This window comes from Callospermophilus lateralis, chromosome 1, assembly GCF_048772815.1.
Source record: "Callospermophilus lateralis isolate mCalLat2 chromosome 1, mCalLat2.hap1, whole genome shotgun sequence".
NCBI classification, from domain to species: domain Eukaryota; kingdom Metazoa; phylum Chordata; class Mammalia; order Rodentia; family Sciuridae; genus Callospermophilus; species Callospermophilus lateralis.
Genome location: NC_135305.1, coordinates 221,473,774 through 221,746,327, shown reverse-complemented (window position 1 = coordinate 221,746,327; position 272,554 = coordinate 221,473,774). Strand labels below are relative to the sequence as shown.

Genomic DNA, 272,554 nt, shown 5'->3' with positions numbered 1-272,554 from the left:
TCCTCGGCGCCCTTATTGCTTTAGATTAAGTCCCAGCCCCACCGGGTTCCCAAGGACCTGCCAAGTCCAGCCGCCCCAACACCCAGTAGAGCGCCCAGGCCGCGGCGCAGCCGTGGACTACAACTCCCCGCCGCCCTTGCGGCGGGCGGGTCACGAGGTGCACTGCGGCCTATGGGCGCGCAACAGGGCAGGCGGCGAGCGGATGGACACAAGGTGATTCTGGACGGTGAGGAGCAAGCATGCATGCGGCTCCTGCTGTATACCAGCACCACCCAGGAGCCGTACCTGATCAACCTCGCCGTGTCGCACCACGACCTCACAGACGGACTCCACTGCGGGCCCATTTTACAGGCAAGGAAACCGGCCCGGGCCTGAGGTCACTGCCCGGGCCTGAGGCCACTGCCCGGAGACGGCTGCGAAGCCTCGTGTGTGTGGTTCCACCCTTTGCAGGGGCAGCATCCCGCAGTGTCTGCGGCCACGACAGCGCCCGTCCTGAGACACCTTCTGCGCCCCTTCAGAGCTCCCCATCACCCCAGGAAAACAGCCGGGGCCATCAAGCAGTCACGCCCCTTTTGGCCGTGGCCTGCAGAGCAGTGGCCACTTTCTGTCTCTAGAACTTTCCCGTCTTGGTCCCCAGACTGTTTTTAAGGACCACTTTAAGATACTAAGAGAACAAACCATGACTGACAGCTGGAGCGAGGAGGACCACCCCTGGTGGGATCAGAGATTATGCAAATCACAGAGCAAGCCAGGCCTGTGCCCGCGTGTGCGTGTGCGCGTGTGTGCGCGTGTGCGCGTGTGCGTGTGTGTGTGTATGCTGCTGGGGATCGAACCCAGGGCCTGGTGCAGGCTCTCTACCAGCTGAGCTGCATCCCCAGCCCATAAGCAGGGCCTCTGGATAGCTGGAGGGAACGGCACGTGCAAAGGCCCTGGGTCGGGAATGAATCTGAAGCAGAGGGAGCAGGAGAAGATGAAGGGAGTGAGAGCAGAGAGATGGGGCCACACTCATCAGAGCCTTGAGGCCACATCAGGTCATTTAAATTTTAGTTTAGTTTAAAATTAACATACAGTAAAAATGATTTGGGGGAAGTGCAGAGTCCTATGAATTTTTAATGAGCTTTATTGAGATAAAATTCACATACCAACAATTCACCCATTTAAAGTGCACAGTTCAGTGCTCTTTAGTGCAACGAGTCTGCAGCCACAAGCCACTCTGTACTCCACCAGCCCCAGGAAGTCATGTACCAGTGAACAGGGACCCCGGCCCCGTTCTGCAGCCCCCTGAACCACAAATGCACCTCTGTCTCCGGGGACTGGCACCTGGACTGGCTGCTTGTGCGCCGGGGTCTGCCCCTCTCGTGCCGGCTGCAGGCTCCTCCCTGCCAGACCCTGGCCACGAGCCGGGCGCCCTGTGTGCGCATGCGCGAGCCGGCCCCTCGGCTGACGGGCACCAGGCTGTTCTCCAATGTGATTCTGTCACTGAAGCCGCCAAGGACATCCATCCACAAGAATGTGGCCACACACCTGTGGTGTCCCTTGGCCAGGGCAGAGGTGACAGTTACAGCCTGGGTGGACCTGGGGACCTCGTGCTCAGTGACAGACACCCCAGGCCACAGGGTGTGACCCAGGACAGGGGAGTTCAGAGATGAGATGGGGCTGGAGGGGGTGGGGGCCCTGCTAGGTCCTCTTGGCCACCGGCTCCTTGAAGAGGCCACAAGCCGTGGACCTGGGTGCGTTAGCCGGGTGACACATTGGTGAAGATCTCAGAGAGTGGTTCAGAAGAGGACGAGGACAGACAGGCCTCCGTGCCTTCACGAGGCTGCCTGCCATGGGGCCTCTTGGAGCCTCCTCCTTTTCTTGGTTGAGTAGTATTCCACCATCAGTTCAACTGCCATCACCCATTGCAGGACATGGGGTCGTTCCCAGGGCTTGACCCTCTGGATGGTGCTGCTCATCACATCAGGCCTGCGGGTGGCGAGGTCTTGGCCTCCCTGAGGTGTCCCCTGAGGCAGGCAGCTGGGTCCTTGGCCAGTGCGTGTTTGCTTTTGTAAAACAGCAAGCAAAACTGAATCTTCCAGACCCTCTCCTGGGGCACTGCAGGGCTGGTGGCTTTTCTCTGCCTGACGGCACTTGCCGTGAGCGCTGCCCGCCCAGCTGTGTGGTGACGCCCCAGGGACTGGGCCTGTCCCTGGTGCCTGGGAAGTGGCCCCTTTTCCTGCACCTCCCCTTCAGGGAAGCCTCCGTCCGCCTGCTCGCTGGGTTCCAGAGCCCTGCCTGTCCCCATGTCCCTGTGGCACGCTGATGGCACGTGTTGTCCCCGCCCTCTGCCACCCCGTCACTGGGTTGATTCCAGTGAAGTCCAAGGTGGCAGTGTTCCTCCCGCGGGTCCTCCCTGGGGTCCCCTCTCAGGCAGCGCGAGGCCATGGAGCTGGTCTCTTCTAGAGGCTCAGGCCTCCACCTGGGCAGGCGGCCCAGGGTCAGACCACTCCTCTGAGGGGGAGGACAGCCCAGGGCATGTCACTGGGAGACCCCAGGGAGCCAGTGAAGGTTCTGGAATGAGGGTGGGCGGGACAGCACAGCTGGGAGGGTTGGGCGGCCACCTGGCTCTAAGCCTCAGTCCCCAGCAGTGAGCAACCCCCAGGGCAGAGGCCCTGCAGTCACCAGTAGGAACAGAGGCTGCGGCCCTGAAGCCCTGTCCCCAGCACTGGGCAGGGACCAGCTGCAGCGTCCCTCCCGCCGCGTGGGCGTGGCCTGTGGGTGGCTGGGAACCCCCTGGACCCAGGCTGTGCTCCTGACCCTCGGTGGCCACAGCAGGCCTTTTTCAATTCCAGTCACTCTCCTTCATACATAAAGTGTACCCAGAGCCACTTTCCCGAAAATCTAAATTGAAAGTAAATAGCACAGGGACAATTCTCGGTGATAAAACCGGCGATTTCGGAGCTTCTGGGGTGATATGTATTCTCCCCCCTCTGACGGCCCCAGCCGCCTCCCGGGTGATCGAGCAGGAGCTGCCCTAACCCAGGCGGCCCCCACCCGCCTGGCCTGCAGAGGCCCCCCGCCCGCTCCCCAGACAACGAGATTAACGGCCGCTGGTGTGCGATCACTGTAAATCAGGGAGCGCGTCGGCAGGACTAGTTTTCTTTATTGAAAATGTTTAAACTTCATGCATCGCAGACACCACTGCCCCCGACTGCGCGGAGCTGAGTCTGGAGGAGGACTCTGCGGGGTGCGGCCAAGACTGTGCTGGCGCCCAGGAGGAAACTGGGTTCAGAGAGGGAATGCCACGCGCCTGAAGTCACACAGCAGAGCACCAGAGCCCACTGTGTGCTGTTTCTGTTTTGTTTTGAAGTCACATGGAGAGACTGGGTTCCAGAGCTGCCCTCTCTCCTCCTGGGAATATCCTCCACCCACCCGGAGGCTCGTGCGGTCATGGATGTGCCGAGGAGGCCAGCCGTGCTGACCCTCATTCCCTGAGCACCCACGTACTTGTTGAGACCACTGGGTGCTGTTTTAGGCACTGGGGACACAGCTAGAAATAAAACCTCTCCGGGAAGCCGGTCCAGGCAGAGGGAGCAGCAGCGCAGAGGCCGGGGGCTGGACCACACTGAGTGAGGGCAGTGGGCAGCGGGTGAGCCGGGGCAGGGGGGCGCAGGAGCGCACAGGTGGAATCGGGGGAAGGAGAGGCTTAAGGTACTTTCCTGTTGTTCTTTTCTGGGGCCGCGCCCCCTGGGCCAGCGCTGAGCTGCACCCCCGGCAGCTGCCTCTCCAGGTGGACTTCAGGGTCTGCTGGAGGGTAGGAGGGCCAGGGCAGACGGGAAACCGGGAGGGCGAGTCCTGGGCTGGGCGTCTCCGGGGGTCAGAGGCCGCCCAGGAGGTGAGGAGGAGGCCACCTAAGGTCGGACCTCGAGGGGGCAGTTCCAGTGTGGACGGTGGGGCCGCGGGAGGAGGTTCTGGAGACGCAGCGAGGGCCACCCCATGGTGCCGAGGCACGTGTGGCAGCAGCGGGGGTGCGGGCTGGCGGAGGCCGTGTGGCCCAGGGGAGCGGGACAGGACAGGACGCGCCCGGCTCCTCCTCCTCCGCTGCCTCCTGTTGGTCCGCCCTGCAGTCCAGCACGGTGTGTGTGCTGTGCAAGGGGTCGCTGTCCGCTGCCCCGGCTGTGGCCCGCAGTCCCGTCCCCTAGTCCCTTGGGGAAGTAGACAGCTCAGGAGAGCCGGGCGGGAGAGGTCCCTGGGAGGCAGCCCCCGTCAAAGTGCTTCTTCAAAAATAAACAGCCTGATTAGCATAAGGTATGCAAATGTATGCTAATGTTCCGACTATTAAAAGATCCCAAATGTCATCGAGGGAAAACACACGTCCTGGCTGGAGGGAGGGGGTGGGGCACAGGACGAGCCCGGACCTCGGGAAGGTCGCCTGTCACACACACAGGTTCTCCCCGTGTCCCCCAGCCCCGGGGCTGTGGCCTCTGGGTCCTGGAAGCTCTGCGCAGCGTGACGTGCCTCCCCGCCCCTGCGCCCAGGTGTGCCCCACAAACCTTCCTGGAGAGACACAATGACAGGGAGACGGTCCCCAGACCTTCCCTCCAACAGACACCGAGCCTCCCTGCAGGTGGGAGAGCCCTCTTCCCGGGCACACAGGGGGACCTGTGGCCGGTCACGCGGCTGTGCGTTCCACTGCTCCCCAGAGCCAGATGGTGCCCTGAGCGCTGCCTTTTCCCATCAGAAAACCCAGGGTCAGAGAGGGAGAGCGACCTGCCCCAGGTCACAGGGCCATCCCAGGCCTCTCTGCCGCCTGGACACCAGGTCCTGGCTGTCCCCGTCACACATCCACTTTGTCAAGTTCTGAATCACTTCAACGGAGGCTGTTCACCAGGTCAGAAGTGACCACAAAAGCCCGTTACTGACTCCTGAGCCAAGGCCGCCCCACAGAGGCCTGCCCTGGACTTGCCCGCGGTCCCAGCGGAGGACAAGGGTCCAGGAGGGGCCCAACCCGACCTCCTCCAGGAACAGAATTGAGCCGCCCCGCCAGGCGCAGGTGCTGCGGCCATTCACCCACCACAGGAAACCATCTCCTGGCCTCCAGGTGTGTCCACCTCCCGGAAGGGTGGGCCGAGTGGGGACAAAGGCCCCACTTGGAGGCGCTTGCTGTCAACAGCACAGCCACAGCAGCGCAGCATGACAAGGGAGGGACGGGCCATCTGCCCACCACCCACCCGCACCCACTACTGGCCCACCCTCCCCCTGCCGGCCACCGTCTGATGACCCTTGCAAGAGCGGCCATCTGCGCTCCATCCGGCCACCAGCCACGTCTCCCGGCCAGCACCCAACCATCACCATCCATCCGCTGCTCACGTCCACCCAGGTCCACCTTCCCGCCCAGGCCCTCTAGGATGGGCCTCATGGTGACCTGCGCATCTTGTTCTGGTCGCTGGGCTGTCGGGTGGGTGAGGAGAGAGGTCACCGGGGAAGGGTGCTGAGAGAGGTCACCCGGAGACACCAGAGCTGCCCAAGCTCCCCCGGCAGGCCTGACCCCCCTGCAGGCCTGACCCCCCCCGCTGGGGCTGCTGGCTGGTCCCAGGGCCCTGCAGCAGGCTGGGTCTGCCTTGTGAGCGCTGACCCCAGGCCCAGCGCAGCCCTGGCGCCCTGCGGGCCCCTCAGTCTTTGGGTGAGTACAAGAAACAGAGGCTTCAGGCAGCTCCTCGGCCGCTAAAGCTGCCCTGGCCATGTCCAGCACAGGGCTCTTGGGCGGGGCCAGAGTAACTGGAAGGGGCCTTCAGGAGCCAGGCCTGGCCAGTGATGGGCACAGCCGGTGGACAAACGCCCCACCCCCGCTCCACCCAGGAGGCACGGCCAGGCGGGTGCTCTGGGCCCTCTCCCAGGGCCCTCTCCCAGGGTCAGGGAGCACTGGCCCTTTCCGTCCCCCGCTGCCCCCAGATGCTCCTCGCTGCAGGAGCAGCTCCCAGGCCCAGCTCGGACCCTGCGGAGGCAACCCCTGCAAGGCCATTGCAGAGCACCGGGGAGGATGGCCTGCCCGGAGGACTTCGTGCCTCTGGTCCACGCCGGCTGCAGGACTCAGGCTGCGACACTTGCAGTTGTGTGTTAATTGCAGTGTTGTTTTTTTTTTTCTTCCAGAAACAAGATGCTCCTGCAGTGTGTGTGAGCGAGTGCGTGTGTGTTTAATGACTCTCTCATTTTGAGATCGGGCCAGATAGCTTTTGAAGCAAGTCTGCCCAGCGCCTGGAACATATAGAAAATTCTGCCGGCTTAATAGCACCCCCGCCCGCCCATCCGTCTCAGAGGCGGGCGGGATGACAAACAGGCACATTGATTGGATCTATTTCTAATCGACAGCCTGAGATGCTGTTTGAGATGCGCTATTAGGCGGGAGAGCGGGTGTGGAAGTGGCCGTGTCTCATGTCTCAAGGGCAGGAGTCTGCAGGAGAAGAAAGAGGACCCTGGCCAAGTTCAGCCAGCAGTGTGAGAGGTGTCCTGGGCGGGGTGCAGGGACCCGCCAGGGAGACCACAAGATCACAGTCATGATGGGGACACTCAGGGGCTCTGGGGCCCAGAGGAGCTTCCTGACTCAGCCTGGGGGATCGGGCTTCCAGGGCCAAGGAGCACCGAGAGCTGGAGGCCGAACAGGGTCGAGGGTTCCAGAGGGGGATGGTGCGTGTAAAGGTTTGGGGCAGGGAGAGTCGCTGGGGTGACTGCAGGGAGGGGGTGCAGTTGGTAGTGCTTTAGGGCCATGGAGGGGGTTGGAGGCCTCCTGCAGACTCCAAGGAGCCGTAGAAGGATTTGGAACAGGGACAGTGCTATTTGGTGGCGTTGCCTTGTCCCCGCTACTCGGGAAGCTGAGGCAGGAAGATCACAAGTTGGAGGGCAACTAATGGGTCCCTGTCTTAAAAATAAGAAGGACTGGGATGTGGTCAGTGGGGGCACTTGCCCAGCATGCGCCCAGTCCGGGTTCACGCCCCACACCACAAAAACTATCATCCTGCATAGAATTACCAAAGGCACCCCCCGTGGCGCTCCTAGGCGTGTGCCCAAGGTTGACAGTGGGGATTCAGACACAGGGATTCGGGGAATGGGCACATTCCAGCAAGGGTCCTGATACCCTGACGCCATGGCCACCACAGCGTCACGACAGCCAACCTGGGGCTACCCCGTGGCAGGTGCAGATGAGTGGGTCCACCTGCGTGGCCCAGCCGCACAATGGGACGTTATTCCGCCTTGGACAGAAACCACCGCTGTGGGACCGCGGCCGAGGCTGCTCAGGAAAGCCGCTTTGGATCGTGTCCCCACTGTGAGGTCCAGGGGCGGCCAATCCGGGGAACTGAAAGGAGAAGGTGGCCCCTGGGCTGCAGGGGGGCGGGAGCCAGTGCTTAATGGGGGGAGCTTCTGTCGCGGAGGAGGGTGTGGCCAACAGGCGGTGGCCGGACCACGCTGCGAATGGGCCAGACGTCACCCAACGGCACACTTGAGAAGGGTTCAGACGGTGAGTGTCATGTATGTTGTGCCCTATTTTAAAAAACAAAAAGGTCTGTAACTTGAAGAAAGAAAAAGATTTTGGCTGCTGTGTGAGACCCAGGCTGGAGCAATAATGGGACTTAGACTAGGTGGGTCCTGGGACGAAAAAACGAGAGTCGCGTGGGCGGGGCCTGGCGCGGCGAGGGCGGGGCCTGGCGCGGCGAGGGCGGGGCCTGGCGCGGCGAGGGCGGGGCCTGGCGCGGCGAGGGCGGGGCCTGGCGCGGCGAGGGCGGGGCCTGGCGCGGCGAGGGCGGGGCCTGGCGCGGCGAGGGCGGGGCCTGGCGCGGCGAGGGCGGGGCCTGGCGCGGCGAGGGCGGGGCCTGGCGCGGCGAGGGCGGGGCCTGGCGCGGCGAGGGCGGGGCCAGGCGCCTGGGTTCATGTGCCCATTTTCTGGATTCCTGGACACCGAGGCCGACCTCTCTGAATCTTCTCCGTTCATGGCCGGGTCCCAGGTGACCCACAGGGAGCCCCCAGTGGAAATTTGTGTCGCTTCCTCGGTGCAAAGACCCGGCAGCGCTGGATCCAGACGCTCCGTCCCGCAGCGGCTCTGCCACGTGCGTCCTCTTGCAAGGTGCAGCTGTGACACCTGCGTTTAGATTCAATTAAGGCGGCTCCGCTCCCTCCTGGAATACGCCGGGAAGGGAAGGAGAGCGCACACAGCCCAGGCCTATTTAGAGATCTCCCTCTAAGTGGATTTTAATTCTCTCGATTTATCAGAGGCCGGAGGAGCTGCTGACAGCCGGTGCTCCTTCAGCGTCCGCACACCCGCAGCCACAGGCGGGGGCCGCAGGGCTGGGCTCCCCCTGACGTCCAAGCCCAGGGTGGGGAGGTCGGGGGTCGTCCGAGAGGTCCGGATCCCAGTTTTGCCCTGCGTCACCTGGGGCCAAGTGCCGGACCTTCTCTGGGCTTCAGTCTGTTCCTCTGTAAAATGGGGGCAAGGGTTGGGTCTAGCGCCGAGGACCCGTGGACACCGGTCTGGACTGCCCCGGGCGTCTTGGCCCAAGTCTTGGTGCGCAGAGAAGGCTCCACCACCACGAGGGAGTGACGCGCTGCTGTGTGGCGCCTGGGTCACCTTACTGATGCTCCTCTGCAGCCCCTGGCCCGGCCCTGGGGGGAGAGAAAAGGGAGGCGCCGGGCTTGGCCCTGCTTCCAAAGGTCAGGAGGCCGGGTGGGCAGGGGCAGGAGGACCTGGGCAGACTGCCAACGCCAAGCAGCAGATGGCTGATCCGGCAGCAAGGCCTGGCAGGTCGGGGGAGCCTGGACGAAGGACAGAGTTCAGTTCATTCTCAGCAGCCACACCCTCTGTGAGACCTCTCCAGCGCGTCCCTTGTCACCAGGGAGAGCTGACCAACCCTAACCGGGTCGGCAAAGCAGATAACGGCCAACCTGCTCCCTCTCCTGGAAGCCCCATCTGGCCTTGAACTTCAGGGCAGGGAAAGCTCCCCTGGCCGCCCTAGAGGGCCACCCTGGCCGGGACCAGGGCTTGGGAAAGAGAAGGGGCCATGCTGAGGCCAGCAGCTGGGGCTGTCCCCAGGAGGCTGGGCCGGGCGCACACTCTGGCTTTGGTGGCCGTCCATGCCGGGTCTCCATTTTGCCATCTGTGGGAGGGCCAAATGCCCATCTGCAGGCGCCAGGTCCCCTGGGAGGGCACGTGTCTTCACAAGGGCCTGGTGGCCAAAATGGGGGCATCTCCAGACCACAGACAGAAAGGGTTCAGGGCCAAGGGGGTTCTGCCTGGGATGCCCTGAGCAGGCCCAGCAGGTCACCGCTGGCTTCACGGGAATATCACAGCATCCCCAGGTGGCCTCCCTGGATCCCAGGCACATTTCCCACCTGGCCCTGTCCTGGGAGGCCAGTGTGGCCAGGAGACCTACAGGGCCCTCGGTTCCCAAGACCAGAACCGGGCCCAGAGCTGGGGGTCGAGGTTGGAGGCCAAGAGAGAGACGGAAAGGGGGGCTGGGGAGGGGCGCGGGCTCCTGGGCGGGGCCTGGCCTGCATCCCGCCTCCACCAGCCGCACCTGGGGACAGGACCGGCGGGGGAAGACAAGGAGGTGGAAATTAGGGGAGACCCAGAAAGACGGAGGAGACCCACACAGCAAGAGAAAGAGGGAGGGGGAGAAGGCGCGGCTAGGCCGAGGCCGGGGAGGGCCGGGAGGCAGGAGCGTCGCCGTGTCCCTAATTGTAATTACACGGGAACGTTTAGTGTGTAGATGCCGCGAGATGAAGGCCCAGCGCCTGGCCATTAATCTAATGGCTGTTAGTCAATCACGCTTCAAAAGGGGCCCGGCTGCGGCTGCGCGGGGGTGGCCACAGCCTGCAGAGCGCGAGGGAGGCTGCGACTGATGGTGCCCTCGGGGACAGCCGCAGGGGCAGCTCTGGGGAGAAGCTCTCTGTTCTGTGCCAGGAACTCCAGGCCCTGCAGGCAGCCCCGCCTAGCAGCCCCCGGGGCGAGTGAGCCTGATCGCAAGAGGGCGCCTGCGTGGCCCCGGGGTCCTCTCTAACTGGCCTCCCCGTGTCTGCGCTGGGCCTAGAGGCAAGAACCCGGGGGCTCTGAAGGCAGGGAGGGCAGAGAGCGGGCAGGGCGGCCGGGAATCGGGGTGAGTCTCCTGTCCTCTGAGGGCCCAGGCAGCCACCAGGGTCCCGGGTGCAGTTCAGTTGGTGTTGGACAGACGGCCGCCTGGGGCAGCTGGGGCCAAGACCTCTTCCTCACTCAGAAGGCCTCCCGCCGGCCACCAAGCCTCCAGGGGAGACCAGGGTGGGAAGGTCTCCAGCAGGCAGGCAGAGGCTGGGGCGCGCACTGCCCCGGGTTCCCAGCCGCAGGGCCAGCGGCACACGTGGGGTCCGTCCCAGGACAGGCTGAGTCAGGCCTAACGCTCACTGGGCACAGCCTCGCGGCCTGGGGGCGGGGAGCAGGGAGGGGGAGAAGGTGGCCCCACCACACCACTGCCACCCACTGTGGGCACCACCACAGGCGAGAACCAGTGACCCCCAACACGATCCCTCTGGAATACACCCGTCAGCTCCAAAGAACCCTCGACTTCTCCACCCCACCCCTACCGCAGCTCCACCTTTGATCTGCTGTCCCCTGCGCTTCACTGGACCAGCTCCATCACTGGCTCCAGGGCTCCCACCCTGCTCCCTGCAGGCTGCCCTCCCTGTAGCCACCAGAGGGTAGCTCCATCAGCCACCAGGGCTCCCACCTTCCTCAGGAGTAAAAGCGCAAGTCCTCCCTGGGGGAAGAGCTCCACCCATCCTGTCCCCTCCCTTCTCCCCTCCCCTCATCCCCTCTGTCCAGCCACGCAGGCTTCTTGCTGTACCCTCAACACTCCAGGCTTGGTGCTGCCTCAGGGCCTTTGCACAGGTTGTGTACTCGTCTTGAACTCCCACATCTCACCGCCTCCTCGGGTGAGCTCTCCTTGATTGTTGCTCCAACTGCCTCCCCACCTGCCTCTCCTGGCCCTTATTTTCTGCAAGACACAAGGATCTTCTGGAAGGAGCCACCTGTTCCCCAGGGCGCAGGAAGCTGAGCCAGCGGGCTGTGGTCAGGACGGCCTCCTCAGCCTCAGCACAGGCCACGCACACAGTAAATGCTCAGTTAGTTACTATCCCCTGCTGGAGTGGATCCTCCCAGCAGCCGCGTGTGGGGACTTCCATGAGCCCCAAGCCACACAGCAGAAAACGGGGAACAGGCTGAGAGGGAGCCTCCAGCTGCGTGCTGCGGGGACATCTGGGTCCCTGCTCCCCAGGATGCTGGGCAGGTGGCCACAGTTCCACTAGCTGAGCTGTGTTTGCGCTGCGGTGGGGGCGTCTGGCGGTGCCACCCTGGGACGCTGCGTAGGGAGGGCGGGTTGATGACCGAGCCCTTGGGAGGTGGGTCTCCTAATTTAGACTGGGAGGGGCCTGTCACTTCCATTCTGATCCCCCCCCCCCAGATCGTCCTGGGGATGGCCAGGCCAGGGGACCCGCGTGGGGGGGACACGGAGCCGATGACACGCTTCTAGAGGCCCCGACCCGCGCTGTCCCCTCCCCCTTCCCCTCGGTCTCGGGACCCTCCCCGCTGGCCTCTGCAGTCCCCTCCCGTCCTGACCGGCTCCCAGCTCCCGCCCACCGAGAGCCTGCAGCCAATGCCTGCGCCGCCTGGTGAGGTAATGCGCCCCCTCCGCGTCCCCATTGGCCGGCTGCAGGGCTCTCCGCCCGCCCCGAGGCCCGCGCGGCGGCTGGGGGCCCGAGTCCTGAGCCTCGGGCTGACCCCGGCGCAGGGCCCAGGTGGCACGTGACACCTGCGCCCCTCCATCGCCCTTACTGTAGCCCCCCGCCTGGGCCCCTCTCGGGGCAGGTCCTAGCCAGAAGGGCGAGCTGGCCTGGAGACCGCAGCCTCCCGGGGTCGCCGTGGGACCACCGACAGGCAGCACGGGAGACCCTGCGCCGCCCCTGCCCGCGACCGACGTTCCCTGAGCGCCCAGTCGCTGGGGGACACGGGTGGCAAGTCGGCCCCGGCCACTGTCGGCTCAAGAAGGATGCGGACGGGAAGCCCCGCCAGGGCCAGCGGGGCTGCCGTGGGCGGCGGGAGGGTGACCGTGTGGCCCCCGCACCCGGCCCGTCTCTGACACTCTTCCTTTCCGCCCCCTCCCCTCCCGCAACCACCCACTGATTTCTTTGCCGAGGGGCCTCCGGGGTGGGGTGGCCCCAGCCGGGTCCCTGGCCCCGGACGCAGGGGCTGAGCCAGGACTCAGTTGGGCCGGGGAGGGTGGACCCCGGCTTTACTTGAAACGTCGGTGTCGGGGTCACCCCGGAATGTTTTGGAACTAAGTTTGAATTAAAAAAAAAAAAAGTGCTGCACTCAGATGTCGCCGGGCCCCAGCTGGGGGCTTGGGGGCTTGGGGGCTTTCTAAACTTTTGCACCTAAGATAAAGCCCTGCCTTCCCCTGGCCTCGGAGGATTCTAGCCTCCCCCTCCCCCTCTGCCCCTCCCCCTCTGCCCCAGCGTCACCCCGGCGCCTGCCACCAAGCTGCGCCACCGAGCTGCCTCCCAGCCCCCACAGAACGTCTGCCACCTGGAAGTTCCTCACTCCCCACCACTGACTTTCCAGACCCCAGGGCACCTCCTCTGCCGGTCTGCAGCTGGACTTTGGAATTTGTCGCCTCTGGCTCAGCCTCATAGCTCTGGGATCCTGAGTCCTGGACCTCTCACCTCTTCTCTCCTTTTGATGGCTGCATCGTATTCCAGTGTGCAGAGGGGCCGCGGTGCACGCCCGGTCGCCGGTGGGTGGGCATTTGCGGTTTCCTGCGTCTGGCGCTTGGGGAGACAGCTGCGGCAGCCCCGCGTCCCCTGGACGTGTGCTTCCTCTCCTCCCGGGTCAACACCTAGGCGCGCCGCGGGCTGAGTGGTAGGCGTGCATTCCACTTCTTAAGAAACTGCCAAGTGGTTTTTCCGAGTGAGGGAGCCATTTTGCAGGGAGGGGCGCGCTCAGATCTTGGCAGTCCTCCTCCTCCTCCTCCCTCCATCGGCTTCCCAGGCCCGATTTAAGGATCCAGTCGGACAAGTTTTGACAGATTTGTGAGTAAGCGCTACCCACCAGCGCCAGGCATCGCTCCCCAGAGAACCCCGGCCTGTGTCTGACTGGGAGAGGCAGCTCTGCGCCTCCCTCCCGGCCTCCCCTCCCGGCCTCCCCTCCCTGGCCACCTTTGCACTTGCCAGCCGGCTCTCAAAGCCATTCTCCAGCGCCCCCGAATCTCCTCCAGTCTATTTGATTTTTGGGGGTGAGTACCAGGGATTGAGCTCGGGCCCTGGACCACCGAGCCTCACACCAGTCCTTCTACATTTAGAGACAGGGCCTCACTGAGTTGCTGAGGCTGGCTTTGAACTTGGGATCCTCCTGCCTGGGCTCCCGGGCCGCTGAGATTCCCGGCCTGCGCCACCAGCCTGGCTGGCTTCTGTGTCGTTTGGGGCTGGGGTCGGACTCCAGGGCGCTTTCCCAGGGGCCGCGCCCCCCCGAGATCAGGGTCCTGCTCTTACTGGTCTCTCCCGGAGCATGTGTCCTCCTGTCCCTGGCGCCACCGCACCGTGATGACTGAGGTTCAATGTGACGCCCAGCTGACAGGCCAGGCCCTGGGGCAGCCGACACAGCCACCTCACCAACTCCGCCTGGTCCCGTGAGCTGCCCTTCGCTGTGCGGTGGAGGAACAGGGGGGCGGGCGGGTACTGTCACCTGCCCCAGCCCCATGGGCCCTGGGCCCTGCCCTCCGCTCGCTGTGCCCTTGACCACCCAGCGCCCTCCTCGGCTGCCAGGGAAGAGCCTCCCCACAAGGAGGCCGTCAGCCTGGGCCACCATCCGGAAGAGGGTCGATGACATCTGGAGGACTCCAGAACTTTCCAGATGCCCTGGTGGACTGGCACCCAGTCCTGCGGCCTGCACCCCTCCCGCTGGTGGCCAGCCTGGGGTGGGCGTGTCTCCTGCACCCCGAGCTCTGGAACATTCCGGAACCCAGCAGCCTGGCCCCATGGTGAGCTCTGTTACTGCCCCAGAACCCCCTGGGCACCGGTGGCCCAGGCTCACCCGGCTCCCGAGAGGTCCCTGGGTCAGCAGGGGAAGCGGATGGTGACCGTGGGAATGACGGCCTGCAGGTGCCCCTGCCACAGACTCCGCCAGTCCCTGGGGTCAGAGAGGGAAGGCCCAGGAGGACCCGCGTGCCCTTCTGCTCCCAGAATACTGTGCAGCCCTGGGGGCAGGGCATGGAGGGGAGCCCCGACAGGCTGGGCCACCAGAGGGCTTCCTGGAGGAGGTGACGCCCAGCAGAGCCCTGAGGCTGAGGGGGCTGGCAGGGAGACAGGGTGTCCCAGCAGCAGGCATGGCTTGTGCAAAGGCCCTGAGGTGCCCCGTGGGCCCCCTGTCACCCCAGGGAGGGGAAGGACAGAGCCATGCTGGCCTGCCTGAGCGCCTGAGCCCCCTCTCAAGCCATTTCTTGTTTCTGTCCCCGGAGGCGGGGACACTTGAGCCTCTGCAGACAAGGCACATCCTGGTCTCTGCAGCCCTCAGGGCATCAGACCCTCATCCATGAGGCCAGGGTGGCCCTGGGTGACGGGGCCAGCAGCCCTGGCTGGGCGGGGTCACTCCACCTGCACAGCTGCCCGGCCCTGGCCGATGGCCAGCGAGAGATGGAAAAGGCGTCTCTGAGCAAGGCCTCAGCCCCGCGGAGCCCGACACCGCGCTGGTCAACGGCCAGAGGACTGGGGTGAGCAGCTCTGCCCGCCCCCTTCCAGACCGCACAGCGGGCACCTCCCTGCCACGTGCACCCCCATCTTAGCCCCCATCCCCACCCACGGGGACCAGGGGTCGCCTGGGTCCTCCTCCCCATCCTGTCCTCCCTGCAGCCACCAGAGGGCGCCGTGGGCACCCGGGTCAAGCCCCGCCTCCTCTGCCCACAGACTGTGGCTCCTGGGTCCCTCCTGGGCTCCTGCTGGCCCTCCAACGTGCAGCTCATCCTGCCCCTGGGCCTTTGCACAGGCTGTCGGGGACATGAGATCCAGGAAGGGGCAGAGTGTGTCAGGGCTGGCCGTGGTCATCCCCAGCACGGTGCTTGGCACGCGGTGGCACTCAGTAGAGATTCCTTCCCGTGACAGTTTCTTCGTGAGACCTGAGCAGACAGCTGCCTTCCTGCTCTGGCCGGGAGCCCTCGGCCGCGGACGGTGATAGAGACGTTAGGGGGACTCCGGGTTTCGGCGCCTCCCCTGCCTTTAATTATTTTGTGACAAGGCTCACAATTCAGCGAGTCAAGGTGGCATTTGAGAGGGACGGTTCCCTTTAGCGTAGCTGACAGCTAATTTGTGGGAAGTTTAATTACAGGCGGCGTTAATTAACTGGCAGAGCGCTGGGCGAGGAAGGCAGCCATCTGTTCCCGAGAACGGCCTCCCCTCCTGGGTGGGCAGGGAGGACGGGGCTGGGGAGGAGGCGGGACCGGGAGGAGGAGGGCGGAGGACCCAGCCTCCACACCAGCCCCTGATGCAGTCGGTGGGGATCTTCGCAGCCAGTGGGGATCTTCGCAGCCAGGGTCCTGGTGGCTTCCAGGGACCACTGGGAACAGCCGGAACAGCCCTGCCTCTCCCTGGTTCTATCACCAGGAGCAGAGGGTGTGGGATAGAGGAGGAGGAGCACACACTGTTCTTGGCCCGCGCTGTAGAGGACTGGCCCCAGCAGAGCCAGGCGGGAAGAGGAGCACGGACAAGATCCAGGGTGAGAGAGGCCCTAGGCACGCAGCGGGGCAGGGTGGGCCATCCGCTCCTTTGTCCATTCGCTCCTTCCTCCCCTGGCCAGTAGGGATGGTATGGACGAGGCACACCACCTCCGGAGATGGGCGTTTTGGATCCACATCCCAGTTTTGTCCCGTCTATGCTGTGTGCCCTAGGGAAAAATACCTGACCTCCCTGGGCTTCAGTTCCCTCCTCTAACAAACGGGGTTAGCCAGCTGTGGTGGTGCCTCCTTGTAACCCAGCAACTCAGGAGGCTGAGGCAGGAGGATTATGAGTTTGAGGTCAGCCTCTGCAACTTAGTGAGGCTGTCAGCAATTTAGAGAGCACGGGAGGAAGGAACCCGCCGTCCAGGCCGCGCAGCCGTAGGAGGGCGCAGGGTGTGGGTGGCCCCAGGACCCGCGGGTGAAAAAAACTGCGGCCCACGCGCGGCCAGCCGCGGCTCAGCAGCCAGTCAGAGGCGCTCTAGGCGCAGGCGAGGCGGCCACAGGCCCCTGTCAGGACTCAGAGGTCCAAAGGCAGCTGGAACCCCGTGGGCACCGCCCACTGCTCCCTGAAGTGACTTCAGACTGGCCTCCACGGCCGGGATCCTGTGTCTTCAGCCCTCGTTTCCCCTCCGACCTCCTCTTTGCCCAAGGACCCCTCACACTCGTGCCCTGCTGCGGCCACCGAAGCTCCTCCTCAGGGCCTTTGCACGGCCTGTTCCCTCCACCTGGATGCTGTTCCCTGCATCTCCCCACTTCTCCCCAGGGCCGAGTCCTTTCGGTGCTCAGGTCTCTGCCCCATTCACCACCTTGGGGATGCCCTCCACGATCACCCCTGTCTCCATCACACCCCTGTAACGCCACCCCCTTAACAGCTAACTAGATAGCAAACTCTGGGAGTCGGCCAAGGAACTCCCTTGGTCACAGTATCCCCAGTGCAGCACTGAACACATAGTAGGTGCTCCTTAGTGTGGATCCAGAGCCAGCTGAGGGAAGAGTGAGGGACAGGAGGCTGGGAACCCAAGTTGGAACCCTGGCATGGCCCTGGCATGCTGCGTGGCCTGCGGCGATTTGCTGAACCTCTCTGTTCTTCACGTGGAGGGTGGGGTTGACCTGCGTCTTCTACGGGGTGTGAGGAGGTGTGAGGAGGCAGGAGGGAACGGGAGCCAGGGCGGGGCACCCCAAACCCTACAGGCGAGAGGCCACAAGGGGAGGCCCGCTCCAGAGGCGCCCACGAACGTCGGCGGAGTAGAAGGAACCGTCGCCAAGCACAGGGCTCAGGCCTGGGGGCGCCAGAGTCCTCTGCCCCCTCCCTTGAGCCCGGCTGCGGCTGCCCCGGTGCCCGGGATCCGCTGCGTGGTCTCTGCTCAGCGCACCTGGCGCCCCGGTGCCCCCTGCCTGCAGTGCCTGCTGGTCCCTAAGTCCCCTCCCCTGGAGCCTTCTCTGAGCCTCCGTTTTGCCACGTGCCGCTCCCCCTTCAGCAGACATGGAGGCGCCGGGGACGGGCAGGAGGGGCCTCCGCGGTGCTGGGACAGTTGCCCAGGCGGGGGCGCGGGGCTGGCACAGCGGCCTCTGTCAGCTCCAGTCCTTGGCAGCGCGGCCTCGCGGAGGCTGGAGGAGGCTGGGAGAAGCTGGCACCTTCCCCAGAGGCAGAAGGTCCCAAGCGGAGGCAGGGAGCTGTGCGTGTACACAGTAAGCACCTACTGGCTGCGTGCCCGGCCACGCGGGACCTGGGGGTACCGCCCCGGGCATCCGGGTCGTTTCTGTACCGCGGCACCAGGGCCTCGCCTCCTGCCCCCGAGGCCTGGGTCTGGAGGGATCGGGTCCTGCTCTTCCCACCGGCTCTGGGCAGCTGTGTCCAGCCAGGCTGGGGCGGGTCCCTCGGGCCCAGACTGCGCCCAGCACCCTCAGGGAGCCGCCCGGGCGCCTGGCCTCAGTTCCCAGGTGAGAGGCCTAGGCCACACAGGTTGAGCACGCAGTGGGCCTCCTGGCCAGCACACAGTAGGGCCTTAGGGAGGGCTTATTTCCAGGCGCGTGGGCTACCCCCCGTCCGCCCGGAGGAGGCCCAAGCTAGAGAGTGGGGAGGCACTCACTCCCAGGAGGTGCCCTTGGGTCTCACGGGGCAGCTGGCCACTGGGCACCATCACTCTCCCTGCGGCCCACCTCCGGGCACAGGCAGTGTGGACAGGGCGCAGTGCGGGGTTTCTGAGAGCATCCTTAAAAGAGAGAACCAAGTCCTTCCTCATCGCCTGGAATGCACATGTGATAGCTGGGGCTGAAGCAGCTGCACTGCCCCAGGAGGAGGAGCCCACTTGCTGAGGATCTGGGACAAAAGGACGTAAAGAGTCCAGTTCCAGGTGGCATGGAGCCTGCGAGCCACCTACAGGCCCGCTCACGGCAAAAAGAGCCCCGGTGCCGTGCTGCTGGGTCGGGTGCCGGAACCCACCCACCTCTGGCTGTCCCCTTCGTCCCTCGCTGCTTCTGTCCCCGTATCCTCCCGCCTCGGGCCTGCTCCACCAGAGCTGCCCTTGCTTGGTAGCCCTGGCCACCAAGGGCCGTGCCCAGTGGCCAAGGCAGCGAGCCCTGGAAACGGCCTTCCTAGTGGCACTGGACAGGATGCTGTGAGGTGCTGGGGAGCTGGGTGGCGGTCCCCAGCATGCAGCCGTGACCTGTGACCACCTCTGTGTCCCCGCCGCACGGGCCAGAGCATGACCAGGGAGAGCCAGGGACACTTACAGGGGACAAGCGAGGGGCGTGAGTGCGGGGGAGGGGCCTGGGGTGCTGGGCGCTCTCCGTGGTCAGGTCTGGGAGGCACCGCGTGGCCTCCCACCTTCTGCTGCCACTTGCCAGACCCTGGGACTGGGCGCCATCGGGTGGCAGTGAGGTGCCCAGTGCGGCCCCTTGGTCTTGGGCCTCCGGGCGCTGCGGAGCGCTTGGCCGGCGGGAGAGGGGAGCGGAGGTGACGGGGAGGCACGTGGGTCCCTCCCAGAGTCAGGTGTCCGGCTGCAGACGCCTGTGGCGGGGCCTCTCGCCGCACGTGGACGGCGTTTCTGGAAACCCAAGGTGATTCCAAAGTAATCCTTTATTTAGGGGGAGGCACCGAGACCGGGCTCCCAGGAGGGCCTCCTGGGCCGGCGCGTCCCTCCTGGTCCCAGCCGGAGTGGCCGACAGCAGCGCAGGGCGAAACTCCACATTCAAACCCACTTTATTCTAGAAACACCCGTCGCCACCCCCCCGCCCGGACGGGGTCGGACCGAGGGCCCCAGCTCAGGGGGGCCCCGGGGGCCTGTCGGGGGGCGCGGCGGTGTCTGCCGCCCCCAGGGACGTGGTGCTGCGGTGGCGGCTGGGGCTGGTCCGGGCCAGCAGCTCCAGCCTCCGGGAGCGCAGCCGGGCCTGGATGGCCCAGATGGGGGGCTGGTGGCCCGGCAGGGAGGCGTCCTCGTCGCCGAAGCTCTCCACCGTGGAGTCGGAGCCGTCTTCGGTGCTGGCCACCGACTGCTTGCACACGGGGCAGGAGCGCCGGGCGGCCTGCGAGAACCAGGGCCCGATGCAGCGGCAGTGGTAGGTGTGCGAGCAGGGCAGGATCTTGAGCCGGTCGCCCTCCTCGTACTCGTCCAGGCAGATGGCGCACAGGTCGCTGGCCCGCGTGAAGGTGCGCACCTGCGCCTTCTGGCTCGCCTGCGCCTTGGCCGGCGGCGCCCGCGGCCACCAGCTGTGCACCCAGAGCCACAGGCGGCGCAGGATGAAGCAGGTGGAGGCCACCAGCGCCAGGGTGCGGCCCAGCACCCAGGACATGGCCAGCACGGGGTGGCAGTCCAGGTCGGGGCAGGGCGGGGCGTCGGGCAGCAGCAGCACGTGGGCGGACTTGTCGCAGCGCACCATGACCCGCAGGTCCTGCGAGGCGGCCTCGCCCACGAACACGGATGGGATGGCGATCTGGCGCCGCAGGTCCTCGTACACGTGGGCCATGCGCACCAGGTCGTCGGAGCGCACGTTGTGCACGATGGCGGCCTCGAAGCCGGCCCGCTGCGCGTTGAGCACCTTGAGGTCGAAGGTGCAGTCGTAGCGGCGGATCAGCGCGATGGCGCCCAGCGAGCGGTTGCCGGGCCGCGGGCCCTCGATGGGCTGGCAGGCGTTGGCGGGCTTGGCCTCCATCAGGTAGCCCCGCATGCCCCCCGGGGCCAGGGGCACTCCAAACAGGGCCGGCAGGTCGGCGAAGTCCACCGAGCTGCCGTTGCCCTCCAGCACGGCGCGCACCACGGCCCGCGAGGGCCCCAGCAGCGCGGCCAGGACCAGCGCGGCCAGGGCCGGGCCAGGCCGCCCCATGGCTCCCGCTGCTCCCGCTGCTCCTGCGGTTCCCGCCTAGGTCCCACCAGGGCAGGGCGCCAGGGGCCCCTGGGGCATCTCGGGGGCCTCTCCGGGGCTCCTGGGCAGGGAACCTGGGGCGCTGGGCGGTGGGGGCGGGCCGGCAGGGGCGGGCAACAGGCTGCGGCCGGACGGCCTTAGTCAGAGGCGGCTCCGGGCAGCGCGGCCCTCATGGTGTCTCCCAAGCCTGGTCTCAGGGGTTCCTGCCCCCCAGCCGTTCTGCCAGATGACACTGAGCCAGGAGCCCTCAGGGTTCTAGATGCCTCCAGCCTCTGTGACATCGTCCTGCCACCTCCCGTCCCGGGAGCCCCAGCCGCCTGGGCCTGGGGCTGGTGGGACCAGGCGCCTCTGAAAACCTGCTCAAAGCTCAGCGTACCTCGGCTCCCGGCACTCAGGGACCCACAGAGGGACCAGTGTCCCCAACACGGACTCAGTCCTCAAAAGCCCACAGAGAAGATGCCATTGTCACCCTCCTCCAGAAGAGCTGGCTTGTTGCCCCCCATGGGTTCAGCTCTTAAGACCAAAGCCACTCCCCCACCCCTGCCCCTGGCCTCCTCCCAGCCACAGTTCCCTGCTGGCCTCCAGCATGGATCTGCCCTGCCTCAGGGCCTTTGCACGACTGCACCTGTGCCTGGAGAGCCCAGTCCCCTGGTCACCTAATCCAGAGCAGCCCCTGCACCCCACCTCGGTGTTCTGACTGTGCGTCCCTCGAGTGCATGGCCTTGACTACTATCTGCCTCCCCCATGGACCACGAGTTCCTGGGGAGAGGCCTCGCCCGTCCTCAGCCTCCAGAAGGGCCCTTGGCACACAGTAGGTCCTCTGTATACATCTGTGAAAGAACCAGCGGTCCTCAACCCCCATTTTATGAATGAGACCATAAAATTCAGAATCCAGGCTCGCCGGCAGGGCGCTAAGTCCCCTTCTGTGGGCACTCAGCACCCGCCATCCCCGCCTACTTCTCCTTCAAACTCAGCGTGGGGGGTGGGGGGGACAGGTGGAGCTCAGGAAGGCGGGCAGAGCAGACCTCGGGACGTCAGATGCCCCACCCTGGAGCTTCCTCTCTGTAGGGAGTCGGGGAGCTGGAGGTGCTGCACTCCGTTCTCCATCTTTCTGGTCCGTCCACATCTTACCACTGGACTGTCATGGACTTACGAGAACCCGTCAGTTTGTGTCACCAGGAGTTCTGGAGTGTGGGCCTCAGGCGCGGCTGGCTCCAGGCACTCCAAATGGCCGATCAGGAAGGTGCTTCTCTCCCTCTTGGATTGCCTCGTCCTGTCTGGGCTGGGCTCTGTCTGGTCAGGCCTGCATCTGGCCAGCTTGGCCACCGGGAGCAAAGCTCCCATTAGGCCCCCTCTCGGCCTATCTTCGGGCTAAGCAGCGGCCGGAGGGTGCAGCGCCTCAGCCTCCTGCTAGGTGGGCTCCAAGCCCAGGGAGGCCGCGGGGAGAAGCACCAGGGGTGGGGGACCCCCACCTTGGCACTGCCAGCCCCGGGAAGGCTGGCTTTGCCATTTTGGCGAGGGCGGGGGACAGGGCTGCTGCTTTCTCCTGTTTCACGTCAGGGTCTGGACAACGGAGGCCAGCGCGGACCACTCCCTTCCCAAGGGAGGCTTTTCACGACGCTGCCTCCAGCCGCAGCCTCCCCCTCGCTGCGGATCGCGACGCTCCTCTGGCCCTTGGCTCAGCTTCGCCGGGAGCCCCAGCGTCGCGCGGCTCCGGTCCCAGCCCTGCTGCCCACTTGCTGGCGACCCGCAGTCTGCGCTGCCCTCTGGGCCCGACTCACCTCTCGGTGAGGGACAACAATGGTACCACCTACCTCTGGCGACATCTGCTTGGGGCCAGCGGCAGGGCGTGTCCACGGGCTCTTCTCGTCTCCCTCTCTCGGTGCAAGTGGCCTCTGAGTGTCGAGGCTCAGGGTAGGGCCGCCGGGCTGCGAGGTAGGCACATGACCCAGGTCTGACCAATGAGAGTGTGGCTATCCTCCAAGCCACAGTGATTGGCTCAGGGGAGACATGTGATCCAAGCTGGGCCAATGAGGGCCCAGCTCCCAAGGGTGCATGGGAAAGAGCAGACCTGCCTGGCTCCTTGCCACATGACCCAGGCTGACCAATGAGAGCACTGTATTCCTCCAGCCACAGTGATTGGCTCATGGTGGAACATGTGATCCAGCCTGGTCCAATGAGAGCTGGTCCTGGGACTTTTCCCCAGGAACCAGCAGGAGGAAGGCGCCTGCTGCCTTGGTGGCTGAGCTGGGAAGGTGCTGCCCGTCTGTTGCCTGGAACAGTCCTGCTGGCTAGAGCCTCGCTCTCCCTCTCTCTCCTGCCACCCTGTCCCTCCCGCACCTCCTTAGCAGGGGTGGCACCCAGGGCCTGGCCCCACTCGCAGACCTTCACTTACCGTTTTTACCATTTCTGTCCTTTTGACCTGCTGTCCCCGCGCCTGCAGCCTGGCCCGGGGCCACTGCTGCCCGCTGGAGCCCCCGGGCCCTGGCAGGGGAGTCCGTCCCACCCAGGGAGCAGCCCTCCCCAATGGCTGAGGGGAGCTGGCCCCTCTGCCGCTGCCCGCACTCTACCGTGTGCTGTGTGTCCATCTTCTGTCACCTACGTCTGTCCCGTCTCCTTATGGACGTGTGCCTGTCACATTGTCCCTGTGTCCTTTGTTTCCCTATTTTCGTCGCTCTGTCTCTCTGTCTCCCTAGTTCTGTGTCTGTCTCCTGCAGGCCCACCCCTGCTCCAGGTGACACAGAGGATGCAGGCAGCCTGAAGGCCAAATGCCACCTTCCTGGACATGGCTGAGCTGCCCCGGTGAGGCCAGAGTGCTGGCGAGGCCCCACCTTGCCTCTCACTGGGGGGCGACCCAGCTGTGAAGGGACTCCTCCAACACAGCTGCCCCACAAACAGCAAAATGCCAGAGGCCGCAGCTCATCAAGAGAAAAGGTGACTTTGGCCCACAGTTTGGGAGGTTCTAGTCCAGGATTGGTTGGCCCCGTTGCTCGGGGCCCGTGGCGAGGCAGGGGCATGTGGAGAAGCAGACTGCGCACCTCAAGACCGGGAGCAGAGAGAGAAAGAGGAGGAGATTGGGGTCCCAGTCTCCCACCAGGCCCGTCCCTCCCCATGATGCCGCCCTGGGACTCATCTGTGAGCGGGACCACGGTTCCCCTGTTCTCCAGAGAGAGCTGAGGGCAGGGGGTGACAACCCCGCCCAAAGCCGTAGCTCAGAAGGGCCAGGACCTGGACCCCTCCAGCCCCTGCTCTGCCCCTGCCCCGCGGCCGGCCCCTCCAGGATGGGAGTGCTGCAGGTCACGCGGACCTGCCGCCCAGGCCAGCCCTCCCGCCGTCCCCCCTCCTGTCCTCCGAGCCCAGGTATTATGTGCTGGGACAGTTAAACTAGTGCAGGGGGAGACGACGTGGCAGGGAGACGTGTCCCCACAGTTGCCACACCCTGGGCGGCGCACACCACAGCCTGGCCAGCCCTCAGTCCTGCCCACGGCCCTCCAGTGACCAGGGTGGAGCAGGGGAACCCCGCAGACCACGGGGCTCAGACGTCTGAACCCCGACAGGCAGGGAGCTGCGCAGCTCAGCGGGGTGCGGGGCAGGACCAGATCCACGCACTGGGATGGACCAAGGCTTCCTGCCCTGACTGGTAGCTCACGAGCCAGCAAGTGAAGGTGAGGATTTATTAACCACCTACTGCATACAGGCCCCAAGCTGAGTACCCGTACGCGTCACCTGTCTCCTCCTGTCAAGGCCACATGGTGTTGTCCAGCTCTTTCTGTGGATGAGAAGGTGGAGCCCAGAGACTTCAAGTAACCTGCCTCAGGCCACACAGAAAGCAATGGCCAAGTGCGGATGGGCAGCGACCACAGGGCCTCCCTAAGGACAGGGTCCCCTCTCGTTGCTGTGGTCTCCATGTGTGCTGGGCACTGGGAACACAGCCATGCTCGAGACACGGGAGAACGAGACTGGTCCAGAGCTCGGTGTGTTCTGCAGGAGCCTCCCGGGAGAGCACGTGAAGGACGCTTTGGGGACACTAACAGAGAAGATCCAGCAAACGGGAGCTGCCTGTGCAACGGCCCTGAGGTAGGACCAAGCTGGATGTGTTGAAGGGCAGGGAACGCGGCTGGCGGGGCCATGGCACAGAGGGAGCATGGGGAAGAGTGGGTAAGGAAAGTGAAAGAAGACCCTGGAGGTCCTAGTGGACCCCAGCAAGATTTCCCTGTGTTCCAGGTGCAGTCAGGATTCCTGGAGGCCAGGGATCGACTCACATCTTGACGTTAATAGATTGAAGGGTGGTGAGGGTGGCCATGAGGACCAGGGCAGTGTCCTGCAGGGAGCCATGGTGGAGACTGGAGAATGGGGACGGGAGGAGGGACAGGCTGGGACAGTTTGAGCTCATCTAACCTGAACTCCTTTTTTTCTAAGCAAATGTTTAACAATATCAATGAATAATCCTCGTTCCTTGGATTCTGTATTTCCCATTTTTCTTTTACCTAATTACCCACTCTCACCTGTTCTGCCAACAGGGGGCTCGCGAAACCCACGGGTAATGGCCTATCCACTCCGAAGACAAGGGGGCAAATGCCGAGGGGGATTACCTTCAGGTCCCTGGCTCAGGCGCCAATTGCCGGGGTCCAGCCCCAGCGGGGTCCAGGGAGTCCTGAAGGAGGAGTGGCGTCTGCGAAATGATGAGATAGGAGTCGTTCCGTTTGAGCAATCTCCAGAGAGAGAGCTAAAACTGCTTTCTCTGGGTCCCCTTTTTATTACAATTTTTCTCATCATTATAGATTCACAATACGTCATTGGTTATATAATTTAAAACTTTGCCAGGACATGACCTGCAGGTTCCCCAGGAGCCCGGGTCCCACAGGGCCACCAGACAGCCCCCGTGAACCCTGGCTGGGGTCCTGGGGTCCCGACAGAAGGAAGCCGTCACTGGAGAACCTGGCAGGATGTCCAGAGGCCGATGTGTCACCCCCAGAGGAGGGACCAGAAGGGGCTGCTGGGGCCTGGAGGACTGAGGGGGGCAGAGACCGACCGTCCAGGGCGCACCGGGCAGGAGGAGCAGCTGTAGGGGTGCTGGGGACCAGGCCGGGGCTCACCCCTGGGCCGCGCCTGGCCCTTGGTACTTTTTGAGACAGGGTCTTGCTGAGTTTCCGAGGCTGGCCTCCGACTTGTGATCCTCCTGCCTCAGCCTCCCAGGCAGCTGGGTGACAGGCGCAGCCACCTCGCCCTGCCAAGAAGGATCTTTAAAATCTGGCGGAACTCAGTAAAGTGGGTGGATTGGTTCTTAGTGACCCGGTGACACGCGCACATCCTGGTCTGACGGGCTCTGTGCTTGTGTGAGATGTCGACCTCGGGAAGCTGGGGGACGGGGTGCATATGACATTTCCTTAACCATGATTGAGAGCACACCGATCTACATTCTTCCAGGATATGACCCCCAGCCATACAATCATCAAAGTACAGAATCATCAATAAAACATGTCACCAATTTACATCCTTCAGATTTTCCCAAGATTTACTATTTTTCCCAAGATATGTTATTTCCTTATTAACTGATGCCAAACTACGTAACCAGACTCTAAGTCCCCTAGCCAATCATTAACCTAAAGTACACTTGTACTTTATTTCTAATTCAAAATTCCCATCTAAAAAAGTCCCTTTAAATCTTATATTTTAAATATCCTAAAGTTTATGAATCATCCTTAAAACATATCAGAAACCTATACAACTAAAGACTTAAGAATTTCTAAACTTAAGAATCTAAATAAAATAATATTTCTAACATTATTTTAAAACTGTGTCTTATAAACCTATTTTAATTGATTCCTACATTTATTCTCATAAAACTGGTTGAGCTGCTTTCTCGAAGAGTTTCTTTGTTTCTCAGTCAAGGTGCACTAGTTCTCAAAGAGTTTGTTTCTCAGTCAAGGTGCACTAGTTCTCAAAGAATTTGTTTTTCAGAGGATGATTGTTGTCCATTATTAGGTTTGTCCACAATGTACTAAGATAGAAGAATAGCCTTTTACTTTGTCCTTGATATGCTGAGGGGTGGGTAGAACGGCCTCCAAGGCATGAACTACCTGTTATGCTCTAGCCATCTGAAATTTAATTTGTTTGGCATTTAACATACTCATGCCTCCTGTGAGAAACATAAGCATGAAAATGCAAAGTCCCAATTACATAAAAAAGGGTCTCATGGTTTCGGTTACCCACCAACCAGCGTGGCTTTGCCAGCATTCATCCTCACTGTGACCCTGTCAAGACAGTGGGAGAGCGGCTTTGCCAACACTTTTTCTCACTGTGACCCTGTCAAGACAGTGAGTGGGGGATCGCCTCCACCACCTTGACTGACGCAAAGTCAAAACCTTGCTCCTCGCCCTCCTGGTGGGAGGCAGGGAAGGAAGGGCTCCGTCCCCCTCGCACCCCGGAGGCTTCTGTGCCCACGAAGAGCTGTGCGGGGTCCTCCGCGCAGGGACCAACACGGCGGCCAGGCTCTGGAGGGCAACTGCCTCCCAGCCTCCCCTGCCTCTGTCCTGGCCTCCACTCCCCCTCGCTGCCTCGCAGCCTGTCTCAGTCGCTTCCTCCCTTTACCCACAATGCACTTCACAGTGGCTCCCGCTGCCCCTGTCCTGACCTCGGGGCACCCCTCACCCCAGGGGACCCCTGATTCTGCTCCTGCCCCTGAAACACCCCCAGCCCTTCAGCTCAGGACCCACCAAATAGGGCTCCTCGTCCATCGCTGGCAGGCTGCCTGGGGACGGAGCCAGGGAAACTGAGTCACACCCGGAGGCGCTCCCGTGACTGAAGCACCTCGTGGCAGTTCTGCCCAGTGCCAGAAGCCCTTCCCTTTGACTCAGAAATTCCATCCGTGGCCTTTCATCCCGCATTGACACCGGCCGAGGGCAGTGTGACCGTGACTGGAGACAGAGCAACTGTGTTCCCAGCAAGAGGAAGCGAGCCAGCAGCTCCTGGCCTGGCCAGGTAGAGGAGTACTACACGGCCCTGAAAAGGAGCAGGGCACCTCCACGTGCTGACGTGGCGCAGGGGAGGCGGGGAAGGCTGAGCGCGCAGGCGAGGGCACCCGGCACTGTTGGAAGAGCAGGGAGAAGCCCCCATTCGCCTCCTGCACACTGGGCCCTGTGGCCTTCGCGCCCACGCGCTCCACACCTGCGACTCCAAGCACCGGTTGCGAGTGTGTGGCAGAAACTCTGGTGGGCTGTCCCCCCAGCAGCCCAGCGCTCTTGCCTCCCCGCCACCAATAAAAGTGTTGCCATTGGGGCTGGGGATGTGGCTCAAGCGGTAGCGCGCTCGCCTGGCATGCGTGCGGCCCGGGTTCGATTCTCAGCACCACATACAGACAAAGATGTTGTGTCCGCCAAATACTGAAAAAAAAAAAAGTGTTGCCATTACGGAGCCCAAGGACCCGCTTCTGAGCACGGTCTTCAGGACCCGGCCTTGGCTCGTTGGATCCTGACATCCCAGTCACATGCTGCACTTTACCTTCAGTTGCACACATTGGTGCCTAATAATAGCAGGTCCACAGTACACAGTGGGCGCACCATAAAGGCTGCTTCAATGTGGAGAGCCCATAGGTCCTTTGGGGTGGTGCCCCTCTGCTCTGACCCAGGACTGCTGGGAGAGAGGCATCCCTGTCGGGGACCCAGGTGGCAGAATTGATCTTGAACAAAACACGGGCCTGGGGGACCTGTCCCCACACAGGGACGCTCCACCCCAGCCTGCCCTCCTGGGTTCTCCTCTCCTTCACTGGGGTCTGTGCTGAGCGGCTTTAGTGTCTTGCTCTTGGTGGCTTTCAGTCCCTGCCACAGGGAGCCTGCGACGGTGGCTGTGAGGAGGAAGGGTCGGCTGTGGGGTTGGTGGCCCAGCTCCGGCCTGTGGCGTCAGGCAGGGCCACGTGGAGGATGGGAGACAGGAGGGACCAGCTCCCAGGACACCCGCGAGCCTCAGGACCCTCAGGCCTTCCCTCGGCCCTCGGGGTCCCTGTTGGGGGGCGGAGACCGCGGCCGTCTACGGGCGCAGAGTTCACAGCGCAACGTCCCGAGTCCCCGGGAGCCCCGGGCCTCGTCCCTGCGCTGCACCCGGTTCCCAGGGGCCCGCAGAGCCACTCCCCGAGCTCCGGGACCCGCGTGGCGTCTTCACTCAGAGTCCCTCACCGTCACCAGGACACCTACGTGGGGGCGGGGACCCTCACTGCTGGAGCCACCCGGTCCCCACCCCTGGCTGTGCCGGGAAGAGTGAGGCGCCCGTGGCGGGTGGCAGGGGACAGGGGCTGCAGCCAGGTGCTGGCCGAGGCGCCCAGAACCCCTTCATTTGGAAGAAGGGCTGAGGGTCCAGGAGGGAACCTGGCCGGTGCCACTGTGGCCAAGGCCCAGGCCCAGCGTCCAGCAGTGAGACGTGCTGACGCGGTGGCCTTCTAATCCGAGGGGCCGAGGGTGGCCTGTGGGCAGGAGGCAGGGCCCAGCTGAGCACTGGGCGCCCCCCAGGACCTTCTGCAGAGACCTGCGGGTTCCCTAGGAGCCCGGGTCCCGCAGGGCCACCAGACAGTCCCCGGGAACCCTGGCTGGGGTCCTGGGGTCCCGACAGAAGGAAGCTGTCACTGGAGAACCTGGCAGGATGTCCGGAGGCCGATGTGTCACCCCCAGAGGAGGGACCAGAAGGGGCTGCTGGGGCCTGGAGGACCGAGGGGGGCAGAGACCGACCGCCCAGGGCACACCGGGCAGGAGGAGCAGCTGTGGGGGTGCTGGGGACCAGGCCGGGGCTCACCCCTGGGCCGCGCCTGGCCCTTGGTACTTTTTGAGACAGGGTCTTGCTGAGTTTCCGAGGCTGGCCTCCGACTTGTGATCCTCCTGCCTCAGCCTCCCAGGCAGCTGGGTGACAGGCGCAGCCACCTCGCCCTGCCAAGAAGGATTTTTAAAATCTGGCGGAACTCAGTAAAGTGGGTGGATTGGTTCTTAGTGACCCGGTGACACGCGCACATCCTGGTCTGACGGGCTCTGTGCTTGTGTGAGATGTCGACCTCGGGAAGCTGGGGCACGGGGTGCACAAACCCCGAGCTATTTCTGCAGTTTTTCTGTGAGTTTAAAGTTATTTCAAAACAAAACACTTTAAAAAACCACAGAAATCCTAGGGCTCTGAGGGGAAGTCTGAGGCAGAGGCAGCGCCCGTCCTGGGGGCGACGGCCTGGGGCCAGGGGGGCCAGCAGGGCGGGCAGTGAGCGGGCAGGGTCTGGGGACCTGGGGCAGCTGCGTTTCACAGCCCTGGGGCTGGGTCCACTCGGGTCCCCCAGAGCAGCCCCTGGGACCAGGATCCGTGACAAGTGACGTCAGTGGGGAGAGGACCCCAGGAAGCAGGGGCGGGGGCCATTCCTGGGCCCTCTGAGGCTGAGGGGCACCTCCGAGTTCGCCGAGGACCAGGAGTCCGGGTGCCGGGGACTGGGCGGACAATCCAGGGAGGGACGCAGCTGGCCCTCCAATTGCCACCAGCAGTGGGGACACGGCAGGCCCAGGGCAGCATAGTGGGTGGCCCCTGGCACCAGTGACCGAGCCGAGCGCCCGTGGCTGCTGCGGTCCACTGTCCTTGGACGAACAGGGCCCTCGGTGCTGCCCACTGTCCCTGCTGAAGTGCGCCTCACGGTGCCCGGCCTGGCCCCACGCGGGCCTCCCCCTGCACCAAGGTCCTCCCCACTGCTCTGCGCCAGGGGGTGCGGCCCAGGGGCCCGGTGGGGAGGCCCGGCTGCTGGGGGACAGTGACCCGGTGGCAGGTGGTGGGCGCGGGGAGAGGTGCCAGGCTGGAGGTGGCTGGAGGCAGGAGCATGGCCACTGGGATCCCAGGCCGGGGACGCGGTGCCCGGGAGGAGGAGGAAGGACTGATCTCCCCCCGGGGTGGGCGAGGCCAGGACCTGGAGGCCGGCACCTGTCTGTGTCCTGAGGGGCCCCAGGGCCCAGGGACATCGGGGACTTGAGGGGGTGCCCGGCTGGAGGCTGGATTGTACCGGGCAGGCGGGGGGGGGGGGAGCGAGCGGCACCCAGGCTGAGGCTCAGCTGCCCCGGGAGCCGCCTCACCTCCAAGTGGCACAGGGTGTGCGTGTGTGTGCGCGTGAGTGAGTGAGTGAGTGTGCACGCGTGTTTAATTCGGGAATGAATTTAATTCCAACTCTGAGGCTCGGGGGGAACAGCTGTCTACCCAGCCCCGTGGCTTTAAATAGCCGGCATCTGTGCCGTCTGAGCCAGCCGCGAGGCCACCTCCGCTCTGGGACTCCCAGCCTCGCGCTGTGGGTGGGGGGTGTTGTACAGAATATGGGGTGGCTGCCCTGAGACCCCTACGGCCAGGCCTTGTGGCCGGCCGTGAGCCCCTGGGACCCTGCTGGTGTTTCCTGAGGATGTGGTATCCAGCAGGCGCACCATAACTGCTCAGAGACCCAGAGGAGTGCCTGCGCCCGCTGGAGCTGGGGGTCTCGCCCTCCCACCCAGGCGCACGTGGCTCCGACTGCTTCGGGTCACAGCCTGGGCCGGCCAACAGGACCCTCGGAACAGGCAAGTCACCTCTGCCCCGGGGACACGGTGCCTGTCTGTGACAACCGGGGCTTGAGCCAGGTCCTGTGGGGACCGCAGCCAGCCCGGTGGTGAGGGCGTCCCCTGGCTGTGTGGCCAGGACCGCCCACAGCCTCGTCTCCTCGGGGACACTGGAAAGTTGGGGAGCCCCCGCCACCTGCCCGCGCCTGCTCCTCACTGGGAGCCACTGTGCCGTGTGACTTCCGAGGGCAGAGAGGACAGGGGACAGGGCATGAGGGGCCATGGGTGTGGGGGGCCCGGAGGGGTCACTTGAGGAGGTGGCTTTGAGGTGATGCTGCAACCAGGCAGCGGAGCAGAGGGGACAGGCCTGAGGCCAGCCCAGGCCTGGACGCTCCACCACAGCAAGGCCCTGGGGCTGCGGCAGGGGAGCCACTGCAGGTTCTGGGGGGAGGAGTGAGACCGACTTTCTGCTGGTCACACAGCTCCCATCTGGGTTTCTGTGAGCGTTAATTAAGTGCTTGCTGGATACCGAGCCCTCGGAGGACACCACGCAGAATCCAGGCTGCTCACGGGCAGGGAGGGAGACTCTGAGGTGCGCGTCCCACCCTGCCTGCCGCGGGGCACCCGGGTCCCAGCCCTGGACGGCCACTCACAGTCACGGGGCCTGGCCGCAGTCCCCCCTCGGGAACCGAGTGTCTCGGGGATGGAACAGAAAGGACGTGCAGCTCGGGTCATGCCGTGCCTGGCCTGCGTCTGGGACGTCCCCAGAGGCCGCGTGTCCAGGGCTTGGTCCCCAGGGGGTGCCAGCAGGAGGCCGAGGAGGCTTTAAGAGGCGGGGCCTGGGGGGTCTGTCCCTGAGGCCCTACTCAGGGTGGTGGAGCCCAGCCCGGCCACCACCGGGAGGGACCGGTCCCATCTGGACAGGCCGCCACAGGCCCAGACACTAGAAGGCCAGACGGAGGGGCCTCTTCTCCTCTTGGGCTGACGGTGCGGTGTTTTGTCACAGCCGCGGACAGCCGAGCGGTCACCCTCTGCGCCAAAGCGTGTCTACCTGGGGACCCGGCCCTCCGGGCGTCCCTTCACCCCAGAGAAACGCCAGCCACGTCCCGTGAGACGTGCACAGGCTCAGACCAAGCAGGAAACTCCCAGGTCCCCGCAGAGTGGATCCACAGGGTCCTTCAGCCACATGAGAGGGACCTTCTGCAGACCGGGGCTCAGGGGACTGACTGATCACAGCGGAGCTGTGCCCCTGGACCTGGCTGCAGCCAATAACACTGTCTCCTGCCGTCTTCGGTGACCTGCCTCGTCTGTCCCTACGACCTCACAGTCACCCAAAGCCCCTCAGGCGCCCGGAGGGGTGGGGGCGGGGGCTGGAGGGACCCCGGGGGCTGCTGATTGCAGGCCCTTCCTCTCCACTTCGCCAGCGCCGGGTTTTGTCCCGTGAGCCACGGCCTCACCATGGCAGGGCGGGCTGGGGCCTGGATGGCGCAGTCACGCTCTCGCACGCCAAGACTGGGTGGCGCGGGGGCCATCAGCATGGGACCCTTGGTGCGGGGACCCCCAGGGCACCAGACCCCGTCCACTGAGCCTGGGCAGTGCGCGGGGGGGCCGAGGCCGCGTGGGTCGGCCCAGGCACCAGGCGGGAGGGTGGTCCTGCTCATGAGAGCCAGACACAGGCCAGTGTGGCCCAGTGACCGCAGAGGCCAGCAGATTCCACACCCAGGGAGGCGGCCTCTACCTGCCCACCGCGGCTCCGGCTCAGGGAGGCGGCGTCAGCGAGAGCCCAGCCCCGTGTCCAGTTCCAGGAAAGGTCGATGGCTGCATCTCTGCACGTGACAGCGGTTCAGAGAGGACTAGGAGAGACGCAGGGACCTGGGACCGCCACCACCTGCTCCTGGGGGCTTTTATGGAAGGTGTCTGGCAGCCCCTCCCCTTCTCCCCAGGTTCATCATAGACTCCCAGAGGAGACCACGGCGGAGGGCGTCCAGCTGGGATCACAGACGTGTGGACCCAGTTCAGCCTCTGAGGCTTCTTGGCTCTGTGACCTGGGGACAGTGCCTTTACTTCTCTGGGCCTTGGTTACCTTATCTGCAAAGCGAGGATAGTCATGGTCCCCGTGTTTCAGCACTTCTGTGGGGCCTAAGGGTCAGATGGTCATGAAGGTGCAGGGGCGTGGCTCAGGGGAGACTCGGCACCCTCCAAAAACCTTCATAAAGTTCTTAATGGGGAGCCAGGTATACAGTAGGCGCTGCATTAACGTCAGCTACCACGAGGAGACTATTCTTACCATGTGTTGACCACCAGGCACTGTCCCGGGTCACCCCTGTGCTCACATATTATGTCTTAATCTTTCACCCTCGCAAAGATGTGGTTAGGGACTTACTGAAGGACGTGGCCCAGCGGGCCTCAGCGGCCCTGGACACCGTGGCCCTGGACACCACGGCCCTGTGAACTTGGTTCAGGTGCTTAGCAGAGTCGCTTCAGTGACGTGGAGGCCTTTCTGTCTGCCAGTGGGAAGAGACCCCGACGGGCAGGGAGGCCCAGGGCTCCCGAGACTGGCACCCTCCCCCTCCCCCTCCCCCTCCCCCTCCCCCTCCATCACCCTCCCTGTCACCCTCCTTTCCCGCTGCGGGAGCCACCTGCCTGCAATTTAGCAAATGTGACAGTGTCTCGGCTGGTGCTGGGGCCCAAGCCAGTGTCCCTGGGGTGTCACCTCCCGCGCTGCCCAGCCCGTCGGAGGAGCAGGGATCGGCCCAGGACGGTGGGGACAGGGGTGGGGCAGGCCAGGGGCGGCACTGCTGGCTCAGTGACCAGGCCGTAGAGCGTGGAGGTACCACGTGGCCCTGCGTCCCCTCCTGGGCCTGTGCTCCTGAGAGCCCTGGGCACTGCTCAGATGAGGGCCCTTCACAGCAGCCTCGCCCACGGAGCCCACAGGAGGCGCCAGGAGGCCGTCTGCAGAGGGAGGGGCACAGGGCCTGGCCACCACCTGAACCCACCTCTCCAGGGCGGGTGGAGGGGACAGCTGCAGCCGGGCCGAGGGCCGTGTGCGACCCAGTGACAGCAGAGCGCAGGACGGGTGAGGACCTGCGGGCAGGGCTGGGGGCGCGCGGGAGCTTCTTTGGGGCGATGGAATGTTCTGGAACTAGGTGCAGCCGCCTCCCCGCCGGGACCTTCGACCTCAGTGAAAGGTCTGGATGCGACAAAGCCGCTCGGGGCTGGAACGTCCAGGCTGGGCAGCTGAACACGCCCCCGCGGCCTTCCAAGGGTCACTCTGTGCCCTGCCCCTGGGTGGCCTCGGGGAAGCTGTGGGCGGAAGCTTCCGGAAGCCCTGCTGGCCTGGCTCCCCGGGCCCTGCCTCACCCTGCCCGCGAGTCCTGGAGGCAGGTCCCAGACGGAGGGGCTTGACCCAGCTCCGCCCCTAGAACAGGCCAGGCCAGCAGAGGCCTCCCACTGTCCCCACTGGGTAAGGGTGCTTGTCCCACGGCCCCCTCCCGTGGCCTCCAGACCCCCTCCACAGCGCAGCCTCCACCCTTCTACACGCAGCCCCAGGCCTCTGTAGGGGCAGCTCCACTCCAGCTCAGCACCCTCCCAGCTCCTCCCTGCTCCTGCTGCCCCGGGGCCTTGGCACGGCTGCTCTCCGCCTGGGGCACTCCTCCTGCTCACCAGGGGCCAACGAGCTCAGCTCCGGGGTCTTTTACTCCTTCACTGAGGAAGGAGAGGCCAGGGCGCCCAGAGGATGGGACCCGGCGGCGGGAGACGGGGAGCTGGACCAGGCAGGGCAGGCGGCCAGGTGTGGTCCCCTCGGTCCTCACCCAGATCTCGCTCATCAACACTCGCCAGAGACGCGGGACCTATTTTCTCTGCGGCTGACACTTTTGGCAAAATACGATTCCTCCAGCTTTTTCCCAGCAAAAAACATGTCATCAAAACGGTCCCCGCGGCGACGGGGGAGGGGCCACTGGGTTGGCCCAGGGACTGTGGGGAGTGCTCCCGGGAGAGGAGACAGCCTGGCGCTGCTCTCCTCGCTCTGGGGGGCGGGGACGGTCATCAGAACAGCCGGGACACTAGTGAAGGCCACTGGGGCCAGCTGGGGGCGGACGCCCACCTCGCGAGCCGCTGCAGCCGAGCGCGACCCGCCATATCACCTCCAGGTCTGAGGAGGAGGCCGAGCTCAGGGTGGGAAGGCCTCTCCCAAGTCACACAGCAAAGCCGAGATCTGGACACGGGTCGCCCTTGGCCTCCCCAGGGAGGCCCCAGGAGCCTCTACCCGCAAGGGATCAGCAAGGCTTCAGGAAGCCGCCAGTCACCAGCAGGGCTGTCTCTTCTCCAGCAGTGAGTTCCAAGGCCCCAAACAGGGACAATTGTGGCAGCAACTGCAGCTGGTCAGACAGGAAGTAAGAGCAGGCCTCAGGCCTGGCGCAGTGGGAGGCTGAGGCAGGAGGATCGCAAGTTCAAGGCCCCCTGTTTCAAAATAAAAAATAAGAAGGGCTGGGGTGCAGCCCGGGTAGAGCGCTGGCCCCGCCTGTGCCAGGGCCTGGGACCCCCCAGCACTGGAGACCAGGGACCCCCAGTGGGAGGACAGCGGGCCACCCCTGCGCTGCCAGTGGGCTTAGAAGCAAGGCCGACCATCCACCACCAGGGCTCCACCCACGCCCCCCCCATACTCCTCCCAGCCCTGCAGTGTCACCTGAGTCTCCAGGGTCATGGTGCAGATGTCAGACACAGCAGAGGGCGGGGCGGTGGGCCCCACAGGCTGGGTTCAAATCCCAGCTCTGCCAGTGTCCTGCTGTGCAACCTTCAGTAGGTTGCTTGACCTCTCAGTGCTACAGTTTCCTGGCTAATAAAGGGCACTTCCAAAAATGAATCGCCGTCCAATTTAAACCCTGTGTGGGGAGGACAGGCACACAGTAGGTGCTCATAAATGGAAAGAGACTTAGCTGGTGACTCCTGAGGGGAGAGGGCCACAGGACGCCCGGGTGTGGCCCGGGAACACGGCCTGCCCTGGAGCCCAGGCCCAGTCCCCGGTGGGAAGTGGCTTCTCTAGGAGGCTGCCCCTCCCTGGTCCCCGAGCCGCATGAGTCCCCCCTTATGGCTGCGGTGCTGCCCTGGAGAGGCCCAATTAATCTCCCCGTCTGGCAACTGCGCCGAGAATTCCTGAGCTCCGCGGGGAGGGGCAGAGGGGGCTGGGCACAGGCTGAGGACAAGGACGCGGGCAGGCCAGTCCTCCAGAGCCATCCGAGGAGCACTGTCCAGGGAGCCCAGCCCCAGCCCCATGCCTGTCTGGAAGGTGGAACAGAGGAGGCCGAAGAGTGGGGGGGGCCTCCGGCTTTAATAAGGATGAAAATGAAAGTGTCACCAAGGAGACATCGGAGCAAACCTACAGGAGGCGTGGGCTTGGGAGGACACTGGCCAGTAAGGGCAGAGCCTGTGCCAAAGGGCCTGGGGCAGGGCCAAGCCTGCGTGCTGGGGGCAGAGGGAGCCCCCCAGCCTGGGGCAGAGGGAGGTGGAGGCAGGGAGGAGGCTGGGCAGGTGGGCGCGCCCTGAGGGCTGCAGGAGGACTTGGGCTCGGACCTGGAGGGCAGTGGGGCACAGGGGGTCCTGGCGCCGTGCTCACGGGCGCCCCCTGGCGGCCCTTGGAGACCTGCAGGGAATCCGCAGTGACCTCGCCGGCTCCGGATGATCTCGCTGACGTGGACGCTCAGCCTCTGCCCTGTGCCCCGGCGAGGGCTCACGCTTCTTTCGATCTGAATTTGTTTTTACTGTCGTGGCGAAGGCGCCCTGGTGGCCAGGCCTGGTGACACGCCCTGTCAGCCCAGCTATCCGAGCCTGAGGCCCGAGGGTCACTGGAGCCCGGGCTTGGAGGCCACCTGTACCACAGCGAGGGCCTGTCTGCTGCCACCTTGGCCATTTTTAGTTTTTCCAGGTTGGTGACCCGGCCCCGGGGACACCAGGCCAGCACCAGCCACACCCGGCCCGGCTTGACCCGCACACCCAGCCAGGGCCACCGGCACTGGCGGCCCCCAGCTGAGGCTCTGCCCCTCAACGTGGCCCCCCCAGGTGCCACCGGGCTGCCTCCACCTGTGGCTCTGGGGACGCAGACCTCCTCCGTGTGGACCCTGCTCAGGTCCCCAAGTGCCGTGTCCCTGGGTCTGTCCACATGTGGCCGTGGCACGATGGGCCACACCTGTGTCCACGCCTGGCCAGTGTTGGAGACCCTCTCAGGAGGTCGGGTTGTGCTGGGACGCGTTCACATTTAACAGCCACCACACGGCCATCCACCAGGTCATGAGGGTCACTGGTGGGACCGGTCGTTGTCTTCACGGTCACTAACGCCCCGCCTGGGCCAGCGGGCAGTGCCTCCTAAGCCACCCGTGCCAGGACAGGCCGCCCAGCGCAGACGCAGCACCAGGGCCCAGGGGACGGGAAGCCCTGACCAGGACAGGCCTTGAGTCCCCCACTTTCCCTGTCCCAGTGGTTGGTCACCATGTCCTGGCCACCCCTGTCTGGGCTGGTGCTGTCCTGCCTGGGCGAGGCCTGAGGTGGCCATGTCCTGCCCCCTGTCCTAGGCCTCAGGGGACGGTGCCCAGGAGGTTGGTTGGCACATCTGCAGCTCCTCCCACATCTGCCCCGCAGACGGCGGGAAACGGTCCTCAGGAGTGTATCAGTCAGCTGCTGCTGCGTGACAAACAGCCCGCTCAGAGCAGCTTCAGCAGCACAGCATTGCCACGCAGACTCCAGGGGTGCGGACGCTGCGTCCTGTGCTCTAAGGTTCCTCACAGTCTGCAGTGTTGGTGACACTGGGGAGGAGCCCCTGCTCAGCTCCTCAGGGGGTTGGCAGGACTCGTGTCCTGTGGCCGCAGGACTGAGGTCCCCAGCTTCCTGCTGTCCGCCTCTGGAGGCTTCCCACAGTTCCTAGCCCCGTGTTCCCCAACCCCAGCTGTCCCATCACGCCACTTCCCAATGAGGGAAAGGGGACAGGCCCAGCGGTGCACACCTGCAGTCCAGGGGCTCAGGAGGCTGGGGCAGGAGGATGGCAAGACCCAGACCAGCAAAACCAGCCCAGTGAGGCCCTGTCTCAAGATGGGGGGGGAGAGGGAGGGGAGGGAGGGGAGGGAGAGGAGGGAGGGAGAAGGAGGGAGGGAGGGAGGGAGGGAGGGAAGAGAGAGAGAGGGAGGGAGAGAGAGAGGGAGGGAGGGAAGGAGAGAGAGGGAGGGAGGGAGGGAGAGAGGGAGGGAAGGAGAGAGAGAGAGGGAGGGGAGGGAAGGAGAGAGAGGGAGGGAGGGAAGGAGAGAGGGAGGGAGGGAGGGAGAGAGAGAGGGAGGGAGAAGGAGGGAGGGAGAGGGAGAGAGGGAGGGAGGGAGGAGAGAGGGAGAGGGGAGAGAGGGAGGGGGAGAGAGAGGGAGGGAGGGAGGGAAGGAGAGAGAGGGAGGGAGGGAAGGAGAGAGGGAGGGAGGGAGAGAGAGAGGGAGGGAGAAGGAGGGAGGGAGAGGGAGAGAGGAGGGAGGGAGGGAGAGAGAGGGAGAGGGAGAGAGGGAGGGAGGGAGAGAGAGGAGGGAGGGAGGAGAGAGGGAGGGAGGGAGGGAGGGAGGGAGAGAGAGGGAGAGGGAGAGAGGGAGGGAAGGAGAGAGAGAGGGAGGGAGGGAAGGAGAGAGAGGGAGGGAGGGAAGGAGAGAGGAGGGAGGGAGGGAGAGGAGAGAGAGAGGGAGGGGAGAAGGAGGAGGGAGAGGAGAGAGGGAGGAGGAGGGAGAGAGGAGAGGGAAGGAGGGAGGGAGAGAGAGGGAGGAGGGAGAGAGAGAGAGGGAGGGAGGAGAGGGAGGAGAGAGAGGGAGGGAGGGAGGGGGAGGGGGGAGGGGGAGGGAGGTGTTATCCTTTGGAGTCGTGGAAGCAGCAGGCTGGCAGAAGTGACACCCCAGCCCTTCTACTCCTCCTGTTGATAGAGGACTTGGCTTGGGATGGAAGGGTTGCCAGCAGAGGGCAGAGCCCGGGCAAAGGCCCTGGGGCAGGACCATGCCTGCGCGCTGGGGGCAGAAGGAGCCCACGAGGCTGGAGCAGAGGGGGCAGGGGGAGAGGAGGCGGGAGATGACCCCAGGCGAAGGGGTCACACCTGGGGGTGAGTACCAGGGGGCAGGAACCTCAGGATCCTCACTACCGGTGGCTCAGGGGCAGACCTTCCAATGGCTCTTGGTCCCTTGGGCATCTGGGGGGACGCAGGACGGGGAGGGCGGGCTGCGGCTGAGGGCCAGGCGGGCGGGGGAGACTGGCTGCCCCCTCGTCCAGCCTTTGTCCCAAACACCAGCCTGGTCCGGCCCTGGCGCTCCCGCCCAGGGGACCATGTGGTGATGGGGAGCCGGACGCTGCGGCTCAGCCTGGGGTGAGGAGTGGCCCTGGGGGACAAGGCGGGGTCCTGAGGGTGACACCTGGCCTCTCGGGGAGGTGACACTGGGCCCTCGTACAGATGGGGAACCGAGGCCACAGAGGGTCCCGAGGCTGGCAGAGGAGCTGGCTCCTCGCAGGGAGGACGTCGGGGTCCTGCGGCCCTTGTCCTACCCGGGAGCCCGGCCTCGGGGGCAGCGCCTCGGTTCCAAGCCCCTGAGTTGTGCCCGGCCTCTGCTTCCCCCTGGACGGTCACCTCGCCCAGGCCGCCCGGCGCTGGCTCTGGCTGCGCTTCCTGGGCCAAGTGTCCCTGCGGCTGCGCGGCGGGCCAGCTGGGTCCTGGAGCAAGCCGCACCTGCAGACACGTTGTCTACAACACCCGAGGATGACCTTGGGGTGTGACCCTGGGGTGTGACCCTGGGGGTGTGACCGTGAGGCAGAGTTCAAGTTTCAGGGCTGAGACGCCAAGCTCTCCGGGCACAGCCAGGCCACCTGCGGCCGCCCTTCCCACGGCGGTGGCAGAGCTGACCTTGTGGGCTGCAGAGCCCGGGTGGACACTCTGTGTGGAAGCAGCCAGTGGCCCTCTGCTCAGGAGCTGGGGACAGCCCCGTGCTCCAGCCCCGCGGGGAGCACGCTGTCCCCCTGGCTCATGTCCACGCGAAACCCGAGCCACACCCGCAGGGCCAGGTGGCCTGGACACGTCACGCAGACCCAGTGGGAGTCCAGGTGCCCGGGCTCTGTGGCTCGGGGCCACGTGGGCTGGGGACGGAGCCGCTGGGCCGCTCAGGCCGCTCCTCCGCAGGGTTGGGGGCGTGGGAGCGAGGCCGGACTCCGCATGGAGCCTCCCCAGGGCGCCAGCACCGTGGCCCAGGAAGCGGGAAGCAGGTGGCCGCTGGGCCCCAGCAGCTCCAGTCCTGCTCTGGCCTCCCCCGGGGCCATCTGGGAAAGTGGCCAATTAAGAGCAAATCAATTAAACCATGCCTGGGGATGGAGCCTGTGGCGCCCTGGGCTGGGCTCCCAGTCCTGCCCCGACTCGGGGTCACAGATGCGCTGTGGTGGCATCTGAGAAGGGGCCGGGGTCAGCGGTCTGAACAGAGCTCTAACCCGCCCCAGGCCCCGGGGTATCATCTGATTCCCCCGGGAGGGGGGCTGTGAGCAGCTGAGGGTGACAGAGAAGCCGGTTCTGCCGAGGACGAGGACAAGCTGCCGGTGTGACCCGAGTGTGAGAGGAGCCCTGGGAAAACAAGGCTATAATTTGCTCATTTCGGGTGTCAATCAAGCAGGAAGTGGCTGCTCTCGGCCGCCTGCTTCTGAGCAATTTGATACCTGAAAGGGAAGGGACAATTCAGACTTCCCTGCGGGGCTCAGAACCTGCAACGTCTCTGTCTCTCCTGCACCACATGCAGCCTGAAGGCAGAGCAGAGACACATAGGAGAGCTCCTGGATCCAGCCCTTCCTGAAGCTCATACACCCTGGACTTTCCAGTTAGCAGCCGGTGTTCCTGTATATGGCTTTGGCACCGTAACTCACAGCAAATTCCTCCTGATTTCATCCGCTGAGACGGGAGATTAGATTAAGGGTCAACCTCAGCTCTTCTCAAACGTCACGGGAGGAACATACGTCCCACTTCAGGGATGTCGGCCCAGCCCGTGATTTGCTTGGACAAGGCACTAGAGCAAAGGGAGAGCAGGCCGACTCTGAGCGTCTGACTAGAAGTCGGATCTTCTGCGTGTCTTGCGTCCCTGTCTTTAGGGACAAAAATACACTGTGAGTCACAGCTAATCCAAGCAGAAAGGGACACATAAGCACCCGCTCTGGACACAATCCCCGGTGAGACCAGAGCCCAGCTGCCCGCCGTGTGAGAGTGAGAAGGAAATGCTCCTGGTTGCACCTGCAGAGATGTGTGGGCTGTTTGTCACGCAGCAGCAGCTGACGGACACTGGCTCATCGGAGAATTGCCATTCCTGGGCTCTGATTGGTCAGGTTGGGTGGGGCCAGTAGAAACTGGCCAATGGGAACCGACCTGAGCCACTTGCAGACCAGAGCACTTGTTGCTAGTGAGATGCCCTCAAGAATTTCTTGCCCTGGGCCACGGAAACCAACAATATCCCAGACAGTGACTGTACCAACAGCCAGGGTCCTGGAGAAAGGTGACGGGGACAGGTCCCTAGCCCAAAAGATCACAATGAATGTACAGTGTGAGAGAGGAATAAACCTTCAATGATGTTTGCTCCCGGGGCTGTTTGTTACTGCAGCAAAACCCAGCTGATCCTGACTGACACATGGAATGGGCTTTGACAGTCAGGACAGAGAAGGCACGGATCTGCGGTGAAAGGAGACCCTGGACCCTAACTGGTAGTGTTTTTCCAATTTTTCTGCCTGCCCGCTTTCTGTGATTTTGCACGTGTGTGTGTGTGTGTGTGTGTGTGGTGCTGGGGACTGAACCAGGGGTGCTCTGCCGCTGAACCCCTCCCGGCCATGCTTTTGTTTTAAGATTCACTGGTTGCAGACGGACACACTACCTTTATTGTACTTCTGTATTTTTGTGGGCGCTGAGGATCGACCCAGGGCCTCCCACGTGTAAGCGAGGGCTCTACCACCGAGCCGCAGCCCCGCTCACAGCCCTTTTTATTCAGAGAAGCAACTTTGAGACAAGTTGCTGAGGCTGTCCTTCAAGCTTGTGATCCTCCTGCCTCAGCCTCCATCGAAGCTGGGATAGCAGGTGGGGCCTCCGTGCCCGGCGTGGAGTGATTCCGTCGGCTGCTCACCCCTGCTAAGCACCAAGAGCTGAATTGTGCCCCCCGCTCAGGGCCACCTGGAGGGGAAGCGCTGGGCGGGTGGCCCCCAGACTGTCTGACTCCAGAGCCTCCTTCCCCTCTGGCGCCTCCCGGGTAGCTGCGGGGGCAGCCGCCCAGGCCTGGCGCCAGGCTTGCTGATCTCCCTTGCTCTCTCATCTTGTTCCGGGAGAGCGTCGGCCCTCTCCCTCGCAGGGGCCTGAGGACTGGTTGGTTCCTCGGAGCCTCTGAGGCCGCCGCTGGGTGATCGCAGCTCACACCCCGATGTCCCCTCCCTTGACCTCTGGCGTGCGGGTGGCCGGCCCTGCCCTGTGCCAGAGGATTGGAACAGCACGTGCCCTTCCCTCTGTGGCCGCATTTCTCGCCTCCTCACCCGCCCGCAGCCTCCTCACTGTTGTGCTGCACCGAGGCCTCGACCCAGCAAACAGGAGACGCACCTGTTTTCAATCCCACTAGGAAAGAAAACAGCCCTGTGCCAGTCCGTCCCTCGTTACTGTGACAAAACACCCGAGCACAAGCACTTTACCAGGAAAAGAGGCTGAGCCAGGGGCAGTGGTGACCCCCGCTACTCGGGAGGCTGAGGCAGGAGGATGGCGCATTTGAGGCCAGCGGGGGCAATTAGGCAAGGCTGTCTCTAAATGAACATCGGGGGGCGGGGGGCGGCGGGGCTGCAGGGGTCCTGGGGTGGCGCTGGCCCAGCAGGGGCGAGGCCTGGACTCGGCAGAACTAGGAGGAAGAGGCTCTGGGGGCCGCGGCCCTGGGCGCAGCGCTGGCCCGACCTGGGCCTGTCCGAGCAGCACGCCCTCGACAGGCGGCCAGGACCCACCCAGGCCCCACTCTGAGGTCCCCACGCCCACCTGGCCGTGCTGGGGACAGAGCCACCTCCCCGCGGCCCCGGCCCACCATCGGGCACCTGGGCAGGGGACACGGGGAAGGGCGAGGCCAACCACAAGGGGACAGAAAGGAAGAAGGACGGCCACGTGCTGCAGCTTCGCGGTGGCTCCCCTGGCCCCAGGTGGGGCCGCGTGTCCTGGCTGATGCCGACGCCCCAGGGTCCAGACGCTCCGCATGCAGTAGGCGCTCAATAAGCGCTGGCGGGGTGAAGGACCTCCCAACCTCCCGTGTGGCTGCACTTCGAGGGTCTCAAGGGCTGTCTCCTGAGAGCCCCGCCACATAAGGAGGTCACTGTCCCCTACAGAAGGGGACACTGAGGCTCAGGAGGGGCATCGACCCCCGAGGCCACAGGAGGAGTCGGCGTGACCTGGTGCCGGGCCTGGCCCCGGGGCCACCCGCCGCAGCCATGTCCAGCGTGTCCCCAGCCCCCGCCCTCCGGCCAAGCCTCCTGGGGACTCTGTAGAGACCTGATCACGCCCAACAGTGACATCAGAATCACCGCGGAGCCCTTGACTCTGGTAATTAAGAGCGTTTGGGGACGCGGCTTGATTAGCCGCACATCACCCGCCGGAACGGAAACTCAGAGGCAAATTGCTTTTGTCGCTCTTCAAACCGCTCTCTCCAGCTGGCGAAGCCGTCACCTGCTGTCAGGGCGCCGGGACACCATCGCGGCAGGCAGCGGGGACCTGGCAGGGTCAGACCCGCGTGGGCCCAACCTCAGCCTCGCCCTCCTGCTCCCAACTCAGGGACTTGGTGTCCCCCAGCCCAGCCCTGGATCAGAGGCCAGCATGCTGCCCTGTCCCCACGTCCTGTGAGCCCCTCCCCAGGCACCTGCTCCCCACCTCCTTCCTGGCCTCCTCCCTGGCCTCCTCCCTGACCTCCTCTCTGGCCTCCTCTCTGACCCCTTCCCTGGGCTCCTCTCTGACCTCCTCCCTGGCCTCCTCCCTAGCCTCTTCCCTGGCCTCCTCTCTGACCTCCTCCCTGGCCTCCTCCCTGACCTCCTTTCTGGCCTCCTCCTTGGCCTCTTCTCTGACCCCTTCCCTGGCCTCCTCTCTGACCTCCTCCCTGGCCTCCTCCCTAGCCTCTTCCCTGGCCTCCTCTCTGACTTCCTCCCTGCCTCCTCCTGGCCTCCACTGCACCCGCTGCCCTCCTATTCTTCCAGTGTCACTTCAGGGTGACCACCAGGACTTCGGCTGCTGCAGCCCCCTCGGGGGCCCTTCCGGCTCCTGTGTGGCCCTCGGTGGCTCTGATCACCTGTGCTGTGTGTGCCTGGCCTCGGGTCGCCTCCCTCCTGGACTGGGGCTGCAGGTGGACAGGCCAGGCCATCCTGGTCACTGATGCGCCCTGAAGCCCAGCTCAGCTTGGGGCACCGACGGGGCAGGCAGCACCAGAGTGAGGGAGGGGATCGGGCGGGAGGTGGGGCCTGGGGGCCGGGCATCGGCCCTCGGCAGCCCCTGGTCCATCAGGCCTGTCCAGCAGGGTCCCCAGCAGACAGCACCAGGAGGTCCCGTCAGTGATCCCGCCCCCCGACGGCCAGAGACACCAGCGCTCTGCCTCCCCTGGGAGCGGGGCTCATCCACCCCGTGGGTGGGGCTCCCCCCTCTACAGAGGCTGGTGGCTGCGGGGACAGGGATGGCCAGAGTCTAAGGGACAGAGGGAGAGTTTGAGCAGAGGTGGGGGAGCAACGGCAGTCAGTGGGAAGTTCCTCCTGCAGTCTACCCACAAGCTGGGGTGCAGTCAAGGGGAGGATCGTGTTACAGCCTGGTGACGTGGCTCTGCAGGGGGACCCGGGGTGATGAGCTCTGCAGCCGCAGCCGCAGGAACTCCATTAGTAACGATGAGGAGAAGCAGGGGTCTCCCCGGAGCCAACCCTGCCCTCAGGGGACACTGGGTGACATGCAGGGACCTGTGGGGTGTCCTGGCCGAGGAGGACGGGCCTTCCTTCTCACTGGGCCTCCTGGGGCGTCCCCGCCCTGACTTCCCTGAGGGACCCAGCGTCACCCACTTTCAGATGACGAGAACCCCACGATGCCAATCCCCGTCCCAAGGCCACCAGAGGCAAGGAGGGCAGGGAACTGAGGTGCCCTGTCCACTCGATGCCCGGTCCCTGGGGCCCGGAGGCCAGGGCCGAGGCCAGCCTCCCGTGGTGGCGCCCTGAGTGGGAGCTGGAGAGCCCCTTCGCGGCCGCGGCCTCGCTCAGATCCTCAGATGGCGCTCTGCCTCCCGCCCGGGCAGCGGCAGCCTTTGTGGGTCCTTTGTCCCTCTCTCCCTCTCTCCCTTTGTCCTCCGGGGCCTTCAGCTAATTGCCGCCTCTGCGGAGGGGGAGGGGGATAAGTAAACTCGAGGCTGGAATACGGAGGCCGCTGGCGGGGCAGGGGTTTCCCTGGCGCTCGGACATACTGACAAAGGCGGCCACTTGGCCCAGGCGGCCGCGTCGGGATATTCAGGAAAACAGATCCGTCGGCGTCTGGGCGGCTTGACTGACAGATGGTCGCTGGCCTGTGCCAGGGACAGCGCCTCCGTGGGCTCTCCTGGTGTGGGGAGCTGGGAAGGCAGTGGGTGGGGAGCGGGCAGCAGAGACCACCCGGGGCAGCCCGCCTCCCGCCCTCACTTGCTGTGTGACCTTGAGGACCTTGCCTGCTGTCTCTGTGCCTTGTTGCTACTAAGCAGTCTCGAGGGTGCCCACACTGGAGGGAGCCAGGAGGGTGGGGCAGGGGCTGCGGTGTCCCCCCACCCCCGGCTCCGAAGCCCCACTCCAGGCCCCGCCCACGCTGCCCCCGGGGGAGGGGCCTTTCCACTACCCTCCCCCCTCCCTGCCTGACTCCGCGGCTGACCCGACCCTGGACCAGCCTCTGTGTTGGGCCCCGGGACACAGCGGTGGCCGAGGGAGACAGGCTCAGCACCCAGGTCACGCGGGTTTTAATGGGGGACCCTGGCCGGCGGCACAGCCCCAGAGTCACCTTGGTAATGACAAGTGTCTTGGAGCCCGGCCTGAGGCTGAGCCAGCGAGTCCCCACTGCGACAGACGGTGGGCGTGGCCTCGGGCCCAGGAGGACGCTGGGCAGGGGCAGGCCGCGGTGGCCGGCGCAGCCGCTCCTGGTGGTCCCTGTCTCTGTCACCCTGGGGTGACCCCCTTCTCAGGTGACCCCACGGAGGCTGGTTTGGTGGAGACGGCAGCAGGAGGGAGCGGGGGCAGGACCCACCGTCACCTGAGCAGACTCGGGAGGAAGCTGCTGGCCCTCGGGTCAGCCCCTGCGCTGCTGGGAGGGGTCCCCAGGAGGGCTGTGCCGCTGGCCCGCGCGTCCCTGGGCAGAGCAGCTGGGGCAGCTGGGCCTGCGGGGCCCAGGGACAGTCCCCTCCCCTGCTCCAGAGCCAGCTGCCCAGGCTCCTCCAGCCTCTCTCTGGCCTTGACCCTCTGCCTCCTCTAGGAAGACCTCGAGGTGACCGTAGGCCACCGCAGCTCAGGGCCCTTCGCTGGTCCCTCTGCCCCGGGGTGGCCCGGCCACAGAGACGAGGAGGTGGACAACCTGGGGGCAGATCCAGGGTCTGGGCCTCAGTTTCCCCGTCTGCAAAAACGGGTGGGGTCCTTGGAACACTGCCCAGACCTCTAGGGGGTATGAGCAGGAGCAGCACGGCCGCACCCTGGCCAGGGAGGTGGACGCCGCGCATCAGGGAGATCGGAGATGCCACTGGGGCAGCGTCCTGGGCGGAGGAGGGCGCGCAGCCTCGGGAGGAGCCGGGGGAGGAGCCAGGGAGGGCGCTCTGGGACGTGGGGGCAGTCGGTGCAAAGGCCCTGGGGCAGGCGGTGACCCCTCTTCTCTGGGAGCCTCACCTGGGGCTGAGGCGGCTGCTGCAGGAAGGATGTCCATTGTGCGTCCAGCCTGGAGGGCCAGGGGCAGGACCGCAGGGTGCTGAGCTCCTGGGGGTGCAGGGAACCACACCAGGGTGTGCCCTCTCCTCGGGGCACCCCCCAGGGGCCAGGAGGGACCCCCAGGGGCCAGGAGGGGCCGGAGGAGGATGACCAGGGACACAGGTGACCAGGCCACTTCTGAGATGGGCCCCGACACTGATACGGCTCAGGCCCGAGGAGGGACGGCCTGGGGACCTCCAGGGAGAACCCAGGGGCCTGGACCTGCAAGGTGACGGGGGCTGGTGCCACAGACCCCCACACGCCAGAAGACCCGCCGTCTTCACCAACCGTGGAGGCCCCCGGAGAAATCAGGGACAAGGACAGCGACGAGGGCTACTCGAAGGCCGGCTGCCCGCCCCACCGCCTGCCCAGCAGGAAGCAAATAATGGCCAGGGGTCATGGAGTCACTTTGAGATATTCATTCAAGGTGCCCCAGGGGTGAGAGGCCTGTATGCACTGGCAGGCACAAATTGGGCACCTACTGTGTGCCAGCCACTCTCTAGGCAGCGTGGACCAGGAGGTGACCTGGACAGAAACAATAAATAGGAACAAATCAGAAAAACCTCACCTGGGCACCGTGGCCAGCCTCCTCCCAGCAACGGGGAGGCTGAGGCAGGAGGATCCCAAGTTCAAGGCCAGCCTCAGCAACTTGGAAAACCCTGTCTCAAAGTGAGAAATACCAAGCACCGAGCTCAGTAGCCAGGTTCAGTCCCTGGCTCTGGGGGCCACGAGGTGGGAGCCTTCGCGGAGCACCCCGTCCGTCCTAAGTGGTGTGCCACCGTGTGCCTGCCCCCACCCCAGACCACTGCCTGCAGGCCTGGCAGGCTCCGAGGCCCGCACCAACAGTGGGCACCTCACGGACGTGTCGTCCCCCGTCACTAGGGTCGGGGTGTTCCCGGATCCTGGCCTCCTGGCCTGTCACCCTGCGTGGCGCCACGGGGGCTGGGGTAGCTGCTTAGCTGGGCACCCCGGGCTGCAGGTGACAGTCCCGCAGGCCCTGTGTCCTGAGGCTCCGCCAGGACCGCAGGAGCCCCTGCCCGGGCCACCACATGGCATGGACGCGGGTGAGGGCAAGGAGGACGCGGGAGTCCACCGTCATTGAGGCAGGGTGTTGGCCACACGGTCACTAGGGACCACGAGGTCGCGAGTGCCCGGAGGCCGGGCTCTCTGAGACCACTGGGCGGCCAGCCGCCGGGGGTGTCACAGCAGCAGGAGGAGCCTGGGTGGCTGAGCAGTCCCCGGAGCTGCCCAGGGAGAGGCCGAGGGAGACGCGCCTCCTGGTTCCTGTCTGTAACCGTCTGTTGGCGGTGGCCGGGGAGAGGCCCCTCCACTTCCACCTCTCTCCCTCCCTCCCCCTGGGTCGGGACGGAACCGGGGCCTTGTGGAGCCAGGCAGGCTGTCCGCGGCCCGGGCTCTGCTCCATGCAGACCTGCCCTCCTCGCTGCACAGAGCTGGACCCGCCTCTGCTGCCGCTGCCTTCCTGGCGGCCTCCCCCAGGGCCACCTCGTCCCAGCTGTGGACCTGGCTGGCCGCGGACTGCACCCGGCACCTTGGGCCAGGACATCATCGTTTCCTCTGAAAACAGAAAAGCGATGGCCCAGGAGTCCTGGCCAGGCCGAGAGGGGCTGCGGGCGGCCTCCACTGCAGCCAGTGGCCTCTCCAAGGGGGTGAGCATTGGAGGGAGGCTGCCACGGCCACGGGACCCACACCCCTGACAGCAAGTGACACTTAATGTTGATACTAAAGTGCCACCAAGAAGATGACCCCAGACAGCCCCTCGGGGGCTCAGACTCAGTGACACAGCAGGAGGGACTCTCAGGACCCTGGTTTCCAACCCTCTGATTCTCCAGGTGGGAACTGAGGCTCAGAGGGGCAGAGCGGCCCTGGCTTGGGGAGCAGCACCCTCCTGACCCCTCGTTCCGGGGCTCCGTATTTGCGGCCTGCGGGCACAGCACAGCTGAGCAGTTGGGGGAGAGGGTGCGGAGCAGCCAGTCCGTGGAGGCCCCCGTGCGCATGAAAACCCGGAGTAGACGGAACACCCTGCAGCCTTCGGGGGAGTCTGGGCTGGGCCTCAGAAGGTGGGATGGATTTGACTCTTGCTAATCTGTGGAACGTGCTGGATCAAACCATTCCTGATGTCGACCCGCTTCTGAAGTGAAGGCCACCCTGGCCCCGCCTTGCCTTGTGAAGTGCTGGAGCTGGGGGCCGTTCAGAGAACCCACAAGCCCTCTGGGAAGACCTAGGGGGCCCCGTCCTGCTGAGCTGTGTCCCCGCGGAGTCCCTTGGGCCCCTTCCCCACTGGGTGCCCTGGAAGGCGCGGGGGCAGAGGAGTGTCTCCTCTGAAGCCCTTGAGCGTGCGTCTCTCTTTCGCTGGCGACTCGGCCGGCTGGGATCCCCCAGTCCTCCTGGTCCCCCCAGACCTGCTGCTGGGCTGTCATCCCGGCGGGGAGCCTGGGAAGCAGCAGAATGACCCTGATTGTCGCAGAGGCCGCTGGTCTAATTTCCCCGAATGGGTTCTGAGCGGCTAATGCGGCCCCCGCTGGGCAGGAGATGGAGCGCCAGGCCCCCAGGCAGCCAGCCGCAGCCCGTCCCGGACCCCCAGGCCTGGGGTCTGGGGGAAGGGCTGGGGAGACCCTGCCCCCTTGGCCAGGCGCAGAGGCCGCAGGGCCTGACCCTGGGGGACGTCAGGGCTGGGACTCAGCAGGGGCTGGGCTGGGGAGGTGGAAACTGAGGCCCGGCTGGGGGCGGGGCCTGGCCTCTGGTCCCTGGGGGCTCTGGCCGCGGAAGCTGCTGAGTTTGGGGCGCAGTCTGGGCGGGCTTTCTTGGGGTCAAAGGCCAACCCAGGGCTAGAGACTCAGTCCAAGCTGGGCTCAGCCAAGGTCGGGTACAGGACAGGGACAGGGACAGGGCGCAGGTGGAGGGGGGACAGTGGGGGAGGCCGGGCGGGCCCCTGGTCTAGACCAGCCCCGGGCGGCCCAGTGGGGCTGGCTGAGGGACCCGTGTCCCTCCGCGGTCCCGCTGGACGCGCTGAAAGGCAGGGCTTCGGACCCTGCCACGGTCCCCTTGCTCAGTGCTCCTGTGCCCAAGCCCCTCCAAGGCCGGAATGGCCCTGAGGGACGCAGGGAACTGGGGCACAGGTTTCTCTCCGGACCGCGCCCTCCCGGCAGGTGAAGGCGGGTGGGCAGTGGGTGAGCTGGGGTCTCCATGAGCGGCAGGGCCCAGACCAGTGAGGGCAGTCACCCTGGGGTCCCGGGGGGCACTAAGTCACCTGGGATCAGGCGGCAGGGCCTGACCAGGGCCCCAGGGGAGCAGCTCCTGTCCCCGAGGCCCAGGGCTCTGCCTCGAGTTTCTCTTTACATGAGGGTGTGGGAGCCCCAGAGACTCCGCCCGGTCAGAAACCCAGGGCTCCGCCCTCCCAGGGTCAAAGCCCAAGTCCTCCCTGAGCCCTGGGGTCCCCCACGTCCTACCTGGTCCCCTCCCTCTGCTCCAGCCGCAGGGGCTCCTGGCTGTGCCTTAACACGGCGGGTCCCCTGCCCCAGAACCTTGGCACGGCTGTGCGCTGCCCCGAACACCCTTCCTCCAGGTGTGCCCAGCTCTCCCCAGTGTTTAACCCGGAGTTGGAGTATCTCCTCCTCCTGGCGGCCCTCCCTGATTTCCCTGACTTAAGCCACAGCCCTCAGTTTTATCTCCCTATTTATTTTGGCCCCAACTTGAAATTTCTGTCAAATAGTTCATTATTAGAAATGATAGATCTATCTCATTCCAAAAGGCAGGGGCACTAGTTTGCAGGGTACTTTCAACCATGGGGCTCCAGCCAAAGAAGAGTCTCGTCTCACAGCTGTGGAGGCCAGAAGTCCAAGATCAAGGTGCGGGCAGGGCACGCACACACTCAGCCCGCCAAAGGCGCCAAGAGCGGGTCCACCCCAGGCCTTTCTCCTGGTTTCTCTGAGGTCCTGGCTCCGGGCAGCAAACCCCACCTCCCTGTGATCCGCGCCTCACACAGGACTCCCCCCCCCCATCCTCCTCCTCCGCCCCTGGTTCTGATAGAGCAGGGGTGCGATGCCGCCCCTCACCAGCAGAGGCCGCCCAGCACCTTCCTCCTCCAACCAGGCCCCGCCCGCCTCGCCCTGCCGCGGCCTTACTGGAGCTGAATCCGCCGCTGGCGCCGGTTCCAGGCCCCGGATGAGGCCACACGGGCCCCATTTTACAACCTGGAAGACGGAGGGGTCGGCAGAGGCCGGGTTGGCAGCCCCGTGTCCTGCAGCTGCCTGTGCCCACCGGCCTGACCGCTAAGACCTCAGGAAGCCCTGGCCCGGCCACCTGCAAACCTACCCGGGAGCTGCCCACCCCCGTCCTCTGCCTCCCCTGGGCCAGCCGGTCACCCACCCTGGTCCCTGCAGCTGGTCCTGCCTGCCTCGGCCACCAGAGGGCACCGAGCCCCTCGCAGAGGAAAGAGGGCCGAGCAGAGAGACCCCGCAGAGGCCACCTTGGCCCCCCACCTGTGAACCCACGCACCGAGTCCTAAGGCCCGGGGGATGGACTTGGGACGGGCCTGGGGAGGCACCCAGGGTTGGGAGGGGTTGGCAGAGTGTCCCCATGTGGCATTAGTGTCCCATGAGTCCAGGCGGCAGAGGGCGTCCTCTCCTCGCCCCTCCCTCACAGCACGGAGGTGGCCGGTGGGGACACAGGCGGGGACACAGGACGGCCTAGAGTGAGCCAGCGCGGCTGACCTGGCCAGGCTGAGCCGCCAGCAGGCCCTGTCCTGGGCCTCCTCACCTCCTCACGCGCCTCCTCGCGGCAGGGGAGCCCCGGCTGCAGGCGCGCTGGGCACCTGCTGGTGGCGGACGAGCGCCAGGACACTGTCCGGGCTCCATGTCACAGGGGCGATTGGCCAGGGCGCAAGCCCAGGTCCGCTGTCACAAGAGCCATCCTCCTTCTGAACTTGGGGATAACTAGGACACGGGGTTCCAAAGGGAGGACAGGGAAGAGATTGGGTCCTCCAAGCCACTGTCCCTGTCCTCACTGAAGAAGGGCCCCCTGGCACCAGGTGGTTCTCGGGGTGGGCATCCTGGGCGCTGCAGGGAGCTGAGCCCCACCATCCAGGCCAGGGGCTCCCATCAGGCCACCACACGTGTCCCCACACGAGGCCAGAGGTACCGGGGCGCAAGACCACCCTGGCCCAGCCTGTCCCCGTCCCCCACCGCCTGTTCCCACGGCGCTGTGGTGGGCGGGGACCAGCGAGCCCTGAGCGCACTGGCTGACGGGACATGGGGGGACACGTGGCCAGACCCTGGCCATTGGATGAAGCGGGAGGAGCCTCCGGACGGAGCCTTGAGGAGCGAGGAGCGTATTGATCTCCACGATGCGAAAAATTAAATGATCCCTTTTGTTACTTAAAACGCTGCTCAGCAATTCCGTGATGGAAGGGGCCGGCGCGGGCCAGCAGCTGGCGGCCACCCGGCCTCCCAATGGGGTGGAGGACGAGGAGCCGGGCGCCGGCCTGTCCCCGGGGATGGGGACAGAGAGCGCTGCCTGCGCCCGCGGCTTGGATTTATCAAAGACGGACAATCTTGAGAGGAGCCGTCTCCTGACCAACCGGCCTGTGCCCGGCTGATTTCCTGGGTGACACAGGGGGTGGGGGGCTTTGGCACCCTTGGGACCGCGGGCTGGGCTCCAGCTTCTGTCCCCTGTGCAGGGGGGAGGACCCCAGGACGTGGGCACTGTCCCGATCCCTGTGCTCTGGGGACCTGGCTGTGCGGCCACAGGCCCGTGACAGCCAGGCTCCTGTTCCCGCGGAGTCGGCCCCACCATGTCCAGAGCCTTCTGTGCCCTGGTGCTGAGCCCACTGGGCCAGGGACACGCAGGCCACACTGGCCCCGGGGGTCTGAGTCCCGTGGGGGCGGCCACGTGTCCTGGGCGGGCTCTGGGATTCGTTTGCAGAGTTTCTCTGAAATTCAGTTGGAACTGGATGTCCCCTATTCTAGCTGACGGTCCCACTGTGACCCTCGGGTCCCCAGCTCCCAACAGCCCCACGGGGGAGGGGCAGGTGCCGCTTCCTGATGAGGGAAAGGAGGGGAGAGGCTGGACCTGGCCACAGGCACAGGGCAGGGGGCTCAGAGTCAAGGCCGCGCCCAGCACCGCAGGCGCACGGTCACCCAGCGACCCAGGCTGAGGCAGGACGAGCGATGCCAGGTGCCATGCCAAGTGCGGAAAAAGCGATTCTCCAACTCAACCTGACCTCTGAGTCTCCAGAGCCACCAAGAGTCCACGCTCCTTCAGAGACAAGGGCCTTGTGCCGGGGGCTGGGGTCCACACCCGCGGTGAAGGTCTCCAGCCCCTCATTTCCCAGGCACCAACCATCACATCGTTTTTCTTTTTTCCTTGATGTGCTGGGGCGGAACCCGGGCCTCGTGCCGTCAGGGCAAGCGCTCGGCCACCACGCTGTGTCCCGGGCCTCAGCGGAAACTGTTTGCAGACAGAGTCTCGCTCAACTTCTCCGGTTGGCGCACATTTGTGGTCCTCCCACCTCCGCTGAGTAGCCGGTTGTGCACCATGGAGCCAGGCCGACCTGCCTCTGTCCACGTCAGCGACTCCCAGATCTTGTCCCATCAACAGACTCAGTGCCCGTCACCACAGGGCCAGTGCTAGGGCCAGGGTTGGTCAGGGCCAGGGTCAGGGTCAGGGCCAGCGCTAGGGCCAGGGTTGGTCAGGGCCAGGGTCAGGGTCAGGGCCAGGGTCAGGGTCAGGGTCAGGGTCAGAGTCAGGGTCAGGGTCAGGGTCAGGGTAAGAGTCAGGGTCAGGGTCAGGGTCAGGGTCAGAGTCAGGGTTAGGGTCAGGGTAAGGGTCAGAGTCAGGGTCAGGGTCAGGGTCAGGGTCAGGGTAAGGGTCAGGGTCAGGGTCAGGGTCAGAGTCAGGGTCAGGGTCAGGGTCAGGGTCAGGGTCAGAGTCAGGGTTAGGGTCAGGGTAAGGGTCAGAGTCAGGGTCAGGGTCAGGGTCAGGGTCAGGGTAAGGGTCAGGGTCAGGGTCAGAGTCAGGGTCAGGGTCAGGGTCAGGGTCAGGGTCAGGGTAAGGGTCAGAGTCAGGGTCAGGGTCAGGGTCAGGGTCAGGGTCAGGGTTAGTCAGGGTCAGGGTAAGGGTCAGAGTCAGGGTCAGGGTCAGGGTCAGGGTCAGGGTAAGGGTCAGAGTCAGGGTCAGGGTCAGGGTCAGGGTCAGGGTCAGGGTTAGGGTCAGGGTCAGGGTCAGGGTCAGGGTCAGAGTCAGGGTCAGAGTCAGGGTTAGTCAGGGTCAGGGTCAGGGTCAGGGTCAGGGTCAGGGTCAGGGTCAGAGTCAGGGTTAGGGTCAGGGTAAGGGTCAGAGTCAGGGTCAGGGTAAGGGTCAGAGTCAGGGTCAGGGTCAGGGTCAGGGTCAGAGTCAGGGTCAGGGTCAGGGTCAGAGTCAGGGTCAGGGTCAGGGTCAGAGTCAGAGTCAGAGTCCGGGTCAGGGTCAGGGTCAGGGTCAGGGTCAGGGTTAGTCAGAGTCAGGGTCAGGGTTAGGGTCAGGGTCAGGGTCAGGGTCAGGGTAAGGGTCAGGGTCAGGGTCAGGGTCAGAGTCCGGGTCAGGGTCAGGGTCAGGGTCAGGGTCAGGGTCAGGGTTAGGGTCAGGGTAAGGGTCAGAGTCAGGGTCAGGGTCAGGGTCAGGGTCAGGGTCAGGGTTAGGGTCAGGGTAAGGGTCAGGGTCAGGGTCAGGGTCAGGGTCAGGGTTAGTCAGAGTCAGGGTCAGGGTCAGGGTCAGGGTCAGGGTCAGGGTTAGTCAGAGTCAGGGTCAGGGTTAGGGTCAGGGTCAGGGTCAGGGTCAGGGTTAGGGTCAGGGTCAGAGTCAGGGTTAGTCAGAGTCAGGGTCAGGGTCAGGGTCCGGGTCAGGGTCAGGGTTAGGGTCAGGGTAAGGGTCAGAGTCAGGGTCAGGGTCAGGGTCAGGGTCAGGGTTAGTCAGAGTCAGGGTCAGGGTTAGGGTCAGGGTCAGGGTCAGGGTCAGGGTTAGGGTCAGGGTCAGAGTCAGGGTTAGTCAGATTCAGGGTCAGGGTCAGGGTCAGGGTCAGAGTCAGGGTTAGTCAGGGTCAGGGTCAGGGTCAGGGTCAGGGTCAGGGTCAGGGTCAGAGTCAGGGTTAGGGTCAGGGTCAGGGTCAGGGTCAGGGTCAGAGTCAGGGTCAGGGTTAGTCAGGGTCAGGGTCAGGGTCAGGGTCAGGGTCAGGGTTAGGGTCAGGGTCAGGGTCAGGGTCAGGGTCAGAGTCAGGGTCAGGGTCAGGGTCAGGGTTAGTCAGGGTCAGGGTCAGGGTCAGGGTCAGGGTCAGGGTTAGGGTCAGGGTCAGAGTCAGGGTTAGTCAGAGTCAGGGTCAGGGTCAGGGTCAGGGTCAGGGTCAGAGTCAGGGTTAGGGTCAGGGTCAGGGTCAGGGTTAGGGTCAGGGTCAGGGTCAGGGTCAGAGTCAGGGTTAGTCAGGTTCAGGGTTAGGGTTAGGGTCAGGGTCAGGGTTGGTTATGGTCAGGGTCAGGGTCAGGGTTAGTGTCATGGTTTAGTCAGGTATCGGATGGCCCCCGGGCTCCGCCAGCTCAGGCCCCCTGGGGAGCCCCCCGTGGCAGTGTCCCCACAAGTCCAGCAGATGTGGCAGGACCTCAGGGGTGGAGATGCCCTTGCGCCTCTGCATGCAGGTGAGCCCCAGGTCGGACCTTGGGCCGCTGCACAGGGAGGGAGCCCCCCCTGGTGTCCAGGCCCGTCATCCCCACCTGGGCCTCGTGAGCCAAAAGCAGGACAGGGGACATTCAGGGGAAGGTCCACGGTGCTGCACCAGGGGCAGGAAGGACCCTGGTGGGCAGGAGCAGCAGTGGCCCAGCAGAGCCTCTGGGGCCACTGCCCACCTCTCCTTTGGCGGAGGGGGGGGCAGACACCCCAGGAGCTGAGCAACCAGCGTCCCGGCCCCTGGCTGTCCCCTGGCGCTGCCCTGGGAATCCCTGCCATGGTGCTGTGCTGGCATTCGCCAGCAGGTGTCACTGTTGAACAGGCCCCTCGCGCAGCTCTGCCCTTTCCCTCGTCACTGGGTCCCCAGGACCCCCAACACGGCCTCCCGGGATTCTGAAGTCTGGTTCATGCTCGTGACCAAGCGGGACGCTATGGGGAGGGAAGGAGGAGGGGACTCTGCGGCCACCACAGCAGCAGGACACAGCCTCACGCTCCGCTTCACACAGTCCCCCTGGGACACACCACAGGCCTCTCCCTGGCTCCAGATGTCCCTCTGGGCCAGGAGCCTTCAGAGGGAGCCTCGGGAGGAGGCCTCTGGGCTACGCTGCCGTCTCGGTCTCTGCGGTGGACAGTCAGGACCGGCTGCTGTGGCCCTGAGCCGGGTGACTGTGGGGCCAACTCAGGCGGTCACCGGGCCCGCCAGCTGTGTCACAGGCATCTGGCGCAGGACCTCCGTGGAGCCCGGCTCCTGTGAGGATCAGCCCAGGCTGACGATGACCGGGGACAAGAGAGGGCCTGGGGGTCCTGGCCACCTGACACCTCACTCCAAAACAAGGAGCCGGGCTGGGGTCAGCCGTCCCTGCTCAGCTCAGGCCCACCACGGAGGAGGCCGGGGTGCAGCCGAGGCAGGGCCTCCTCAAGACCTGGCCAGCCACAGCACCGCAGGCCGCAGCTCGCTAGTCACACTCGCGGCTGGCGCTGACGGGTGCACTGGGTGGCAGGCCAAGGGGGTGTCCCACAGCCTGCCTGCCGGACACAGGGAGGGCTCGGCACAGGCTCCTCGGGGCTGTCGGGCCGGGAGACCAGCCATGACCAGGACCCCCCAGCACCCAGGCGCGGCAACAGAGGCCCCAGCGGCTCCAGGACAACGCCACCTGCGCCCCGGGCTCGGCTGTGACCTTGGCAACGTCCAGGAACAAGCCGCTGGTCTCCCGCCTGGAGCCGCTCTGACCCCCACGTGCCTGGCCCTTCACTGGGTCCCCCAGACCTCCCCAGGGCAGGGTCCCCAACGGAGCTGCTCCAGGGCTCTGTTCTCACGGGTTAGTGCCACAGGCTGCACCTGCAGCTACACGGCCTTAACGTCCCCAGGAGAGCAAGGGCTCCTGGCCACACGGCCCAGGGGGGAAAGGCTGGCAAAGCCAGGAAGGTCAGTAATGAGGGAATGCGGTCCGTGCACAGCGCGGAGTACTACGCAACTGTAGAAAAGGAGGAGGGCTCTGGGGCAGGTCTCCAAGGCACTTTCCCTCGTCCAGCGCTTCCTAAGCTACGTTGGCCTTTAAAAAGGAACAAACAAACCACGTGTTTCATTGTGTTCGTAGAAATTATAGAAGATTCTCAAGGAAGTAGAGAATCTATGAGAAGAGAATCCCCTCGCGGGATGAGCCTCGGGGACTGAGGACAGGCACGGCTCACGGGCAGGACTGCCACTGTCTGCGACTGGCTCCCTCCAAACACCAAGTAAAAATAGAGACAAATCAGCAAATAAAAGGCGGAAATGAAGCCACAGAAGACCAGCACCAGACGGAGCCAGCAATGACCCCCGCCGCGCCCTCGCGGGAAGCCAGGAGCCGGGTCCCACCTGGCCTCGGTTTCCTCGTCGATAACACATGGGCCGCGAGGCTTCGAGGGCCACTGTCCAGGTGAGGGACGGTGTGCGTGGAAGTCCTGGGCAGACCCGGGTGGGAACAAGGGCCACCCCAGTCCACTGAGGAAGCGCCAGCGAGTCCAGGCTGCAGGGTCACACGCTGACCGGCTCTCCCTGAGGCCACCAAAGTCCCCAACCAGGCGAATGTCCCCAGCTCCTGCCCCCTGCTCTGGCTGAGGCCCCTCTTCTTGCCCTCTCCCTTGAGTTCCGCCTCCTCTTAACAGTTTCTGACCTAAGGCCAGACGCGGGACCGTCCAGACCCCGTGGGACACAGCTGGTCCACTCCCTGTGCCCGGTCTGCACCCTCCGGTGCCCGTCCTCAAGTCACCTGCCTGTGTCTGTGCACCCGAGGGACCGCTCTCTCCTGCCCTCTGCTCAGCTCCCGCCTCCGAATGGGGCCGGAGGGTCCCACAGACAGGAAGCAGCAGGTGGGAGCTAGTGGCCGGAGGGGACAGGGAGGGAAAATGGAAGGTTCTGGAGACGGTGCCCTGAGACAGGAAACTGGGAAATCCTTGTCTTTCCGGGGTGGGTGGAGCCCAGGGCTGCCCTGCCCCTGCGTCCCCAGCCCTTGTTACTCTACTTTGACACAAGGTCCTGCTCAGCTGCGAGGCTGGTCTGGAACTGCAAGCCTCCCACCTCAGCCTCCCTGGCAGCTGGATGACTGGCTCAGCCAGGGCGCCTGGCCGGGGGATGGCCACACTGGGTGCAGCCGACCACCAGTTTTTGGGAGGAAGGTTTCTGTCCTCGTGGGGTGGCTTTGTGACTTCCTCAGGCCACTCATCACCAGGGGTTTAGATGCAGCCTCCGGGACCACAGAGAAGCGGAAGCCCAGAGAGGGTGGAGAATGACCGGGGCAGCACAGCGTCAGGGGAACAAGCAGGACTGGGAGGGAGGGAGGGAGGGAGGGAGGGAAGCGGTGTCTCTGTGTCTGAGCCCCGGAGGGCCCCCCTGGGGAGAGGCGCGGATGGGGTTAAGCCGCTTCACACTGGATGATCACCCACCCGACACCCACCCATACAGGCGCCAGGCCTTGCTGGTCCCCAGCTGCTCGGGTCGGGGCCAGGGTGGCCTGTCCATCACTGCCTGGAGGGAGGAGCTCAGAATCCGGGAAGGACAGGGACCAGCCCAAGGTCGCCAGCAGAGGAGGGGCAGGAAACCTCGTCCTCTGCCCACCGTCCTCCACGGCGCTGCCTCCCTGGGGCCAAAGCCCAGGTCCCTCCCTGAAGCCTGCAAGGCCACCAGCAAGGTCTCCTGGGGAAATGGCGGTTCCAGGGTAAGTGAGGTCCCGAGGGACGCTCCGTCACCGCCTGAGAGCTGGGGAGACCCCGGAGACCCAGCCTCAGCCTCTTGGCCTCTCCCTGTCCTCTGGCCTCCTCCCTGCCCCTCCGGCTCAGCTCTGTGCTCCCGCCTCTGCGTGTCTGTCCCTGCGTCAGAAGTCACACTGGGGAAGCAGCTCCTCAGCTACAGAGAAAATTGCCGCCCCTGCGGCGGGGTAATTGAATCTGCGGGCGGCCAGGATGGAGGCCCAGGATGGAGGCCCGGCAGCAGGAGGTGGGGAGCGGGGCCCGGGCAGGGGGGATGCGCCCAGCCACCACAGGCCGGGACTGGACAGGTCCCCGCTCTGCCTGCAGGTACCCGAGCCCAGAGGTCTGTGTCGCATCTGTCCCCAGTGTCCCCCAGGCCCAACACATGGAGCCTGAGCCTGGGGCTGCCCAGCGCTTCTCAGCCTCCCGCGCCCTCCACCCACCTCCCGCCCCCAGCAACTCACCTGGGCGCCCCCCGCGGCGCGTCCGTCCACCCACCCCGAGCTCCACGCTCTGCGCCCGCCTGCCACCTATCCCTGCCCACGCCCACCCACCATGGTCCACCCCCACGCTCCCCCCCCCCCCCCCCGTCTGTCACACCCTCCCCACGCCCCCAGTCGGCTGATCAAGGGCCACGTGGGCAGCGCCCGCTGCGCCTCCTCCGTGCCGGGCATGGAGCCCCAGGATGAGATTTATTTGCAGAAATCATGGTGTCCATGTTATCTGCTGAGAGACGGGGGCATCCCACACCAGGGGGCTGTCGGGAGCCCAGGACCCAGGGAGCCCAGCCCGGCCTCCTGGTGAGGAGATACCAGGACTCAGGTGGCCTTTGGGCCGCGCCCCACCCTCCCTCCCTCCGTCACTGAACCAGTGTTCACGGTGCGCCCAGGCCCTGCTCCAGCCCGGGGGACGCAGCTGTGTGCTCCCCAAAGCTCCCTCTCCAGGAGCTGTCAATCAAGCAGGTGAGACACACGGTAACACCCAAATGCAGAATCCGACTTTAGGAAGCAGCTGGAATTGGAAAGCAAGGTGTGCAGGGGAAGGGGAAAGAGATGGGGTGGTCAGAGCCGGCTTCCCAAGGAGGCCAGATGTGAGCAGAGCCCGTGGGAGGAGGAGCAGACTGGCCAGAGGCTGGGAAGCACATCCCAGCAGTGGGAGCAGCATGTGCCAAGGCCCTGTGGCAGGACTGAGTTCTGCATTTTAAGAATTAGCTACTCCCCCTCCCGCCCCTTTGCAGTGCTGGAGCTGATCCCGGGCAGCCTGTGTGCCCTGCAAGGGCGAACCACCCGGCCACCCGCAGCGAGGCAGCTGCCTCTTTGGCTGGAGCAGAATGCTGGGGTGGGGGCGCCCTGACACCATTCTGGCTCACGGCTTCCCTGCGGCGGTTCTGCTTGGTTCCCGGCTGCTTCTCCCTCTGGGCTGTTGCCCTCAGGGACCGGCTCCTCCCTCAGCCCTGCTCCTCAGGACCTGGAAACCTTGGTGCCTCCTCTGGAACCAGGCGAGGGGTGAAGGAGGGGAAAGGGCAGGCGTCAGGCCACCTGGGGAGGTGGTCAGGGTGTCTGGCCCCCGAGAGGTCCCTGAGGGGGTGGGGCTGCCAGCCGGGTCAGGGCTCCTGGATCCCTGGGACGCTAACTAACCCGGGGCGGGGGCCGCGGCTGGAGGAGTCCAGATAAGTGTGCGGGGCCCAGGCGACAGCGGCCCGCCCAGCCACCCGCCAGCTGGCCAGGGAGGCGGCCGCCAGAGGTCATTTGCATAGGCAGGTCATTGGTTTTGCAAATAAATCTGGTTCTTGAAGTTTGTAGATTAGCAATAATACGTCTCCAGATGGGAGAGGAAGGTCACGGGTGGGTGGAACCACAATTAAACTTTCGGGAGATTATCAAGCTAAACAGAAGCCTGGCACCCGGCGGCCGCGTGGCGCTCAGGCTGGGGCGGCGGGGGCGGGGAGGGGCCCTCTGCGTCCGGGTCTGGGCAGAGTGGGACTTTCTGGGTGACCCTCCCAGGACAGGTTCGAAGATCCCGTTTCTCAGTAGAGGAGACTGAGTCCAGGGAGGACCCCAGGTGATGCAGGGAGGTGGGCCCCAGGCACCAGCCTGAGGCGGCAGTGGGGGGAGGGAGGGAGGCGGGAGGAGGGGCCCGGGCAGATCTGGGTTCCAGTCCTCCACCTCCTGGCAGCAGGAACAGCGCCACTCTGTCCCCTGCTGGCCGCCCTCGCCTGGGCAGCTGGGGGCATCTCCTGTGAGCGCGCTCACGCGCTCTGATGCTGTGGTGCCGTGTGGCGGTTCCGTGTGACACAGAGCTAATGGGACGGGCATGGGCCTGGCATGACGTCGTGGCCGCTGGGTCATCGCGGCTCCCGGCTGCAGGCAGGAGCCACGGGCTCTGGGCAGCTGAGCCTGAGAGGGGGGGGGGCCGCCCACCAGCGCGTGACCTTGGGAGATGGCTCCCCGGGGACCAGTCTCTAAACGGGGACAGGGGACGACGGGCCGATGCAGCCCGAGCTCCGTGGACTCCTGGATTCCCTCGTGCGCTCCAGACAGGCACTGAGCCTCTGCGGAGGGCCAGCTGGGTCCAGCCGGGAGACACTGCGGGGAAGAGCAGAAATCCCTGCCCCGGGGAGGAGGGCAGACTCGTGGGAGGACAGACAGTAGCCATCAGGAGACCTGCCGGTGTTAGAGAGCGCTCCCCGCTCCCCACTCCCCGCAGTGAGGAAATCAGGGCAGGAGAAGACCCGGGAGGGAGGCAGGGAGGGAGCCAGGGAGAGGCCGGAGAGCGCTGGGGCAGGGGAGCAGCAGGACAAAGTCCCTGAGGCAGGGGGCCTGGTGGTTGTGGGCAGGAGGAGACGGTGGCTGCTGCAGAGAGGAAGGAGGCAGGGAGGGGCCGGGTGGACGGAGGCCACCAGGAGGAGCGGACTTAGGCTTTGAGACCAGAGTCTCCTGTGTACACTGAGGCCGCCGGAGGACGGGAAGGAGGGGCATCTCGCTGCTGTGGTTGCCAACACGGTGACAGACTCCTCTCCTCCTTCCCAGCTCACCCAGTGGCAGGGACCCAGGGTCAGCTGCGATATCCACTCCCCACTTGGCCCTTTAGAGACTGCAAATGATGCATTTCCCGGCCTCCCTTGCAGCTCAGGGGAGCCATTTGACACTGGTGCGAAACAGGATGGGAGCATAAATGATGTGTGTGACTTCCAGGTTCTAACCTCAGAAGATTAGGACAGACCCTCCTCTTTCCCTTCTCCCCCAGCCCCCCACCCCCTTCTGGAAGACAGCCATGATGGCAGGACCTAGGCAGCCATCGTGGGCCACAATATGGAAATTAGGGGCTAAAGAGGCAGAGAAACATCACAGAAGGAGCCTGGGTCCAGGGTGGTGATGGAGCCCCACTGTAGCCTGGCGGAGGCACAGATGGTGGGGACCGGGGACAGTGACCTCCCTCATTTAGGCCATGGTTGTATGGCTTCCTGGTAGATCTCGGATAACCAAGGGACCAGAGGCTCAGCCACTGCCCACACTGCAGACTCCAGCCCTCCCTCCTCCCAGCATCAGCAACCAAGCTGTACCCAGAAAATGTGCCACCTTGTGGTCACTCTGGACACTGTCCTTGTCTCTGGAGGAAGTCCTGCCCTGGGGGTTGCCCACTTCCTCAGCAGACCCCAAGAGGCAGTGTGGACACCCCCCAACAAATCCTCTGACCTCACACCCCCTCAGGCTTGAGCAGCGGCACCAGAGCCGAGCAGGAACCTGCCAGCCTCTAGGTCCTATGTCTGTGTGATTCCATACAGCAGAAAGGAGACCAGAGAGGGTTTGTGGGTCACACAGCAGACCATCCTCTCCAAATCAGAAGCAGAAGAGTGAATGTGGCCACGAGCGGGTGGACCACTGGCCCAATCTGAGGACAGAGGACAGCAGGGACCCTCAGTCTGAATGCCCACCTTCTATCAGCCAGATGTTTTCCTTGCCTCATGCATTCCCCAAACACTTATTGGGCAACTGCTGTATGCCAAGTCCTATTCAGGAAGCCAGGACCAGTCTAGCCAGGGAGGCAGATGGCGAGGTCCCGGGCAGCCGGTGGGGTGAGGGCAAGGAGGGCTTCAGAGCAGAGGAGGTGACAGCTGTTGGGCCTGAGGAAGGCTGGGGCGGGCCTCCCTTGCGGTCCTCCCTGCCATCCTCCCCGCCGTCCTCCGGCCTCGGCCTCGCGGGAGGGGACCCGGCAGCCAAAAGCGCGGCGGCTAATGAGGTCGGCGGCGCGGGCTATTTTTAGCGGCGTCCTGGGGACGCGGAATCGCGTGGCCGCCGGGCTGTCATGGCAACGCCGCGCGGGGCCCGGCTGGGAGCGGACACCCTCTCCGGCCGCGGGGTGGCCTGCGGGCCGCGCCGGAGCCTCGCGCTGTCCCGGGAGCTCCAGGTCCAGAGCGCGGGTGGCCGCGCTGGGCGCTGCTGTGCGGGGCGTCGCCGCGGTCCCATCCCAGGGCGCGAGGGGCCAGGGAGGCAGAGGGCGGAGACTGTGGCCCAGGGGCCCGGGGACACCGAGGGGCCAGCACAGAGGACCCAGGGTGGCGGCCAGCGGTGACACGCCCCGCGAGTCCTGGCAAGTGGGTGGGGGCTGAATGGGGCCCAAGGGGAGCTGGAGGTGACAGCAAAGGGAAGGGGACAGGGCACAGGGCAAGGCCTGTGGCCCCGGCGTGTCCCTCTGGGCCTCGGTTTCCCCACCAGCAGGACACGCCCACGTGTCCCCAGCCACCCCAGAGCCCTGCCCGGCCCGGGTCCTCGGTGGCACCACGGGGAGGTTTTGGTCCTGGTCAGCCCTAAGCCTGGGGGAGGGGACCTGAGGTGCCGCAGCTGGAGTCCCCAGGCCTCCCCGCCCCCGCCCGGTGGCCGCTGTCACCCCGTGGGGCCTCCCTGGCTCCAGGTCGGCCCCGCCCCGCCCCCACAGGCCCCAGGGGGTGGGCGTGGCCCAGGTCGGCCCCGCCCCCGCCCCACAGGCCCGAGGTGGTGGGCGTGGCCCAGGTCGGCCCCACCCCGCCCCGCCCCTACATGCCCCAGGGGCGGGCGTGGCCCAGGTCGGCCCCGCCCCCACAGGCCCGAGGTGGTGGGCGTGGCCCAGGTCAGCCCCGCCCCCGCCGGGCTGTAATTAGCCCCACGATGAATAAACATGAGGCGGGGCCCGGGCTGTGACAGCCTCCGTGACACTCTAATTGTTCCCAGGCAGCAGGCAGAGGACAGGGCTGACGGGGGCTGGGGAGGGGACACAGGGGCAGGGGCACGTCCTTGGCCGGGACACCGGCCTCCGTGTGTGCTGGGTGCTCTCCAGGGCTGGGGCCGGGTGGCCCTCGGGGTGCAGAGGGCTGGGGCCAAGCTGGTGGCGGGTGGGAGGAGGCAGGACCCTCCCCAGCCTCGGCCGCCCTGCCTGGCCTCCTGGCTCCTGGCTCCAGCCGTCCACCGGTGGCGCCTGTCCTGTGTCTGGGGCCTCACCCTCCCCCGGCTTCAGGGCACCTCCACCAGCTTCCAGTTGACCTGCTTGGGTCTCCGCTGGGGGACAGGGCTGGGGGCCATTCTTCCCTGGCACCTGCGGAACAAGGGAGCCCTGGACGCCTCCCCCTCGGGATGGGATCTCGGTTGGCCCTGACAAGATGTGCCCTTGACCTTGGCCCCGGGCACCGTGCCAGGGGCCACTGGGTCCTGTTTGTGCTGCTGGAGGGAGGTGGGAGGTGGGCTGGGACAGGGGACCCCAGGCCCCTCTTGCCCACGGCAGCCCCTCCGCCTGTGCCAGCACCCACCCCGGTGGCCCTCTGTCGAGATGAGGAGCTGTCCCCGGCTCTGCTGCACCACCATGACCTCGCCGAGGTGACTGGTGGCTCCAGCCTCAGGCAGGGTCCCCTCCTGGTAAGCCTGGGCACAACAGTGCCAGGGGCAGGGGACTCAGGGGCCCCACTGCAGAGCCTAGGCCCCAGGACATTTTCTCTGTTCACGTCCCTCCCCCTGCCCGAGCCCCAGGGACTCCAGTCGCATCTCACGTTTGCAGGGACCCCACCCAACTGGGTCCAGACACCCAGCCCTGAAGAGGCAGCCGGGCCGGGGAGGTGGGGCTGGGCGGGAGCAGCCTGGAGCCATGGCAGGGGTGGCTGCAGCCTCGGGCTGGGGCTTCATGAGGCACCTGCCAGAATTGACACCTGAAGTTAAGGCGTTCCCTGGGGGGCAGTGGCCTCAAATCAAACCCCCTCTGTGTCATCCCAGCCCTCCGGAGGCTGAGGCAGGAGGATCGCAGAGTCAAGGCCAGCCTCAGCAACTTAGTGAGACCCTGTCTCAAAATAAAAAATAAAAAGGGCTGGATGTGGCTCAGGGGTAAGTGCCCCTGGGCTCAATCCCCTGGACGGGAAAACAATCAATCAAACCCACCGGGCTGTTTGCAGGCTGTCACCCTTGCAAAACGGGGTGCTAGCAGCTCTCACCCCCGAGCTATCACAGGGTAAAATGAGCTGGAGAGAGTGGGCAAACACTTGGCGCCTACTCGGTGCTCAGAGAGAAGGCCCTTCAACAACTAAAAATTAAAGAAAAACGAGGGGGCTGGGTTTCCTGGGGGCGTGTGCTTTTTTTTTAAGAAATGGAGAGGAGGCGGGGAGTGGGGGGCCTGGAGTCTTCCCGCCTGTTCCTGGGCCGGGATCAACCCCCAGGGCCACTCACCTGCCTCCCTCCTGGCCTCCCTCTCCCTGGGGAGGCCCGGCCTCCTTCCCGTGGACGGCCAGTCCTTCCTGGCTTAATCCCTGGAATTGAGGTTTAATCAGGAGCAGCTCAGGGTTCAGGTGTGAGGCCAGAGAGGCCGCGGGGCGGGACCCGGGCTGTGTTGATGCCCACCGCGGAGTCTTCACCTTGGCCACTGAGTGTCTCCTCTGGTTGTTCATTGGCGGGGTCTGCCTGCCCCGCTGGACGGGGGCTCTCAGGGTGGTATCTTCATCTCCTTCCCTGCCGGGCCTGGTGTGCAGTAGGCGCTCAATAAGTGTGAAAATACACAGGTCCTGCAGATACTCCTGGGCTTCTCGCAGCTGCTCCCGCCTAGAAGCCGGGAGGGGGTGACACAGAATCCCAGCCCTCCCCCGCTCCCTCTGTGGCCACACCCGGCCTGTCCTGGGTCCCAACCGTCCCCCTTCCCTAAGGCACAGGCCACGCGCCCTGCACCCTCTCCCCATTCCCCCACCCTCAGAGCCTGAGGGGGCGGGGGGGGGGGCTCTACTGGAGGAGGTGGAGCCTTTAAGAGGCGGGGCCTGGCGGGAGGCCTTAGGCCATTGGGGGCGTGGCCTCGGAGCCCCCTCTTCCCCTCCCCTCTTGGCTTCCTGGTCCCGCTGCACCCGAGCTCCGCCCTGGGGCCTTGATGTCCTGCCTCCCCGCAGGCCCCGGGCGATGGCCAGCAGATCCCGGCCTGGAGCCGCCAAAACCGTGCATCACATGAACCTGAGGTGACCGTCTCAGGTATTTGTTGTGGTGACAGGCGGCCATCGCGTTGAAGTAGCTGGGGGACACATCGAGTTGGAAAGATCACTAAGCTAACTTAAGCTGCGGTTTCCCTTTTACCCCGCGGCTAGCCTGCAACGCCAGATTGCCCTGTGGCCAGAGGACAGTGCCAAGGTAACTTGATGACATTGAATTGCTAAGATGTGTCGCTTTTTCACTGACCACCAGAGGGCGCGGTGCCCCTGCAGCAGGGTAAGGCCATCTGGCGTCTGTAGGAGCAGGAAGTAGTTCTGGCAAACTATTGGTCCTTTGTGGTTGTTGAGTTCTTAAGCTCAGACCTGTAGTTGCCACCCACATTTTTACCATCTAAGGGACACAGGTCTGTCCACTGGGTGAGGATTCTATTCCACCTCTGACCCGTTTTATTCTGCCAACAAGGGGAGATAATTAGGCTTCCAATACCCCCACTGATTCTGCAGCACTTATTGGACACCTGTTGCATACTACACTGTATTTACTTGAGGCAGTCCCCACCCCACAGACCAATTCATCCCAACAGATGAGAATGTTTTTTCTTCCCTTTTTCCCAAATGAGAAAACTGAGGCCCAGAGAGGGAAAGTGAGTTGCCCAAAGTGGCCCAGCTCAGCCCAGGCCTTCCCACCCAGCTCTGCCTGGCTCCAAAGCCTCTGGACTCCTTCTCTTGGCCAGCTGCCTCTCAGCCTCTAATAAACTCCGGAGAAGCGCTGGGCAGACGGTGGCGAGGACACTCTCTATCTGTGGGGATCAGGCTGGCTCGCTGGCGCAGGCAATGATTAATTCTGAGTTTGGCCCATTTATCACGGCGGCAGGAGCGAGGGCGCCTGGAATCCCAACCCGGGCCTCGTGCCCCTGGGCAGCCTGGAGCCAGGCACAGAGGTGGCAAGAACTGGGCGGGGGAAGGGCCTCGGCGAGCCGGGGCTGGAGCCGCACTCGGGGCTGCTGGGTCCCGGCGCCCCGCAGTGACCAGACCAGCCTCCACCTTCACGGTGCCCACAGGCTCGCGGGGAGACACACCGATGAATAATAATATAAATAATTAATGTCGCGAAGGAGTGGAACAGGACGTCCTGAGAATACAAAGCCAGGTGGCGGCTGCCCCGCCCCCACCCGCAACTGGGAGGTGCAGGGAAGGCTGGAAGGTGGAGGCAGCAAGTGTGGAGGCTGGGCGGCCTCCATCTGGGGAGCTTCGGTCAGGGCCAAGTCAGGAGCCCTCAGGGCACAGCCTGGAACCCTCACTGTGTGGCCAGCAGCCTTCAGTGGACAGCCAGGGCCCCAGGTGGGTCGGAGGCTCTGCTGGTCCCCCCCCAGGATGTCCCAGCCCCCCCGGGGCACAAGGGTCAGCCAGGGTTTCTGTCAGGAAGACGCTCCAGGCCCGTCCTCTCTGGGCAGGCGGGAAACTGGTCCAGGAGAGGCCTCGCCCGAGTTCAGCAGGATGGCGCGGGGCCAGGGGCTTCAGAGCCCCCCGGAGCCCGCCCTGCAGCTCCCACACTTTCTGTTAGACGGTGGGCCCCATGGGGGCGTCAGCTGGTCGCCACACTGTCCCCAGGACTCGGTGGTCCTAGGATGGACCCAGGGCCACGCGTGCAGGGCAAGTGCTGACAGGGAGGCGCACCCAGCCCCAGGGAGGCTCAGGCCGGAGGCCTGCTCAGCAGGGTGTCTGGGAGACAGTCTGGAATGGCAGGGTGACCGAGGTCAGGGACGGGGCAGAGCGAGCCGGGCTGAGGTCCTGCGGTTTCGGCTGTGCCTGGACGCCCCTGCGGAACCGCCTGGGTCCCCTCCACCCAGGGAGCCCTCTCCCACCCTCTGGGGCCCTGGCGGGCGGCTCCTCCCAGGACGCGGCTGCCAAGTCTCACCTGAAACTCCAGCGCCCAGACTTGCCCTGGGTGGGGCCGAGCCGAGGCGAGTGGGCGGCCGCCTCCGCTGCCTGGCGAGGAGGTGCCCAGGACGGGAGGGGGGGCACCCAGGGGGACACAGCCAGGTCGGAGGTCGAACTTGACTTTTATTCTGTTCATGCCCCAGACAGCCCCCAGGCTGCCGACCCCAGGGAGGCCGACCCCAGTTCTGCCATCGGTGGCTGAGGCAGCCGGCCCAGGGCAGCAGGGGAGGCCGGGCTGGAGTCCGGCCGCGCTGAGCAGGGGACGAAGCAGGACAGGCCGGTGCCAGGTCCAGGGCAGCCGCTGCCTTCAAGGCCAAGGCTGAGAAGGCCTGCCCAGCCGCAGTCACCTCCCCTGAGCCACAGGTCCTGCCCACTCTGCTCCGCATGACACCTGGGGCAGGGATGCCCTCCATGTGGCTGTGTGACCAAGGGCCACCCTGGCCCTCTCTGTGCCTGCTGACAGCAGGAAGCTGGAAGTCCTGCCGCTGATGACAGTCATCCCAGGCCTGGGGGGGCTCTGACAATGAGGGGAGAGAGAAGAAATGGATGGGGGGAGGGGAGGGGGAGGGAGGGGAGGGGGAGGGAGGGGAGGGGGAGGGGAAGGAGAGTGGGAGGGGAGGGAGGGGAGAGGGGGAGGGGAGGGCCTGGAGAAGAGAAAGGAAGGGGCAGGGAGGGAGCGGGCAGGAGGCTGCACCCCCACCAGGCCATCACCCAGGGACAGGTCCCACATTATTATTTCAGACCACGCCAGAGCTGTCGGAGCTTAAGAAATGGGTGGCGATTTGCATGCAATTTGCATGCGATTTGCATACTGTTTGTTAAATGTCAAACGCCCTGAAAGCGCCTCCTCCCCCATCCCCCACCTGCCTGGCAGCAGGGACCCTGCCGTCCTCCACCCCCCCTGGTCCTCCCGTCCCGCCTGGGCTGGGCCTGATCCAGGGGCCGGGCGGGAGTCCCAGGCCGGTGCCCTGGGCAGCTGAAGCCCATCTGTGAACCGGCCAGGCGCAGGGCGGAGAGCACCCTGCCAGGGCCAGCTGCACGGCCCAGGCCAGAGTCCACGCAGAGGGACAGGGAGGCCGCCCAGCGATAGGGGGACAGATGCACGTTCAGGGACTTGGAGGGACACAGGGTTCGAGAAGCAGCCCAGGGCTGGGGCCACCAGGTCCCCCTCTGGCATATGAGACTTGGTGAATGTTCACAGCAGGAGGCCTGTGGGACCAGAGGGGACAGTGCTGGTGGCTGGGGAGGAGCCAGTCCCAGGGGACTTCCTGGACCAGGCTGCCCTGGGCTGGTTGGAGACGGGGCGCCAGGCAGGGGCAGCAGGGGCAGGCGTGGCCGTCACATGGTCCGAGGCGGAGCTGGGTGGGGGATCAGGTGGGTGCAGCCTGTGTGCCAGTCACGGGGTCCCCTCCGGCTGTCCACAGGGAGGAGACTGGCTTCCAGGTCACGGCACAGATGGAAGGCCACGGCTGGGGTGTGGAGCTGGTCAGGGACAGACGTCCTAGGTCAGCGTCCGGGGACAGGGCTCCATCAAGAGTGCGAGGCGCAGCCACAGCCCGAGGCCCTGGGTCTCTCCTGCACCTGGGAGCCTGGACCTGGGGCAGCAGCAGAGGGGAAGGCCACTTCAGCCCAGGCCAGGGGGTGACCGGCTCTCAGGCCCATGTCCTTCCCCTTTCCCTAACAGCTCTGACGTTGGCCGCTGCCCCTGCACCTACCCCTATGTCCCTGTTCCCTCCAGGACAGACAGGGGTGGCTTCCAGGGGCTCCCCTGCCCCAGGCTCTGCTGTGTTGGGCCACCTGGTGGCAGACTCAGGAATTGCAGGCAAAGAGGGAGGTGGGGAACAGGTGCCAATCAAAGCCCAAGGCTCCCTTTCAAGATGGCAGCACAGAGCCCAGAGGGGATGAGCGACTTCCCAAGGTCACACAGCAAGTTGGGGGCAGCACTGCTCAGAGCCATTTCCTTTAGTCCAGAGGCAGTTGAGAAGTGGAGGCAGCATCTCCACCCCAAGGGCAGAAGCCCGGGAGGAGGCTGACTGGCCCGGAGGCCTGTCCTCTGGTCTCTGGCCCTGTTTCTGCCCAGGTCCCTTCTGGGCTCCAGGTGCTAGAGTGACCTACCTGGAGTAAGGCCAGGTGCCCTGCCCGCCAGCTCCTTCACGCAGCACCTGGAGGCCCCTCCAGCCTGGCTCCGCCTCCTCCAGCCCAGACTACCTGAAGAGAGGGACAGACAGACCCAGGCTCAGACAGACACCGCCCCCGCCCCAGGCGTCCCCCCACCTGCCAGGACAGGCCCCCCACTCCCAGTCACCACCAGGGCAGGCAGTCAGCTGTCCTGAGCACCTACTGTGTGCGCACACTGCCTGGGGGTGCGGCCCAGGGGAGCGGTGGGTGCAGTTCTGGGTTAAGCAGGGGGTGGGAGGGGCTGGGGCGTGGCTGGGCGGAGGAGGTGAGGCCGGTTAGACCCCAGCACCCCAGAAAACAGATGAACCAAAAGAAGGTATTAAAGGCCACACCAAGGGGGAGGGAGGGAGGGAGGGAGGGGGAGAGGGAGGGAGGGAGGGAGGGGGAGATGGGATCTAGGGAAAAGCTCTCAGCAGAGGGTGCAGCTGTGCAAAGGCCCTGGGGCAGCACTGGGCCTGGCGGTTGGAGGCACAGGAGGAGCCTGTGTGGCTGGAGCAGGGGAGGGGAGGGGAGGGGACAGGCAGGATGTGCAGGGCAGACCTGGGCTTTGACTCGCCCGGGGAGGTGGGAGCCCTGTCTGGCACGCAGTGGGCACCTCTGGGGGCTGAGGGGGGTGGGTGCTGAAATCATCTGCAGGCGGCTGCAGGGGCTGGGGGACTTTCCACCCAGTGAAATGACAATAGAAGTAAGAGCCAGGAGCGTCCCCGTCCCCACCGGGAGGACGCAGGGATCAGGCCAGGCCCCAGGCTCCGCCCCCCTCCCGCCTGGAATCCAGGCAGACAGTGGCCCGCACCAGGCAGCAGGAGGCCCTGGGGCCCTGGGCGCCTCCTCGTCCACGCTGGCCTGCATGGGCAGCAGGTGCCCTGTGCCGACTGCCCTGGGCAGTGCGGCCATCTGGAGGCGGGAGAGTCACCACCCACTTCACAGTTTAGAAACCAGAGGTGACAGGAGACCAGAGAAGACAGGAGGGAGCCCAGGCCCGGGTGAGGCCCGAGCCAGCAGAGTGGGCAGCAGGTCCAGCGCGTCCCCCTCTTCTCTGACGGGCAGCTGGGGCCCTGTCCACCTCTGTCTGCGTGTAGCTCCAGGTCTCAGAGCCCACTCGAGGCCCAGAGAGGTTGGGTGCACAGCCCCAGGACACACAGCCAGGGGGTGGCAAAGACGAGGGGCCGGGGCCTGTCCTTCCTGTCTGCTGGGGGGCACAGCCGGGCTCTGCCATCAGCCCAGCTCTGTGTGGTCAAGGACCCAGGACAGGACAGAACACCAGGGCGGGGCAGGAGCCAGAGGAGGCCAACATCCTCTCCACCCTCTCCCGACCCCCACGCTCACCCCCAAGACCGCTGCCCCCAAGTTGGCAGAACAGCTCTCGGGCACCCGAATCCGGCCTGTCCTCTGCCCACTGCCCTTCACAGCTCCCTCCTACCTCAGGGACCCCCGCTCGGTGCCTCAGGACCTTTGCATGGCTGGCCATGTCCTGTCCTCTGCCTGGAACGCCCCCCTCCTGTTGCTGACCCTGTCCCTCCCAGCCAGGCTTCTGGCCACTGCTACCAGAGTGTACACCTCTCCTCTCAGCCATGGTCAAGAGCTGGCATTCCATGACAGGCGCATCTGCCCCCCAACTGGACAGCGGCTTCCCCAAGGAAGACCTGGCCGAGTGGCGCTTCCTCCCAGCTTCCAGCACCTTGAGCGACCGTTTTCCGCCAGGAACATAGTCTCTCAGCCCTAAGCCCTGAGCCCCACCCTTCGTCACCCACAAGCCTCTCCCTGTCCCCAGAGACCTTCCCCCACCTCCAGCCTCCCAGAACAGAATGGCAGCCGAGGCTCCATCTCTCAAACCATATCCCAAGCTTGGTGGACCAGGCCTGGCAAGTGTCACAAGGGTAACACTGTGACACTCAACACCTCAAGGTGGCATCTGAGGCTCCAGGACCAGCCCCTGTCCCCTCTGCCACCCACCCAGCTTGCCACCCAGCTGCCAGTGGCCTCCACCTCTGGAGGTGCCATTCCCATGGCCAGAGCACCGCTCTGCAGACCCCTCCTGGGGCGGGAGACCCTTCCTCAATCACCTCGGCCAGGGGACCCCCTGGAGTCCCCTTGTGGCCAGGTCCAAGTGTGGGCAGCAAGTTTCAGGAAGAAACTGTGGAGAGACAAGTGGGTGGAGAAGGAACAGAGACACGGAGGGAGGAGGCAGGGACGGAAGGCAGAGGCAGCAGGGGCTGTGACCACGCCCGTGATCCCTGCGGCTCGGGAGGCTGAGGCAGGAGGATCACAGAGACAAGGCCAGCCTCAGCCACTTAGCGAGGCCCTCACTCAAAATATAAAAAGGGCTGGGACTGGGGCTCAGTGGTTCCAGGGTTCAATCCCTGGTAGCAAAAGAAAAAAAGGCCGGGAGGCCGGGAGGTGGGGAGGTGGGGAGGTGGGGAGGCCGGGAGGCCGGGAGGCCGGGAGGCCCTCGCGGAGAGAAAGCAGAGACAGACGCGGATTCAGACAGAGACAAGAAGAAAGAGACCCACGGCGACGAGGACGCGCAGAGAAGAAGGTGGAGAAGGGCAGGACGCCACCCGGAGCAGCGCGGGGGCCTGCGCCGGCACCTGGGGTCGCTGACCAGCAGCAGCACCGCGCCGTCCTGCAGCCGCGCCTCGCGCACCGTCTGGTGGTCGCGCAGCGGCCGCGCGTTGTAGTAGAAGGTGCGCTTCCAGGAGCTCACGCCCTGGCCCACCAGCTGCGCGCGCAGGTCGCTGAGCGTGTCCCGCGGGCGCACGGTGAGCGGCAGCAGCAGCGCCTCGTCGGCCAGGTGCACCTTGATGTGGTAGCGCTTCCAGCGCCACAGCCCGCGCCGCAGCCCCTCCATGGCGCCCGCCGCTCCAGTGGGACGGGCGGCGGCCAGACCCGGGTAAGTAGATGCCCGCGGTCACGTGGTGGGAAGTGCGGGCGCGGCCGGGCCTCCCTCCGGGGCGGTGGCCTCCCGGGAGATCTGAAGGAGGGATCCCGGCGGCTCGGGACGACTGCGGACATGCCAAGGCCCTGGGGCAGGGCGCAGGCTTGTTGGAGGCGGAGCAGCCGGTCTGGCTGGGCGGAGGGAGGCCGCTGATCCTGCAGGGTCTCAGGCCCAGGGACCACTTGGCCACCCAGCGTCGGCCTGTGTCCACCTGGGCTGCGGGACGTGGACTCTGCCCTCTGGGGCCTTCGAGTTGGGAGAGGGGGACACAGCTGTGCACACACTGCCCTCTGCTCGGGTGGCCAGGGCCTGAGTAGAGGAGAGCCCTCTGGGACCTCTGCTGGGAAACCCAGGAGATGGGGAGGGTTGCTCAAAGGGTGGGCTTTCCACCGGGGGTTTCAGCGGAGGACTCAGAGTCCGTGCCTCCCACAGGAGGCAGCTGACCCTCATGACCACACGGCCGGGGTGTGCCCAGCCACTTCCCCGCACCCTCCAGCCCCAGGTGACAGGCGCCAGGCCATCCCTGCTGGGCCAGGACCCTGGCGTGGCCTCAGCCATTCCACGTCTGCCCTTGGCCAGTGGAATGTCCCCTCCAGCAGTGGACGGTCCAGGCCCTGCCCCAGCAGGCCCCTCAGGCAGGAGCTGCGCCGGGGCAGCGGGTGGAGGTGAGGGCCAGGCGGAAGGGTGAGGCGCTGGGGGGGTGCAGTCACTTGCTGACTCGGGGTGCTCAGGATGGGTCCCCTTAGTGCTCACATCCCACTTCACAGACGAGGAAACCGAGGCAGAGGAGAACAAGTGGCCTCTCCAAGGAGCCCAGGAAGAAGTGGGAGGGCCAGGACTAGCCCGGCCCCTGGCCCCAGGCTCGGCTCTGCCCCAGCCGTCTCACCCGCCTGACGTCAGACTCCAGATGGCTGTCGGTTTATTTTTGAGACAAGGCTCTCTGTTCTGCCCAGGCTGGCCTCAAACTCCTGGGCTCAGGCCATCCTCCTGCCTCAGCCTCCCCCGTGGCTGGGACCACAGGCGCATAGAGGTTTTAAAATGGCTAAAACCCAAATAAATTCTAGACAGGCTCCCTTCCAGACACCCACCCCACCAGCTAGAAATGGCCAACTGCTGGAAGGAAACAGGGGACTTCAGTGACGGCCCCAGTGTGTTGAAACATGACATTAAACCCAGAAGTCTTTCATTAAAAGATGAATAATTGCCAGGTGCGGTGGCACACGCTTGTAATCCCAGCTACTCAGGAGGCTGAGGCAGGAGGATTGCAAGTTCAAGCCCAGCCTCAGCAATTTCACCAGAGTCTGTCTCAAAATTTAGAATTTTGAAAAGGCCGAGGTGTGGCTCAGCGTGGACGCTCGCTTAGCACGTGTGAAGCCCGGGGTCTAGCTCCCGGCACCTCCTCAGGTGTCTCAGGGACCCTGGCGTCTGCTCAGCCCCTTCACAGAGGGGGAGGCCAACAGGATTGAGGAGACTTTTTAGATGTGATAGATAAAAGACTGATTTCCTTAATATGTAAAAAGTTTCCTTCTAGAAATAATAGGAACGACACGCCAGTAGCTAAATGCGTAAAGACGTGAACAGGGTTTTTGAAAAAGAAATGAAACGCAGATGGCTTTTCAGCGGAGGGACTCGCCTCCGTCAGATAAAACGAAGCCACCGCGGAAGGCAGTTGTCCTCCCGCCTTTTAGGTTTGGTGAAGACGAAGACATTTGTTAATTGGCCGTGACGCTGGGGCTTGGGGACAGCGGTCTCACGCAGCGGTGAGAGGACGCCATCCCCCTGCCACACAGCCGCTGAGGAGCCCCTTGTCCTGAGCTCGCAGAACCTGGGGACGCCGAGGCCCAGAGCGGGTAGCAGCGGCGTCCCTGGCCGGTCCCTGGCCCCAGGTCCCTCTCGGAGGTGGGCGGGCCGGCTCGGCCTGCAGAACCGGTCACCAGCCCGGCTACCTCCCCTGCCAGGCTGACCTCGGGCCTCGCCCATCAGCTGCTGGCACCGGGGCGGGTCAGAGGGAGGCCCAGGGACGCGGGGCTGGGACAGACGGTCATTGTGACCTCGTTGTGAGGTCCTCTATCTGGCGGCTGGGGTGACGGGATGGTGACCTCCTCGAGATGCCGCGGAATGCCCTGGGTTGGGTGGCAGACGCAGGCAGGAGGTGACAGGCTCCTGGGTGTGGGTGCCCGGCTCCGGGTCCTGGGGACATGTCCCTCCCGCCGAGCCTTCTGCTATCCAGGCTGGGCAGGCTGCGGCCACCGCGGCCCTCTGCCGTCTGGGATTGCAGTCCTCCTGCCTCAGCCTCCGCGGAGCTGGGCAGCGGCGGGGCTGGTCCGGGCCAGGACTGGGAGCGGCAGTGAGGAGCCGCCCCTCGGCGGGGTGGAGGCAGAGGGGGCCGTGAGGGACGGGGGAATCCCCTCAGCAAGCGGGACGCAGTGGGCCGGGCAGCGGGGACGGGGCTGCGCCCACCAACTCTGCAGGCAGGTGCGGGCGGGGCCGCTGGGCTCGGTGCCCTCCACCACTGCCCCCAGCAGCACCTCGCGCCACGACCCTGGACAAGGAGCACGACCCTGGACACGGAGCACGGTCAAGGGCCACCTGGGTGGTCTCCAGGAGGGGCAAGAGGAGGAGGCGCAAAGTTCGTTTTTCCCATGTGTCTGCCATCCAGGGACTCGGGAGGCTGAGGCAGGAGGATGGCAAGTTGGAGGCCAGCCTGGGCAACTTCGTGAGGCCTTGTCTCAAAAGGAAAAGGGCTGGGCTGCGGCTCCGTGCAGAGCGCTGGCCTTCCCAGCCCCGGGCTCCGACCCAGCCACAAAAAGAAGAAAGGAAAAAAAATGAGGCCCACGTCCGTCCCCAAAGCCACCCAGGAAGGTGGGTGCAGAGGCTGGAGCAGGCAGGAGTGAGTCCCCTGCTGGGCGGCCCACGGGGCTGGACTGGCCCTGAGTGGCCACCGGACCCAAGTTGAGATGCTGGAGGGGAGAGCTCGCACACCCAGGTCCCCCGGGTCACCGTCCAGGGACGCTCCATGGGGCTGGGGGGGCGGGTGACCCTGTGGCTCCAGACACAGAGACCGCACAGGCACACAGGACACGCACACGCAGGACCCAGGGCCTTGGCCTGGGCACTCGGGAGATCCTGGGTCCCAGCAGGAGCCTCTCCAGCCTCCACTGTGTCCCAGGGCCTCCTCCAAGGAGTGGCCGACCAGGAGGGGACAGGCAGGCCGGTAGCGCAGCATGGCTCTCGGGCGCCACCCAGTGGGCAGGCGGGGCTCTGGGGTCTTCCGGTCTCACCTGTCCCTCCAGTGTGTGTCCTGGGCCATCTCTTCTGTCCCCACCTCCGCCTGCTGCCCCTCTCCCCCCAGGCCCCGCCCAGAGCGCGTGTCCCAGTCCGCACTTGGACTCGGTGGCTGCACACCTGGCGCACACCGGCCTCCCCTGGGCCCTGTCCCCTGATGCATCCCGTGTGGGACGCCATCTTGCTGACCGCCGGGGCTGCTGGCAGGATGGTCAGCCTCCTGGGCTTCGCTGCCCGCCAGCTCGCACGCTTGGCCTTCGGGGCAGGGACCCCGAGGGGGCAGGCTGCACCCAGCCGAGCCCGGCCCTGAGCCGGCTCACCCCGCCATGGGCCCCCGCGGCCTGGGGAGGGCGGAGCGCAGAGCCCCGGGTCCTCGACCCCAGGAGGCCGGCCTCCTCTCCAGGGCCCCAGACTTGCTGTGGCTCCCTACTGGCCTTCAGGCTGGTGACCCTTCCCTGAGGGGGTGGTCAGCTCCCCTTGACCCTCAAGTCCCCTGTGCTCCATGTGTGTCCCCCAGTGTGGCACCCCTTCCTGGCGCCTGGCCACCCTGGGGAGCAGGACTCAGGTGCATGGGCCATGGCCACCTCCCTGGCACTGACCGAGCCAGGGCGGGGGTCCTGGGGCGTTTGTGACCGCGGGGCAGCTTCCCAGTCATGGGGCCTCGGGGACATTTTCTGACCTCCGCCTGCCCTGCTGGGTCTCCTCTGTGAGCCTCGGGCCTGGCCGCAGCTCTGCCCAGGCGAGGCCGCAGCCTTCAGAAGCCCGAGGCCTGTGTCTCTGTGGCTGGGCACACGGGGCGCCCCGCAGTGCCACAGTCCCCTGGCAAGGTGTGTGACCCCAGGGCCGCGCAGGCTCCCGACGCCATCCTTGGATCCCTGCACTCGGCCAAACCGCGGCCTCCTCCTAAAAATTGCTAATGGGCCGCTGTGGGGGACGGTCCAGCGGGAACGAGTGGGAGCCTGACCCCTGGGGAGGGGTCTCTGGCAGGTGGCTGGGGCTGCTCTGGCCCATGCAGACCGCTGGCCGAGCGCGTGCCAGGCCCCGGGCTCAGGAAGCAGCCAGGTGGGCAGCACCAGTGGAGGCCACCGGGTGACACAGGTGCTGGGCACACGCAGGAGGTCATGGGGCCTGGTTTCCTTGGGGTCTTCTGTTGCGGGGTGCAGGGGTCCGCCCGCTCTGCTGCCCACGCTGCTTCAGGACGAAGCTCGGGCAGCGGGGCCAAGGTGGCCGGGGGCCAGGCAGAGCCGGGATCCCTGGGCCTGCACCCAGGCTGGGGCCCGTCCTCACCGAGGTCCCCAGGGGGCCAGCGTGCTGAGCCTGGGGACCCAGGCCAGGTGGAGCCTCGAGGCCCAGGGTGCTCTCTGGGCCCCTGGAGGACCCCGTGCCCCTCCCGGCCTAGCTGTCCCCTGGAGTCGCCCATAAGAGGGGTTTTCATTTGAGTTGAGAGGCCCTCTAGTGACGCTGCCCTTGACATTATCTGGGGGACGGCGACAGGCAGCCTAACAGGGCGCTCACCCTGCGCTCTGGGGGCTCCGAGGTGGTGAACACAGAATTTAGCGAGTGGCGAAGGTGACACGGCTCTGTAGCTGCGCAGCCGTCGGTGAGGGGCCACCTGGTCCAGCCACCCCCCAAACCAAACTCCAGAGCACCTGAGCCCTGTTCCTGTAGGGCTCCCTGGGACTGTCAACATTTATGGAGCACTTACTGTATGCCAGGCACAATTCTGAGCCTCTTCTGTGGCTACACCACTGCTCATAGATGGCGGATGGCGCGATCCTTCTTCAGGTGAAGCCGCCGAGGCACAGTGGTGGCCAACCGTGTGGGCAGACAGCAAGGTGGCAACGCGCGCACTCTGGCTCCCGCACGGGCCTTCCCAGGTGCGCCCCCTCCCCGGGCTCACTCCTGGGAGGCTGCCAATGCTTCCCTCCTTTAAAAAGAAGGATCGGTCCTTCTGGCGCTGGGTGGGGAGGCATCCGCGGCCCCTGGTGCCAGGGAAGTGCCTGGGCTCCGCCCCACCCTTAGCAAAGTGTGTGTACCAGCGGGTCGAGCTCAGGGACCTGGAGCGCTGAGCCACCCCAGCCCCATTTTGTATTTTATTTTGAGACAGAGTCCCACTGAGTTGCTTAGGGCCTCACTAAGCTGCTGAGGCTGCCTTTGAACTTGTGATCCTCCTGCCTCAGCCTCCGGAGCCGTGGGGATGACAGGTGTGGCCGCCCCACTGGCCACAGGAAATCTTCTTTTAAGCCGTAAGCGCATCCTCATGGTGTGCAGCCACCCACGCCCGTCCCCAGAACTGTCGCTTGTCTGCAGAGGGAACTCTTCTGTCCCACTCCGCGGCAGCTCCTGTCCCCAGCGCTCACCATCCCACTTTCTGTCAATCTGAGGACTCAGGGTCTCCCCGGGGCGCAATCAGGCATCCAGTTTTGGTGTCTGTGTTTTTGGTGCTGGGGACGGAGCCCAGGACCCGGGACATGGTGGTGGGGCTGCTGCTCCAGAAGGGAAAGGGAGCCGCGGAACCCGGGAGCTGGGCTCCATGCCCAGGCGCCGGTGGCAGAGCAGGTGTGCCCGCCGCGAGCAAGGCGGGGGGCAACGACCCAAGGGCCCTTGGGCAGCCCCTTCCTGCAGCAGAGACCCTGTCCCCTGCGTTCCCCTGGAATGACACCAGGACAGTGTCCATCTGTCGGAGGCCAGAACCACGGGCTGGCTTCCTGCCTCTGGGGAGAGGGACGTGGGTTGCTCTTGGCGCTGGTCAGCTGAGGCCCCCCCCCCGAGGACACTGTGGAAAGTGGACCTGGGGAGCAGAGGTGGATAGAGCCAGCTTGTCCAGCCCGCGCACTGCCCACTCCTGCGTTCCCTCCAAGAATACTGCGCCCCTGGGGACGTGAACATTGGCCATCTGGCACTGCTGGGCTTGGTGGTCACGATGGTGAACCAGCAGCTTGGGAGGCTGAGGCAGGAGGATCCCGGTCAGCTTCGGGAGACCAGCCCAGGGGTGCAGCTCAGGGTGCTGTGCCAGGCCCTGGGCTCCGTCCCCAGCACAACAAATAGACCAACAGCACAGCGCAGAAGCCACCAGGCCAGAGTGCCCCGGCCACGGCCCGCCCGCACTCCCAGGCCTGTGCAGAGGGCCGTGACCAGACAGGGCAGGAGGCTGTCCCTGGCAGTGTGGAGTCTCGGGTTCTAAACAGCAGTCCCTCAACCCACCCGGAAGACCCCCGGGCATCACTACTGTGACGGGCAGAGTGGGGTCCAGTGGCCCCTCCACGTCCCACTCACACTCCACCCCGGGACTTGGACGTGGCCACCCGAGGAGACGGGGTTGCTGCGGTGGATCTTAAGAGGCGGCGGGAGCAGGTGGAGCAGGGTGGCCGGGACCCAGTCACGGCGTCCTCTGGGAGGGGGAGCAGCTGTGTGGGTGGGGGGCACTACAAACTCCCCCGTCCCGGATTCCGTTGGCACCCTGTGGGGCTGCGTCTGTGAAGTCCCAGGCCACCGGCCAGCAGCACAGGTCCCCTTTCTGCCAGACAGAGGCGTGTCCAGGCCTGGCTCAGCCCTGCGGCCCCAGGAGGCCTGCCTCCTGCTGCCAGCCAGGGACAGCCAGAGGGGCCCGGATGGGGGGCCTGAGGGTGGCCCCAGGATGCCACCCACATCCACCCCTAAAGCGCTCAACGTGCCCCCAGGCTGCCTGCTCTCAGGGCAGGGACTCTGCACAATGACTCCAGGGGCCACCACTGTGGGGCTCGGGCCTCCCCTGCAGCAAGCTGGGCTCTCAGGATCTTTCAAAACCAGACCCTGGCAGGGACACAGGGGCAATCTGCAGTGGTTTCTGGCCTGCGGGCGGCTGCCCTGGACCCAGAGGGAGGCAAGTGGTGCAAGCCCTGAGGTGTAGAGTCCTGCCGCCGCCATCGTCCGCCCCACAGGGCTTCCACCTCCCCTGCTCCAGCCCTGGAGGGAGCTGCGCCTGCAGAGACCATGCCGAGGGCCCTGGGACTGGGCAGGTGAGAGCCGGCAGGCAGCTGCCCTCTGGGGCCAGCCAGTGTCCACCAGGGGCTGCCCGAGCTGCGTCCCAGCCTTTCCGTCTCCTCGCTGGGATCGCTGGCATGCGCCCCCTGCCCAACACAGGTCCCATCAGCCTGCACACGCAGGAACCAGGGGGAGGTGGGGTCCATTCCTCTCGGCCAGCCTCAGGCAGCCTGCCACAGCCCCCCTGGCCCCTCACCTGGCAGAGGAAGAGACGGGCACAGTGGCGAGGCCTGGATGGGTGGCCCATGGAGCATCCCCAGTCCATGACAAATGACTCCGACCACAGCACTGCCACCTTCAAGGTCTGTGCCCTGGCTGGTGCCGGACTCCGGGCCCGTTTCTGCTTGGGCCAAGTGGGGACCCAGCCAGCCACTCCCTGGGCAGCCCTGAGACTCAGGAAGGTGGTGGCGCAGATGGTCACCGGCTAGTGAAGGGCCAGCAGCGTCCCAGCTGGGTGGACACAGCAAGGCACACGGTGCAGGAGTGCGAACCACAATGTTTATTTGGAAATGGAATGCTCGCGACAGGAACCTGGTCTACAAACAGCGACGGGGCCAGAGCACGTTTATTTAAAAAAAAAAAACCCAAAAAAACAAAACAAAAAACAAACAAGAGTCCCCGCAGTGTGGCCTATGCCACGGCAGCAAGTCGGCTTCCGTCTCGAAGGTTCCAGTTCAAGGGGCCTCCGCCTTCCTGCAGAGCCATGGTGCGGGGGCTTCAGTAGCGTCGAGTGAAGTGGGGGTATGGGTGGGGGTGTGGGTGAGGGTGGGGGTGTGGGACTCTGCTGGCCCGGTCCTGGTTGGCCACTCCGCCACCATCCAGTCCACTGCCAGGCACCACGTGACCTTGGGAATGTCCAGCATGTGTGAAGCCGCCTCGCCTAGAACAAAGCCAGAGGTCCCTGAAGCCCTGCTCCCTGCAGACCGGCCACGACGAGACAAACTGTCACCCATGCTGCATTCTAGGTGACTGAGGGACATTTGCACTAGCTGCAAAGACTTGCTTTTTGGTTTGTTTTCAAAGCATCCAACCCAGCAAAATTGACCAAACATGCATAGAAGGGGAGCAAGCTCTTCTTACCCAGCCATGCCGCCTCGGCCCGCCGTGTGCCCAGGCCCCGAAGCTCCAGACAGGCCCCTCTCAGCACCTGCAGGAGAGGACAGGCTGAGGACACCGGCACGTGGCCTCTGGCCCTGGGCCCCGCTGCACCTCTCCTCCTGAGTACCTTGCCACCGTGTGTTCTCCCGGCCCACAGCGCTGGCATCCACAGCACCCTGCCAGGACCGGACCTGATGCTCCTCCAGCCGCGGGTTGTGCTCGGCCCAGTCTCGTCCTCCCCTTTGCCAAAACAGAAAAGAGACACAGCTGTCCCGACACGTCTCCAGGCGCATGAGAGGAGGCAAGTCCTGCGCCCCAGAGAGATGGGGGCAAATGACCGCCGAGCACGGGTCTCCCCAAAAGTACACAGCGGAAAGCCCGGGGAGGGTGCTCAGCAGGGAGCCACCAGGGACCTGCAGCTCAGCCACGAGAGGGCATGTCCAGAAGGGGAAGCTGACACGGGCAGCCCCGTCGGACAAACCTGGGGCCCCTCAAAAAGCTCCAAACCCTGAACATTCCAAGGAAATCGACACAGACACTTAAAATAGGCCAGAAACCATACTCCAGAGTGTGTGCCACCAGCTAACCAGCGTCATTATAATGTCGTTATGTTCTTTTTTTTTTGTACCAGGGATTGAACTCAGGGACACTCGACCACTGAGCCACATGCCCAGCCCCGTTTTGGATTTTACTTAGTCAGGGTCTCTCTGAGCTGCTCAGCGCCTTGCTGTTGCTGAGGCTGGCTTTGAACTCGTGATCCTCCTGCCTCAGACTCTCCAGCCTCTGGGATGACAGGCGTGTGCCACTGCGCCCAGATGACCATGTTCTTAATTATTGTTATTACACAACCATAAGTTTATGCTACATACCACATTTAGGTTTTTGTAAGTGTCCCACATCTGGGATGAGGGAACAAAATGGGCTTTACACAGATCTGCCCCGTGAGCAGCAACGCCAGGCTCCGGCAGCCCCCGAGGGTGGAAGGCAGTGTTCCAACAGAAACACCTGAACCACGCAGCAGCGTGAGCCCCAGAGCCAAAAGGTGGGAAATGACCCAAATATCACAGTTCACCGAGTAGGGCGCGAGCCAGGCGCAGTGTGCCCTCACAGCAGGACACTGAGCCAGAGCAGGAGCAATCGGTGGAGGTGAAGAGCCAGACACGAGGCTGCTCACCCACTCCCAGTAGCCCGAAAGCCACTGAGCGACGCAGTGCCGGTGGGTGACCGCACAGCGTGTGAACTGGACTTCAATAAAGCTGTTTCGAGACAGCTTTAGGCAGAGACTGCGGGACCAACAGCCAATGCGATGCCAATGTCCCAGCAACAGGGGTCACCAGGGGCTCCCGGAGCTTCCCAGCCTCGGGCTGAGTGTGAGTACCCAACTACTGCTGTGGGACGGTGGCCCTGGGCCAGCCGGGCTCAGGGGACCCAGGGAGTGAGGCCTCCACATGGCCCACCAGCTGCTGCCCACTGCGGTCTGGGCTGAGGACAGCTCTCCCACTTAAATGTCCCACAGGCGATGAAGTGACGCTGAGGCATCAAGCTCTAAGTAGGTCACTGGGAAGAGAACATGTCCCACTAGTTCATCAGACTGTGGCTGCAATCTGCCACCTGCAGCGGGGTGGGAACTGCTGGTTCCTTGAACACCAGGAACAGCTCAGCTCCAAGGAGAAGCAGAGTCCCCAGCAAAGGTGCATGGAGGGACAGGTGGCGCTGGAGCCCAGGCCACCCTGCCCTGTGCAGCAGGGCCCCACCTCACACAGGCCACAGATGGGAACAGCAGCCTGGGGACAGTGCCAGTCTGGGGCAGAGGTGGGCTGGCTGGGAACTGCGGGGCCACCGTGGACACCGAGCACCCCTGCTGGGGAGGGAGGTCCAACCTCAGACCCTGAGCCACGGGGCCTGCCACTCACCTGGGTCCAGGGGGGAGGCCCCGGCCTTCGCTCATCCTCTTGTCAGAGCTGTAGCCCCCCCAGCCATCGCGGGAGTCCCGGCCATGGCGCTCTGGGGGTCCTCCATGGCCGTGGCGGTCGTCTGAATAGTGCTAGAGGCAAAGGGGACAGGTGACGCTCTGCCATGGCAGCCCCCATCCGGGAGGGCCTGTCCACCTGTGGGCCCCAGGGGAGCAGTGGGCAGCCAGGAGCAGGCTGGGGGCCGGGGTGGCGAGCTTCCCGAGGCTCTGCACCAGGGACCCTTCGCCCCCAGAGTCCCCTCGTCATCCCCTCACAGCTCTGTCACCAACCCACCTGAGCCGGCGCTGCAGTCCGTGGGCAGAGGCCCACTCCCTGGGCGCCCCCAGCACCACAGCGCCTGACTGGCCTGGCTGAAGGGCCACTTATGACATCAGCCCTGATGGGCCCTCCTCCTCTCTAAGGACAGCCCCTCTGGTGTGTGGCTCTCAAGGGGCCCCTCGCTGCCTGCCACCCACGGCCGGTGCTGTACACGCAGACCACTCAGTGCCCCTGGGAGCAACCCAGCACCCAGGACGCGAGAGGCCGAGGCCCTGGAGAAGCCAGCACGAGTCTTAGAGAACACGTGCTTCAGACGCCCACCCCGTCCCTCAGCCGCGCTCCTCTCCTGAGCACACACAGGGCCTGCACAGTGCCAGACTTAGGGCCACCTACGTGGTCTTCACCCCAGTGTCAAGCGCTGTAGCTGAACCAGAGGGCCCCCAAATGTGGTTAAGTGATGCACCAGCCAGCTGTAGGCTGCCACCTGGGGTGTCCTAGGGCACCCACTGTGTCGGACACGAAGTTCCTATGCTGCTGAGGCTGGCCTCACACCTGGCCTCCCCATGCTCAGCCTCCTGAGGCACTGGGATGACAGGAAGGCCACCGTGCCTGACTCAAGCCCTGCAGCTGGAGCGCAGGGAGACCACGCAGGAGAAGACCCCAAGCACGTGCTCTGCTAACTGCCCCCAGAACCGCTGTTCCCACAAACCCCTGCCTGGTACAAGTCACCAGCCACAGGCCGGAGCACAGGCAGGCAGGACCCTGGTGCGGGCTGGCCCCACTCACCTGACCGTCTCGCTCTCCCATCACGGGCCTGGACCCCTCCCTCCTGCAAAAGGAACAGATCTCATTCAGTCGGCAGCTGGCGGGATGGACACTCTCCTGGTCACCCTAGAGTCCTCCTACTAAGCATGGGTGCCACCTTCGCACACGAGCACTGTCTTTCCCTGCTCAGCGTGAACGCACTTCTCTAGAGGTGAAGTCAGGCCCCAGGACAGTCGGAATAAAGATGTGACTGAATGCAAACCCTGAGAAGGAGCCTCAAATGCAGACTCGCTGGAGGGCCTCACTGACCGGTGGCCTGACAGCCTCAGGCCGTCCCCAGTGTCTCCTCTGACCCACACCCGTGACTCACCCCATCCACCTGTGAATCAGCCCCCTGTTCTGACCCCTTCCATTTCCCAAGAGCTCCTGAGCAGCGACGTGGCTCTACCCGCGCAGCCCAAGGGCAGAGAGACGTCAGGTGGGGCTCACGCGGAGAACCCAGGTCACCTTTCCCTGCCGTGCTGGAAATTTTAGTAAGCTACACACACTCAGCCGGGCACAGTGGCTCACACCAGTAATCCCAGTGGCTTGGGAGGCTGAGGTGGAGGATCGCGAGTTCAAAGCCAGCCTCAGCAAAAGTGAGGCGCTAAGCAACTCAGTGAGACCCTGACTCTAAATAAAATACAACACAGGGCTGGGGACGTGGCTCAGTGGTCGAGCCCCCCCCACCCCCGCAGTTTGATTCCTGGTACCAAATAAAACAAAAACAAAAAACCCTACACATACTGTCCTCCTCCTCCTAACAGGAACTAGCAAAAAAATGAAAACCAAAACTGTGGTGGGGGAGACACTGGCTAAAATCCCCACCCACACCACCAAGGGAGTAGGCCCGAGGAGTGCTGTGCACTCAGGCGACGCTCTCTGCAGCCCACTGGCGTGGCAACCTCTGCTGGTCAGCCAGCCCCAAAGTCCCTTCTTCCCCCATTTACTCCCTGTAATGACCAGAAGGATGGGCCCTGTGCTCTGTGGCAGAGTGGTGACTGAAGAGACCCCAGGGAGCTGTCACCCCAGAACCTGGCCATGCTGACAACCCCACCCTGACAGCTTGGTGTGAGGCCCAGAACGCTGCCTGGGGCCAGACGTGTCCTCTCTGTAGAGAGGACAGTGGATGTAACAAGCTCGGATGCCTTCCTGCTTGGCAAACTCAGGAAGCACAAGTGACCACGACTCCAGCGACCTGCTGGCGCTGTGTGTGAGGGACCAGGCGGCCAGCAAGACTCAGAGCAGGGATGAGGACCCGTCCCTACACAGGATGGGAACACAGCTGACACCTGCCGTGGGCACGGCCACAGACCGCTGACCTGTCAGCAGCGTGGTCCTGGTACTGGCCTCGGTCTCGGTGGTCAAAGTCATGGAAGCGATGATCTGGCCGGGGGAAGTCAGCGCGGTACCTGTCCTCCAAGGCCACACGTTTTCCTTCTGGCCAATAGGCATCATCTCTCCTGGTTTTATAAAAAGGACACACGTTTCACTAATGAAAGAGAACGAGGAAAAGGAGAAGGGCCAAGGCAGGAGGAGCTCCCTCTCCAGATCGTCATCTAGGCCGCCCCGCAGGCTCATCTCTAAACAGCCCATCATTATGGCTTTGAATTGATAAATTAAAAGCCCCCAAACTGCCAGGAGGCGAGCTGCTAACCACCGGGGGAGGGCCTGCTGAGCGATAATTGTATCACAGGCAGTTAGGACCTTGATCTCCGTGTGAGCTCAGACGCAAGTAAAATGAAATATGTGATCCTTCCAGAGCGGTGTTCTGGTTGCTGCGCTCTTACCTTCCATCTTCTACAGGAAACCAAACCTCCCTCTGGGTTTTTTTGAAAGCAAAGGAGTCAGATCGGGTGATAGTGAACTACATACAGCGCAGGAAGCATCCAATTATCTTCTTCCTGGCTCTTACCAGAAAAGTAGGCTCCTGGGGAGCAGGGTGATGGGTGACCGTCAATTAAGTGGCTCCAAGAAGCTGGAGACCAATAAACCTACTTTCTGGATGGGAAGGCAATTTCCTTTTCTGTGGAGCCTTCTCTGCCTGTTGGCAGACAGACCGGCCCTGGCCAACCCTGGCCTGGCAGACGTGGTCGCTCAGAGGGCCCACAACAAAAGCCCCAGAGGACAACACCCTGAGGGTCTCTGTAAAGCTGAACTGGGAAAGAACAGGCTGCAGAGCCCGGGGTGGCGACCGGTGGAAGGCCTGGCTCACCGGCCGTCCAGGTCGTAGGGCCTCCGCAGGGCCGGGCGCCGCTCCTGCTCGTAGCGCAGTTGTTCCTGCTGGCGCCGCAGCTCCTCGCGCTCACGATGGATGCGCTCCTGCTCCTTCCTGCGCTCGCGCTCCACGCGCATGCGCTCGCGCTCCAGCCGCTCCCGCTCCATGCGCTCGCGCTCTAGCCGCTGCCGCTGGCACTCTAGCTGCAGGCGCTCGCGCTGCAGCCGCGCCTTCTCCTTGCGCTCGTGGAAGGCCTCCAGCCGCTGCTCCCGCTCCCGTTGCTCCCGCTCCCTGCGGACAGGGACACCAAGTCGGCCTCAGCCTGAAGCTGGTCAGGGTGGGTCAGTAGGAACCACCCCAGCTTGCCCTCGCCCACAGAGGGCCATGGCCCAGGCACAGAAGCGCTGGGGTCAAGGCCAGCAAGACTGGGCTCAAATGCACCCAGGAAGCCAGCAGGACAACAGGAGCGCACCGCCACAGGCAGCAAGGCCTCCTGGCTGGACAGCTGCTGGGCTCGTGGGGAACTTTGTTGGCTGGGGGGAGCTCAGGGGCAGTGGTTGCCTGACAGGTGTGAAGCCCTGGCCTTGATCCCCAGTCCCACAAAGAAAAGGCCCTGCCCTGACACCATCTCCTCAGCAAAGGGAGGAGTGCTGGGGACTTGGCTGGGGCTGCTGCATCCTGAGGGCGCTGCTCAGGCAGACATTTCAAGAAGCTATTACGGGGGCTGGGGATGGGGCTCCTCAGCACCACATACAAAGATGTTGTGTCTGCCGAAAAAAACTATAAATAAATAAATATATATATATATATATATATATATATATATATATATATATATTTTTTTTTTTTTAAGAGAGAGTGGGAGAGGGAGAGAGAGAGAATTTTTTAATATTTATTTTTAGTTCTCGGTGGACACAACATCTTTGTCTGTACGTGGTGCTGAGGATCGAACCCGGGCCGCACGCATGCCAGGCGAGCGCGCTACAGCTTGAGCCACATCCCCAGCCCCTAAAAATAAATATATATATATATAAATAAAAAAAGAAGCTATCACGGTGGGCACCCTGTCTGGCAAAGCTGAAACCAGGCCACAGAAAGGTGACCACTGACATCTGGCTGCAGCTTTGGTCTGATTTACAAAGAGGGTCCGGCAGGAAGGACCAAGGCCCCCCCCCCCCCCCCCCCCACTGAGAGATCCAAGTTACTGAGGGTGAGCTGTCCTACAAGGGCCAAGGTCCAGCTGCACCAGGGGAAACACTGGGCAAAACTGGGCTTCAAGGACTTTCATGCCACTTGTCACTGTGAACTGGTGCTCAGCCTTGCCCCCTGGATCTGGGCAAAACCCAGGAACAGCCAGGTGACTCGATCTATGGGGGCAGCTGGGGAGAAAGGACGACCACCCCAGAGAAGCCACCAACCCAGCGCCCTCACCGCCGCCTCTCCGTCTCCCGGATCTCGCGCTCCCGCTGTCTCTGGCGCTCGCGCTCCCTCTGCTCTTTGATTTTATCGAAGGACAAGATGTCTCTCTTCTCTTTGCTTTCCGACTTGCGGTCCTGACTCTTGGAGCTCTATTTGCCAAAAGAGATGTATCAAATTCAGTCAGAAAAGTGAGCCCAGGCCAGAGGGGCTGGAGGAACTCTAATGTCTCAAAAATCTAGGGTCGTGAACGTTTTTGCCACCAGGAGATGGGAAGCGCTGGAGGAGACAGGCTCAGACAGACATGAGCACGGCACGATGGAGAGCAGGCACCAGGACACCACACGACACCCCAAAGGCACGGACAAGTCCCCGTGACCCAGCTAAAACACTGAATTTAACAAACTCTTAAAAAGCCGTGGTCTCCGAACCGGAGGCCTGGGCACAGGCTGTCTCACTCCAAGTCTGAGTTTTGCGGCTTAAGCCAGAAGCTTGCTTTCAACTGTTGAAGGGCATTAACGGAAGAGAAAAGTTGGCTGAAACCTCAGAAAGCAGGGAGCTTTCCTGGTGGAGCAGAGCCCAGCACTCACCATCCAGAGCAAAACCAGGCCTCCCAGGGCCACGGGCTTCAGTGGATTCAGTGAAACCAGCTGCTGGCACAGCTGGGTGACTGACCACCCACTTCCCTCTCCTCCCAGCCCAGCCCAGCCAGCCATACAGGAGGACAGGCTGCGGGAGGCCGCATGGAGCAGCGCCCCTGGGGAGGCACAGGTGCCAATGGCCGATGCCTAGGACGCCATGTTTCTGGGATGAAATTAAATTTTGATGCTTGACCCCCATTTCTGAGACCTTCGAGGCCTCTCCCATCCTGGCCACTTGTCACTGTCCCTGGAGGCTCTGGAGCAACACAGAATCTGGGGCTTCCTGCTGACAGACTCACATCTCCAGGGCGGGGGCCTGGGCAACTGTATTTTAAAAATGTCCCTGAATGATTTCACGAGCTCACATGGGGAGGGAGAAAGACAAAAAAGATGGGCAACGGTGAAAGGCAGTCATTGCACCAGTCAGGAAAGAAGGATGGAAGAGGACGGGGAAGAGGGCTGGGGATGTGGCTCAAGTGGTAGCGCGCTCGCCTTGCATGCGGGCGGCCCGGGTTCGATTCTCAGCACCACATACACAGATGTTGTGTCCGCCGATAACTAAAAAATAATAAATATTAAATCTCTCTCTCTCTCCTCTATCTTAAAAAAAAAAAAAAAAAGAAGAGGACGGGGAAGAGACACCGAGGACAACCTCGTTACAAGGACAAACCCAGACGCTCTGGGCCTGAGATGAGCCCACAGCTCGCATGGTCACTCGCCCTGCAGCTGTAGTGAGGGCCACGCCGCAGGGAGGTGCCTGCAGAGGGCTGGGGGTCACAGGCACTTGGTGCATGATCCACTCCCAGCCAATCATCTCCATTCTGAGCAGCACTTTATTTCAAAATAAATGTGCTTTTAAAAGAAAAACGACCGCATGCCTTAGCTTTTGAAGATTTTCAAGTGATAGCATGTGCACAACTAAGACCAACAACTGCCGCCATTCCCTGCAGGGGCTGACTGGGTCCTGTGGCGTCTGCACGCTGCAGGTGTGCTATGTGTGTGAGGTGGGCGGCCTCCCGCCCACAGCGGCTTCCACTGGCCCGCCGCATCTCCCTGCGCCAGCTGGACGCTCCCATCACATGTGCCGTCTCCATGGAGTGTTTTCGCCCTGGCTCATCTGGGTGGTAAGACCATGGGTCTTTTTCTCTTCAGACGTCTCTGCAGTTCACGATTTTCCTGGAGCCCACGTGACAAGTGATCTCAAGAGCCATGAGCACTGATGCTTACTAGGATTGGGACGTTCCTTTCACTTCCTTTGCGCAGTGCTAGGTCACAGTGCAGGGCACCAGGCCCACGCGGGGCACGGGTTCCACCAGGGAGCCATGCCCCAGCCCTCGTGTCATTTTTCAAATGCAGTCTCGCCACCCTCTGCCTCCACGTTCTCAGTGGACCCTGGACTCGGCGCTCACTGCCGGAGCCCTGCAGTGAGGTTTTCTCAAGTGGACAAAACCTAGCGGAAGCCCCTGCCTCACCAGCTCCTTTGCAAACACCATGAGAAGCTCAGCTGGAGGCGGGCTCCGCTTTCCTTCTGGTCAATTTAACACGAGACTAGAAATCGACTCAGGACCACTGATAACTGCTGCTCAGAACTCTGGGGTCGGCCTGCCTTCCGACGCCAGCTGGGCCCCTACCCTCCCGCCCAGGAGAGGCCCCGACATGAGCCACCGGCGCTCAGCATTCTCAGGAAAGCAAATACGGGAAAATGATGTTTTAGGATGTGACAATGGATCTTGCATGTGCCCAATCAGCAGTGGATGGACTCGGCTCCTGAGTGCATCAGCGGTTTTGAAAGTTGAAAGGGAAGCAACGCTGCTTCGCCAGTGTGAGGCCCAGTGAGCAGCAGCCCGTGCCAACCCAGAGGCAGAGGCCGTACTCACCCTCTCCTTGGACCTGCTGGTGGTCTTCACACTGATGACGGGCTCTCCTTTGGACTTATCCATCACGACTGTCCGTTCCATCCCTCGGCTTCCTTCAGGAAAAAAACAGCAACCTGTCAGAACATGCCACCGGCTAGGCTTCACAGGGTCTCACCCAAGCGACAGTCCTGCTGCAGAATTCCATCACCCCTTGCCAAGCCCTCAGAGTCTCATCTTCACCCTCCTACACGCCCCACAGCTCTGTGGAGCCCGGGCCCTGTGCTCTGCACCAGCCACTGCTGTCCCCGAGGGAGTGCCCCGCCAGGTGGGCGGGCTCCCTCACTCCTCCGAGGCAGGAAAGCTTCCAGAGCAAGGTTCTGCAGTGAGACGGACACCCTCTGACTGCAGAAGCAACGCCTTACTGGAGGAGACTTACACACTGGGGGAACATTCAAAAGACACGTTCCGTGAGATGAGGCTGCTGGTCACAACCCCGACTCTGGAGCGCTAAGCCCAGTGCTCCAGGGGGTTGGGCTGTTTCTGATTCTTGTTGGGGGTTTACTTTTTGTCACAAAACGAGCTCAGAGTATCACACAAATCAGTGGTGTAGGGTGTGACAACTTTCATAAAATGACAACAGAAACAGCACCTTCGAGGACAACTACCTCAATGCCCACAGATGTCCTGAGGTTTTAGTTATTCTCTACTTGGGGGACACGTCACCCAGGTTAGCCAGACTCCTGCTCTCAAAGGTCCCAAACTGTCCTGCCGCCTCAGCCTCTGGAGTACCTGGGACTAAGGCGCACACCCGCGCACCCGGCCGCTGTTCTAACTCTGACTCTGCCTGGCTTTGGCCAACCCGGGGAAACGGCGTCGCACACTCGCATCCAGTTGAGCCCCCGCCATGTTCTGCCCGAGACTCAGGGCAGCCGTCTCCTCACTCCAACCTATGCTCAGCCTCAGGTCCCTGGACCTGGCCGTGGTTCAGAAACCAGAACTGACTTCCCGAGGCTGCTCTTAGCAGCTCCTATTAAGAGCAAAACCGGCCACAGGGACTCGGGACTCCTCTGCCCGCTCCACCCAGGTCCTCCTCAGGCTGCCCGCCTTCACGAACACTGAAAAGATGCCGATCACCTGACTTGGTGGCTCTAGACCGATTTGTCGGTGCTGGTTTCAGCTCATCTTGGTCTTTTTCTTCCTTTTTAATGTCTTCAGGCTTCTTTTCCTCCTTTTTCTCAACCTTCTCTTCCTTCTTGATTACGGTTCTATTTAAAAACATGGTTATCAACCTTGAGCACCCAAGACTCCAACAGGAGCAGCCCTCACCCCCAGCTTCATCCCTGACAGCGCGCGCGCAGTGAGGAAAGGCCTGGAAACCAGTGACAACGCTCCCTGGACCCAGCCCCGGGTCCCACTTCCGTTACCCGCTGCCTCTACAAGTACGGAAACAAAAACGGAGACTGTGCTGGCGTCAGCGTTCAAGTGCACCTGCGGAACTCTCCAGCTTCCTGAGAACACTTCGCCCCGACACGAGGTGTTCTTTGCACGTGATGGGACACACGAGGACCCACCGCCTAGGGCCAGAGCCGCTCCCCCACACCAAGACCCAGTCGGGAAGGCCCCGTGTACTTCTGGAGAGTTACAATGGCACACCAGGTGTCAATCAATGTGACTGCACCACATGAGAAGCACCTCGTGCTGTAAGGAGCCACCCAGCCACCAACCGGTCTCCAGGTTCTCCAGCAGGGGGAGATTCTAGCTCGGGGGGTTGAAAAGCCCAATACCAAGTGCCAACCACAGGCGGGTCCAGGCAGGAAAGCCAACCCACCCTGCTCCTGCCCACTCTGTCTCCCAACTCCTGTAGCACAGAGCGACCTTCTCATAATATTCATTTTGAAAAACACTAACATGATGAAAACTGGTGTGTACCAGGACTACTGTAAACAGCTTGCTGACACACTGCTCCTGTTTGGAAAAAATCTCACACAGATTCAGCTGAAGTGACGTGAACTGCTCCATCGTCTCCCTGCCTCCATCCGACTCTACCGTCACCCACCTCGTGTGGGTGTGGGCACAGAAGTCCCATCAGGTTCTGGGGCCTGGCATAAAGGAGGCTGTGTCCAGCAACCTGGCCCTGGCCTGCTCTGAGGACGGCCTGTGTGGACACACAGATCTGTCCAACTGCTGTCAGCACTCCACAGCGGCTTCCCGGGGCCTTCTGATTGACAGAGGTCACTCTACACAACTGCCCGGAAGCCACGGGGAATCCTGAAGGGCCTCCTCTGCTCCCACTTTCTTTGCACCTCCAGGGTACTGTCTAGACACCAAGGGACAGGCCGGCCACACCAAGCCAGTCAAGGGACATGCAGCGAGCACGAGGCCCTGGGTGGAAGGACCCCTCTGAGGTGCCCAGGCTCTCCAAACCAACCACACAACACCATGTCCAAGTAGTACTAGATGCGTCTTTGCAGAGTCTATTTCCCTGGGTCGACTACTCAACCTCCAGAATCTTAAGACAAAACGCAAGGTCAACAAAGGTTTTTGAACAAAACAAACAACAAAAAAAAACACCACCTCCTGGCCAAACTTTTGGAAGCAGTTTGGTTTTAAGCCCCGAGAGCCCACCTCCCAGTTACAGCCAAAGGGCTGAGGCAGCCACACACAGCACTGAATCCCTTGGCTGTGTGACCCCCTCTCCCAGCCTGCTTCCTCTTCTCTTCAGGGCACCTGCCTCACACAGCTCCTGCACTCCAGCCCAGCACGGGGCCCAAACCTGCGAGCCAGCGGTCTTCACCTTCCTTTCCCCACCAACACGTCACCGTGGGATGCAGGTCATGAATGACATGAGCTCGGACACCAAGAACTCTCAACAGTCCCGTCCCAGCACAACCCGTCTCAAGCATTTAATGGAGAATAGGGACATGGTCCCTCCACACATCCTGCCGCTTGAAAAGCGAGATGGGTGGATCTGTAGCAGAGGGCTCCTTGTGTAAAGCAGAGTGGACCTGGCCACAGAAGCAAGTCACCACAAGACAGATGGACACACACTGGGCTTTGAGACGGTGCCACTACCAGATGAGTCACCAAGGCTAACCGACTCCAAAGACAAGCCCTGACCCTGATAGCATAGGAACGGGCCATGCTTGCTTTCAAAGATTGGGGTCTATTTCTGTCTTTATTAAAAATATAAATCACTTCTTTTTATGAAAAGTGCCACAGACCCTTGGCTTCTCCACTGCTGTGCCAAGGTGCCCCAGGGCACCACAGTGAGCTCACAGCACACTCTGGTATGTTTTTGATTCTGACATGAACAGCAATCCCTGGCTTCTGCCAGGCCCGGCACAAACTTCCAGCTCAAGGTTGCTCCCTGCAACGCAGGAGCACGCTGAATTCCTTTGGATGGTGTTTTATCTTGGAGAAATTGGGGTTTTGATAGTTTCCCTGCTTAAAAAAAAAAGGCTGCATGGAAAATCTACGTTGATGAAAAATGCCTCTAAGCCTGGAGAAGCTTAGGAAGAAACAGAGACCAGAGCGCTTCAGTCTAAGTGCAAGATTGCTTTCAAAGTCCACCGAGTCGTCGGGACACAGGTGAGGACCACCTGACCCGCGTCTGTAGGCGCTGGAGCAGGGAGTACAGCAAGGGCGAGTGCGGGCTGCACTGAGGGCACAAAGGAGACGCTGCTCTCCTCGTGAGGCCCACCCAGGGCCACCCGGCCTCCTCCCAGGAATCCCAAGGGAAAGATGTGTAAAATCACTTCACTTTTCCATCTTGATCTCCACAGAATGGTGCCTGTCGACGCCGGGAGGCTTCTCCTTCTTCACCTCACACTCTCTCCGCTCTGACGGCTTCTTCCCGGCAGGCTCGTTTTTGGCCTAAAACAGAACATGGGCAGAAATGACCCCTAGCAGGTCTTGGCGCCTGTGAGCTTCAGTCAACGCTGACAAGAAGCCTCACCCTCTCCACGGAGATCATTCTCCCGTGCAGTTCGGTTCTGTGCAGATGGCTGATACACTTGGTCGCCTCGTCGGACGTCGACATGGTGACAAATCCATAGCATCGAGCCCCAGGACTGCGGGCATTGGTCACCACTTTGGCCCCCACAACCTTTAAGACAAAGAGCACTCTTGCTCTCAGATCATTGTGCAACTCGTGACATTACCAGCACTTAACAGATAACCAGATCATGGCCCACAAATTATGAGTTCTGCACAACCGTTACTGGCTCTAATGAATCCTGGTCGACCAAAATACGGCTGTTTTAACAGGAATCAGCTCTCCGAAAGACACAGGCATGCAACACCGTCCACCTTTAGCACTCACTACCTGGTAAGTAATCAGAAATGGGGTCGTTTCATCCACTGTACCCACGGATGGCCGAGGGAGTATCTACTCAGATATGTACCCACCCGCGCCAAGGAAGGCTGCGGGCAGTGCTGAGCCAGCATGGCTTCACTGCTTGCAGCAAAGAGCTGTGCTGCTGTCTGAAAGGACTGAACACTGGCGGGAAGGTGGACACAGTGGTTTTCAGACCCTGGACCCCAGGCTGCCCAGGACAGTGATCCTGAGGATGGTCCTACGATTGCCCTGGTTACTGCCGAGTCTCCAGGTCACAGACAGGGAGGAGAAACTAAGGCAGATGTCAAATGAATTGAGACCGACCTGAGATGCTGAGATCAAGGCAGAGAGAAGTCATTAACAGAGAGATTACTGGACGGCAGGAGAGTGCAGCACATGAGACCTCCAGAGACCTGCAGAGGCCTTCTTCTGACCAGGGCACATGTGTGAGGACACCAAAGGCTGCGAGAAAACCAGCCACGAGGAGCAGAGGGAATGATTCGTGGGTCACTCAGATCCACACTGGTTCAGCTCTTCCCAGGAACCCGAGAGGAAAAGCTGCTCACTCGTGGGGCACCAGGCAGAGGCCTCAAGGGACGCTGTGCCAGCAGTGGGACAAATCAGCCCCATGAAAGACCACCCTAGCCCTGGCCAGGTCACTTGCTGTGGCAGACAGGAATAAGCCCAAAGGTAAAATGCACACCCATCAGAGACCACGAGGCAGCCAACCGGAAACACAGGTGACCCACCCTGAAGACATGGGTGGCCCGCCAGGCCAAGGCCAGACCTGAGAGGTGAGGATCAGTGGACAGGATTAACACAGTGACTTTAGCTCCACCCTAACCTTCAAGAAGGTGGAGGAGGCCAGGCACGTCAGGCACACACCCACAGAGACCCCAACCAAACTCCTGGAGATGAAAAGCACACGAAGGGGACCCCAGACAGACACCATGTAAGAAAAAAATCAGGGAACCTGAAGAGACAGAAGAGAAACCACTAAAGATGAAAAAAAAAAAAAAAAAAAAAAAAGATTAGGAGAAAAAACCCAAACTCAAATATCAGTGAGCTGACAGCTCAGGAGTCCCCAAAGAAGGGAGCAGGATGACCAACAACTGAAGCACAACACACCGTCACCAAACTGTCCCAAACCAGGCTTAGGTTAAGGTGTCTTTAAAGCTGTGAGCGGGAAAAGACAGACTGTACTTAAGATCACCCCAGACACCATGGCCTGTAATCCCAGCAGCTCGAAAGCAACTCAGTGAGACCCTGTCTCTAATAAAATATGTTTTTAAAAGGGTTGGAATGTCGCTCAGTGGTTAAGCGCCCCTTCATTCAATCCCTGGTACCAAAAAAAAAAAAAAAAAAAAAAAGAAAGAAAGAAAAAAGAAAAGAAAGATTAAGAATTCTTACCCAGGGAAATATAATTCAAAATGGAGGTGAACGAAGACTTCACATGTACAAACGCTACAGGCGTCCACACCAGAGCCCCACATGAAAGTGATCTCAACAGGGACCGGACCCAGCAAACAGGAACAAAGGCTTGACTCAGTAACCATATCCTGTTCTTATTTACAAACCTCTTTAAAATCAACTGTTTAACCCAGGGGGGAGCCACAGATCAAAGGGACTTTCCCCAACATCATCAAGGCCATTTATGGGGCTGGGGTCGCCGCTCAGTGGCAGAGCGCTGGTCTAGCACATGAGGCACTGGGTTCCATCCTCAGCACCACATAAAAGTTTAAAAAGGTTGGGGATGTGGCTTAAGTGGTGGCGTGCTTGCCTGGCATGCGTGAGGCATTAGGTTCGATCCACATAAAAATATTGTATCCACTTTAAAAAAACTAAAAAGGGCTGGGATGTGGCTCAAGTGGTAGCGCGCTCGCCTGGCATGCGTGCGGCCCGGGTTCGATTCTCAGCACCACGTACAAGCAAAGATGTTGTGTCCGCCGATAACTAAAAAATAAATATTAAAAAATCCTCTCTCTCCTCTCTCACTCTCTCTTTAAAAAAATGAAATAAAATAAAAAATAAATAAAAAAACTAAAAAATAAATATTTAAAAAAATAAATAATCAAAAAAATTCAAAAATAAATAAATACATAAACAAAGGTACTGTATTCTCCTACTACAACTCCAAAAAATTTCATCTAAAACCAGGACCAAGACGGGGCTGTCCACTCTCTTAACTCCTATTCAATGAAGTCCTCAAAACAACAGCCAGAGTGATCAGACAATAAAAGGGTACAAACAGGAAGTCAAACTATCTCTGTTTTCCAACAATAAGATCCTATACCTAGAAGACCCAAGAAACTGCCCCAGAAGACTTCTAGAGCTTATAAAGTAGTTCAGCAAAGTAGAAGACCAATACCCATAAATCAACAGCTTTCCTACACCTAACAGGGATTCAGCCGAAGAAGAAATCAGGAAAACCACACCGTTACAATGGCCACATTACCACAGCGCCTTACAGATAAAATGCTATCCCATCAAACCCCCAAGGACATTCTTCAGATTTAGGGAAAACAATTCTTAAACTCATTTGTAAGAATGATGGGAGACCCAGAGTAGCCAGAGCAATACTAAGCAAGAAAAGTGAAGCAGGAGACTCACAATACCTGACCTAAATCATACTGTGGAGCGGGTCACAGAGACCCACGGCACGGAAGACACAAGAATAAATCCGCAAACCTAGAGGCATCTGATAGGTAGCAAACGTTCCAAAAAGAAATCTTTAAGATAGTAGCCCTTTTAATAAATGGTGCTATGAAACTGGTTAGCTTTGTGTAGAAAAATGAAATTAGACTCCTCTTTTTCACCCTGCACAATGGATAAAAGACAGGAATTAGACCACAAATTTTACAGGTGCTACTCCACCACACAGGTGCGGGGACCAATTTCCTGAACGAGACCCCAAAGCGCATTTAATAAATCACAAATTAATAAGCGGGGTGCCAAACAACTAAAAAGCTTCTGCACAGGGGCTGGGGCGGTAGCTCAGCTGGTAGAGGGCTTGCCTTGTATGCACAAGACCCTGGGTCTGACCCCCAGCACCAACATAAGACGAAACAAAACAAACACTTCTGCATAGCAAAGGAAAGGGTTAGGACATGGAGAGAGCTGCAGAATGGGAGAGAAATCTCGGCCAGCTACTCCTCCAATAGGGAATTAGTATCCAGAATATAGGAAGAACTCAAAAAACTTAGAACCAAGTCAAAACCAAAAACCCCACAAAACACCAACCCAATAAATAAATGGACAAAAGAAACAAACAGAAACTTCTCAAAAGGAGGAAACACAAATGGTCGACAAATTGTCAGCTATCCCACTCACTCCTTGGAATTTTTCCAAAGATCCCGAAGCAGCATGCTACAGTGATCCAGCCCACCTCAAGGTTCACAGAGCACAATTCACGATAGCTAGATTATGGAATCAACCCAGATGCCCATCAGCAGACGAATGGATTAAGAAATTGTGGTGTATATCTACAATGGAGTTCTACTAAACCATTAAAAAAAAAAAAAAGATCACAAAATTATGGCATTTGCTGGAAAACGGATTGAAAATGAAGAATGTCGTGTTAAGTGAAATAAGCCAAACTCACAAACTCAAAGGTCTGATTTTAGTTTGTATGGTTTTTCTTGGTGCTGGGGATTGAACCTAGGACCTTGTGCATGTGAGGCAAGCCCTCTACCAACAGATCTGCATCCCCAGCCCTCAAAGGTCTAATGTTTCCTCTCATTATGTGAAGCTAGAGTAAGAGAGAGGAAGGACAGGATCCAGATTCAAAGATACATTAACAGGAGCGAAAGGAAGTCAGGTGGAGCCCAGAAGGAAGAATGGGAGCGGGGAGAGAGGACAGGAGGATAAAGGGGGAAGATTTTGATCTGAAATGGATTTCTATGCAGATGAGTTTGTTGGTATGAATACAGCTACTCTGTAAAACTATAAAGCTCCAAGTAAACAAAAAAAAGGTAACTACAGAAAAAAAGGCAAGGAAAAACAAACGAAAACCCAGTAGCGTAGTGCATGGGTTCTTCTTTTTAAAAATATCTTTTTTTATTTATTTTTATGTGATGCTGGGGATCAAACCCAGGGCTTGGCCCATGCTAGACGGGCGCTCTACCACTGAGCCACAACCCCAGCCCAGTGCATCGGTTCTTAAAAGTGTGTGCTATAATCCCTAAACAACAACACAACAATTGGGAATGGTGGCATAGGCCTGTAATCCTAGCAGTTCAGGAGGCTGAGGAAGGAGGACTGTAAATTCAAGGCCAGCCTCAGCAATTTAACGAGACCCTGTCTCAAAATGCAATATAAAGGCTGGGATGTGTCTCAGTGGGAGCACACCCTTGGGTTCAGCCCCCACAGAGCAAACACAGCAAAAGTTATAGACAACAAACCAAAAGTTGCACAAAGACGCGGTCCACAAGAAGGCAGACCAACAGGAGAAAGGGATTGGCGTGAAGGGAAACAGCGCAGCAGTGACTGGCGACACCACGGACTCAGGATGTGAAAAGAACCCTGGACACGGCAGTCCTGGCCTCAGGCCCACCACTGATCCAGAGGGTCAGCCTGGGTGAGGCGGTTTTCCTCCTGACCTCTGGGGTCCCCAAGGAGACATACCGCAGGGCCCTCGTGCCCGGGCTCTGCCGTCAGCCCTCCAGTCAGAGACGGGGCCTCACAGCTTCCCAGCACCAGGGAGCTGAGCCAAGACGGTCCTTTACTTGGTCACTCTGATGTGCTCACAAGGGCACCACTTCCGATGACAGATGAGACCCACGTGGGAGGAGACACCAGGATAAGCTCTGGTGTCCTCATTCCTCACCACTGCCCTGGTCTCCAGCTCCTCAGGGCCTGCTCTGATCACTTCACCCCCAGGGCCACACCTTGAGCTTCTGGCCAGAGCCACGTTCCTGGGGCAGGGCCATCAGCCACTCCAACCCCAGCTGAAGAGTTACCTCCCAGGTGGACACAAGGCCTCGCTGGGGTGCGAGGAGCCTCCCTGAGCCACGTGCACCTGGGCTTTCCAGCAGAACCTGCTGCGATGCCAGCGGCCGCAAGAGCTACCCAAACCGGCTGTTCAGAAAAGCGCCACACGATGGACACTTTCTCGGGTGCTGACTGCCTACTGCTCCCTGGATGGCTAACCAGTGACAAGATCAGCGACATACTCGTGGACGCAGGATGAGGCCATGCTAGAAACCCATAAGATTTTTCTGCCTGAAATCCTGCACCTTTCACACCATGAGGTCCTGAGCCTCCCCTCTCCCTCGGGGGCCAGGGTGGTGCTGAGGCTTGGCATGAGGCTGTTTCAGGCACTGACTCCAGGACAGCGCAGCCATTTCTAATTGCCCTTCAGGGCCTGTGGGGGGCTTCTGAACTGTGTACTTTCTCTCCTGCGTATTCCAACAGCACTTTAGTGATTTGTTTTTTGGTACCAGGGATTGAACACAGGGAGCCTAACCACTGGGCCACACCCCCCACACCTTTTATTTCTTGAGATAGGGTCTTGCTAAGTTGCTGAGGGTGAGCCTTGAACTTGGGATCCTGCTCTCTCAGCCTCCCATGCTGCTGGAGTACAGGTGTACAGCACTGTGCCCTGCTAGTGATTGATCTTTAAACCATCATCACATTCCACTTTATCAAAGTACACATAAAACGCCAGAAGACAGAAAGGCCGATCACACACTTACCATTAAGGAAAATACTAGCACGCTGCTGTATTTGCACAGGCCAGAAAAGTCTGTGTGTTTATGACAAATCACAAAGACAGAAGGTCTTAGATGGCTACCTACACACGGTCCCAAGCAGGGGTAAGAAGGAGCCTTCTGCCTTGCTTCCCAAGGGATACTGATAGCCCTGAACCAGAAAATAGGGCACACTACTAGGAGCTTGGTGGGTCTCCCCCTTTCGGACATTTAAGATCAGAAATGAGAATCGATGAAACCAACAGCAAGCAACAAGCTCTCTAGTTCCTTTTTTAACCCCAAATTTAGGCTGCACATACCTTTCCGTATTTGCTGAAGAGGTTCTTCAGGTCAGTGGCACGGGTGGTGGAGGACAGCCCGCTGACCCACAGATTCCTTCCAGAACTGCTGCCCACACGGCCTGCGGGAGATGGAGGTCATGGCACTCACCTCCAGGCACACTGGGAAGTGCCGCCGCCCTGAGAACTGCAGCCCCTTCTAGCACCCTCACTGTGCCCAGCGTCAATGCCTCTGCCTATGGCACCGCAATGCCACCAACCCACAAGGCAGACAGGGATATTCTGCCAGCAGAAGGTGAGACTCTCTGTTTGAGGAATAACAGCAGAGCCCTCTCTCATGGTGGAATCCTCTTTGGACGACTGGTTCTCAATCAAGACTGCAGTGTCCGAAAGGGTCGCCTCACTATTACTCAACGGGTTGAAATGTCCCCATCTCCGAATGCGAATCGCACTATCCATAAATAAAATCCACGACCGACACAGAGAGCACAGAGCTCCCAACCATCCAACTCATCCCTAGAAACCATCAGCTGCTAACTGTGGCAGCCCAACACAATGGCCCGAACACGAGGACCAGATTCGAGGGCTGCGCGGCCCCTCCCCCAACACCAGCTAGTCCTCGCACCCGCGACTGGGAACTCCTACCTTTTTCATCTTTAATGACTGGCTTTATATCTTTTTCTTCCTTAAAAGAGCTAGAGACAAAAGTTAATGTTACTCATACAGGAAAAAAACTAAAGAGAACTAAATTAAAGATATGATATGTGCTAAAACTGAATACCTACCAGAAAATTAGTCTGAAATAAAATTTTAAGATACCTTTGTAAGCTTATTTTGGAAAATCTGACCCCCAAAATACAATGTCAGATTTGTAAAAGTCAATGTCAATTCAATTAAGCTGAAGATAACAATTAACAATTTAAAAACACAACCATGGTAGGTTGATAAGAAATAAAGGAATGGAATCACCCATTAAAAAGACACAGAGAAATAAACACTGTTGGGAGGGAAACTACAATTTCAGCAGTCTGGCTGGCCAATTGCAGAAAAAACAGCTTATGTGTGTCATTAAATGACCAATGAAAAGGAGATAGCGTCTGGTCTAAAACTGAGAAACAACAAACCTCATTTTCTGATCAGCGCCCTCACTGGTTGAGGACTCTTTAGGAGCCGGAGGGACTTCATTACAAGCTTCAAAATCAAACTTCTTCACGTCTTCTTTGCTATCTCTGGGCTCTGGGCTCGGAGCTTCCGTGGGCGCTTCCGCGGCCTCCTGGCTAGAGGCCTCCGCGAGCTCGGAGCCCGCGCTACTCTGCTCAACTGGCTTCTCTAGCCCTACAGGCTCACAGTCCGTCCTCGCGCCTTCGCCTGTCTGCTCCACGGGCTCCCTTTTCACTACCGCTAACAGGGTGTCTGCCTCGCTCCACTGAGCGCGTGTTGACTCGCTGGCCAAATCTAAATCTCCCTCCTCCTCCTCCTCCTCCTCCTGCTCTTCCTCCTCCTCCTCTTCCGGGTGGGCGCTGCCAAAAAGGTCCTCTTCCTCCGCAAGCTTTCTGTCTGGCCCCACGCTACTTGTATCCTGTGCAAATGGCTGCTCCAGCTCGGAACCTTCTTCTTTTACTGGCTCAGATTTACAAGTTTCCCCCAAAATGTCGAGTATTTTCTCATTTTCTACGGATTTAACAGGAATAGAATGGCACAAGGTTTAATTACCAGGGAAATAAAGCAATCACAATGTGGAACTGGCACGGCTGCCACACTAACACGAAGAGAACTGCTAGCTACACAGAGATTGGAAAACCCGCGGGTACACACAGTTACACTGGTTACACTACCTTGCGCGCCGCCTACTAGGTAAGCCTCTACGCTACAGGGGAGAGAAAAGCCCCAGATTTAAACACCTACAACCACTGGGCTGTTTCAAGACAGACTTCCAAGTTTTGTGAGATCTGGGTCTTCCAACTTATCTTCCAATGTCCCGGTGCCGAATCAAATGCAATCACCGTGCACTGAATAGTTTAATTTCCAAACTTCTTTGATTTTCAGTTAACAAAACAGTTCAATGTGAAAACCAGAATCTCTTCCGTCAGCAGGAGATAAACACAGTCCAGAAGGGGAATGTGATGTTGGAATTTTCTTGAAGAAACTCTGCCTCCTCTTCTGGAGTCCAGTCACTTCTCGGATTACCGAGCCCTGACACCAGCGTTAGCCTGCCTTACTGCGTTCACCAAATCGACTGCAGCAAAATATCACAAGATCTGTTTCATGTGTAGAAACACATGGAAGAAACCCAGGGGGAATTACTTAAATACTACTCCATGTGGATAGAGATGAAAATCATCACTACATCTCAACCAAAATGTCTGACCCCAAGAAGCCAGAACAGCACTCTACAGATCTGGTGATACGTACGGGTTTCCAATCTCTGATCCTCGTACGATCTGGATTGTCCACCACTAGGGTAATTTACAAGACCATAACACAGCTTAAGATATACACCGCTTTAAATAAGAGTAGCGCGAAAAATTCCAAACCATACTGTCGTGTTTCTCTTATCAGTACCTGGCTCCAAGAGAGGTTCTTCAATATCCTATTTAAGAAAGACAAGAAAAGAAAAAGCAGATCCACAGTCACTCGGCTTCAGACTCCAGTAAGGAAAGGCCTGTTTCCAGACTCTCCAAACACCCCATCCTACAGCACCACAGCCACCACTCTCTCACACGGCCACTTCCTCTGGGACCAGTGGGATGGCAGTGGCAACTCCAGCCTGCCCCGTTCACCCCCAAATCTGGCCACTGTACTCTATTCCTGAAATGATCAAGGCCACCATGGCAGGGACTCCTGGGTCAAAGCGGAGGTTCTACAGCCCATCGCTGCACCTCACAACGGACTGAGGTAGAAAAACCATCTCCCCACGGCCAGCTGTTATTTGTAACCAGAACTTTTTATCTTTAACAGACCAGACCTCTCTCTTCCCTGCTGCAAACCTCCCAACTACCCCTCCAGGAAGCAATCACACCCTCCCTGGCTAGGGCAGCTGAGCCCTGCTTCTGTACTCCCACCCTGCCCTCTTAGCCACTGCCCATACCATGGCTCCCATTTCTTATTCCCTGTGCTAACTCCAGGCCTGGATTCAGACAGGACTCCTGAGAAACTTGGAGGCACGTTCATGCCAGCCAACTACTTCCTCGCGGCACTTACTCCTGGTCACATCCCTGTGGGTTCTGTAAGAGCCCCTCATTCCAAACTCTGAGACTGAGACTGCATCCATTCTACCAAGTACCCCCAGCCCCGGCTCAGCACCAACACTCAGTCCACGCCCTTCTCCCACCCGCACTTTTTCTCACTGAGGAAAAATCAACTGTTGTTCATCAACGTTTCCAAAATCGCAGACTCAGATGATATCTTACCGGAATCACTTTGAAGTCCAATGATGAAGCTTCCAAAGTGCTCTCGAAGCCTTCCCCATCCACCTGAAAAAGGAGATAGAGCCTTACTTTGTGGGCATCAGAGCTGTGAATGCTAAGGCCTGCAATTTGCCACTTTCTAGCCACTTGTGTCCCTGTCCTTCAAGTGCCTGTGGCCACATGCAGATCCACTGTGAGATCACTCAGTTTTCCCCTCCCCCTGTCCCTGCACTGCACCACACCTGGTCCCACAGTGGCTCACAGGGGGTGGGCGCGCTGTCTGCGGCTGAAGAACAGGAAACCGACTTCCAGAGCAGGTTCTAAGCACCGGTGGTTTACTTCCACTACCCAAGCCCAACTTTTCCAAAGTAGAAATCAAACGTGAGCCACAATTTAAAATCGGAAACTCCTCCAATTTCACTTGATAGCAATAAATACTTTACTAGGCACTTTTTTGTAGGATTTTTTTTTTTAAGCAGTGCCAGAGATGGAACCCAGGACCTTGTGCATGCTAGGCAAGCAGTCTGCCACTGAGCTACACGCGGGCCTTCAAGCTTTTATGTAAAGTACACTAATCCCTCCTTTTTCTAAATCAGAACCTAGGACCTAGATGCCTTCAAGAAGCAGAAAATGAGAAAGCAAGCACACCCTGGAAATGGCAGAAATGGCACCACAGCAGGGTGCGAAGAAAAGAGCAAGCCAGCTGCTCCACGCCACTCGTCGGACGAGTGGATCGCGAGTCTGGAGCTCACAACTTCCGACGTCAGGGTTAAGATTCAGTCCTATAAGGGCCTTTTCTCCCAAAGGTGAAAGCTAAAATGCCTTAAAACAAAATAACCAACTACAATGGCTGGGCACGTGTCACAGTCAGGTTAAAATGACACTCAGTGCTAGGGTGACGTGAGCCACAAGCGTCTGGTCTGTCATTCCGAGCACCTCCCCAACAGTAGGAGGGCCTGGATGGCGGGTGAGTGACCATTTGTTACCTCTGTATTCACGCTCCACATTAACCACACACATAACCTTCTTAAAAAGAAAAGACTCTCACTAACGGTGTCAGCCGTCTGTTTGATGGCTCACAACACCACAACACACTGAGAAAGGGTCTGCCCTCCAAATACTCTCCGATACTCACCATGCTCTACTTCAAAGCCATCTACTGTTTAATTCCTGACCCGCGTGGTGCTTAAATGGAGGTAATTGCTACCAGGGCTGGGCCCCCGCCAGGAGCCCAAGGGATGAGCCCGGGCTCCCCCACACCAACAGCCCGACTGCTGGGTGCCCCGGGCTGCTCGCACGCACCCGCGTCTCCAAGTTACCTACAGCGTGTTCCGTGAGCTGAGCTGGAAGCTGTCCCAGCCGCGCAGCCACGTACTCTTTACTGCGGCAGAAGGAGGCGAGAATGCCGTCGGGGGCGCTGTCCTCCCCAAAGTCTGCAGCGCCACTGCTCTCAGCCTCAGCGCTGTCCAGAAGGCGCATGTCCACCACGCCCATGTCCTGCAAACTCTCCAAACCTGCTTCCACGTCCTCCTGAGAGGAGAGGACTGGCATGAGCAAGGCTGAGCAGAGCACGCAGGGCTGCTGCGGCCACCTCCCCTTCATCGCCATGTACCTGCCCGTCCCTGGAGTCTTCTTCCAGGCCGTTGTCCTCTGTGCCCTCCTCCTCCACCTTCTGTCCTGAACACAGAATAACAGCCCAGTCAGCTAGCGCAGGCGCTGGACTCAGGAACTCACACAGGATGGACTGCAGTCTTTGGCTAGACTGAGTTACAAAGGAAACGAAAAGTGTCTTTTTCTATCACATGTAATTCTGTCTCCACTGATGTTCTAAGCAAGCCACCAGCTCTCACAGGAACAGCCAAGGTGTCAGTAACCTCTCTAGGTATTGACATTTTTTACAAAGTAACTATAAGGATCAATGCATTTCAAAAGCACTCTAATCACCTTCCTTCCCTAAAATAAGAAACCACAGAAGACAAGGGTTTAAAAAAAAAAAAAAAAAAAAACCATAAAAGAAACTATGCCCTCTAGTCATCAAAGAACTGCATTCTAAACCAGGGTAAGGGGCGGGGCAGCCCTACCCAGTGAAGGAACAGGAAACCAACTTTCAGGGTCCCATTCTGAGCACACAGGGGCCAAACCAACCACACAGCAACAAACCACCATGCTGGACTGTCAACTTGCTGGACCTCTCTACCCGCCACCCACTGCAGGCAGGTCACCTGTTTTGTCACTTTTCAGCTCAGCAACCATTATTTTCTGTAAGGCAAAAAGGCAAAGGTTGCCCTAAAGTCAAGAGCACCCTGGGTCTTCTGAAGGCTGAAGAATTTCACAGTCACGGAGGCACTGGGGGGTGGGGTGGGGGTGGGGTGGGGTGGGGGGGTGGCTGGTGGGAGGGGAGGAAACTTCAAGACTTGAGAGGAGGACAAGCTCCCTGGGCTGCACACGGCTCCAGTTCTAAAAACTGTGCACGGTCTCTGTGTCCAGCACGCAGACACACCTGATGAAAATGCACATGCACGTGTGCACTCCGTCTCAAAAGTGGGTGTGCCCCAGGTACCCAGGGAAAGCAAGTTAGGGGCATTTTTACTCATAAATGACAGCCAGAGGTTCTAGTGTTTGGGGCGATCTGGTATGCCCGAGATATTTCTGGTTGTCACGACTGGGGGGATGCTACCAGCACCTAGTGGGTAGTGCCAATGCTGTTCAACACCATGCCGTGCTCAGGACACAGCCCTGTCACAGAGTCATCTCACCTGTCAACAGTGCTGAGGTAGAAAAGCCTGACAAGGCCTCATGACCTTAAAAACAGACTCTCAAAGAATACTTGACAGCCTCTGCATCTTTACCTTATAGAAAATAATTGCTGCTGAGCTGAAAAGTGACAAAACAGGTGACCTCCTGTAGGTGGCAAGTAGGGAGGACCAGCAAAGTAACAGTCCAGCATGGTAGTTTGTTGGTCTGTAGAGATCCTCAGCCCCCAGCCCCAACACTGGTTTAGGATGCAGTTTTCTGATTACTGATCACAACTTTTTATGTTCCCCCTTTTTTTTTGAAAACCCCCTGTCCTCTGTACTTTCTTCAAAACAAAGACATCAACTTCTATTAAAATGTTTATACGCATGCAGGCTGGATATGTGGCTGCACCTGTAAAACACAGGGGTACCAAACACAAAGCTCCACCACCTGGGAAGGTGAAGCACTGTTACATGTTAGAGACCTCGTGCCACAGAGTGGAGGTGAGTATACTTCCTGTGAGCATATAAGTATACTTACAGGTTCCAAGTTATCTACAAATACTTTCTCTAGTTCTAAAAACAGATAAACAAGGAAACCTACCTCTCTGATTGAAGTTCCACCCTGCAGGATCTGCACACTACACACTTGCAGCAGCCCATGCCCTGCTCTCATGGCTGGGCACGGGGAGCTTCTTAACACTCGCAGCAGGCTCCCTGGCTTCAATATCCACAAGTGACATGAGAGAGAATCTGGCTCAGCTCCAAAGCTCAGAACCCAAACTCAGCTGTCCTGCCTCCCATCATAAATGAGCTCAGTCTCTCCTTCTGAAATACATACTTTAAATATGTTTGGTAATCACTCCTAATTTCTAAGCCCCTAAATATCCACAAAGGATGTAAAGAGGAGGCACATATACCAGAAGCTCCCCAAACAGGAGGGGGCAAGAGACCAATGCCGCAGATGGGCAGCACCCCAACTCCCAGTGGCTGATCTGCACTAACTGAAAGGCAAGAGATGGGGACGTGGGCGGGAAACTAAAGCTTACTCTGGCCCATTCCAATTTGGAATCCCCCCCCCAAATATTTACTTTTTAGTTGTAGTTGGACACAATGTCCTTATTTACTTTCATGTGGTGTTGGGGATCGAACCCAGGGCCTTGCCTGTGTTAGGTATGTGCTCGACTGCTGAGCTACAACCCCAGCCCTCAGTTTGCATCTTAATCTTTCAAAATCCACTGTCACGTCTTCAACAATTTTTCCTGTTTAGATGAATGAGGGGAGAGAACTCATGTTTCATCCGCACTAAGGACATGAAGTTCTGGAATTGGTGCAACTCGGCTGCACGATGTTCAGAAACGATTGGCTCATTCCTCCTAATCAGACCCTTTCGTGGAAACACAAGGATCTTCTTTTAACCTTCAAGCCATCAGGGTCCAGCACGTCACATAAGGAACCTCATGCCCAGACCCTCCAGAGGGAGGTAGCTGACTGAGTCTAACTCTGCCCGGGGACCTGGGCCACCAGTTTCTTCTCTCTGGACTTGGCAATTTCCATTTAGAAAGAAGGGGAAGGGACCAAAAGCGCTTTAATCCCTCAAGAGCCAAGGCTATGAATGTTTTCTCTACACTCATGGAAGTAACCACCGTCCAAGCTTTGCTGACAAAATGCTAATTCCAAGTAGTTTTGAGTTGACCTGCTTTAACCAGTCTTTCAGACAAGCGTGTGAATGACTAACAGCTAAACTTCTACTAAGGTTGAGTTAGTTTAATGATACAAAGATCCCGATAGAAGCCAAGGACATTTGAATTAATACACCCTGAATCTATTTTAAATGAGCACCTACATTAAAAAGTTTTAAACTATTGTTTTCACAAATATTCAGAAACATACTTTCAGATCACAAATAACATCTCGTCAGAAGCCACCTGTATGCTACAGAGAGTCTCAGAGTCTAGTCTGTTCAGTGTCCCTAGCTCAAAGACAATCCAGTGTTGAAGTCAGGATCTGTAAGGTCCAAATGTGTTGAAGACCCGGTCCCCAATGAGGTAACAACGACCAGAGATGAGGCTTTTGGGAACCAACTGCACCATGTTGCTCTAACCTCCAGGGTGGACGATGAAGTCCACAGGCTGAGTGATGTATAGGAACCCTAGGAGGTGGGAACTGCAGGCAGGTAGGCATGGCTGGAGGAAGCAAGTCACTGGGGGATTGCCCTGGGAGACCGTGTCTTGTCCCTGACCTCTTCCCTCTCTCTCTCTACTTCCTGGACTCACGAGTTGAGGTTTGCTCTGCCATGATGCTCTGCCTGACCTCTGGCCCAAGGCAATGGAGCCAGCGGACAGTGGACTAAAACCTTAAACCAAAATAAACCTTTTCTCCTCTAAGTTGTTTGTGTCCAGTATTTTGGTCACAGCAAAGAAAAGCTAACACAAGAACAAAAAGATACATCAATGTTTCAAAGCTAATTTTAACTTAAATTCCTTTTATACCTTAACTAAAACTTTAACCTTTTAAAACATATGGGTTAGTATGTCTTAGGAAGAAGTTGTCCTTCTTTGAAAACGTGCTAAAGAAATAAAGTGAGGGTTAGGGCTGGGGCTGGGGCTGAGTGGTAGAGCACTCGCCTAGCACATGTGAGGTACTGGGCTCAATCCTCAGGACCACATTAAGATAAATAGATAAATAAACTCATTGTGTCCATCTACAAACTAAAGAAAAAGGAAAAAAAAAATAGTTAGAAAACATAACTGGTACTAATATCATGTAAAAACATGACACTTATTATATTTTTACTTTCTAAGCAACTATCCTCCATTGCCTGAATTTAGTACCATCTGGATGGAGCATGTACAGTGGGGAGATTTTTTAGTTATAGGTGGACACAATATCTTTATTTTATTTTTACGTGGTGCTGAGGATAGAACCCAGTGCCTCACGCATGGTAGGCGAGCGCTTTACCTCTGAGCCACAGCCTAAGTCCAACTGTGAGAATTTTCACATGGCACCTTTCCAGAAAGAATTCTAGGAGTTGGGGATGTAGCTCAGTGGCGGAGCACTTGTCTAGCATGCACAGGCCCTAAGTTCTGTCCCCAGCACCACAAATAAAAATAAACAATCTGGGCATGGTAGCCCATGGCTAAGTGGCTTGGGAGGCTAAGGCAGGACGAGGGCAGTTCAAAGCCAGCCTCAGCAACTTAATAAGGCCCTGTCTCAAAATAAAAAAAGGGTGGGGATGTGTCTCAGTGGTCAAGCACCCCTGGGATCAATCTCTGGTACCCCACCCCATGTTTTTAAAAAACATCTTTAGTCGTAGATGGACACGATATAGTTATTTATTCTCTTTTTTTAATGTGGTGCCGAGGATCAAATGCAGTGCCTCACACATGCTAGGCAAGCGCTCTACCACCCCACCCCCTTCCCCAAATTTTTATTAAAAAACAAATAAGAAAACATCAAGTGTGGTTACACACACCTATAATTCCAGCCACTCAGAAGACTGAGGCAAGAGGATCACAAGTTCAAGGCAACTTAGCAAGACTGTCTCTTAAAATAAGATGTAAAAACAGCTGGAGACGTAGCTCAGTGGGACTACACCCGAGGGTTCAACCCTCAGTGCCATGAAAAGAAATACACGTCATCACACCGAAGTCTCAGATCATTGTCCCCATCGCTGTAAAATCTAATGTGAGCAACAACCAGAGTTCAGGAGTTTCAATATTTAAAACTAAGTGCTTTTGAAAATAATCAGTACCGGCCACAAAAAAGAATGAGTCCTGATGCTCATTCAGCTAAATGAAGGGGCCGGCAGGAAAGGCCACTGGAGCCCACTCACATGGAACCCAGGGGGCTCCTGGCTGTGGGGGCTGCACAGGCAGGGACAAGAGAGTGATGGCTAACGGGCTGGGGTCTCCTTTTGGGGGAAGGAAATGTTCCAGACTGAAGACAGTGTTGGTCAGCGCATGATCTCGTGAACACAATAAAACCCCCTGAACTGGACACCCCAGGGACAAGATTTGTGAATTCTATCTCAATTGTTGGAGAAAACACACTGGTAAGACATAAGCTGGGTACAAATACCCTAACAATCTGTTTTGGATCCTAGACAGGAGGACGGGCTCTATTTGGTCTCGGGCTGGTGACATTTTCCTTGGTTTGTTATTTTTGAACAAGGAAGGGAGCTGAGCAAGTGCCACACTGAGTTGCTCAGAGCAGGAGGGCAGCCAGGCTGCTGCACTGGGCTCTTTTCAAGCCCTGTGTGCCCTGTACTGGGGACTGCAGGGGGGTCGTGGGGGGCTTTACCACCAAGCTACACACAGCCCTTTTCATTGTCTGAGACAAGGTCTCCCTCAGTTGAGTGAGGCCTCTGAGTGGCTGAGCTTAACCCTGAACTAATGCTCCTCCTGCCATGGCCTCCCAAGGCGCTGCATTTAATGTGGCACTGTGCACCTGGCGCACCTACTTAGCAGGTAGTGAAGAGCAAGCCTAGTTCTTAGAGGGGACGCTGATGGCCAGCAAAGTTCTCCTCCCAGCCTGCGGGGCAGAAGTGTACAAGAGCCACTCCTGGGCTCCAAGCAGCCAAGGGTCAAGTGGTTACCTTTAACACATCTCTTGGTCGTCCTCCTGCTTGTGGTTTCTAACTCGATGCCAACTTCGTCAGGATCTTGCCCTTCTTCCTTAACCGCCTATTAGGAAGAGATGATTTTTTACAAGGTCATTAAGAGCTGGGCAGCAGCACACACTGTTCTTTGCAAGTAGCAACTCCCCAGTAAACAACAGCGAACCCCCTCTTGCAAAGAGCAAGTCCTCTTCTGTTGTGTGGGTTGCAAGCCTAACACAGGATGATCCCAGAACAAGTGGGTTCTCCTTGGGCCCAAGGCCCAGAAGACAAAGGGGAGGCAGGCTGTGACCCTGGGCTCCAGAACTCATCTCAGAGCCCAACCTTGCCCTTTTAAGTTATACCTGGGGACAACAATGAGAGAGACGCGCCGGCCAGGCCAAGGGCTGGGTGGCTGGCCTCACTCAACAGGGCCTTCCCCTCCGGGTCCAGGACCCACAGGCCTCTGCGCCCAAGGAGCTTGTTCCAGTTGGGACCCTCCCCCTACGACTGGGGGATGTGCCTCTAGGGAGGAACACAGGACGCGTGACCCTGGCAGGGAGCTGGAGCAGCAGCACCTCAGTGGAGGTGGCCACGCAGGTGACAGTCTCAGACAGACCCGAGATGACCCCAGGCTCCAGCCAACCTGGAGGCTGAGTGGAGGACGGACGAGTGCAAAGGCCCTGGGGCAGTGGCAGGGGCAGGCAGTGCCTCCCCGTGCGGCCAGCTCTTCAGTCCCCCGTTCTCCAGAGCAGGAGACCGAGGTGCAGCAGGACAGGCGGGCGCCGCCAAGGTCACAGCGTCCAGCCCCGACCCAGCCCCGCGAGAGGTTCGGGGCCGCACCGGGGCGCAGGCGGGAAGGGGCCGGGAGGCGAGGCACAGAGAGGGGCGGAAGCGGGCCAAGGTCACACAGCCGCCCGCTCCGGACAGCGGCGGCCGCGGTGACAGCCCGAGCGGGGCCGTGCGGGAGCCGCCCGCGCCACCCGCGGGGCCCGGCCGCCTCACCTTCTTGAGCCGCTCCATCAGGACGCTCTTGTTGCCGCCGGTGTCCAGGTTCCGCTTCTTGAGCTCCGCCCGCAGGTCGATCACCCGCAGCTCGCTGAGTCGCCGCGTCCCAGCTTCCGAGGGACCCGGGCCGAGAGCGGCAGCGCCAGAGCCCATGTCTCCCGACCCCGCCAGGGCCTCCGCCATCCCCTCTTCGCGGTCGCCGCCACTGACTCTATCTACACCGCCGGCGGCTGTAGCGGCTCTGAGCACAAAATGGCGCCGCCAGAGAGGAAAACGCACTCGCTTCCTCCCGCCCCGCTTTGCGGCCGCGCATGCGCGCCGCTCCCACTAGCGGTCTCCGCGGCACCCGCGCGAGTGCGTCTAGCTGCTTGACTTCCCCCCGCCACAACGCGCCTGCGTTAGTCCTGCAGCACGCATGCGTCGCGGCGGCCGGTCGGCCAGGCGCAAAGCGCCTGCGCAGATCTCTCCGAAGTTCTCTGCACGCATGTGCAGATGCGACCCGGAACGTCGGCCTCGCGCCGGATACGCCTGCGCAGAAGCGAGGCGCGCCGGGGCGGCTGGAGCGGTTCCCTTGCAGGCGGCGCCATTTTGTGCTAGAAGCCGAAATAAAACCGGCCTGGTTCTGTGTGAGGTGGGTGTCGGAGCCAGGGTCCCTGGAATGGCGGAGACTCTGTCTGGGTTAGGAGATTCGGGTGCGGCGGGTGCGGCTGCTCTGAGCTCCGCCTCGTCGGAGACCGGGACGCGGCGCCTCAGCGACCTGCGGGTGATCGACCTGCGGGCGGAGCTGAGGAAACGGAATCTGGACTCGAGCGGCAACAAGAGCGTTTTGATGGAGCGGCTGAGAAAGGTGAGGCGCGGGCGGGCCGCGGGTGCTGGGGCCGGCGGGCGGGCGGGCGGCCGCCAAGGTCACGGCGCGGGGCTCCGCGCTCCGGCGGGAGGCGCGGGCGGGGGCGGCGCGGGTCGCGGCGTCGGGGCGGGAGAGGCCGGCCGCGCCCCCCGGGGGCTCTCGGCTTCCTCACGCCGCGGCCGGCGCCGGGCCGGGGTCCGGGGGGGGTGCCGCGTCGGCCTTTCCGGCGTGGACAGGCCCGCGAGGCTGCTGCGGTTCTCGAGGCGCGACCCCGGCGCGCACCGCCCGTTACTGCCTCGGCCGTCCCCCGGTGTCCTTGCCTCGGTCGTTGCTGCGGAAGGGCACGTGACCGCGCGCCGGCGGGACTGGCCGAGCCTGCAGCCTGCCTAGAGCTCGGTTCCCCCGCGGTCACTGGGGTGCGACCTGGGACCCCGCCTGCGGGGGCAGGCCCGGTCTCCGCCGTGAGCCGTGCCCAGAGGCGTTTCAGCGGTGGCTGTCCCCGAGGGCAGGGCAGGGAAGTGGCTTCCGGGGACGTCGGGGCGGAGTGCCGGAGGCGGCGTGCACCTGCTGCCGTGCAGACCTGGGTGGGACCCGGGACCCAGCCCCCAGCCGGGGAGCTCCTGGGCCTCGCCGAGGCTTCTGGAACCGTCTACAAACAGAACCCAGCAGTTGAAGTGGGTTTGAGCAGAGCCCGGTTGGAGTGCAGCCCGGGCCCGGAGTGTGTGCCAGGAGCCGAGGCCCCGGGTGCTCGCCAAGACAAAGCAGCAGCGGCACAGAGAGGGGTCGTCAGGGAGACCCGACTGCAAGCCCAGCTTCTGCGAAGGTCACCACTGACATGACCGGGCCGGTTTGCAGAGTGCCTCAGTGGTGCCAGCCACTGTGCTGAGCTGGGGTCTTTTAAGTGAATGGCAAATTCTTGGGGAGAAAGATGGGACCTGCCAAGAAATTCTTTTGATTCGTGGTTCTATGAAGCAGGGCCACCTAGTGATGGAGAGGGAGATCTCTGGGCAGTGTGTTTGAGTTGGCCTTGGGGTGCAGCAGGCTCCCTGTCGTTCCTGGTCCCATGCCTAACCCGACTGGAACTCAGGCAATGAGTGGTCATGCTTACCCACAGGACCGAGGCGGGCATGGCCGGGAAAGGGGTGGCTGGTCACTGCAGGGCCAAGTAGCACTTTGCTGGGTCAAATCAAAGGAAATGAGAATGTACCTTTTCCTTTCTGAGTTTTTTTTTGGCCGGGAACAACATGAACAAGAAGAGCTGGAGATGAGTTTGTTTTTAAGCGTCCTTGCAGCAGCTTGAGGAAAAGACCAGACTCGGTGTTAGATTTAGTGTTAGGTAAATCTGCCTCAAACCACAGTTCAGACCTCCAGCGCCCTGCTCGCAGGGAGAGCAAGAGAACAAGTGACCAGCTGTGGTAGATAGGTGTGCTCTGGGGAAGAGCATTTTCAGATCTGTGTTAGCTCTGTTCTCAGGATGGGATTCCCATTTCACCTGAAGGTTCTGTGAAAGTCTGTGTGTGCTGTGGGTTTGTTTGTTTGTTTGTTTTGAGAAACTCTCACTTTGTTGCCCTGCCCACCCCTGAACTCCTAGGCTCCAATGATCTTCCTTCCTTAGTTTCCTGAGCAGCTGGAATGGTAGGTACATATTGTGGTCAACGTTTTTTGGTCAGCTTTTCTTTACTTCCCTTTAGGCAATTGAAGATGAAGGTGGTAATCCTGATGAAATTGAAATTACCTCTGAAGGAAGCAAGAAAACACCAAAAAGATCCAGCAAAGGTACCAAGGACTTATATACACGTGTGATGTTTCTTGCTTATTTGGTTGTGATTTGGGACCTGTGACAATCAAGAATCCTTTGGGGGACCTTTGCCTTGTCATTCAAGTTCTATTTCCCACAGTATCTGTGAATTCTAGCAGAGGATTTACCTTGTTTTTGGATTTGACAGTAGCCCTTGTTTAACCAAACCCTTTTTGTGTTTTCATTTCAAGACAGGGTCTTGCTAGATTGCTTAGGTCCTCGTTAAATTGCTGAGGCTGCTCTCGAACTTGAGATCTTCCTGCCTCAGCCTCCTGAGGTGCTGGGATTATAGGTGTGCCCTACTGTAACTGGCCAAATAGAGTATTTAGGTTGCTTGGGTCTCCTGTTGCTCTAATTTGCTAGAATGTAATGTTTCTTTGAATACCACCTGACCAATAAAGAATGGTCACATTTCTTTCAAAAATTGCCTGTAGGATGAAAGCCAGGTTCACATAACATTAACCTTCATCATCTGATCCGTTCTCTCCCACTTCCTCTCTCCCTTCTATTAACTCTTGGCCTTCTGGACCTTGGTTTTCATGCCTCATCTGCCTCTCTTTCCTGTCTCTTTGTGTTCAGGGCCTTGTTCATCCAGAGACAGCTTCTGATCTCATTAGTAGCAGCTCACCTCAGGTCCTATGCACTCCCTTAGCCTAATTCCCTTGAACCTTGTTCAGTGTTTAGCTGTCCTGCTTGTGTCGTGACTAGATTTTTTAGGATGGGACGATTTTTGCCTTGTCTTCCTTTTCCTTGGTAGTTTGTCTTCGTATTTTGAAAGAATCATCTAAAGCTATGCATTTGGGCCTCTTCAGTTATCTCTTGATAATTGAAGGCCGTGGTGTTCAGACCTCAAACCTAAATACTGCTGTGTACCTGGCCAGTCACAAGGTTTGAAGTGTCCCAGAGACAGGCCCAGTGTCCACCATATTTTGGGAGATAGGTCCTGGGAGAGCAGCCCCAGTGACCTCACTCGAAATGAAGTCACTTGAGTACATTTTGCATTTTTGGCTTTGCCCAAATAAACGTCTGTGTAGAGGAAAAGATTGCTAGAGGGTCGACATGCCTGTGGGCCTCCTTTTTTATTTCTTTTCCATTTAGTAAAAAAAAAAAAAAAAAAAATGCTTTTGGGCTGGGGCTCAGTGGTAGAGCACTTGCGTAGCATGTGTAAAACACTGGGTTTGATTTTCAGCACCACATATAAATGAGTAAAATCAAGGTCCATCAACATCTAAAAAGATTAAAAAAAAGAAATGGTTTTGCTAAAGTTTTATAAAATACATGTATTTATGTCTGGTGCAGTGGCCCACTCCTTTAATCCCAGCAGCTGGGAGGCTGAGGGAGGAGGATCCCGAGTTCAAAGCCAGCCTCACAAAAGTGAGGCATTAAGCAACTCAGTGAGACTTTATTGCTAAATAAATACAAAAAAAGACTGGGGATGTGGCTCAGTGGTGAGTGCCCCTGAGTTCAGTTTCCCGTGCCCCCCCAGCCCCCGTTCTCCCCCAAAAAACAAAATATGCATTTAAGTAAAAATGAGAACTTCTTCCCAGTCAGGTAGCCACTCACTGGTAAAAGTTGGGACATAATGTCCAGATAGTCTGTGTGTATTCTGTCATTTAAAAGTAGACATACAAATAGACATATACATGTATGCATTTATTTCTCTTTAAAAAATTTTAGTCGTGGGGCTGGGGTTGTGGCTCAGCGGTACCGTGCTCGCCTAGCAGTTGCGAGGCACTGAGTTCAATCCTCAATTCCACATAAAAATGAGTAAAATAAAGGTATTTAAAACATTTTTTAGACTTTTTTATTCAAAATTCTCTATAATTTGCTTTTTTCACTCAATATGGTAAGGATAAAAGAAAAATGATCAGGCCTTGTCCTTTTTAAACACCCTAACAGTAATTTTCCACATCAATGTATTATGATTTGCCTTATTAACTCTCCTTACTATTAGTCTGTTGAGGACTTTCTTTGTTTTCCGTTTTCATTGTTGTCACAAACCAGAAATACCTCTTTGAAGTTAAGATAATTTTTTGTTTTGTTTGTTGAGCTGAGGTCCTGCTGTGTTGCCTAGACTAGTCTTGAACCCCTGGGCTAAAGTGATCCTCTGGACTCAGCCTCCCAAATAGCTGGAACTTCAGGCACGTACCACTGTGCCTGGAAAAGGAAGATATTTTTTGATAAGAAGAAGTTTGAGGTTAAAGGGTATGATGTTTTAGTTTGAAATAGCTATTAGAAAAATAGTTTTCCAGCAAATAGTAGATGAGAGTACCTGTTTCTTTCTTTCTTTTTTCTTAATATTTATTTTATTTCTTAGTTTTAGGTGGACACAATGTCTTTATTTTACATCTAAGTGTTCTGAGGATCAAACCCAGTGCCTCATGCATGCTAGTCAAGCACTCTACCACAGAGCCACAACCCAAGTCCCTCTTTTTTTTTTTTTTAACTTTATTTTTTATGTGTAGATGGACACCACACAATGCCTTTGTTTTTATGTGGTTCTGAGCATTGAACCCAGGTCCCGCCCCTGCGAGGCGAGTGCTCTACCACTGAGTCACAATCCCAGCCCCAAGAGTACCCTTTTTTTTTTTTTAGAGAACTTTTTAATATTTACTTTTTAATTTTCAGTAGACACCACATTTTTATTTTTTATGTGGTGCTGAGGATCGAACCCAACGCCCTGCGCATGCTAGGTGAGCGCGCTACCGCTTGAGCCACATTCCCCAACCCAAGTACCTATTTCTTTAAACTACAACCCAACACTGAATATTTGTGCTTTTTTTAAAAATTGTTGATGGACCTTTATTTTATTCATTTATTGATATGTGGTGCTGAGAATCTAACCTGTATGTGCTAGGCAAGCACTGTACCACCTAGCCGCAACCCCAGCCTCTATTTGTTTGTGTTTTTAAAAGTTATCTTTTACACCAGGCACAGTGGTGCATGCCTGCAATCCTTGGGAGGCTAAGGCTAGAGGATCACAAATTTAGGGCCAGCCTCAGCAACTTAGCAAGGCCCTGTTTATAAATAAAATATAAAAAAGGGCTGAGGATGTGGCTCAGTAGTCGAGCGTCCCGGGTTTAGTCCCTTACAAAAAAAAAAAAAGTTACCTGTTATTAGGATAAAAGTATTTTTTATATTCATCTCCTCCTCTCTGCAGATAAAATTTTAATTTGCATTTCTTCACAGATCAGACAACTTCTGATGATTGGCTATTTGTATTTTTTTAATTGCCTTTCCATGTTCTTTGCCAATTTTTGTACTGGAATGTTTGTCTTTTGAGTACTGAGGACTCTAGGAAACGTCATTTTTTTTTTTCCAGTCTGTCATTTGACTTAACTTGTTTGAGGTGTTTTGGTCATTAAAGAGTTAATCTTTCATGTGGACAATGTTGTCAACCTGTGCATATATGGCAGATTTCATTGTGGTTTAAAAGGTTCTACCTGGCTTTAAAATTATATTTTTAAAAAGTTACCTTATTGAGTAACGTTTATGGTTTCTTTTGGGTATTTAATTCATTTAGAATTTGTTTTTGCATGTGGTGTGAGGTGGTAAGTAGGAATCAAAACATGAAGCATTTCTGGTATCAGAAAGATAGCTCCTTCCCAGTCTCCCACTCCACCCCCCACCCCAGCAATAACAGAACATCATTTTCACCACAGATTAGTTTTGCCTGTTTTATTTCATGTAAAATGGAACCATGCAGTACTGTTCTCAACCCTGCGTCCCCTGGGTGGGGTTTGTTCTGGAACTCTACAGTACATTTGACGGGGCAGGTCTGAAAGTTTTCATGAAGATTTGAACTGAATATACAATAATCTGTTTAATGAATTAACTCAAAAAAGTTTGAAATTCCGGAAAGTATATTTCAAGTAATCTCAGCAGTTCTCCAAAATAGTTTTATACCCATAGTTTTATACCCATATTTAGCAGAATATTAACTTATCAGTAAATTTCTTTTAGCAGCATTATCACAAAGTTCAAATTAATAATGTGGTGGTTGAGAATATAGCTGGACATGTAAAGCTAGATTGTTTGCTTTTTAAGTGTTTCCTAATCCTGTGCTTTGCTGGATTGTTTTTTGTTTGGGTTTGTTTTGACATTTTCATACTCAGAGAAAAGTTTAAAAAATAGAGGAATTCCCAGTTATCATTCACCCAGGTTCCCTGAAGGGGGTGTGTGCGTTTAGTACAGTTGCTTTACAGCACCCCTCTTAGCTGTGTGGTAACAAGTGGCCCCTTTAACCTGCGTACTACAGTATTTCCTTAAAAAAAAAAAAAAAAAAGAATGTTGCATAACCATAGTCTTCAGAATGAAGATATTACCATTGTGCTGGGGTGTAGCTCAGTGGTAGCGCACTTGCCTAGGCAGCCAGAATCCCCAAAATGCTGTGTGTATATGTGAATACATATACACACAGCATTTTAAAACAATAAGCAAAAGCACACACCTGTAATCCCAGTGGCTCCGAAGGCTAAGACGGGAGGATCGCAAGTTCAAAGCCAGCTTCACAAAAATGAATCACTAAGGGGCTGGGGATGTGGCTCAAGTGGTAGCGCGCTCGCCTGGCATGCGTGCGGCCCGGGTTCGATTCTCAGCACCACGTACAAAGATGTTGTGTCCGCCAATAACTAAAAAATAAATATTAAAAAAAAAAATTCTCTCTCCTCTCTCACTCTCTCTTTAAAAAAAAAAATGAGGCACTAAGCAATTCAGTGTGACCCTGTCTTAAAATAAAATTTAGGGCTAGGGTGTGGCTCAGTAGTTGAGTGCCCCCGAGTTCAATCTTGGGCAACCAAAAAAAATAAATAAATAAAAGCAATCGAGAGATGTGACCTAAATAACTTGAGAAAGATTTCATAGATTAGATGATTTCATATCAAAAAATTGTCATTTTCCCCCAGAGTAACCTTAAAAGATACAGATTTGTCATAAAATTAATGTAAAAAGAAAATATACCAGAATAACTAAAACTCTGGTGGGGGGAACAGTGAAGAGAGCTTGCTTTAACTTTAATGATAGGATTTTGTAAACAGTGGACGGAAAGTTTGATGATTTGCAGTTTAAAAGCGTTTTTATAGTAAATGATGCTGAAACAATTAGCTGACTAATAGTAGGGAAAATTGCTTTTCTCATATCTTTTCATGCAAAATATGAATTCTAGCTAAGTATGGAAGTCCCAAAGTGAGACTAAAACTGGGGAAAATTTGCTTATGTAAAAGTTTTAAATCTTGGGCTGGAGTTGTGGCTCAGTGGCAGAGCACTTGCTTAGCATGTGTGAGGCACTGGGTTCCATCCTTAGAACCACGTAAAAATAAGATAAAGGTATTAAAAAAAGTTTTAAGTCTCTGTTAACAGAAAAAACAACGAATGATATGTGAGAGACTGACAAAATATAGTGGGAATTGTGTTCCTCTCAACTAAAACACTCAGGGTCACTCCAGGTGAACTGGGCAGCACAAAATAACCACACAAGAGACAGAGACCTTTTTCTTTGGATCCTGTGTCAGCTCCTCTGATCTTAAGGGTCCACAGAAAGAGAGTGAGCCAGTGCTTGCTGAACCCTTTTAATGAGAAGCCATTCAAATGAGGCTGGAGTCAGGATTCAGGGGGCTGAGTGATGTCTGCTGTCAGCAGGTTGACTGACATCTAGGAAGGCCACACCCAAGGGCAGAGCGAGAGAAGGGAATACACAAAGGGCCTTTCCGTGGAACATTCTATCCCAAACAGAGCAAGGGGGTAACATCACAAAGGAACAGGTGAGCATAGCTCAATCCATGGGGCTGAAGACGGGTCCTCAACCTCCAGGACCTAGGCAGTGTCCAGGTAACTATGAGATGTAGTGACGGTCAGAGCCTCTCCGCTCAGGAAGGAGAATGGAAATCATTCAGACTGTCTCCCCACAAGGAATACGCAAAAGTATGCTGTCCAGAGAACATTAAATATTCTTTTTTTTTTCTTTAAAGAGAAAGGGGGAGAGAGAGAATTTTAATATTTATTTTTTAGTTATCGGCGGACATAACATCTTTGTTTGTACGTGGTGCTGAGGATTGAACCCGGGCCGCACGCATGCCAGGCGAGCACGCTACCACTTGAGCCACATCCCCAGCCCATAAATATTCTTACAAATCAGTAAGAAAGATAAAACCCAGTTAACAAAGAGCAAAGACTATATAGGCAGTTCACAGAAAACAAATTGTTGGCACATGCCTTTAGTTCCAGCTACTTGAGAGGCTGAGGTAGGAGGATCATAAGTTTGAGGCCAGCCTCGGGAAACCTTCATTTAAAAAAAAAAAAAAAGAAAGAATAAGGAGTGGTAGTGTGGTTTAGTGGTAGAATGCTCTTGAGTTTAATCCCCAGTACCACACATGCAAAAAAGAGGAAAGAAAGGAAAAGAAAACATGACCCATGTACAAAGATGAGTGCATCTTTAATAACATTGGGAATAGGGATATGGCTTAGTGGTAGAGCACTTGCCTAGCATGTATAAGGACCTGGGTTTCATCCTCTGTAAATGGGAAGAGGGAAACAGAATCTTTTGTTATTGAAGTGAGTTATAATAATATTCATATAATTGCAAAATGTTTTTGTAATTAGAAACATTTTGTGGGCTAAAATTCTGGCTCAGTGGTTAATGCTCAAGACCCTGTATTGATCAACAGAAAGAGCAAGCATGTGCTGCACCCTTTTTTATAGCTGGACATGTAAATATAGCTAGACATGTAAAGCTAGATTGTTTGCTTTTTAAGTATATCTTATAGTGTGCTTTGCTGGATTGTTTTTTTTTGGCGAGGGGGTGTTGTTTTGACATTTTCATACAGAAAAGTTACAAAAATAGAGGGATCAACTAGGGGCTGATTCTGTTTGATGAAAATACTGTCTTGTGAAAGAGAAATTCAGCAGGAATGATACCAAGTTTGGAATAACGTGTTCACCTATAAGAGTTCGAAGCACATTTTGCAAAAAAAAAAAATCTTAAGATGGGTTTTTCAGACAGTATCTATTGAATTGCAGTACTATGACCCCTGTGTTTCTAAATAAGAGAATCCTGAAATGTGAGTAGAATCAAAATAAAAAATAAAAATCAGGCAATATATACTTATGTTGTAAGTAACTTTTTTTTTTTTTTTTTTTTTTAAATAGTGGGTCTGGAGCTGGAACCCAGGGCTCTTTGCATTTGCCAAACAGGCCCCCTACCACTGAGCTACTCCCCCAGCACCAAAGTTTTTTCAAAATAAACTTTTAGAAAGGCGGGGAAAAGGGAGAGGGAATTTCATCAAATAGAGGAAAGAGGCCTGGGGTTATGGCTCAGTGGTGGAACGCTTGCCTAGCACATGTGAGGCTCTGGGTTAGATCCTGAGCACCACATAAAAATAAATAAAGGTATTGTGTCCATCTACAACTTTAAAAAAAAAAAAAAAGAGGAAAGATAATAGAGTAGATGAAGGAGATCGAGAGCGAGGAAGGAGGGGTGGGATAAGGGAGTATACCATAGTGAATGTCAACATCAAGTATATCCATAAGAAACTAATTTTTAAATAAATTGTGAGTAGATTTTAGGAAGGTCAGGTAGAAGGGGTAAAGTGCTGGGGTCTGAATTAGAGCAAATTTTTAAATAAAGCTTGTTTCTTTGAGGTAAGAATTTCCTTACAGCCAGGTGTGGTGGCAGCTGGGGAGGCTGAGGCAGGAGGATTTTGAGTTCAGCAACTTAGTGAGGCTCTAAGCAACTTAGTGAGACCCCATCTCTAAATGAAATATAAAAAGGACTGGGATGTGGCTCAGTGGTTGAGTACCCTTGGGTTTGATCTGGTCCCCAGTACCCCCTGCCCAAAAAAAAAAAAAAAATAGTTACAAGCATTCTTTTTTAGCCTAGCATAAAAGATTTGCCCTTTAACTTTTTATCCAGCTGTGAGAAGCTGTATGTCAATAGTTCGAATCATCAGAGCTAACTGTAGGTGCTGGAATTGCTAATATTCATCATTTTGTTTATTTATGTTTTGCTCTGTATCATTGTTTCTCTGAGGAATATGCTGTGTGTTGCTTGACTAAAAAGCAGCACATTTGTACCAGATGCTCTTCCCACAAACAGCCACTTAGGACAGGTCTAATCTGCTTTAGCCTTAGTGAGAACCTATTTCCACACCTCCTGCTCACAGCCAACTAAGAGCAGAGCCTCTGCTCTTACCCTGAAGAAGGCGTGCGGCCCGCCTTTCTCAGAGTGCCCTTCCAGGCCTGCATGTTGCAGTGTTTGTAAACCAGGAAGTGCCGTAGGCGTTGGAGATGGCTGCTTCGATGGTGTTCAGGGGCTTATACACATAAAAGTCATGCTTCTGGAAAATGCAGCTCATTGATCTTTTGTAAATGGTTCTCTCATTAGGGCGTAAACCAGAAGAAGAGGGTGTGGAAGATAACGGGCTCGAGGAGAATTCTGGGGATGGACAGGTATGTGCAGCCTTAGGAGCAGATACACTTAGTGGATGAGCCGGGGGGCAGTCACGTAATGGTTTTTATTTTGTTTTGTCACAGGAAGATGTGGAAACCAGTTTGGAGAACTTGCAGGACATAGACATGATGGATATCAGTGTGTTAGATGAAGCAGAAATTGATAATGGAAGTGTTGCAGATTGTGTGGAGGAGGAAGATGCTGACAACCTCCCAGAGTCCCTTTCTGACAGCAGAGAGCTGGTTGAGGGAGAAATGAAAGAGCTTCCGGAGCAGCTTCAAGAACATGCTGTAGGTAACTCGGCAGTGTCCCTGGACTGTACCCTGAATGTACCCTGAATGCCATCTACATGGTAGATGATAAACATTATAATTGGAGTGAAGTTCTTATAATGCCAGTATTGTAGGATAATGGTTCCAGTATTTCTGAAAACACTTTGTTGGAAAGTGGAATCTCATAAAGTACCTAAGTACGTGCTATCCACTCATGTGGTGCACCATGAAGCATTGAGGAAGGCTGTTCAGGTCTTTCCTATTATAGGAAGTTGCTCTGTGGTGTTACTATTTTCAAAGCATCCAAGTACTGAAATGAAATATTGGAAGTGCAACAGTTGATCTTTAATACTAACCTCGACATTATGTTTGAAGCTTCGGCTTTTTTCATGTCAGGAACAGTCAACTGTGGTAAGATGTTAGGGGTGGTGTTTGTTGAACTCCACCTGCCACGCAGTAGACATTGAGTCCTGTGAGCCTTCCACAATGTGCTGTGTAGACACTGTTGTCCCTGCTTGTCAGTTGGGGGAATGGGGCATAAGGAAGTAAGGAATATCACCAGATAGCCCACAGCTCATACTAGAGTAAGAACCGGACCAGGCCAGTCCCAGTGTCCATATAGTTAAGTCAGACACCACCTTGTCTTAGTGTCATCACTTTTTTGTTAATTGGGGGGTGGCTTGGGGCCTTTAGATGTGTGGTTTGTGGGAGGCCTCATCCCTTCAGCGGCCTGCTGACTGTGGCTCGTGCACCCTGTTCCGTGCCTGTCAGTGGGCACGTCCTCCTGGAACCAGTTATCCATATCTTGAGAGATAGCATATTATTGTTGAATAGGGGGTTTGATAACAGGGTATAAAATTGTTTTTCTCTGTGTGTTTGTGTGTGTGTGTGTGTGTGTGTGTCTTATTCTTCAGCTTCCTAAAAAGGAATAGCATAAACACTTGAATAGTGGTGAGCAGTAGATACCATTTCTAATTGACTGTATATTCTTAAAGCTCTTTTCTTCCCCTACTAAGTAGAAAATAACACATTGTGTAACAGTCAGTTGGAAACATCCTAAATTTCTGTCAGTAATGGCTAAATAATTTGACTTAATGGGAACAATATAATTTGAGTTAAGAGCATTTACTTTGAATGTCTTATTGCTGTGTGACCTTAGACAAATTACTTAAAGTCTCTAGGTCTCAGCTGCAAAAATAATAAGTTTGGGGAGGATTAAATGGATGAATGTTTACCACAACAGTAAAACAGAAATCGTGAGCTTGTCCATCCATGAGTTTTTATAAAGTTTGCTTAGAACACAGCCATGTCTGTTATTGCTGTTGTCATAACTGCACACAGTAGGAAAGATCGGTAGTCACAACAGAGCCCATCAGCCCTACAAAGCCCTACTTGCTGCGTGGTCCTAACAGAGGTCTACCTGATCTAGACCAGCACCTAGTACATACCAGCACATAGAATTGTGAAATTTTTTACAACCAGTAATGTGGTAATTGCTGTGGTGTAACCATCGAAGTGAACTAAAACAACCTCCAGGAGGGAAGGGAGAATTGGTACAGAATACTGTGCTGCCTTTCTTGCAAACGAAGGAAGGGGTGATCTTTGGTGCACAGGCACTGCGCCCAGTGTGTGTGTGTCTTGCATTTGGGGCAACGGTGCACCGAGGGAAGGAAGAAATGGACCCCGGGTGGTTTTTGATGTATAGCTTTTGTAGACCATTTGAGGTTTTTGATCATGGGAGAGTGTCTTTCCTAGTCAAACCAAGGTGATGATAACATATGCTCATATTTCAGAAATATCCACCTTAAAAGTGAACCAACTTTCAGAGCTTTGGCAGATAGCCAAAATTATCTTTCTTCAAGCTAATCCCCCTTTCTGGGTGTGGGGAATCCCTTGCCTTGCTGGGCAGAGCCCTCATCTAGAATAGAAACTCTGTGCTTCCCGTTATTCCCTTGCAGGTGGGCCATAGATCTGGGTCTTGTCTGTTCCTGTCCCCAATGCAGCTTGGGAAACCACTGCCTGGAGGCGGAGTAGTCAGAGATGCTGTTCTATTCTGGGCTGGGGCTTCTGAGCACTTTCGGATTCTAGACACTATTTCTTGAAAAGCCAGCCAAAACTTGCTTGTGTGTTGCCCAGTTTTTTTTTTTTTTTTTTTTAAGAGAATTTTTTAATATTTATTTTTTAGTTCCCGGTGGACACAACATCTTTATTTTTTATTTTTATGTGGTGCTGAGGATTGAACCCAGCACCCGCGCATGGCAAGCGAGCGTGCTACTGCTTGAGCCACATCCCCATCCCCTGTTTTGCCCAGTTTTGATATCTCCTGTGTAGCCCAGGATATTTTCTTAGAGGCTTGCATCTCAAAATCCATGCTCATATTGTTTTAGTGGGTTTCCAGGTCTGTCTGGAGATGGACGTTTATGTCCAGCATTTTTTCTTTCTAGCCAGAATGCTATTATGCTGTTTTAATCCCCTCACGGTTTTTACCATTTTATAATAAATGGTCTTCATGACTGCTGCTTTTCATTGAACAGATATGCTGTTACATCACCTTATTGATGTAATAAATTATGTTCTTCATTTGTTTCACAGGTAGATGACAAAGAAACCATAAACAATTTAGATTCATCATCATCTGACTTCACTATATTACAGGTAAATTGTTACATGTCTCCACTTTAGAATCAAAGATTAGGCCACAGTTTCTGGAAACCATCTGAGACATTGCATGGCAGTCCCAGCTAACAGTCATGACAAGGTTTGTTCCCTTTGTCAGGGTCTTCAGCAGGGGTTTTGCTTTCTGTTATCCCCGACATAATAGTGTGCCTGGTGCCAAGGATTTCCCAAGTTTGACTGGTCTCCTTGAAGCACCCGTAGCTTATCAGCGGATAATTGAATGGTATATTTTTTGGCATTCTTGTTACAGGTTGAACATCCCTCGTCTAAAATGTTTGGGACCAGAAGTATTTTGGACCTCAGGTTTTGGAATATTTGCAGATGCACAATGAGTTGTCTTGGGGATGGAATCTTAATTCTAAACACAAAATTCCTTTGTTGCTGTTGTTGCATCGTATATACATGGCCTGAAGGGCACTTATATACTCTCCGCAGCATGCCTGTATTTAAATTGCAACCTGCCACAAGTCAGGTGTGGCGTGTTCCTCCTGTAGTGTCAATGTTCGCTGCCCCAAGTTTCAGATTTAGAGCAGTTTGGATTAGAGATGCTCAGCCTGTAATTTTATTGCTCAGGGAAGGGCAGTCTGGCTGAGCCCATCTGGATGCATCCCCTGCAGAAAGATGAGTATTAGGTGAGACAGCAGAGGGTGGAGCTCCCTGAGAAATACAAGCAGAGCACTGGTGAGGGTGTGAGGTTTGAGCAGAACTCTATTGCCACAGCTGGGCCTGTCCTTTAGGCATTTTCTTGTAGAAACTGCCCACGTTTCTTTTTGACTACTGTGTCAGCATCTGTGTGAGTACTGAATGTTGAACAAATCAGAAGAATGGGTGTGGCTTTTGTAAATGTGAGTCTTGTTTCCTTGAATGTCTTTGCCAGCCTACCTAGGTACCTGTCTAGTCTTAATAAAAGTGTCAGCTTTTGGTGATCCTCCTTTTCCTTAATGTCACCTATGTGTTTAATTAGAAATCACCTTTCAGGTGAGATCTCCATGTGCTTCTGCCAGGCAGGGGCGAGGGAGGTGTTGGAAAGCCAGAACTCCAGCCTCAAGGAGGGTGCAGTCCTCAAGGAAATTGGGTGCAGCCCAGCTCATCTTTAGAGCTGATGTCGCTCCAGCTGCGAACTGACACAACCATTCCTGACTCAGGAAGGAGAGGAGGAACTGGATCTTGCCATTTTCTCTAGTGTCTTAGGTCAAAGGTTCCTTTGTTAAAGATGGAAAATATACAGTGTCTTCTAGAGATGAATGCTTCTCTCTAAACAATGTTAAGAGGGGAATCATTCTGAGAGTGATCATTCACTTCAGCTGTAGATGGAGTCTTAATTCTCAATACTGGATAGGTTACAGACGCAGGTGAAAGCAAATCAAAAATAAATGAAGCCAGGCTGGGTACGGTGGTGCACGCCTGTAATCCCAGCGGCTCAGGAGGCTGAGGCAAGAAGATCGCAAGTTCAAAGACAGCTTCAGCAACGGAGAGGCCCTAAGCGATTCAGATCTGTCTCTAAATAAAATACAAAATAGGGCTGGGAATGTGGCTCAGTGATCGAGTGCCCCAGAGTTCAATTCCTGGTATCATCCCCCTGCCAAATGAAACCTGGAAGAAAGTGGACAGTTTCCTAGGCGTCACAGAATGGCGGGGCAGTTCTCAGTGGAAGGTGCAGGCCACTGCAGCCACCGCTGAGTGCTTGTGAAGCTCCTATGATGTGTCACATGTGGTGTTGGCCACCAGGGATAGGTGTGAATGAGCATAAGGACCATCCTCTGTACAGGGCCCAGTCTTCCAGTGTGAAGTCCCCATGGCACCAGGGTTGGGAAGAGGCCTGGACTGAGGGTTGGGAGCACAAATTCATGTTCACACAGGCCTCATTCAGAGTCTGCTCTGTGTTCTTGGACAAATTACTCAGTCCTTCTGGGCTACTGTCTCCTAACCTCTGAAAGGAATGCTAGTGCAAATAGTACCAACCTCCTAGGGCTGGCTGATGGCCAGCATTTGTGTCCAAGGTGTTCACGATTGTGCCTGGAAACCTGTCAGCGCTCAGTGTGGTCTGGAGCTCCCAAGCAGGGTGTCCTGGGGACATGGGCCCTCAATGTGCAGCAGCCAGACTCTGAGGTAGTGAGCCCTAAGGGAAACCTTTCTAGAGGAGGTGCCCCTGAGCCAAGCACAAAGGTGGGAGGTTGTGTGGAGAGCCTAAGGTTGGAGTTCACAGAGGGTCGAGAGCATGCCCCTGCTAAGCAGGGTACAGATGGGGCGGGTTGGGATTTTACTGATATGATAGATGACCTGGTGGGAATTGAGGGAAGGAGGAGGTAGAGGAGGGGTGAATGCTGGAGGGTGCTTGTGTGCCCCGCCCTGAGGGCAGGGTGGCACCACTACATGATACAACTGATGTCACTAAGTCTTGAGTTTTCAGAAAGCTAGATCTGGGTTAAATGAATGAAGTGGTTGCCAGGCTCTCTGTTAGACATGAAAGGAAAAGGAAAGCCCTGTTGTCCTTGAACTTGAGTTCTCTTCTGAGGGACAAATGGGTGTGTGACTAGTGAGACGGTCCCAGAGGCTGGGGAAACCTTATGAAGAAAAGGAGGCTGGCATGTGGGACTGGGGACGAGCTGGCGCATGCCAGCTGTGTGGGGTCTTTCCTTAAACAAGCAGATGCTCCACCTGTCTTGTATAAAGTTCCCCTTGGATTTCACATTCCCTTCTTAGGCATTAGAGTCTTAATTTTAATGAAGTTTAGGTGTTGTCTATGGCAGAGTCTTACTTGCTTTTTTTTGTTGCAGGAAATTGAAGAGCCATCTCTGGAGCCAGGTACTGTTCAATGAAAAACTTAGCAGCTGGGGTTTGGAACCATTCTAGTCTTCCACCTTCTTTAATTTGAATACTTTAATTTTTAAAAGTTGCAGTACTATAGTGTACGTTGTTCTAAAGGTTTACAATCCAGAACATACCAGGATCATAGAGATTGGAAACCCAGCCGTATCACCAGATCTGTGAAAGTGGCTAATTTCTCATTTTGCAAAATGTTATTGGTAAGATGAAATGCTCTTATGCCTTTTTAAGCAAACGGCATTTAAACATTATGGAATAAGTTTGCACGCTCTTAGGAGCTGATGCCTCTGTACCCCACGAAACAGATCTTGTGATATCGGGCAGTACCTTAACTTTGTGGTGTTTGGTTCAGGCAGTGTAGGTAGTGCTAGGGAGACCCATATGAACCATTGGGATGTGCCTGGACTCCAGAAGAGGAAAGAGCTCCTCCATGAGAATTCCAAACAAACACTGTCCCCCTTCTGGACTGCAAATATCTCAGCACCAACGGAAGAGATTCTGATTTTCATGTTGGACTATTCTATTAAACGAAATTCAAAGAAATTTGGAAATTGAGCTGTTTGGTGAACGGTGATACATTCAGTTAAGCACCTTGGACTTCGGAAGCTAAATTTGGAAGAGTCATATATACACGGCGACAGAATGAAGACTGTCAAGAATTCAGCCAGAAGGTTTTGGGGGTTAAATCTCTGGGATGCTTTTCTCTCCCCTGTAGCGTAGAGGCTTACCTAGTAGGCGGCGCGCAAGGTAGTGTAACCAGTGTAACTGTGTGTACCCGCGGGTTTTCCAATCTCTGTGTAGCTAGCAGTTCTCTTCGTGTTAGTGTGGCAGCCGTGCCAGTTCCACATTGTGATTGCTTTATTTCCCTGGTAATTAAACCTTGTGCCATTCTATTCCTGTTAAATCCGTAGAAAATGAGAAAATACTCGACATTTTGGGGGAAACTTGTAAATCTGAGCCAGTAAAAGAAGAAGGTTCCGAGCTGGAGCAGCCATTTGCACAGGATACAAGTAGCGTGGGGCCAGACAGAAAGCTTGCGGAGGAAGAGGACCTTTTTGGCAGCGCCCACCCGGAAGAGGAGGAGGAGGAAGAGCAGGAGGAGGAGGAGGAGGAGGAGGGAGATTTAGATTTGGCCAGCGAGTCAACACGCGCTCAGTGGAGCGAGGCAGACACCCTGTTAGCGGTAGTGAAAAGGGAGCCCGTGGAGCAGACAGGCGAAGGCGCGAGGACGGACTGTGAGCCTGTAGGGCTAGAGAAGCCAGTTGAGCAGAGTAGCGCGGGCTCCGAGCTCGCGGAGGCCTCTAGCCAGGAGGCCGCGGAAGCGCCCACGGAAGCTCCGAGCCCAGAGCCCAGAGATAGCAAAGAAGACGTGAAGAAGTTTGATTTTGAAGCTTGTAATGAAGTCCCTCCGGCTCCTAAAGAGTCCTCAACCAGTGAGGGCGCTGATCAGAAAATGAGGTTTGTTGTTTCTCAGTTTTAGACCAGACGCTATCTCCTTTTCATTGGTCATTTAATGACACACATAAGCTGTTTTTTCTGCAATTGGCCAGCCAGACTGCTGAAATTGTAGTTTCCCTCCCAACAGTGTTTATTTCTCTTTGTTTATTTTACACTGATTACATAATCTTTTTTCTTTTCTCAACCTATCATGGTTGTTTTCTTTAATTCTTCCTAATTACCTTTAGCCCAGCAGAATTAATTAACTCCTGTGGGTCTGAAATCTTACGGTTAGGTCAGATTTACAATACAAGTTTGTCGGGGTATCATTTTTTCAGAACTAAATTTCGGGTAGGTATGCAACCTCAGCACGTATTTTATAATTTTGAGTTTTTTGTCTCCTCAATGCTGCTTCCTCCTGGAGTGACACTGTCTTTTGTCTCTAGTTCTGTTGAAGATGACTCGGACACAAAAAGACTTTCCCGGGAGGAGAAGGGTAGGTCCCGTGGCAGTGCCATTTTCTTGGAGCATGTTGGACCCCAGGATAAGCGGGCAGGGCATTTAATTCTAATCCCTGGTGTCCTGTGTTCCCACCCAGACGTGCCTAAGTCTTTCAGGAGGTCGTTTCCGCTCCATCCTGGATTGTAGAGTGCGAACCAGTTCCTAAGAGTGAATGCAGTGTCTTGATGTGGACACTTGATTTTGGGAGTGTTTCGAATTCCTTGATCCTGTAACCCTGCCTTAAACCACTCATTGAGGAAACAGCTTCACTGGCCTCTAGTTCCTTCTCCAGTGCTCCGCAGAGAGTGAAAGGGTGGGGTGGGTACACAGTATGTGCCTTGAGATGGAGGCGGTCAGAGCATCTTTGTTGATATGGCTGCTGCTTGTGTAAAAGCCACCTCAGGATCCCTGTTTAGCTCAGAGGCAGGCACTTACTCGCGTGCCTGATGCCCTGGGCTCTATCCACCTTACCCCGTGGTTTAGCTACTTGGTCATTGTCTAAGGAAACCTGAGCCATCCCAGCAGTCCTGGTTCCTGTTGTAATCAGCATTCCTGGCAGTGCTGTTGGGTTTGATGGACAGCTGGCAAGTCCTCACCCCAACTGACATTAGGTTGTGTCATGATTGGAGAGCAAATGGGAGTTGTCTCAGCTTTAAACTGACTTTCTTGAAGACTCAGGGTCTTGTGGGTTTTGTATTCTTGACCAGAACTTTCTTTTGAAATAGGTCGTAGCAGTTGTGGTAGAAATTTCTGGGTTAGTGGACTTTCTTCTACGACCAGAGCTACAGATTTGAAGAACCTTTTCAGCAAATATGGGAAGGTAAGAGGGAGGGGCGTTCTGCCAGTGCAGGTCTCTGTGTGCTGAGTGCTCCAAGGTGTCCTGGGGCTCATGTGCTGATGCTCTGCAGAACCTGGCCCTCCCTAGTCAGGAATGTGGGCGCTCCCAGAGCCCACATCTGGCTTGGGTCCCCCCCATCACTGTAAGTTTGCCATCTTCTTATTGGTGGCTTTGTGACCCTCAGGTCTTAAAACCCAGAGAGGGCTGCTATAAGGTTGAATCTAAGGTGTGGACAAGAGCTGTGCTCAGTGTTTGAGAAATAACAATGACTGGACAAGAACAGGAGTGACACTGTGGCATAGTGCTTCAGAGGAGGGCCTGTGCCATCCTGTTGGGATGGGTGACTTTGACCACAGCTGTATCACTGCATGGCCTTGAGGTTGCTACCTTAGCCCACTGGAGGGCAGTTCTGGCTCCTGCTTGTCTGAAGCATCTGCCTCTCTTGCACCTATGTAGGCTGGTGGGTGATGGCCATCGCAGGTACGTCCTGCGATCCCTATATGGTGACACCGGGGTTGGCTTTCTCACCTGCTCTCCTCGCTCCCTGTCTCCCTATGCATTCTGGACTTGCCTCCCAAATAAACTTTTAGGGATAATCACAGGTTAACACCAGCCTTGTTCACGGGAAGAGCTCAGTGCATCATGACAGAGAAAACTAAGAACGTTCACCCTGATTCTTGATGTCCAAGTGCTGAGAGGAGGGGGAGCTGAAGACAACGTGGTCATACAAGTAGCTAATGAAGCCGGCAGGGCCTGTGGTCCCCTTAACTCACGAGGCTGAGGCAGGGGGATGGCAATTCATAGTCAGCCCCAGCTACTGAGTGAAGCCCTAAGCAGTTTATGACCCTGTCTCAACATTTAAAGGGGCAGGAGGTGTGACTGTGGTTAAGAACCCACAAGTTCAATCCCTGGTACCAAAAGAAGAACAAAGCAACCAACCTGGTTTTGTGTGGGTCACAGATGTGACTTTTTGCCCCGTTGCCCATGTTCCTCTCCTAATATGGCTCTACATTTAAGCTCATTTCCTCCCATATTTAAGCCACGTTAAAAGAGTACAGGCAGAATTTTGCTTGTTTTTTTCCCTGGTGGTGCTGGGGGTTGAACCCAGGGCCTCGGGCAGGCAGGGCAGGCCCTCCACCAGCTGAGCTGTGTTCTCAGCCCTCAAGTTGGCACTTTTGTCTCCCCCTCCCTGTCCTCACCCTGCCTTCCTGGCCTGCCCAGGGAGCCCAGAGAACTGTGTGAGGAGGACCGAAGGCCTTTGGGGAACTGCAGGGAGTTGGAGCTGCCCCCTCTCCTTGTGCCCGGTCACCTGTGCTTTTGCTGCTGTGGTGTGGGGCCTGCCCTGCTGCGGGGTGTGTCCGAGCCATATTTGCCTACTTTCCTTCAGGTGGTGGGCGCCAAGGTCGTGACGAACGCCCGGAGTCCTGGCGCTCGCTGTTACGGTTTTGTCACGATGTCCACAGCAGAAGAGGCAACAAAATGCATCAGCCACCTGCACAAGACTGAGCTCCACGGGAAGATGATCTCGGTGGAGAAAGTGAGTGGCCGTTTTCTCCTGGGGTGCAGCAGTGTGAGGAGAGGAGGGGGCACTTGCACTTGATTCTTTTCTTCAGGCAAAAAATGAACCTGCTGGCAAGAAAGCCTCGGAGAAGAGAGACGGCGAAGGGCGGAAGGAGAAGGCGGGCACCAGTGACAGGTGTGCTCTTCCCTGGTAAACCAGCGGGCAGGGGCTGGCGAGGGCACCGCAGCTTGGTAGGCTGAGTATCTGTGGCTCGACCACTGGGACCTGTGTCCCTGCATTTATTTGTATGGGGCCGGAAAGCTGGTGACACTGTCTTCGTTCTAGTCACTTGGTGCTCTTGTGAGGGTGCGGTCACACCTGCTGTGTTTCCCTAAACACCTACTTTAACGGTGGCATGTCTGGGGCTGTCATTTTCAGATCTGCAAACATTAAGAGGGAGGATAAGGCCGACAGAAAAGATGACACCAAAAAGGGTGATGACGGAAGTGGAGAAAAGACTAAAGAGCCCGATGATCAGAAGCCTGGCACCTCGGAGCGCTCTCGAGCCACCAAATCAGGTAGCCAGCCAGCCCAACCATGTAGGAGGTTCCATCTTTTCTCTGTCACTAGCTGGTATGACTTGTTGATTTGCTGGGATCAAGTGACACCACACACCAAGAGTCCTCCTGCATAGTGTGCAGCGTGGAGCTTCCTTCCTGAGGTGCTGCTTTTCTTTTGTTCTTTCTTTTTTTTTTTTTTCTTTTTTTTCTTTTTTGTAGTTGTTGATGGACTGCATGCTTTTATTTTATGAATTTTTATGTGGTGCTAAGGATCAAACCCAGGGCGGCACACATGCTGGCAGCCAGCGCTCTGCCCTTGAGCCGCAGCCCAGCCCCTAGGTGTGTTTCTCACCTCGGATGTCCTCCTCTGTTTCTATAGGAAGTCGGGGCACCGAGCGAACTGTGGTGATGGACAAATCCAAAGGTGTGCCTGTGATTAGTGTGAAGACATCTGGGTCCAAGGAGAGAGTGAGTCGGAATTTCCTCCTACCTGTAGTTGTTCGTGGTGTTTTGTTCTGTTTTACAGTTAACATTATTTCTGGGTGTATTTTAGCAGATTATTGAACCGTTCAATTGGAAAATAAGCTTTCTACCTTTACAAAAATATAGAATTTTTTTTAAAGATTTTTTTTGTAGTTGTAGATAGACAGAATGCCTTTATTTTATTTATTTTTATGTGGTCCTGAGGATGGAACCCAGTGCCTCATGCATGCTAGGCAAGCATTCTGCCACTGAGCTACAACCCCAGCCCCCTAAGAAGTGTAGAATTCATAAAGGAAAAAGGTGGAAAGGTTTTCTTCGTACTCACTCTTGCTCTGACATGAGTTGTTGGTTTTTATTTATCTCCTAAAGCTGTCTTCAAAAGTAGAATCTGGGAGCAGTGGGCGTGTTTTGCATCGCAGCGGCTCTCCTCTGTGAGCCTGAGCCCTCACACAGACGCCTCTAGGCACGGGCTTCTTCTTGGCCTGTCTTCTGGCAGCATATTCCACAGGAGACAGAAACCAGAGTGTCTGTATGGGTTCTCGGCCCAGGTACACTCCGGCTAACGGCGACTACAGTGGTGAAGGCAGGACACCCAGGTCATGAGGGGATGCTGGCAACAGAGACGGGTCCCTGTGCAGGTTGCTTCAGCAATCACGCCTGCCTCTCTTTCTTATGTGGTACAGTGAGAGTGCAGTGGTGTGTGTGTGGCTCCTACCCAGAGAAGCCCCCTGGAGCAGTATTGTGCAGGATATTAGGAGGCTGGTCACGAGGGTCACCCTCTGCCTGGCATGAACCAAAATGATTACATCCTGAAGGGAAAGTAGATCTTTTTTTTTTTTTTTTTTCAATAGAATGTTTAGCTTTTATTTTTTATTTATTTTTTAATATTTAGTTTTCAATCTTCAGTGGACACAACATCTTTATTTTATTTTTATGTGGTGCTGAGGATTGAACTCAGAGCCCCACGCATGCCAGGTGAGCACGCCACTGCTTGAGCCACATCCCCAGCGAAAGTAGATCTTTTAACTTAAGCTTTTGTCTGCAGACTTGGAACACTGAGTGACCAGAGACCCTTCTAAAGAGAGCGGCCATGGGACTGCTCTGTCAGTCTGAGACACACAGAGGACGAGCTGGCTACAATTTTGAGTGGTGCAGATCAGTTTTAAGCTGGCCTTTCAATTATGGAAGCCCATGGTTCTTTTTGTAAATATTATATCTTTTTACTTTTGTGTTATGATAACGATTGAAAGATGCAAAAGTAAAACTAATTCCTGCCAGGTACAGCAGCACACACCTGGGGAGGCTGAGACAAGGGGATCACAAATTCAAGGCCACTCGGGGAAAATTAGACGTAATCTCAAAATAAAATCATTGTTTTAAAAGGCAGGGGATGGCTGGGTGCAGTGGCACATGCCTATAATCCAAGTGGCTTTGGAGGCTGCGGCAGGAGGGTTCCATGTTCAAAATCAATTTCAGCAACTTTGCAAGACCCTGTCTCAAAAGATGAAGAAGACTGGGGACGTTGCTTAGTGATGATCGAGTGCCTCTGGGTTCCGGCCTCAGAGCCACATACACACACACACACACATTCCAGGGCTCAGATGGGTAGCTCTCATTAAAATGTTACACAAATAAGGAAGTTGTTAGGCATATTAGAATTGGCTACATTTTTGAATTCACTGAATATTATGAATCTAGTGCAAAATTAAGAGATTTATTTTGGATGCATCAATTGATGTATAAAAATTCATTTTGATCTTAAATTTCTTCATGAGAAATACTCGTTTTCATTTGGGCTCTGTCGGCTGGAGTCAGTAGATCGTTGTTGAGTTTATGTCATGGTAGACATAGAGGAAAGCCTGTGACCTTCGAGGCACGAGATTTCTTTTCTTTTTTTTTAACTAAAATTCTTTTTTTTTTTAGAGAGAGAGAATTTTTTAATATTTATTTTTTTTAGTTTTCAGCGGACACAACATCTTTGTTTGTATGTGGTGCTGAGCATTGAACCCAGGCTGCACGCATGCCAGGCGAGCACGCTACCGCTTGAGCCACATCCCCAGCCCACCAGATTTCTTTAGAGAGAATACTTCCTTCTTACTGCTCATTCCAAATGAATTCTTCCCTAGAGTCTGCATTCATTTTTGGACACAGATGCTCCTCCTTTTTTCTATTGTCTTTTCTACCTTAATTTTTGTCCTTTGATAAACTAGGTCTCTAAAAGCCAGGATCGCAAGTCGGCCAGCAGAGAGAAACGGTCCGTTGTGTCCTTTGATAAGGTCAAAGAGCCTCGGAAGTCAAGAGATTCAGAGTCCCGGAGGTGAGTCATGGTCCAGGAAGACTCACTGATGTGGCTGTCCCCAGACTGTGGTCATGCCCCTGTCCTGAGTGGACATCCTCAAAGTTCCCAGTGGGTGGAACGTTGCTTTAAGCCTTTTTGTTCTGTGGCTTTCGGTTTGTGGATTTGCCGTGTGCTGGCTTTCAACTTCTGGCTCTTTTCAAAGGATTTCATTCAAATCACCCATTTCTTCCCCAGAATTGTGGAAGGTAAGGAGGTGGTTAGGTGGCCTCCCTTCCTGTTGCAGTGAAGCTGTTTGCAGACAGTGTCACATTTGCCTCAGGAGCTGGGAAGGGAGGATCGACAGTGAGCACGTTCTTAACTGCGCCAAGGAAAACGATGGGATAATGTGAAAAAGTAAACACAGAACTGTTGGTCCCCCAGGGTTGTAGTTCTGTGTACTATTGAGCAGTTAAAAAATAAATAAAAGGCCGGCAGGGAAAGGGGTGGGCACGAGAGCAGGGAGTTTCTGCCCTGTCCCTGGCAGGACTTCTGGCCTAGAAAGCAAAACGGTGGGCAGTGAAGCAGGTGCCTTTACCTGTTTAACTGGCAAACTCATCAACAGAAGAGACCTTTGTGACAGGAAAGTCACGTGAAAAGAGCAGCATTTCCCACCAGTGAAAGGGGACTCGGTGTTGGGGGGCCTTCACCAGCTGGAAGGAGGACTTGCCCCGGTCAGAGTTGTGCATCTGCACCGTGGAAGTCAGGACGTGTGCGGAGGAGGAGCGGCCATGTGAGGAGAATAGGAAGTCAGAACAACGGGGCCACCAGAGAAACGGACAGTCCTCGCAGGGCAGCATGGGTTTCCTGCCTTGAAACGCAGGGAGTGCTGCTCAGCCTCACCAGGGGTCAGAGAGGTGGATGGTGGCAGCGCTGGAGACCTTTTGTTGTTTTTTGTCATGTCCTTGGTGTCAGTGTAGGGCTGAGGTGTGAAGAGGCGGTATTTCTGCCAGGGCGAGGAGGAGAAGGCACAGGCCACAGAACCCTCCAGGTCCCCGCGATCCACTGCTCCTTGTCACCTCTAGGGGACCCACGCACAGGGAAGGGTGAACGAGGGGTCAGTGTTGTGCTGTTTGGGCCTTGCTTGGGCAGACCATTCCTTATTGCACACATGGTGGCCTCCTTCCTGAGAGTGTTGTCCATCCACAGACCCATGGTGGGGTGAGATGTGTTCAAAGTACACAAAACGAAGCCTGGTGGTATTTTCTGCCGGTGTAGGTGTGGGTCACCTTTATTGCAGAGACTAGCACTGGAAGAAAATACACTAACACATTACCATGTCCCTGCCAGAAGCAGACAGTGGGCTGTCTTCCTGGGCAGGCCCCATCCCCGGTTTTGGGTTGCTGCAGAAATGGGAGGTGTGGGCATGAGAGTCCATTCTGCCTTTAGCCCCATTTCACACGGACTAATCAGGCTGGTGGCAAATGGTGTCACATGTTGAACTTCAGGAAATGTTTAAGAAGTGAGGCCAGTTCATAGGACAGCTGGCCTCTCCTGTCCTACACCTGTGCTCCCTCTTCCCTGGCTGGGGTGGACAGGGCTGGAGTGGAATTCTTGGGCTCTTGCTGTGCTTCACCAGCCCGCTGTGGCCAGCACCTCTCCCGCTGCTTCTCATGCATCCTGGAGTGTGAGTGGGAGCCCCTGGGGTGCCATACACTCCAGCCCTGCTGTCCTGCCACAGGGAGCGGGAGCGCAGCGAGCGGGAGCAGCGCCTGCAGGCTCAGTGGGAGCGTGAAGAGCGGGAGCGGCTGGAGATTGCCCGGGAGCGGCTGGCCTTCCATCGGCACCGCCTGGAACGGGAGCGCATGGAACGGGAGCGGCTGGAGCGAGAGCGCATGCACGTGGAGCAGGAGCGCCGGCGTGAGCAGGAGCGCATCCACCGAGAGCGCGAGGAGCTGCGGCGCCAGCAGGAGTTGCGCTATGAGCAAGAGCGGCGGCCGGCAGTGCGGAGGCCCTACGACCTTGATGGCCGGTGAGCTTGGCCACCTGGGTGTCCTGGTGTGAAGTATGGCATTGGCCACCCCAGAATCATGGAGGCCCACAATCTTGCTCCAAAAGGAAGCCCAGGTCTGGGCTTCTACTCAGCTTGCCTCCTGGCTTCAGCAGGGTGCCCTGGTGGTGTGGCTCAGCAGAGATGGCGCTGGGTCAGGGCATCAGGTCCAAGCCCAGTTGCTGGAGAGGTGTGCAGTCCTCCAGATCGTGCAGGAGGAGGAGCACCGGGAGGCAGCCAGAGACCCAGAAATGCCTCCCTTGGGGTCCACACAGGCGTGTCTTCTCCTGAGTAGGTTAAAGGGAACCCATGTGCCATCCAGTGCCACTCTCATCAAGGGCCTTCTCAGCTTCCATCGGTCTCTAGGCCTTTGTCTAAGAGTGGAGTCTGCTTTAGCCACCGCTGTGGGACTAGTTTGTCAGTGGGGTTCTCGGTGCCTTTTTGAGGGGCAGCAAGTCAGCTTCAGGCTAGAAGCAACAGCAGAGTCTCCTGAAAGGGCTCTGGAGAACAGAGGTCTTCCTGGTTTCCCCACAGTGGCATTGGGTTGGGTTCCCAGTGTCACCTGTGTTGTGTGACAGTCCTCCTGATTGCTGCCCTGCTGAGAAAACGAGCACCCTCTGCATGCAGGCAGCACAGCCCTTCACTCCCAGCCCAGGCAGCCCAGAGTGCTGTGTGGGAGACGCTCATGATGTGTCGGGGACGGGACCGTGGGGGGTTGATTCCAGCTCCACAGGGCTGTCATTGGGAAGGCCTGCTTCCATCCTGTCCTGCACCCCTCACAGGCGGGATGATGCCTATTGGCCAGAAGCCAAGCGGGCTGCTCTGGATGAGCGCTACCACTCTGATTTCAACCGCCAGGACCGTTTCCATGACTTCGACCACAGGGACCGGGGCCGCTACCCCAACCACTCCGTGGACAGGTCAGTGTGGCCCTGTTGCCCCTCCTTGGTAGGTGTGGGTGTTTTCCCCTCTGGTCATTCACTGGCCTTCCTTGACCCAGGTGCCCACATGACCCATCACTTTGCATCCAGAGCAGCTCATGCTCCAGTCACTACATCCGGCCTGGGCACTGCCACTCCACCTGGGGTCTGGGTGGCCCCTTCTGGTTAGCAAGCTTCTTTTCCTCATGGATTGGTTTAAACTGTTTCTTTCAGGAGAGAAGGTTCCAGGTCAATGATGGGAGAAAGAGAAGGACAGGTAAGTCAGAGCGACAATGTATCCACAGTTCCCATGGAGTCTACTCCCTTCCCCGCTGCAGAAACCCCCCTCCCACTTGAGACCTGGTGTTTGTGGGACAGAGATGTGGACCTGCTGGGCTTAGTCGGGATGTCTCCAAACCATCACCCCAAGGCCTTTTGCGGCTGTTGCCGAGGCTCCCTAGGTTGGGGCCTGGCAGGCCGACCTGTGCTGCTGAAAAGTGCTGAGCCGCGCAGTGGCACTTCCTGTCCTCTGCCCCATGGGCCTGGGAGACAGCAGCCACTGCATCTCCTCCAGGGCACACTCAGACAGCTCGGGCTGCCACTAAGCCTTGGAAACAGCCAAGTCTTTGGTCTGTACTTGTTCTTGATGCATTTGTATCCCATTAGAAAAATAAACTCAGGGCAAGGGCAGGGGCGCTAACTCTAACCCCAGCAACTAGGAGGCTGAGGTAGGAGGACCTCAGTTTCAAGGCCAGCCTCAGCAACTCAGTAAGGCTCTGGGTAAAATCCCCTGGGTTCAATCCCTGGTACAAATAAAAAAAGGAAAAGAAAAAAATTAATGCGGGATCCTTAAGAGAAGACAAGCTGTGAACCAAAAGAAGTGTTGGCAAAAGACACATCTGGTAAAGGACTTTATCAAAACACACAAAGGACTCTTAAAATGCCCAGTCCCAAGAGGAGAGCGAGCGCAGTCATCTCAGTTCTGTCGGCTTCTAGATGGAGAATTCCCACCAGGGCCCTGCACCCTGGGGCGCTTTACTGGAAGAAATGGAGGGAAGGGGGAGTTCAGGAGGTGCTTGTGGCAGAGGAGATGCCCTGCCAGTTGTGTCTCTTCCCATAGCGCGTTCTTGACAGATCTGTGCCTCGCTGTCCCATCTTGCCCCACCCTTGGTGTCTCATCGTGACTGAGGACAGCTAGCCTCCTGGATTAGACTGGGGCTTCCTCACAGGATTACTTCCTCTTGGTTCCTGGGGGGTAAACCTTCCGTGCAACAGCACCACGAGCTGGTCTTCTGATTTCCTCGGGACGGCTAGAACACGGTGGCCATGCATCCACACTCTGGAATCTAGACAGAACCGGGTCACATTCTGGTGACACCCTATCTGCCGAGTCTGTTCCTCTGGCTACAGAATGGGGGTGATTATTCCTCCCACATAAGGCAGAGGATTTAGACAAGGTGTTGCGCACACCTTCGTAGCGTGTGCAGTTCCCATTGGTCATGACCAGCTTCCTTCTGTGGGGTTAGTAGATGACGTCCTCCCGAAACTGACAGTGTTTCTCACGTGCCCAGGCCTGCAGAAGGGAGCAATGCTGCCCCAGCAACATGTGGTGGCGTTTGGCTTCCAAGAAAAGGTCACAGAAAGAGAAAACTAGTTCAGAACTTTGGACTGTTGTTGCTCTTAGTGGGTTTGGTTGGACCAAAAAAAATGGTTTAATTTTAAAATTGCAGGAGAAGTGGAAATGGCTAAATAGTAAAGAAGTAGGTCTTAACAGTAAGTCTTTTACTTTGTAGTAAATGATTTGTCTACTTTCGCGCCTTGAAACTTAAGGTTATTGAGTCAGGTGCAGTGGCCCACATTCGTAATCCCAACAGCTTGGGAGGCTGAGGCAGGAGGATCCCACATTCAAGACCACCTCAGCAACTTTGTGAGACCCTTTTTCAAAATGAAAATAATTGGGGGGCGTGGCTCAGCAGGTACATGCCCCTGGTGTAGGTAGGTAGATAAAGTTGATTAAAGTCATTCAAATGTTTTTCTCAAAAACTCAGTGAAGCTGTCTAAAGCTGTGGGCTGGTGCCTGTGTTGTGATCAGTGTGTCCTGGGGGTCGCGTAGGGAGGGAGCAGTGTTTTCTGGAGCCCATGTTGGGAGCTGTTCTTGGCTGTGGCAGGATGCACCGTGGGTGTGCCCTGGCCTGTCCACAGTGAAGCCCCTGGTCTTGGCTTGTTGAGGCTCTGGGAGATGAGGCCAGGGGAGTGGCGGGGATTTGCACACACAGGTTAGGGCCCCTCTGGTGCCGCTGTGTAGGTAACATTTTCATGGGTAGCCACCACAATCGTGAAATAAGGGAAGGGGACAGTGCCTGGGTCAGGCACCACGTGTAACTCTGTTACTTCCTCCACTGGAAGGAGGACACTTTGAGTAAGGGAGGTACAGCCACCGTGCCCAGGTGATGAAGGCGGAGAGCTTGTGAGCTTGTGAGTGTCCTCTTCAACGAGTGGCCGCGTAGCCCTCCCACCTCCACGACTGCTCTGGGTGCTGGGCAGTCACCAGGCATCTGCTCAGAGTCCTTTGGAGAACTCTGGCGTCCTGCTTGGGGGACCTCCGCCTGCCGTCACCAGCCGCTCTTTCCTTCAGCCACAACCCGGGCCACGGCTTTTCTGGCCTGTGGAGATGAGGGGGTGTAGCTGTGTGGAGTGAGTGAGGTGGCCCTGCGCACCTGTGAGCCCCCGGCAGGGGTCTGGATACTGCCCTTGTCATCACCAGCTTTGTGGCCCACAAGGCCTTGGGCGGGTTGATGACTAAAGCTTTCCTTTCGTCGTCTCTCTCTCTCTGATGTCCAGCATTACCCGGAGCGCCACGGAGGACCGGAGCGCCATGGCCGCGACTCCCGCGACGGGTGGGGCTATGGCTCTGACAAGAGAATGAGCGAAGGCCGAGGGCTGCCCCCTCCCCCCAGGTTTGTGTCCCCTGCTCTGCCTGTCCCGGGCCTCAGTTGGCAAGACAGACCTGTCTCACCAGGGCCACTTGGTCACTGGGGTGAGCCACCAGGTGGAGAGGGCCAGGCCCTGGCAGCTGGCCATAGTTCAGGGAGCCCCAGAGCCCACTGAGCAGCTGCAGGCTGAGACCCATGTCCTTCCTGCGGCTCCCAGGGCACAGGGATGGGAACACCACCGAGCTGAGAAGACAACGCTGAACCCACTCTCTGCATCCACCTCCGCCATTAGGGTGGAAGCCAGAGGAGGGGACACTCCAGATCAGAGATCTCTTTTTCCAAGGGGCAGACGTGACTGGGGGGATCATGGCCGAAGACTAGAGGATGACCGGGCCTGGCAGGGAGCTGCTGACGGGGGCATGATAGACCGGGACCACAAGCGGTGGCAAGGTAAGGAGTGACGTGGTGGGTGGAGACCCGGGAACGGGGAGGAGAGCGAGAGCGCAGCGCCTGCCCTGCAGCTCCGGCCCCTCCCGCCACTGGAAGCTGGCGGTGGGAGGTGCTCTGGGGGTCTGGATAGGCACTGTGCAGAGGGTGTCCGAAGGCCTCCCCACCTGACCCAGTGAGGGCGCGGGGACGGCCAGCTCCTGGCTAGGCAGGTGCCTCAGTGTGAGGCCTGGAGGGTGGGGGAAGCGGGAGTGAAGGTGCTGGGAGCAGCACTGATGCCCGTGTGAGCCTCGCTCGGCCTTTCTTCCAGGTGGTGAGAGGAGCATGTCTGGTCACTCGGGGCCTGGCCACATGATGAACCGGGGCGGCATGTCAGGGTAAGGTGGTAGTCGGTGACACTTGAGACTCTTTCTGGGATGCTCCACCTGTTCCTTCTCTGCATGATGGCTTTCCAGGGTGACAATTTAAAATCCCCCGCTAGCCCCCTTACCTTCCGAGTGGGACACCAGGTCAGAGGGCTGCGGCTCAGGAGAGGTTGGGCAGTGGCAGGGGGCCTGCCAGTCCCAGGACAGCGTGGAGCTTGGGAACGGCCAGGGGCCTGTGTGAGGGCTCCAGACCCGAGAACCTGACTTCTTCCTAGGCGCGGCAGCTTCGCCCCAGGCGGGGCCTCCCGGGGCCATGTGATCCCTCGCGGAGGGATGCAGGGCGGGTTCGGAGGACAGAGCCGGGGCAGCAGGCCCAGCGATGCCCGCTTCACTCGCCGCTACTAAGTAATTTGAATCCTGTGTTCCTGTCACGTGGCCAGAGTATGTTCTGTTAGGAGTTCTCTTAAACCGTGTACAAACCATTTTTTTTATCTGCTGCCATATTGTAGCTCAATACAATGTGAATTGTTTTTTGTTTTTTGTTTTGTTTTTTGTAATAAAGGTGTTTCTGTTCACGTGCCCTTTACTTAAAGTGTGGCTTCTGTTTCTGCCAGTGAAGGTGGTCGTGCTCAGCTGGCTTCAGGGCAGGGGGTGGGGCTGTGGGGCCGTGGGGCCGAGGGACTTGCCAAAGCCCACGCAGAGGTGCAGGGCTCACAGGGTCGGCAGGGCCATCTTGTCCCTCCCTCACCCAGGCTCAGCGGTTTCGGTGACGGAGCTCCATCTCTGGCAGCCATGCCAGGGAACCCGCCCAGATCCAGGCAGGTGGGACTTGTCTGCTGCCCAGGAAGGAAATAAGCAAATGACGTTGAAAAAATGTATTTAATGCAGTTTGATCCAGCTGGGAGGAGCGTAGAAGTAGGCCCAGTGACAGAAACACCAGGGGGTGGAGGTGCCAGGGGGTGGAGGTACCAGCCGGCTGCTTGAGGCTGCACGAGGACACGTGAGGATGGGTGGTAGTGTCGGGTTTCCAGTCTCCTCGGGAAGGAGCTCAGGGGCTAAAGCACTTGGGAGCGTTAAATTGGAAAGGGGCTCTGTTCCCTGCAAGACAGGGTGCTGGGCCACCAGGACACACCAAGTCTCTCCTGTAGAGACGAGCGCCTGGTACCTTCTGAGTCGCTGTGTGCGTAGCTGGGTCGCGGGGTCCCAGCTGTGTCTACTGACCCTGTTGGTGTTCTTGAAGTCCCATCCCGTGGACACGGTACACAGTCACCTCTCTGGTGGCTCACCTGCACGGTGCTGGTGCTGTGGACACTGGCCCATGAGTTCCCTGCAGGCCACGCCCACGGGGTTTACAAGCCGCTCTCCAAGCTTGCTGGCCAAAGCCCAGGACTGAAACACTCAGGGTCACTCCAGGGGAACTGGGCAGCAGGAAACAACCACACAGAGACCTTTTTCTTTGGGGTCCTGTGACGGCTCCTCTGACCTACAGGTCCGCAGAAAGAGCGAGCGAGCGCTGTGCTGACCCTTTTGTTGAGGAGAAGCCATTCAAATGAGGCCGGAGTCAGGATTCAAGGGGCTGAGTCTGGCTTCCTGATGTCTGCTGTCAGCAGGTTGACTGACATCTAGGAAGGCCACACCCAAGGACAGAGCGAGAGAAGGGGACACACAGAGCGTTTCCATGGAACATTCTATGCCAAACAGGGCAAGGGATAACGTCACCGAGGAACAGGTGGGCGTAGCTCCGTCCATGGGCACACACCTACGTCTGAAGACATGCCCTCAGCTTCCTGAACCGGGGCAACGTCCAGGTCCCCACGTAGTGACTGGTCAAAGCCTCTTGCTCCAGGATGGAAGGCGCGAATCATCAGAGTGGCCCCACAGCCACCTGGGCATTTCTAGAGGCCAATATGATGAGTCCCGCTGCAGACTGGGGGTGGGGTCAGTGCACTTGAAGGCAGGGGACTCGTGACCCTCGTGCTTTGGAAGAGCTCAGACCAGCAGAGGGCCAGCCTGAGTGCACGGGCTGTGGAGAAGGCTACACCAGCAGCAGGCGGTGGCCGTGCGGGACCCACCTGGAACTGCAAGGTGGGGAGCCATTTGGCCCAGCCTGGGCCTGACAGGAAGCAGCAGAGGCAAGGAGGACAGTGGGGCTCGCCTCACTCTGGGTCCCCTCATCTGCAAAGCACTGGTGGCTCTGCCAACAGCCACTGGCTCCAGTGAAGAAGATGGTCAACAGGAAGTCCAGGTGGGCGGCTCCGTGAAGACTGTCCGCTTTCTATTTATTTTGGTGCCAGAGATCAAACACAGGGGCCCTCGACCACTGAGCCACACCCCCAGCCCTGTTTGTCCTTTATTTAGAGACAGGTCTCACGGAGTTGCTTAGCACTTCACTTTTTACTGAGGCTGGCTTTGATCCTCCTGCCTCAGCCTCCCAAGCCGCAGGGATGACAGGCATGCGCCACTCTCTCCACTGCACCAGGTCATATCCATTTTTTTTTTAATTTTTTATCTTGAGACAGGGTCTTGCTAAGTTGCTTAGGGCTTCACTAAACTGCTGAGACTAGCCTCAAATCTGCAATCCTCCTGTCTTGGCCTTCCAGGTCACAGAGACTACAGGCGTGCACCGTTCTCAGACCCACTTCTGAGATTGCTTCAGCTCCTGGGTGCCCTTCTATACAGGCTCCAAAACTCGTGTCCACCCACAGGGGATGACATGGAGCCTGCCCACCCAGAAAGGCCAGACCAGAATGGGAGTCAGACCACAGCTGCCGGCACCTGGCCTGAAACCTCAGTGGTGATTCAGCCCATGCCCACCTGCTTGGGGACCAGAGGCTAGTTCTGAACTGGGCTTTCTAGTCTAGGAAGGGTGCGGTTACCAAGGAGATCGCCCGCCCCCTGGCTCTGCCGTCCCCTCACACCCTTCCTTTGAATACCCAGGCAGTGTGCATTTGCTGGAAGCAGAACTCAGCTGATTTTTTGGTGTGCGGGAACACAAGGACGACGGGCGAGGACCCAGCACGTCCTCAGCCTCCAGTTTAAACGTGTGTGCTGCTTAAGTGCCTGTCACCTGGCTCTGTGCCAGGAGCCACCCCACCCCTCCCAGGATGGCGCCTCCCTTTATGGGGGGAGAAGAATGCACCTGGAGTCTGAACTGCCAGGGGGCCACTGCAGACCACCTGAAACCAGGCGGCCCCTCCTGGTGCCTGTGCTGGCGGTCCCCACCCCACTGCCTCTCACCTTCTCACCACAAGGGGAGCCCCGAGGACCCCAGCGTACAGCCTCCGGCAAGGGCTCCAGCCCTGCCTGGCTGGCGGGCCTCCACGCCTGCCCTCTGGAACCCCAGCCTGCACGCTGGGCCCAGGGCACACTCTACCACCAGAGTGCCCGAGCTGCTGGACTCGGCGGCTTGGATGGGGGTGAAGGGCCCACAGGGGCCATCAGCGGCCTCCAAAGGCTGGTTAGCTTTCCCATCAGCTCTGCTGGGGACTCGCATCGCAGGGGGGGCGGGAAGGGAAAAAACAGGGGAATGACATTGGCCAGATTTCTGTTCTATTGCGTGCAGGCACAAATGCCACCAGTATGTCCAACTGTGGCGCACCAATAAAAAATACGGGGTGGGGGTCAGCATTGGGCCCTTAACAGCTGTGATGCAGAGCAGGGGCACCTTGGCAAGTCCCCTCCTGGCCAGGCTTCCTCCCCCTCTGTGACAGTCACTGAACTCTGGGGCCACCTGAAGCAATGGCTGCCACCTGGCCCAACCCAGGCCCCAGCAGATCCTGATCAAACACCAGGACACCTCGGGTGTGAGGTATCTGATGCGGCTCAACGCCTGGGCTGAAGTGACAGGAGGTTTTACATTTGGCCAGGCAGGTCCCGTCATCGGTAGAACAGGCCTGGGAGCCTGTCCCTCCCAGGGCTGCTGGAAGGGCTTGGTAGACAGGCTGGGCAGGGCATGGGTTTCTTCCCCCACAGCACCAGGGGACAGGGATCCTCGCCAGTCCCCCGCATTCCACCCTCACCAAGGGCTATCAAGGACAAGAGGGGCACAAGGAGCCATGTGGCTTCCCAATGATGCAGTGAGGGAGTCCCCATTCCTGGGTCTCAGTGGCACAGGACCTATGGGCTGCCCGTCCCCTGCCCAGGCATTCCCAGCCACACCCTGCCGCTCCCCACCCAGGCCAATGGATACCTGCTGGCTCCTCTCAGGGACAGACAAGTTCAAGTCAGACAGCCTGGATAGCTGCCCAGTCCTTTGCTCCCTTCACCTCTAATATCTGTCCCCTGCTGAGCTCTCTCGCCTGATCCCCGAAACTCCTAGGAATGGGGATCCTGCTCGCTGCTTCCTGTCCTGGCACAGCATCCTGGGAAGGAACCCGACTCTCACCCAGGCTGATCTCCTTCCAGGGAAATTGCTCCCTGGTCTCCTGACACTGATTTCTTGCCATCACCAGCCTTGGGTAGCTCTGTAGCTGGGTACCAGGGGCTTCCCAGGAGCCTTAGACAGACCCACCTTGCTGGAGCTTCTGTCCAGTGGGGACACACAGCATCCCCGGGAACAAGGGAGACTTGGGAGACGAGGCAGGGCCTGGGTTCTGGTAGATGTCCCTCAGGCACAGGGCCCACAGGCCCGGGCGCTCCAGGAATCACCAGGTTGTCAGAGAGAGAGTGGCGTGAAGGTGGTGGCCAGGAGACCAGGACTGGACTAAGACCCAAGGGGCTGAGCAAGCGCATCAGTGGCCTTGGGGCTCCTGTGGGTGCCGTGTGGGTGCTCACTGCACTGAGCCCCTCAGACTGACTCCCCTAGGCTCAGTCAGCCGGGAATCATGAAGCCCCTGCACAGGCTCGACCTTCCTGGGAGCCCGAGTACTCTGTGGGGATAAGGACCAGCTGTCCACTGTGACGCCCCACATCAGGTTGACAGTCCATGACAGCAAAGGAGTAAACCAGCTTGAGAACAAGGTCCAGCCTCAAGGAACCACTAGGAGGAGCCAGAAGCTCAGGCCCAACCGTGACCCCCGGCAGCACACAGGTGGCAGAACAGTTCTGAAGTCCTTTATTGGGCCGCAAGGCTGGGAGCTGCCCTTGGCGTGGGGTCCCAGTCTGGAGTCGGGAGCCCGCGGCACCCTGCCCAGGTCCGCAGGTGGACAGCCTCTGCAACTCCTACTTGGTGCGCTCCTTCACGTACTCCCAGCCCTCCCTGGAGTACTCCTGGGCCTTGGAGGGAACTGCAGACAGGGCGGACATCACCTTGATGATTCCTGCGGGGGCAGGCGGGGAGGGAGGCCGCTGTGAGGCTCCAGCTGGCTGCAGGCAGCCCCTTGCCTCAGCCAAGCCCCAGGGAAGCCCCGGCAGCAAGTCTGTTTTAGAGACCAAACTTCCAACCGGCAATTGAAGCAGATGCAGGGCAGGGCCTTGCTCACAGGCCCAAGCACATGGGCCAAGCTCCAGTGTGGCCCTGGCCACCTGCCCCCATTCTACCAGGCAACAACAGCCCCGCCCTCCCGGGAGGCTCAACCCCGCGCTCCATTTCCCCAGAATCTCCACTCCTCTGCCTCTTTTAGATCCATGGGAGACAGGAGAAGGGATGACAGGAAAAAGGGCCAGGAAGCCAGGAGGGGAGCCATGTTGGGGTGCATTGGGCCACACTCTGCAGAGGCACAGGGCCTACCTGAATTCCAGGACTCGCGGATGGGAAAGTTGATCTTTGGAGGGGCTGGGAGCTGGGGGAAAAAGGAGCAGAGGCTGGGGAACAGGGAAGGGCTCTGCCTCCCAGCAGCCCCAGGCATGCAGAGGACCCACCAAGCCAGGCTGGAGGACTGAGGCCACCCCAGAGCCACACGCACTCCCAGCCGTACCTGTGGTATCTGCAGGCCTGTCTGCTGGGACACGTACTGGCTGAACTGGTGCACGGCAGGGGGCACCACCTCCTCGGCCTTCCGCAGGGCGGCCTCACTCTTGTCACTGGACCCCAGCAGATCCTGGTCATACACCAGGTAGGTGGCACCACCAGCCACACTGCCTTTGAGGAGGAACCTGCCGCAGGGAAAGGAGCTCACGAGGAATGTGACCCTCCTTGGGGGTTCCCAGTCCAGATGACACTCATGTGGCCTGACAGCAAGCTGGGAAAACGAAGGGCACCCTGAGAGCCCAAAGGTGCTACAGCACTCAGTTCTCACTGCACAAAGCACAGCCACTCAGGGCCACTGCAACTGGAAAATGAGGCCGGAAAATGGACAGTGGGGTTATTCAAGGTCCCTCAGAGTGCAAGGGACAATGAAGACTTGAGACACCTAACCTGTCGGGAGCCTTCCTGCCCAGGGTGGGCTCCCGGCGGGCAAGCCGCTGGTTTTTTCTAAGTGTCGCCGGGCGCTTCCCTTATGTCACTCGCTGCTTTGGGAGCATTAACCTCGGGACAAACGCGAACGGTAGGATTTCCTGGGCACTCCCGTTTCACAGACGCGGCAGCTGAAGCTCGGAGAGCTCTCGGGCAAGTGAGCCGAGCGACCAGGGATCGCCGGGAGGAAGCGGGAGGCGACCGCGACCCGGCGAGGCCCGTCCCAAAGAGTCCGATTCCCTACGTCGGCCAGGGAGAGGGGACTGACACCTCGGGGAACCGGCCAAGTAGGTGCCCGCAGGAGAGGGCCCGCCCGAAGCCCCACGCACCTCATCACCGACCACACGCGCGACACCATGGTCGCTCCGTTCCGCGCGCAAGGACACTGCACTCGCCCGCCGCTTCCGGTCTCGGCGCCGGACAGGCCTCTGGGAAGTGTAGTCCTCCTTGTCTGCCGCAAAGGCCTCTGGGAGTGGAGTCTTGTTTCGCCTCAGGCTCCTCCGCAGGGGCCTCTGGGAAATTCAGGGCCCGTCCGCCACACAGCTCCCTGGGAAATGTAGTCCGGCCCGGCCCAGGCGGCCGAGGGGTAAGAGGCCTCAGGGGTCTGGAGTGAAGCCTGAGGTGACCCAGAAAGATGTCGAATCACGAGGGATCCCGAGCCGGCGCAAGTGACTGGAAGAGCACGTCTAGAAAGCGGTCGTCACGGCAACGCGAGGCTAGTTCGAGAGAGGCGGGCCCGTAGCACGTGACCGGGCTCGGGGCGTCAGACCTGGGGGCGTGGCGGGGCGGCGGCGAGCGGGAGAGCCCGGCGGAGGCCGTTGCCTGGCAACGCCGGAGCGCGGAGTCCCGCTCTCGTCCCCTCCCCATAGGAGGTGGGCTCGAAGTCACGTGGCCCCGCCCTACGGGCGGGGGCGCGGTCGGGGTCCGGCCGAGCCCCGCCGGGAAGGTAGGCCCGAGGGTCGTTCACGCCCGGACCCCGGCCCCGCTGGACGGCGGGGAAACTGAGGCCCGAGTGGGTGAGTGCGCGGCTGGGGACACGCAGGGGTCTCACGCCCCCCTGTCCCGGCGGGAAGCGAGGCCGGGCGCGGTCGCGGCGCCAGTGCGTTCTGCCAGGTCTGGTGCCACTTCCGCCCGCTGCGACCCGGCTGCCGGGCCCCCGTCTCCCCCGCCACCGGCCCGCCCGTCCCTCTGCACCCGCCTCCTGTGCTGGACCAGGGGTGGGAGGAGCCCCCCGAGGCGCTTCGTGCCCCGTCCCCGGGAGTGAGGAGAGGTGGGAGCGCGTGTCGGGCTTGGTGGCCCTGGGATCCGCTCCTCTGAGCACCCAAAGGTGCAGAGGTAGGCGGTGGGGTGATGGGTGGGCAGCGCCAGACCCGCGTGGCCCGTGGTGAGGGCTTCCGGCCCCCCGGGGCAGGGGGGAGCCCTGGACAGGCTTGCACCTGCAAGGGGCTCGGCCAGGGTGCCTTCCAGAGACCCCTCTGGCTGGCTCCAGGGGGCGGGAAAGTCAGGGAGAGAGGAGCGGAGATCCGGTTCCCCCAACCCCATCATCCCGCCGCTCCCGGCCCTCGCAGCTTCTGGATTTGTGAAGACCCCCGTCCTTGTCCCGTGGACTTCAGAGGATAGCAACCCCAAGGTTGGATGGGCTTGTGGGAGACCCGTGGTCCCCAGAACTTTAGGAATCTGGCTTGTGGCCCTCTTCCTCCTTCTCCCCAGAAAAGTACATCAGCCCCCACGCTGAAGGCATGTCTTCCCCCATAACGGGGCACTTCTGTGTCCACCCATCCCCAAGTGTCCAGCCCTCTGGTGTCTCCAGACAATCCTGTCTCTCTGGACTCCTCCAGCCCTTGCCTATCCATTCCCCATAGCACTCCGTGTCAACCTAGGGTCTACTGAGCACCTGTTGTATACCTGGCATGGCTTTGGATACTGAAGACCAACAGCCAGGTGCAGTGGACCACACCTCTAATCAGTGGCCCAGGACCCGAGGCAGGAGGCTGGTGACTTCAAAGCCAGCCCCAGGAACTTAGCGAGGCCCTGGCGAAAAGAAGAGAACATCAAAGGGCTGGGGCTGGGGCTCAGGGGCTGTGCCCCTGGGTTTAACTTCCCGGTACCTAAAACCAAACAGCCCTACAGTGAGGAAAACAGAAGCCGGGGGAGACAGGGGGCAGTGAACACTAAGGAATTAATGGTGCTTCCAGGCCAGGACAAGTACGGAGATGGAGAGGAAGACGGACGGGGTCAGGGAGAGGGCCGAGGTGCAGCAGCTCCAGGGAGGCGGCTCAGGGCATGGCATCTCTTACAGGAGGTCATTCTTGTGCCCAGACTTGAAAGAAGCAAGAGGCGGATGGCAGTGCCAGCGCAGGGGTCCTGAGGCAGGGTGGTGACTGGCTGTGGCCGGTTTGGGGAACAGAGAAGAGGCTAGTGGAGTGGAGCAGAGGGGAGAACAGTCCTGTCCACACAGCTTTTTGGTCATCAAGATTCTGGCTTTTGTCCTAAATGAAAGAGTTTATCAAAGGGGAGGCAAGCTGCGATTTGCCTGTTGGGTGGAGGGAGAAGGCTTTGAGAAGTGAGGTCACGGAGAAGTGGTCCCTAGTTCAGGTGGATAGTGGGGGGCTGGACCAAGTGGTCGCCATGGAGTGGGAGAGGAGGGGCAGGTCCAGGGCCACAGTGTTACCAGATGCTCATCAAATGGAGGCCCACCAAACAGGTGTGGCCGCGGCCAGCCCCTCCCCGCTCAGGCCCCCAGGCCATGGAGGTGCTGCTCCTCACGGGGCTGGGGGCTCTGTTCGCTGCCTACTACTGGGACGACAACTTTGAGCCAGGTGAGCGCCCAGGCTGTGGGGAGGGAAGAATCCCGCCGGCTCTGCCCTGCCCCTGCCTGACCCCCCTGCCCACTGCAGCCCGTCTCCAGGGAGCCCGAGTGCTGCTGACCGGGGCTGCGGGCGGCGCTGGTGTTGGTGAGGAGCTGGCCTATCACTACGCCCGCCTGGGCTCCCACCTGGTGCTCACTGCCCAGGCCGAGGCCCTCCTGCAGAAGGTGAGCCACCCCATTTCCAGATGGATGGCTGGGGGCTTGTGAGGAGAAAGAAGACCTAAGTTTGAACTTCTGTAATGGGCTTTCTGTGTGACCTTGGGAAAGTCGCCTAACCTCTCTGAGCCAGTATCCTTATTTGCAAAATGGAGACACAGACCTTCCCTTGGGTTCTGGGTTGCGCTGAGCCCAGTGAAGGGTGGAAAGCAGGAAGTGCCCTTCAGGAAGGGGAGCACTAAGTGTTCCAGGGTCTCCAACCCAAAGGCCAGGGGCCCTCCTTAGCAACAGCTGTTAGTGCTTGGGGGAATGCCCGAGAGAAGCCAGAAATCAGAACACGTGTGTGGAGTCCCCGGGGACTTGGGTGTTGGTGAGTGGCTCTTTTTGGCCCGCGGCAGCAGGTTTCGAACCGGTGTGAAGCGTTGAGAAGGATGCCCTTGGGACCTGAGCTCAGACTAGAGGCGGGGCTTCAGGTGGGATCCTCCGTGTGGCCGGCGTGGGGGGGGTCGGGGAGGAGAGGCCCACCGGCAGCTCTGGCCTCCCAGGTGGTGGGGAACTGCCGGAAGCTGGGCGCCCCCAAGGTCTTCTACATCGCCGCGGACATGGCCTCCCCCGAGGCGCCCGAGCGAGTGATGCAGTTTGCGCTGGACCAGCTGGGTGAGGGGCGGGCCTGGAGTCTGGAGCCGAGTACCCTGGCCTGAGCCTCAGGGTCGGCGGAACTGGGGAGGGGTGCCGTGGGGCGGAGACTCGCGGGGCCTGGGGCGCAGCCAGGGATGGAGGCTTACCTCTAGGGGGCGAGGCTCACTACCGGGGTGGAGGCCCACTACCAGGGGTGGAGGCCCACTACCAGGGGGCGAAAACTTGCAGGAAGCCAGGAGAGAAATGCTTTGATCTCCCGGGTGGGGGGTGCTACCTGCCGCGAGGACCTCGGCGCTCCGGACCGAACCCCACCCGTGACGGGGCGGGGATTCGTACAGCCCAGCGGGCCAGCCTCGGGCCAGCCCTGCGCTGACCGGCATTTCTGGGCCAGGGGGTCTGGACTACCTCGTGCTGAACCACCTCGGCGGCGTTCCGGCCGGTATGCGGGCCCGCAGCGCCCAGGCCACACACTGGCTCGTGCAGGTGCTCCCCGAAGCCGGCGGCCCTGCCCCTTCTCGCCCTGCCCTCCGCCCGAGCGCGCCTATCCCAGCCCAGGGCTCTGCCTCGCGTGCAAAGGCGCTCCTCCCTCCTCGGCTCCTCCCGGGGGACGTCCTGGCCCCGCCCCTTCAGGTCCTAGGCTCCGCCCCTCCCGGCCTTGGCTCTGCCCTAGTATGGAGCCCGTACCCCTCCACCTGTGTCCTCGGGCCCCGCCCGTCGGGCCGGGCCCCGCCTCTGCCCTGTGACTCGCCGTCGCCGCCTGTAGGTGAACTTCCTGAGTTATGTGCAACTGACTAAGTTGGCGCTGCCCAGCCTGACTGACAGCAAGGGCTCCCTGGTGGTGGTGTCCACGTTGCTCGGTGCGTGCATGTGGCTCTAGCTCTTGGGGGAGGGGCTTGGAGAGGACGGGCTTCGTGCGGGATAAGCTGAGGGGCGGGAAGGCTCCCTGGAAGAAGAGGAGCATCTTGTGGCCCCTCAACAGCTGCCCTCCTGTGCCCCTAGGCCGTGTGCCCGTGTCCTTCTCCACCCCCTACTCAGCGGCCAAGTTCGCGTTGGACAGCTTCTTCGGCTCCTTGCGGAGGGAGCTGGATGTTCAGGACGTGAATGTGGCCATCACCATGTGCGTCCTGGGCCTCCGGGATCCGGCCTCCACTGTGGAGGGAGTCAGGTGAGGCCTGGGTGCGAGCAGGGAACCATCGGTTGCATGCCGTGGGAACCCACCGCAGTCCCTACCATCTCCCTCCCTAGGGGCGTCATGAGAGCCAGGGCGTCCCCGGGACCCAAGGCGGCCCTGGCTGTGATCCGAGGTGGTGCCACACGAGCCTCCTGTGTCTTCTACCCGTGGCGCTTGCACCTGCTCTGTCTGCTGCGAGGCTGGCTGCCGCACCCGAGGGCCTGGTTCATTCGCCAGGACCTCAACATCTCCGCAGTTGCAGCCTGAGTCCCCTGGGGCTCCTGTCCTCCCAGACAGGAGGTACCATCCAGCTGTTCCTGGAATCGGGACACTAACAAAGACACCTCCGAGAGGGTGGCCGGAGTCCAAGATGGAGTCCTCAGGGCAAAAGCCAAACAGAAGAATATCTGCGGGCACCTGGAAACAAACTGCAGGTGTTCGGCACCCCCTCAGTCTTGGAAGGCAGCAGCCCAGACTTGGGCTTCTTGGAGGTCACTGGTGACATGATCATCGCTTCCATTGTGCAGTTAAGAAACAGTCTCCAGAAAAGTGATGCTCCCTCCCCAGGTCACCTGAGGTGGATGCCCTGAGTCACCTCTAGGAGCCTCCACTGATTCCAACTGGGAGCATCTCCCACCCCCAGCTAGGGTCTCTGGTACTCTTGACACCTGCTGTCCACCTGATGGCCAGGTGGGAAGAAGAGGAGAAGAGCATATTCTGGGCTAGACTCAGCCTCCCGTGTCATAATAAAAGGTCTTCCCTTGCATATGTATATATATCTATTATTCAAATTCCTTTTGCCTTCCAATTTCTAGGAGCCGGGGAGGGGCTAGAACTATCAACCTGTTTTGTAGTGGAGACATGGAGACAGACAGGATGGGCTCCCCTCAGGAAGTCAGTGGGAGAGGCAGGGGCACTGATTGACCTGCAGGACTTGGTTGCAGCATCAGCAATAGTGTAACCAGGCCCCACGCCCTTGAGGTCAAGGATCTTAGGCCTCACTGTTGGAGTTTGGTCTTACACTTGTTCCCATTCTGAGGATGACGCTGTAGCTTAGGGAGGTTGGGCTAATGAGGGCCACAGCTGCACGTCAATTAAAAACAGACGCTGCTCGTCGAAATGGAAAGCCCGTGCTGCTTGTATAAAGCAATTGTAAAAAATAACTGGCATGGATACAATGTTACAAAAAGCTGCTCCTGTGAGCTGGCCAGGGCTCTGTCCAAGAAAGACTGTCCTCATCACACCAGTCCCAAACTGAGGCTGTCTCTTAGAGACAAGTAAGAGTGACAGAAGAAGGGGTAGAAGGGGCGCGGAAATCTAGAACTTTAGATTTTGTTGTTTCCACCACCTGATTCAAGGTTGTTCAGCAGGCATCCCTCGGCCTGGCATCCTGGCACGACCTTACGTCACGTCAAATGCCACCAGGAGGCACTATGACCACTCCCTTCGTGAAATCAATAAACCCATTGATGGAGGTGTTTTCGTGCCACCTTACATATGGAAAACTGGGGGGCCTGGGAGGTGAAGTTGCTGTTTCCGGGTTAACCAACAAGCTGCAGCTTCAAACTCGGCGGCCTTTGAGGCACCACAACCACGTCCGCTGGTCCCGGGGTCAACGCGCATGCTCAGGGAGCCTCCGGACGCCAGGGGGCGCGCGCGTTCTTCTTGCCTCTCTGGTCCGCGCCTCCAGCAGCGAGTAGATATCCCAGAGTTCCGTGTGGCGCCGGCCCTTCCGCTCCGGGAGCCATTGGAGAGCAGCAGGTGAGTCCGTTCGCGCCTGAGTCTTCATCCTTCGCCATCCGGGCCCCCAGGCCCGCTGGGCGGATTGGAGGGTGGCCGGGCCCGGCGAGCGTGCCCGAGGAAGCCGCGGCGCGGGGTGGCGGGCGTCTTGCCGGGACTCACCCCAGCCCTTCTCCCCACCGCCTCCCGCAGCCATGGCTCTGCGCTACCCCATGGCCGTAGGCCTCAACAAGGGCCACAAGGTGACCAAGAACGTGAGCAAGCCGAGGCACAGCCGACGCCGCGGGGTGAGTGCTGGGAGCGGCGGGGCCTTCCGGGCAGAGGCGCGAGCCCTGGCGGACTGCGTCGGCGCGAGGCTCGGGTGTGTGCCACAGGCCTGGGCCCTGGGCCGGGGACCGCCGTCCCGTGTCGCGATACTGCGGACGGCAGCCGGGGGCAGGCAGGGTGAGGGCTGGAGTGCAGGGGGCCGGGTGCGGCCCGGCCCGGCCCCCGCCCTGACGGCCGCCCCTGCCCCCAGCGCCTGACCAAGCACACCAAGTTCGTGCGGGACATGATCCGGGAGGTGTGTGGCTTTGCCCCCTACGAGCGTCGTGCCATGGAGCTGCTCAAGGTCTCCAAGGACAAACGGGCCCTCAAGTTCATCAAGAAAAGGGTAGGTGGGCTGCTAACGGGGTGCGCCGCGAGGGGACCCGGGGCGCAGGCTGATGGGTGGCCTTCTTGCCGCACAGGTGGGAACACACATCCGGGCCAAGAGGAAGCGAGAGGAGCTGAGCAACGTCCTGGCCGCCATGAGAAAGGCAGCTGCCAAGAAGGACTGAGCCCCCTTTCCTCAATAAACCGTCCCAGAAAACCATGGCTCCTGCGTCTTGGTGTGGGGGGGTCATCTGCTGGGGACAGACATGCCCTGGGGGCAGGCAGCTGACACACAAGCAGGCGGGCAAGTGGTCCAGGAAATGCTCTTTAATCGTGATCGCACCAGTCTCCATGATCAAGCTATAATTGAGGACCTGGGACCCAGGTCACCTGGCCAAGCCAACGGGTGGGTGGCTTTGCTGCCAGGCCCAGCGTCCTTCCCCAAGCGCACAGTTCAATCCAGGCTGGGCCTGCTGCCCGCAGCCATCACCGCTCCACAGCCAGGGCCTCGGCCTGCTGCCCAGGGCAGGAGAAGGCGATGTCGAAGACCTCCCGGTAGTGCTCCACAAAGTGCACCTCCAGGCCCTCGGTGATGAAGGCCGCCAGGTCGTGAAAGTCCTTCCTGTTCTCCGCGGGCAGGATGATGCACGTCACCCCAGCACGTTTGGCCTGGAAACAAGGATGCTGAGTGCCAGGTCCAGGACCCTGGGCCCCCCATATCCCTCGTTTCTGGGTCATCTGGGACACACCCATACCCCCCTGCTCCACACCAGCCCCACCTCATGATAGCTGGGGCAGGGGTGCCAATGGGAGACCCCACACCAAGAGGGACTGTCCACTGTCTAAAAAAGGGCTGAAGGAGCAGCTGGGACAGCCAGCTCAAGGAGGCCAGCCTGCCCAATAGGTGTGATGGGAGTGGTGGCCACGGCCTGTCCCATGGAGGGTCTGCGAACTCACTGCAATCGTCTTCTCCTTAATGCCACCAACGGGCAGGATCTTCCCTGTGAGGGAAACTTCGCCCGTCATGGCGAGGTTCTGCCGGACGGGCTGATCCATGGCCAAGGACAGTAGGGCCGTGACAATGGTGCAGCCAGCACTAGGGCCATCCTTGGGGGTGGCACCCTGGTGGGAGACATAGGTGGACAGGTGGCCACTGTTGAGGGCGGCAGGAGGGGTCTTGGGGTGGCAGAGGGGAATGCTCACCTCAGGCACGTGCAGGTGGATGTGGGAGGTGACCAGGTACCCATTGCTGGGGTCCTGCTGCATCAGGAAGGCCCTGGCGAAGGTGTAGGCAATGCGTGCGCTCTCCTTCATCACCTCCCCCAGCTGGCCCGTCACCTCCAGACTGCCGTCCTGGTCCTCCTTATTGCCCTTGAATGGTGGCCTCCTCAGGGACGTTTCAATAAACATGGTGGATCCTCCTGTAGGAGGGTGTGGAGCCTGTGACCACCAGTGGGTCCTGAAAACCTGCCTCTGCCGCCTACTGCTTCCAGGGAGGCAGATCGTGGCTGGCCCAGAGCCCACTAACTTAGTGGACGCAGCCTGAGCAAGCAGGGTTCTAGTCACTTGGAACCTCCTTTGCACAGCCCAGAACCTGCACCCACCCATGGCCAACCACCGGCCCTCTCTGCCCAGGGTCATGAAGACACCGACCCCCCAGTAACCAATGCTGCCCTCAGCTGGCACTCACAGGCTGCCCTGCTGCCAAGTATACCCACTTCCCAGCTCCCTGCCCTTAGGTCAGGGTGGGCTCAGACTGGGGGCTGCCCCCACCCTCCCAATGCTGGCTGCCACACCTTTTTTCTTGCTTAGCTCCAAATCCTTGGGCTTCATTCCACATGGTCCCTCAGGGGGAAGGTGTTCAGTAGACAACCAAAGGGATGGTGAGCTACAAACCCCTTGCAGCCCTGGGGTCCAGCTCACCCATGGCGGTCCAGGCCAGGCCCATGACCACACCTGGCGGTGTCACATCATACATGCGCTCCACTGTGAACACGGGCTTCCCCACAAAGTCCTGCAAGTTCTCAGGGGTCACCTCCACAGACTCGGCCTCACCGCTGACAATCTTGTAAGCTGACTTCCGCAGCACCTGGGTGGACAGCAGGGTGCAGGTGGGCGGCGCGGGGTGGAGGGGGCAGCGCGGGGCAGGAGCAGGGCCAGTGGGCAGAGTCGCCACTCACCTTCTCTACCTGCTTCTGCAGGTTGCGGACACCACTCTCCCGGCAGTACTGCTTGATGAGCAGGGTCAGCACATCTGAGGACAGCTTGGCCTTGCTCTCGTCCAGGCCACACAGGGTGCGGGCCTGAGGCACCAGGTACCTCTACAGGAGGAGTGCTGTCAGGGCCCAGAGTGGCCCAGGACCTCAGGCCCCACCTACCCACCTGGGGCCTGGCTGGCAGATGAGACCAGCAGGCAGTAAGCAAGCGGAGTTGCAGGTGCCTGGCCCTGCAGAGGTCACATGCCCCCGTCCTGCTCTTCTTATGCTACTGCATCAACACAGACCCTCTTGCTGTCCCAGTCACCCTGTGTGCCACTCCCTACAGGAAAGCCCCCAGGTCCCCTGGGCTCACCCTACCACTAGACTGAGTGTGTGAGGCTGCTGACTGCCCGCCTCCGCGAACAGGAAGGTGGGGTCACAGGTTCCAAGGTCACCCAGAGCCCAGCACGGCTCCCATCACATAGTGGCCCTAAGCTCTGGCAGTGTGGCCTTAGACATCTGAGACACAGGGCCAGAGCCACATTCATCCTACCCTGGGGTTGGTCCCTAGACTCCTGAGGGGTCCTGTGCTCCTGTCCTCCAGCCCCAGACACTGAAGGCTCAGCAGGGCAGGGTGAGGACACTGGGGGGGGGGGGGGGGGGGCGGAGAGGCCCTGCAGCCTTTCCAGAAAGCAGTCGGAGATCCTGCTCCAGGTGGAACCAGGCACCTCAGAGGCCACTGTGCCGCTGGGGACCACCCAATCTAGGCCATCAAAGCACCCAGGCCTGGGCCAGAACTCCCAGCGTGACACCAAGAGCAGGTGAGCACACTTCCTGCACCCAGTGCAGCGTCTCTGGCAGGCAGGCATCTCAGTGTGACCTTAAGAAGGGGACGCTAGAGTGGCTCCCGCCACCGAACAGCATGACCCCCCGAGGCAGGAGAGTGCTCCAAGGATACCTGTGCCTGATTTCCTCTCTTGCTTTCTGGCCTCATCTACCTACCGCTGTGCGGTCCACAGTGCCCCTACCCAGGGCCACATCCACCCTGCAGCTCCCGTGAGTGGACTTCTGCCAAGCGGGCCACTGCAGGCATCAGGCCCAGCAGCTGGCGGCACTGAGGAGTGTTTGCAGAGCTGAGACCCAAGCAAGGCAGCTCCTGCCTCTGGCCCTCACCTCCGCAATGGCCAGTTTCTCCTGGGCCACATAGCCAGACACGTTGATCATCTCCATGCGGTCCCTCAGCGGCTCGGGGATGGTCTCAGTGACGTTGGCCGTGCAGATGAACAGCACCTGGGAAAGTGGTCAGGTGCTGCCACTCCAGGGGGCCTGGCCAGCCCCGCCCCCTGGGAGCCCCAGGCAGTAGGACACACACCTTGGACAGGTCCACGGGCACGTCCAGGTAGTGGTCCAGGAAGTTGGCATTCTGCTCCGGGTCCAGCAGCTCCAGCAGCGCTGAAGAGGGGTCCCCCTGGTAACCCCGGCCTATCTTGTCCACCTGAAGTGGCAGAAGGCAGGTGGCACTGACACTTTGCCCCACTCCTGTGCCACTCAGGACAGCAAGGGGCCAGAGGGACACCTTCCCTCTATCAGAGCCAGTGTCACTGAGACGGTCCCAGTAGGGTGGATCCCCTACAGTGACAGCACTCCCTGGGCTGGGCACCCTGCACCCTGCGGCGTGTGTGCCGGGGAGTGAAGGGTGGGCCACAGCACGGCCGGGGCGGCTGGAGGGCAACGCCTGGCACACACCTCGTCTATCAGGACCAGGGGGTTCTCCGTCTTGGTCTTCTTCAAGCACTGGATGATCTTCCCGGGCATGGCCCCTACGTAGGTCCGCCTACAGCGGGGGGCACAGCTGGGTCAGGAGCCTAGGTCCCAGGGCCTCAGCACACCCTGCACTCAAGCAATAACAAAACTACGAGCCGCCGCCGGTAGCAAGAACACACAGTCACCCTGACATGCCTCGCACCCGAGCCGCAGGGTCTCCAGCCAGACACAAGTGGCCTGGACCACAGGGCTCCCTGGGTTCCCCCCGCAGCTCACAGCTCCAACCCAGATGCCGAAACTCGGCCTCATCCCCGGCATGGCAGACCAGCCCTGTCCAAGTCTTCCTAAGGGACAGCTGCAAGGCCAGCTCTCCAGGACCTGCACTACAGGCACACGAGGCGCGTCCCCAGGCCTGGCCACAGCCCGGTGCCTTCCCTCCAGGGGCTTCCTGATAAGCTAGCTACTTGCTCTGCCCAGGGACACGTGAGACAGGAGTCCTGCGCAAAGGCCCAGCAGGGCAGAGCCCAGGGAGGCAGAGGGGGATCATGGGGCACAGAGACCCCACCTGCTGGGAAGGGGAAAGCGGGCTGGGGCGCCGGGAAGGCCTCGTGGGATATGCAAGAAACACTCAGGGAGAGGCTCTGAGCAAAGGTGGAGAGGGAGCCAGTGGGTGTCTGGAGGAGCAGCTCTCCAGCTGAGGGCAAGGCTCACACAAAGGCCCTGAGGCAGGACCAGGCCTGGCATGTTGAGTGAGAACTGCTGGGGCAGGGGGAGGGGGCAGGGAAGGCAGGGAGGGGACCGGACGGGTACAGGCCTGTGATCTCCAGGAAGACTTGGGCTTTGATCCAGAGGGAGGTGGGAGCTGTGGAGAGCTGTGGGCCTGCTTCTATGATGATGTATTTTAGCCCAGCTATCAGTGCCCTGTCCTTGTCCTTGCCTTGGAACCCAGACTGACGTCGTCACAGAAAGCCTGCCCTTCTACCCTTAGCACCTCTTGTGTCCTCCCCTCCACCTCAGAGGACGCCCACTGGCTCCTCTGCTCCACCAAGGTCTCCTCACCCCCAGGGAGTGGCCTCTGCCTTGCAGGGCACGCCCAGGAAGGGCACACTCGGCCTCAGTACCCGCTCCCACAGCCTGCTGTGGCTCCTGTCCCCTGCTTTCCTAGAGCCCCTTTCCTAGAGCCTCCGCAGGGAGGCTGCCAGGCATGCCCATGAGCCTTGGCAGCCAGGCATGTCAGCACTGGGAAAAAAGATGTCACCTCTTCAACAGACTTGACTCTCTTCCTTGTTGTGGTGTTGGGGATGGGGCCCCAGGCCTCGCGCCCACCAAGCTCTGTAAACAGCGAGGCCAACCTGGAGCACTCGCTTGGCTCGCACCAAAGCTACAGCCGAGCTTCTCCAGAACCACCGCCTAGGGCCTGGGGTGGCAGGAGGCCCTCGGAGAAAGCAGCACCCTCACTGCGCACCCAAGGCCACAGCATGCAGTCACTGGACACAGTTCCAGCCCCAGTCCTGGGCCTGAATGCAGGAGAGAACAGGCAGATGCTGTCCCTGGCACCTGCAACTCTGCCCCAGCTCCCCGGGAGGCGCAGCTGGGCAGGGCGCAAGGCCACCCAGGAACTCTGCCTGGAGAACCAGGGCACCAGGGAGTGGGATGCCAGGACACCAGTTGCAACTGCGGGGCCTCTGATGAGCTGGCCAAGAGCCTTCCAAAGAGCCTGGGCGGGAGGGGGGCGGGGGAGAAGTAGGTGTGGGGCCAAAGCTGGACTTGTGGGACCCGCCCACTTCCAGACACACTCTGGCAGCCACCCAACAGGCAGCCAGGGGCAGAAGGGCGAGGTGAGTGCAGGGGAGGTGCACCAGGCCCACCTGTGCCCCTTGATCTCGGCCACGTCAGTCATACCCCCGACACTGAAGCGGAAGTACTCGCGGTTCAGGGCACGAGCGATGGAGCGGGCAATGCTGGTCTTGCCCACGCCGGGTGGGCCATAGAAGCAGAGGATCTTGCCCTGGGTGGAGCCGCGGAGCTGGCTGACGGCAATGAACTCCTGCAGGCAGAGGGGGGCTCAGCAGGGCTTGGCCTCTCCCCGGGAGCGGAGCGGGTGAGCAGCTCTCCCTCAGTCCCTGGGATTCAGGAGGGCGCTGGGCTTGTTCCAAGGGCTGGCTGGAGCTGCCATCAGCCCCAGGAAAGACAGCACATCCAACTGGATGACCAGGTGCCAAACTACAGGTGCCCAGTGGCTGCACCCATCCTTGTCAATGCCCCCACACACCCACCTCCCTCCGGCTCCTGCTCTCTCACCCCTCCTGTCCAGTTTCTGTTGCCCCCAGGCCCCCCGCCCCTCAACATCACTAGCCCCCACCAGCACCCTCAAACCCTTACCAGGTGGCCCTCATAGCACAGGGCCACGAGACCATGGCAATCCTCGCTCCCCAATGTGCCCTGGGCACCCCAACCAGGCACCCAGGATGTGGGCCAAAGGTGCTTGACAGGGGCAAGGGCCAGGAGTGCTGGCCCTTCTACGTGTCCTCTAGAGCCCACCACTGGACACACGAGCTCTGTGGTCACATGGCAGCAGGTTTGGGGTGGGGCCTGGCGAGGGCAGTACTGGCCCAGGAGAGGAAGAGTCCCAGCTGGCCGCCTCCCACCACAGCACAGAGGCCAGCATCCCGCTCAGGGCCCTCCCAGCCTCCAGGACTGAGCCAAGTCAAGTCCTGTCCCTTATAAGTCCCCGTTCCTGGAACTCAGCCTTGGCATCAGACCAGGAGAGCAGTGGGGCCCCCTGTGCCCGGCCTTACCAGGATGCGCTTCTTGACGTCCTCCATGCCGTAGTGGTCCTCCTGCAGCACCGCCTGGGCGCGGGCCAGGTCCAGGTTCTCCCTGCTGCACTTGCCCCAGGGGATGGACGTCAGCCAGTCGAGGTAGTTTCGGGTGACACTGCCATGACAGAGCCTGGTGAGTGGGGTCCCAGTGCCCTGGCCTCTGCCGCAGCAGCCGCACGGCTGTGCGGGTCCTTCATACCACATGCTGTGCCCACCATGGGCGATGTGGGCCCACAGGGCAGCGCCACCGGGCAGTCAATGCCTTGGAAAGCCATCGTGGTGGGGACTTAGGGGTCTCTCTGCTCCTGGGACAGGGGCCCTGCCTGCTCTACTTCTCAGCCAAACACCGGATGCGCAGAAGGGCCTAAGATCTAATGGGCATCACAGCCACGTTGACCTCTTGTGCCCTCGAGGCCAAGACTGAGGGAGATGCACAGAGGGGACAAGGCTTAGGACGGGGAGAAAACTGGACCCAAACTTTGAGTGGAGGAGAAGGCCAGGGTTACTGCAGGCTGGGTGGAGGTGGAGACCTCTTAACTTTGGGGAAGAACTGCCACCAAGGAATGAAAGGTATTGGGTAACTTAGGGACATGCTGACATGAAGTCCACCCTCTGGGGCACGGGTTGCCCAGATCAATGGCCCACTGGGCCCCACGCCCGGGGGATTCACATAAGGACACACCAAGCCCAGTGGGAGGACGTCACCAGGCAGTGCCACAGCCAGACTCGGGCTGAAGGAGCCTCAGGCAGCTGCAGGTGTCCAGGCTGAACAGCAGCCGGAGGCCTGCTGCAGCTGCCCTGTAAGACGGGACGCCAGGGCCTGGCGGACGGTGCCTCAGGAAGGGCCCAGCCAGGTCAGCAAACAGAGCCCCAGACCCCCGCACAGAGTCTGCCACGCCCACTGGCGCACATCCAGAAGGGAAGGGAGCTCCAGGCCTGGAGGGCTGGTCCCCAAGTTTCCAAAGCCCCTAGGAGGACATAGCACTTGCAGGGGGACAAATGGCTTCCAAAACATCCACCCCCCACCGACCTGTGAAACATGCCGCCTCCCAGGAGTCCTGCAGAAGGACCCCAGAGGTGGACACACTGGGTCATCTGAGACCCAGTGTCACCAGGGGTCCTTAGGAGTGAGGGAGCAGGAGGTCAGAGCCTAGAGGACACTGTACTGCTGGCTCTGCAGATGGAGACGGGCCCAGGAGCTCCTGGAAGGCTAGGGGACTCTAGGAGCAGGAAGAGGCAGGATGCAACTCTCCCAGGGCCTCAGGAGGGACCAGCCTGAGAGACCTCCACTGGACTCCCGCCCCAGAACTCAAGATGGTGTGCTAGATCTTCTTAAGGCATTGTCATCTTAAGGAACTGTCACAGCAGCAGTGGGACATTTAGATGCCACCCCAGAAGCAGGAGTTGGGTGCTAAAGCTCCAATGCCTTCCCAAGTGTTCCGGGCCAGGGGATCTGGCCCAGTAGCCAAGACACCCAGGACTGGGTGCCTGCCTGGGTCAGGCCGCCTCTGAAGAGCTGTCTCAGAGCCTTCTGTGATCTCAGAGCCTCAGGAGGCCGAGGCAGGACTGCCAGGTTCAAGGCCAGCAACAACTTAGGAAGACTGTCTCCAAAAAATAAAAAGGTCTGGGAGAGAACTCAGCTGTACAATGACCCTGGGCCCAATCCCCAGTACCACCGATGAGAGCTGTCCCAGGGCCTCAGCCCGGCCACCAAGCCCACTGACAAGTCCTTGAGGCCAGCCTCTCCCTTCCTGGAGCAGCCTGCTGGGAAGCTCGGTTCCTGGGCCACAGGCAGAGTGAGCTGTGCAGGGAGGGGCCAGACAGCACGGCTGTGCGTGGCAGGCGTGGGTACCACGTGGGCTCCTCCAGCCCAGTAGGCTTTCCCCACTTGCGACAGTATTCGAGGAAACAGGCCCGGCAAGGCCAGGGCCACAGGAAGACCTGGCCATTTCCTAGCTGCTCTCAGGGGACAGAAGCAGAGGTGGTCTTGGGGTGGTCTGGCTCTAAGCCAGGCACCCCCTGCCCTCAATCCTGTGGTCACCTCCTAGCCCAGGGCCCTGATCACCAGGCCCCAATCTGCTCATCTGTACCATCAGGGAGACGGTGGCAGTTCCAACCGGGACAAGGAAAGTGACACACCTGGAGCCTCTCCACACACACTCTCTGTGACAATCTACCCGCAGACACCACCTCCTGGCCCACCCACTGCTGGGAATTGAGGTCCGCGCGGAAGGCGGCGCTCACTTGAACTCCGACGAGTGGTTGTCCAGCAGGCCCAGCTTGCTCAGCTCCTCGTCCACCACGTCCATGACATGCTTGGGCACCACCAGCTCCTTCAGCCGCTCACGGAACTTCTCTTCGATGGCGTCCTTGTCCTCCTTCTCCAGGCCCAGCTCCTTCTTGATGATCTTCAGCTGCTCCTGCAGGAGGTACTTGCGGTGGGTCTGCTTGATCTTCTCCTCCACCTGCGAAGACACGGGGGGGGGGGGGGGGGGGGGGGGGGGGGGGGGGGGGGGGGGGCTCAGGGCGGCGGCAGGCAGTCCGCCCGCACTCAGGACTCAAGAGCCCGAGTGCCAGCCCCATGCCATCTCTCCTCTGTGCACGTGGTGCTGGGGTGGGACCCAGGCCTGGCATGTGGCAGGCGAATCCTACACTGAGCTGCACTTGTCAAGACCTGGGGTCTTGCTACTGCTGCCCAGGCTGCCTTTCCCCACGGGGGCACTGCCACGCCCAGCCCCTCCTATGCTTAACCCAGTGTCCCCCGGCGCAGCTCCTGATGAGCACTGGTGCCCCAGGAAGGCTGGCTGGCTGGCCTCCCAGCTTCTCAGACAGGGCAGAGGCCCGCACTGCAGCTCAGCCCACCGCCTACTGCCCTGCTTCCTGTGAGAGCTGCCCAATATTCTAGGCTTCCCAGATCTAGGCGGGAGTGAATTCTACCTAAAACTAAGTGGGAAAAGCGGGTCACACCAAAATACCACCGGGGCTCCAAGAGCGACGTCCAAGCCGGCCAAGGATAGGCTCCAGGGCCTCCGAGGACCCAGCACAGGTGCAGTCTGGCCCCTCCCAGCCTGGCTCCCACCTGCAGCCAGCATTGGGGGAGGGGCGTACAGAAACTCTCACCAGGACCTGGGACAGACCTGGGACAGACGTGGGACAGCTCTCATTCTCTTGGGCTTATGACTCTGGGACGGTTTCACAGCCCAGAACAATAAAAGGGCCGAGAGCTTATGGACCGTGAGTCAGAGTTGGCCAGGTGCAGTGGCGCCTGAGTTCCTAGCGACTTGGGAGGCTGAGGCAGGAAGATCAACTGAGCCCAGGAGTTTGAGACCAGCCTGGTGACTCCCTCTCATGACCCGGTCGCCCGTCTTCCCCGGGGCAGCCCAGTCGCTGGCTCACCTCCCGCCCGAGGCGCTGCTGGAGCTTGCTCAGCTCGAACTCCTTCTTCAGGAGAGAGAGGGCCTTGTACAGCCGCCTGGGGATCTGCCGAGAGAGGGAGGGCAACCTCATGGTCAGGAGTCGGCCTGCGCACGTGCAGGGTGGCGACAGCAATACCCCAGAGCTGCCAAGAGAGGGAGGAAGCTGCCCACGCCTCCCCGACACACAGCAGTCTTGAAAACGCCTTCCCGACAAGGCCCCGGGGTCTGCGGCCACATGCCCAAGACGCCCACAAGTGTGCACGTCCACAGAATGGCAAAGGCAGGTGACACCTGAGGACAGGACTGAAGGCAGGCTGACTCGCCAGTGGCCCACATAGACCCACAGAGCCTGCTGACCGCAGTCACCTCACAGTGCTGCCCGGCGCCCAGCACCGCACAGGGACAGCCAGGCAGGAGGTCACTCACGTTGGTCTCCTCCAGGACATCCTGCAGCTCGTGGGACTCAGCCCCAGTCAGCGCAGCACCCATGTCGCTCAGGTAGATGGGGTTGTCCACCACCCTCTGGCCTGCTTGCATCATCTGCAGCACTGACTCCCTGCAAGGGACGAGGGGGGACATTGCCACAGCAGCCAGGCCTTCACCCTCACTGCACTGTTATCCCCAAAGAGGCCTAGGGCCAGAGCCAAGAGGGCCTGCTGTGCCCCAGCCTAGACCTCCTGCGGCCCCCCGCAGCAGGTGGTGATCCGCCCCCACAAGACTCCGGCCCTCTCCTCCAGACGATTAGAGCACTGGCTCCAGGACACACCAGGAAGGGCAGGAAGGGGAAACACCCCAGGTCTCTGGGTGTAGGGTGTCCCCTGCACAGAGCAGTCCCTGTGTTCTGCAGGATGGCCCTCTTGCAACGCCCCTGCCACCCGCTGCATAAAGGGCCTCAGGCAGGCCCAGCGTGACCCCAGGGCACGCCAGCCACTCACGTGGGGGACAGACCTGTAGAGGGGGTTCAAAGCGATGATGTCACGGATGGTCTTCACAATCTCAGCGGTCAGGGCCTGGTGAGTGGGGAGACGGGCAGTTACATGGGCCTAGAAGCCAAGGCCAGCAGGGGGTGTGGCCCAGGAGCCCCGCCCACCCGCCACTCCATCAGCTCCCTGTCCACTGAGGCTAGATCTGGGCTTGGAAACCAAGGAGACCCACATCTTCAGTGAAAGAAGTTCACTTTCAAGGAGTGAAACCTAAAACCAAAGCCTGTCTCCTCAGACCCCCTGAGCCTGGTCCTCAGAATAGGCCACCTTGGGAGGAAAGGGTGGGGCCCATCTCAGCCTCCTCCTGCACCTGAAGCTCTGTGCTCCTCACCCTCACCCACACTACAGCCTATACGCCACCAGGGCTCTCAGCCCACCACATCCTGGAACCTCGCACCAGGCTCTCTCCAGAGACAGAGGCCCTCCGCTGTGGGCGCTATGGGCATGACAGAGGCCTGTTTTCCTTCTTGCCAACTCTGGAAGCCATGGGGAGGCCAGTGTCACTGCTGGAGCATGAACCACACCTCACTGTTCCCAAAACGCCACAGGCTCTGAGCAGGGCATAGCCCATGAGCACACAAGTGGCCTGCAGGGGCTGCCAGTCACGCTGTATGACGTCTAGCCTGGCCTCTAGTCACTAGTGTGGCCCTGAACTGAGTTCACCTCTGCAGGCTCACTGGAGGCCTCCTACCCATCACCACAGCACTGTGAGGCCCGCCCGCCCGGCCCTGCTGCAGATTCCCAGGGGACACCAATACCACGCTCTCCACTGCAGCAGAGCCACTGGCCAAGCTTTCTTTTTTTTGTTACCAAGGACTGAACTGGGCTCTAGCAGCCCAGGGGCGCTTAGCCACTGAGCCACATCCCCAGACCTTTTCTATATTTTAATTAGACACAGGGTCTCACTGAGTTGCTTAGGGCCTTGCTGAGTTGCTGAGGCTGATCCTGAACTTGTGATCCTCCTGCCTTAGCCTCCAGAGCTGCTGGGATTACACCACGGGCAGCTCTTTAAGTTTAAATGAGTGTAAGTAAGTTTTCACCTCCGTCCTCAGCCACACCAGGTCACTGAAAGCCCGTTTCCACCCAGCACGTGGCCTTGTGCATGGGACTATCTACCCAGGCCAGCACAAGTGCAGCACCCACAGCCAACAGCACCGGTTGATCCCGCACTGCTAGGAGGAGCCCCCGCATCCTCAGCAGAGCCCCAGGGGACACAACCACAAAGGGCCCAGACCATCCCTTGTGGCCCCATCTGGATCATGCTTTCCTTAGGGAGGCAGCCAGTGACATGAGGCACACCCCGAGAGTCACATACACCCCAGGCCTTTGATTAGCTTGCTAAATGGCCCTGCCCCCAGGGACATCAAAGGCTGGCTCTTGGCTCAAAGAAGGCGGCAGGACTGTCAAGGTCTGGGACCTAGGGGCCAAAGGCTGATTCTTTCCTATGGAGCAGCCAGGGGTCCCCTGCTTGGAGGGTGGAGCGGGGACAGAGGTACTCTGGTGGAAGCTGGAGACTCCTGCAGGGTGGACTCGAGCTGTCTGGACGCGGGTCAAAACCTGCCCCCCCATAAGAGGAAGGCCTGGCTCAGCCTTCACCCTCTGGCCCAGTTCCACCTGAGGCTGCTGGGAGGAGCTGTGCTGCTCACTCCAGGGCGGGACTCCTGCGGGCCTGGCCCAGGGGCAGGCAGCAAGTCCTGCCCAGGCCACGGGGCCACTAGAGGGAGACCTGCATGACCAGACTCACTTTGACTTCTTCAGTGACCTGGAAGTCCTCGTGGACTACGTTCTCAACCTCCACCATGAGCACCCCACTGGAAGAGTCCGAGGTGGGCTCCGGCGCCACCTCCAGCTGGGGCTTGGTGCCCAGGTCATCCTCCGCCTCCTTCTTGCCCCGCTTGGGCTTCCGCCGGGGCTTCTGCTTGTTTTCCACCTCCGGCTCCTCTGGCTCCACCTCCAGCTGCCTGTTGATATGAATCCTGGGAAGGGAATGAGGTGGAGGTGAGGCTGAGGCAGTGAGCCCAGCACCTCAGTCACAGAGGCAGAGTGGACACAAGCTCCTTGTGTTAGAGGCTGAGCTGCTTTCTCAGAGGCCCAGAGACGGCCCAGGACATTCCGAGGGAGTCAAGCCCCCGAGTCTTTGGGAGGAGATGCCAGCTAGCAGGGCACAGGCCCCTCCCCAAGGCCATGCACTGTGACCATGCCCCCACCCAGGGGTTTCTTCATTCCCTTCTGACTCAGTTTCAAGAACACCTCTGCAGCCACTCCCCAACACCCTCTTCCATATGAATGCAGTGTGACCTCAGAGCTTCCATCTGTCCTCCCTCCTGTGACCATTTTCTGCATGCAGTCTAGCACCCGAGAGACAGGCCCTCGGTATGAGATAAACGGAAATAAGCCTTTGGCCTCGAGGGTCTGTCCTCCGCCACACTGGGTAGTAGCAGTACCTTCCTCAGAGGGTGACCTGAGAGCCTCCTGGGATGCAGTCAGAGCCTGGCTGACACTGGGCCCCTGACAACTGGCCTCTGACGTGCCCAGGACAGGCACCAGGGTGCTGGGCAAACCTCAAGCCTCAGGGGCTGGCAGGCCTGCTTCTGTAGGGTTCCCTGCTGCCCCTCGGTGTCCCCAGGCAGCTGGTCCCACCCCCACACGGATTTATCCCTTGCATAAAAGAGTGCAGCCACGCACATCCTCCCGCCTCAAGTCATCGCCAGAGACTGAGAACACCCAGCAAAATAAAACCTGACAGCCTGCGGGGCGCAGGCGGTCTCCTCTGCTTTTATTCATTTCCACTGCATCTTATTCCTTCCCCTGGCCCAGGAATCCTTCCAGGGGCAGAGGCGGCAGCTCATCCCTACCCCAGGAGCAGAGGACAAGGGCCTGGAAGCCTGTGGCAGTGGGACACCTCCAGCATGTCTCTGAACCAATGCCTAGTCCTGCCGCTGACACAAGAAAAGCCTCTGTAAGAACAGGGAGGGCCCAGGGCTGGAGAGGCAGCTCAGCTGGCAGAGGGCCCGCCCCACACGCACAAGGCCCTGGGTCCAACCCCAGCACCACCAAAAAAGAGAGAGACACACACACACACACAGAGAATAAAGAGATCAGGGAGGACTCCAGACTCAACAGACTCCAAGAGGGGCCCAACGAGTGGCTTTTTAGAAACTCACTCGCTGAGACTTTTCCCGCAGGGACCTGGGTACAGGGCTCTGAGGAGACGCATGCTCCAGAAGGATGCTCCTGGAGCACACCAGCCTGTTTTTTTTTTTTTTTTTTAGGTACCTGGGATGGAACCCAGGGACACTCAACCACTGATGCCAGGCTAGCATCTTTTTTTATTTTTTAGTTGTACGCAATACCTTTATTTTGTTTTGATGTGGTGCCGAGGATCTAACCCAAGGTCTCGCACGTGCTGGGCAAGTGCTCTACCACTGAGCCACCACCCCAGCACCACCCCTCAGCATCTTCTGACCTCTTGATTGATCAGCCAAACTTGCAATCCTCCTGCCTCAGCCTCTCAAGTTGCTGGGATGACAGATGTTCTAGAGTGACTGGTAATGACCAAAAGGCTAAGGAGGTTATGAAGGTTTTACGTGCTACTCAGCATGATACAGGCAGGTGCTCCTACTGAAAACCCATTGCTGCAAACGTTAAGCAGGGGCTGGGTGTGCTCAGTGGTAAAGCACTTGCCTAGATGTGCGAGGCCCTTGCTCCACATTCAGCAGAACCACACACTCTCACTCACACAACCATGGACAGAGGCACTTTAAGCTGGGGGTCAGAGAAGTGGAAGAACTTGCCATCTGTGTGCACTTGCGGTAGGCACAGGCCTAGGCACCTGGAGGAAAGGCTCTCCCAACTGCCAGCATCTGAGACAGCTTGCTACTCTCTGTGGTGACAAACCTCAGCCTTTGTCCACTACTTTGCTCTTAGTGCTTATAATGAATCTGCATAAGGCTGATTGACAGGGTGGATCCATGCAGGGACGGGGCACTCCAGGGCTGCTCTTTGTACCTGCCTCATGTGCAAGGGTCCCACATGACAAAGCCCCTTGCTGGTCAGCTCACACACCTTCTGTGTCCTGTGACGATCATGCGCAGCTTATCTCCAAGGTCCTGCATCTCGTGGATCTGGGCAAACGTCCCCGTGTGGTAGATCTCCTCCAAGCTCTCGACCACATCGGCCTCATTGCTGAGGGACAGCAGAAAGGTGCATGAGCCGAGCTGCAGGGCGCACAGCGTCAGGGGTGTGTGGGATAGAAGGGCCCTGCCAGCGCCCTGCTGGCACTTTACACACAGTGGCCTGGGGCTAGGGCACGGCTCAGTGGCACAGCACTTGCCCAACACACGGGAGCACTGGATTGGAGCCGCAGCACCACATACTAAATAAAATAAAGACATTCTGTCCATCTACAGCTGGAAGAAAAAAAATTAAAAGCAAAAAGCAGAGTGGCGCCCTGGGCTCCCACAGGGTGACCTCCACAGGGCGGCTCCTCGCCAGCCTGGAGTTGAGGAAGGGCTCTCTTCCACTCTCCTGTAACTTGGAAGAGACCTCCGGCTGGCTCGGCACTCGAGCAGCCTCCCAGGTGCCTTTTAACACTACAGGTCCTTGAAGCTAGATCCCTCATCTTGACAGTTTGCAGATTCCCTGCTCAGTGCTAGGGTGGAGCCAGGCACGGCCAGCACTCTACACAGAGCCCGGGAGCTCAGTGCAGGAGCCACCAGCGGAGTCCTCAGCTGCGACTAGAGAGGCATTCTGCCCAGCCCTTAGCCGGGGCTCCTCTTAGGTCAAGGGGAAAGGTCCACGCTACTCTACACAGCAAACTGCAGGGAGCCAGGCGCCAAAGCCCCTTCAACAAAAGAATGAAGGAAAAATGCCACTTACTTGTCATCTCTCTTTAGAAAGACGCCGACATATGGCTGGGCAAGACGGACTTTCCTTCTCAACAGCTCAACCAACTTCTTATTTTTAACCTAGCATGACAACAACCCGAGTGAAATGCAGGGCAGGTCTTCTACTGACACTCGACAGTTTTACTCTCTAGGGACATGCTAACCTGATTCAGGACACTAATCAACGTGGTCCAGGAATCTGGACCTAAAGGACAGGGGTGGGGTTATCGGAAGGGGATGGGGCAGAACAGTATTACCTAGTATAGTGGTCCCTCCCGCGTTTCCAAAGTAAATTCAGGGGCTGGGACTCAGTGGTAGAGTGCTTGCCTAGCATGTGTGAGGCCCTGGGTTTAATTCTCAGCACCACATATAAATAAATAAAACAAAGGTCCACTGACAACTAAAAAATATTTTTTAAAAAAAGTATTAAAAAAAGTTCAAAGTAGACAAATAACCAGAACCAAGAAATTGCTTTAGCATCCCACTCAAAAAGCTGTTTCAGGGCTGGGGTTGTGGCTTAGTGGTAGAGCACTCGCCTAGCACATATGAGGCCCTGGGTTCAATCCTCAGCACTATATATAAAATAAAGGTATTATGTCAATTACAACTAAAAAATATTAAAAAAAAAAAAAAAAGCTGTTTCAGTGGCAAAATGTCTGAGTTTGAAAATCATAACCATTCTGCTTTTCTTAATGTCAGGACAACATATGTGGAGGTCAAACGTGGCCTCTGTACAGGCCACACTCTCACAGGAACTATCTCCTCATGTTCACACCCCAGACCACAGCACTCTTGGTGTCATCCCAGGGGCGGGCCAGGGCTCCATTGTCCTCCAGGAAGCATCTGGCTGGCAGGGTGCAGCCATCTGAGACTCAGCTGATTCCCTCCACTCATTCCTGGCCAAGTCTTAGTTAATGAACCTTAAACTTTAACAGGATCAGTTGCAGGACTGCTTAAACTGTTGGCGGGGCCCCATCCATGCAATTTCTGATCCAGGAGGCCTGGGGTGGGCCCCAGAAACAGCGTTTCAAACTGACTGCCAGGTGACACTGAAGCTGCTGGCCCAGGGACCACACCGAGGACTAACAGAGGCTCTTGTCTTGTGGTGGTAACACCTGACGCTGTATTTATTTATTTTATTTTATTTATTTATTTATTTATTTTGCAGTGCTGGGGATTGAACCCACTGGTCCTCTACCACTGAGCTACATTCCCAGTCCTTACTATTTTCCAGGGCAGGATCTCACTAAGTTGCTGACGCTGGCCTCAAACTTGCAATTCTTTTGCCTAAGCCTCTGAGTAGCTGGGATTTCAGGCAAGACTGCCAAATCCAGCTTAGACATACTTTTTCTGGGAAGAAAGTGTGTAGTATCCAGTAAGAGGATGCAAGACCCAAAAATTAAGAAAGGCTGCTCCACATTCAAAGGCCACCAATTAGGAGAGAAGCTATTAGAGCAAGTAGTATTAACTACAAAATCAAAAATTTAAAAAATAATAATAATAATAAAAATAAAATTTAAAAAAACTACAAAATCAAGCATAAACAGAGATTTGCTAATAGGTTCAGAAATGTTTATTGGGTCCCAAAGAAGCCACCCCAACTTCTCCCCTGCCATCAGCTGACTGCTACACCCTCCACACCTATCTCTCCATCCCCGTGGCAGAATCCTTGTTATTTCCAGGGTAACACCGACAGAAACACTGACGACCAGGTCTCCTAATGCAGTCCACAGTGACTTGCTTGGCCCTCCTGGCTAGCTCCAGATGGGCACAGGACTTTTCTTGAGGACTCATCTCTCTGCTGGGGTACTGGGGCAAAGGGCATCTGTCATTATGGGGTGGGAGGCAAGCCTGGTGAACAGTCCTGGCCCCAGAAGCCTGGGAAGATAAGGAGGACAGCTGGGGGTGGGGTCAAAGCTGGGCCGGAGGCCTTCAGGGAGAAGTTCTGAAATGTCACCAACATCTTCCATGTGCACCTGCCACAGCACTCGTAGGAGGAGTTGCCACATAACTTCTAACTTCCTCTGGGTAGCAAACTGCAGCATCAGCATCTCACTACTGAGGCAAACTAAGTGCCAGACACAGATCCAAATCCTTGGCACAGAACTTCATATAATCCCACAACAGCTCCAAGCAGTAAGATGCTACTCTGGTGTCCATTTCACAGACAAGAAAATCAAGGCCTTGAGGAGTAACTTGAAGAGTAGTGGGGCCGAATGACTCCTTGGGGTCTGGCTCTGGTGTGTGCCCCAGAAACCATTACTCAACATCAAGGAAGGGTCTTGAAAAGGAGCTCAGACACACAGAATTGGAGAGGGGCTTCGTCTGTCCCTCCCCACTCCTGGGCTGCTGCCTCTCTGCACTGCCCTTTCCCCTTCCAAGCGATCCTTGGGATTTATTTATTTATCCAGACTCTGGAATGTGAGCAGAGGCTGACTCACTGTGTGACCCTGCTTACAGGATTAACTGATAACCTTTCTCCTCCCTGGACTTCTCCCACTGATTTTAAAGGGGAGGGGGTGGTAGGTGGGGGAGAGGCATTTGGGTTCTTCTCACTCTAAAAGCTGAATGACAAGGGCCTCCTGCAGTCACTGCTTTCTCCCTCTTACATCACCCTGCTCCTTCCCGCCCCCCTCATGGCTCTTCCTCTGAAAGGACCTGGTTTACTGCCTCTTCCACCTCCACATCTGCTCCTCAGGCCAGATGTTCACCGCTGCCTTCCTCTGCCTGCCCCTGGCAGTCATCAAGAACACTGCTGAATGAATAACTCACGTCCTCCTTCCCCTCCCTCAAGCCTCTTTACCATTCCTCGCTCTATTATTCCTGGCGGTCACTGCTGCTTATTTCATCCTCACAGAAGGTCAACTCCAAAGGCAGGGAATCTAAAACTACCTGACAGAGCACAAGCAATCAAGAAATGGTTGTTTAACGAGGAAATGAATCCTGATCCCAAAGAGGTTCCTAAACTGTCACCGGAGGGAGTTACAGAAGAGTAAGCGGGCTGCAATACTGCCTCTGGTCCGCCCGGCCTTCCACCATTAGGGCTCGAAGGGAGTCCTAAGCTCACGGAGCCCAACTCCTCTAACAAACCCAAGGAACTCAAAAGGGCGAGGCATTTGCTCAGGAGCACCCCACCAGTGCCGCGCGGACGAGACTCCAACTGCAAACTCTGAGAAACTTCGGAGAAAGTTCTGCGGCCTGAGGGCGCTACGCGATCCCTCGGTCCAACCTGTCACTTGCAGAGGTGGGGAAACCAAGGCCGAGGCGGGGGCTCCCATTACCTCGATGATCTTGATAAAGCGCGGGAACACGGGGTTGCGGGTGATGGCGATGAGCGGCAGGTGCGGGAACACGTCCGGGATCGTCATGGGCGTGAGCGCCGTTATGACCGGGCCTTCCCCGGCGCCCGCACCGCCCCCTGCGCCTTCCTCCCCGCCCCCGTCGGCGGCATCCTCGCCGCCCGAGAATGCCCCGCTGCCGCGGCTGTTCGCTTCCCAAAGCCCTCGCCACTGGCCGGCGGCTGCCGGGCCTCGGCCCCAAAGCGCCCAAGGAGGCGAAGCGTCGCAGGCCCTCCGGCCTCTGGGCAGCCACGCGCCGGCCGCGGTCGGGCCCCTCCCCCCGGCGGCGGCCAGCAGCGGCCGGCGTAGAGCCCAGCACCGCGCCGCGCGCCACAGCCGCACGTAGCCTGTGCTCGCCGCCATGGCCCGGCCATACTGGGGGCGCGCGGGAGTCACGTCATTTCCGCTCTCCGGGCCGGGGCGCACGTGACGCCTGGCGCGTGCCGCGGCCCCGAGGAGGGCGTGGCGCTAGAAGCCACGCCCATGGGAGGGGCTTGTGGTGGGCGGGGCAACTCCCTCGGCCTCCCACCTCACGCGCTGCAGAGCTATCGGGTCACCGGGAAAGCTGTAGAAAGAACTGATGCTGCAAGCCTTTGAGAACTTATGGCTCCCTGTGCACGCGCTTAGGGGAGTGGGTGACATACGCATGGCCAAGCTCTGGGCCGTGAAGTTGCATTCGAGCTTCCCAGGAGAAAGGACGCGCATGCCCACACTAACGGGCCCTGCGGGCCCAGGATCCAGTCGCGCATGCTCAGAATCCAGGCCGCGCAGGGTGCTGCCATGTGCGCATGCCCAGGCACGGGAGCGCCCAGGCTCTACGCACGCCCTGCCTGTGGTGCTAGTGCCCGAGGCGGTTATAGGGCGGTGGTAGCAGTGTCCAGCGAGATGCTGGTGTTGATGCTGGTGGTGGCGGCGACCGCGCGGCTCTGGGCGCCCGTGGGAGCTAGTCAGCTGTGCCGGTGGGGCTGCCCTCCGGGGGCTGGGGTGCTGCTAGCGGTGGGGAGGGCGCCGTCCATCTACGTCCTTGAGGCCGCTGACTCTGTAGGAGTCAGGCTTGGTACTGCCCTTTCTCCCACCTTCCCAGGCCATCTCCGCGTCCGCCAGTTTTACCCCGGGACTCCTCGGCCGCCTCCACCCTAGGCTTTGTCCTCCTGTCCGTTGACCAACCCCTGAGCGGCTCTTTCTGGGCATTCCCCTGCCTTGGTTCTCCGCCGAAACCCGGGACAACGCACGTCCCTCGCGCAGCCTGCAGTCCCCTTGCACAGTCGGCCGGATGAGTTTCCTCCTGGAGCTGCCCTGTGCCTCCTTCCACGTTTAGCTGGACCACGTCCCTGGCCTCCGCTCACTGGGGGCGGGTAGTAGTACGTCCTCTCCCAGACTTCACAACCACCCGAGAGGTTCCTGGGGTTCCCAGAGCTCCTGGCCTGACCCCTGGGTCACAGGACTGCAGCCAAGACGTCCGCGTCCTCGGTCCAGGCTTAGGGCTTTGTTCCCTCTGCCTGGCATTTTTGGCTTCCAGATTTTTCCATGACCAGTTCTTCATTCCCCCTTTTAAGCCCTTCTCCACTGTTACTTTCTGTCCCCCGATTCTTGTATTTCCTGTCACTAATTGCTGTTTTTTAATTTTTTGACCAATTCGCACTGTGAGCCTGTGGGCTCTGGCCTGCCCATTTCATTCACTCCTTACCCAGTACACTTCTAGACTCCAGTAGACGGGTGGATAGTGTGCAAGGGCCACGGGCCACGCAGATGCCAAAGCTCAGTTGGCACCCTGGCGCACAGGCGTGAGCTGTCACTCAGCAGGGACCTGCCTTCTGTGAGATAGTCAGCGTGTGCCTAAGGCACAGGGACCCTTTGGGTCTTTATGACAAGCTTCACAAATTAGTGATTCCTTCACCTCATTTAATAGATGTGAAAACAGACCCAGGAAAACTTAAAACCCACTTGCTGAAAGACATATAGCTAAGTGGGGAGTAAGGTTTTTCTGTAAGGCTTCCTAGGAGGACTTATCTCAAGGTGTATAAGGATCAGTTACGTCTACTTCTCCCATTTCCCTGGGAATGCTGCTGGTCCCCGGCCAAGCAGCACAGCACCTAGGAATTGGTTAAAATTGGGTAGAAACACAATTCCCCAAACTTACTGGGTCAAAGGTTCCCAGTCATGCGGGCGGGCGCTCACTCAAGGTTCAAGACTGAATCTCTGCTACAAACCATGCCGCCATTCCCACCATCGCGTAAGGAAAGAAGCAGGAAAGCTAACGGCTTGGAGCAGGAGTTTTATCTTCCTCATCTGGGCTCTGTGAATGAGCTTTTGGGAACTGACAGGCTCCATCTCTGTGTAGGCCTGTACATAAATCTGCTTCATAGAGCGGAGGGCCCACACTTTCAGAGTTTTCTAGGGTCACCCACAACCCTCAAAAAAATCAAGGGCAGTAACTAACATAGTCTGAATATTCACTGCAAATGTATCTGTTACCTCCAGGATTCGCACGGTGAGGACAGGAAAAGTGTTTAACGTCATTCAGCAAGTCCAAGGGGTACGTGGCTCCACTCTAGTTTGCCTTGAGTTTTTATCTAATGGCTGGAGGGGAAGGAACTTTTCCTCATATCTCCTGAGGGGCAGCAGTACATCCGGTCTCTAAGGAGATTGCTTTATTTCATCCTTAATTAATTTTCCTTAGCAGTAGGGAATAATCACTCCCATTTCCCTAAAATCTAGTTGAGAGCTTTGATCAAGGAACCTACCAAGGGTAGGAGTGGGGTTAGGACTCAGGTCACCTGACCCTCCACCCACAGCTAGGTCTGCTATCACATCTGATAGATTTTGAAATGCAGTCACGCGGAGGTACTCTGCGTGGCACAGCATGGCGGGTAGCACCACATTACCCAACACGTGCTTAAGATGCCTAAAAAGCAAATTCCCCTCCAAGGAAGCTTCCTGTTGATGCTGTGCAATTTCAAAGGTAGTCTTTCTAAATCTTCAAGTCTCTGGATTCTCACATTCTGGCATAAGATTCTCCATCCTTAGGCCTCTCTTCCAAGTAATCATCTGGGGGTTCTGTTTGTTTTTTAAAAATATATTTATTTAGTTGTAGATGAACACACTATTCTTAGTGGTGCTGAGGATCGAACCCAGTGCCTCACACATGTGAGACAAGCACTTTACCACTGAGCTACAGCCTCAGCCCCTGGAGAATGGCTCTTGCCATGGTGCCCAGCCTGGCCTTGAACTCCTAGGTTCAAATGATCCTCCCGCCCCATCCCTCCCAAAGTAGCTGGGACAACAGGCGTGGGCCACGGTACCCAGCTACTATCTGTCAGTAGACATCTACAGGAATGAGGTGTGATCGAATCACACCTTTTATTTCATTGTGATTATAGATTGACATCAAACTGCAAAAATAGTCCAGAGAGACTCTAGGGACCCCTCCCCAGCTTTCCTCAGTGGTAACACCTGACATGGCCGCACTCTAAAATCAAAAGAGGAAAACGAAGCTGGGCATGGTGGCATACACCTGTCGTCGCAGGTAACTTGGAAGGCTGAGGCAGGAGAACACTTCAGCCCAAGAGTTCAAGGCCAGCTTGGGGGACATAATGAGATGCCATTAAAAAAAAGAAAAGAAAAAAAAACAGGAAATGACATTGACACAAGCCACCTACCTAATGATATTTCACCCTTTCCATTTGTAATGTTGACATTGGGTTGTTCTTGTTTTACCTGGTTATCAGCATTGATCTCATTAAGACTGTGTGATTCCCTCTAGGATGTGCTGTATTTTCAGTCTGGGACCAGGTTGATTAAACATGCTTGTGATAAACACATAGCACTGTATCTAGGGTAAGTGGCCATCTTATTCACTGTCTCCTTCCTTTACATTGAAACTTACTCATCCCACAAACACGAACAGAGGTGGTTTTGCCCTCATTGCTCCTAGCTGGCTGCGGGGAGTCCACGCTTAGGGCTAGGCTTGGAGAAAGGGGAGCAGAGAGCAGCAAGTAACTAAAACAGTCACAGCAGAGCGTCCACGTCCTGCATCTGTGGATTCCACTGACCACAGACTGAAAAGATTTTCTTAAAAAATTGCATCCCTGTTGGGGCGTAGTGGCACACACCTAGAATTCCAGCTGCTACGGAGGCTGAGGCAGGAAGATCCAAAGTTTCAGGCCAGCCTCAGCAACTTAGTGAGACCCTGTCTCTAAATGAAATATAAAAAAGGCTGGGGATGTGGCTCAGTGGTTAAGCGCCATTGGGTTCAGTCCCCAGTAGCAAAACCGAAAACCAAAAACAAAACAACAAAACCAAATACCGGAGCTAGAAAGAGGTGCTCCTGCAAAACCAGTAACGGATGTTACCTGGATGGTTCCTGGCTAAACAGGAATTTCCCTTGAAACAGAACATTTTTAGAGTAACTTCATGGTCTTTTTAAATTTTCTTGTGTGAAATCGTCGTAATTTAACTCTTTTATGGTTTATTTCAGAAAACACGTTTTTCTCACGAGAGACAACTTTGAGAGTAGTCTCCTTCCACTCACCATCCCTACATCCATGACGGTAGTTACTTTACCAGATGGTTTGAAGGATCTTTGAGATATGTAATGTTCAGGGGAAGAAAGAGTTCAGAAGCATCAGAGTGGCCTGCTTTCGTTAGTTTCAGGTTTCTTTGACAATGTGCCCTTTGAGGCCAAGAGCAATTTCTAAGCTAAAACCGGGTTGGTCCTGTTCTCTTCCTACTACCAAAGTGGGCTTTTTCTTTGAGAGAAAGGAAACAAAATGGTGGCCCAGGGCTCTTCCTTCCACTGTGTGCCCCTGAGATTGGATGGTATCCTCATTTCCTGAGGTCATTTCAAGTCCTCCCTAAATTTTCCTCAGCCAAAGCAGAACCACCCTCACAGTCACTGTCCCAGGAAGTTCTGCCACTGGTCCCTGTGCAGCCCTCGTCGCTCACGCTGCTGGCCTGTCCCGCAGACATCTAGCTGTGTCCTGGAGACAGAGACGAGGACGGACAGGGGTCGGGGGACAGTTTAGCGGATCTGCGTCCCGCACAGCGCAGTGAGCACATCCTTCTTTCTAGGTGGGCGTGCCAGAAGTGACATCAGCACATTTTGCCAACGCGTTACTGCTGTTGGTAGTGAATGGAAAAGTCTATACTTATGCCTACAAGGAGGATGTCTGGCAGATAGCGGCAGGTACGTGGGTTTTATGTTTTTGAACTTTGTTGGAGTTTAGCCAACATCGGAGAAGAGAGGATCAATTTCAGAAACATACATGGCCCTCCTACTTGGGAGTCAGTCCCTGGATGTCACCTTATCTCCCCCCGACCCCCAGGTGCTGGGAATTGAACCCAAGAGTGCGCTCCCAAAATAAAACGGTCTGGGGAACCGCACTTGAGTCGGGGTCTTGCTGAGTTGCTGAGGCTGGTTTGGAACTTGAAGTCCTCTTGCCGTGGCCTCCAGGTGGTGGGAGGCCAGGTGTGCATCCCCAGATGTGGCTCAGTGGAGGAGCACTTGCCTGGGTGTGGGAGGCCCTGGGTTCCAGCCCCAGTACTGGAAAAAGGAAAAGAAGGAAGGGAGGGGGTGGGGGAAGGACCCAAGGGAAAATTGGCCAAAGCCCTGTCCCAGAGGGTGGGAAACCAAAAACCAAGAAACCCAGTTTCTGCCCCAGCCACAAAAACCTGCTGGGCCTGATTGAATCAGAAGACACCCCCAGGACTCGGCAACGGAGTGGGTTTGGGGAAAGGACCCAGGAGGACCCAGGAGGGCCAAGAGTGACTCCCCGATGTCTCGTGGGGATGCTCAGTCCCACACACTACTCGTTAGGGGCCCGGTGAGCGTCCTGAAGAGGAGAGCAGGGAACCCCAGTGCAGGCGGCAAGGAGGTGGCCGGGGAGCCTTCAGGGCAGCTCCCCGCCGGGTTCCCACATTCTGTCCTGTCTCCATGATCACGTCGTCGACTCCGGGACCTGACGCAGGTGCGGTCCTGCCCTCTGTGTCCTCCTACTCCGGCGTCTTCACTGACCTAAAGCCCTTGAGGTCATCCACGTGGGTGCCGTGCCCCCGGTGGGCAGACACTGGGGTCCTTTCCACCTCTGGCACCGCCTGCTGCTGGGAACACAGGTGCCAGCGCCTCCCCAGTCCCTGCTGCCAGTGATTCTGGGTGTGTCCCCAGGGGCGGAACGGCATCCTCCCGTGACTGTTGGTTTCTGGGAACTGCACCATCGCCCCTTCCCCACGTCCTCGGCACACCTGGGCCTCTGCTGTGTTGATCAGCCGTCCCCGTGGGGTGCGGGCCACCTCCTCGTGGCTTTGATCTGCGTTTCCCCAATGGTCAGGGACTGTGTGGCTCTGGAGGAGAAGCTTCTGCTTTTAAATAGAATGAAAGGAAACCTTGCGAAGAGAAGGGAGCCCCACCTGGGACTCTGCAGCCCTGAAAGTCCCCCCCAAGCCAGCAGGTCTCACTGGAATCCTGCGATGTTCAGAGACACTCTCCATTTCCAAAGCCGGGGGAAGAGGCTACGGCACTGAGGGTAGACGAGGACCTGTGGAACCTCCTGTGGTGCCTAGAGAGGGCCTGCAGCTGAGGGTGACCGCCCCACGTCCCTAGTGTCGAAGTCGACACACTGCACTCTAGAATGTTCTCTGTGTATACAGTGGTACGTAAGGATCACCTGTTCTTTTCAGGCATTCAGCATCCCGTTTCACACATCTCTGGTGACAACTGTTGTTTTGTTGGAAACACCTTTTGCACGGTAAGCACGGTTTATGGTTTTCCCTTCTTCACTCTGTCCCCAACACAAGTCATCATGAATGGGCCCCATGCTGGGCTCGGGGGATGTCACCTCCGTGGAGCTGGGAAGAGGGCCTGAGAGCTGGCAGGGGCCCTGGAGAGACTTCAGATCAAAGAGCTCCCCGCTGTGGGCCTGTCTATCTTGTTTTAACATTTTGGAATAATTGTAGACACTGTAGGGATTTGCAAAAAGAACAGAGCCCCAGGTGTCCTTCCGCCAGTTCCCCAGTGGTCACATCTCACACAGGCGTGAAACGGTAGCAAACAGGACATGGATACGGGAGCCACGCACATTCCCAGTTCTAGGTCATTTTACCCCGTGGCTTCCGCTGCCACGGAGACAGCCTTGTTCTCTCTGCAAGGCACATGTCTCGAGACCAGGGCACCAGGCACTGAGGACAGCCCGAGGCCACGCGTGTGTGTGTGTGTGTGTGTGTGTGTGTGCGCGCGCGTGCGTGCGTGTCTGTGTGAACTATCTTTCATATACCTGGAGACCCTTGGTAAAGCCCAACTTGTGATTTAGAGATCAGCAACGATAAGGAATGACAGAACAGAGATGGTGACCTCCTGTGACCAGAGTCCTGCAGGGTGCGCAGCTCTCCTTCCCAACAGGGCCGCTGTGTTTTTCCTTTTCCCTTAAAGGAGGCACTTTGGACCCCTCTGTGGTGGGTCCAGTGGCCCACATGGCCACTCCCATGCTTGGGGCCTTGTTCCAAGAGGTCGGGGCTGTGCTCTGGGAAGCTGTGGCATTCAGTGGATGGTCAAGGGGCAGGTGGCACACACAACCCCGAGGCACCCGGGTAGGGTGGGGGCTCCGAACCAGGAAGCAGATTGGCGTCCAGCAGGTGGGAGAAGGTGCAAGGCCAGTTAGGGGAGCACACGTGCTTTGTTCAGAGGTGGCCACAGCCATCGGCCAGCCCCAGCTTCGCTTCCGCCCCGGCCAGTTCCGCTCAGCGCCCCGCAGTCTTTCCTTTAGGCCCTTTTTCCATGGAGCCAAACAGAGGGGGCCACCGCCACCAGGCTGCAGGGGCCAGGCTCACAGGCAGACGTTCAGGACTCGGGTGGGTCCCTCCACGCAGTTGGTGTTCCTGGCCCTGGCCACACCACGGGCCGCACAGCCCCGAGGCCTCGGCCGGGGCCGGACTCAGCCATTGCTGGGCCTCCCCCCACAGCTGAACTAGGGGATGCTTCTCCCCGGGGCCTGGGGAGCGTGGGGAAGGAGACTGCGTCACACTGTGCAGAAAAGCTTGTTATCTACAATTTATGAGTCACCCATTTCTGGAATTTTCCATTTAGTACTTTTGGACCATGCTTGAATGAGGGTGTTAAGACTGAGGAGAGGAAGGCCGCGGGCAGGGGTTATTGCCCTGAAGAGCAGCAGCTCCGATTTTGGACGCCCACGTTGGTGAGGGGTTGGAAGTCCTGTGGCGGAAGCTGGTTCCCAGGACGGGTTGGTCAGAGGTCCTTTGAGTCTGGTCTTGAATCAATCTCATGAGGCAGCGGCCAGCTGAGCAGAAGGCTATGACAAGGAGGGGGTCGGGAAAGGAAGTGCCCCCGGAGAGGGGGGTGCTTGGCTGCCATCCTCCAGTTCCAGTGGCAGAGGGAAGCCTTGGGACCTGAAGGAGCGCGGAGATAAAGGGGACATGAGGAGTGAAGTCCCTTGGTGACAAGGAATCCCGCTCCTTCCAGATAGCAGAGCGGGAGAGGAGAATGTGGGCAGCGTCTTTGGAGTCAGTGTGGACGGGGGAGGCCCCTTGCCCCAGGGAAGGCTCTGAGGAGGCGCCAAGCCCGGCCTGCCGATTGGACGTGTTGTTGGGGAGGGGAGCGGCTTCCACAGAGGAGGTTCCAGAGACTGCAGCAGACCCTGCCTGGCGGACCCCCCCCAGGAAGGAGGAGCCATGTTCCCTGGAGCAGGGGCCTTCCTGTGGGTGGGGGTGTGGAAGGAGCTCCTGCAGAGTTTAGTGCAGGAGAGGGTGAGAGGAGGTGGGGGGGGTCCTGAGGACAGGGGAGCAGCGGGTTTAAAGGCGAGCACGTGTGGAGAGTGAGACTGGCTCGTCCACCAGGGAAACCTGTGGAGACAAAGGCCGACGGGGGCAAGGAAGGCAGCCCTGGTGGGAGGGAGCCAGGATGGGGAGTGGGGCCCCAAAGGTGGGTTCCTTTGACTCATTAATGAGCAGAGAGGCTGTGGCCAGTGTTCTCCGGCAAGGGGCCACCCCTCAGGTAGATAAGTCACGGGGCAAAAGTCGATCCCACATCATGGGTCCGAGGACCCCGAGAGCAAATCCCTGCTTTTTAGCCATCTGAAGGTGAAATGGGCGTGGGAGGTCAGGGAGGTGGAGAGACAGAGAAAGTTCTGTTTGTTTAGCTGCAGTTGGACACAAAACCTTGATTTCATGTATTTTCATGTGCCGCTGAGGATCGAACCCAGGGCCTCACATGTGCTGGGCGAGGGCTCCACCACGGAGCCCCAGCCCCCCACCCCTTGCCCCAGAGAGAAAGTTCTGAAGTCCTTCTTCTGTGTTGTTGCCAAGGGAAAAGTTACATGGACACCCCCCAGGCCCCTGACCAAGCCGCTGGCCCTGTGCTTTGTGTCTCATGTTAGCTTCGGCGTGGCCCTGGCCAGGGAGATGCTGCCCAGGGCTTGACAGTGCGGGAGAGTTCTGGGTCCCTTGTTTGTCTAGAAGGAGGGTCTCTGGAGGAATCCGGCCAGTAGTGGAAGTAGGAGGTGGGGGCTGCAGGAGGAGCCGGGGAAGGCTCAGCGTGGAGGAAGGAGAGAGGCTGCTTGTGAGGGATCTCCTTCCACTTTCCTGAGCGCTCGCGAAGTGATGAGGATGGGGAGGCGGAGAGGAGAGGCGTAGACGTGGGAGGGCGTCGCCCCAGGGCTGAGCATGACGCCAGAGAAGGTCACCAGGGAGGTAGAGTGGACACCGGGAGAAAGACTCCTGGGGCAGAAGGGGCCCAAAAGGCGGAACCCCTGGAAGGGGACGTCTTGGGACTTCTTTAGTCCCCCAGGTTCCTGTCCTGGTTCCCTCTATCCTGCAGTGATGGGGTGCTGGGAAGGCCACAAGTGGGAGACAGGTGGACCCATGGGGCAGAGGAGCAGTCTGGGCAGGAGGGGGGTTTGATGAGCACTGTCCTGTTGCTGGGAGCTGCTGCATGAGCAGTTCTCTAGGATGGCTTGGGGCCTTGGAATTCCCAGGTGTGGCTCTGGTTTCCTGGATTTTCTTTGTCCTACTCGGGTTAGACCCTGTTGGTGCTAACTACCTACCTGTCCTTAAGTCTGGCTGCAAGGAGGAGGGAGGGGAGGGCGAAGTCACCTACCCAAAGGAGGCCGCAGTGAGGATGAAGAAGGAGCCCCAGGTGAACGGAGGAGGGTGTGTGCTAACTGCCCTGGGCCCTGGGGCCAGGGTGGCACAGGCCTGGTCACACACACACCTGGGGCAAGAAGGGAGCTGAGGAGGCTGCCCTGCAGAAGGAGAGGGGGGAGCAGCAAGGGGGAGAGCCGGGATTGTGACTGGGCAGAAAACGGAGGGCTTTGGAGACGCTGGGAACGGGTTCCTGGTGTGCTGTAAAGGATCTCAGAGAAAGAGGACACAGAGACAAGGTGCAGAGGCAGGAGAGGTGGCAGCGGGGCTCTCCGTCCAGGCGGCCACCTCTATCTGTGCCAGTCATTAGTACCGTAACCACTTTATTGCTCAGAGTACCAGGGAGGCTGCTTACGCCGAGTTACGCGGCACAGCTACCGTACGCAGGGCCAGGAGCTTTGCGCAGTCTCAGGGAGGTCACTGTGTGAAGTCACTGCTAGGCGGGCAGCTCCAGGAGCACCGGAGCCTGGGGAAGCCTTGTGGTTATCCATCAAGCAAGTTCCTCTGTTCCCGGGGTCATGTGCCTAAGGTTAAGGTGGAAGCTGATGAGACTCCAGCACGGAGGGCGTTGCCATAGCAACTGGGCATCCTGTGCCTTTGCACAGAAGCTTCCCCAGGCTCCAGCATGACACAGCCGCGGAGTCATCAGGGACCCCATCCCAAACACAGAACCCCCACAGTGTGAGGCGACAGAAGGGCTTGAAACATCCCAGAGAGAAGGGTCCACCTTGGATGGGGTAATGGGAGGCCCTGGCAGATGGACTAGGGGACGGTCCTAAGGTGAGCCTGAGGATCAGGGGCGCGGCAGGTGAGTCTGGATGGAGGCGAATATGAGGGAGGAGGAAAGCGCAGCCCCCACCTTGGTGGGAATGTCTCTTCCCACAAGGGAACGGGCTGCTGTGGAGTGACCAAACAGGAGTGGGTGAAAATTGGACAGTCAAAGCCCAAACAAGGCTGGGTGTCTGTCAGGGCTGGTAAGGTCACAATAGAGGTCACAGAGGTCACAGTCTTTGGGGACTGAATATGTGGCCCCGGGGTCTAGGAGGAAGGGGACAGGTCCACCTGAATTAGGCAGAGTTACCCTGGGTTCCCATGGAGTGATGGCAGTGGTTGGCCTCCGAGGAGGGACCAACTGGCCCAGGAGGGAAACAAAACAGGCCAGGCCTCCGGGCTGCTGGGGCTGCCACCGGGCAGCAGAGTCCTGAGCACAGGCCTAGCCTGCGCGGCCCTGGTTCCTTTCCCAGCCCCAAACACGACCGAGTGCTGGTCAGTGGCCAGACGGACATGTCGTGAAGGGCCACTGCCCTCCAGCCTGGGGTCAGCAAGACCCAATCTCTAGAATGAGGGTGGCACAGGCACAGGCGGGGGCAGCTGTCCCTGCTGTCCTCTTCTGAGGGGTTGTTTTCTGTGTGTTGTTTTCCCAGGAGATAAATAATTCCATTTTTGCATATTCGCGTGGAGAACAGGTATCACAGACCACTATTTATTCCTCCGGAAATGGAGGAATAAGTTTCACCAGTTTTACCTTCAAAAACCAGGTATGTTCCATTGGGCAAGAAAGTGAAAATGATATATGTCCTACCTGTTGTCCCCGTTGCTCCAGAGACTGAGGCAGGAGGATGCTTGGCCAGCCTGGGGGACATGGTCACCAAAACATAAGCAAATAGATACTCACACACAGGCACCCGCCTGCGTGTTGGGCCGTGGGCTGGCAGAGGACGAGCAGCAGTCTCCTCTCTGCAGGCATCCAGCTGGCTTGGGGGTGGGGGGACACTCCCAGGAAGTCACACTGGGAAGGAAGGGGGTACGAACATGGCGCCATGGTAGAGCACCTCAGAGAGCTGCACCACGTCCGCCCACCTCCACCCAGACAGTGGCTCAGCCACCACCGTGGCACCCAGTTCACAGGTGGGAGAACTAGAGTGGGTAGGATCATGTCCCCTGAAGATGCACGTCCCTCTGGACTTCAGAAATAACAGCCTTAGGCCATCTGTGTCCTGTGCAGTTGCCCCAGACTGAGTGACTGGCCAGGAAGAGAAGCTGCTCCCAGCCCTGGGGGCCGGGCAGCCAGGCAAAGGCTCTGGGGGGACTGGCCTCTGGCCAGGCTGCTCTCTGCTTCACAGAGGGCGCCACGGTGCCCCTGTGCTGCTTCAGCCCCCGGGACCTGACCCTGTGTCCCTGCATGGCAGGAAGGGCAGGGAGGGAGGGCAGGGAGGGAGGGCAGGGAGGGAGGTAGGGAGGGAGGGCAGGAGAGGGAGGGCAGGCAGGGAGGGCAGGGAGGAAGGGCAGGGAGGGAGGGCAGGGAGGAAGGGCAGGGAGGGAGGGCAGGGAGGGAGGGTAGGCAGGAAGGCCAGGGAGGGAGGGCAGGCAGGAAGGGCAGGGAGGAAGGGCAGGGAGGGAGGGCAGGCAGGACAGGGAGGGAGGGCAGGCAGGAAGGGCAGGGGAGGGAGGGCAGGCAGGAAGGGCAGGGAGGGAGGGCAGGCAGGACAGGGAGGGAGGGCAGGCAGGAAGGGCAGGGAGGAGGGCAGGGAGGGAGGGCAGGAAGGGCTGGGAGGGAGGGCAGGCAGGAAGGGCTGGGAGGGAGGGCAGGCAGGAAGGGCAGGCGGGGAAGGGCAGGCAGGAAGGGCAGGGGGGGAGGGCAGGCAGGAAGGGCAGGGAGGGGAGGGCAGGCAGGGAAGGGCAGGGAGGGAGGGCAGGGAGGGAGGGCAGGCAGGAAGAGCAGGGAGGGAGGGCAGGCAGGAAGGGCTGGGAGGGAGGGCAGGCAGGAAGGGCAGGCGGGGAAGGGCAGGCAGGAAGGGCTGGGAGGGAGGGCAGGCAGGAAGGGCAGGCGGGGAAGGGCAGGCAGGAAGGGCAGGCGGGGAAGGGCAGGCAGGAAGGGCAGGGAGGGAGGGCAGGCAGGAAGGGCAGGAAGGGCAGGGAGGAAGGGGAGGAAGGGCAGGAAGGGCAGGGAGGGAGGGCAGGCAGGAAGGGCAGGAAGGGCAGGGAGGGAGGGCAGGCAGGAATGGCAGGAAGGGCAGGGAGGGAGGGCAGGCAGGAAGGGCAGGAAGGGCAGGGAGGAAGGGGAGGAAGGGCAGGGAGGGAGGGCAGGCAGGAAGGGCATGGAGGGAGGGCAGGCAGGAAGGGCAGGGAGGGCAGGGAGGAAGGGGAGGAAGGGCAGGAAGGGCAGGGAGGGAGGGCAGGCAGGAAGGGCAGGGAGGGAGGGCAGGCAGGAAGGGCAGGGAGGGAGGGCAGGCAGGAAGGGCAGGGAGGGAGGGCAGGCAGGAAGGGCTGGGAGGGAGGGCAGGCAGGAAAGGCAGGGAGGGAGGGCAGGCAGGAAGGGCAGGAAGGGCAGGGAGGGAGGGCAGGCAGGAAGGGCAGGAAGGGCAGGGAGGAAGGGGAGGAAGGGCAGGAAGGGCAGGGAGGGAGGGCAGGCAGGAAGGGCAGGAAGGGCAGGGAGGGAGGGCAGGCAGGAAGGGCAGGAAGGGCAGGGAGGAAGGGCAGGCAGGAAGGGCAGGAAGGGCAGGGAGGAAGGGGAGGAAGGGCAGGAAGGGCAGGGAGGGAGGGCAGGCAGGAAGGGCAGGGAGGGAGGGCAGGCAGGAAGGGTAGGGAAGGCAGGGAGGAAAGGGAGGAAGGGCAGGAAGGGCAGGGAGGGAGGGCAGGCAGGAAGGGCAGGGAGGGAGGGCAGGCAGGAAGGGCAGGGAGGGAGGGCAGGCAGGAAGGGCAGGGAGGGAGGGCAGGGAGGGAGGGCAGGCAGGAAGAGCAGGGAGGGAGGGCAGGCAGGAAGGGCAGGGAGGGAGGGCAGGCAGGAAGGGCTGGGAGGGAGGGCAGGCAGGAAAGGCAGGGAGGGAGGGCAGGCAGGAAGGGCAGGAAGGGCAGGGAGGAAGGGCAGGCAGGAAGGGCAGGAGGGGCAGGGAGGAAGGGGAGGAAGGGCAGGAAGGGCAGGGAGGAAGGGCAGGCAGGTAAGGGCAGGCAGGAAGGGCAGGCGGGAAGGCCATCGAGGAAGGGCAGGGTGGAAGGGCAGGGAGGGAGGGCAGGAAGGAAGGGCAGGCAGGAAGGGCAGGAAGGGAGGGCAGGGAGGAAGGGCAGGGTGGAAGGGCAGGGAGGGAGGGCAGGCAGGAAGGGCAGGGAGGGAGGGCAGGCAGGAAGGGCTGGGAGGGAGGGCAGGCAGGAAAGGCAGGGAGGGAGGGCAGGCAGGAAGGGCAGGGAGGAAGGGGAGGAAGGGCAGGAAGGGCAGGGAGGGAGGGCAGGCAGGAAAGGCAGGAAGGGCAGGGAGGGAGGGCAGGCAGGAAGGGCAGGAAGGGCAGGGAGGAAGGGGAGGAAGGGCAGGAAGGGCAGGGAGGGAGGGCAGGCAGGAAGGGCAGGAAGGGCAGGGAGGGAGGGCAGGCAGGAAGGGCAGGAAGGGCAGGGAGGAAGGGCAGGCAGGAAGGGCAGGAAGGGCAGGGACGAAGGGGAGGAAGGGCAGGAAGGGCAGGGAGGGAGGGCAGGCAGGAAGGGCAGGGAGGGAGGGCAGGCAGGAAGGGCAGGGAAGGCAGGGAGGAAAGGGAGGAAGGGCAGGAAGGGCAGGGAGGGAGGGCAGGCAGGAAGGGCAGGGAGGGAGGGCAGGCAGGAAGGGCAGGGAGGGAGGGCAGGCAGGAAGGGCAGGAGGGAGGGCAGGCAGGAAGGGCTGGGAGGGAGGGCAGGCAGGAAAGGCAGGGAGGGAGGGCAGGCAGGAAGGGCAGGAAGGGCAGGGAGGAAGGGCAGGCAGGAAGGGCAGGAAGGGCAGGGAGGGAGGGCAGGCAGGAAGGGCAGGAAGGGCAGGGAGGGAGGGCAGGCAGGAAGGGCAGGAAGGGCAGGGAGGAAGGGGAGGAAGGGCAGGAAGGGCAGGGAGGGAGGGCAGGCAGGAAGGGCAGGAAGGGCAGGGAGGGAGGGCAGGCAGGAAGGGCAGGAAGGGCAGGGAGGAAGGGCAGGCAGGAAGGGCAGGAAGGGCAGGGAGGAAGGGGAGGAAGGGCAGGAAGGGCAGGGAGGGAGGGCAGGCAGGAAGGGCAGGGAGGGAGGGCAGGCAGGAAGGGCAGGGAGGGCAGGGAGGAAGGGGAGGAAGGGCAGGAAGGGCAGGGAGGGAGGGCAGGCAGGAAGGGCAGGGAGGGAGGGCAGGCAGGAAGGGCAGGGAGGGAGGGCAGGCAGGAAGGGCTGGGAGGGAGGGCAGGCAGGAAAGGCAGGGAGGGAGGGCAGGCAGGAAGGGCAGGAAGGGCAGGGAGGAAGGGCAGGCAGGAAGGGCAGGAAGGGCAGGGAGGAAGGGGAGGAAGGGCAGGAAGGGCAGGGAGGGAGGGCAGGCAGGAAGGGCAGGAAGGGCAGGGAGGGAGGGCAGGCAGGAAGGACAGGAAGGGCAGGGAGGAAGGGGAGGAAGGGCAGGAAGGGCAGGGAGGGAGGTCAGGCAGGAAGGGCAGGAAGGGCAGGGAGGGAGGGCAGGCAGGAAGGGCAGGAAGGGCAGGGAGGAAGGGCAGGCAGGAAGGGCAGGAAGGGCAGGGAGGAAGGGCAGGAAGGGCAGGAAGGGCAGGGAGGGAGGGCAGGCAGGAAGGGCAGGGAGGGAGGGCAGGCAGGAAGGGCTGGGAGGGAGGGCAGGCAGTCTGGGAGGGAGGGCAGGCAGGAAGGGCCGGCAGGAAGGGCAGGGAGGGAGGGCAGGGAGGAAGGGCAGGCAGGAAGGGCAGGAGAGGGGAGGGCGACTTCTCCAACCCAAGCCCTGGCAGCGGGCTGGAGCCCCTGCTGCCACCTCACAGAGCCCGCTCCTCACCGTCCTTGCCGAGGAGGAAGATTCAACTTGAATCTCAGAGGATACTGGCGGGCGTGTGCACCCAGTGGTCATCCGACTAGGAAATGGGTTGTTGGCCCTGTGACGAGTCCAGGTGGTGTGCGCAGCCGGATGGAGTAGGTCGCGCCCCAAGTCCAGGCTGGTGTCCTGGTAGAGGAGAGGACCTGGGAGGATCCACAGAAGGCCCTGGGACAAGGGGCCGGTTTCTGGTGTCAGAAGCCTGGGGACACAGGACGCAGCTTCTGCCGCGGAGGCTCTGGGGGCACCTGATTAGCCGCCACCTTGATTTCAGACTCTGAGCATCCGGAACTGTGCCAACAGATTTCTGTTGTCTTAATGTCTGCTGTGCTGAATGCAGTCTTCTGCCATGGTAGCCATTGGAAATGAACCCAGGGGCTAAGGCTCAGAGAAGGGCAGTGCCCTTCCTAAGGTCACACAGCATGGAAGAGCAGTTCAGAGGACAAGAGCCCCTCAGGCCACCAAGGGCATGGGAAGTTCTGGTGTGATTCAGAAGGCACACTTGGGGGTGCGTCTGGAGGAGTCTGGCCCGCTGCCGCGTTCCCCAACATCCCCAAATCTGTTTTCTCTGCCTTACCAAGAAGCCCCACAAAACCCAGAACTGAGCTGGCCACACATTTTCATTCAAAATGAGTCCTGGAAGGACCTGGTCACAAGATAAGAATGAACCTTGGGTTTGGTGGCAAACGCGCATCACTGAGGTCCCCGATCATCAACCAAACAGTTTCCCTCTTCCCTCCCCACGCCTCGGTATTGTGTTTCCCGTGGACTTCTCAACAGGAAGGTACCTCCGCTCAGGGACTATCTGGGCTCAGGGCCACTGAAGCCAGGACAAGAGCCGACCACTGTTCCTGTCGACACTTGTACGCGTGGGTCTTCTGACTCTCCTGTCGCCGTTCGCACTGCCCCCCTCGTCCCCTTCCCCCGAAGCCAACAACGGGCCTCTTCTGCACCCAGGCTGGCATGGTGGCCTGTGGGTCACTGAGGGTGACGTCTGATCCTCACACATGAGCTCCCCCCCCCCCTCGTCCCAGACTGTGGCCCCGATGACACTAGCACGCGTGGCAAGGTGAGGCGTCCTTGCCCTGGTGGGAGGCAGGTGGCAGACGTGCTCCGTGGACTCACTTCCAGGGGACGGGCCCACCCACCCGTTAGCCAGGGCGGCCACATGCCCCCCAGCCCGGGCAGTGCCCATGGAGCTGACCTGCTCCCGAGTCGAGGTTCCTGGAGGTTCCGCTGCCAGAGAAGAGGGGGCGCTGCAGCTGGTGCGAGGCGCTGCTCCGAAGAGGTCGGCACAGAGCTCCTGGGTCCCAGAGCCCTCGCTCCCACACAGGACGGCCCGGACCTTGGTCTCCTGCTCCGGGTGGCTGCCGGCCGCTTCTCTGGACAGCCAGAAGCTGGGCATGAGGATCCAGCCCGGCTGGAAGACCAGGCAGCTCCTGGGGCCGGGCCGCGTGGGGTCCTCCGGACACCCACACCAGAGCCGCCTTCCTCCAGGACCTGCTCCTCTGTCCACAGACAGGAAGTGGGTCTAGAGAAAAGGCTTTCATCATAGCTTCTAAGATAATGTGCACTTAAAATGAGAAGGAAGCACGCATCCTCACAGCAGTGGGTGTGTGCACTCACCTGGGGACTGTTTTGTGCTTCACAGGCGGGACTGGCCGGGTCCCTGGGGGGAATCTTCTACTTCCATTCCTTGTCACAGATCGGGCTGCTGCTGGTGAACAGTGGGAAGGTAGGCGACTTGGCTCTCCTCCCCGCTCTCTCCCCTGCACCCAGCAGTGCTCCCCGGCTCCCAGTGCTGGGCCTGGTGCCTGCCGAGCGCCAGGGGTGAAGGGCAAATGTGGCGCCTGTGTCGTTGGAAACTCTTTCACGTGGATTCAAAAAGTCGGTGCATGAAACCTGTGGTGGATTCACAGGCGCCATCCAGGGTGAGACTGACTTGGGACGATGATTCCGCCTGTGCAAAATGAAGCTCAGACCCAGATTTAGTGGGTTAACCCCAGGGTTTTGCACAGGCTGTGAAGGGGGTGCGCAGCCCTGGAGTTTGGGGAGAGCCAGTCCCCAGGAGCTGCTGGTAGGGAGATGAAGGAATAAACAGCCTTGTCCCCATCGGGAGGCTTCCCACAGGGAGCAGGTGGTGAGGGGAGGGGCATCCTCTGAAAGGTCTCCAGGCTTGAGCAGAGGTCTCAGGGTGGCCCATCCCACAGAGGAGTCGACCAGGAAGCTTGGAGCAGCCCCCGTGTAAGGGACCAGCCCCCAGCACACCCCCCCCTTGCGCCCTGTCTCCTGTGGGTGCCATCACACTGCGGTTACGCCGTGTTTCTGGTCCTCTCTTCCTTGCTCCTGGTCTGCGGGCTCAGACTCCTGTGATCCGGATCAGTGGAGAGGTCAGGAGATGGTGCTGTGGCTCAGTGGCAGAGCGCTTGCCTGTGTGAGGCACTGGGTTCGACTCTCAGTGCCACATATAAATAAATAAAATAAAGGTCCGTTGACAACTAAAAAATATTAAAAAAAAAAAAAAAAAGAGGTCAGAAGATGCTAGTCGGGCTGGGGCGTAGCTCAGTGGTGAGGTGCCCTGGGTTACGCCCCCAGTACTGAAAATGAAAGAAACAGAAAAGAGCAGGAAGGAAGGTGCCCGACCCAATGGCACACTCCTGCGATCCCAGTGACCTGGGAGGCTGAGGCAGGAGGATTGCAAGTTCAAGGCCAGCCTTAGCAACTTAGTGAGACCCTGACTCAAAATGAAGACTGTAAAGGTCTGGGGTGTGGCTCTGGGGTGGAGAGTCCCCAGGTCCAGCCCCCAATACTGAAAACCAAAGAACTGTGGTGCCTTCAAGCCAGGCCGCAGGTGTCCACGGCTTTTCCAGGCAAGACCCCCTGGGGGAGTCTCAGAGCCGCTGGGAGGCACTGAGTCGAGGCCTTGGCCTCCTGGCTCCCCGCGCTCTCATGGGACTCGGTTCCTTTGTCTGAAGACTCTTTGGTGTGCCTGTGCCAGGTCCCCAGTGGGGCAGGAGGCAGAACCTGGCTGACCCTCCACTTTGCACCAGGCTTTCCATTCCCAGCCCTCTACCCCTGCCCTTGGCCTCTGGGTCCAGAAGGCCACAGCGCCCTTCTTTGCAGTGCTCCCCACAGGGACATGACCCGGGGCCACTGGGCCAGTCCCCTTGGACCCCGCCGGTGCGCCTCTGTGGGGAAAGTGCCATGGGCCAGTGTGGGTGGGCCCAGCAAGCGCAGGCTGAGCCTCGCCTTTTGGCTTGGTGCTTGGTGCTTCCCTGGCTCCTCTGACCACCGTCTGGCAGTGCCAGCTGCAGTCCCTCGCGGCGCCGGGGGGTGAGTGAGGGCTGCAGACCCACTCTGTCTCTGAAGCGCCCTGCAGGCCCTGGAACGCAGCACTTCTCCTGCCCAGGGCTGGTCTGTGTCCTCCAGCCGCTGGGTTGGGGAGGCAGGCCGGGGCGGGCAGACCCAGAGCAGGGTTGGCCATCCCCTGGGATCTCTGCACTGTGCGTCTCCTGGGGGACGGCGTATGTGTAGGTGGGGCCACGCGGCAGGATGCTGTGTGTTTGCTTGTTGGGGTGATGGGTGGTGGCGGTGCTGGGGATGTGCCCCGGGCCTCATGCTGTGTGGGCGCTGCACCCGGACCACTCCCCTGCCCTTTGCATTTCCATGCTTTCTCTGTTTTGGGGCCTGGGGATGGACCCCAGGGTCCCTTAACCATGGAGCCCCATCCCCAGGCCTTTTCATTTTTTAATTCGAGACAGGGTCTTGCTAAACCACTCAGGGCCTTGCTGCAGTCCTCCTGTCTCAGCCTCCAGAGTCACTGGGATGACAGGCGTGGTCAGGCTGACATTGTGCAATAGGGACTCTGATCCTGTCCTGGGTGACGGGCAGATAGGAAGGGACTTTGGAAACCGCACAGTGGAAGAGCCAGCCCCTCACGGGGATTTTAGGAATAGAAGCTAAATTGCATGTGCCAGTGATTTGGAGGAGAGAGGGACCAGCTAGGGAAGCCGTCTGGGTGCCAGTCCGTGTGGCCCAAACATGCAGCTTCCCGGGCTGCCCTGCCACGGCAGAGCCCGTGAGCAGGCCGAACACCGGGACAGCCTCGCCCTTTAACAGCCCGCCTCGCAGTGACCAGTCCAGTCCTCGAGGCCTCGGTGTAGGCATTCGTCCCTTCCCAGGTGGCCTGGTTACCTCCCCGTCTCCCCCATCTCTGCCTCAAAGGCTGCAGCCTCCCGAGGACAGAGCGCAAGCCCAGCACAGCAGGGACCGCAGGGCCCGCCCAGCAGGCAGGGGAGGTTCCTGCCCTGGTGCGGTGGGCATGGGCCAGGCCCGTCTCTGGGTGGGCGTCCTGGGTGCCCGGGTGTTGCACCGCACACAGGAGCCCCCCAGACCCCCAGACGTGGCCCAGTGTGGCCTGGGAGGAAGCGTCTTCCCCCGTGGAGATCCCGGGCCGAGAGCTGCCGGCCTTCACGAGGAGGTTGGAGGGACAAGTTCCACTGATCACAGGTGGTGTGTGCGTGTGGCGGGGGGCCAGGGCCTCCTGGTGCTGCCGGGCACTGCGTGTGCCACCCGCGGCTTGCCCACACGTGGCTTCTGTCCCCGGGACGGGTCTCTCCAGGGAGTGTTCGTGTACTCGGAGCAGCCCCTGGACCGGAACCTGGGGCTGGCTTTCAACTACGACAAGACCCTGGACGTCTTCCTCTGCCCTGGCCTGAGAGGCTTTCTGATCCTCTGGTCTGAGAAGACCCTCTTGGTTTCCCCCAACTCAGGTGAGCGGGCTGCGCTCTCGGCCTGCAGGGTGCGGGGCCCGGACAGGGACAGAGCCAGGTCCTCTGGGCAGACCCAGGTGGACGCGGCAGGTTCTCGCTCCACTGAGACCCACCCGTCCTCCCCAGTTCCCTGGCCGGCTCTGGAGGGCAGGTGGGCAGGTTCTGAAAGCCCCAGACACCGCAGGCACCGGGTCCGAACTTTGACCAGGAAACCTCAGATCTTGTCTTGGGGCCACAGTCAGTGATGCCGTGAGGTAGGCGGGGCTGTCGCCCATGTTATAGCATCCAGGATGGACGAGGGACCTCCCCAGCAGAGGGACAGCGGGGGTTGGCCAGCACCTGCAGCGCCGTGGTTGTGGCTCAGCCCTCCACCACCAGGGATCCGAGGGGAGGGCCTCTGGAGGACTTGGGCGGGGGGCACACAGCCACATCCTAAGGCACAGAGCAGCTGGGGACGTGGGTGTGGCCCCCACCCTGCCAGTGGAAGAAAAGGGCTCAGGCTGGCCACCCGTTTTGGAAGCCCACCACAGGAAGAAGGCACTGCTTTGAGGTCTTGTTGGTGCTGGGGGGGGACCTGGGCCTCCGGCATGGTGGACACACACCCAGCTGAAAAGCTCTGTTTCATCCCTTATTGACACCGTCTCAGGCCTAAGCTGAGCGCAGAGGCCACACCTGTCATTCCAACATCTCAGGAGGCTGAGGCAGGAGGACCAAGGTCCAAGGCCGGCCTCTGTGATTTAGCAAGGCCCTGCCTCAAAATATGAAGGGTGGGGGCCTAGAGCACCCGTGGGCTCGACCCCTGGAACTGCAGAGGAGTAAAACAGAAAAAGAGCAAGGTCCCCGCTGGAGGGCAGGAGGGTGGTGGCAGGGGAGGCCCTGGTCTCAGCGCTGGGGATGCTCACGGGTCCTCATGACTCTCCCCTGTCCCCTCCTAGGTCAGCTCTTCGAAACTGTCCAGGTGCACAATGGATCCCAGGTTCTGTCCACTTCCATCTCCAAACTCAACATCTCCATCCACAGCATCACTGCCAGTGCGTGCCTGCCCTACCGGTACCTTCTAGAAACCTCCATACCCTGCCATTAGCCAGTGACCTGCCTGACACAGCCCAGCCCCAAAGCAGACACACACAGGGAAGACACAGCTTGCGCCTCAGCGGCGGCATGGGGTCAGCTGGGCACCATCCTGGGGCTGCCAGAACCAAGAGCCACAGACTGGGTGGCTCTGACCCCAGAAGTCTGTCCCCCGCTCTGCCGCCCAGGGCCTGCTGGGCCGGCCCTCTCTGCAGCCTCCAGGCAGGTCTCCGCTCCCAGCTCTGGTAGCCTTGTCTGAGCCTGTACCCGCAGGTGGCCGTCATTCCTCTGTCCCTGTCTGTCTCTGGATCCAGAGTTCCCCTTTTCACAAGGTCCCTGGTGATATGGGACCAGGGCACCCCCACGACCTCATTTTACCAAGGTCACCTCTGCAAAGACCCTATTTCCAAATGCAGATGTTTCTCAGGTTGTGATGGGGTCCAGCGAGCCGGCCCTAAGCCCGCCCACTGAAGCTGCGGCCACCATGCCACCGTAGCCCCAGGGCGCAAGCGTGCCAGAGGCTCCCTGTGCCCGACCACCCCCGGGGAAAATGGAAAAGATCACGGGTGAAGCCATCGCAGGTCCAGGCGTCTGCAAAGCCACACTTGGCTCCTGGATTAGGACCCCAACATCTGTCTCTGAAGACACAGATCAAAGGCTGGGGTTGTGCTCAGTGGCAGAGGCTCGCCCAGCAAGCACGAGGCATGGGGTTCTCTCCTCGGCCCCACATACGTGTAGAATAAAGATATTGTGTCCACAAAAAAAAAAAAAAAAAAAAAAATATATATATATATATATATATATATATATCTCAAGCAACTCGCCCCGACTCCAGCGTCCTTGGGCCTGCTGGCTGGGCCACTGCTGTCCTGGGGCTGTCCTGTGCTCCATCTTTGGAGGAACCGGTTCTGTCCAATAAGTGAGATTTTTCCAGGATAATTTCCCCCTGAGACAGTTATTAGCTTAGAGACTCTGAGGCAATCAGTGAGAAAATTTGCGGGACCACTTGACTTTTTAAAAAAAGCCAGTGCTTCCCGTTTGCTAATTATGCATTGCATCCTATCCTCTGTGTCCATTTATCTGTTTTAAAATTAATTTATAATTAGAGAAATTAGTTATATAAGAAATCCAGGGGGGCTGGGGATGTGGCTCAAGTGGTAGCGCACTCGCCTGGCATGCGTGCGGTCCGGGTTCGATCCTCAGCACCACGTACAAACAAAGATGTTGTGTCCGCCGAGAACTAAAACATAAATATTAAAATTCTCTCTCTCTCTAAAAAAAAAAAAAAAAAAAAAAAAAAAAAAAAAGAAAGAAAGAAAAAAAAAAAGAAAAATCCAGGGCTGGGGTTGGGGCTCAACGGTAGAGCGTTTGCCTAGCATGCGTGAGGCCCTGAGTTCGATCCTCAGCACCACAGAAAAAAATAAATAAAATCAAGGTCTACCAACAACTAAAAACATATGTTTATTTTTTAAAAAACCAACGGTGCATGGTGCTTGTCTTTCTTTCTGGTTTTGTTTCTTTTCCCCAGGACTGGAAAAAATGGAACCCCGGCTTCGCACGTGCTAGACACAGAGCCCCCATCAGCCCTGGTTAGCTGTTATTCAAGATGGGGTTTCGCAAGGTTGCCAAGGCTGGCCTCCTGCCTTGGTCTCCCAAGGATCTGGGATTACACCCACACCATCCAATTTCCTTCCTTTTTTTTTTTTTTTTTTTTAAGAGAGAGAGAGAGAATTTTTTTAATATTTATTTTTTAGTTTTCGGCGGACACAACATCTTTGTTTGTATGTGGTGCTGAGGATCGAACCCGGACTGCACGCATGCCAGGCTAGCGCGCTACCGCTTGGGCCACATCCCCAGCCCCTCCTTCCTTTTTTTAATACTTATTTTTTAGGTGTAGATGGACACAACACAATGTCTTTATTTTCATGTGGTGCTGAGGGTGGAACCCAGGTCCCGCCCGTGCTAGGCGAGCACTCTACCGCTGAGCCACAATCCCAGCCACCAATTTCCTTCCTTTTTAAGGCCAAATAATATTCCATCGTATGGCTGGAGCACATTTCCTTCATCTTTTCGTCAATAGACTTTGGGTTGTTCCATGTCTTGGGTTTTGAAAATCATGCTTCAGCGGATGTGAAAGTAGGGAAATCCCGGTCGAAGCCTAAGGAGGGCTGTGGCTGGTGGAGAGCGCTTGCCTACCCTGCAGGAGGCCTGGGTTCCATCCCCAGCACCGCAAAATACATAAACCCACCCTAGTGAGACACAGCCCACACTCATTATTGGATGGCTGTGATCAGGCAGGAGCCCAGCTTGTGCCTGTTACCAAAAGCCAGGGGCGGGCTCCAGAGGTGTCTGTGGGGAGGCTGCCGTGGGTCACCGGGCGCTCGCTGCAGCACTCAGAGCAAAGCCACGAGGCTTCTGTTCACGGAGAGGCCGCCACCCGGGTCTGCCTGTCTGTCCTAGATGAGCACACACTGGCCGTGCTGACCAAGGAGGACGCTCTGTACTTCGGGAGTCTGGAATTCCTATCCAACTCCATCATCCAGGTGGGTGACAGTCGAGTGGCCACAGCCCCCCCCACCCCCTCCTCCCCTCGCTCCCGGGAAGGGGGAGGCCAGAGGCCGGCTCCTCAGGGCTATTAAAATAGCAGCAGCGGCTGGTGAGCAGCGGGGGGTGCACCTAAGGAGGAGCAGAGCCCGCCCCCTACGTCTGTGCATGTGGGAGACGCTGGACGTGGGTTTAAAGTGGGGATGTGTGTGCACCGCGGCTTGTTTATTTATATGTGTGCTCGCTGAGCGCGTGCTCCAATGTGTGTATTCAGTGGGCGACAGGCCAGCATCATTGGCTGTCCACCACCTCGGCCGTCCACTTTTCCTTTGTGTCAGAGATACTCAAAATCCTCCTTACTGACACTGTATGTGTGTGTGCGCGTGTGTGCGTGTGTGTGCGTGTGTGCACGTGTGCGCGAGCATGTATGTGAGTGTGCGCGTGTGTGTGCGCGTGTGTGTGCGCGTGTGTGCGCGTGTGCACGCACATGTATGTGAGTGTGTGCATGTGTGTGCGTGTGTGTGCGCGTGTGCACGCGCATGTATGTGAGTGTGTGCATGTGTGTGCGTGTGTGTGCGTGTGTGGTGCTGGGGCGGACCCAGGGCCTTGTGCATGCTGGGCGAGCCCCCTGCCCGCTGAGCCCCAGCCCCTCCCTGCTCGGGAAGTTCCCCTGTGAGGTCCCCTTGGGTCCTGGCTGTCACCTTGCCCAGAGTCCTCAGTGAGCCCTTTGGGGAGGACGCTTGTGCTGCCCCATCTGACAGGTGGAGAAGCAGGGTCCACGGCCGGCCGGCCCGTCCACCAGGCCACAGAGGCACTGGCCTGGGGCCTCCCAGTGTCTGGCCCGGCCGGCCCTCCCCCACTGCCGTGTTTTCCATGCTCCCCTCTGTCCCCCCAGGCTGCCCAGAAGTTCCTGGTGGCGGCTGCAGTGAGTTAATTGGGTTGAAGCACAAATGTGAGGACCATTTCTTTGAGGTCCCCATGGTGGCATCCAGGGCTATGGTGTCCTGGGGACAAATTCTGTAGCTGCCTTTGACTCTCCCGAGAGGCTGGTGCCCTGTGGCCAGGCGAGACTCCTGGCCACCTCCCACAAGGCCCCCCAGGCTGGGAGCCCCAGAGAGCAGCTCCCCCTGGGACCCAAGGCTCTGCCTTTGGGGGGGGGCGTCTTTAATCCCGAGCCACAGGATAAAACCTCAGACCTGGCTCCCCAGCTGGCCCAGGGCTCCGTCTGGCTCCCAGAGGCAGTGCTGATGTTCTCCGGGGTGGGGATGCTGGACATCCTGACGCCGCTTCCCGACGCCGCCTTCCCCGCCTTCGACCTGCAGAAGTGCCCGCTCAACATCCAGGCCATCCTCATGGGCCCCAGCCTCCAGGTGAAACAGTGCAAGGTGCACGTCCCGACGCCAGCTGTGGGCCTGGGGAGGGGCCGGGGCTCAGCCCCAGCACTGGGAAAAGACCCAGAGCTGGAGGCCACGGCCAGCAGGCCCGGGAAGTCCCCAAGAGGGTTCCAGGAGGGACGGGCGCACACAGTGACGGGCGGGCTTCTGGTCAGCTGAGTCTGCCAGCCCTGAACCCCAAGTCTCCTCAGGAGCACCTCCGTGTCCCTGTCGCAGAAAGGAACAGATGTTACTCTCATGTTTTCCTTTCATTCTTTATTTTTTGTTTTTGCAGCTCTCTCCCTATGTTAAGTTTTTTAAATTAATATTTTTTTAAAAGAGAATTTTTTCATATTTTAGTTTTCGGTGGACACAACATCTTTATTTTATTTGTATGTGGTGCTGAGGATTGAACCCACCGCCCCGCGATGCCAGGCGGGTGCGCTACCGCTTGAGCCACATCCCCAGCCCCCAAAATTAGTATTTTTGATAATATTTTTTGTGGGATCCAGGATTGAACCCAGGGGTGAGCGACACCCCCAGACCTTTTTGTTTTTATTTTAAGGCAGAGCCTCACTAAGTGCTGAGGCTGGCCTTGAAGTTGTGGTCCTCCTGCCTCAGCCTCCTACTTGCCGGCCCGCAGGCCGTGTCCTTCCCAGCTCTCCTTCACCTGTTCCACTGGGTGAGCAGCTGGTCTCCTGACAAAATGATCCTGGCTAAAAGCATGAAGCAGTCCTTCTGGCCACCCAGCAAGAGAACAGAGAGGCTCGGAGGACAACAGTGGTTTACGTTACAGAGCAGGCGCCACACTGAGCGCTCACATCACCCACCACGTCCCACCAGCGCCATCAAACCCAAGTCCACTGGGTCACCTGGATCCTGCCATCGAGTTTCCCAGAAACGCCGAGGGCAAAGGAACATGTTCAGCCACCCAGAGAGCTCTAGGCTCACCCCAATAGCCAGGGTTCCCCAGAGATATGCAGAAAGGGAACTAAAGAAATAAAGGGGACCTGTTGGTGGCAGGCGTATTAGCTGGCTTTTCGTTATCATAATGAAATACTAGAGGCAGGTTATGTTTTGGAAAAAAAAAAAAAGAACTGGTTTATTTTTTTGGCTTCTGGTTTGGAGGTTGGACTCCAAGTGTAGCTTGGATTCTGGGAAGGGCCTCCCTAGCTACATCAGATGGTGTGGCACAGGTATGTGGTCTCCATTTCTGTCCTGATAAAGCCACCAGGGCTCCGGTCATGGGGCACCATCCTAATGACCTGTCCCATCTAGTCACTTCCCAGAGGCCCCACCTCTGTGCCTCCTGGGATCAGGCTTCCACCTCCTCAATACCATCGGCATTGAACTTTGGGGATTAAGCTCTGCCTGATTTCCGGGAGACAAACCATATTTGGATCATAGCAGACAGAGACCTCAAAGAGATGACCCTGTCCAGCAGAGCCAGGAGGCGCAGGAACGCACATCTAGGCGCTCCAGACGCACAGGAAGCGCTGCTGGGGGGCGGGGCGGGTTCCCTGGGGCTGGCAGGGAGGAAGTCCAGGTGACCAGTCCAGCCAGACCTGGGCTCCATCCCCAGGGCCCCTGCGTCGATCACCACTCACCGCCCCTTCTTTTTGGAAGTAGGGGCGGGCTGACCCTTTCACCCTGTCTTCCTGACCAGATAGAACTTCTGGAAAGCAGATCAGAATCTGAGCTGTACACCATTGACATGAACAGCAAACTGAATTTGTCCTTCACACTGATACCCCGGCTGGGCATGTCCCCCATTCCACTGGTGAGTGAGTCTCTGATGCCCCTGACGGTCAGTGCTAGGCCACTGCCTTGGCAGCGCCCAGGCTGTGCCCAGACTCTGGACGCTCCTGGCATCACCCGGGGAGAGAGGCCTCTGCAGGTGACTCCACAGCCAGCCTCTGTGCGGAGTCTGTGGCTGACGGGCCCTTCCCCACCCTTCACGGAGCAGCCCCAGGCGAGTCCCACCCAGGGGAGGTGCTGGGAAAGGCAGGAGGGTTCCCGGACCCACGCCCAGGCCCTGCACCCGGACCGTGGACGCAGGAGATCAAGCTAAGGGTGGGGACCGTGTGCCTGAGGTGGCGGGGAAGGTAGTGGGCCGCCTGCAGGGCCCCTCTTAGCTCTGTGCGGGCGGGCTCTTCGGCTGGATCCAGGCATCCAGCATCTGAGGGATGAACAGAGAAGAGCGCGAGCTGGGAGTTTTCCCTGTAGTTGGGGATCTTCAGAAGTCAGCCAGGTCTGAGCCGTGAGGGAAGTGCCACGCTTTGCTTTCAGGCATCCTCTGTGACCTAGGGAGGACTAGCCGGGGATGGACCTCTGCCTCAGGGGAGTGAAATCGGGGTGTTAGGACATGGGGGGAGGGGCTGTGGAAGCTTGGGGAAGTCAAGCTTACTTCAAAGAGTTTGTTCAGCTTCCCTGCAACCCGGCCACCAGTCCAGTGGTCAAGGCGGTCTCCTGGCCTTAGTCTGTGAAGCACGCCCCTCCCCAGAGTTTTTTTTTTTTTCTTTTGGAGACAAGGTCTCACTAAGTCGCGCAGGCTGGCCTCAAGCTTGTGATCCTCCTGCCTCAGCCTCCCGAGTAAGCTGGGATGGCAGACGCAGCCCCTAAGCCAGGCGAGGCTGCCTCTTTGAGATGGCATGCACATGACCCCTCCCAGCCCAGGCCTGGGACCAGGGCGGCCTCTGCTCTCCCCAGGGGTCCCTCCCCACACCTCCTCTAGCAGGAAAGGCCTGGGGCACCTGGCCTGCAGCCACCTGCAGAGTGGGACTGAGGTCCAGCAGGGTGGGTGGACGAGGGCACGTGGCAGGGCGTGGGGACCAGCAGCCGCAGTTCAGGGCCAGGCTGGTCTTCACCTGAGGAGGACGGGTCCCCTGCGCTTGCCTGCTCTGGGCTGCTGGCTCTAACAGCCGCCCCCCACCCTCGCTCCCCAGGTGATGGTGAGCAACCCCTACTCCCTGGGGCTGCAGGCCTCCATCTACGAGGAGGCTGACGACAACTTAGACGGCAACATCGTGTACAAACTGGTAAGTCCCAGCAGTCAGGCTGGGGGACCTCGGGCCTTCATGGAAGGAACTCCCTCCTGCTTCCCTTGCTTGCACACATAGAGGGTGAAGCATCGGGGAATTGGGGGGATGCACTCCTGCCCCAGTTGGCAGGGGACAGGCAGCCGTCACTCACACGTGACCTCATCACAGCCTCACAGGGGAGCCTGGCAGGACACTCTGGCAGGGAGCCTGGCCAGCCCAGGCAGGGCGCCAGCCCTGGGCAAGTGGGTCAACTGAGGCATCAGGATTGGGCCACACCAGGGAGGGACTCAGCCCAGCAGTCTGGGACCCGTGGTGCGTGTGCACCCATCAGGCCTCGCGGTCACCCCCTGCAGTGTGCACTGGACCCAGCGCTAGGGAAGCACAGGGCAGTTTGCACGGAGGCTGCCCGTGTGACTGGCTGCAGGGAAGTCCAGTCCAGCCTGCCCCATCACACCTAGGTGACTGGGACGTGGCTGCTCCAGGGACAGACACTGCCAGGGAGTGGGTGCCCTCAGCTGGGGCAGCACCCTGGAGCTTCCAGGAGCCGGGCCCCCAAGGGCAGCCTGGCCAGGGGGCTGCGGGGCTCTGGGATCCTCCCAGAACCCCCCTCCTCAGCTCTCCTCGTTCTGATCGGGGGACATCCGGGAGCCCTGCTCCAGGTGGAGCCTTTTCCTTGGTTCCTAGGACATTGACCTCAAGCAGCAGCACCACTGGGGCAGGGCCTCCCCCAACTTCACCTCCAGGTATGTGGCCATCTGGACAGAGGAGGGGCTCCTGCTGGCTACCGGGGTTCCCTGGGAGAGAGACAAGGCTGAGCTGGACCCCAGCTCAGGACATCGGGATGAGAACAATTGAAAACGCTTTGCAAAGTAAACAATTAGCACACCGCGGGGGCCGCCGTCCTGCTGAGGGTTCTCCCCAAAGAGCGGAAAGCAGCGTCTCAAAGGGACGTGTGTGGCCAGCGTGGGCAGCGGCAGCTCCCCGAGCCCCGGTCCGCGCTTAGAAAGAGGGAAACCCGGAGCGCAGCAGTGGTGCTTGGTGACATGAGCCGGGCACAGAGGGCATGCAGCGGGGTCCACTCCTGGGTCCACCACGGGCAGCGTGGGGAGCAGGCCGGGGGGCGGGGCCACGGCCCAGGCACCGAGTCGGGCGGGGGTGGGGACGGGGGTGGGGACGGGGGTGGCTGCGCCCCCCCCAGCTGCGCCCGCAGACGCGGCTGGTGTGTCCAGCCTTGAGCTACGTGGATTCTACCCCCGTGAAAAACGAATAACTAAAGATTAAATGAGAACGTCACAAAGAAGGGCCGGGGGCGGGGCCGAGCTGGCGGGGGCGGGGCCGAGCGGCGGGGGCGGGGCCGAGCGGCGGGGGCGGGGCCGAGCAACAGAAAGGAGGGGCCCAATAAAGGACCCTGGGAATTCCTGAGCTGCAGGGCGAGTGGGGAGCCTCAGGGATGCCAGTTGTAGAGGTTCACAGACTCTTTCATCCATTAAACATTTACATCTCCGGAAACGTGCACCCCAGGCACTTTACCCTTAGGGGACCTGAACGACAGGGAGATGAAGGCCTAGTTACGAGGGAGCCCGGGGAGAATGAGAAAGAGTCCGAGCAGGAGCCGCGCACCTGGAGCTTATGGGATAGCAGGGAAGGGCGTAAGGATGCAGATGCGGCGGCTGTTCACAGGATTTCGCAGGAACACCCCGCAGTCCCGACTGAGGGTCCGACAGGGGGCGCAGAGCTGGGGCAGAGCCGCGAGTCGGGCTGGCTCCGCGGTGACACGCTGACGTCGGGGTGGTTTTAGCAAGTGACGGCCCTGCCGGGTGACTGCGGCCATGCTGGACTGCCCCGGGCTGGGCGACTGCAAAGAGCAGACTCCTGGTTCTGGAGGCCGGAAGCCCCGGGCCGGGGTGCTGGTGTCTGGTGGTGACCTTCTCACTGTGTCATCCCACGGTGGGAGGGGGCGGGCTGGAGAGCCCGAGCCCCGGCCACGAGCGGACCCCCCGCCCCCGGAAGCGGTCACTCATCCTGCTGAGCTAGTGGCTTCTCCTCGGCCCCCACCTGGCCAAAGTGTTGCCTTGGGGACTAGGTTTCCAACACCTGAGCGTTGGGGGCACTTTCAATCCACAGCAGCTAGGCGACAAGCAACAAAACGGACACAGGAAGAGGTGGAACTTGGGCCTCCACCTGACCAGAGGTTCTCAGCATTTAGGGATGGGTGGGCAGATGGTGGATAGATGGGTGGGTGGTGGGTGGGTGGGCAGATGGTGGATAGATGGGTGGGTGGTGGGTGGGTGGGCAGATGGTGGATAGATGGGTGGATGGGTGGGTGGGTGGGTAGATGGTGGATAGATGGGTGGATTGGTGGATGGTGGGTGGGTGGGTAGATGGTGGATAGATGGGTGGATGGTGGGTGGGTGAGTGGGTGGATGGGTGGATGGTGGGTGGGTGGGTAGATGGTGGATAGATGGGTGGGTGGGTGGGTAGATGGTGGATAGATGGGTGGATGGTGGGTGGGTGGGTAGATGGTGGATAGATGGGTGGATGGTGGGTGGGTGAGTGGGTGGATGGATGGATGGTGGGTGGGTGGGTGGATGGTGGGTGGGTGGGTAGATGGTGGATAGATGGGTGGGTGGGTGGATAGATGGGTGGGTGGTGGGTGGGTGGGTAGATGGTGGATAGATGGTGGATAGATGATGGGTGGTGGATGGGTGGGTGGGTGGGTAGATGGTGGATAGATGGGTGGGTAGGTGGGTAGAGGGTGGATAGGTGGGTGGATGGGTGGGTGGATGGGTGGGTGGATGGGTGGGTGAGTTGATGGATGGGTGGATGATGGGTGGATGAGTAGGTTGATGGATTAGGTGGATGGGTGGGTGGGAGGATGGATGGTGGGTGGGTGAGTGGGTGGATGGATGGTGGGTGGATGGGTGGGTGGATGGGTGGGTGAGTTGATGGATGGGTGGATGATGGGTGGGTGAGTAGGTTGATGGATTAGGTGGATGGGTGGGTGGGTGAGTGGGTGGATGGATTGGGAGATGGATGGTGGGTGGATGGATGGTGGATGGTGGACGAGTGGTGGATGGGTAGATGACTGGTGAGGGTAGACGATGCCTCCGGGCCCACTGACAACGCACACCCCTGCTCTACAGCATAAAGCGCCCCACGATCTCCACTTTGACTGTGGACATAGCCAACAGGGAGATTTCGTGTGTGGACATGAAGCCACTGGTAGGCTCTGACCCTTTGCCTCTGCCTCCCTGTGTGGGCATGTGCCCGGGCTGTGCCCCTGTCGGCTGCAGCCCTCCCTCCCTGACCTGCCTGTCCCTCTCTGTCCTCTGCAGTCGATGCTCATTTCGGTGGGTTGTGATCTGGAAAAGAAGATTGTTGTGCAGAAGTAAGTGTGTCATTACGCGGGTGGGGTGGCACACAGCTGGGTGGCCACGGGGACAGCTGCTGAAGTGGGTGTCGTCGTGTGTGTTCGGCTATTTCCTGTTGGTCTCACATTCCCACAGTGGAATGTCAGATGATCCACTGGCAGAGCACTTGCCTAGCACGCCTGGGGCCCGGGTCCACCCTGGTACCAACCCCAAAAAGTCAGTTAAATAACCACCGTGGACAGGCTGAGCCCGCTTCTGCCTGTGTCCCTCCCACACCGGACAGAGCTCACTGCCTCCTCTTCCTTCTCACCTGCGTGTTCTGTTTCCTCCTTTCAGCCCCCTGATTCCTCGTTTTGATCAGAATTGCGCAGGGTCTTCGGCTTTGATCTTTTGCTAAGAATAATTTAGAAAATTTGTCTCCAGTATCCATGATCGCCCCCCAGAAACAGAGTCACGGGAATCCAAGGAAAACAGCAAAGAAACCGAGCAGGGCTCCTGGCCTCCCTGTTCCCGCAGACACTGCTGTGCTGGTGGTGGGCAGGCCACAGCCGCTCTGGGTGGACACCTGACGCGTGGCACCTGCCCATTCCTGTGGTGTAAACGCCCCAAGGTGGCCGCTGATCTCAGGCTCATGAACCCCCGAGGGTCAGGTGGCTGTCTCTCGGCAGCACAGGGTAATGACAGGCTGGATGGCAGTTTCCTCAGGTCTCTCCCCAACATGGAAGGGTCTGCACAATTGATGGATTGTATACCTAGATCCTTATCTGCACCGGAAATGGTTGTAAAATAATACACAGTTTGTTCCAAAAAAGTTGGGCAAAGGCTTGAACCAGCACTTTCCAAACAAGAAAGGGAAAAGAGACGCCAGTGGCTGTAGAACACCCCGGACGCTGCTGCGGGAAAGGTGGTCAGCTCACCGAGCCGGGGACGCACGTTAGAGCTTAGCTCTCAGGATTGCTGATGGGGTCGCCACGCCCCCATCCAGCTCTGCCGGAGGCTGAGGCAAGAGGATTGAAAATTGGAGGCCAGCCTGGGCAACTTGGTGAGACCCTGTTTCCAAATAACAAGGCTGAGGTGGAGCTCCGTGGTGGAGACTTCCGGGCTGATCCCCAGTTTGACGAGACCCTGGTAACGCGCACCTGAGGATGGCCAGGCTCCGGGGCCTGGCAGGGGGAGTCCCGTGAGGTTGGGGTCCCATAGCTCCAGGCTCAGAGTCGCTTTGGGGGTGTACGTCTTCCAGCCATTTGCAAGCCCCCGAGGACCCAGCGGCCCAGAGTGGTCACAGTGGCTTATCCTGACAGCTTCCAGGAGGAGCCAGGCCGAGTGCCCCAGAGGGGGTGAAGCACCCCAGCGCGGCGTTCTGACGCAGCGGGACGTCACAGTGAAGACAAGGAGCCAGGCCATGTCCCCTGACGCTTGGCACACACGCCATCGTGCAGTGAGAGCCACGGACGGGAGGCCAGGCAGGCCACTGCAGCCCTGCCCGTCTGCGTTCACCTGCACCTGGGGACTTCCTCCTGCCCCCGCTGCCGTGCGGCTGCCCGCGCCAAGGCCGGCCTCTGGTGGCTCTCTGCTCTGCTGTGCCTTGACCTGAGGAGATGGCCCCGTCCCTCCGTGGTCCCCCAGCCCCCACGGCGGAGACCTCAGACAGACCCCCAGGAGGGACACGCTGCCGAAGCCCGGCCAGTGCTGCCCAGCTGCCATGGCCTCGAGGAGCCCAAGGAGACGGAGGACAAGATGTCGCGTGGGGCCCCGCGGGGCTGCGGGCTGGGAGGGTGCTGGGGCAGCCGCGGCAGCAGAAGAGCCCAGTGACAGCTCGGTCCCCGAGCCCCGGCAGGTGTGAGTGCATGAGCGATGAGCAAGTGCTCTGCCAGCCTGGAACCGGCCTAAAATCAAGCCTTCAGGCTCGGTGACGCATGCCTGTGACCCCACGCTGGGAGGCCCGAGGAGGCCAGTTCAAGGACAAGGCCTTGTCAAAATGAGGAGGGCGCCGTGGCCAAGCACCCTGGGTCAGTCCCCAGGAGCAAAAGAGAGAAGTCAGGGCCATGGCGGCCTCCGTCAGGGTCCAGGACTGGCCCTGGTCCTCTGAGGTCAGCTCTGAAAACCTGCTTCCCAAGAGCCCACGGGGCCTGCACAGGACAGAGCAGGGCGCTACTGCAGGGGAGGGCGGGCTGCCGGGGGCGCTCGAGGGTCCCAACAGAACCGCTGGGAACAATCTGTGGGGGCAGGTACGGGAGCACTGTGCCCGGGGCGGGAGACACGGGGGGTCTGACAGATGAGACAGAGAAATGGGTCACACAGGACGGGCGGATGGACAGATACAGATGTGGATTTTGGGGGGGAAGGGTACTGGGAATTGAGCCCAGGGGTGCTGTACCACTGAGCCGCATCCCCAGCCCGAGCCCTTTTTAATTTTTATTTTGACAAAGGATCTCGCTAAGTCGCTGAGACTGACCTCAAATTTGAAATCCTCATGCCTCAGACTCCTGAGCCCCTGGGATTACAGGCGTATGCCATCACACCCAGCCTAGAGGTGGATTTTTGAGACTTTGTGTCACCCAGGCCAACTGACAAACATACGCGCACACACATGCACACACACGCACACACTTTTTCTAAGTGTGTGTGACTGTGCCTCGTGCTCTTGCCTGGTTACTCTGGAAAGACTCGTCCTGCTCTGGTCAGTTTAGAGCACACAGCTAACTCTCCACGTCCACACCCGAGGCCACCCTGTGTATTCTGATGTGTCCATCCTCGCCCGTTGCTGTTGCTATGATAGAATACTTGAGACTCAGTAATTTGCAAAGATAAGAGGTTAGTTTAACTCAAGAGCACTGCGTAGGCCCTGCTCTGCACCTGGTGTGGCCTCATGCTGTGCGGTGTCAGGCCCCCTGTCCTCACCGTGACTCACCCCTCCCAGGAGCCACACTGGTCATCAGCTCTTCCACCAGGGCAGGACCCTGGTGACCCCAAGGCCACACTGTGGCCCCCCGACTCTCCACCTTCGCTGGAGGTTCGGTGGGGACAAAGCCCATCCCAGCGCAGCAGTACCCAGCCTGCCCCGCTGGACCGCCTGTCCCGGCCACAGGCTGGCGGTGCACCTGCCAGCCAGGGGAGTGCAGACCCCAGAATCAGACCCAGGACGGAGGCCTGTGCACCGAGGCCCTCGCCCTCCGGGATCCAGCGGCCGTGCTGTCCTCTCCTTCGGCGTCTCCGACTACCCCCGCTCCTGGCGGCCTCTCGCTCTGCTCTCCTCTTCCGCCAGCCAGCCTGGACGGATGGAGACCAGCTCTCCAAGGCAGATGGCCAGGTGCGCGGCCGAGGCCTTGGGGCCAGGGAGGCCGTAAAGGCAGGAAACCCACAGGAGAGGGTGGAAATCAACACTCTGGCCGCAGGAGCCCGTCACAGGGGCTGGTGAGGGATTGGGTGGGGAGCAGAGGACCCCCGCAGCAGGGCCATATGTACTCATCCAGACTGTTCCGCAGCACGTCACTGTCACTCCCGATGTCCTGCATACCTCTGTTCTCCGTAGGGGCCGCGTAGCAGCTCCATCCACTGAACCCCCTTCCCTGACACTCCATCTGGGACGTCTTTCCTACATCAAGCTGCACAGCTAGGCCTCACCTTTTTATCAGCTGCATAGTGTTCCTGCATGTGGCCAGTAAGCTGTCCCTGACTTTAGGGACATCTGAGGCTGCAGTGAAGCTACAGAACCCCCAGCCTTGTGTGCCCATCTTCGCGTACCACCAGGGCATGGGCTCTTCAAGATGAACTTTGTGGAGACTTGCTGGGTCTAGGCTTCTGTCTCAAAAAGCTGTGTCAGGGCTGGGCTGGGGCTCAGTGGCAGAGCGCAGTCTGGCACGTGTGAGGCACTGGGTCCGATCCTCAGCACCACATGAAAAGGTGTTGTGTCAACTACAGCTGAAACATTAAGAAGATAAGGCTGGACCAAAAACACTGGAGTGGCCGTTTCTCCAAGGAAGACAGACGGGGCCAGCAAGCCCTGGAAAGAGTGCCCCGCGCCACTCGGGAGGAAGGGGCAGGTCACACCCGCGAGGAGCGGCCGCCTCGCACCCAGCGAGACGCTGCTGGGCTTGACTGGTGCATGAGAGGCGCTGGGAGGACGAGGCCGGGACCCTGCGCACCGTGGGCATGAGGGGACAACGGGAAGCCACGGTGGGGAGCTGGCGGCCCTCGGAGAAGGGAAACACGGGATCTGCACACCCTGGGGCTGTCCCACTGCTGGGAGCAAACCCAGAAGCGCCATGTCCTCAGCAGCACGACCCACCAGAGCCGAGGCGTGGGGCACCGTGAGACCCTCACGCCATGCACACCACAGAGCCCTGACTTTTGCTGTAACGTGGGCGCACCCCAGGGACGCTGTGCTCAGGGACGCAGCCCCAGACGCAGCAGGGCACGCGGCAGCCTCACCCCCAGGAGCTGGCGTGGCAGGGCCGAGCTTCAGTGTGGGGAGATGTTCTGGAGAGGGTGGTGGGGCGGCTGCACAGCCCTGTGTCTGCCCCAGGACCCTGGACTGTGCACTGGAGCCTGATGAAGACGGTAGCTCCTGTTACATGTAGGGCAGCCCACATCCTAAGTGACTTTTTTTTCTTTTTGGTGCCAGGGATTGAACTCAGGGACACTCAGCCACGGAGCCCCACCCGCAGCCCTATTTCGTATTTTATTTAGAGTCAGGGTCTCACTGAGTTGCTTAGGGCTTCACTGTAGCTGAGGCTGGCTTTGAACTCATGATCCTCCTTCCTCAGCCTCCTGAACCGCTGGGATGACAGGTGTGGCCACCGCGCCCGGCCTCTAGGTGACATTTTTATGTTTTTTGTCGATGTAGAGGACAGCGTGCCTTTATTTTGTTTTTCTGCGGTGCCAAGGATGGAACCCAGTGCCTTCCACGTGCTAGGCAAGCGCTCTGCCACTGAGCCCCAGCCCAGCTGCACCCTCTAGGTGGCGAACCACCCCCTCGCCACGTCGGCCCCACTGCCTGCATCCTTGCCCCCAGCTCCTCCCCCGTCCCTGGCTGCGGAGGTCCCCTCCAGGCCAGGCACAGCTCTCACCATCTTTTCTTGCTCACAGCGAAATCTCAGCCTGCTCCAAGGGCATCCTGGACGCCGTGGAGCTCCAGAAGAACTACTCCTACGTCATTGAGAAGTAAGGCTGCCCCCCAGCACGCAGGGCAGGGCAGGGCAGGAGTGAGGGGGCTGACAGCTGGCCAGAGAGAGTCCATGCGGGGCGAGGACCAGAGTCAGGAGGTCGCCACCCACAGGGCGAAGCCACCCAGAAAGAGCCACCGTGCCAGGTCCTGGGCACCCCTGGACACCGCCCCAGCTGCCCCGGCCCTGGGTCCCCCCGAGGTAGCGGGACCGCTGGACATTCCCAGCCTGGATGGGAGGGTGCAGCGGACCAGGGCCTGGTGGCCGCACGTGACGTCCCCGACCCCGGGGCTGAGGCAGGAGTGTCACCTGAGCTCATGAGCTAGAGACCAGCCGTGGCGACACAGTCAGGCCCTGTCACCCAAGACAAGCAACCGGACTGTCTGTGCCCAACGCGTGGCCTCGCCACTGCCCCTCGACACCACAGCACAAGAGCCATCACGACCCCTACAGGCGTGTTCGCAGGCCACCCACAGGTGACACCCACAGGTGACACACAGGTGACACACAGGTTCTGCGAAATACCACACCTTACCATTTGTTTTCCAGCACCGGGAATTGGACCCAGGGGCACTTAGCCACTGAGCCCCAGCCCCAGCCTTTTTTTTTTTTTTAAATATAGATTTTTTAGTTGTAGATGGACACAACATCTTTGTTTTTATTATTACTTTTTTAAATGTGGTGCTGAGGATCAAACTCAGGGCCTCGTGTGTGCAGAGCGAGTGCTCTACCATTGAGCCACACCCCCAGTCCCCTTCCCAGCCCTTTTTAAAAAAGGGTTTTATTTAGAGACAGGGTCTCTCCAAGTTGCCTAGGGCCTTGCTGAGTTGCTGAGGCTGGTTTTGAACTCGCCATCCTCCTGCCTCAGCCTCCCGAGCTGCTGGGATGACAGGCGAGGCCACCAGCCTGGCATACTGCACTTTTTACATAAGGGACTCAAGCATCTGTGGATTTGGGAGTCCTCGGGGAATCCCAGAACCCATCCCCGTAGGACTAATCCCCTTCGGATCCTGAGGGATGCCTGTAGCTGTAGATACGGAGGGAGGGAAGGAGAAAGACTGATGTAAGGAATTGGCTGAGGCCTGGAACTTCGGACATCTGCAGGGTAGTGGAAACTGGAGCCCAGAAAAGAGCTGTAGTTTGAGCCACATGGCCATCCGCTATGGCCCAAGGGTTGGGATTGGGGGCAGGTAGGTGTCTGTTCTGTTCTGGCCTTCGCCTGATTCGGGCAGGCCCACCAACATGGTGGGTCCCCCACAGCACTCAGAGAGCCCTGATGTAAACGTCAGTTTCATTCAGAAACCAGAAAAGACGCCTTCACAGAAACAGCCAGATCACGTTCCACCAAATGCCTGGGCCCAGTGACCAGCCACACTGATGCACAAAATTAACAGCAAATCCCAGTGTCTTTGGGTCTTGACTGTGAAGCTTGCCCCCCCACCCCCCGATGTCACCTGCATTCTGGTGAAAGTCCCTGTTGCAGAGGGAAAACAGGCTGCAAAGGGCCCGGCAGTGGGCAGGAGCTGACCCCACTGCCCCTCGCTGCTTCCTGCTCTCTTAAAGGGAATCCTACGACGCCAGCTACCAGGGGCAGCGGTCCGCCGAGGACCTGGTGGTGCAGTACTCGTACAAGGACCTGGGCTGCCCGCGTCTCGTCTACTACGACACCCCCTGGAAGCCCGTGATCGAGCTGTAAGAGCCCCGTGGGGGCCCAGCAGGGGGACACCTCCGGGCCCTCGCCTTGGGCCCACCTGGTCGGGGGCCGCCTCAGGGCGGGGTCACTCTGCCCTCTGGGATCACAGCCGTGTGCCACTGCGCCAGGCCCAGCTTGCTTTTCCAATATTTGTCACTTGCCTCTGGTTGGTTGGACCCACGGGTGCAGCTGCCGCGTGAGGGGAGCCAACTAAACTGCAGATGTCACCAGAAACCTCTGGGGACAGGGAAGAGTCCTGTTTGCTGAGGGCAGGGTGCCGCTTGGTGCTGGCATGCTTAGCGCGTGCAAGGCCCGGCTCCTCACACATGCCCAGTGTGCGCCTGGGATTCGTCCCTGAGCTCACCATGAGGTTACTTGGTTCCAACACACGGCACCAGCTTCTTCCCGTCCCTGCCCATCGGGTCCCTCTCAGAGAGGCTGCTGCCCGGTGCCTGGCCCCCACTCTGTCCCCTCTCCCTGCACTTGGCGCGGCCCCCACCCCCAGGTCAGGTGTCCCCGCAGCGGGCAGCTGTGGCAGAGGCCCTCTCAGGTCCTTGGAGCAGCCCTGCCCCGCGCTGTGTCCCAGGTGGCGGAAGTCGGACTTCCAGGAGATCGTGAGAGCCGAGTACGTGCTGCTGGAGGTGAACGGGGTGTTCACCTACTCCTACGCCATGACAGCTGGCTCCGCCTCGTGCATCAACCAGCCCCAGAACTGGACCAGCATCCTGGAGACGTCCTCCAAGAAGGGACCCTCCTCCTGGAACAGAGAGGTAGTGCTGACCCTCTGGCCTGCACAGATCATGCCTGGATGAGGCCCGGGGGGATGGGAGAGCGTGGCACTGGGCCGTCCTTTGGAAATCTGCAAGGGAACTGACCACGGTCTACTGGGCCCTGCTATGGGGGTGAGCCCGCCATCCCCCGGACGCCATCTCCGCGGACTGACTCAGCTCAGGGTCTGAGCTCTGTGAGCGTTTCCACAATACGGGGCGGTCTGTGGTCAGTTGGGAAACAAGACGGCGGGCCGCTGGCGCTCGTCCTCCGCCTGGTTAAAGGCCGAGCGCAGAGCGGTGCCGCCAGCAGGGGGCGCGCGCTCCCCGCGCCTCCGCCCGAGCGCTGTCCAGCGAGGTGACCGGCTCTCGGTCTCGTGGCCTTGATCCTGTGGGTTCACCTTTAGGGTGCTGAGGATGCACCCAGGGCCGGACACTGCGCGGCGAGCGCTTTCCCGTCAAGGGCTCTGGCTATCGCCGTGTTATTGTCGCTTTTCCTGGTTTTAAAAGATGAAACTCGCTTCACATTCCATGAACTTTGGGGGTTCTGGAGTCGGACCCAGGGGGGCGCCATCGCTGAGCCCCAGCCCTTTCTCATTTTTACTTTGAGACGGTCTTGCCACGTTGCCGAGGCTGGCCTTGAACTTGCAGACTCCCGCCCAGCGTCCACTCAGTGGAGGGACAGGCGTGTGCCACCGTGCCCAGCACTGTGGTGACTTTTTTTTCTTTTTTAATAGTTATTTTTTAGTTGTAGCGGGATGCAACACCTTTAATTTATTTATTTACTTTCACATGGTGCTGAGGTCGGAACGGCGAGCGCTGTCCCGCTGAGCCCCGGCCCAGCCCCGGCCCAGCCCCGGCCCAGCCCCGTCTTTGGTGGCTTTTTAAGGGAGAATGTGTCAGAGTTCCGCACCACATAGTATTTCGGTCACCGACAAACGACATGTGTGGCCATGCTCCTATGAGAACAGGACAGGCCTGAGGACGCCCTGTCACCTGGGGCTTTGTGTGCTGTGGCCGTGCAGCTCTGGACACACCACTGAGCGGCCAGTCGCCCAGTAGCACAGCGCCGGCAGCTGTGCTGGGCCGTGCAGCTGTGGGGCTGATGACAAGGCGCCTGGTTCCTGTATTCCCTGAGGTTGGGACCCAGGGCCGCACGCAGGCCAGGCACGCTGCCCTGCTCTGCGGTGCGCCGTGGCTTTCAAACACGCCCGAGACGGGCACTGTCCCGGAACCCCGTCCTGTGGAGCTGCGTCTCTGATGGCTGGAGACTAAATGGCCTTGGTTTTTGAGCTCGCTCGTGGCTGATGGCAGGCCCCGTCCATCCCTCGGGTGGTCTCTTTGCCTCTGGTCTTCACTCACACCCCACAAACTACCCCTGGACTCCCCGTTGCTCTCCTTTATTGCTGGATTTTCCCTCTCTGCTCACCTGCCTCCTTTCTGGGAGGCCCCGGCCAGGCGGGGCAGAGGACCCCAGCGTAGGGCCGGGAGGTGGCCTGGGTCCTGGCTGAGGGCAGCCAGCATTCTGGGCCAGCCTCGGGCTTCCTGGGTGAGGGCGGGCTGGTGCGGGTGGACAGTCTGACACCCCTGGGGAAGGCCAGCTTGCCAAGCCGGAGTCATCTGCAGACCACTCAGGCTGACGGCCAGGGAGCCTCCGTCTCCACAGAGCAGTGGTGCACCCCGCTCCCAGAGGCCGAGCAGGAGGCTGCAAGTTCAAGGTCAGCCCCAGAACTCAGCATAACAGGGCTGGGGTGTGGCTCAGAGGCAGAGCAGCTGGGCGAGGTGCAAGCCCCTACCGACGACAATCCTGGGACTCTCAGGAGTCCGCAGCAGGGCGCCGGTTCATTTTCCTCTAAGGGACACCCTAGAATCTGAGGACAGGACAGAAAGCTGCCACCTCGACTGGCCCCAGTCCCCCTGGCCTGGCCTGCATCAAGCCAGCAAAAGCCCCCGGAGGGAAGTCCGGGCTCCCCCTCCCGGATCCCAAGCGTGGAGTCCCCCCGGGCGGCTCCTCCCGGGCTGTGAGGAGAGCCCGTCCCTGGCCCTCTTGGCCGGCCTTGGCCTTCTTGGCCTGAGGACGTGCCACCCCACCTCTTCCCTCACCCACATGTGGGGTCCCCTGTGCCTGTGAGGGTGCAGTGGAGGGTGGCAGGCAGCTCCCGGGAGGACAGGCCAGGGCCAGTGGCGTGCTTCTGTCCCCTCCCTAGAACTACATCAGCTGCCACCACAGCAGCAGCAACCTCACTGCCTTGGAGTGGCCCGGTGCCCAGTACCAGGTCCTGGGGGGCCTAACAGACAACGAGATCATCTTCGACCAAAGGAACGGGTTCTACATCTTCCACCTGTCCATTGTGGACCCCTACTACAGGTCAGCTGGTCTGCCCTGCACCAGGGCCACCGGGCAAACTGGGGGCAGGCTCTGTGGGGCGGGCCACACCTGTGCAGGGTACCCTTTATGCCCCTCCCTCACCGGCTGAACTGAGTTCCCATGGGTCACCGGGGCCACAACTGTCATCCCAGTGACTCTGGAGGCCGAGGCAGGAGGATTGCAAGTTGGAGGCCAGCCTTAACGACTTAGCAAGATCCTGTCTCAAAATAAAAGTTTAAAGGCTGGGGTGTGGCTCAGCGGTAGGACGCTTGCCTGCCTCCCACACGTGAGGCCCTGTCTTTGTCCCCAGCGGTACCAAACAACAGAACAAAAATCCCAGCTCAGACTGTCCCACAGAGTGACGATTTTAAGTTCTAGTTGACATTTGTTCATCCCGGAAGTCCTGGCCCTCTGTGGATTCTGCATCTGCAAGTTAAACCAACCACTGGTCAAAATGTTTAAAGAATCCTGTCTGCACTGGACACGTACAGGGTTTTTTCTGGTCACTATTCCCTAAGTAACATACGACAACAACCGCTACACGGCCCGGGGCCAGGGGTCCGTCCCTCAGAGGCGACTTCCAGCCCCGGGAGGACACAGGTTCTGTGCCCAGACTGCCCGTTTCACACAGGGGACTGGAACCCCTGGGGTCCTGGAACTTGGCCCCGTGGATTCCGGGGACGGCTGGATTTCAGAGTTCACAGCCAGTGCTGGGGAAGGACGGCGGCCCGCAGCCACGCCCTCCTGCCACCTCCAGTGGGGGGACACCATGGGGGTACAACGCAGGCAGCTCAGCCACTCAGGGCCGCCGGCCTCGGGGGAAGGGGGTCTGTGAGCCGGCCACCATGGGACTTACGACTTGCATGGGGGGGGTGGCTCCATGCAGCCTGTCCCATGAGACGTCCCCGCCCAGGGGCGTCAGGAGCACCTGGAGCCACCCAGTACTGTTGGCCAGTGTCCCCCTGGGGACAACATGGGCGACTTCCTTGCCCTGCTTGAGTCCTCTCAGCCATCACCGTGGAGGAAGGTCCACCTAGGTGTCCGTGGGGCCTCCTGGGCCCAGTGCTGGTGCCCACTGCAATGCCCCCTCAGTCCACAGCCCGCTGTCCTGCCTCGGGTCTGACGTACGGGTGGGGGACCCGCAGCTGTCCTAGTGCCTTCCCTCCTGCCCCCGCAGCTACTGCCAGCTGGAGACCACCTTCAGCATCTACGTGTACGGGGCCTACCCGCGCAGAGCCATCCCGCCCGAGGCCGCCATCATCCTGCTCGTGAGCGGCCTCCTGCTGGCCGTGTGGCTGGCCTACCTCGTCCGGCACACCGCGGAGGGCCACAGGTGCCAACAGTGCTGTGCCAGCCTGTGCTGCTGTGGCTGTGCCAGGGCCAGGCACTGAAGACCCGGCCTGGCCAGGGCTGAGCACTGGGGCTTCGAGTAAAGTGTCACCACTGAGCAGGCAGCAGGCGCCTTCTTCCCACTCCCCACCGCGCAGGAGACTCGTCTGTCTTGCTGGGGTGGAACCCGGGGGCACAGGCCGGGAGGGTGCTCTGCATTGGGAGACACACCCTGGTCCTTTTTTTTTCTTTTGGTACCGGGGATTGAACTCAGGGACACTTGACCACTGAGCCACACCCCAGCCCTGTTTTGTATCTTATTTAGAGACAGGGTCTCCTGAGGGGCTTAGAGCCTTGCTGTTGCTGAGGCTGGCTTTGAACTTGTGATCCTCCTGCCTCAGCTTCCCGAGCTGCTGAGATGACAGGTGTGGCCAATGCACTCAATCCTCATTGATTCTGTGACACTGTGACATCCCGAGGCCAAGCCCATAGGACCACAGTTTCCTAGAGATGACACTTAGTGCCCTCTCCACAAACCTCACGTCTGTCACGTGCAAACCAAGCAGTGCCCAGCGCAGGCTCCCAGCCTCCCGTGACTGGGATCCTGCAGTCCAGGGCCAGCCCCAGGGCCGAGAGCCTACCACACAGAGCCTGCCCACCCTTTGCCTTTTGTGCCCAAACCACAGCAGGGACCCTGCCTCGCGTTCCCAGCTCCCTGTGCTTCTGAGCGGCCCTGTCTCCTCTCCTCCGCTCACTTGGCTGGACCTGATCCTCCTGATACGAGGATCCACTCCGTATCAGACCTCAGCTCATGAAGCTGAGCACGGTGGCGCACCCCGCCCATGTCCCAGGCCCCCTGGGCTCCCCCAGCACAGACCTCGGGTCCCCGGATGAAGGTCCCAGCACCAGGGGACAGCCCAGGATGGGCAGGAGGACTCCCAGCCCATCCTGGGAGGAGCAGGCCAGGCGAGCCATCCCACAGGGCGTCCCAGGAGGGGCGGCCTGCCACCTGCTGTTTGGTCATAGTTCCTGGGGGTGGCAGCCCTCAGGGTCACCCTGGGCACAGCAGAAAGACAGGTGAAGGCCTGTGCATGGGCAGTCCCATGGGATAAGGGGGGAGGCTGAGGACACTGGCGCTTGGGGTCACCCTGCCCTTCCTGGGCTGGGCTGTCTCTGGCTTCTCAGTCAGCACCTAGGCAAGTCCCCACTGGAGCCCTGATGGACACCTCACCTGGGCTCAGGGGCCACGTGTCCCCGCCCTCCTTACTGGGCCCTCCTCCTGCACCCGCCTCGCCCACACTGAGCCAGCACTGCCCCCACCACAGGGCGGTCTGCTTGTGCCCAACCCTCACCACCAGGCCAGTCGGCAGCACCGAGCCCAGCCCCTGGCCTGCCTCCCCTCGCCCACCCCTGGCCCATGGCCCCAGGCTCCACAGAGGCCCCAGAGTCAGGGTCTCTCCCACCCTCTCCCACCCTGCAGCTTCCCGGGACACAGGATAGACAGTAGGGTACAGACGGAGCCACTCTCCAAGGCTTGCCCTGCGTGCTGGCCACTCTCTGGGAAACCTTGATTTTCACCACCAAACACAGAAGTCAAGTCCTTGTGCTGGCTGGACGCAGTGCCGCGCACCTGTGATCCCGGCTACTCAGAGCTCCTGAGGACTTAGCAAGACTGTTTCAAAATGAAAAACGGCTGGGGATGGGGCTCAGTGGAAGAGCACCCCCAGGGTTCCATCCAGAACCAGAAAAAACAAGTTCCCCACTTCCTAGGACCCCCGCTCGGGCCCTCTGGCGCAGGGACCTGTCTCCTGCGACTAGCCCTGGAGGCCAGCATCACCAAGCGCTGGGTCCTGCCTGATCTCAACACGCAGCAGGGCACAGCCTTGCCTTCCCTCATACGCAGGCCAGGGCACAGGTGTCGGCACACAGCCCCCTGCCCCTGGAGGCCAAGGGATGCCAAGCTGAGAGACCAAAACTTTTAATGGGGGGTGACTCCCGGGTCCTGCCGTGGCCCCACGGGGGCTGCCACCTGCCTGCCCTTGCCACCCGGCTTCCCCTTCCTGACGGCAGAGGCAGCCTTCTTCTTCCCTGGGGGGTCAGACCTCGGAACGGGGGCCACAGGGTCAGCAGCAGGGGGCCCCAGGCGGGGTGGTGGGTCCTCGTCAAGCGCCTTGAAGTTGAAAAAGCAGTCCACGTTGGACACGGTGTCCAGGATCTCCGGCACGCTGTAGTCGAAGGACAGCAGCTCGTCGGGCAGGTGCAGGGAGCGGATGTCACCGGAGGAGTCGTCGCCGCCGCCCCCACAGTCGGGCACGGCGGGCCTGGGCACCTTGCGCGGGGTGGCCTCGGGCTCCGCGCCGGCGGGCAGGCAGTCGAAGAGCTTCATGGCGTCCTCCAGCAGCACCTTGTCCGGCAGCACCAAGGCCCGCGCAGCCTCCGGGGCCTTGGCCTCCCCGGGACCCGTGGCGTGCGGCAGGCTGGGCACGGCCCCACTGCCACCCTGCAGCTCCTTGGTGGGGACAGCCAGGGGCTCGCTGGGCCGTGCGGCCCCCTCAGACCCGAGGACTTGGCTGAGGTGGCCCTTGAGGGGGCCGTAGGTGCTGGGGGGCAGGGTGGCCTCGGTGGGCAGCGTGATGAGCAGCGGGGGCAGCTTGCTCTCCTTGGGGGGCGCCAGGCTCTCCTTGAGCAGCGGCGGGGGCAGGTCCACAAAGGCGGGGGGCCCCCCATCGCCCACAAAGCCCAGGGCCTCAGGCCCAGGTCCCTCCGGGGGGAAGTAGGGCATGAGGTACTGGGGCCCCCCGGGCGCTGGCTGGTAGTGGGGGTAAGGTGGCGGGGCTGGCACGGGGCCCTTGAGGTAGTGCTGCGGCTCCAGGAGGTAGCTGCCTGGCGAGGCGGGGCCCCCAGCCACAGCCAGCTTGTACAGGGACGACTGGCCAAAGTCGGTGGTGGCCCACTCGATTCGGTAGATGCGGGGGTCAAAGAAGCAGCCACACGGCGCCATCTGGAAGCCTACGGGCAGCGGGCATGGGCACCCACGGGGTTGGGACAGGGGCCTCCTGAGTAAGGGCCCCTCTGGGACGCAGCCTCATCTTGGGCCTCGCTCTGAAACTGTCTGGGGGTCTGTCTGGGTGAGGACATGGCTTTCTCCGCAGCTTCCTGAGGGATGGTGGCCCCAGGCTTTGCTTCAGGGACCCACTGGGATCGGGCCTCACTCTGGGTCCCATGGGCAGCGCCCAGGGCGTGCTTTGGAGGCTGGGCAAGGGAGGCAGAGCTCGCCTCTGGGGAACCCGGGGAGCAAGGCAAGGGGACCTGCCTTGTGGCACAGAGGACTGGCCTCTCCTCACAGGCACCCGTCTGAGGTTCGGGGACTCAGGCCACCTGCAGGGTCCCATGGGGGCAGAGAAAGGAGATGAGCCCTGCCCACTCTTAACTGCTCCGGCCCTCGTTGAGCTGGGGTGGCCGGTACCTGCTGGAGGGGCGGGAAACGCCTCTTTCTCCGAGCTTGGGGGCTGATACAGGAGGTTCGAGGCTGTGGACAAAGGGGCCCGGTGGGTGGGGCCTGAGCTGCGGAGGCGCCTGGGCACCACCTCCACGAGGCCGCCCCCACCCCCGCCACGCGTACCCACGGCAGGAGCAGGCTCGGGGCAGGCAGGGCGCTGGCTGGCTGCCCAGCCCCTCGGTGCTCTCCAGGGCCCCTGGGCTGAAGCCTTCCTGGGGGCTGCGGTGGGGTAGAAGGGCTTGGGGTGCTGCATGGGCAGGCGGGGCCCGGCAGGTAGGAGTGGAGGCGCCCACCAGAGAGCAGGCTCAGAGTCCTGCGGGGTTCTATGCCCCTGGTTACTGGGGCAGTGGATTCCAGGCCCAGGCCTGCCCACCAGGTGGGGTTCCGGGGTGGGAGGGTGGGTAGGAGGCAGAGGGGACATCCAGAGGTGAGAGCCAGGTGTCACCTGGGGTGGGCAGACCCTGGCCTGTCCTCTCCTCTCTGGCAACACTGTCCGCCGCTCCAGAGCCATGGCCCCCCGCAGGGGCCCTGACCTCACCCCAGGCCCACTCCACCACCCGCCGGCAACCTGGTGGTCCTGGCCTCGGGCAGCACAAAGCACAGCCCCAACAGGCCCTCGGGTGGCCGGAGGCCTGGTGCATGAGCGTGTCGGCTGGGAAGGGCTGCCGGCCAGGAGGGAGGCGGGGGCAACCAGGACGGCAGGGGGCGCTGGCGAGGAGCAGCCGAGCCACGGAGAGGCCTGGGCTCCCAGAGTGAGCCGTGTTTATTGTCTTGTCCACGCGGGGACTGAGGCCTGTGGGCCACTATTTGTACGCATTGGCCTTGTGCTTAGGCAGGAAGACGAAGCCGGGCGGCACAGGTCCCAGGAGCATCTCGCTGTGGGGAGGGCGGGGGTCAGACCTGGGGCTTGGCCACCCCGGCAGCCCGCCCCTGCCCCACCGCCCGGGCACCTGATGCGGATCCAGTCGGCCGCCTGCTGGCTGGCCATCAGCGTCTCCAGGTAGTTGCGGCCCAGGTAGTAGGGTGGCCGCTCGTTGACCCTCTGCGGCAGCCGCTCCAGCAGGCCCACGGGCACGTACCTGCAGGGGCACAGGTCAGGAGGAGCCTCCAGCCCGGGCCGCCGCCCCCCAGGGCCGCCGCCCCCCAGGGCCACCCACCGGCACAGGAAGGACAGCCACTCCAGCAGGAAGCGCCGGGTCTTCTCCACGCCCTGCGTGTCTGAGCCCCAGTGCTCCAGCCCGTAGCTGGTGAAGTCCCTCAGGATGTCCAGGCGCTCGGAGGACGAGATGTCCCAGTGCCGCTGCTCCTTGATCTCCGTGAACAGCCACGGCTTCAGCAGGGCCCCGCTACGGGGTGGGGGCGTCACCTGCGGCTGCCTGGGCCCTAGGCCACAGCCACCAGGAGCCCTCCCTGCTGCAACTCCGCTCGCTCCCTGCCTGTCCTGGTCCCACAGGACCACAGCGGGCCCCTCACTCCCACGCAGCTGCCACTGGCCTTGGGTCCTGCAGGGAACTCACCGGGCGATCATGACCCCGGCCACTCCCGTCTTCAGGGCGCGGTTGGCATCCTCGTATGACAAGATGTCCCCATTTCCTGATGGGACAGAGAGCGCACCTCAGGAGGTGCTCTAGGTGATCCCCACCACTGGGTGGCCCCCGTCAGGGCAAAAGAGGTGCAGGTGGGTGAGTCTGGTGAAGGGGGTGGCCTCAGGTGGCAGGGGGACAGAAATGACTTTGGGGCACCCACCGAACAGTGGCATGGGGCTGGCGGCCTTGGCGCACTGGGCGATGTACTGCCAGTCGGCCAGCTTGGTATAGCGCTGCTCCCGAGAGCGGCCGTGGAGCTGAGGAGGCAGAGGTGGAGATGCAGAGATCAGGCACACAGGTGGCCGTGGGGACAGGGGTCGTGGGGACGGCGGCCGCAGCCCAGGCTGGGACCCACCGTGACGAGGGCCGCACCCCAGTCCCGCAGCTCCGGCAGCAGGCGGTGTGCCAGTTGCACACGCTCCTGGACGCCCGTGCGCAGCTTCACCGTCAGCGGCACGTCCAGCACCTGGGGACAGGAGGGAGTTGGCGGGGCCAGGGACAGACCGGGGACGGGCAAGCAGGGCAGGGCCAACCATCACGCACCTGGCTCATGCCGCGGACGATCTGCTGGAACTTGGCCGTGCGGTTCATGAGTGCGCAGCCCCCGCCCTGGGGAGAGGGAAGGTGAGCCCTGCCCACAGCACCGGCACCGCGACCACCCAGCCCTGCCAGGATTCGCGCCAGGGCGACGTCTGCGGCCACGCCCCCAGTCTCCAGCTGGCCCGGCACCTTCATGGACCAAGTGGGGGGAAACCGAGGCACGGGCCCACCCGGGCAAGCGAGGTGGGCTCCCGGCCTGGCCACATTACCTTCTTATACACCAAGTCGATGGGACAGCCAACATTGATGTCCACAAAGTCCACCTCGATGGTGCGGCCCAGCAGCTCTGCACACCTGGTCATGGTGTCAGGGAAGGCGCCCTCCAGCTGTGGCACAGCAGGAAGACCCCAGGGCCTCGCACCTGGGGACTGCCACACGGCCTTGGCCACCCACCCTGGCCTCCCAGGGGGTGGCCAACCAACCACCCTGCTGGCATCATCTCTGAGGCACCAGGCTTGCACCAGGGCCACTGGGCTGTCACCCAGGCAGATCCTGAAAGTGGCTCTGAAACCTGGCCGCCAAGGGGCCCACCCTGCCTCCTGGGCAGACACTGACCTGGACACCGAAGATGTCCTCGCACTCGTGGCGTTTGAGCAGGGCCCACTCGGACATCTGGCCCTGCAGCAGGTTGGTGCACACAGCCATCTCCCCACATGTCACATCCGCCCCAAAGCGCTTGCAGATACGCCGGAAGGGCAGGTTCCCGCACTGGGCCACCAGGAAACAAGACATGTGAGGCCACAGCGGGCAGGGACGCCAGGGCCCGGGCCAACCAGCCCCCTCCTCTGCCAGGCCCTACCGTGGTGAGGGGGGCCAGGTACAGCTTGCCGCTGATGTCCAGCTGGAAGAAAGAGACCACGTGAAGGCAGACTCCCCCACAGCCCAGGACGCTCCCTCTGTCCTGCCCAGCCTGGCTCCTTTCCACCCAAGGCTCCTGCAGGTGACCACCCACCCTTCGTAAGACTCCTTCTTTGCCCCCCACCCCCTGTGCTGGAGAGCTCATCTCCGACCACCAAACCCCAGCCATGATGCCCCTGCTCTCAGAAGCCTTCTGCGTTGCCCCCCTGCCCAGCCCTGGCGCTCCAGGGCGGCGCTGTGTGGCCAGCTCTCCTGCCTGCCATGCTGAGGCTAGCTGAGGGCTGGGCCCAGGCTGGAGATCAGAGGGGAAGGTCAGTGGGGCTCCTCCAGGCACCTGGCTGTAGGCGTCTAGCACAGGAGTGACACAGCTGGTGCCCGGCAGGCGGGTGCTGTGAGGCCAGCCCTGCCGCCGCACCGGCTGCAGTGGGGCCTGGAACACACACCCGCTTCTTCTCACAGGGCCGCAGCCTGACCACGTCCTCGTCCGTCAGGGGCCCGCAGGTCTGCACAGGGCGGCTGGGAGAGCAGCCAGCGTCTGGCCCAGCGGGGGCCTGCTGGGCGCCACAGTCACTCTGCCCTGGGGTGCCCTCAGCTGCGGTGGCCTCGAGGACGGCACCAGCTGATGAAGGGCCTGGCAGCTGGCCCTGGCTCAGCTGGCGCAGGGCGAGCTCAGCTCGCTCGAAGCGGATCTTGCGCTTGCGCAATTGCTGCTGCAGGGCCTTGTCCAGGCCGTTGCGCACTGGCTGGCGGTGGGCCCAGCCCAAGGCCAGCTCCTCCTGCACCAGGTTCTGGCCCTCGGGCCCCAGGTGGGCCCCAGCGAAGCGACAGGTCACACCATAGGGGCACCTGCCGAAGGTCTCAAAGAGCACACAGCGGGGGCCCAGGTCGGCCGGCTTGGTCTCCAGGTAGCGGCTCACGTCGTGCAGGAAGCGGCAGCGGTCACCAAAGACACACTTTGCAGCAGACTCCTGTGGAGCGGAGGGAGGACGTGACGGGACCGGGAAGGCTGCTTGTGCATCCCAGATCCCCGTCTCGCCTGTGTCCTCAGCAGGCTCTCCATCTGTGACTGGGGACCAAGAGCAACACAGTCGGTCCTCGACCTGCCAGGAGGTCACCTGCAGACACCCACGGTAGGTTAAAGATGCCCCACGTGCAAGACATCTGGCCTCACCACCAGACCTCCTGGGTGGCTATGGGGACCATGGAGCATCGGCCTTCACCTTTCCAGTCTCGGGCTGAAGGGACCCAGCATCATGTGACTGTCACACCACTCACAAGAGTGTCTCATGTTACAAATCAGGAAAAGATCAAAATTCAAGTTTCAAAGTGCGGTTCCTGCGGAATGTGTGTGGCTTTCTCGTCATCAAAACGTCAGACCAGAGGCTGAGTCACCCCAAGCTGCCGGCTGTACTTAAGTTGTGACGGGATCCTGAGGATCAAATAGGGACTGAAGCCCCCAGAACCTACTCATGGGGTCATGCTCACCTGGATCAGCGAGGGGCAGAGCCTGGTCTTGTCATAGTGTGTGGGCTTCACGTGGGGCCGGCCCTTGTTCTGGCCCCGGGCCCTTTTTTGGGTCTGTGGCTGCGGCCCCGGCTCAGCTGCCTGCTCCCCCTGCCCATTCTCCAGTCGGATCCTCTTGGCCCTGGGCTCAGCCAGGTCATTGCCATCAGGGTCTCCTGCCTCCAATTCCTGCTGGAGCTTCTCCCCTTTGGCTTCCAGGAATTGGTGGAACTGTTCCTTGGTGGTGAGGTATCTGCCAGCAGAGAGGGAGAAGAAAGGGGGACTCGTCCAGGAGGTCTTCCTGTGAGCGCAGACCCAAGGAACACTGGGGTGAGGAGGCTGAGCACTACCCCTCCAGTTGACAGAGAGCTCACTACTGAGAAGCAGCCAGCTCCCATCCAGGGCTAACCTCAAGACCAGAGGGAGAACCTACTTTGTTCCTGGTTCCCCACTCCCCTGAGCATCAGGCCTAAACATTAAGTCTTATCAAGCAGGAACATCCCTGGCCTAACGTGGGAAACTACAAGTCCCAGCATGCCTTGCACCGAGGACCAACCCGCCACACTCCCCGGCTCGCCTTTCAGCCCCACAGACACTGCAATCCCCAGCATGCCCTGCGGCATTCACGGCGACGCCAAACCCCCTCCAGCAACAGCGGCTGTAGGTGCACACGCGCCGTTCCCACCATACGGAGGGACTACAGTCCCCAGCACACACTGCGGGTCTCGCCTTGAACCCCGCCTATCCAGCACGCACGTGGCCGTCCCTCACACAAGTGACAGCCTCCGACGCACACCTCTACGGGTGTTGGCCTGACCACTCTACAGGATATGGGCGTAGGAATAGCCCGGAGTGAAGACTCTGCAAGTTCCCTGCTCTGGACCGTGCCCCACATCCGGGCATGCGCCGCTCGGGCCGCACTACGGGTACCGGGAAGACTACATAAGGTGCCCCCTGCGGCTCTGGAGACTCACTGAGATTTAATGGGCGCCACTCCCCGTTCCGGTGCGTTGACTGCTGAGTCGCTGTCACCTCCACTCTCTGCTGGGGCCTTCTTCGCTCCCTCCGCCATCGACAACTCAAGGCCGTTGTGGAATGTGGCAGACAGGCCTTCCGGGTCGCGCATGTGCTCCATGGCCGTACAGGGCGAGTGCGCATGCGCGCAGCGCTCCAATGACGCTGTTATGCGCGCCTGGCGTCACGGGGCGGAGCCAAGCGTGGGTGGGGCCTCGGACGGGCTGGTTGGTCAGAAGGAAGCCAAAAAGGGTCCTCAAGGGCTTCAAATCTGACACCTACGGGCCACAGGGAGTGTTCTGCTCTGCTTTAAAAAATATAAGTTCTATGAGGGGAGTGGGGGGAGGAAAGCAGTTCCCAGTAACCTTTTATATGTTTTTATAATAACCGGAAGGCAGGAGCGCAAGGCTCCCAAGTAAGGACGAGGAGTTGGCAACACGGTGCCCCTGATGGACGGTCGCAGGTCGTAGGCGCGTATTGAGGTCTCTTACTGTGTCCCGTAAGTCTGTACAGTTAGCGCACGTTGATCAAAAGTTTAAGGAGAACTTACCAACTACCCTGATTTGATCATCACATACTGTACATGGGTCAGATCATCACAGGGCACCCACGTTTGTACAATAAAAATAATTATTTTAAAATGTAAGTTTCACTACTTTTAAGTGGGGCATTTGTTCAACAGATAATTAGTTGACAATTTATGTGCCTGATGCTCCCTAGATGCTGGAGATACAGTAGTGAAGAAAACAGAATCCCCCTGAGCTGTTGCAGGAGTTAGAAAGACAATGAATATGATACGTAACTACCCTGTTAGTAGTAATGAGGTAGGGAAGGGGAATTGGGGATAACACTTTTGTTGCTTGCACATTTTTAGTAGGATGGTCAAGGAAGGCTTCACTAACAAGGCCATATTTGAGTATACTCAGAAGAAGTGAGAGTCATAGGGCTATTGAAGGAAAAAGTGCTCCAGGCAGAAGGCATAGCTGTGCAAAGGTCCTGGGGCAGGACTGGACCGAGCATGTTGGAAGCACAGCAAGGAGAAGGAGAGGTTGGGAGAGGACAGGGAAGGTCATCCAAGGGCCTTTGGGCACAGGGAAGACTTGGACATTGACACCTAGGGATTTGGGAGCCATGGAGGGCTTTGAGCAGAGGGAGGCCCTAGTCACCATTTGCACTGCCCCCATCATGCCTGGTTATGCCCCCTAAGGTCCCCGATTTTGGAGGAGGCTTATGCAGTGGGGAGCTCAGGCTCTCCCTGAGTTAGACTCCCTGCCCCTCCCTCCACCTGCCAGTGGGGAACACCCTGCAGCTCTCCCGCCTCCCCTCAGCTACACAATTGGGCTGATCAGAGCACCTCCCTCAGAAGGAAAGGGCTCCGCGAGCAGTAGTCAGACAGCTGTTGTCACTGCGTTGTTGTCACTGTCCTCGTTTTCCCTGACTTCTGTCCAGGAATGCCATGCGTCCCTTCACCACCTCACCCAGCACTCAGAAGGCGAGCGCTGTCCACAGCAGGAAGGGGATGCAGTGCTTCTGGTGTGACAGGTGGTGAACAGGCCCAAAGAGGGAGGGATGTCCCTGAGGCCACCCCAGCCTCGGCCCCGGTTTTTCTAGGACGGTGGAGAAAATGGAAGGGTCAGAGCCGCCACCTGGGGCCCGACCACCTTCTGTGGGACACAGTAGGGTTAAGTGTGGAGGCGACCAGCTCCCTCCTCCCTCCTGGGGTGCCTGTCCCCTGCCTCTGGATCCTGTCCCTTGTCCCCTACACGGCTTCACAGGAGACAGTTGGGGGGACAGGCTTGGGGAGGCCTGCCTCTTCCTGGCCGAGGAGCCAGTGGCTGGCTGTGGACACCAGGGCGTTCATATGAACGGTGGCGCGTTGGCTCATCACATGTACCGTCCACACAGTAGGACGATGGTGGCATGATAGTGCTCACTTGTCCCCCGTGAATGTTGTCAGTGCTTGCTGTGGGCCAGGCCCTGTTCTAAACATTGATACCTGACTCTGACCTTTGTCACCCGCAGGCCACAGAGGGCCCCTGAGCTGCACTTGTCTGGCCTCCCTAGCCTCAGGCACCCCAGTCCTAGGGAGACCCCATGTTGTCCCCAGGAGACTTCCCTCCTGCTGTGGCCTCAGAAGCCTCCAGCCCCTCCTGGCCTCCTTCCCCTGGCCTCTGCATCCCCAAGAGAACAATGGTCTCAGCAACTCTCCTGTGTCCTGCTGTCCCCAGCCAAGGGCTGCCTCACCACCCAGGGCCAGAGACCAAGAGGACACCTTCCTGCCTCTCCCCCAACAGCCTGTGGACCTCACTTCCCACCAGACTCTCACATCCATTCCCGCCCCTCCCCCCTCCAGACTTCCATCTTCCTGTTCCAACAGCCCAGCTCTGTGGCAAACACCCTCCTGGCAGAGGATGCACCTGACGTGCATGAGCCCCAGTTCAACCCCTGGCACTGCAAAATAATAATAATGATAACATTGGGCAAAACTGACCAGGCCCTCCCGGCTCCCAGTCCTTCCCTGGCTCCCTAGTGCCCTGCCTGCCCCATTCCCTAAGCTCCCGCACGGCCCAGCCCTGCTACCTTCTCCCTGCTTGCTCCAGAGCTCTCAGGAACCAGTCCTCCCTCTGAGCCTCCGCACGTGGTTCCCTCTTCAACAACACCATTCCCTGCTCCCAGGCACCTTGATCTCCTCACCCTTCCCCCCTGGAAGATCCCCTACTGTCCCAACAACGAGGTGAGTCCAGTGCCCACTCTGGCCCTCTGGCTGCCTGGCCCCATGATCACCTTCCCCACAGGACTGTGCGCCCAGAGAGGGTGGGGGTTGGGTCTGCCTCTGTCACTCTGTGTCCCCAGCACCCAGCACAGGCCTGACACAGGAGGGGCTCCATGAACACTTGTCCAGGGGAAGTATCTTTCCCCAGCTGGAAATGGGGCACCGCGGGGAGCCCTCCCTTGGAGTCCCACCTTCACTGAGCTGTGGCAGAGGCCTGAGGGGTTCCTGGAACCTTGGGAGCATGGGGGACATGAGGAGAGGTCACTCAGGCTCATCCTCCCGATGCCTGACCTTGACTGAGGTCAAGGAGGGAGGCTGGACGCTGGGCCTCTGAGCCGGTGGAGAGAGTGAGGGCCAGGTGGGGGTGGGACAGGCCTGGGGACCTCGCAGCTGGCTCTTTCTTCACAGCTTCTCTCTGCCTCGTCTCTTTGATTCTTTCTATTTCTGTCTCAAAGATTCGTTTTGCTCTTGCTCTTGGTTCTCTCCTCTGCTCCTCTCTGCTCCCCTCTGCCCCCGCGGCGCCCTCCCAGCCCCTGCCCTCTTCCTGCCTCTCCCTGGCTGGACAGCGCTGCAGGGCAGGTGCAGCCCTGGCTCCATGCCCAACACTGCCGCAGCCACCCCGGATTTGTGGCTGCGACTTCTTTATCGGTGGCTGCAGCTGCCCCTTATCTCCTGGCTTCAGGACAGGAGACCGGGATTAGGGCAGCCCAGGCTAAGGACACGAGGCGGCAGGGCCGGCCAGGCAGCTGGGCGGGCGGCGGTGATGACAGGGAGCCAGGGTGCATGTGGCACACGCAGGTGAGCAGTGGTGTGCACACTTCCATCTGCTCCTGTGTGTCCATGGGCAAGTGTGTGTGTCTGTCTGCACAGCCCTGCAGGGCCCCACCGGCCACCCGCATAGCCTGGCCCCGCCCCCTGCCGGGACTGTCTGCCTGATGGCTTTCCCACCTTGCTGACCTGAGACCCCCAGGGATGGGGCCCTTGACCTGTGACCTGAGGCTGTGAATGGCCCTGTGGGGACAGCTGCTGGCCCTGTTTTTACCATCCTGGCCTGGAAGGCTGGCTCCTTCCTGCCGCCCACAGGCCTCCTGGGCTCCATCCCAGCCTGGCTGTCGTCCCCTCCGGCTCCTGGGCCCTTGCTTGACCCCCAGCCAGGAGCGTGTGTCCAGCTCTGGGGAGCCTGCCAGAGTTGAAGTGAGAGTGATGTTGAATTCAGCACCCAAAACTGAGCGCTGAGGAGGACCAGGGCCAGTGGCGGCAGCCTGGAGTCGTCCCACTGATCCAGGCCAGTCCAGGGGACACTACCCAACTCCAAGCGCTGATCAGATGGCACAGGGAGCCGTTCCTCAGATGGAAGAACTGAGGCCCGGGGGCCTGTGCATCAGCACACTGCAGGATGAGGACGGGCTCTGTGACTAATGCTCGGGCCAGAGGCAGCTGGAGGTAGAGAGGACACTGAGTGCCCAGCCACCTCCAACCCTGCGGAGCCGGTCCCTGGGGGTCCCAGGGTGCAGCCCCAGGCCCTCTGGCCCTGGACCAACTCCTAGCACTAAGATGGAAAGTTCTCCACCAGCCAAGTCTACATCTTGGCCAGCGGCCGCTGGCCTCCCCAAACTGGCCTGGGTCTCCACCCCTGAACAGAACACTCCCCTTGGGAGCAGTGGCCTCCCAGGGAGAGAAGGGGCCAGTCTTGGGGAAGGGACAGAGAGGAACATTCCAAAGTCATCCAGTCCCAGGTCAGAACCCCTTCTTTGCTGCGTGACCTGGACCTGAGTCTTGATCTCTTTGAGCCTGGGGTTTCCCAACCACAGAACGGGCACAGAGCAGGCTGTGGAGGAGGGCGGCTGTTGCCAGGAGTTACCAGGGGGAGCCATCTGCAGAGGTGGCGAAGGAGCGGAACTAATTTCCAGGCAAACACAGGGAGGGCAGTCAGGCTCTGAGGCCTGGGTTTCAGTTACCCTTGCCCGGACCCACCCCTGCCTTGGCCTTGACCCTGGCATCCTCCTGAAAGGAGCAACGTGCCCAGGGGTGCCCCTGTGCCTCCCCAAGCCTCAGTTTCCCCACTCTTCTGCTCTGGGAAGGGAAGACCAGGAATCCCACGGTGGCGCAGACACGTGGGAGATTCAAGGCCTAGCTCCACCCACCCCACCCTGCCCAGCCCAAGTCCTGACAAGGAAAGTTTAAAAATAAAGCACTGTAAATGCCCCAGCCCCTGGCCTCGCCCCAGCTCCTGGCCTCGCCCCAGCCCCTGGCCTCGCAGCCTCCCCCGCAATGGGGCTCTCCCTTTCTTCCAAGAGGTTGAGACCCCAAAGATTGGTCCTCACAGGGGGTCTGTGGGTTCCCAGTGGGGATGGGCCCTCGCCTAGCTGCGGGTGGAGGAGTTCTGGAAATGAGGTGTGACTGTGCACCCCAGTTCCTGATTGTGCTGAGTCAGCGCGTGTGACAGGGCGCTATCCGTCACTGCCCGTCTGGAGGGTGACATTGTGTGTGGGTGACTGTGGGACTGCGCCCGGATGTGCTTCTGGTGTGACCACGTGCGGCGGTCCTGAGCAAAGCAGCATCCTTATGTCCCAGAGTGTGACACTGTCTCCTCCATGGGTGTTTGGTCAGCGCCTGTCCCTGACTGTGGCTGGAGGAGTCCTGAGTCCCCACCTTCTGCTCCTGCCCCGCCCACCGACCTCCGCCCCACCCCTGAACCTCCACGCCCCCAACCCAGAGGAAGAACCAAGTCTTTCAAGTCATGTTGCCCAGGCAACTATTTTATGAGCGTCCACATGGTGGGCACATGTGTGTGTCCTGCACCCCATGTGTTGGCCCGCCCCACCCCGCGGCCCTCAGTCACAGCGGTGAGGGGGGCACAGGCATGGAGGGGTGAGCGGGAGGCAGCGGAAGGGCAGCTGGTGACAGCTTAATGGTGGCTGGCTGGCTGGGGGTGGGCTCCTGCAGGCTGCACGTGTGCAGGGGCCTGTGCCTTGGAGCCCTGTCCGCGGCCCGTGTGTGCACATGTGCCGCGGGACCGTCTCTGGCATTCCCGCGGCCCGGTGGCGGGGTAGGTGCCTCAGCACAGGGTCACCTGAGCGTCGTGTGTGGGCGCTGTGTACCTGTGCAGGCTAGGTATACGTCGCCTGGGCCATGTGTGCAGCGGGCGTGGCATGGGTCATGGCCCGGATGGGTGGTATCATGCCCAGAGCTGGTGTGTTAACCAGCGCCAGGCAGTGGGGGCAGAGGAAGGACCCGCCAAATGTGTGTGAACGCGTGCACGCGGGTGCACCAGCAAGCAGGAAGTTCCTCTGGGGCCAGTGGGATACATATGTGCGTGTGTGTTAGTGTGTCAGTGTGAGGTGCAGGCTGGGGGTCAGTGGTGTGTCCTGCTGTCCAAGTGTGAGCACATGGGTGGTAGTGACCTGCTCGTGTGGCCTGAGGCTGCACTCGTCCTGTGTCTGGCTCTATGAGAGTGGAGTCGGTTTGGGGGTCCTGCCCAAGGGGGAGCGCCCCTGCCACACCTTGTCTGGGTCAGGGCCAGCTGGCGCTGAGGGTAAATGCCTGCGAGTGAATACGCCGCTGTGCATGCGCCAAGCGCGGTCACTTGGTACTGCATCCCATGAAGATCGCCAGGCACACCCCACGGGGAAACTGAGGCACGCGGAGGCCACGCAGAGCACAGACCTTTGTTCTTTTCCATCCTGGGCTGGAGGCAAGCCACCGCGGAGCCGTCACTCCTCTGACCCACTCTCCTGTCCCCGCACCCCCAACCTCACCTGGCTCGCACATGCACCGCACCACGCGCAGCCCCGCATCAACCCGCACCCAGTGATCCCAAAGAGGCGTGGGTGTATTAGGGTTGTCCTGGGGAGATCCAATGCGAACCCACAGGCTGCCGGGATCAGAAGAATGTAGGCGGCCAGGCCAGAGGGAGAAGGAGGCCCCAAGAAATCAGACAGCGGGAGAAAGAAACCAGACCACCAGGCCAAGAGAACGCGAGCCGGGACCCGGACCCGCGCGCTAGAAGGAGTCTGCGCGCGGGGGCCGGGGGCGGGGCCTCGGGCGGAGAACTCTCAGTAACTCGGCGGTGGGCGGGGCCAAGACCGCTCCGGCCCCGCCTCCACCCCGTCCCTCCTCTGAGACGGCTGAGCGCCGCCAGGGGGCGCTTTGTGAACGCGGAACCGTCGGGGAGGGGGCCGGGTGGGTTTGGGCTCTGGGGAGTGAAATGACGCTGGGCACGGAGGGTCCTGGAGCCTAGGAGGGGGCGCCGACGGGAGCCAGGAAAGAGAACGGGATCCCCCGTAGTGCTCTGAGGCCATATTGGGGAAACTGCTACTGGATGGGGCACTCTGTGGACAGCGGTATCGTCGTCATCAGTCTTAGGGTATCGTGGGCGGTCTTGAGGGGAAACTTTGGGTTCTTGGTTCCCTGAGAGGATTTTCTTGGGAACGAGCTTCTTCAACTTTTTGAGAAGAGGACAGAACCGGCGGGTGGACCTATAATCATCAGTTGAGTGGGCCCTGTGGGTCGAGGACGCCGCTGTCGAGTGGTGCTGTGCCTCTTAGTCCTCCAGGGAGGGACCTGGGGGGCGTCTTAGGACTCGGGATTTAAGGAAGACATAGGGATATCCAGAGTAGGGATGGGAAGCAGCCAGTATTCAGGGGGGCGCTGGTCTGGGATTTCCTCCTGAAGGGCTTTCTTGCGCCCTCGGCTTCCGGAAGGTGACCTGGGACAGGACTGTGGGGTCTGGCAGTCGGGCCAGATCCTCAGCGGACTGCGGGGCACCGGGGGCCGCAAACACTGGCGTCGGGGAATTGTGACTTTAGGATTCCAGGAGGGCACTCTTGGGAAGGGCGTCTGGAGCCCTGGTTTTCCGGAAGGGGCGCCGTCGGGGCCCCCGGGACCCGGGGAGCTGGCCATCTAGGTGGTCGCCCTGGGCCCCGCGCTCCTGCCACCTGCGATCCTCCAGCGCCCCTCGGGCGGGGGCGGGGAGGACGGGGGCGGCTCCTGGCCCGGGAAACCCGAGCCACCGCCCCCGGCCCCGCCTCCGGCCCCGCCCCCGGCCCCGCCGGCGGAGCCGTCCGCGGCGGGAGCGGCGGGAGAGCGCGCCGTGGAGCCGCTCCGAGCGCCCGGGCCCCTCGCGCCGCCGCCCCGGAGCCCCCGCCGCGCGCCCAGGCTGCCCGCGCCGTCCGTGCGGCCCGCGCCCCGCGCCCCTGAGCCCCGGCCGTCCAGGGCACCCGCAGCCCCAGCCCGCGCCGGCCCGGGATGGCCGCAGCGCGCGGCTGAGCGAGCCCGGGGGGGCCCCATGGGCCGGCCCGCGCCGCGCACCCCCCGCGGCCGCCTCCTCCGGCCTGGGCCCTCCCGGGCGCCGCGGGCCCAGGCCGCCCTGATGGCGGGAGCGGCGGCAGGGGCAGGGGCTGGGGCCGGCGCGGGCAGCAGGCGCAGCTGCCACTGACGGGTAGTCCGGCGCCCTGAGCAGGTAAGCAAGGTTAGGTGGGGGCCTTCGGGGACCGGCACGAGACGACCACCCGGCCGGTGCACCCCCGGGGCTCAGGGAGACCATCAGCTTCCCTCCTGGGGCCCGGGACAGGCGCGTGTGTGAGGGCGGGTCGGGGGCGACAGGTCTGTGCGTGGAGGGGCGCTGGGCTGGGGAGGGCGATCTCAAGCGCCCCTCCAGGCGGGAGTGACGGAGGTGTCCCTGTCCGACGGGGCGGACGCGCTCTGCCTCCATAGACCCCCGTAGGTGCCTCGAAGGAGGCCAGGAAGCGCCGGCGACGGGAATGCCCTCCCCAGCCTCTAGGAGGGCGAAACCCAGACACCCCTTCCGTCTCGGGGTCTGCAGGGGCGGGGCGGGCATCTGGATCCCGAAGACCCCGGGCGGGGGCTGCCGGGGGCTGCCGTCGCGGCCCAGCTGCGCACAGAAGTAAACATCTGTCAGCGGCGCGTTCCAGCCGCGTTCCCTGCGCGCCGCCGCCGGCGCCGCCGGGGACACGGTGTCCTCCGGTAAAGGCCGGGCCCTCTCAGCTCCAGGAGACGCCAGTACTGCCACAAGAGGGCGTCCAACCCTTGGGGGGGGGTCCCTTAAGGGCAAAGATTGGATTTGCAGGGGCCGGGCAGCGCCTGTCTTCTCTGCTTTTGTAAAAGAAGTCTGTTGCCCACAATTGTCCCAGGAGGTGGTTTGTGGGTTAGGAGTCGTCAGGTCCAGGGGGATTCAGACAGTGGGCAGAATGGCGTGGACTGGAGAGACACCATGTCGCTGCTAGCATACATTTGGGTGCCTATCAGGCTCTGCAGTCCCCAGCCCTGAACTGGGGGAGCAAGGGCAGGAGCCCCGGGTGAAGAAGGGTGGACCTCATGCCTGCCCCACAGCTGCCTGTCTGCCCTGCCCTCTCCTGCCCCATGTCCTTCTGTATTCCATTGCACTCTTTGTCTCCAAGTGCCCGGGGCTGAGGAAGCCCCGATGGGGCGTGACCAGCCCAGGCGGATGTCAGTGGAGGGCAGATTCCCGGTCTTGCCAGTCTCTTCCCACCCCCAGTCACTTGCCTGGGGGCCCTGTGGCACCCCTCCCCACTCCTTTCATCCTAGGACTTCTGAGGGTCGGGGTTCCCAAGCCTGCGCCACCCCCAGCGAGCTGCAGAGAGCTGGCTGTAGGGGAGCAGGAAAGAAAACAGACATCCCCCTCTTCAATGGGACAGTGTCTGGAATACCACCAGCCCCTTGGATCTCTGGCCTCAGCTTTCAGGGCCTGAGCAGAGGATAGAACTTTCAAGAATCTGGGGCATAAGAGACCCAAAAGTTGGCAGCCAGGCACAAGAACGCATTTGTTTCAACAAATGTTCGACAAACAATGATGGTATCAGAGCCCTGGTATCGGGCCTCTTGTGCCCTGTCCTTGAAGAGAGACAGATTTGGAGACCCAGGGACACAGAGCTGCTGTGTAGTAAGGGGTGAGGGCTCTACCACGAGGTAGGAAGGGCACTGGAGCTGGGGTTGTGAAGGATGAAGAGGAGTTTTCTTAGTGGGAAAAGAAAGGACATTTTGGGTGGCAGGATCTGCACATGCAAAGATCTGGAAGCAGGCGGTGGCATGGCCAATTCTGGCATTTTCAGGGTTCATGTTAGTGTGGGGTACTCAAGACAGAGCTCTGGGGTGAGGGTTGGAATCAGGAGGAGAGAGGAGATCCTAATGCTCTCAGCATTGCTGGGCCAGACTGGGCTGAGGGCTGGTCCACGGCGGGGCGGGGGGCGGGGGGTGTCCAGGCCTCAAGGCCCAGGTGGGGAGGTCAAGGGCAGATGGGTCTGAGCTCCAGGCAGGCCCAGCGGGATGCCACTTCTCCACGTTTCCCAGCTGAGAAACCCAAGGCTGAGCAACTGGGAGGCATTTCCTTCCTCTGCTTGTTCCCGAGTTTGAGGCTGCATTGTGCCCAGGCCCCGTGAGGGTGAAGCCAAGCACAGGACGGCCAGGCAGGGAGGGTGCGAGTGGGCGAGGGGCGACAGTACCCCAGGCAGCTGTGCGCTTGCAGAGGTGCCAGCTGCAGAGAAGGGAGTCTGCGAGCTGAGTGCGGTGACAGGGCCCTTTGGACAGGCTGACCAGGAAGGCCTTTCAGTGAAGATAATGGACAGAGAGTTCTTCTTGTCAGATCCAAATGAAATCAGGCTTCGGGTGAGGCCTGGAAGAAATCAGACAGGAGCCAGGTCCAGTGGTGCACACCTATAATCCCAGCAGCTCGGGAGGCTGAGGCAGGAGGATCCTAAATTCAAGGCCAACCTCAGCAATTTAGTGAGGCCCTAAGCAACTCAGTGAAACCCGGTCTCAAAATAAAACTTTGAAGGAGGCCAGGGTGTGGCTCAGGGGTGAAGCGCCCCTGGAGAGTCGAAAAAAGAAAAGGCCTGGGGTGCAGCTCAGCGGCAGAGCACCCCGGGTTAAGTCTCAGCACTGAACGAAACTGGGTCCAGAGAGAGGCTTCCATCTGGGTCTGAGTGGTACTGTGCCTCAGGGACCTGAGTCCAAATTTGAATTCGGAGGAGGAGAGGCCAAGTACGTGGTGCCCGTCTTCCTCGGCGTGAGGGTCTGGGCCCCTGGGGCAGGGCCTCGGTTTCCCTCTCAGGTGGCGGCTTCCTGGGGTGTCCTCTGGCTGCTCCTGAGAGATCCACGTCTCCGGAGCTGCCCGCTGGGCCCCGCGCCAGCTGCTCAGTGTGCCAGGCCTCATTAGGCTGATCCTGTCATCCCACCCCGCGAGCCCCCTCCTGCCAGCGGCAGATGCCTGTGGGGCCAGCGGCCTGCCCCGTGTGGTCAAGGTGGTTATTTTATGGGCCAACACAGAGGGCCAGCCAGCAGGTCCAAGAAGCTGGTGGCCTGGCACACAGAGGTGCTCCTGGGCACACCTGCGGTGTGGGGTGCAGGAACAGAAGGCTCCAGGTGCTGGGGCAGGGGGTAGGGAGCCGATCCTGGGCCACAGGGCTCCTGTCACCTCTGACCTCAGTGTCCCATGTTGTCCCCTGGCTCTGCTTACTGGAGCCACACTGGTCGCCTCAAATGCACATCCCTAGCTCCAGGCCCCGCCTTGCAGTTCCCTCTGCCTGGAACCCAGGGTCACCTGGCCAGTTCCTACCATCCCCTAGGCCTCAGCTCCAAACCTCCTGTCTGAGAAGCCGCCTTCGCCACCCCTGGGAGCAGCCAGCCGGTCACTCCATCTGGGGTGCTGTGGTCCGCGGGCGGCCAACGTCTACTGTGCCATAGCTATTCACCTTTGTTCTGTCTGTCTCTTCCACCAGATGGCAGCCGGGCCCAGGGTGTCCCTGGCCCCATCCCAGTCCCTGGCATACAGTAGGTGCTGAATAAGTGTTTGCTGGGTTGCTGCGTGTGTCAGGAGCAGAACCTGTGCTGGCATGTGGGACCTGCTGTGTGTCTCTGAGGAAACCTGTCCCTATCCTGGGCTCTGCACGCAGGGCCTGGCCCCCTGTCCCCACTCCTCACCCCCGCTCCCAAGCTGGGCGGGCTCCCAGCAGAGTGGACTCACCAGAGGCAAACCCTGGTGGACTCCTATTTGCTCTGTGACCACCACGAGCCGTCCCCTGACTGTGGAGCCGCTCCCTGTGGGAAACGGTTTGGAGCATCTCGTGCAGGCTGTGAGGGGATCCGGCAGCAGAGAGCACTCCGCACAGCACCTGGCCCCAGCCACCAGAGGCCGAGTTGCTGTTGAGGTCACAGCTGTGAGGCCACACGCCCGAGGCTCAGAGTGTGAGGAGCGGGTGGACAGCCAGGGCTCTGAGGGGTGCGTAGGATTCGCCTAACCCTCGCGCCCGCCCAGCTGAGCCCTGTGCTGTTTCGCCCAGAGCAAGGCCGCTTGTTTTCTGGACCTGGGTTTTCCACCTGCCACGTGGGGATGAAATGGCACACCTGCTGTCGTTGCTGCCCTAAACACTGGGGACAGCACCGGTGTAGCTATTATGTCCTGCCATGATTATCACAAAGCGGCTGTCACTGGCCTCCCCGTAGGCCAGTGTCCCTGTTTCCATCCCTCGGCTTCACTGTGGCATGGACAGACCCAGAGCCTCCCAGGACGACCAGGGCCTTGATGCTCAGGGCAGCAGGGAGCCCACGATGGCTCTAGCAGTGGAGCAGCACCGTACTCTATTTGGGAGAGGCGAGGGGGAGAGGCCGGAGGGAGGTGGGTGGGGGCCGAGTCCACCCACCCAACACAAGCCGCCGCCCCCGCCTGCGGATGCTGCATTCGAACCAGCTGGGCTCTCCAGATGTTCCTGGTTTGCCCCCAGATGTGCATCACTGCCCCGTCTGGTCCTCTCGCAGGGTGGGGCTGGGCCCTGGCCCCCGAGGGAGGGGGCACATTTTTGTGGGCTGTGGAATTTGTTTCTTGTTTGAAAGCCATGGCGTCCTCCTTGAGAGAGGCCCCAACCGCTGGCCAGTCCTGCCCCTCAGTTTCCCATCAGCGGGACCCCAGGGAACCCCCCAGGTCACTGGGCAAAGGGGCGGCCGGGCTGCCCTAGGTGTCAGCCAGCGCCCCCCCAGTGCCAGTGGTGACCAGGAAACAGGCATCAGGAGGCAAGGTGAGGCACGTGGGCCCGGGGCCCCTGCCCTGGGCTGCCACCACCAAGTCTGCAGGACCTCACCGTCCCCGTGGGGACAGCACCTTGCCCCCCGGCCCAGCCGCGCCTTCCTCCTGCGCCAGCCCACGCGACCCCCGCCTGACCGGCCCTGGCAGCGGCATCCTCAGAAGCCCCCAGCCAGGTCTGCCCTGGGGCACTCTGGCTCTTACTGAGGAAGAGTCACTGAGGGGACAGGGGCATGGGCAGAGGGAGAGGGCCCTGCTGTGACTCCAGGGCTCGCCCTTCCAGCCTCCACAGGCCGAACTCTCAAAGCCTGCCCCTCACCGTGAGAGGACCCCCCAGGAGGACCCTCCTGAAATTCTCACCAGCGTGGATGGGGCTGGGGCTGGGGACACAGGTGCCGCGGAGGCGTCTTGGTGGAGGGGCTACAGGACTTTGAAGGATGAGCAGGAGCTTGCCAGACGGGGACAGCCCCTTGCCGACCCGCCCCTCCCTCCTTCCTGTCTCCCTGGGGGCAGCCATGGGGGCAGACAGAGGCTGGACCCCAGGACTGGCTGTGCCTGGCGGATGTCCCCTGGGGAGCATGGCAAGAGGGTGGGGAGGAACACAGCCTGCACAGAGGACACCGCCCGCCAGGGACTCCGCATACCCTCGCCCGCTCCTCCCTGCTGGGCCTGCCCTGCTGCCTCCCCTCCGGGCCTCTTTTTCCCCTGCCCCGGCTCGGAGGGTTCCAGGGCCTCCAGCCAGAAGTGGTGGCCTGGCCTCAGTTTGGGCCCTCAGGGTCCCAATGGAGGATGCACCCCTCCTCTGTCAGCAAGAGCTCTCAGGCTGTGGACGTCCCCCCAGGACAGGAGAGACTGCTGGCCAGGCCCGTGCCCGCAGCGTAGCTCCAGGCCCCGGTGCTCAGGCCCAGCAGCCGCGCCTGAGGCCCTGGACAGCATGTAACCAGGATGCAGAGCTGGGACGCGCCTGGCAGGCCCAGCCCAGGCCAGGGCATGATGGTGGCAGACACCCCTTGGTGCAGGAGCGAGCCGGGGCTGTGGCTGGGGCACGCGCAGGCGTGAGCACAACGTGATGTGCGGGGCTGCCCAAGAGCGCACTGAGCTGGGGACCACTCAGCCTGCACGCAGTGGGATTTGGGTGTGGGAGGGAAGCACACCTGTGTGTGGGTGTGGCAGACCTGGAGTGTGAGCGAGGGGCGCAGGTGCCACTGTGGGGAGCGTCTGGGCGTGGAGCTGTGTGCAGGGCGCGGTGAGCCGCGTGTGCGTGAAGTGCTCTGTGGGGAGCCATGGGGCACGTGCAGGAGCAGAGGGCTGGGCGTGTGTGACACAGGCTCACGGGTGCACACCTGGTCCCCTCCGCTGCCACACCTGCCGCACCCCCTCCGGTCCGGCCTGTGCCAGAGACAAACCAGTTGGGTGACCCCCAGACAGAAGGGCCCATTGTTCAGGTGCTTATCGGCCGCCCTGCGGGGCCCCTCTACGGCCCTGCTTCCCTGCCCCCACCGGAGCTTGGGTGGGGGTCTGCAGCTCCAAGGCCACCAGAGGCCCCTGTGGCCAGCTGGGTTCAGTCTCTCAGTCCACTCTTAAGCCCTTTGCACACACAGCCCCGAGCCTGGGTGTTGACACCTCGTGGGAAACTGAGGCGCGCCACTCCCAGAGGTGGCCTTGGGGCGAGCAGGGGCTGACGGCTGGGAGGGCTCAGTCCCTGAGGCTTCCCTGCATGTCTCCCTTCCTGGTGGTCAGGCCACCAGCTTTCAGATCCTAGCTGTGACCCTGGGCGAGTCACATGGCCTCTGGGCTTAGTTTCCCATCTGTAAAACGGGGACAAGGGTGTCACCTGCTTCTTAGGGCTCTTGTCAGATAAAACGATTTAATTTGTGGGACGTCTGTAGAAGGGGTGATGCCCAAAGCAGGTGCTCGCCAGGGGCGAGCAGGGGTCTGGGCGGGCAAGGCCACGCTGCCCTCCTCGCTCCCTTCCCTCTGTCACCTGGCTTTCCTTTCTGTCCTCAGCACGCTGGCTTGCCCCGGCCACTATGTTTCTCTGCACGTTGTCTGTCTTGGTCCCACAGAGTCTTCAGGGCCTGGGCACCACAGGTGCCCGCTTTGCCTTAGGTGAGTGGGTGGACACCCTGCAGGCAAGGCCAACAGGAGACAGACAGCAGAGCTTCGGAGGCAGCAGTGGCCTTCCGCCAGGGGCTGGTGCTGGACTAGAGTGGCGGACAGAACCCTGGACCCTGGACCAGGATCCAAGCCAACCTAGGCCCAGCTCCCATTCGTTGATGTGCCAGGAGCGCCCTCCAGGGTGACTCTTATTAGACCCCCAGACTGGTCCAGGACTTGTTTACACACCCGAGTACCAGGGAGCTCACTCCCACCAACACCACCAGCCAGAGACGGCTGTGCAGAGCTGGGGTGTGGGCAGCGGTAGAGGGCCTGCCTGGCAAACCCGACACGGTGGGTTCCGTCCCCAGCACCAAGAGAAGAAGGAGAAAAGCAATACCACTGACAGCGGCAAGTCCCCATTTGCGCCTCAGTTTTCCCAGCTGCAAAATGGGAGACCCAAGTGCCTTTCTGGGGGCTTGGCATCAGGCCTGGTATACAATTGGAGCTTAATGAAAGTCCCCTCTAGCGTACTGTTTGGTGGTGCAGCCATGTGCATCCATGCGCTGGTGGGATGCCAGGAGGAGGAGGAGCCATTCCAGGGCCTGGCCCATGCAAATCACATGCAAATGAACGCGAGCCCGGGCGGCCTGCGAGGCTCGCGGTGCGCGCGTGGGGGCGCCCGGGGACCCGAGCCCCGCCAAGCGGCCGGGAGCTGACCCGGCGTCCGGGCTCGTGTAAATGTTTACACCGGGCCGGCCGCCAGGCTCCGCGCCGCGACACCAGGCTGCCGGGCGGGAATGTAAACGCGGCCGCGCCGCCCCGAGTCCCGGAGCGCCCAGCCGGGGTGGGGGTGCGCGGGACGCTGAGCACTCGCTGCACGCAGGAGCCACAGCTCCAGCAACCAGTGCCCTCGTGGAGGCAGCTCAGGGAACTGTGGGGACCCGGCAGGCATCCCTGCGGTGGCTGGGATGTCAGGGGAGGCTTCCTGGGGGAGGCGGTCCACCCTGCCCGAGGGGAAGGAGAGCAGGGAGACTTCCCGAGCGGAGCCTGGAGGCCGGGCTGTGCTGCTGGGCAGCTTTGGTCCTTGGCTGCCCGGTCTGCGCCTCAGTTCAATCTGCCTGGAGGGAAAACAGGCTCAGGAAGGGGCAGGGAGTCTCGCTGGAGGACATAAATATGTGGGGGAATGGCCTCAACCTGGGTTCCTGCCTGCACTCTGTCATAAGCTCCAGTTGCCCTCCCCACCTTTGTCCCACAGTGCCACCTTCAGGAATGCTCTCACCCTCCTCCTTTCATGGCTGCAGTCAATACACCAAGCTCTGTGCAGCCTCAGGGCCTTTGCCCCACCACGCACCATTCTCAGCCCCCAGGCCAGCTCCTGCTGTTAGCTCCTGGTGTCACCTACCACCGGCTACTCAGGAAAACACTCTAGGCCTGGAGTTCCTTGCACCTGGCACGAAGCCCACCTGGCCTCAGGCAGCCTTCTGCACCGCCTTGTGCACTGGCTCTTTCATGAGCCATGGCGACCTTACGTTCAGCATGAAGTGTTCAAAGTCAGGGGCCCCACTGTTCAGGGTGCCTGGCCCACTGCCCCGGCTGCTGCTCAGGGCAGGCGGCTGACCATCCCGTGCCCACAGGCCGAGGATGCAGCGCTGGAAGGCGGCGGCCCTGGCCTCGGTGTTCTGCAGCTCCGTGCTATCCATCTGGATGTGTCGGGAAGGCCTGCTGCTCAGCCACCACCTGGGACCCGCGCTGGCCCCGCTGCGCCGCCCGCCTCGCACCCTGGACGCCCGGATCGCCCGCCTGGCCCAGTGTAAGCCCTGACCCTTTGGCTCGGATCCCCCATGTGGGGTGGCCATCTGGTGGCACTGCAGGCAGTGGAGCTGGAGGGGATCACGGAGTTTTGTGTTTCAAGATGGAGGTGAAGGAGGTACAAGTGCCCACCCTGGGCCTGGGCCTGGCCGGTGGGGAAAGATGGCTGCTGGGAACCGGGGTCCTTGGACTTAGCTGTCACAAGGAATTAGGCTCTGGCCCTGAGGGACCGTGGGGGCCAGATGGAGATTAGACCTAGGCATTCGGCCCAGGCGGCCCCCACAGCGCAGCAGGGGATCGGGAGAGGGAGGCTGGATCCAAAGCCCCAGTGACCTGCCTGGTGAGAAGCCACAGAAACACCAGGGGCAGGAGGCCTGCGCAGGGTGGAACAGCAGAGGGGCAGCGTGGAGGCATGGAGCCCAACGTGGCAAGGGCCTGGCCCAGCTCCCCCAACTGTCCCTGGTGCCCCGCGCTACGAGGACTGTGCGAGGGCCCTCCCCCGTGTACAGCGCACATGCCCACGCGTGCGCCGTGCGCCTGCGTGGGTGGCTGAGCTGTAGGACGCGTGCGTGGTGCCTGCAAGAGCTGGGGAGGGCAAGTCTGCGCCCGCCCTTGTCAACCCACACAATCCTCCTTTCTTGTCCTCACAATGGACAAGGGCAGCCCCCGGCATGAGCTCCACTCCACCCCTGCGAGCTGAGAAGACTTCTAGGACACTGGGTCCCTGAGACCCGGGCGGGGCCCCCCAAAGCCAGGGCTGCAGACCTGGGGCAAAGCACACCTGGTGGAATTTCAGCCCCAGGGAGGGTCCCGGTTCCATGGGCAGGTGCCTGCCTGCCCTGCATCCGGTCCCAGGGAGAGGCGTTGATCCCCCAAAGCCGCAGCGCTCTAGGCCCTGAGCTGATGCACAGATGGTAGGGTTTCAAGCTCGGGGAGGTGGATGGGGCATCTCCTCTGCGTGCAAGTGGCCGTCCTGCTGGAGGGAGGCAGGGACACACACTAAAAGATTGTTTGTCAATTATTTATTAGTGATTCAGGTTCAACTGTGCATCAGTATTTTATCTGTGACCCCCATGAAAAACTGCCCATAGACATACTTCTGGGGTGGAGACACTACTGGTGGGGTTCTAAGCTCCGGTTGGGCTCACTCCTAGCCCCACTGAAAGCCTTATGCACCCTGTCCCCACCCTGCGATTAAACAGGTGGGACTGTGCAGCTCAGGGGTCCCTCTGTTCCCACCTTTCAGTCCCTGCCAGTGCAGGGACAATGCAAGATTCTTTGAGTAGACAGGGAAACCAGGGCCACTGCCTGCCTGGAGCTTGAGTGTCTGAGCCCAGGTTCGTCTGGTTTCCGAGGTCCTGGCTGGGAACAGACACCCCAGGGCAGCAGCCAGCCCCTCCTCCTAGACCCTCCTGGAAAGCTCATTCTTTTGCCAGCCAGGTGCAGCAGCCTTGGGGCAGGACTAAAGTCGGAATTCCCTTCCAACCGTCATTGTGACTGCCACCTGCTCTGGGGCAGGGAGGCCCCCGCCTGCAGTCCCACCGCCCCCACCCCTGCCATCCGTCCCAGCATCTGCACTGCTCTCCTGGGGATGCAGGGTGTTGGGGCAGGGCCAGTCACTTGGGTAATAAATTTAGGCTTCGGGGTCCTGGGAATTTGTGACTCAGGCACCTCCTGGAGATTGTGGGAGAAGAGGGCTGGGATTGGGCCAAATTTGGGCTGGGCGACTGATGGAAGCAGGGAGAATGTCCTTTGCCTCCCCCCCACCACCACCACCTGCTAAGTGGATGACCTTGGGCACAGCTCTACCTCTTTGATGCTCATTTCCTCCCCTGTAACAAGAGGGTGGAGCTGATGGTAACTGCTGCCACCCCACAGGACAGGGTACCCAGGCAGTAGGCGCAGTACCTGGTGCTCCCCTGGGTTCTGAGAAGCCCAAATACTATGGTTTCTTAGGCAGGGACACTGAGACCCGCTGCACAGCGCAGCAGCACGGGGAGGCAGACAGCCCAGGCTCAGAAGGAAAGAGGCTCTTGGTGGGGCCCAGAGACAGTTTTACCTACTCAGCGCAGCCAAGGAGTGAGGATAGGGGATTGGGAAGCAGCCCCTCAACACTGGCTGGAGAGGGTGTGCCAGTGCCTTTGGGCAGTCCAGCACAGGGGTGGAGAACACCTGGGGGCCCCACGGGGACATGGGTCACAAAGGGCCGCAGGGAATTCTTTTCTGCAAAGTGGAAAAAGACACCCGCAGCAGTGCAGCATGGATGGGGGTCAGATCGAATTAGGCGAGCAGATGGATCAAAGGGAGATGGGCAGCAATGGGGGGGGGGAGAAGGTGGCCCTGGACACCCAGAAAGGGTGAGGCTGGTTCTGAGCAGCCCGTCACAGAGGCAGGGGTCCAGAGAGGGGTACTGCGTCTGAGTGTGCACTTGCCCCAGTGCAGCCCAGAGACAGCGCGCTCGCCACAGCAAGAGCGGGAGAATCGGGATGTGGGAGTGAGGGGAAGGGTCCTCTGTTCGGGGAACAGCGCGGGAAGGGGCGCTCACCCGCTGACCTCTCCGTCCTCTCTCCCCTCACAGACCGTGCGCTGCTGCAGGGAGCCCCGGACGCGGTGGAGCTGCGCGAGCTGACGCCCTGGGCCGGCCGGGCCCCGGGTCCGCGCCGTCGGGCAGGGCCCCGGCAGCGACGCGCGCGTGCGCGATCGGGAACGCGGCCGTGCGGGCTGCGCGAGCTCGAGGTGCGCGTGAGCGAGCTGGGCCTGGGCTACACGTCGGACGAGACGGTGCTGTTCCGCTACTGCGCAGGCGCGTGCGAGGCGGCTGCGCGCGTCTACGACCTGGGACTGCGGCGCCTGCGCCAGCAGAGGCGCGTGCGGAGGGAGCGGGTGCGCGCCCAGCCCTGCTGCCGCCCGACGGCCTACGAGGACGAGGTGTCTTTCCTGGACGTGCACAGCCGCTACCACACGGTGCGCGAGCTGTCGGCGCGCGAGTGCGCCTGCGTGTGACCCTACCTCATCCGGCCGGCGAATGGGCGCCCAGGCCCTCCACCCAGCGGCCCGCAGGGAAACAGACTGCACGTGCTCGGAGGATGGGACGATGCCGTCGAGCCCACAGACTCTCGAGATAACTGAGTTGAGATAAAGTGTGGGAAATGGTGCCTGGCTCTTCACTAAGAAGGGATGAGGTTGTGTGGGGAGGGGCACCGTCTCCATCCAGAGAAGGGGAGCAAGTAGGGGTTCCACCTGCAGGGTGGAGGGTGGCTCCCGTTTGCTTTTGGGGGAAAAAGTTGATAGAAAGAAGGGAGCGAAAAAGAAAGTAGGGTGAGTGGTGTGAGGTCACAGGGACCTCTTTTCCCGTCTCCCTGCGGGTCCCTTTGCCCCCCTCCGCCTGTGCCCCCCCCCGCCTGTCCCCACCTCCGCCTGTCCCCATCTGCACCTCCCCGCAGAGTATGCTTTTGAGGTGACAGAGGGGGCTTTGGGGTTGATAGAGGAAGGTGGAGCCACCGTGTGGGTGAAGAGAGGGAGGTCTAGGTGTGTACCCCGACCTCCCTAGAGGGCCTCCTCCACCAGCACGAACTCAAGCCACTATCTCCTTCCACCAGATAAAAATATCCACATGCCGCTTACCTCCCTGAGGGGACAGGTCCAGGGCTCGCCAGCCCCATCCAGACCTAAGCCGGCGCCCGCTGGGGCAGAGCTGTGTCCCCAGGGACCTGGGTCCTGGGCCCATAAAAGCCTTGGACTGGCCTCAAGGGGGATTTACGACGAGCCCTGGCGGAGGATGGAAAAAGCTCTGCATGGTGTTTGGATTTGCCGCGGTGTCACCTTGATGCTTGGCAGGCCCAGACAACGCGGGGGTGTGGTGTTCCCAGAGTCTGTGGGTCCCACGGTCTGGTGGTGGGGAGGGCTCTGGGACCCAGGCTGCGGGGGTGGGGCTAACCCCTCCTTTCCTTCCCCTCAGATGGGGAGTGGGTTCTGGAGGGTGCAGCGTCCCTTTTCCAAGACAGCCTTTTGCTGATCCGGTCTCCTAAGGACACATGCCCCCAGATGGGGAGCCCAAAGGCACAGCCCTTCCTCGAGACTGGGCCTCCTCCCCTCTTTCCCACACCTCTGAGCTCAGGGCCACCTCTGATCCCTGCATCCTTCCCAGACACATTCCCTGGCACAAGGCTAGAGGACACCATCAGAGGCTGCATCCAGGGAGAGCCACCCAGGTCTTCACTCTCCATGCCCCCCAGCTGCAGCTGAAGAAAGATACTCAAGGTAGCTACCAAGAGGACTTCCAGGAACCCTCAGAGCAGGGGTTGGCAGCCAGGCCCCGACCAGTGGGTGGTCTGCTTGGAAGGCCATTTCAGAGCCATGGCTGGCTGGGGTCCCCACCCGCCCCCACAGTCTTCTGACTGAGGTTTGGGGTGGTGGATTCCTGCTCTATTCTGGCTGACTCAGCCCAGCTGGGGCAGAGAGGCTGGAGTCCCCAGATGCTGCAGAAACCCACGTGGTGCTTGCGCAGGGCCTCAGTTTCCCGCCGGCTGCCCCAAAGGCCTGAGACTCAGAGAGGGAAGCTGTGGGCCCTGGGCAAGGAGGAGGAGGGGCTTCGAGGCCCGGGCCGGGTCCCTGAGGCTGCCTGCCTTGGTGTGCATACGTGTGTGCAGGCGCACCCGCACCCTCCCCGGCCACAGGCACCCAGCCTCCCACCGCAGGTCTCTGGTGCCACCCACCCGGGAACTGGAAACTAAACAGAGCTGCCCGCAGGCCCAGGCTGGGGCTCTCAGAGCGCCCGCCACGCGCACACGCACACTCAGGCAGCAGCGACCAGACCACCGCCACCCAGGGATGCAGACAGGATCACACACGGATCACATTTCCCCCGGAAGACTCCGCTCAGGGAGGCACACCTCCAGGTCAGCCTCTCCACGACGGCACTCGGGGTCACACAAAGGCCCTCCACACCCCTAGCCCCTTGATCCCACCCAGGTGCACAGCCTTGCCCCAGTGACGTCACACACAGAGCAGGGGACCCTCCTGGTACACCCAGAGACACTCCCAGGCCTGCCCATTCAGTCCCCTGCCCAGAAGACCACCGTGGCGCACAGAATCACCCACAGTCACATGGTCGGGACACGTACACTGACATCATACTGAGTCAGGGTCACAGCCAGGTGCACCGTCAACGCCTGACAGAATGGAGATCTGGGACCTGACCCCTGTGCTGGCACCCCAGCCCCGCCCGGCCCTCCACCCCTCTGCCCCGTGGCCTCCTCACCCTGCCAGAGCCCCCCCAGGAAGCCCCCGCCCTGGGCTAGACTTGGGGCCATGGAGAGGTTGAGAGCAGCTTCTCCCACCCCCACATCTGGGGCTGGAGCCGTCCTGGGACTGCAGGGCGATTAGAGTACTTCTGGCCTAGGGACAGTCTCTCCACCCCTAGATGTGACAACCAAAAATATCTCTGGACATTGACAAGTGTCACCTAGTGGGGACAGAACCATCCTAGACTGAGCCGCTATTCTAGAACAAGGAGGGGACGCGTCTGCTTTCTTGAAGCATCACTATCTGGAAATGGTGACAAGATCTGAATACCCCACAGGCAGTAATGTCACAAGCCCGCGGGCCAGTCACCAGAGGACAGGACCCCCAGGGAGCCCGGTCCCCAGGGGCCAAGTTCTTCTCTTTTTTTTTTTGGAGGGTAAGGTCCTGGGCAGCCCAGGTCACCACCAGGCCGGGCTGCCAGCAGGGGCAAGCAAAGTCCCCAGTAGGGGAGGCCCCTGGAGCCCAGGCCAGGCCAAGCAGAGAGGTCCAGCAGGCCTGGTTCCAGGTAGGAGGCCTCCAGAGACCCAGGTCCCAGCTGGCGCCCGGGCAGGAGGCCCAGCTGGCCAGTCAGGTGAACCAAGAGGCGATGCTGGGCACCGTCTGGTACCTGGAGTCCTGCTGCAGCCGCCAGCAGGCTTTGCAGAAAGACAGCGCCCAGCTGCCCAACACGGGCCGCAGGGTCTCCCGCCAGCGGAAGTAGCTCAGGTAGCGCGTGTGGTCGCGGTCCAGCTCGCGCAGGTGCTGCGCCAGGGCCTGGGGGCCGGGGAAGTCCTCCACGTGGATGAAGGCGTCGGGCGGCAGGAAGCGCTCGTAGTTCTGCCTGCTGGGGCCCAGCACCACGGGCACGGCCCAGGCGCGCAGGGCGTTGTTCCACAGCTTCTCGGTGATGTAGTCGCGGTGCTGCGAGTTCTCGAAGGCCAGGTAGAACTTGTACTGCGCCAGGCGCCCCGCCATGGCCTCGCGGGGCAGCTGCTGGTGCGACCGCCCGAACACGTGCACCGGGAGGTGCGCGCGCAGCTGCCGGTAGTAGCGCACCCTGGCCGAGTCCTCCCTCCAGTTGGACACCACCCAGGCCACCAGCTCGGTCTTGGCCGAGAGGTTGAGGCCCGCGGGCTCGGGCGGGCCCGGCCAGGGCTCGAGCCAGCCGTAGGGCGTGAAGACGTCCGAGTCGCTGCGGTAGGACATGGTGAGGTTGAAGAGCCCGTCCAGGGCCTGCAGCTGGCGACAGTGGCTGGGCGACTCCATGCTGAACCACATCCAGCGCTGCCCGGGCGGCCGCGGGGACGGCGGCAGCTGCGTGCTGGGCGAGTAGCTGACCTCCCGGTGGTGCACGATGACGGCGTCTGCCCGGAGGTACTGGCTGCGGTTCGTGGTCAGCTGGCAGTCGGCCTCACTAGGCCTCAGCTCTGAGCAGCGGGACAGAGCCACAGGGGTGTGGAAAGGCCACGTCCACAGGAGGATCAGGAGGGACCTGCCGGCAGGGGGGCTCAAGGTGGCCAGCCCTGCTGACCTATTGGCAGCGTTGGGGACAGGTCCCCTGCAGGGGACCCCTGCCCTAGGAGGCCCAGTGGGATTGTCCTGTGACACCCGCAGGTAGGAGTAGAAACTCAGAGCCACCAGCAGCTGCAGTAGCAGCCACCAGAGGTAGTGGCGCCAGGGACAGGACAGCTTGGCCTGGTGGAGCACATCCATGGTGGTGAGGCTGCGGGGAAGAGGGGAGACAGAGGCATTGAGGACAGGGACCCTGCGGAGGGGCACACAGGATTGCCAGAGATAACGGTGGTGGTCCCCATGGAGCCTGCCACTGCGCCTGTTTCACAGATGACAAAACTGACCAAATGGCTCTCGGCCAAGAGACAGCGAAGCGAAGCTGGATTCAGACCAGGAGACCTGGCCCCGTGTCCACCTCTTTCTAGCCACAGGGCAAGGGGACTCCGTACTTAGGCAGGGGTCCCAGGGAAGCTCAGGTCCCACCTTGACCCTACTCTTTCCCAGAATTTTCTCCAGTCTGGAGAGAAGAGTGTCCGTTGTAAATGTGTCCAGGTGCTCCTGGAACCCAGGGCGGAGTGAATGAGGTTTGGTAGGTCATGCGAGAGCTCACCAGGAAGAGTCGGGGCAAGGGCACTGCTGGCTGAGGAAATGGCCCAGTGGACCCCGGAGGTGAGAGGGAGCCCAGCAAGCTCCTGGGAAGGTGAGGAAGTGCCCGTCTGAACCTGACGGGTGCTGGGCAGCGCTCTGCACTGAGCCACACGGCCCACTCCAGCTGGATCTCCTGTCCACTGTTCAGCCAGCTCCCGACTCTGCCCTGTGAGGCCAGATGTGGCCCCCAGCCCCTCCCCACGGTGGGAGGAGGAAATTGGGTAGGCGTGGGGCCCCGGGGAGGCGGGCTGAGCAGGCGGGCAGTGCAGGCTCCCAGTCGTGGGGTCCAGGGAAGGAGCTGGCTGGGGGTCAGCCGTAGGTGGGCCTTGTTCTGGAGACGGGCCAGTTGGCGATCGGCGCTACGGGGCCGGAGGGCCAAGGGAGGGCCACGGGGCCCAGAGCATGGGCACAGGATCTGGGGATGAGGTCCTGAGGAGGAGGAGGAAACCCACCTTCGAGGGGTGGGTGGGCGGAGGCTGGGGTGTACAGCTGGGCAGGGATAATGTCCTGGTGCCCCTGTGAACGGCAGAGTGCAGCTGCTGGAGGGACCTGGGCAGGGGCCCTTCTCCTCAAGGAGGGCACCCTGGGCAGTGTCTGGTACCCAGGGCCACTAGGGGACAGTATGACCCAAACCACAACGGGCAGTGAGGACAGCCACGGGCAGATGAACCTCAACACGGGTATATGGTGGCCAGGTGCTCCTGTCCCCTCCAAGTGCCCAGACCCAAGACTCCAATCTCTGAGGCGGAAACCGAGACCCCAGCTTTGCCCCTTTTTGCCCCTAGTGGCCCTGGAGCCGTCCACTTGAAGTCCAGAGCGACACCATGGGCCTTCCCAGTCCGCCAGGCAGAGCCGGGGGATCTAGACCCGCTCTGTCCTCCAGGCCGCCGGCTTCTCCCCTGCCCTGCCCCCGAGCCGGACCAGAGCCAAGGGTGCCCCAGGACTCTCCGCAGGTGGAGACCTCCGCATGCACCGTCCAGCGGGGGGCTGAGGAGCCCCTCGACGCTGTGTCCGAGCAACGTTCAATGTTAAATTTTTAACCCGGCATTCTGTACAACAAAAGCTATTTCAAAATTAAAATGAAAACCAAAATCGGCCCTCAGCATTCGCGATTCACAGGGAGGGAGACTGCGGGTGCCCTGGAGCCCTGAGGGTGTGCAGAACCTGAGCGCCCTCCGCGGCCTCTATGCACATCCAGGGGAAAGCTGAGCCTCGCGAGTGTGTCCTGAGTGTGAGTCGCACGCCGGCTCCCAGACTTAGCGTGATATGCCCAAGCTGGCTTCAAACTCCTAGGCTCAAGCAGTCCTCCTTCCTCAGCCTCCCAAGTACCTGTGTGTCTCTGTGCCTAGAAGAGTATATTATTAAAATTATTTTCACTATGTCTTTTTGATTTTTTTTTTTAAATGGCAGCTGGGTATGTTGATGCATGCCTATAATCTCAGCAACTCAGGAGGCTGAAGGAGGAGGACGTCAAGTTCAAGGTCACCCTCAGCAACTTAGTGGGACTCTCTGCAAACTGGGGATGTAGCTCAGTGGTAGAACACCCTTGGGTTCAATCCCCAGCACCAAAAATATTGTGTTTAAATATGGCTACTAGAAAAATATTAACTGCATGGACTGGGGTTGTAGCCCAGTGGTAGAGCACTTGCCTGGCACATGGGAGATCCTGGTTCGATCCCCGGCACCACATGAAAAAAATAAATAAAAATAAAGATATGGTGTCTATCTTCACTAAAAATATTAACTGCATACATGGCTTCCTGTGTGTTTCTTGGGGCTTTGGTTCATTGCCCTTTAGTTTCTAAGAAATGGAAACCAGCAATAACTGTTCACAACTTGAACTGCACTGCCGTGGGAAACATCTAGATGCCACACACATGCACGGGGCATACAGAAACAGGCTACGAGCCCATGAGGGGGAACTGGTTAAACTAGGGTCCTTCCCTATAAGGAATACTATGCAGCTATGAAAATGATCAACAGCACCACACAGGCATAGACACAGGCACACAATGGAGACAGGGTTTGTGGAGGCTGACCCTCTAAAAGCATGGGAACCTGCTTAAGAAACAGTGACCCAAACTATCAGACCAGGAAGCAGTTTTTGTGGGTGTGGTCATAGAGATTGAACCCAGGGGTGCTCTACGACAGAGCCACATCCCCAGCCCTTTTTATTTGAGACAGGACTTGCTAAGTTGCCCAGGTGGGCCTTGAACTTGCCATTCTCCTGCCTCTGCCTCCAAGTCTCTGGGAGGACAGGTGTGCCCACTGGACCTGGCTGGAAGCAAATCTTCTTTTAGGAACCTAGAACTTAGGCTTCATGCCCTGCATGGTTAAAATTCTCCGCCTGATACAAGAGTTCCCAGACAGGGCGTTGGTCCCCACATATATATTGAACCCAGGACACTCTACCACTGGGTTAAGTCTCTGTCCTTCTTATTTAATATGTTTTATTTTGCTGAGGCTGGCCTCAAACTTGGGACCCTCCTGCCTCCGCCTCCAGAGCTGCTGGGATGACAGGTTTGTGCCATGGAGTCCAAAAACTTTCAAATTTAATTTTTTTTTTCAAATAAAAATTCCCCCCATTCAACAGAACTTCATTACTTTGGACAGAACCTATTCCACACTAGTCACTGGAACAGTAGCATTAGAATGAGGTGCGGAATTCACCCAGGCTGGTGAGACACAGGGCTCCCTGGACCCTGCCTGGGTGGAGGGGTGAGGAGATGTCAGTTGTGTTGCCGGGATCTGGGATCTTTTCATTCTTTTAATATGGCTACTGGACATTTTGAATTACATTGGTGGGGTGAAACAACTTGGTAGTTCCCTAAAAGCCTCGCCATAAACCAGGTGCGGGCCACCTAGTTGTCCCAGTGACTCAGGAGGGTGAGGCAGGAGGAAGGCAAGTTAGTTCAAGGTCCACCTGGGCAGCTCAGCGAGAGCCTGTCTCAAAATAAAAAGGGCTGGGGTGTTGCTCAGGGGTGCACTGTGAGGCCCTAGTCAACCCACAGCACCAGGAAAAGGGAGGAGGGAGGGGGAGGGGAGGGAGGAGGGAGGGGGAGGGAGGGAGGGAGGAAGGAGGAGGGAGGAAGGAGGAGGGAGGAAGGAGGAGGGAGGAAGGAGGAGGAAGGGAAGGGGAGGGGGAGGGAGGGAGGGAGAGGGGGAAGGGAGGGAGGAGGGAGGGGGAGGGAGGAGGGAGGGGGAGGGAAGGAGGGAGGGAGGAAGGAGGAGGGAGTAAGGAGGAGGGAGGGAGGGAAGGGGAGGGGGAGGGAGGGGGAGGGGGAAGGGAGGGAGGAGGGAGGGGAGGGGGACGGGGAAAGGGAGGGAGGGAGGAAGGGGGAGGGAGGAAGGGGAAGGGAGGGAGGAGGGAGGGGGAGGGAGGGAGGAAGGAGGAGGGATGGAGGGGGAGGGAGGGAGGGAGGAAGGAGGAGGGAGGGAGGGAGGGAGGGGGAGGGGGAAGGGAGGGAGGAAGGAGGAGGAAGGGAGGGGGAGGGGGAAGGGAGGGAGGAGGGAGGGGGAGGAGCAAGAGAGCAAGCTGGACTGGAACAGGTACTTGTTCACAAAAGCCGGGTGGGCAGCACCCACGTGTCCCTGGCGGTGAAGGACAGGCACCAAGCGGTCCACCCTTGCAAGGCAGGTTGGGCAGCCGGGAGAGGGAGGAGGTCCTGCGCTCACTGCCCGTGGAGGGTCTGGGAACATGAGGCAGTGGAGACTTCTCGCTAACCGCCTGGGGGCCTTGGATTGTTATCCAGGGCTTGGATGAGACCCCAGGGACAGCCCAGGATGGACCTTGGCCTGACGGTGCTCCTCCCCACGGAGAGGGAGGAGGGGCCTGGCTGCGCCCTTGGGCTGCTGTGGCGTCTCTGCTGTGGTGCCCAGAGCTGGCCTCTGGTGTCCTGCTCCCGTCGGGCGCTGAGCGGCGGCCCCCAGCCTGCGGACGGAGAGCCCCGCGCCCTGCCGCCTCTCCTCTCTACTTGCTCCTGCAGGTCCCTGGGCCGAGCGCAGAAGAGCCGACTGACGCTCTGCCTCAGCACCCTGGGATGACCAGTGTGGCCACGGCCCGACCTTCTCTTTGTCCCCCCACCTTTTATTTTCTGCACTGGAGGTGGACCCAGGGCTGGCTCCACCACGGAGCCACTGAGCGCCTCCTCTCCTCCTGCTGAACCTCTGTTCCCCTGGGCAGTGGCAGCGCCCTGGCCTGGTGGGCACTGTCAATGGGGCTCCACGGCGGAGAGCAGCCGCGGAGCTGCACGGGTCCTGCTTTCCCACCTGGGGTGGGGCTGGTCCCACCTGACCTGCAGACTAGGTCACCTGGGAGGCGACTTTGGGGGAAGAGGGAGTGGGCTGCCCAGTTCACGCTCCTGGGTACATTCTGGAAGGGGACAGCCCCAGCCCTGGGCAGCAGGCAGGTGGGCTCTTCCTGGACTGCAGCTCTGCGTGCTCGGGCTGTGTGTATAAGGCACTGAAATGGTCACATGGGCCTGGATCTTGGTGGCCCCTCCTAAGGCATCAAAAAGTCTTTGGCAGTGACCTTGAGGAAGGCAGATTGGGGGAGGCCGTAAATAGGAGGCCAGGGCTGAGACCCACCCAAGTTCACACCAAGATATTTTTCCTTGAAGGAGACTGGAAGATACTACTTTGCCGGATGCCAGAAAGGTCAGAAAAAACAAATTCAAAATCAAGAAGATGAGCCGCCCCCAGGGCTCCCTCCTACAGGGCGCGGGCAGACAGCATCTCAGGGAAGAGGGAGGAGGCCCAAGAGGTGACGGAGGTGGAGGGTGGTCGGGTTTTGAACCCAGAACATTACCCAAAGGAAAACCTGGCAGAAACTCCCCCCATGCCCTACTCCACCTGGGTCCCCAGGTCCCGGAGAAACCAGGGGCTGTGACTTCAGGTGTCCCCCACTGCAGGACCCTCCCCTGCCAATTCCAGGGGAGCCCAGCTGCCAAGTCAATCAAAGCAAGTGGAACGGGGACAGGGGTGCCGGAGAGGGGCCGGGCCCAGGCTCCGGGACTGCAGCACCTGGCAGTGAGCTTCCTTACCTGAGGACATGGACGGGCTCCCGGAGGCCAAGGGCCAGCTGCTTCTCAGGGCACTGATGAATCGAAACAGAGGAAGAAGGAAGTGCATCGGAGCCACCAAGGCCAACAGTCCAGTCCCTACACCTGTCATCAGGTGACCCAGCTCCGGGCCACCCAGGTGTCAACCAGAGAGGCTTCTCCAATCCGCTGCCGGGCTGCCCAGGGGTGGCAGGGCGCAGACGCACGCTTGGCCCTGCCCTCAGGTGACGCTGTGTGGTTTGGGCACAAGACTAAGTGATCCATAAAGTGACAGGATTGAGCAAAATCACCGGCCTCTCTCAAAGGGGTTCCTCCGGAGGCTGGGGGGCAGGGACAGCGCAGCAGGGCTCCCCCACCTCCACCTTGCCAGACCCCGTCCCCTCATCCTCCACATCAGCACAAGTCCAGGGACACTGGAGCAGAGGCCACACGGCACGGAGCCACGCCCTGGGTTCAACGAGGGAGAGCTTGTCAGCGTGGAGGTGACCGGGAGCCGTGCCGGGCGAGGCACAGATGGAGGGGTTCGCCTGCCGACCCGGGTGTGCCATGCTCTCGGCAGGAGACCCCGAGGGGGCTCTCGGAAGGTGTCCTGGAAAGCACCGGTGTCCGGTGTCTGTCTGTACCAGGGCAGTGGCCAGGCCCAGGTCTCAGAACCCCACCAGATCCCTGCAGAAGCACGGGAGAGCTACCTCAGCTTCCTGGCGTGGGTGAGAGAATGTTCTGGAAGTCTGGTTTTGAGAGAGGGTGGCCCTAAGCCCTGTGAAGGTCATCGTGGGTACAGAGTCTCCGCAGTCCTCGATCCAGCGGGAGAGAGCTCCCCTTCCCTGCTCCAGAAGCCATCTTGGGATGCTGCTGCCCCGTCCCACGGCCTCTTTCCAGCCGCCTCCAGGCCACAGTGCCCAGGAGGATGGGGGTCCGAGGCCGGGTATTTGCAGAAGAGACGGACCTGTCTGATCCGCGCTCCCCTGGCTGACCGCGTCAGGGCTGACCTCCTGAAACATAACTCATGGGCTGTCCGACTGACTGCCCCTGTGTCCTGGGCCCCTGGCCAGGTCTGAGGGACAGGCTCGCAGGCTCCGTTCAGCAGCCACCTGCTCCTGTGGAACCCGGCCAGGAGACGGCCCTGCTCCACGTTCCCAGGCCAGTCAGATCCACCCAGCGGTCTCTGCAGGGACCTCCGTCCTCGCGCAGTCCTCCGCAGTCCTCCCCTCCGTCCTCCGCAGTCCTCCGCAGTCCTCCCCTCCGTCCTCCCGCAGTCCTCCGCAGTCCTCCCCTCCGTCCTCCGCAGTCCTCCGCAGTCCTCCCCTCCGTCCTCCCGCAGTCCTCCGCAGTCCTCCCCTCCGTCCTCCGCAGTCCTCCGCAGTCCTCCACTCCGTCCTCCGCAGTCCTCCGCAGTCCTCCCCTCCGTCCTCCCGCAGTCCTCCGCAGTCCTCCCCTCCGTCCTCCGCAGTCCTCCGCAGTCCTCCACTCCGTCCTCCGCAGTCCTCCCCTCCTTCCTCCGCAGTCCTCCGCAGTCCTCCGCAGTCCTCCCCTCCATCCTCCCGCAGTCCTCCCCTCCGTCCTCCCGCAGTCCTCCGCAGTCCTTCCCTCAGTCCTCCGCAGTCCTCCCCTCCTTCCTCCACAGTCCTCCGCAGTCCTCCCCTCCGTCCTCCGCAGTCCTCCCCTCCGTCCTCCCGCAGTCCTCCGCAGTCCTTCCCTCAGTCCTCCACAGTCCTCCCCTCCGTCCTCCCGCAGTCCTCCCCTCCGTCCTCCGCAGTCCTCCCCTCCGTCCTCCGCAGTCCTCCCCGCAGTCCTCCGCAGTCCTCCCCTCCGTCCTCCCTCCGTCCTCCGCAGTCCTCCCCTCCGTCCTCCGCAGTCCTCCCCTCCGTCCTCCGCAGTCCTCCGCAGTCCTCCGCAGTCCTCCCCTCAGTCCTCCCGCAGTCCTCCGCAGTCCTCCCCTCCGTCCTCCCGCAGTCCTCCGCAGTCCTCCCCTCCGTCCTCCGCAGTCCTCCCCTCCGTCCTCCCGCAGTCCTCCGCAGTCCTCCCCTCAGTCCTCCGCAGTCCTCCCCTCCGTCCTCCCGCAGTCCTCCCCTCCGTCCTCCGCAGTCCTCCCCTCCGTCCGGCTCCAGTCCCAGTCCCCTCCAGGGAACCCTGGCTGTGCTCTAGGCTGCATCCGACTCCTCTTCTGGCTCCCGCGGTGCCTGCGCGTCCCCATCAGAGGCCAGGACACAAGGTGTCACTTCCCCTGTTGGGCTGCTGTCCTGGGACACACAGAAAATGAGGAATTTGGATCATATTTAGGATTCAAAAATCTGAAAGTAGGTCTCTAGTGAGGGCCATGGGGCTCTGCTTAGGTCACACTGGTGACCCCAGACTTTCTGGCAACTCAGTGAGACCCTTCTCTAAAGAAAACAGAAAATGGGGCTGGGGATGTAGCTCAAAGAGAGAGAGAGAGAGAGGGAGAGAGAGAGAGAGAGAGAGAGAGAAGAAGGGGGAGGAGAAGGGGAGGGGGAGGAGAAGGGGGAGGAGAAGGGGAGGGGAGGGGGAGGGGGAGGGGGGACCCACAGCATGGGCGAGAGCCAGAACCTCAGCAGTGTGTCTGCAAGTGTGTCAGGTGGTGTGAGCAATAAAGTTTGTGGTCCATTTCCAGAATATAGTCCTTCGCCTTAATTGGGATGTAAGATCCGACTGTAGCCCCCCTTTGCCTGCCCTGAGCTCCCCCAGTCAGGACAAGGGCAGCACGGGCTCCTGGGTTCCAGGGCCGAGGCTCTGCCCACCTGGGTGCACCTGCTAGCCAGGTTCTGCGGGTGCCTCTGGCAGAGGTGAAGTTTTCTTTGTCTCCCGTTTCCAAGGCGTCTGATTTATTGCTGCCCCTCAGTACTAACGATTCTGGCCTTCAACACCGGCTCCATACCTCACCTGGGCGTCGTGGGAACCTCCTTTCTTAGAAGAGATGCAACCCAGGCCGGGGAGGTGGCTCAAGGGTAGTGCGCTCGCCTGGAATGCGCGGGGCGCTGGGTCGGATCCTCAGCACCACATAAAAAAATAAAAGAAAGATGTTGTGTCCTCCGAAAACTAAAAAATGAATATTAAAAAATTCTCTCTCTCTCTCCCTCTCAAAAAAAAAGAGATGCAGCCTGTTGCCTTGTTGCGGTGGCCTTGAAGTGGGGGGGTAGGAGGGGAAACTGCGATCCCCGAGGCTGGCAAGAGACCCCAAGTCAAAGTGGGGTCTGTAATTCTAGCGGCTCAGGAGGCTGAGGCAGGAGGATGGGAGCTCCAAGCCAGCCTCAGCGACAGCGAGGTGCCAAGCAACCAGTGAGACCCTGTCTCTAAATAATACAAATGGGGCTGGGGTGGGGCTCAAAGAAGAAAGAAGGGGGGAGGGAAAGGAAGGGGACCAACAGCATGGGGCAAGAGCTCAAGTGTCAACCTCAGCAGCCAAGTAACCCCGTGCAGGGACCCAGGCCCAAGAACCTGATCTAGGCCCAGCGGCAGGAGGAGCAGTGCAAAGATCCCCGATGGACACGTCTTCTTTCCCTTTGAAGAGTCCTAAGCAGGAGTGACCGGCCCCCACCAAGAATGAGTGGCCCCCGGACCTTGACTCTGGTGCCCCGGGGCTGCACACTGTGTTCCTGAGGTTCCCGGCGGCTCCGGCCCTCTCCACGTCTGGGTCGTGCTGCGAGTGAGCGTCTGTGACAGGCTCTGTCTTACCTGGGATTTAAAACACGTTGGGCTATGGCTGGGACCTGGGTCCTGCAGGCTTTGGGAGGGCACCAGGGCCAGGCCCAGGGTTCTCCAGTTGGCTGGACCCTGTTGGTCCTGGAGTCTGAGTTTTTCTGCAACCTCCACCTGGGTCCACCCCCACTTCCATCTGCCCCCTCACACCAGGGCAAAGGAGTGGACTGGGATGTTGAGCCTTGGGGGTGGCCTCTGCATTTGAAAAGATCTTTCATGAGGGCCCATGTCCCTGAGGGCCTGCTGATTAACCCTCCCCTCATATTCAGGGGGTCACAAAAGACAGAGGGTCCCAGCAACGGGTCCCAGCACTACTAGAGCAAAACCCGAGGGCAGAACATCAGGACTTTTTTGCACACACACTAGACTGTCTATCCCTCTCCTGGGATAAAGTTTGTTACAGAAGTTCGGCAACATTCTCACCCAAAGAGCCACAGTTTCATGTGCAAGAGCCTCCCAGGAAAAGGACCGGAGCCTGCCCTTCTGGAGGTCTGCTCAGAGCGAGTGAGGCCACTTGGGCTGAAGGGACCCTGGGAGAATGAGCCACGTGACCTTAACCAAGACTGTGTTTAAGGAGGAGGAAACTTGCCCCAGAGAGAGAAGATATATATATATATATATGGATGTTATGTATTTATATATTCCCCCTTAAGACATTAATGGGGATCCAGTCTCTTCTGTACAAACTTTAAAAAAGAACATGCAATGAGTCAACTTTGACAGACACCCCAAATATATGTGGAGATACATACATCTGTGGGTATTGATGCCTAGCGTCTACCCATCCACCTGTGCCCAGGGGTGCACTTCACCCAGCGGGTGTTCCCTAAAGTGATCTGTCGTGATAATCTGCTGGGAGCCATCAGCCAAGTAGGTATGACAATTTCCTTGCCAGCATCCTCCCATGCTGTCTAGTGGAAGGACTCCTGAAAGGTGACCTTGCTCAAGGACCAGGGCGGATCTGTGTTTAGGGTGTCCCCGGTTTAGCATAATAGGAGATTAGGGTGTTCCCCGTTTAGAATAGGGCGTATCCTGCTGCCTGAGTTCCTCTTGAGTTCTTAGGGTTAGACAATATATTTGGGAGACAGAAGCCCAGTGGAGGTGGATTTGGGCAGAGAACGTGGATTCCCCCAGAACGTGTTTGTAGACGGCCGGTGTGGTGGCTCGTGATTTGTGCCCAGCCAGAGACTGCGGCAATAATCTCCTCTTCAGGTTTATAGAGAAATAGCAAATTTTAGGAGGGGACTTACTTAGATCACTTGCTGTTCTGTAAGTGGATAAAGGTAACCTGTTATCCATAGATATCTACATAATTTGGGGTTACTTTGTACACGGGGGTGGAAATTTAGGTGTATCTTTAAGGATCATAAGGAGAGTCTGATTTGTTTAAAGGTTGGCATTGTAATGGAAGCATTTCCCCACTTTTTCCATAAGAAGAAGTTAGGAGCTCTGCATGTTGTTGATTCCTGCTTCAGATACAGTGCGTGTCGGGTTGTTTAACAGGAGCCTGAGGAAAGCCGGCCTCTCACCCAGTCCATGTCCGGATGGCTCCAAAGTAGGCTGAACTTGGCTCATTTTAAGTTATGTTTGAAAGAGACTTAATTATTTTTTTAAAATTTTTGGTACTGGGGATTGAACCCAGGGGCACTCGAACACTGAGCCACACCCCCAGCCCTATTTTGTATTTTATTTAGGGACAGGGTCTCACTGAGTTGCTTAGTGCCTCACTTTTGCTGAGGCTGGGTTTAAACTCGTGATTCTCCTGCCTCAGTCTCCCAAGCTGCTGGGATTCCAGGCGTGGAAAAAGATAGATTTGTTATCAGGGCTGGGGACCTAGCTCAGTTGGTAGAGTGCTTGCCTTGCCTGCACAAGGCCCTGGGTTCAATCCCCAGCACAAAACAAAAACGAACGATGGATTTGTTGTTGCTGTTGTTGTAAAGATGACTGTCATCTCAAAGTAACGAAGAGATATAACACAAAACCAAGTAAAGGTTTGGAAGAATTATAAAAGGTCTATATGATTGTAAGAGAGTTTTAAAAGAAAGTCAAGTTCATAAAGGCTCTCCTATGTGATAGAGTTGATAAGTTTCTGAATCTTTGTGGAGGCAAAATAGATACCAAAGATATATTCGTGTTATTATAGATTATGTTTTTTGGTTCAAAGCTATTATGCAGATAGAATGTTTTTGGTTTTGTTGATTTCATTTTGTATCTTCCTCGTAGACCTTTATAAGTTTTGCCCTTTATCCCGGAGCAACAGTTAACTTGAGATAGCAATCTTCACCTGCAGAACAGAACAGGACGTAAGGCTGACTTCCAATACTAATATTAACCCCAGTTAAATGGGAGGGTAACTATAAAATTATAGCCCTTAAGTGACTGGTTTAACTGGCTTGCTGGATGTTTAAAACCAAAACTTGGAACCAAAGACAAGGAAGTAAAAGGGCCAAGGAAAAAGTAGCCAGTATTTTGGCCCTTGTCCTCTAAGGTCAGCCAGGACCCAAGGAAGGACGGGACCCCTCTAAGGGCCCTGCATCTCTGGTGAGCCACCTGACCTCCCGATTAGGAGGACTGAAAGGACCCTGGAAAACAGGAAGGCCATCAGTGCCCATTCTGCAGAGAGGAAGGTCACTGGAGAGGGAAACGTCCTTGATGCTTCCAAGGGAAGCCACGTGTGGTCAGCAAGACCTTGACCCATCCAGGCAGGTGGCACAACTGGTAGAGGAAAGCTAAGGGAGCCAAGGGGCTTCTCACTCATTTCCAAGTGTGATCTCTGAGGTGGCTCAGCTGACTCTTAACAACAGATAGAAAAAAGATCAAGTTGGACCCACTTGGTCTCGGACTCCAGGCAGGAGGAGGGCATAACCAAAGTACAGCCATACCTGGGCATTTAAAAGAAAAGCCAAGGTTCCTTTAAAAAAATTAGTTGTTGATAGACTTTTATTTGTTTATATGCGGTGCCGAGACTCGAACCCAGTGCCTCACACAGGCCAGGCAGCGTGCTACCGCTGAGCCCAGCCCCAGCCCCCACAATGGTCCTTTAGAGTAACTAGAGATGTACTTTGTGACAGTCCTCCCCAAAGTAAGCAAAATGGGGCGGTCACAAGGGAAGGGGTTTCACAGGGGTTCCCCATAAGCCTCGCCCAGAGCCGTCAGTCACAGGTCTGTTCCGAGGGAAGGAGACCCGCTGCGCCCCCACCCCACCCCTGTGACTCCTGTGAGCTCCACTCCTCTCTGGACTCTGCCCTTCTCCAGTCCCGGCCCAGCAGGTGGTTTTCACCATGTCCTGGAGAGGAGGCAGCTTCACTGAGGGGAAAGGACCCCACCCAGTGCTCCTGACCCCGGGGTGGCCATCCGAGGGCTAAAGGGAAGAACCCATTACCACGGGCGATTCCACCTCAGAAAGTTGGAATATCCAGGACGGATGGCAACCCCAAAGGGCACGACAAAATGGAATTAAAGCACAAGAGGAAGAAGGGAGGGTTTGGAAAAACAGAAAATCGGTGTCCGCTTCGGAACCCAGCATCCAGCCTGGACTGGATCCCATCCTAGCGGTTGTAGCTATAGCCCTGTCCACCAGGCGACCAGCATGGGGTTTCATAAAGAGGTCAAAATAAAACACACAGACTCAGCTACCCTTTCTAAGACCAGGGCCCAGAAGGCTCTCACCTCTCTGGCTCCCGCCTGGAACCACCCGGTGGGGCAGCAAGGCTCACTCGGGGCCAGCAGGAGAGAGCGCGCCAGAGCACGCCAGGGAGTGGCCTTTTATTGGGGACCAAGAAATTCAGGGGAGAATTCCATCCCATGAAGGTCGAGGGGGGCAGCATTCCAAGGTCAGGGTCAGTGATTGGCTTCAGGGCCAGTGGTCAGTCACACCCCCGCAGGGACAGGCTCTGCACCTGGAGAGGGTGGGGAAAGCTCGGACACAGTTTGGCCAGAGCGCCTCCCACCCCATCGGGGCGGTGCCCAATCATGTGGGAGAATGGCTCCCCACAGCCCTTCCCTTTGCCCGCCCACTTTAAAATGTTTTTTTGGAGTTGTAGAAGGGCAGCGTGCCTTTATTTTATTTCTTTAACTTTTGATGATGATGATGATGATGGTGATGATGATGATGATGATTTCTGTGATGGGAAGGACCCAGCCAGCGCCTCGAACCGCTCCGCTAGGCACGTGTCTGCCCCTGAGCTACAGGCCCAGCTCCGCCCCCATCTTAGGATTAGCCAATCGCATAGCCGGCTGCCCGAGCTCCTCCAATCAGGGAAGGGGCGGCGCTGGGCTGGGCTCCGAGCAGGCGCACTTTGGCCTCAGGTTCGCGGCTCGCTCTGGTTGGGAGTCTGCGGCCTCCGGGTTTCTAACAGCCAAGGCGCTGCCTTTGGCACCTGAACGCGGCGAGGGTCTGCTCGTGCGGAACTCCCACTCCCCACTCTGAGCGTTGCGGGGCTCCTGCGGGCTCCACTGCGGCTGTCCACAGGAATGAGCTTCCCACCGAGCGGGGGTCCGGGCAGCGTGGTCCTCCCCTGTGCTCAGCGCCACCTCCAGACACCCCCGAGGCGCCACGGGGAGCTCCACCTGTCCTGGGCCAGGCCAGGAGGGTGCCGGGAGGTCTCTGTCTGGGAGCCCGGGACAGGCCCGGACTGGAGCCCAGGGCCCGCCTCTCCCCGTGCCTGCCTCCTGCGCTGCGGTTCAGATCCGCTCTCTGTCCTGCGGCCAGATGGTGCTGTCTTGGGGGGTCCCCACACCTGCGCTCAGGACCCCGAGCCCCTAGAGTCCCCTGGAGCAACATCCATCCATACGTCGCCAGGCCCCGGGTAGGCATGGGCTGGGGCAGGAGCAGCCAGGCCTGGGGTCTGACAGCGATTTTCCGTGTTCCAGCCCCTAACCCTGCCCAGCCTCCGCAGGCCCGCAGCACCTGGCTCAGCCCGGCGGGGCCCAAGGGTGAGGACCTGCTGCACAGGGAACGTGCTCCCAGGTCGGCTGCCACAGCCAGCCCTGCCTTGATCCTGGGAGGAGCCCTGAGCCCCAACTAAGCACCCACCCAATCTGAGCCCCCAACCCAGGTTGGGCTCCGCACCCAGCAGAGCCCCAATTGCAGAGATTTGGGTCGCTGGTAACTGGGTTCTGGGAGCATTGGGGTCTCTGATTCTGCCCACATTGCCCTCTCAGCCATCCTGTCACTCCACGGTGACAACTGAGGCAACACACGCTCCTTGGACAGGGCTGGAAACAGGTGGGTCCTGGGCCACAGCCGGTGAGGCTGGCTTACGGGGTCACCAGCTGTGGGCTGAGGCACTGCAGCCCCAGGCCCTCACCTGCCCAGAGCCCCGTCCATCCTCCCACCCAGCCCACTGAAGGCTTTGCGGTCCTCCCTGAGGGAAGATGGGAGAAGAGGCTCAGAGAGCACCTGGAACTCTGCCACCCGCCCCCAGCCCTGTCTCCCTGGGCAATTCCCCAGGCCCAGAATGTTCCGGAATGTTCCGGAAGTCCTCCTTTACAGTCCTGATTCACCTGCAGCCTGGGTGGAGGGATGGAGTGGAGGTGGAGGTGGGCTGGAGCCAGGGCCCGTCTGACCTCAGAGCTCTGGACCCTAAGAGCTTTGGAACAGACTTTGATCTCCTGCAGCTGTGTGACCTCCCGCGAGTCCCTGCACTTCTCCAGGCTTCTTGCAAGCAAGATGGAACCAACACCGGCTTCCCTATCGTCCTTCTGAGGCTCGTGAGGGTCTTTGCCTACCCTCTCTGCAGGGCACATTGTGGGCAGGGCCAGGAGCCCACAGGTCTGAGTCCCTGGCTCTCTCTGGCCTCCCCTGCTCTTCAAGTGGTGCTGGGGGCTGCTGAGCAAGGGGAGCAGGGACGCCCAAGGTGACAGAAACCTGGCATCCCCTGCCACCCGCCCCCGGCCTTTCCTCACCCCGGCCCCCTGGCACGTCAGGGTCTGCCTGCCCCTGGCACCCCAGCCGCGCTGGGTTCTGGGTTCATTCGGCTTGAATTTCAGGCGGGTGGGTGAAGAGGCGGGGGCTGGACACGCTTCATTCTCCAATTTCTGTACATAAAAGCTGTGGGGCCATCTTTTGTCGACTGGAAAAAAAGCCCATTGCAAAACGGTGTGAGAAAAAACAATAGCGTGTAGGTGCCGGGAGAGGATTCCAGGGAGCCGCAGGACAAAGGGCCTTTCTCTCTTTCTGGAAAGGTTTTGGGGAGCATGTGACGGGGAGGATCAGAAAAACCAGGGAAGGGATTCTGTGAGACAGAAAATAGCTGTAGGGAAAAAGAGGTTAAAAAGGGTATTTTTTTCCGTGTGATTTGGGGGGATGTTTTCAAGTCTTCTGAGACACCTGTCACTCCACCAGCAAAAAAAAAAAAAAAAAAAAAAAATAGAGCCAGGAATGTTGGTGACGAGGTCTCCAGGCTTGGCCCCGCGGGGAGCATCTGGAGATGCCATGTGTAGAGGGCGTCCTGAATGTGCCCCGCCAGCTCTGTCCCATTATAGTTCTCTGGAGAGTGGCAATTTCCCCTACCCAGGCTCTCAGAATGTTCCGGAAGCCCTCATTTACAGTTGAAACCCACCTGCAACCACTCAGCTCCCAGGCAGCTGCAGCCCTGTTCTGCAGGGTGAGAGTGCTGGGGACTTGATCTTGGAGCCAGATGTGGAAATTTCAGGCCGCAAATTGCCCATCCTCAGCTCCAGTTCCTCCCAAGCCTCCAATGACCTCAGCTGCACAATCATGGATCCTGAGGCATCTCTGCCTGTGCCCCTATGGTTTATGCTCCAGGACCTTTGCATGTACTCCCTAGAGCCCTTGTGCCCCCACTGCCCAGATGGCTCCCTCAAATGTCCCCCTCTGGCATCATTTTAATTCAGAGGGTGTCCGCCACAGCATGCCTCTGCCCACCCTGGCTTTAGCTGGCTCCCCAGCAGGCAGTACTGCCTAGCACCGGCACAGGCCGGTGCGGCTCAGCAGCAGGCGCTTGCCTAGCATGTGTGAAGGCCTGGGCTCCATCCCCAACTGTGCAAACAAAACACACACAGGAACAGAGGGACAGACAGCACCTGGAATTATTTGCCCAGCTCATAAACCAGGCGTATTGGCCTATTGTCCCCGGCCTGTCTCCCCCACCAGGATGTCCACAGGAGGGCTCTGTTCCTACGTGGGCCGACACCCGGGGGGGGGGGGGGGGGGCCACACTCGCTGAGGAGGAGCCAGCAGCCCAGGAAGAGAGGAAGGGAGGAGCCCCGACCCCATCCGCCTGCGCGCTGCCTGCCTGGGTCAGGCTCAGGGGGCAGAGGCCTGGGCTCCAGGGGTCCCGGCACTCAGTGGGTGCCACATAAAGGCAGTGCGGCCCGCGGGGATGCGGGCTGGGCGGCAGGAAGGCCCGGGGGGCGCTGTGGACCCCTGCCTCACAGGCACCTCCAGGTGAGGTGTCCCCACCCTGGACAGAGGCCTGCGGCAGGCGCGGACAGGCAAGGAATGCTCTGGCCGAGGAGGCCCCTTGGAAGTCGGGCCGGGCCGGCGGGAGGGGGCCGCTCTGAACCTCGGGCTTGGCTGGGGATGTTTGGACAAGGCAGGCGGCCAGGGGTGTCATCAGGGCTAAAATTAGCCTCCGTTCCCGCTCAGCCCCTCCCCGGCCAGGAGGGAGGCTGGGCACCCTCGTCCATGGGCGCTCGGGATGCGGGATGCGGCAGGCGACCGGCCTAGTGACCTGGGGCCGCACTCTTGTGGCAGTGCCCCCACCCCCATTTCACAGGTGACAGAGCCGAGGCTCAGAGAAAGCCACTGGCCGAGTCACGGCTCAGGGGGCAGAGCTGGGACGGCCACCCGGACGCTGCCCTCCAGGCTCCCGCAGGGAGGTGACGGGCACGGGGTGAGCGGGCAGGGGGCCTCTCGCCCTCCCCTCAGCATGTCAGAGACTGGTTTTTCTGTCCAACTTCCCAAGAAACGCCTGCTGGCCTCGCGACCTGCCAGGGACCCGAAAGACCCTGGCCTGGGCCCAGGAAGGTCAAGGAGCTGTCCAGGCGCACAGGTGGCCAAGCATGAAGACGTGATCCAGCGGCAGGGATGGCCTCAGCCCCACACCTGGGTGCCCTCCCCCAGGAGCCCCAAGATCCAGCAGCTAAATGGGGGGCACACGTCAGCCAGTGTGGGGGGAGCGGGGCCCGCTGAGGGGTCAGTGGGAAGCAGCGTCTGTGCTCTGGGACTCGCTGGGCAGGGCTCTCAGCTGTCCCCAGCAGGCATTTCCAGTCCAGCTGAGCTGGCCCCTTACTGTTTGCTAAGTCGGATTCCTTGGCTGTGGGGATGGTCCCCGCGAGGGCAGGTGCTGAAGCGGGGGTGGAGGAGGCACGAGGGCCCTGGGTGACTGTGGGGGACCAGCAGGAGGGGCCGCGGGGCTCGGGCCTCCCCCGACCCCGCCAGGTCTGCAGCTACTTCGGGTCCCCTGTCCCGGCTCGCTCTTCATTGTCCATACGGTCACTGGACAGAGTGGGCTGTGCACCTGGGGCCCCACAGGGTGGCCTCGCGAGTGGAGGCGGAGAGCAGCGAGGCTGGAGGGGCCGGCAAGAGGAGTGGGCCTGGGCAGGGAGTGTCCAGTCTGGGGCAGGAGTGCAGAGCAGACCTAACCTGCCCAGCCTGCCATCTCCTTTCTCCTGGAAGTGACAATTGGGGACAGCACCTCTGGAGGCCTTTACCTGACCCATGCCCACTGGGACAGGGTTGTCCTGAGCCGATGACCTCAGATGCAGGGGGCTGCTCCAGCCCTCCTGGCTACCCCGTCCGGGCAGGGGCAGGGCGGTGCCCAGCTCCCCAGGTGGCAGGTGGGACAGGCGTGGTGCACGGGAGCCTTCTAGGGGCACGGGGCTCAGCCCAAAGAGGGGCCTGGTGACCGTGCCAGGACCTACCTCTGAGCTCCTGGCCTCCCCGTTCTCTGCTGAGCCACCTCCGTCCTCTTCCTCCCCTGGGCCGCCGCGTTCTCCTCGGGCAAGCTCCCACTCAGGCTTTATCCCCCGTTCTCCACGAAGTCTCGTGGACACCCGGACTGACCCCTCTGGCTGTGGGGCCCCTTCACAGCCTTGCTCAGCCTGGCCACTGGACTGTGAGCCTCAGGAGAGTGGACCAGGACTGTCTCCGCCATCACTGTGTCCTAGTGGCCAGCACAGGGCCCAGCACACAGCAGGCAGAAGTGTTCCAGTGTCAGCCAGAGGCCCTAGCTCCACCTCTGTCTGCTGTGTGACCTTGGATAAGTGACTGTCCCTCTCTCAGCCCTGTTTGTCTCATCTGTAAAATGGATACTAATGCCTCTCTTCCAGCCCAAAAGACACTGAGATGGCAAAGAAGTCACGCGGTACAGAAGGCGCTGGACCTGTGCTTGGCACCCAGGACGCAGATCAACAGAAATCAGGCAAATTAAAGCAAGATCCCACTGTGCACCTATTAGAGTGGCCCAAATCCAAGACAGTGCCCACTCCAGGTCTGGGGACAACGTGGAGCTACAGGGACTCCAGCCGCTGCTGGTGGTGGTGGTGCCCAAGGTGCGGCCACTCCGAGCGGCAGCCAGGCAGTGGGTCACCAAACCAAACCCTCTCTCCGCCACCACCGGGAAGCTCGGCCCTCAGGTCACCTGCAGGAGCAGAAAATTGATGTCACACAAAACCCTGCGCAGTGTTTATAGTAGCCCAGACGGAAGCAGCACCTGCCCCTCTGGGTGGATGGCGCGGGCTGTTGGCACCACAGGAAGGAGCCCGCGGGCCGCAGAGCGGAGGCTGCCCCTGAGTGTGGTCGGAAGGGGCGGCGTGGCCAGCCAGGGGATTTTGGGCAGCAGACTCTCTGCGCGTCCTCTGAGGGGACCCTGGGTCACACTGAGGACTTGAGCTAACCATAACGTGTCGCACTGGCTCCTCAGCTGTGGTGGACGTCCCCCCTGAGGCAGGATGTGGAGCTGCCGGAGGGGGGGCTGCGGACACCCCTCCGCGCCTCCGGATTCTCTGCAAACCCAGACCTGCTCGGAGACAGGGAAGTCTGCTAAGGAAGAGGCTCTTCAGGAGGGCATGGCACCTTCCCCCAGGGGCAGGACGACACTCACCAGGCGGCTCCTTGCATGCCTGATGGGCGGCAGCGGAAGACTGGAACAAGGAAGCCACTCTGCCCTGATGTGCCACATGGTGGAATACTATGCTGCCACTAAAAGAGTGGGAAGCCCTTGGTTAGAAGGAAGGAGCCAGCCCTGCTGTTAAGAGGGGCAGACAGAGCACCTCAGGCCCCGAGTGTGATACGGTCTCTGTGGGGAAAAGAAAGAAACAGACATGCGTGTTTGGGTCTGGTCTCCCTGAAAGGAGAA

General features: G+C 59.8%; 12 protein-coding genes across 19 annotated transcripts; 5 read left to right on the top strand and 7 right to left on the bottom strand.

Moving 5' to 3' along the window:
- Positions 1-19,019: 19,019 nt before the first annotated feature.
- Znrf4 (zinc and ring finger 4) lies at positions 19,020-20,078 on the bottom strand. The gene has a single exon (XM_076859184.2). It carries the CDS (start codon positions 20,076-20,078, stop codon positions 19,020-19,022), a length of 1,059 nt encoding a protein of 352 aa, XP_076715299.1.
- A 60,740-nt stretch (positions 20,079-80,818) lies between these two features.
- Safb2 (scaffold attachment factor B2) lies at positions 80,819-113,409 on the bottom strand. Its single transcript, XM_076851095.2, has 21 exons — positions 112,671-113,409; positions 111,666-111,753; positions 105,946-106,010; positions 105,657-105,863; positions 104,337-104,399; positions 103,489-103,516; positions 102,051-102,597; positions 101,572-101,621; positions 100,948-101,048; positions 94,560-94,709; positions 94,365-94,477; positions 91,739-91,869; positions 90,626-90,717; positions 88,123-88,259; positions 86,689-86,982; positions 85,796-85,936; positions 84,456-84,498; positions 83,352-83,482; positions 81,566-81,678; positions 81,421-81,487; positions 80,819-81,220 (listed from the first exon to the last, which is right to left on the bottom strand). The coding sequence occupies exons 1-21, from the start codon at positions 112,854-112,856 to the stop codon at positions 81,058-81,060; spliced, it is 2,910 nt and encodes a 969-aa protein (XP_076707210.2). The 5' UTR covers positions 112,857-113,409; the 3' UTR covers positions 80,819-81,057.
- On the top strand, positions 113,170-144,431 carry Safb (scaffold attachment factor B). 3 transcript variants are annotated; one of them, XM_076851061.2, is made up of 21 exons: positions 113,170-113,520; positions 115,212-115,296; positions 123,696-123,760; positions 123,845-124,055; positions 126,630-126,688; positions 129,487-129,514; positions 130,447-130,993; positions 131,419-131,468; positions 132,199-132,293; positions 133,699-133,848; positions 133,925-134,007; positions 134,251-134,390; positions 134,752-134,840; positions 137,066-137,172; positions 138,872-139,162; positions 139,963-140,100; positions 140,335-140,377; positions 142,942-143,057; positions 143,326-143,483; positions 143,791-143,857; positions 144,121-144,431. In XM_076851061.2, the coding sequence occupies exons 1-21, from the start codon at positions 113,332-113,334 to the stop codon at positions 144,248-144,250; spliced, it is 2,841 nt and encodes a 946-aa protein (XP_076707176.1). In that variant the 5' UTR covers positions 113,170-113,331; the 3' UTR covers positions 144,251-144,431. The 3 variants fall into 3 exon arrangements, with proteins under 3 accessions (XP_076707176.1, XP_076707196.1, XP_076707187.1); XM_076851081.2 differs by having other exon boundaries at positions 113,171-113,520; positions 143,383-143,483; XM_076851072.2 differs by having other exon boundaries at positions 113,171-113,520; positions 143,377-143,483.
- A 4,449-nt stretch (positions 144,432-148,880) lies between these two features.
- On the bottom strand, positions 148,881-150,622 carry Micos13 (mitochondrial contact site and cristae organizing system subunit 13). The gene is made up of 4 exons (XM_076851048.1): positions 150,509-150,622; positions 149,701-149,878; positions 149,514-149,565; positions 148,881-149,103 (listed from the first exon to the last, which is right to left on the bottom strand). Exons 1-4 carry the CDS (start codon positions 150,535-150,537, stop codon positions 149,006-149,008), a joined length of 357 nt encoding a protein of 118 aa, XP_076707163.1. The 5' UTR covers positions 150,538-150,622; the 3' UTR covers positions 148,881-149,005.
- Positions 150,607-155,365, top strand: Hsd11b1l (hydroxysteroid 11-beta dehydrogenase 1 like). Of its 5 annotated transcripts, XM_076851003.2 has the most exons (8): positions 150,607-151,195; positions 152,884-152,998; positions 153,077-153,213; positions 153,750-153,861; positions 154,235-154,326; positions 154,607-154,700; positions 154,843-155,008; positions 155,089-155,365. In XM_076851003.2, the coding sequence occupies exons 2-8, from the start codon at positions 152,926-152,928 to the stop codon at positions 155,279-155,281; spliced, it is 867 nt and encodes a 288-aa protein (XP_076707118.1). In that variant the 5' UTR covers positions 150,607-151,195; positions 152,884-152,925; the 3' UTR covers positions 155,282-155,365. The 5 variants fall into 5 exon arrangements, with proteins under 5 accessions (XP_076707118.1, XP_076707110.1, XP_076707126.1 ...); XM_076850995.2 differs by lacking the exon at positions 150,607-151,195 and having other exon boundaries at positions 151,206-152,998; XM_076851011.2 differs by lacking the exon at positions 150,607-151,195 and having other exon boundaries at positions 151,206-152,998; positions 155,067-155,144.
- A 1,316-nt stretch (positions 155,366-156,681) lies between these two features.
- Rpl36 (ribosomal protein L36) lies at positions 156,682-157,604 on the top strand. The gene is made up of 4 exons (XM_076850982.1): positions 156,682-156,775; positions 156,947-157,041; positions 157,272-157,406; positions 157,483-157,604. Exons 2-4 carry the CDS (start codon positions 156,949-156,951, stop codon positions 157,570-157,572), a joined length of 318 nt encoding a protein of 105 aa, XP_076707097.1. The 5' UTR covers positions 156,682-156,775; positions 156,947-156,948; the 3' UTR covers positions 157,573-157,604.
- Positions 157,605-157,699: 95 nt separating this feature from the next.
- On the bottom strand, positions 157,700-177,188 carry Lonp1 (lon peptidase 1, mitochondrial). The gene is made up of 18 exons (XM_076850968.2): positions 176,738-177,188; positions 173,449-173,537; positions 172,636-172,755; positions 170,315-170,546; positions 168,536-168,597; positions 168,014-168,143; positions 167,568-167,651; positions 166,416-166,636; positions 164,148-164,286; positions 163,218-163,396; positions 161,332-161,419; positions 160,958-161,080; positions 160,759-160,875; positions 159,568-159,708; positions 159,311-159,476; positions 158,591-158,808; positions 158,345-158,509; positions 157,700-158,056 (listed from the first exon to the last, which is right to left on the bottom strand). Exons 1-18 carry the CDS (start codon positions 177,155-177,157, stop codon positions 157,874-157,876), a joined length of 2,877 nt encoding a protein of 958 aa, XP_076707083.1. The 5' UTR covers positions 177,158-177,188; the 3' UTR covers positions 157,700-157,873.
- A 491-nt stretch (positions 177,189-177,679) lies between these two features.
- Positions 177,680-220,278, top strand: Catsperd (catsper channel auxiliary subunit delta). Its single transcript, XM_076859171.2, has 23 exons — positions 177,680-177,753; positions 179,276-179,330; positions 180,558-180,631; positions 181,272-181,344; positions 181,865-181,979; positions 183,470-183,537; positions 188,365-188,478; positions 194,374-194,457; positions 197,344-197,494; positions 198,430-198,525; positions 201,026-201,108; positions 202,005-202,034; positions 202,318-202,494; positions 204,149-204,262; positions 205,428-205,520; positions 206,208-206,266; positions 208,667-208,745; positions 208,859-208,911; positions 213,983-214,057; positions 215,623-215,751; positions 216,339-216,522; positions 218,727-218,887; positions 220,065-220,278. Exons 1-23 carry the CDS (start codon positions 177,680-177,682, stop codon positions 220,276-220,278), a joined length of 2,355 nt encoding a protein of 784 aa, XP_076715286.2.
- A 1,916-nt stretch (positions 220,279-222,194) lies between these two features.
- Prr22 (proline rich 22) lies at positions 222,195-224,357 on the bottom strand. Its single transcript, XM_076850954.2, is given in 5 exon segments — positions 222,195-223,225; positions 223,683-223,745; positions 223,839-223,869; positions 223,871-223,935; positions 223,938-224,357. Coding segments are annotated over 5 exon segments (1,479 nt in total). The 5' UTR covers positions 224,227-224,357.
- A 92-nt stretch (positions 224,358-224,449) lies between these two features.
- On the bottom strand, positions 224,450-229,434 carry Dus3l (dihydrouridine synthase 3 like). Of its 2 annotated transcripts, XM_076850931.2 has the most exons (13): positions 229,237-229,434; positions 228,245-228,515; positions 227,203-227,727; positions 226,701-226,742; positions 226,457-226,609; positions 226,111-226,227; positions 225,845-225,910; positions 225,657-225,767; positions 225,462-225,558; positions 225,233-225,308; positions 224,873-225,061; positions 224,666-224,794; positions 224,450-224,591 (listed from the first exon to the last, which is right to left on the bottom strand). In XM_076850931.2, exons 1-13 carry the CDS (start codon positions 229,395-229,397, stop codon positions 224,519-224,521), a joined length of 2,010 nt encoding a protein of 669 aa, XP_076707046.2. In that variant the 5' UTR covers positions 229,398-229,434; the 3' UTR covers positions 224,450-224,518. The 2 variants fall into 2 exon arrangements, with proteins under 2 accessions (XP_076707046.2, XP_076707056.2); XM_076850941.2 differs by lacking the exons at positions 224,450-224,591; positions 224,666-224,794 and having other exon boundaries at positions 224,887-225,021.
- Positions 229,435-237,373: 7,939 nt separating this feature from the next.
- On the top strand, positions 237,374-249,166 carry Nrtn (neurturin). Its single transcript, XM_076872008.2, has 3 exons — positions 237,374-237,510; positions 245,838-246,013; positions 248,591-249,166. The coding sequence occupies exons 2-3, from the start codon at positions 245,845-245,847 to the stop codon at positions 249,013-249,015; spliced, it is 594 nt and encodes a 197-aa protein (XP_076728123.1). The 5' UTR covers positions 237,374-237,510; positions 245,838-245,844; the 3' UTR covers positions 249,016-249,166.
- A 2,717-nt stretch (positions 249,167-251,883) lies between these two features.
- LOC143401563 (4-galactosyl-N-acetylglucosaminide 3-alpha-L-fucosyltransferase FUT5-like) lies at positions 251,884-253,008 on the bottom strand. Its single transcript, XM_076859157.2, has one exon. The coding sequence runs from the start codon at positions 253,006-253,008 to the stop codon at positions 251,884-251,886; it is 1,125 nt and encodes a 374-aa protein (XP_076715272.2).
- Between the last annotated feature and the right edge of the window lie 19,546 nt (positions 253,009-272,554).

What these genes read in the sequence shown, in the direction of transcription:
- Znrf4 (XM_076859184.2), bottom strand. Translation starts at nt 20,078, where the DNA reads ATGGGGCGGCCTGGCCCGGCCCTGGCCGCGCTGGTCCTGGCCGCGCTG.
- Safb2 (XM_076851095.2), bottom strand. Translation starts at nt 112,856, where the DNA reads ATGGCGGAGGCCCTGGCGGGGTCGGGAGACATGGGCTCTGGCGCTGCC. An exon ending in CCAGCAGGTCCAAGGAGAGG is followed by an intron (nt 88,260 to 90,625) that starts GTGAGTACGGCC and finishes TTTGGCAAATAG; the next exon opens with AGCTCCAAGAGTCAGGACCG. An exon ending in GGCCGAGGCGGCATGGCTGG is followed by an intron (nt 81,221 to 81,420) that starts GTAAGAAGAGCT and finishes GCTTTGTTCTAG; the next exon opens with GCGAGGCGGCTTCACACATG.
- Safb (XM_076851061.2), top strand. Translation starts at nt 113,332, where the DNA reads ATGGCGGAGACTCTGTCTGGGTTAGGAGATTCGGGTGCGGCGGGTGCG. An exon ending in GGCGCTGATCAGAAAATGAG is followed by an intron (nt 130,994 to 131,418) that starts GTTTGTTGTTTC and finishes TTTTGTCTCTAG; the next exon opens with TTCTGTTGAAGATGACTCGG. An exon ending in CATCTGGGTCCAAGGAGAGA is followed by an intron (nt 134,841 to 137,065) that starts GTGAGTCGGAAT and finishes TTGATAAACTAG; the next exon opens with GTCTCTAAAAGCCAGGATCG.
- Micos13 (XM_076851048.1), bottom strand. Translation starts at nt 150,537, where the DNA reads ATGGTGTCGCGCGTGTGGTCGGTGATGAG. An exon ending in CAGGCCTGCAGATACCACAG is followed by an intron (nt 149,566 to 149,700) that starts GTACGGCTGGGA and finishes TTTTTCCCCCAG; the next exon opens with CTCCCAGCCCCTCCAAAGAT. An exon ending in CCGCGAGTCCTGGAATTCAG is followed by an intron (nt 149,104 to 149,513) that starts GTAGGCCCTGTG and finishes CTGCCCCCGCAG; the next exon opens with GAATCATCAAGGTGATGTCC.
- Hsd11b1l (XM_076850995.2), top strand. Translation starts at nt 152,854, where the DNA reads ATGCTCATCAAATGGAGGCCCACCAAACAGGTGTGGCCGCGGCCAGCC. An exon ending in GTTTGCGCTGGACCAGCTGG is followed by an intron (nt 153,862 to 154,234) that starts GTGAGGGGCGGG and finishes TTTCTGGGCCAG; the next exon opens with GGGGTCTGGACTACCTCGTG. An exon ending in CCACACACTGGCTCGTGCAG is followed by an intron (nt 154,327 to 154,606) that starts GTGCTCCCCGAA and finishes CGCCGCCTGTAG; the next exon opens with GTGAACTTCCTGAGTTATGT.
- Rpl36 (XM_076850982.1), top strand. Translation starts at nt 156,949, where the DNA reads ATGGCTCTGCGCTACCCCATGGCCGTAGGCCTCAACAAGGGCCACAAG. An exon ending in GGCACAGCCGACGCCGCGGG is followed by an intron (nt 157,042 to 157,271) that starts GTGAGTGCTGGG and finishes CCCTGCCCCCAG; the next exon opens with CGCCTGACCAAGCACACCAA. An exon ending in TCAAGTTCATCAAGAAAAGG is followed by an intron (nt 157,407 to 157,482) that starts GTAGGTGGGCTG and finishes CTTGCCGCACAG; the next exon opens with GTGGGAACACACATCCGGGC.
- Lonp1 (XM_076850968.2), bottom strand. Translation starts at nt 177,157, where the DNA reads ATGGCGGCGAGCACAGGCTACGTGCGGCTGTGGCGCGCGGCGCGGTGC. An exon ending in ACGTCAAGAAGCGCATCCTG is followed by an intron (nt 163,397 to 164,147) that starts GTAAGGCCGGGC and finishes CTCTGCCTGCAG; the next exon opens with GAGTTCATTGCCGTCAGCCA. An exon ending in TCCACCTGCACGTGCCTGAG is followed by an intron (nt 158,510 to 158,590) that starts GTGAGCATTCCC and finishes GTCTCCCACCAG; the next exon opens with GGTGCCACCCCCAAGGATGG.
- Catsperd (XM_076859171.2), top strand. Translation starts at nt 177,680, where the DNA reads ATGCTGGTGTTGATGCTGGTGGTGGCGGCGACCGCGCGGCTCTGGGCG. An exon ending in GGAGCTAGTCAGCTGTGCCG is followed by an intron (nt 177,754 to 179,275) that starts GTGGGGCTGCCC and finishes TGTTACCTCCAG; the next exon opens with GATTCGCACGGTGAGGACAG. An exon ending in CACATAGCACTGTATCTAGG is followed by an intron (nt 180,632 to 181,271) that starts GTAAGTGGCCAT and finishes GGTTTATTTCAG; the next exon opens with AAAACACGTTTTTCTCACGA.
- Dus3l (XM_076850931.2), bottom strand. Translation starts at nt 229,397, where the DNA reads ATGGAGCACATGCGCGACCCGGAAGGCCTGTCTGCCACATTCCACAAC. An exon ending in TCTGCCCCTCGCTGATCCAG is followed by an intron (nt 227,728 to 228,244) that starts GTGAGCATGACC and finishes TCCGCTCCACAG; the next exon opens with GAGTCTGCTGCAAAGTGTGT. An exon ending in GGCCCTGTGAGAAGAAGCGG is followed by an intron (nt 226,743 to 227,202) that starts GTGTGTGTTCCA and finishes TCTTTCTTCCAG; the next exon opens with CTGGACATCAGCGGCAAGCT.
- Nrtn (XM_076872008.2), top strand. Translation starts at nt 245,845, where the DNA reads ATGCAGCGCTGGAAGGCGGCGGCCCTGGCCTCGGTGTTCTGCAGCTCC. An exon ending in GATCGCCCGCCTGGCCCAGT is followed by an intron (nt 246,014 to 248,590) that starts GTAAGCCCTGAC and finishes CTCCCCTCACAG; the next exon opens with ACCGTGCGCTGCTGCAGGGA.
- LOC143401563 (XM_076859157.2), bottom strand. Translation starts at nt 253,008, where the DNA reads ATGGATGTGCTCCACCAGGCCAAGCTGTCCTGTCCCTGGCGCCACTAC.